Source organism: Dasypus novemcinctus, chromosome 10 (genome assembly GCF_030445035.2).
Source record: "Dasypus novemcinctus isolate mDasNov1 chromosome 10, mDasNov1.1.hap2, whole genome shotgun sequence".
NCBI classification, from domain to species: domain Eukaryota; kingdom Metazoa; phylum Chordata; class Mammalia; order Cingulata; family Dasypodidae; genus Dasypus; species Dasypus novemcinctus.
Genome location: NC_080682.1, coordinates 11,569,387 through 11,841,902, shown reverse-complemented (window position 1 = coordinate 11,841,902; position 272,516 = coordinate 11,569,387). Strand labels below are relative to the sequence as shown.

At 48.3% G+C, this 272,516-nt stretch overlaps 22 protein-coding genes, 3 long non-coding RNA genes and 14 other non-coding genes across 58 annotated transcripts in view; 13 read left to right on the top strand and 26 right to left on the bottom strand.

Annotated features, from left to right (window-relative positions):
- GANAB (glucosidase II alpha subunit) overlaps window positions 1-980 on the bottom strand; it is a 15,194-nt gene extending 14,214 nt beyond the window's left edge. For 2 of the 4 annotated variants that reach the window (XM_058305301.2, XM_058305300.1), the window contains exon 1: window positions 885-980. In XM_058305301.2, coding sequence (XP_058161284.1) covers window positions 885-922 — 38 coding nt within the window. In that variant the 5' untranslated portion in view covers window positions 923-980. The remainder of the gene's footprint in view (window positions 1-884) is intronic. The other 2 variants (XM_058305299.2, XM_058305298.1) reach the window with 1 other exon arrangement.
- Window positions 981-1,168: 188 nt separating this feature from the next.
- INTS5 (integrator complex subunit 5) lies at window positions 1,169-5,828 on the bottom strand. Its single transcript, XM_004449245.3, has 2 exons — window positions 5,640-5,828; window positions 1,169-4,308 (listed from the first exon to the last, which is right to left on the bottom strand). The coding sequence occupies exons 1-2, from the start codon at window positions 5,717-5,719 to the stop codon at window positions 1,329-1,331; spliced, it is 3,060 nt and encodes a 1,019-aa protein (XP_004449302.1). The 5' UTR covers window positions 5,720-5,828; the 3' UTR covers window positions 1,169-1,328.
- Window positions 5,829-13,353: 7,525 nt separating this feature from the next.
- On the bottom strand, window positions 13,354-19,884 carry LBHD1 (LBH domain containing 1). Its single transcript, XM_004449242.5, has 6 exons — window positions 18,564-19,884; window positions 18,331-18,487; window positions 17,273-17,500; window positions 14,644-14,768; window positions 14,096-14,193; window positions 13,354-14,010 (listed from the first exon to the last, which is right to left on the bottom strand). Exons 1-6 carry the CDS (start codon window positions 18,714-18,716, stop codon window positions 13,980-13,982), a joined length of 792 nt encoding a protein of 263 aa, XP_004449299.2. The 5' UTR covers window positions 18,717-19,884; the 3' UTR covers window positions 13,354-13,979.
- Window positions 15,152-18,134, top strand: CSKMT (citrate synthase lysine methyltransferase). Of its 2 annotated transcripts, none has more exons than XM_004449243.4 (2): window positions 15,152-15,779; window positions 15,944-18,134. In XM_004449243.4, the coding sequence occupies exons 1-2, from the start codon at window positions 15,713-15,715 to the stop codon at window positions 16,597-16,599; spliced, it is 723 nt and encodes a 240-aa protein (XP_004449300.1). In that variant the 5' UTR covers window positions 15,152-15,712; the 3' UTR covers window positions 16,600-18,134. The 2 variants fall into 2 exon arrangements, with proteins under 2 accessions (XP_004449300.1, XP_023439513.1); XM_023583745.3 differs by having other exon boundaries at window positions 15,870-17,068.
- LOC111759708 (small nucleolar RNA SNORA57) lies at window positions 15,228-15,376 on the top strand. The gene has a single exon (XR_002793608.1). It is a non-coding gene; the product is annotated as a small nucleolar RNA SNORA57 (small nucleolar RNA).
- Window positions 19,885-19,952: 68 nt separating the features above from the next.
- UQCC3 (ubiquinol-cytochrome c reductase complex assembly factor 3) lies at window positions 19,953-21,391 on the top strand. Its single transcript, XM_004449241.4, has 2 exons — window positions 19,953-20,125; window positions 20,209-21,391. The coding sequence occupies exons 1-2, from the start codon at window positions 20,006-20,008 to the stop codon at window positions 20,362-20,364; spliced, it is 276 nt and encodes a 91-aa protein (XP_004449298.2). The 5' UTR covers window positions 19,953-20,005; the 3' UTR covers window positions 20,365-21,391.
- A 931-nt stretch (window positions 21,392-22,322) lies between these two features.
- Window positions 22,323-25,723, bottom strand: UBXN1 (UBX domain protein 1). The gene is made up of 10 exons (XM_004449240.5): window positions 25,631-25,723; window positions 25,439-25,526; window positions 25,245-25,298; window positions 25,044-25,150; window positions 24,896-24,962; window positions 24,092-24,283; window positions 23,949-24,000; window positions 23,706-23,819; window positions 22,609-22,801; window positions 22,323-22,465 (listed from the first exon to the last, which is right to left on the bottom strand). The coding sequence occupies exons 2-10, from the start codon at window positions 25,495-25,497 to the stop codon at window positions 22,416-22,418; spliced, it is 888 nt and encodes a 295-aa protein (XP_004449297.1). The 5' UTR covers window positions 25,498-25,526; window positions 25,631-25,723; the 3' UTR covers window positions 22,323-22,415.
- Window positions 25,724-29,570: 3,847 nt separating this feature from the next.
- On the bottom strand, window positions 29,571-31,078 carry LRRN4CL (LRRN4 C-terminal like). Its single transcript, XM_004449239.5, has 2 exons — window positions 30,973-31,078; window positions 29,571-30,407 (listed from the first exon to the last, which is right to left on the bottom strand). Exon 2 carries the CDS (start codon window positions 30,400-30,402, stop codon window positions 29,689-29,691), a length of 714 nt encoding a protein of 237 aa, XP_004449296.2. The 5' UTR covers window positions 30,403-30,407; window positions 30,973-31,078; the 3' UTR covers window positions 29,571-29,688.
- Window positions 31,079-31,827: 749 nt separating this feature from the next.
- BSCL2 (BSCL2 lipid droplet biogenesis associated, seipin) lies at window positions 31,828-42,931 on the bottom strand. 9 transcript variants are annotated; one of them, XM_058305289.2, is made up of 12 exons: window positions 42,543-42,931; window positions 40,527-40,746; window positions 38,798-39,114; window positions 37,533-37,614; window positions 34,685-34,828; window positions 33,827-33,961; window positions 33,569-33,666; window positions 32,873-33,014; window positions 32,658-32,724; window positions 32,377-32,463; window positions 32,194-32,274; window positions 31,828-32,042 (listed from the first exon to the last, which is right to left on the bottom strand). In XM_058305289.2, the coding sequence occupies exons 2-12, from the start codon at window positions 40,617-40,619 to the stop codon at window positions 31,912-31,914; spliced, it is 1,377 nt and encodes a 458-aa protein (XP_058161272.1). In that variant the 5' UTR covers window positions 40,620-40,746; window positions 42,543-42,931; the 3' UTR covers window positions 31,828-31,911. The 9 variants fall into 9 exon arrangements, with proteins under 9 accessions (XP_058161272.1, XP_058161274.1, XP_058161273.1 ...); XM_058305291.2 differs by having other exon boundaries at window positions 31,828-32,036; XM_058305290.2 differs by having other exon boundaries at window positions 32,377-32,457.
- LOC111759720 (U6 spliceosomal RNA) lies at window positions 36,016-36,122 on the bottom strand. Its single transcript, XR_002793623.1, has one exon. It is a non-coding gene; the product is annotated as a U6 spliceosomal RNA (small nuclear RNA).
- Window positions 41,239-42,376, top strand: GNG3 (G protein subunit gamma 3). The gene is made up of 3 exons (XM_004449238.5): window positions 41,239-41,360; window positions 41,746-41,845; window positions 42,105-42,376. The coding sequence occupies exons 2-3, from the start codon at window positions 41,747-41,749 to the stop codon at window positions 42,231-42,233; spliced, it is 228 nt and encodes a 75-aa protein (XP_004449295.1). The 5' UTR covers window positions 41,239-41,360; window position 41,746; the 3' UTR covers window positions 42,234-42,376.
- Window positions 42,932-45,406: 2,475 nt separating the features above from the next.
- HNRNPUL2 (heterogeneous nuclear ribonucleoprotein U like 2) lies at window positions 45,407-58,118 on the bottom strand. The gene is made up of 14 exons (XM_004449230.5): window positions 57,261-58,118; window positions 55,129-55,264; window positions 54,753-54,829; window positions 54,413-54,552; window positions 54,018-54,108; window positions 53,808-53,920; window positions 53,324-53,587; window positions 53,012-53,134; window positions 52,483-52,611; window positions 51,388-51,556; window positions 49,743-49,943; window positions 48,657-48,730; window positions 48,291-48,398; window positions 45,407-48,168 (listed from the first exon to the last, which is right to left on the bottom strand). Exons 1-14 carry the CDS (start codon window positions 57,808-57,810, stop codon window positions 48,088-48,090), a joined length of 2,256 nt encoding a protein of 751 aa, XP_004449287.2. The 5' UTR covers window positions 57,811-58,118; the 3' UTR covers window positions 45,407-48,087.
- Window positions 58,119-58,864: 746 nt separating this feature from the next.
- On the top strand, window positions 58,865-67,987 carry TTC9C (tetratricopeptide repeat domain 9C). Its single transcript, XM_004449229.5, has 4 exons — window positions 58,865-59,427; window positions 59,522-59,777; window positions 66,377-66,559; window positions 67,637-67,987. The coding sequence occupies exons 2-4, from the start codon at window positions 59,540-59,542 to the stop codon at window positions 67,729-67,731; spliced, it is 516 nt and encodes a 171-aa protein (XP_004449286.1). The 5' UTR covers window positions 58,865-59,427; window positions 59,522-59,539; the 3' UTR covers window positions 67,732-67,987.
- A 2,241-nt stretch (window positions 67,988-70,228) lies between these two features.
- On the bottom strand, window positions 70,229-73,053 carry ZBTB3 (zinc finger and BTB domain containing 3). Its single transcript, XM_023583721.3, has one exon. The coding sequence runs from the start codon at window positions 72,836-72,838 to the stop codon at window positions 71,240-71,242; it is 1,599 nt and encodes a 532-aa protein (XP_023439489.2). The 5' UTR covers window positions 72,839-73,053; the 3' UTR covers window positions 70,229-71,239.
- A 450-nt stretch (window positions 73,054-73,503) lies between these two features.
- LOC139439790 (uncharacterized) lies at window positions 73,504-75,523 on the top strand. Its single transcript, XR_011649892.1, has 2 exons — window positions 73,504-73,714; window positions 75,259-75,523. It is a non-coding gene; the product is annotated as an uncharacterized lncRNA (long non-coding RNA).
- Window positions 75,524-104,568: 29,045 nt separating this feature from the next.
- POLR2G (RNA polymerase II subunit G) lies at window positions 104,569-107,606 on the top strand. The gene is made up of 8 exons (XM_004449227.4): window positions 104,569-104,712; window positions 104,825-104,934; window positions 105,605-105,764; window positions 106,547-106,597; window positions 106,704-106,769; window positions 106,874-106,945; window positions 107,143-107,176; window positions 107,386-107,606. The coding sequence occupies exons 1-8, from the start codon at window positions 104,701-104,703 to the stop codon at window positions 107,397-107,399; spliced, it is 519 nt and encodes a 172-aa protein (XP_004449284.1). The 5' UTR covers window positions 104,569-104,700; the 3' UTR covers window positions 107,400-107,606.
- A 4,195-nt stretch (window positions 107,607-111,801) lies between these two features.
- Window positions 111,802-124,334, top strand: TAF6L (TATA-box binding protein associated factor 6 like). Of its 3 annotated transcripts, XM_058305280.2 has the most exons (12): window positions 111,804-111,888; window positions 112,582-112,641; window positions 114,215-114,374; window positions 114,799-114,885; window positions 115,559-115,709; window positions 115,866-115,916; window positions 116,359-116,453; window positions 119,429-119,503; window positions 119,635-119,855; window positions 120,215-120,347; window positions 122,797-122,925; window positions 123,051-124,334. In XM_058305280.2, exons 2-12 carry the CDS (start codon window positions 112,625-112,627, stop codon window positions 123,825-123,827), a joined length of 1,896 nt encoding a protein of 631 aa, XP_058161263.1. In that variant the 5' UTR covers window positions 111,804-111,888; window positions 112,582-112,624; the 3' UTR covers window positions 123,828-124,334. The 3 variants fall into 3 exon arrangements, with proteins under 3 accessions (XP_058161264.1, XP_058161263.1, XP_058161265.1); XM_058305281.2 differs by lacking the exon at window positions 112,582-112,641 and having other exon boundaries at window positions 111,802-111,888; window positions 123,051-123,882; XM_058305282.2 differs by lacking the exon at window positions 111,804-111,888 and having other exon boundaries at window positions 112,593-112,693; window positions 123,051-123,882.
- TMEM179B (transmembrane protein 179B) lies at window positions 123,881-125,933 on the top strand. The gene is made up of 5 exons (XM_012518294.4): window positions 123,881-123,990; window positions 124,726-124,907; window positions 124,986-125,120; window positions 125,279-125,357; window positions 125,579-125,933. The coding sequence occupies exons 1-5, from the start codon at window positions 123,895-123,897 to the stop codon at window positions 125,648-125,650; spliced, it is 564 nt and encodes a 187-aa protein (XP_012373748.2). The 5' UTR covers window positions 123,881-123,894; the 3' UTR covers window positions 125,651-125,933.
- A 92-nt stretch (window positions 125,934-126,025) lies between these two features.
- On the bottom strand, window positions 126,026-127,179 carry TMEM223 (transmembrane protein 223). Its single transcript, XM_004449226.4, has 2 exons — window positions 126,857-127,179; window positions 126,026-126,438 (listed from the first exon to the last, which is right to left on the bottom strand). Exons 1-2 carry the CDS (start codon window positions 127,152-127,154, stop codon window positions 126,146-126,148), a joined length of 591 nt encoding a protein of 196 aa, XP_004449283.2. The 5' UTR covers window positions 127,155-127,179; the 3' UTR covers window positions 126,026-126,145.
- Window positions 127,180-127,305: 126 nt separating this feature from the next.
- Window positions 127,306-142,209, bottom strand: NXF1 (nuclear RNA export factor 1). Of its 2 annotated transcripts, XM_004449224.5 has the most exons (21): window positions 142,035-142,207; window positions 140,408-140,591; window positions 139,823-139,976; window positions 135,338-135,421; window positions 135,122-135,226; window positions 134,474-134,554; window positions 134,284-134,353; window positions 134,062-134,150; window positions 133,831-133,938; window positions 133,557-133,666; window positions 131,733-131,769; window positions 130,890-130,958; window positions 130,750-130,805; window positions 130,510-130,617; window positions 130,351-130,409; window positions 130,139-130,254; window positions 129,979-130,021; window positions 129,351-129,423; window positions 128,670-128,852; window positions 127,765-127,825; window positions 127,306-127,651 (listed from the first exon to the last, which is right to left on the bottom strand). In XM_004449224.5, the coding sequence occupies exons 1-21, from the start codon at window positions 142,060-142,062 to the stop codon at window positions 127,613-127,615; spliced, it is 1,857 nt and encodes a 618-aa protein (XP_004449281.1). In that variant the 5' UTR covers window positions 142,063-142,207; the 3' UTR covers window positions 127,306-127,612. The 2 variants fall into 2 exon arrangements, with proteins under 2 accessions (XP_004449281.1, XP_058161266.1); XM_058305283.2 differs by lacking the exons at window positions 127,306-127,651; window positions 127,765-127,825 and adding an exon at window positions 128,262-128,557 and having other exon boundaries at window positions 142,035-142,209.
- A 1,422-nt stretch (window positions 142,210-143,631) lies between these two features.
- STX5 (syntaxin 5) lies at window positions 143,632-174,102 on the bottom strand. 2 transcript variants are annotated; one of them, XM_058305284.2, is made up of 12 exons: window positions 173,865-174,102; window positions 173,267-173,414; window positions 172,928-173,171; window positions 171,540-171,610; window positions 171,319-171,374; window positions 171,137-171,207; window positions 166,565-166,681; window positions 166,426-166,482; window positions 166,174-166,255; window positions 165,568-165,674; window positions 165,254-165,375; window positions 143,632-144,375 (listed from the first exon to the last, which is right to left on the bottom strand). In XM_058305284.2, the coding sequence occupies exons 1-12, from the start codon at window positions 174,085-174,087 to the stop codon at window positions 144,216-144,218; spliced, it is 1,458 nt and encodes a 485-aa protein (XP_058161267.1). In that variant the 5' UTR covers window positions 174,088-174,102; the 3' UTR covers window positions 143,632-144,215. The 2 variants fall into 2 exon arrangements, with proteins under 2 accessions (XP_058161267.1, XP_058161268.1); XM_058305285.2 differs by lacking the exon at window positions 173,267-173,414 and having other exon boundaries at window positions 173,865-173,993.
- An 81-nt stretch (window positions 174,103-174,183) lies between these two features.
- LOC131279988 (uncharacterized) lies at window positions 174,184-180,003 on the top strand. Its single transcript, XR_009187522.2, has 4 exons — window positions 174,184-174,447; window positions 175,894-175,988; window positions 178,815-179,600; window positions 179,936-180,003. It is a non-coding gene; the product is annotated as an uncharacterized lncRNA (long non-coding RNA).
- Window positions 174,905-179,948, bottom strand: WDR74 (WD repeat domain 74). The gene is made up of 11 exons (XM_004449220.4): window positions 179,667-179,948; window positions 179,479-179,585; window positions 179,269-179,390; window positions 177,789-177,858; window positions 177,523-177,669; window positions 177,267-177,368; window positions 176,315-176,415; window positions 176,172-176,227; window positions 175,600-175,745; window positions 175,423-175,479; window positions 174,905-175,124 (listed from the first exon to the last, which is right to left on the bottom strand). The coding sequence occupies exons 1-11, from the start codon at window positions 179,716-179,718 to the stop codon at window positions 174,945-174,947; spliced, it is 1,140 nt and encodes a 379-aa protein (XP_004449277.1). The 5' UTR covers window positions 179,719-179,948; the 3' UTR covers window positions 174,905-174,944.
- Window positions 180,004-181,190: 1,187 nt separating the features above from the next.
- Window positions 181,191-181,382, bottom strand: LOC111759681 (U2 spliceosomal RNA). The gene has a single exon (XR_002793585.2). It is a non-coding gene; the product is annotated as a U2 spliceosomal RNA (small nuclear RNA).
- Window positions 181,383-195,893: 14,511 nt separating this feature from the next.
- LOC101435222 (uncharacterized) lies at window positions 195,894-199,146 on the bottom strand. 4 transcript variants are annotated; one of them, XR_009187519.2, is made up of 11 exons: window positions 199,055-199,146; window positions 198,622-198,667; window positions 198,230-198,383; window positions 197,959-198,004; window positions 197,525-197,636; window positions 197,387-197,434; window positions 197,068-197,113; window positions 196,860-196,891; window positions 196,626-196,663; window positions 196,237-196,284; window positions 195,894-195,997 (listed from the first exon to the last, which is right to left on the bottom strand). It is a non-coding gene; the product is annotated as an uncharacterized lncRNA (long non-coding RNA). The 4 variants fall into 4 exon arrangements; XR_009187520.2 differs by having other exon boundaries at window positions 197,610-197,636; XR_001117448.3 differs by having other exon boundaries at window positions 197,959-197,993.
- On the bottom strand, window positions 196,075-196,200 carry LOC111759701 (small nucleolar RNA SNORD22). Its single transcript, XR_002793601.1, has one exon. It is a non-coding gene; the product is annotated as a small nucleolar RNA SNORD22 (small nucleolar RNA).
- On the bottom strand, window positions 196,401-196,468 carry LOC111759698 (small nucleolar RNA SNORD31). The gene has a single exon (XR_002793599.1). It is a non-coding gene; the product is annotated as a small nucleolar RNA SNORD31 (small nucleolar RNA).
- On the bottom strand, window positions 196,734-196,802 carry LOC111759696 (small nucleolar RNA SNORD30). Its single transcript, XR_002793598.1, has one exon. It is a non-coding gene; the product is annotated as a small nucleolar RNA SNORD30 (small nucleolar RNA).
- LOC111759683 (small nucleolar RNA SNORD29) lies at window positions 196,956-197,022 on the bottom strand. Its single transcript, XR_002793587.1, has one exon. It is a non-coding gene; the product is annotated as a small nucleolar RNA SNORD29 (small nucleolar RNA).
- On the bottom strand, window positions 197,219-197,344 carry LOC111759706 (small nucleolar RNA SNORD22). Its single transcript, XR_002793606.1, has one exon. It is a non-coding gene; the product is annotated as a small nucleolar RNA SNORD22 (small nucleolar RNA).
- Window positions 197,706-197,781, bottom strand: LOC111759685 (small nucleolar RNA SNORD28). Its single transcript, XR_002793588.1, has one exon. It is a non-coding gene; the product is annotated as a small nucleolar RNA SNORD28 (small nucleolar RNA).
- LOC111759689 (small nucleolar RNA SNORD27) lies at window positions 198,078-198,149 on the bottom strand. The gene has a single exon (XR_002793596.1). It is a non-coding gene; the product is annotated as a small nucleolar RNA SNORD27 (small nucleolar RNA).
- Window positions 198,488-198,560, bottom strand: LOC111759695 (small nucleolar RNA SNORD26). The gene has a single exon (XR_002793597.1). It is a non-coding gene; the product is annotated as a small nucleolar RNA SNORD26 (small nucleolar RNA).
- Window positions 199,147-212,705: 13,559 nt separating the features above from the next.
- LOC111759710 (U2 spliceosomal RNA) lies at window positions 212,706-212,888 on the top strand. Its single transcript, XR_002793610.1, has one exon. It is a non-coding gene; the product is annotated as a U2 spliceosomal RNA (small nuclear RNA).
- Window positions 212,889-220,147: 7,259 nt separating this feature from the next.
- Window positions 220,148-220,254, bottom strand: LOC111759711 (U6 spliceosomal RNA). The gene has a single exon (XR_002793613.1). It is a non-coding gene; the product is annotated as a U6 spliceosomal RNA (small nuclear RNA).
- Window positions 220,255-222,225: 1,971 nt separating this feature from the next.
- On the top strand, window positions 222,226-222,416 carry LOC111759709 (U2 spliceosomal RNA). The gene has a single exon (XR_002793609.2). It is a non-coding gene; the product is annotated as a U2 spliceosomal RNA (small nuclear RNA).
- Window positions 222,417-232,827: 10,411 nt separating this feature from the next.
- SLC3A2 (solute carrier family 3 member 2) lies at window positions 232,828-239,092 on the top strand. Its single transcript, XM_004449219.5, has 9 exons — window positions 232,828-233,366; window positions 233,725-233,898; window positions 234,592-234,686; window positions 236,092-236,160; window positions 236,266-236,324; window positions 236,492-236,672; window positions 236,786-236,929; window positions 238,314-238,409; window positions 238,520-239,092. The coding sequence occupies exons 1-9, from the start codon at window positions 232,946-232,948 to the stop codon at window positions 238,880-238,882; spliced, it is 1,602 nt and encodes a 533-aa protein (XP_004449276.2). The 5' UTR covers window positions 232,828-232,945; the 3' UTR covers window positions 238,883-239,092.
- Window positions 239,093-243,631: 4,539 nt separating this feature from the next.
- On the bottom strand, window positions 243,632-252,141 carry CHRM1 (cholinergic receptor muscarinic 1). The gene has a single exon (XM_058305279.2). The coding sequence runs from the start codon at window positions 252,139-252,141 to the stop codon at window positions 250,759-250,761; it is 1,383 nt and encodes a 460-aa protein (XP_058161262.1). The 3' UTR covers window positions 243,632-250,758.
- A 15,027-nt stretch (window positions 252,142-267,168) lies between these two features.
- LOC131280142 (solute carrier family 22 member 6-like) overlaps window positions 267,169-272,516 on the bottom strand; it is a 46,716-nt gene continuing 41,368 nt past the window's right edge. Inside the window, exon 6 of the mRNA XM_058306185.2 lies at window positions 267,169-267,177. Within this exon, the coding sequence (XP_058162168.1) occupies window positions 267,169-267,177 (9 nt within the window). The remainder of the gene's footprint in view (window positions 267,178-272,516) is intronic.

Here is a 272,516-nt window from a genome sequence, read left to right as displayed (position 1 = left end):
AAGGATGCCCTGAACACTGTGAACAAAAGGTGATCACAAGCCAAAGTCAGGAATGAGCCCAGGGCAAGTTGCACCCGTTTATTGTTTTAGATCACAGGCTCCCAGAGAGCAGTCAATGATCCACGCCTTTTACAGTGTGGCAGACAGTACACTCCTCTCCCACCCCAGTACATCCGTTAGGTCGTGGTAATAGCCTTGTGGTGCTGCTGATGTGTTCCAAATCTTTTCTTCAGTAATGTAAACTCCAGCGCGCAGACTAAACCATTCCATTCCATGTTGTGTTGTAGCAACATCATCCTGGTAGAGTGTGAACTTGGTGGATCCTGCCCCAGCCGTGCCCAGCCTCCGTGGACACCGAACAAACAAGGCTGGTGTCCACGTGAAGAAGACAAGATCAGGGCAGGGTCCGGGTAATTCTAGGGGAGCTGGTTAAGAAGGGTAGTGCAGACGGAACTGCCAGACGTGGGGCTTCCAGCCCGTGCTGAGGGGTTCCAGGGCAGCAGGCTGTGTTCCCGGACGCCGGACTGCGTCCAGTCCCTCATGCCGGCGGCCGCGCACACAGCATGCGGGAAGCGGGGGAACTGGCCACCGCAAGCCGCCAGTGCAAGGCGACGGTAAGAGCGGCCAAGGCCAAAAAGAGCGCTCAGCTGCGGCCTCCTCGAGCCGCCGGGTCGGAGCGAGAAGCCCCGGGGGCAATAGCCCCCAACGGCACGCTCTTCTGTCGCGGGGGAGGGCTAGGGTGGCCTGGGGCCGCCTTCAGAGGAACAAAAGGTCCTCGCGAGGCCGACGGGGTGGCAGAGTCTCAGGAGAATAAGCGGGAAGGAGATGGGCGTTAGGGGGGTTGGGGGCGTCCCCGGCGCGCCCCAGGGTTCTGGGCTCCTCACCGCCTCCTACGCGCCGCCACTGCCGCTACCGCCGCCATCTTGCGCTGGGTGCTCCTTGACCCCGGCCCTCCCCTCCCCCTGCGCGCGCTGAGCCACGTATCCTAGCGCCCGCCCCTTCCGGCTTTCTCATTGGCCGGGCCGCTGTCGCTTTGGCGAAACGAGTGCCCAAAATGCTCGCTCTCACGGGGCGGGGCCTGGGGCGGGCCTTGGGGCGGGGCGGAGCTGCCCAGAGCCAGGCGCTGTCCGATTTTGCCCGCTCTAACCATCAGACAGAGGCGCTGGACTCAACTTGGCAAATTTTATTTAGAAAAATAGGCGGGGGAGAAAAAGTGACAGCGCTCTTTAAGCCAAGGACTTAGAAGAGAAACCTCCACCCTTGTGCAGCACCCCAACCCCTTCTCTCTCACTGTTGAGCCTCCTTTGGCCTCTGGAGCACGGAAAAGGCTATGTCCCCTGCCGAAGGGGAGTGGACGGTGAAGGCGCCTGGAAACGGCCAGAGAAAAGGCCCAGACGGTCGATGTTGCGGTGGAGGACACTGTGCAGCACAGCTAGATGGGGTCCTCCCTCACCCCCACCCTCCCTGGAGAAGTCCCGGATGAAGCGGCCGCGCTCTGACTGGAAGATGAACTTCTGGGGCAAGGGCCCGTGTTCCCGGAGGAAGCCCCACACACTGAGCAGCAGCAAACGCACTTCAAACGGTGCCAGTTGGCTAAATACCTCGTGCATGTTGCCCAGGGCTGGTGGCAGAAGGCTCCCCTCGGCCATGACAGCCACCAGGGTGCAGGATGCCTCCAGCTGCCAAGGGGAGTGGGTTGTATCAGGATGGCGAGAGGCTTCCCAATGACCCAAGAGGGCGGCCAGCAGCCCCCGCAGAAGCACAGAGCAGTAGCACAGGGCTGGGGGAGCAGCTGCTACCAACTTTAACAGCTCAAAGAGCAGGGGTTGTTCGCGGAAGCGCCGACCAATGCGGAGATCCCGCTCCACGGTGGCCCGGGCATGCTCCTCGGGGGGCCAAGCCAGCTCAGCACCAGCTGCGTCAGGACACACACTCTCCACCAGTGTCACTGCCACTGCCTTGGCTGCCTCTGGGCTCAGAGTGGGAGCCCCCCAGCACCCTCCACATTCAGTACCCCCAGGGGCACTGCAGCAGTGCACCAGGAGGCTGAGGAGGCTCTGCATATTATAGATCACTTCCTGCTGATTCCGTAACTGGATAAACTTGGGTGGCTTTAGGCCACGGCCGATGACTCCTGCGTGGAAAACTGACCAAATCCCTCCAGGACCTGGCACAGCTGCAGTGTGCCGCCGATTAGTGTCCAACAGAGAGGCAGAGACCAAAGGAGCTGAAATAACTGAGAGAGTCTCATTGTTCCCATCCACTTCCCCTCCAAATAGCTCTGCGTTGCCCTGATGTAAGGCTCCCTCAACTAGCAGCTGCAGGACAGCCTTGAGTCCAGCTGGGGAGGTCTGAGAGAGGCGGGTAAGAAGGTGGGAAGCTGAGGCTACACCTGGGGGGCCATGAAGCCTCAGAGAGGCAAAGAAGCGATGCACCCCAGCCCTTACCAGGCCCAGGAGTTGGGAGGGGGATAGGGCTTCCAGAGGGAAGGGACAAATGGCCAAAAGGGAAGCAGCAGCTTCAGCTACTTCCTCCTCAGGATGTAGCAGGAGAGGAGCCAGGTCAGACAGATGGGCTGAGGCAGACTCCCCAATCCGGGCCCCTAAGGCTGCTGGACCCTCACCACCCTGCTGTTCCCACCCCACTAGCAGTGCCAAGTTGCGCAGGAACCGGGCCGTGAAGGGAGGCTGCAAAGTCCCTGCATGTATCCGAGCCAGGCAGCTTTGGAAGGCCAGGGGCAGGAGGCCAGAGAGACTGACCACCAGCCCTGCATATAACTGGGTGGCCAAACTCAACTCTTCAGGGCTTCGGGCCCGGCTCAGTAGATGGCCCAAGGCCTCAGGTCCACAGCTAGGCCGGGTGTAGACAGACAGCAGGCCCAAGAGTTGGTGCTGCCAGAGGAAGCGCTTCCGTTCCAGTCGTAAGGTCTCGCCACACAGCTCTCCAACATGGTTTCTTAGTGCATCTAGAAAGGGCACAAGACGAGGGGGTGGGGGTGGGCCCAGCACCCCTTCCCCAGGGGACCCTCCCCGATGATGCACCAGTTTTTGCAGGTGTAGCAGCAGCAGCTGGATCAGCCGGTCACAGGCCTCACGCACGGTGTCTGGCACAGCCAGGCCCTGGGTGGTGATGACTGAGGCAGGCATAGCTGTGTCCACCAGGAACTGCAGCAGGCGGTAGGCACCTGCCCCAGATGCCTGGCTCACCAGGTGCACAGCCAGGTTCAGCATATTGTCCAGTTCCTCTCGGGGAAACCCCTGCAGATGTTGCTGCAGCTGACTCAGCACAGCTGGGGGCTTGAGGCAATCCACCAATTCTCCAGAAACTGTGCCCAACAAAGCTGGTGACATAACTGCCAGTTGCAGGAGGAAGGGAACTGTGGCCTGAAGGGAGGGATCCCCACTCCGGCCCCCAGTGCCCCCTGCCAGGCTATCATGGAACATTCTTAGGAGCTCCCGTCGGATGCTGTCTCCATGGCGGGAGGCCAGATGCCCTAGGATGCCTACAACTGAGGCAATTTTGGGTACCCGTTTCTCCCCGGGGATGAGAGGAGATCCAGGGAAAGGGTCTGTAGAGGGGTTTTGAGAAGAGCTTCCGCCACTGCCACCAGCTCCACCTCCAGCCCCACCATGGACACAGAAGTCCTTGAGGCCACAGGAGAGGACTCGGGAGATGATGGTGCCAGGAAAAGAGGATCCTATATGTGCCACAACCCAGTCAAAGTGTGGAGAGTGCTGGACAGAGGTATCCAGCAAGGCATCCACACAGGCATCTGGGCAGCTGCCAATGAGAGCCGAGAGGCACTGCACATAGATGTCCATTAGTGTGCGTGTGGCACGACAGCCCATCCACAGCTGCAGGAGTTCGTTGAGCGAGCCAGTGGCATGGGGCACACGTTGATGCTGGCCCGAGTATGTGCTACTCAGTTGCCCCATGAGGTCAATGGACCACGCACTAATCACAGGTGCCCAGGCCTTTGGGTTGGCCCGGATAAACTCAGACAGCACCTGCTGTACTTCCTGCACCACATCCTCTAGGCCAGGACCCCCTGTAGGGACATGGGAGGATGGGAGTGGGCGGAGGTGAGGTGGGCCAGCCACGGGGCTTTCATCCAGGGCAGCCAAGTGGGCCCGGACACTCTCATCAAAGACACCTCGCAAGTGGTCGAGCACAGCAGCCCGAGCAGGTGGCAAAGAGCGGAGCAGGAGAAGACCACAGCGAGCATGTTCCCGGGCTGAGAGCTGGTGGCCCAGAACAGGGTCTATGCCAGTAAGAAAAGCCTTGATTTCCTGGGACAGCTCCTGAGCACTATAAGGAAGCAAAACAAGAGAGGACTTAAGAGTGTTGTGAGATCTTGGGCAAGTTACATTCTCTCTCTGAGCCTTGGTTTCTTTCTTTGTAAAATAGGGATAATAAACTGTACTTCCATCATAGGATAATGTTTGTAAAGCACTTAAGAAACATGAGCAAGTTATGTTTCTTTCAATAATAGTAATAACAATACCGACATTAGATAACTCTTAGAAATGTGTCAGCTACTCACTGAAATACTTTACATGTATCTTAATCCTAACAGCCCAATGAGGTAGGTACTGTTATGATTCCATTTTACAGAAAAGGAAACTGAGGTTACATAATCAGACTATAAGCTCCAAGAAGGTATGAACAATTTCTGTGCTCTTCAACACTGAATCCCCTTCTATTAAGGTGCCTGGCATATGGGAGGTACTCAATAAATATGCTGAATTGAATAAGTATATTTTATATTCCAATAAAAAACATCTGCTTTAAAAACACCTTTTGAGCTTTAACTCACTCCTCCCCATAACACAATCACCCCTAGATTCTGCTCTTAGTGGAAAGAAAATAGCAACTTCTAAATTGCCACCTTTCTTTTCAGGGCTCTCCCCCACCAACACCTGATCCTCCCCATCTTCTGCAGGCATCCTAAGGATTCTCCATTTAGTCTCTATCACATCAACAAACTTCCCAGTACCCTCAATGAGCCCGGGAATCAGGGTGTCCCATGGCACAGACAGGGTCATCCCTTTGACCCTTCGCTTCCCCAAACGTATGGACTCAGTCTTAGAGGTACAGAAGCCAATGGCAGGGAGGAGGCAAAATCTCTTTCCTCTTCTTGCCTTTTGGGACAAAGAAGACAGCTTCCTCTAAGGGCTGATAGGGCTCTGACAATGCCCTTTCTCTCTGGTCCCTCCAAATAAACTCCCTAAGATGAGGGGAGCGTCCCGTTTGAATGCAAGAACAAGTCTAGAAGGAAGCATTCTGTGGGTTTCGGGGTCTGGGTTCTCAGGGAGACTCCATGAAGTCAGGGCCCTGAGGTCCCTCGGGTCTAACTGGGGCAGGGCAGCTGGGCTCCCAAGAATTATGATACTCTCGACTCTTGCCGGGGCTGGGTAGCTGGGCACTGGGATGGAGGAGCACGGCCGAGGTCTTGCTTGGGCGGGCCCTGGGGCCAGGAGTTTTGATGAGGTGGTCCCTGAGATCTGGGAAGACCCGACCAGGAATCTATAGGTACCCTGACGCGAGTTCTCGAGGTAGGATCCGGGTCTCTGCCGAGGAGGCTGGGGATAGGCGCGAGGCCGCGCGGCGGGGGGGAAGATGCCAGGGGCTCTGACTACCTGAGCGGCGCGGGACCGTGGGTGGCCGGGGTGGGCCCGGGAGGCCCTGGGGCCCCGGGAGGGTCGCACAACGCGGACATCCCGGAGCCCTAGCCCGAACCCGAGGCAGGAGCAGCGGAGCGCAGGCGGCGCAGGCGCGCTGACTGAAAACTCGAAAGGAACCCGCGACGCGGCCTCTCAAGAAAAGTCATCCGGCGATACCCGCGACCCTGAGACATTGGTTCCGCCCCGCGTTAAGATCCCGGCTCAAGGTTTGCAGAGATGTCAGCGGGTAATCTACCCGCCATCAACATAAACAGTTTTGTTTTTTTTTTAAAGGGCATTGACATACACACAGACAAGTTAGCTTCATCCGTTCACCGTTGGATTTGATTATTTTTCCTAAAGCAAAAATAGAAATGTTTGGACTCACGCGCTTTTGAAAAATGAAGCAAAGAACTAGGAAACATTTTAATCAATAAACAGTGACAATGTAAAATGTAAAAAACCAGGAAGAGGAAAGGAGAAACGAGACGGAAAGAAAGGAAAGAAAATACAGAGAAGATGAAGAAAAGAAAAGAGAGGGAGGAAGAATGAGCACGAAATAAATTGGGCTAGCTAGGCTGAAGATGTCTTCCCAGTCAGGGGTACTTCCTTCTACCAGTCTTTACTGTTTGGGCTTTGCTCTCTTCCCAAGCTCCCAGCTCAGGGACCGTCTTCCAACTTACACCCCCAAACCCAGTAGAGACGTGCTACACTGAGTTACTACACCTTATGGAGAGGTCCCACTAGGGCAGGGTTCTTAACAAGCGGTTGGTGAGATTGAATTGAAATTCAAAAAAAAAAAAACTTATTCTTGTGAGAACCTGTTAGTGTGGGTGTAATCTATTTATTAAGTAATACACAATATAGTGTGGACTTAGTAAGGGGGCGGTGGTTTTTACCTGACCGGCAAAGGGATCCGTGGAAAAAGAAGTTTAAGAACTTCTGCACTAGGACCATCTTATCCAGCTCAATTTCCACCTATTCATTCCATTTACTAGTATTCTTTACTCACCCTCTCCATGCCTCTTTCCACACTTCAACTGCCTTACAAGGTTGTTGTGGAAACAAGACACATAGCACTTAGAACAGTGCCTGCAAAGGCAAGCAGTACATGATAGCTATTTTTATTATATTTGTTGAATGAACACCAGAAAATAAGCTCCTTGACCGCAAGAATTTTGTCTGTTTTATTAAAAGCTATGTCTTCGTCACCTACAACAATGTGCCTGCCAGGTAGTAAGTTCTCAATAAATAGTTGTTAAATAAATGAAAGGGAAAGAAAAAATCAGAGGCCAGTAGGTTCTGAGTGCTTGCTGCTGTCAATGGGAGTGTTAGGATAATACCAATGTCTATACTAAAGACACATTTGAAATGATTGTGGGTTAAAAGCTAAATGACTAATTGCGGTTCTTTATTTGTTCTTAAGTTTTAGATCAATCACTTACAAAGTGTATATATTACCTACTAGCAAGTGCTGTTCTAGGCCAGTAAATATAGGAGAACATTTCTACTCCTAGCTCGGCCTCATACCTAGACACGATATTTCCTTTATCTGGGCCTCAGCTCTTGATCTGTGAAAGAAGACTTTTGAACCAGATGAGTTCTTCCAGCTATGACACTATTATGTGGTCCTTGCCCTTAAGAATTTGGGAAGTGGATGTGGCCCGAGTGATTGGGCTTCCGCCTACCACATGGGAGGTCTCAGGTTCGGTTTCCAGTGCCACCTAAAGAGAAGACGAGCAAACACAGAGCACACAGCAAATGTACACAGAGAACAGACAGCGACCTCAGACAGTGATGGGGCAGGGATAGATAAATAAAATCTTATTTAAAAAAGAAGAATGTCACAGTTGAAGGGTGCTCATTGCACAGATGTGGGTTTGTGCACGCCATTTATTAGCAATGTAACCCCGAGTGTGTGACACAAATGTTTAGAGCTTTTTCCCTCACCTGTAAAATGGGCACAATGCCTCATATCTCACAGACTTTTTGTGAAGATGACTTGAGGTACTTTATATAAAGAGCTTGGCATAATGTCAGATACAGAACAGTGTCTACAAGATGCATTTTAAAGGACAGTGAAGCCAGGCTGGGTGGATCCAAACCCTTCTACCCTTTACTTTTTTAATTTTTTTTTAAGATTTATTTTTTATGTATTTCTCTCCCCTTCCCCTCCTCCCCCCAGTTGTCTGCTGTCTGTGTCCATTCGCTGCGAGTCTTTCTGTGTCTGCTTGTATTCTTGTCAGCGGCACCGGAATCCGTGTCTTTTTTGTTGTATCATCTTGCTCTGTCAGCTCTCTGTGTGTGCGGTGCCACTCCTGGGTGGGCTGCACTTTTTCACGCTGGGCAGCTCTCCTTACGGAGCCCGTGGGGCTCCCCTATGTGGGGGACACCCCTGCCTGGCAGGGCACTCCTTGCCTGCATCAGCACTGCGTGTGGGTCAGCTCATCACACGGGTCAGGAGGCCCTGGGTTTGAACCTTGGACCGCCCGTGTGGTAGGCGGACACCTTATCCATTGGGCCAAATCCGCTTCCCCTACCCTTTACTTTTAAGAGCTAGTGACTTCTGTACCTTGGTTTCCTCATTTGTAAGCTGGAGAAAATATTAGTATCTGTCTGAGAGTATAGATGTGATGCTAATGAGCTAATATATGTAAAGAACTTAGGATAGTGCCTGGTGCATAATAAAGTACTTGTATACCGTGTGGAGCTGGCCATGCGCAGTGCTGATGCGCGCAAGGAGTGCCTGCCACGCAGGGTGTCCCCCGCGTAGGGGAGCCCCACGCGCAAGGAGTGCGCCCGTGAGGAAAGCCGCCCAGCGTGAAAAGAAAGAGCAGCCTGCCCAGGAATGGCGCCGCCCACACTTCCCGTGCCGCTGATGACAACAGAAGCAGACAAAGAAACAAGACGCAGCAAATAGACACCAAGAACAGACAACCAGGGGAGGGGGGGGAAATTAAATAAATAAATAAATCTTTAAAAAAAATAAATAAATAAATAAAGTACTTGTATAAAAGTTGTCTAATACGGGTATTTAATTGGAGAGATATGATGGAAAATGAGGGGGAGCACTACAAGACAATTAAATCTATTTAGATGTCTGCTGTGGTAGAAATTATAAGTTTGGAGAAAAGAGAGAAATGAGGGGTGAAGTAGTTAGAGGCCACTACGAGGGTAAAGCTAACCCTTGAATTGGACTTCAAAGGAGGGACAGGACTTGGGAAAGGGAGAGACGAAGCAACCTACATCCAGCCAGGCAACAGCAGCAGCACTGCACATTTGTGATCTTCCTCCCACCCAGTGAAGGAAACTAATACTTTTTTGGAGATACACTTTGTGCCAGATATCAAGATGGATTCAGAAGGAAAAAAAGAAAGAATAACTACATTCAGGTTATTGCATCAGAACACATGGGGATTTTGTTTTTAAAATATTTATTTTTAGACAGACACAGCAAGTGAAAAACAATAAGAAGAACAGTGTGGGGAGAAAGAAATAAAATAAGTCTTTTTTTTTTATATTATTTTTAAGGAGGTACCAGGGATTGAACCCAGGACCTCCAATGTGCGAAGCAGGTGCTCAACCACTGAGCTATACCTGCTCCCCCATTTTAAAAACAGACTCTACAATGTATGAGGATAGGAGCCACAAAACCCTCTACACTGCTGATGGGAGAACAAGTTGTACATGTACCTGAAATAACTGGCAGTATCTATCAGAAATGAACACAATATACCCTATAACTCAGCAATTACACTCCTACATATGTACCCAAGAAAAATCAGTACATATAGCCACTGGAAAAAATACATAGCAAAACTCTTAGCACTATTTGTAATAGCCCTCAACTGGAAACAACCCAAAGTCCGACAACAATTAAATGGATAAATAAATTCATATAATGGAAAACTATACAGCAATTAGAATTAAACTTTTTTTTTTGGCCTGTCATCTGTTTTTATTTTTGTTTTTCCTTTAGGAGGCACTGGGAACTGAACCCAGGACCTCTAAGGTGGAAAATGGGCATCCAACTCCTTGAGCCACATCCACTTCCCCCAGCATCGTTTTAATCACATAGAACATTGCCATAGTCAGCTAACTGTTCTCCATTCTTTCTTCTTGCCTCTCCCCTATCTATTCTTCAAGTGGCAACAAAAGTGATCTTGGGATTAGATCCTCACAGGCTCCTGCTTAAAATCCCTTCCATAGTGTTTACAGATGGAATGAAGATGACATGATGCCTGAGACTTGTTTCAAAATAACAGGGTAGAGGGCAAAGAACAGATGAATCAAGATTGGCCATGGGAAGCGGATGTGGCCCAATGGATGTGGCCCAATGGATAGGGCGTCTGCCTATCACACGGGAGGTCCAAAGTTCAAACCCCAGCCTCCTTGACCCGTGTGGAGCTGGCCCATGCGCAGTGCTGATGCATGCAAGGAGTGCCCTGCCACGCAGGGGTGTCCCCCGCATAGGAGAGCCCCATGTGCAAGGAGTGTGCCCCGTAAGGAGAGCTGCCCAGTGCGAAAAAAAGTGCAGCCTGCCCAGGAGTGGCTCTGCACACACAGAGAGCTGTCGCAGCAAGATGACGCAACAAAACAAGACACGGATTCCAGGTGCCGCTTACAAGAATACAAGCAGACACAGAAGAACACACAACGAATGTACACAGAAAGAAGACAACTGAAGGGGGGGAGAAGAAGGGGAGAGAAATAAATAAATAAATCTTAAAAAAAAAAAAAAAGGTGAAGTGCAGCAGAGACCAGGAACTGAGGTGGCAGCAGAGACCAGGAACTGAGGTGGCGCAATTAACAGGGAATCTCTCTCCGCATCAGAGGTTCCCAGGATCAACTCCCAGTGAATTCTAGAGGAGAGAAAACAAGAAAAGACACACAGAAAGCAAAAACAGCGGGACGGGAGGAGGAGAAGGGGAAAAACAAATAAATAAATCTTAAAAAAAAGAAAAGTGAATAGCTGCCAGGGAGCAGATGCCAGGGAGCAAGTGTGGCTCAAACAGTTGGGCAACCACCTCCCACAAGGGAGGTCTTGGGTTCGGTTCCCCATGCCTCCTAAAGAAGATGAGACTAAAGAAGATGAGAGGACACAATCAGGGATAATGAGCACAGACTAGGGAGCCATCTCAGTGGTGGTGGGGGCAGTGAATGACTGCTGTTGTGTGGAAGTGTATTCAAACAGGAAAAAACATATTCTCTTCTTGCCCTGTTTAATCAAAGCAGGCTCCCTGAAACACGATATTTTGAACAATTTCAAACCTTCAGTAAAGTTAAGAAATTAGTACAATGAACCCTTGCATATATACTACCTAGATTTAGTAAGGATTAACATTTTGCTACCTTTGTGCTATTTCTTTCCACACACTTGCATATGCATTTGTGTATATTTTTGTTGAATCATTTGAGTCAGGTGCAGATAACGTGAGACTTTATCCCTAAGGACAATCTTTTTCATAGCCCAAACACTTTTATTGCACTTAAGACATTTAACATTAACAAAATAATAGCTAATATTCAATTTTCCATATTCAGATTTCATCAGCTGTTCCCCACCCCTCTCAATTCAGGAGCCATCAGGAGTCACATGATGCATTTAATTGTCATGTCTGTTTGGTCTCCTTTAACCTGGAATAGTATTCTTACCTTGTTTTAGGTGTTTAAAATTTTTGAGGAGTCTAGCTGAATTTTCTTAATGCCTTTATTCGTTTACGAATATCCCATGATCTATATTTGTTTGAATGTTTCATATGATCCTCATAATTAAATTTAGGTAAAGCTTTTTTTTCAGTTTACATGGCTGATGTGATACCATGTGCTTTCCACTGCGCTAGTTCAGGAAGCATGTAATGTCAGTTTGCCTCGTTATTGGTGGTTCTAAGTGTGGAAATTTGATTAAGGAGCTGTCTGCCAGATTTCTCCACTATAAAGGTATCCCTTCCCTGTGTAAATAATAAGTAATCTATGGAGTGATACTTTGAGACTACATGAATACCCTAATTCTATATCATTCATTCAGTCATATTATGCATGACATTCTTCAAAAAGAAGAGCTCCCCATTTCTGCTTTTCGGAATTGCTATGGGCTTACACATTGTTTTTTCAGTGTGTTTTGTTTGTTTTCTAAGATTTAATTCCTCCCCCCTCATTGTTTGTGCTCATTGTCTGCTCTGTGTTTGTTCATTCTGTGCTCTCTGTCTGCTTTTTAGGAGACACTGGGAACTGAACCCATGTGGGAGGGAGGCACCCAATTGCTTGAGCCACATCCGCTACCCCTCAATGTGTTTTTTTTTCGTTTTTATCTCCTACGCCGCCCCCCGACGGCTTGCTTGTTATTTTTGCTGTGTCCATTCACTGCGTGCTCTTCTGTTTTTACTATTTTTTTTAAGATTATTTTTGCCGTGTCCATTCACTGCGTCCTCTGGTTTTTACTAATTTTTTTAAGATTAATTTTTTTATCTATCTCTCCCCTTCCATGCCCCACCCCAGTTGTCTGCTCTCTGTGTCCGCTTGTATTCTTGTCAGTGGCAGTGGGAATGTGTCTCTTTTTGTTGCATCATCTTGCTGCGTCAGCTCTCTGTTATGTGCGGTGCCACCCTGGGCGGGCTGCGCTTCTTTCATGCTGGGCGGCTCTCCTTACATGGTGCACTCCTTGTGCCTGGGGCTCCCTGATGCGGGGGACACCCCTGTGTGGCATAGCCCTCCTTGTGTGCATCAGCACTGCGCATGGGCCTGCTCATCACACAGGTCAGGAGGCCCTGGGTTTGAACCCTGGACCTCCCATGTGGTAGGTGGATGCTCTATTTCTTGAGCCAATTCCGCTTCCCCTGTGTTTTTACTTGTCTTTTTGTTGGGTCACCTTGCTGAGTCAGATCTTCACTACACTGCCGGGCCAGGTAGCCCTTCACAGTGTGTGGGCAAGCCTGCCTTCACAAGGAGGGCCAGGGATGCAAACCCAGGGCCTCCCATATTGTAGACGGGAGCCCAACTGACTGAGCCACAGCTGCTTCCCCTGTGCTTTTAATTAGTTACCAAATTTTGCCAAATTTGGCCAGTGGGTAGCTTCTTCAAGGTGGTCCCTGTGTACTTTTGATAAACCACCATCAATCTCTGAGCGCTTCCTTGCTTCCTGGCACCAAATACTCCAGGCTCTCATTACTTTCCCTGCCCAAGACTTGGAATCAGGAAAATTGTGTTGTCTGGTTTTGAATAAAAAAAAGAAAAAGACTTGTTTGAAAATTGACTGTATTCAGATGCAATAAGGAAATGGGGGAGGGAGGTGGGGGTGAGGAGACACTGTCAACATCTTGGTACGCCTATCTCCATAATGATGTCCATCTATGCATATGGTAGGAAGATACTTGTTATGTTCAAGGAAGCAGCAGCAGTCCAGTGTAGCTTGGAGGGTAGCAATAAAAGGGGAGGCTGAAAAGATGTGATGTTGGAGAGGGAGGCAAGTGCCAGAAAGTTTAGAGCCTTGTAGAGAATTTTTGAATTTTCGTTCAAAATGTAAAGTTGAGGGGGAAACCTCAGCCCAAACCCTTTCTCTATCAGGGAGCCTCCCTGATTAAGCAGGACAAGAAAAGAATATGCCTTTCCCTGTTTGTCTGTTTTCACACGGCAGCTATTCACTTTCAACATCTCAGCCGCAGCTAACCAACAAACAGCATTTACAAACATGGAAAGGGTCTTCCTTTTATTAAAGACATATTCCACTATAGGAAGATGAGACAAAGTGACTTGCGCCAGGTCACAGGGGCAGTGGCCAGTATGGTATCAGTACTCTTACCTCTTCTTTCATCCCCATAATAATCTATATTTTTGTCAGAGCTAGAAAGTTGGAGCATTGCCTGTAGGAACACAGGGCCATCACAGAGGTTGGCTTCTTGTTGCCTTTATTCAAGCAAGCTCTGTGGGTCCTATTTCCCACCCACAAACCTTTCTATCATCCCCATCCCTACATTTAATCCCACATACCTAAATCAGAACTATAAGGTTTTTTTTTTTACAAATGGAATTGACTGCTAGAGATCCCCCAAGCACTTCCAATCTTCTCTACCCTCTTCCTTCCCAACAAGTCCCTCCAGGGGAGGGCATCAGGCCTATGAAAGAGGAATCTGGGGAGAACAGAAAGGGCCATGTTTTCTCCAATAACTGCTGAAACCTGGGCTCCCCTGGCAGGGGCCTCTTGGCTCCAGATGAGTCTTTTGGTGGAAAGGGTGGGAGATTCAGCTCTCATTTTCAAGGTCTTCCATGTCTACATCCTGGGGGGCTTTCGTCTTCTTTTGGTGTTTGGGCTGTGGTTCACTAGTCCTGGCTGGCTTTGGCGGAGCTTCCACTGAGCAAAGAGAAAGAGGAAGCATTAAAGAACCCAAATGAATCCAGGCTCCTTGCCTCATCCCAGTTCCCTGCCCTAGCCTCACCTTCCATGGCTGCTTTCTCTTTCTGGGCAAGCCGGATCTGCTGGAGGAGTTTCCTGCGCTTCTTCCCGGACAGAGTAATGTTGGCACGAGCACTGGACCTGAAGGATAGGTAGAAGCAAAGATATCCAAGTTAGCCTGAAATGACCTGGGCCACACACGTGGTTCTGGTTATTGTTAAGGTCTTTGGATTTCAAACCACAAAACTCTGGAAAATTGGACTCTTTAAGATCGTGAGTTAAGCCCCTCTGAGCCCTAAACTTTAACATATCGAAAGCACACTTATGATGTGTGCTCTGTTCCTAAGTAAAAATAAATCTACTTTAAAAATCAATGGGAATGTAAGTCTATCTATGAAACAATGCGAACTGTACAATGATATTGGGGATGGGAGGAGTTGCCCGCTTTCCTTAGAGTCTCAATGGGGTCCACCACCCAAAGAAAGGTCGTCAGCGGCAAGCACTGTCCAGGCACTAAATAATCGGAGGGGAGTGGTACCTGCGGAGCACAGCAGGGAGGAGGGCAGGGTCAGGGGAAGGTATGGCACTCACGCCCGCTTCTTGAGGTGGTGCCTCGTGATCAAGCCTTCGTCTATCACAGCTCCGACCACCCGGTGCCTCCGCCGCCGCTCCCGGTTCAAAACCCGCCGTCGCTTGAACAGCTTCTTCTTCAGCTCCTGTCGGGGAGGAAGAGGCGAATCAGACTGAGGCCGCCCACCGCGACCCGGGACCCCATCAATCCCATTTGCCGCGAGGGCAGAGGGCTCCGGGTTCAGCGCCGAAGGGAGCCCCGCGGTTTGCTGGAAGGGGGACAGTCAGGGCTGGGGAGTTTGGGGGAAACAGGGTGGGGGTTCCCACGCAGTCACCGTGCGAGGCCGGTTGACCTTGCCTCCGGGAGCCCCCATGGCTGCGCCGCGACGCCCGCGCTGGGCCCGCGTTTCCGCTCCTCTCCGGGCTCTGCGCGGCCCCGCCTCCACCCGCCATGGGCCAATCGCAGCTCGGGGGCGGCTCCCCAGAGGCTATATAAGGGAGCTCCGCGCTCTCGCGGGTCTTTCCCGGGCCGCGACGGGGTAAGTGCGGGTTTCTTGGGTGGTCTGCGGAGGCTGGCCGCGTGCGCTGGGCGGTACGTTGAGGACCCTCCTTTTCTTGGCGGGGACCGGGCGTGCGATCCCGGCCCCCGTTATGTACGGAGGCAGAGGGAGAGGGCTTCGGCCCCCTTGGCGTCATGTCTTCGGTGCCGGCGGCTTCCCGTCCGCCGGTCCTATCCTCAGTCGCCGGGACACGGCTCCAAGAGCAGGGCAGAGCGTAGGGTCTGGCCGGCTCCTCCCCGGGGTGCTTACGGCTTCTCCTTTGATTTCAGGTTTCTGGACTACGCCCCAGGGCCGGGAGTGGCCTCCTCTCTTTAGTCCCGCTGTAATCAATAAAGGCCGATTTGTGCGTGTAAATCTGTGTCCGCGTTCTTTTTTACGACGTTGCAGAGTTCGGGTTGACTGTATGCGTTCTTCCGCGACTCAGAACTTAACGGATCTTCCCTTGGACCTCAGGCCCCTGCCTGTGGCCCACTGTCCGTCGGCCGGCAGCTCGCAGAAGGTGCCCGGGCCGACCTTGCCGGGACCTCGCCATGGCGGTGCTGCGTCAGACCCTCCACGTGGCGACTCTGGCGGCGGTGGCGCGCCGCGCCTTGGCGGGTAGGAAGGGTAAATAGGTTGGGCGGACCACGGTGGCTTCCTAGTGACCCGCCAGTCTAGTCTAAGAAGTTGCGCCCCTTGAAACCCCAGGGGGTCGTTTTTTGCAGGGGTGAGACTCGAACTCAGGGCATCGGCTGACAGCTGCCCTCCACTCGTGTCCACAGGCTCCCTAGCCGGAAGCTGCCTGGCCGACCGCTGCCTCTGGGATCGGCTCCACACCCAGCCCCGTCCGGGTAACGTCCCCACCTTCGACTGGTTCCTTGGATATGAGGAAGCCAAAGGGCTCCTACTGCCGCTGCTGCAGGAAGCACGGGCTGCCTGTCCGCTGCGGGTCCTTGACGTGGGCTGTGGGCTCTCGAGCCTGTGTGCAGATCTCTACGCCAAGTGCCCGCACCCCGTGGACGTGCTAGGGGTGGACTTCTCCCCTGTGGCTGTGGCACACATGAAGAGTCTCCTGGAGGGTGGTCAAGGTCGACCACCCCTGCTAGGGGCACACCCTGCCTCCAGACTGACATTCATGCAGGCTGATGCCAGGAACCTAGAGCCAGTGGCCTCCTCAGGCTCTTTTCAGCTGGTGCTGGACAAGGGCACTTGGGATGCAGTGTCTCGGGGTGGTCTGCCCGGGGCTTACCAGCTGCTGTCTGAATGCCTGAGGGTCCTAAGCCCCCAGGGGACTCTAATTCAAATCACAGATGAGGACCCTGATGTGCGGCTTCCCTGTCTGGAGCAGGGGTCCGGGGGCAGGACTGTGAGAGTGCAGGAGCTAGGCCCTTTCAGGGGCCTCACCTACTTTGCTTACTTGGTTCAAGCCTCTCACTAAAGACCTCTTAATCCTGACCGTAGCCGTTTCTGTTGGGCCAGAAGAGGGTTGGAGAACTTTTGTCTTTGCAAGACAAAGCTGGGAAATGAAGATTTGGTTTCCTAGTTTTCCTAGTGCTCCCATGTTCTCTGTTTGCACACTGCTGAATGCCTGTGTCTATTAACTCATCTGCGAAGTGGGAATCATACTTGGAATTATGGGGGTTACAAACAGTAATACATGTGAAATACTTATCAGGGCCCTGCACAAGATGATTGCTGAATTCAAAAAATACAAATGGATCATCCTCTTGCTCCCTACTAACTAGAGCTCCAAAACAGCAGATAGGAATTTTAAACCCAAATCCCAACATTGACTTGTGTAGCCAGGTGGCCTAACCTTTAACCCCTGTTTTTTTAATCTATGTATATGTATATGACTCACCTTTGCTTTTACTGTTTTATCATATAGTAAACTTATTAGAAAAGTTTTACGTTACGTAAAAGTTATATCAAAAGTATAGGGGGTTCCCATATACCACCCCTCCTTTCCTCACATTTTCATCTATTAATAACATCTTGTAGTACATTTATGACTAAGTTCTGTTTTTCTCGCCTGTAAAAGGGAAAGACTGAGAATAGGTTGGAGGGCTTCATGAACAGACCCAGTTGAAGTGTTTGAGGAGAGAACTTACCTTCAAAGGTACTGGCAGGCAGGAAATGGGGATAGTCCACAATGCAGTTTTTATAGACTTGGGAGCTTGCTGCCACCTCCCTAGGCGGACAGCAATTGGGAGTTTGGAGACACTCCTTGTCCTCAGGAATCCAGCAGGTGTTTTGCTCTTCTTGCTCCTGTCCCCAGCTGAGTCCTGGGTTAAAGTTTCTTAGGGGAGATCTGGAGTTCAATGGACTCCAAGTCCAACCTAGGGGGAGAGGAAAGAGCCCATTAACTGAAAACTTTCTGATGGGCTTTTTAAAAAGATACTAGGACTAATTTGTTACTGTTTTTTTGTTTATAAAAACAGTACAGCAACTATAGCATGATTAAGAACTAACTTCACAGCCTCATTTATTCAGGGAAGTATATCATTGGGTTGCTCTGAGAATCATGAGGTAATTGTTTGGCCAGGGGAGCAGGTGTTGCTTGAGCGGTTGAGTGCCTGCTTCCCACATGGGAGGTCCTGGGTCTGTCCTCTGTGCCTCCTGGAAACAACAAAAAAACCCTCAGGGGAGCTGTTGTGACTCATTGGTTGAGTGCCGGCCTCTCACGTAGGAGATCCTGGGCTCATTCCCCAGCCCTGGTACCATAAAAAAAGTGCGTGACCAGTGTCTGGTACAAAGAATGAATGCTGAAAAGAGAAGGAAAAAAAAAGCTGCTCTAGTAGTCTAGTAGTATATACACGATGGAAAAGTCTGGGAGAAAAGACATAAATATGTGAACTATTTCTGAGTAGTGGAATTAAGGGTAGTTTTATCTTCCCTTCCCCCCAAAGATACAAAACAATGTAAATATTTATATATATATTAAAGACGTCATGCATGCTGACATCCAAACAACTTCCTAACGTTCTTCAACTTTGTCAACTGCCTTGACTTTTCTTTCCCACCTCTAGAACTTTCCTTAGCATGTTTATTGAACACCTCCTGGGTACCTGGCTTGCTGAATGCAGGAGACATAACTGAGTTTTCCATCCCAGCCCTGCTGGGGACATTCAGGTCACATTGGCCCCACCGAACCAGCAACCTCCCTCACCTGGCTCTTCACTTTGGTCCTGGAAGAAGACCTTGGCCTCTTCCTCACCATCAGTGAGCAGCAGCTCCTGCTGAGGCCATGGGAGCACATCAGTCTCTTCACTCACTTCAGAGGCTTCCACCACAATGGAGGGCAGGCAGGGCTTTTGAGAGACAATCTGTATGGGGCATCAGGTGGCTTGAGCCAGGTTGGAGGATGGGCCAGAGCAGGGCAGAGGATAGGAAGATACTCACCTGAACGTTCTGGTCACCTTCGACCCTCGCAGTTTCCCCTCTGCCCTTCCAGATGGGGTTGGTCAGCTTGGGACTTTCTGGGTCCTGGGAGGAGTCTGGGTTATCTCTAGGCCAAGGCCCATCCTCCTCACTCCTCTGTGGTACAAGGGCCATGGTGGTGATTCTTGGAGTGCAGGATGGGTGAACTGAGAATATTCTGAGTACCCTTGTCCAGTGTACCCTAGAAACTACTCTAATCCTCTTTGGAGCCTGGCCCCTTAATCACTTCTGAGGAGAGGAAGATGACATGGTTAGGAGATTATAGGTCTTCTAGAGGAGGGGAAAATGCCTGACAGGTGGAATAGGAGCTTTGTTTCTACTCAATCCCTGGGGACATGGGAAATGGCTGATACGGCAGGAGGCATAGTAGACAAGAGGGGCACTTGGATTAAAGCCCTGTGAATGAAGAGCTTTAAAAATGAACTTTAAATTTCCTGACTCCTCAGCTCACTGGGTCTCCCAAACTGACAAGTTTGTATTTTACTTAATGCTTATATGGTGTTTACTATTTGCCAGGAACTGTTTTTACAGATAAGCTCATTTAATTACCCCAAAACTATGAGATAGGTATATATTATTTTAATAGCCCATTTCAGATGCAGAAACTGAGTACAGAGAAGTGGCTTGCCTAGAGTCATACAGCTAAGAACTGTTTTCTTTTCCAAACCAGAATTAAGCATATTACAGGAAATTCAGAGTTTTCATGGTTTCAAAAGTAGAAGAAAAAAGTCCATGCCATAGCTATGTCATGACCAAAAAAGTAACAACTCCGCATGGTGGGTGGGATGTCAGTGGATTGATGTAAATATTTGGATGACCACTTTGTGTCTTGTTGAAATTGCACAAATTGGGAAGCAGATGTGACTCAAGCCTTGGACTTCCGCCTACCATATGGGAGGTCCTGGATTCGGATCCCCATGCCTCCTCAAGAGATGAGGGGCAAACAGCGACCAAAAACGATGAGGGGGGAATAAATAAATAAATCTTAAACAAAAAAAATTCGCACAAGTTACTGCAGGAAACTACAGAGAACAGCCTTACTCTATTGATCGGGAAATTTTGGAGGACGGAATACCCGGCAATAGCAAACTCACAACTACTACGTTGGAGAAAGGCACTCTTCCCCTCGCAATTCCACTTTGGATTTGATAACAATGGGCCCCGCGCCCAGCTCTCACTGCAGCACGTTTTTTTGCTACCTTCAAGCTCTTTCGTTAAATCTACTCTTAAGAGTCAGGAACGCTAGAGCCAAAGGTTTTCGAAGGTGAAGCACTTTCTAGCCCGGACCCTTCTCTATGGTTTCCGTTATAGTTAGCCCTGGCCGCGCAGGGAACGACGGTCTGTGACTACTCTCTAGGCTGCGGGAGGCTCCAGACGCGGCCTCGCTGGTCGCTCGGTCAGCCATGGAAGGTGTTCGGAAGGCACTGGTCGTGGGCGCCCTCCTGGGCGCGGGAGTGGGCGTGGGCTCTGCGCTTTTCGTTCTCGTGACCCCGGGAGAACAGCAGAAACAGGCGATGCTGAAGGTGGGAGTAACTGGGGTCCCGAGGTGGGGCGGGCGGGCAGACGGAGAATTCCGGGCTCTGTAAACCTCACTCTCTGCCGCCAGGAGATGCCGGAGCAGCACCGGCAGCGCAGGGACGAGGCGGCCAGGACCCAGGGGCTGCTGCTGTCCACGCTGCAGGAGGCAGCGGCCACGCAGGAGAACGTGGCCCGGAGGAAGAACTGGATAGTCGGCGGCGACAGCAGCGGGAGGTCGGCGTGAACCGGGACCTGCCTCGGTGGGCGCAGGAGTCCGAGGCGGCTTTCTCCTCCGTGGGCCGGCGGAGAGTGCCGTGCCCGGGTGGCTTTGGGGCTCCGAGAGCTGCCGCCGGTGAACACATCCCTCCCGCCACTGCCCTGTCTGTGCCTTAACGTTTACATCGCGCGCCGGGGCCACCGAGGCAGGAATCGGATGTGGCGAGCTGAAGACACCAGTAAATCACTTTCCCTCATCTAGAGAGGGAGCCCTGCGACCGGACGACTCCAGATGCCTTGAGTTGTGGGGGTCACGTTGTTTCGCACGCCGGTGACCGCGGCTCGCGCCTGCCCCGCACTATGTATGTGCGGCCGGAGCCCAATGGGTATAGCGACCACATTTTCAAAATACAGTCAGGTTATATGGCATAAACTTGAGTGTACTTCCGGGAATAACCAAGCAACGTTTTGAAATCCGAGCTATCCTGGAACATCTTGTTCAATGGATGCTGTATAGAGAGCAGACTGGACTCCTGTCCAGTGAGCCAGGTTGGGGAAAGGCATCTAGCACTAATCATGTGCCCCATTTTACCTCTAAACAGGCTTAGAGAGGCCGACTTGCTAGTAGTGCAAAGAATGTGTTTTTGCTTTAAAAAAAAAAAATCTTGGTTCAACTCCAGCACATTACAAAACCTCTGGGCCGCAATCCTGTTGCTTGAAACATACCTCGAGTGTTGTTGTAAAAGGATTAAGTTAAAAATGTAAAGTGCCAGTACCTGGCACAGAGTGGGCCCTCAGTAATTAGGTGGTTAGGGTTTTTTTCTCCTTCCAAGTTTTAACCGTAGTTTCCAGCATCTCCATTAAGCTAGCCATAGGATCTGTTGCTGGTGCCACTGAGGAAATGAGATGATCCCTGGCCCCAAACCAAGTCAGCCAAGTCTCTACCCTTTTGTCTATTTTACCTACTTTGATTCCAAGCAAAATTTTAATTGAAAAAAGTCTGTTTTATTAAATAAAGCCAGAACACTAAATAAAGCTTGGTAAAGTATAACCCATCTCTGACCATTAGTGTTGCCTTCAGGTGCTTTATGGAGCTGTAATCCAAACATTTGTTGTCTGTGAACTTTATGATGTTATCTGGGGCCCTCCCCTACACTCCCAGCCCCAGGAATGAGAGGAGTTAGCAGCTGCATAAGGGAACACTATGATGCGAGGCCGGGGTCAGCGAGTCCACCATGGAGGTGCCTGGAGGTTCAGAGCCTGAGCCCTAGAATTGGGCTCCCAAGGAGTGTATGCAGGCTTTACTTGCTAGCTGTGTCCACTTGGGCAAGGTATGTGCCGTGCTGTCCTAATCTCTAAAGTACAGTAACTACCTTTACCTAGATAGTAGTGCCTTCCTATCTCTTAATAATACAAAGCAATTAAAACTGTAGTACATATCAATCAACATTTTTTAGTGTTACTATTAGCAAAGCACCACAGACGGGGTTGTGACTTAATCTTACAGCAGAAAAGATGCAACTGCAAATGTCAGTCTCATGTTCCACTCAGTGTTTGTGGGGATGGTCACACTTATTATAAGTTTCCCTCCTAGAAGTTATACTAATTGATGACTCACTAGGTGCCAGGCATAGAACCCCTTCCTTGGTCTGGAACGTATCAGTATTATATAAGCCTCATAACAACCCTAAAAAAACAGGTACTTTTTAGTAAAGAAAAAACAAGGCTTAAAAAAGTGAAAATATATAGCTAGTGGCAGAAATAGGATTTTAAGCTACCTGTTACCCATAGGAGCAAAAGATGCCACCCAGTATACTCTCCACCCTCCACACCTCTCTGTCTCAACCTCCCCAGCAGCTAATCAGACCCAGAGATTAGAAGCAAGTATCTTTGTTGGAAACTAAAGATGAAAAAGAGTGTCTACTCTGAATGTCTTCCTTTGCCTTAGCTTTGTCTCCTAAGCCATTCAGGAAGCAGTCAGGCACATAAAGAACTCAGAAGGTCTATTTATTAGGAAGGGGATGTCAGTGCTTTATCAAAGATGACGAGGTCAGAGAAGGATGGTGGATTAAAGGCCCCTCAGCTGGGACATTTCTTGGCCACAATGAGGACAGCAGAAGGCACAAGTCCTGCAGATAGAAGAACACAAGTTTGAGCCAGAAAGATACCTGCTTTTTGCCCTAAAATTTCCTGCACCATTTCATTGCATCCCTTCCTTTCCAGGCATTCTCCCTATCCTCCAAGCCCTGGTTTCTGGTCCCTCATGCCATACCCAGCTCCTGCAGAGGTCGTTCCATGTCAGCCTCTGAGAAGGCCCGTCTAGGGAAGCCACTGAGCAACTGCACAGGGTCCTGGCCCCCTCCAGGCTCTTCCCCACGGTGAAGCTCCACATAGAGCCTTACGGCTGCCAGCTGTTCCCGGGCCCTGAATGTCTGGGTCAGTGAAGTCCCATCTGGCAGCCTGACCTAGAGGGTAAGGGAGAGGCACGGTATTCAAGTCAAAATTGAGCAAGTTACCCAAGGAAGGAAAAGAACTACAGCAGACCTTGCTTCCCACGAACAAGTAAAATTACTCTTTAAACACCGAATGAACAACCACTTATGCTCTCCTTTACTAAACACTGGAAAGAGACTCCTACCTCCCACACGATTATACAAAAATATGTAGATAAATACATTACCCAAATAGTTGAGTAATAAACCAAATGGAAACTTTATGAACAAATAAAGGGTAATGCTGAGTAAGAGGGAAGTCAGCTTTAAATAAGACTGGGGCAAGTGAAATTTGACCTCTTTCCCAAGGGCAGAGGAGGTTAGATTTCAAGTCATTTACAAAGAAGGGTGAGGTCTGGCAAAGGGAATTGTAACCAAAAAAAAATCCAAACCTCTGAACTGACCATCTCACAGACTAAGGAAGGGGACCCAGGAGTAAAACAGGAATCAAAATTAGTACCTGCTGGGAAGCAGATTTGGCTTAAGTGATAGAGCACCCGCCTATTACGTGGGAGGTCCAAGGTTCAAACCCAGGGCCTCCTGACCCGTGTGGTAAGCTGGCCCACACGCAGTACTGATGCATGCAAGGAGTGCCCTGCCACACAGGGATGTCCCCACATAGGGGAGCCCATGCACAAGGAGTGTGCCCTGTACGGTGAGCCGCCCCATGTGAATAAAGTGTACTGCCTAGTAGTGGTGCCGCACACACACAGAGCTGACGCAGCAAGATGACGCAACAAAGAGACACAGATTCCTGGTTCTGCTGTCAAGAATCCAGGCAGACACAGAAGAACACACAGTGAATGGACACAGAGAGCAGATGGGGGTGGGGGTGGGTAAATAAAAAATAAATCTTTTTAAAAAAAAGAATCAGTACCTGTATACGACACTGATCATACTCTCTCTTGGTGGGAGGCTCCTGGCTGGGAGAGGAGGGAACAGGACCTGGCTCTGCTGCTGGTGGGGACGGCTGAGAACCCATACTACCATACTAAAGGGCAAAGTAAAACACTCCATCAGACACTCAATCTTATATAAGCCCACCTTTTCCCTCTGAAGCTGGAAAGGGCATTTCCTAGTCTACCTACTCCATTACCCCAGTGACTTCCTAAACACCCACCTTCTTGGCTCTCTCTGCTTTGTCTCTTTCAATCTTTTCTCGAACCCTCTGTCTGGAATGTAGAGAAGAAAGTATATCAGACTGACAAGCAAATCTTGATTCTTTTCTCATCTCTTCTTATCCAAAATCCCCATCACCCAGACCTGGCTGCTAATTCTTCAGCCTTTTCCCTCCTCCGTTCCTCAGCAGCCCGGCGCATCTCATCTTCCTGTAGCCGCTGTCGTGCTGCTGTCAACTCCTGTCCTTGTCTCCTCCGCTGCCTTTCCCGTTCCAAAGCCTCCCGCTCCTCTCTTTCTTCACGCTCCCGCTGCTTCTGGGCCATCAACTCCAACATCCTGTGTTGCAGAAAGGAAAAGTGTTCAAGAGAAAGAAAGTAAGTTTATGACAAAAGATTAGGAAAACTGGGAAACGGACTTTGGCCCAGTGGTTAGGGCGTCCGTCTACCATATGGGAGGTCCGCGGTTCAAACCCCGGGCCTCCTCAACCCGTGTGGAGCTGGCCATGCAGCAGTGCTGATGCGCGCAAGGAGTGCCGTGCCACGCAAGGGTGTCCCCCGCGTGGGGGAGCCCCCACGCGCAAGGAGTGCGCCCGTGAGGAGAGCCGCCCACAGTGAAAAGAAAGAGCAGCCTGCCCAGGAATGGCGCTGCCCACACTTCCCGTGCCGCTGACGACAACAGAAGCGGACAAAGAAACAAGACGCAGCAAATAGACACCAAGAAAAGACAACCAGGGGAGGGGGGGAAATTAAATAAATAAAATAAATCTTTAAAAAAAAAAAAAAAGATTAGGAAAACAAAAGCAAGGAACATGCATCCCAAGATAAAGAAAAACGCCAAGAAAGGACAGAAGGAATGTGGAGAAAAAGTACAAAATTCTTTGACCAGACTTGTGTATTGGGGAGAGGTGGAAGATGATCCTCAGAAATATGAAACTGCTCCTTACTGTACCTCTTAGTCTGTTCCTGTCTTTCCTCTTCACTCAAAACAGGTTTGCCTTCTGCAGCAGATCCCGGCGCTACAAACAAATAGTATTATTAGCATTTCAAACTGTTCCTAGGCCCTCCTGAATAATTACACCATATCCCCCACTCAGGACCTTCAGAGCCACCGTCGTCCGAGGAGGTGGGTTCCCGTCCCAGGATGTGTCCGAGGGGAGCTTCTAAAGGCTCATCTACATCGGGGTCGTCTTCGTGCTCCATCAGCCTGGCAGGGGTAGTCAGGAAAGAGTTTAACATAGAGGGATGCCTTCCCCCTCCCAGCAGGTCCCAACCCCCGGCCACCCGGTCTGAGAACTCACCAGTCCATTGCAGCCTCGATGCCCTGGTTCCCAGTGAGAGCCAGAGCCTTCTCCCTGAGGGCAGAAACATCGTGAATAGCGCCCAAGAGCCACGGTGATGGGCAGGCAGGGCGCAGGACCTGAGGCCGGTCTGGGGTAAAGGTCGGGGCACGTCCACGCCCTCCCGCAGTCTGGGGTTAGGGAGGCTCCCTTACGCGCGTCCCCTGGGGAAGCCCATCTCTATCAGACTCTCCAGAGCCGTCAGCTCCGCCATGGCGCCGTCACCGCCGCCTCCGCGGAGACCTAAGGGAACGAGGAGGGTGGGAGAGGTGGAGTCAGCACGGGGCGCCTCCGGCCGGCGCAAAATCCCATCCCCGACACCCCCGGCCGAGCACTCCCCCACTCACCGGGCTCTCGACCCCGACGAGAAGAAAGCAGAGGTGAAGCGGAAGTGCCCGGAACTGTTTGGGTCACGTGGGAGCGGGCGTGGACGGGTGCCGACGAGAGGCAGAAAACGCGAGCCTGGCACAGCTGCCCGCACGGAGAGCGGGCGGGGACTGGCAGCGCGTCGGAGTTCCTGGCGCGGAGGCGACCCAACAAAGGCCGGGAGCTTGGCTGCGGTGTGGAGCAGGAATAGTGCGGTCTCGAAACCCGTGGATGGAAAGAAGCCAAATCCCGGGGTTTAACAGTCCCTTACCCTCCTAACAAATTAGAAGGCATATGACCCATTAGCGCAACTAATTGGAAAGTTATTTGGCACTGTTTAAAAGGAACCATAGAAATGTAGCAACTCTGACCCACTCATCCTTTCCGGGGAACTGAGCTCTCCTCCGCCCAGCTGCCAGAGGGATCTTTGTAAAACACAAAGATCCTGTCTTCACCTCCCTGCTTAAAACTTCCCCGTGGCACCCCAGAGACTTCGGACAAAACTCAAATACCGGCGGCCTGGCTTCCTCCTGTCCCCTTTTATTATTACTATTAAGTTATTTGTAAGTTTACAGAAAAATCATGCGGAAAAATACAGAGTTCCCACATAACCCCCTCTCGCACAGCTTTCCCTATTAACAATTTGCACTAGTGTGGCACTTTTGTTACAATTGATGAAGCAATAGTATTATAATTACGCTGTTAACGTTAGCCCACTGTTTACGTTAGGGTTCACTCTTTGTGTTGTATGGTTCTATGGTTTTGTGGGTGTGTGGTAATTTATGTATAACCTAAAATTGCCCATTTTACCCCTTTAACCCAGATATATTTGCATATATTTGTATATTCCCACAAATATACACTTTGGTGGTATTAATTACGTTCACCAAATTGTGCTTCCATGTCATGTCCCCTTTTTTGTTGTTGTTAGAGCCCCATCTGTAAAGTAGTTTAGCAATAGATGCCTGTCAAGACAGTGCTGTGTAAATGTGGGTGGTTGTTAGTTTAATCTCCCATTGCTTGGGGGTAACTAGTGATTGTTTCAAGACAAGATCTCCCCTCCTGGCCTTTGAACCTATTAATTTCTCTGCCTCGGATGCCCTGCCACTTCTCTAGACTTGGTTAATTCCCCTTCGCTTTTCCTGACTCAGTTCAGGGTTTGCTTTCTTAGGGAAAACCTGCTTTGAACAGCATCCTAGGCCTCCCAGCTGCAGTATTTACCCCACTAATCATTTATCCTTCTGCTATGTAGTCATTGTTGATTAATTAGCCCTCCACCGCTTCCTACCTGTTAGATGCCTGAAGGTGGAGGAACTTTTATTGCACAGCTCCTGCTACAAAGGAAGCTCAATTTAAATGTTTCTTAGTAGACAGAGTATTATTAAGTTACTAATATTAATAATATATTATGACCTAGAGACTAATTCATATTTAATCATCACAAAAATCCCTATACCACTTATTAGTCACTGGAAACTGACCCACGAAAAACGAAATCATTTCCCTAAGGTCACGAAGTTCATAAGCAGAAGAACTAGGATTAAACCCAAGTTATGCACACTTGGCCACTATGCTATGGTAGAGTGTAAACTATCAGCTTTGGAATTGACTTCAAACCATTTATAAACCTTGGATCTCTCATCTGTAAAAAGGTAAGACAATCTCTTGGGATGATTGTGGTGAAGATTAGATGAGGCAAGTGGATTTGGCCCAACAGATAGGGCGTCTGCCTGCCACATGGGAGGTCCAAGGTTCAAACCCAGGGCCTCCTGACCCATGTTGACCCATGTGGACCTGGCCCACGTGCAGTGCTGATGTGCGCAAGGAATGCCCTGCCACACAGGGGTGCCCCCACATAGGGGTGCCCCATGTGTAAGGAGTGCGCCCTGTAAGGAGAGCCGCCCAGCGCAGCTGCCCAGGAATGGCACCACACACATGGAGAGCTGATGCAGCAAATGATGCAACAAAATGAGACACAGATTCTGGGTTCCACCGCACAAGATGCTGACAAGAATACAAGTGGACACAGAAGAACACACAGCAAATGGACAGAGAGAGCTGACAACTGGGAGGGGGAAGGGAAGAGAAATAAAAAATAAATCTTAAAAAAAAAAGATTAAATGAGAATGCATGTAAAGTATGTCTTTAGTAATAATGAGATAGCAAACCCTCTCATGATTAAAAATGAATGACTGCTGAGAAAGTACAGGGATTTTTGAAAAGGCACAAGGTATTCACTGCAGTGCAATAAGTATATTCTAAATAACAAATGTATTAGAGGTCCAATAATAAAAGAATGGTTCCATTTTATAGAACTGCCTTGACTTATTTCAAGGAAAATCCATATAGAAATACGTGAACATGCAAGGGTAACAGAAACAAGAATGAAGTTTGTATTAGTATTACTTTTATAATTAAATATGCATATGCATATATACATACATGTGATGAGTAAAAGAATTACATCATATAGCAACATACGACAGAATTTTCTACATCCAATTAATTTAAAATTAAATTCAAAACTATGTATACTCCTCTGAAAAAAAGAGTTGTGTGGAACTGAAAAGGATGAACAATAAATGAAAATGTTTTTTAGTTTCCTGTAATATTGTTACAGTGGGTGAACAGTGGGTATATAGTAGTGTAGGGTTTTTTTTGTTTGTTTTGTTTTAAAGATTTATTTATTTTTATTTATTTCTCTCCCCTTCCTTCCCCCCCCTACTCCAGTTGTCGGTTCTCTGTGTCTATTTGCTGTGTCTTCTTTGTCCACTTCTGTTGTTGTCAGTGGAACGGGAATCTGTGTTTCTTTTTGTTGCATCATCTTGCTGCGCCAGCTCTCCGCGTGTGCAGCACCATTTCTGGGCAGGCTGCACTTTCTTTCGCGCTGGGCAGCTCTCCTTATGGGGTGCACTCCTTGCATGTGGGGCTGCCCTACACGGGGATACCCCTGTGTGGCAGGGCACTACTTGCGTGTATCAGTGCTGCATGTGGGCCAGCTGCACATGGGTCAAGGAGGCCCGGGGTTTGAACTGCAGACCTCCCATGTGGTAGACGGACGCCCTAACCACTGGGCCAAGTCCACCACCAGTAGTGTAGGTTTTTACCAGCTGAGACACAAGCTGGTCCCACATAGCAGCTCAGGCAGTGCTCTTTTCTCCATCCCATGTCAGTCATTTATTTCTACCCTCCTCAGACACTGGTGGACTCAGAAACAGAGTTCATCCTCAATAAACAAAAGGAAGAAAGAGAAAGGAATGGTCTCTGGTCCCAAACTCCCATGCTGCAGGAGCTTATTCTCAATACGCTACTGAAGCCAAAGAGGCAGACCCCTTTTTTTCTTTAAATCAATTTTATTGATACCTATTAATAAAGCACACAATTTCAAATGTACATTCCAAGTGTACAATCAATAGTATTTGGAATAATCAGAGTTGTACATTCATCACTTCGAACATTATTAGAGCATTTTCATTATTCCAGTAATAATAAAAAAACAAAAACAGATAAACCAAAAAATCCTCTACCCCTTAATAATCACCTCTCGATCTCGCTATGCTTCCTGTGGCGACCCCGTTTGAAAGCGTATGTTGAGGGCTGACAAACTACAGCCAGGTCAGTGGCCTGGTTTGTTAAGGCCCAGGAGCAAAGAATGGTTTTTACATTTGTTGATGGTTACATGTTAAATGGTTATACAAGTGTCTACATAGTATCTGGGATTTTATCCTCCTGGACTGCAAAGCATAAATTATTTACTATCTGGCCCTTTACAAAAAAAAAAAAAAATCGCCGGCCCTCTGTTGTCTGTCCTAAACCTGAGTCAGGGATCAGGTGAAGCCTGGGACCTAAACGAGCTCTCAGACCAGAGACCTGAGACTCAGCTCTAGGGCTTCCAGCTCAAAGAGAGGAACTTTTCACCCCACCATTCAACCTGAGCCAGGCAGCAAGCCAGGCCCTCACCCACTCCTGCCCTGGATCCAGGCCGAGCTCTCCAGGTAGAAACAGCTTTGCTTTGCGGGAGATGCCCCTGAGGCCCCCTTCAGAGCCCCGCTGTGGCCCGGGTGGCCCCTCGCCGCGGGCAGCCGCAGTGCTGGCGCAGACAGAAGTGCCAGACCAGGGCTGAGCAGCTGAGCAGGGCCAGGGCTGTGCCCACCCCCATGGCTGCGTGAACCAGAGTGAGGGGTCTGGGGGGCACGGCGAGCCGGCTGCAAGGCCCGAAGTTAGGGTCACCTACCCCCTCGCGGCGCTCCCTTCCTGCCTGGGTCACAGAGCTTTCTCCCACGTCATTGGCAGCCACCACACAAAGGACATAAGCGCTCCCGGGCTTCAGTCCCTTAAGTTCTGCTCTTCGGACTGTAGAGTTGAGGGCAGGGCCCTTCCGGGGAGCCCCGCTGCCTTCCCAAAGTAGCAGCCAGTATTGGTTGACAGGGGAGGAAGGTGCACACCAGTGGACCACCGCGCGGCCCTCCTCGGCCACCATGTGCACTTCCCCCAGGCGGGGCGGGTCGGGCGGTTGGGCCGGGCTGGAGAGCCCAGGGCACAGGCAGGCTGTGGGCCCGGCCTGCTGCAGCTCCTGGCAGGGCACCTGCAGGTGGCGGCAGCGGTCGTAGTCGCAGGGGACAACCGGCAAAGGTGGCCTCGGGGTCTCATTTTCCTCCTCTTCCTCAAAATCTTGAGGAGCCAAGGGCTGGGCTCTGGGAACCAAGGAGAAGGTCACAGCCAGGAGCCACAGACGGCAGGGAGAACCCAGCATGGAGTCTGGAAGGGAAGTGGGGGGATGAGGAAATGTTTAGTCCGGGTGCCTTCCAGGCCTCTCTGCCAACCAAACTTCTGTAGGCAGAGAAGCGTGAGTGGGTGCCAAGACGCAAACAGCAGAGAGGTGGTAACGAGACAGACATGCTTACATGTCGACTACCCTCTGAATCTAGTGTGCTTGGTTTCGGACGAGAAAGAATGAAATATGGTCTGACATATGAGAGGGACAGAGTCAGATGTGTGACCAGCCATGTGTGAAGGGGTAAAAACGGTAAATGAGAAAACAAGGTGTGGGGGGAGAGAAGAGGGGGCACTGATTGACTCAGCCCAGAGAAGAGAGGTGGAATAATTCCCCGCTGCCACCCAGAGGAATGAGCTGAGTTAGACAAATGTCAGCCAGCGACGTGCGAAATCCCAGCAAGGCGGCAGAGTGAGAATGCAGGAAGAGATGGAAAGAGGGAAATAAGACCGGGGATCCTCATTCCCCACCTATCTGAGCCCATCCTGTCCAAGGCCTCCCAGGCCCCCACCTCCCCCCACTGCTCCCTGGCCCACAGCGGCCTCTCACCAGTGGGTAGGCCTTCTCACAGTAGGGATCTGCACCCGGGCGTCTTTCCGTAGCAGGCCGAGGGGTCCGCAGGCTTGCAGGCTGCAGCAGCGCGTTGTCAGTGTCTTCGATTTCAACTCTGTTTTGGCTAGAAGGTTTTATGCTTCGGCTGTGATGTCACCACCTGGCCCCGGCCCCCTGCCGCCCCTCCCCGGTGAGTACCAAGAAGAGGGCTGGTCCTTTCAGAGCGCCTGAGTCACGGGGTCAGGGCTGGGGGAGGCCGCAGGCAGCTGTTTTCAGCTGGAGGCAGGATACCTGGGTTCTGAAAGGGGAGTAGGATGTGGAAAGCAGCCAGGAGCAGAGCCAAAGGCCTCGTAGAGGGACGGGTGGAGCACCAGGGAGCGGGCCACCTGGCTGCTGAGGGAAAACAGCTGTGGGTAGCATGTAGTCTGGGCTACAAAGTGCTGTTTGTGTAGAAGTCATACTACATCCATGGCAGAGTCATTTCCTGTCTTCTTCCTCCCGATGGACAGAGAAAGGGAGGGGTGCAGAGGCCAGAATGATGTATCCCAGCTCTCCTGACCCACCCTTCACTAGCCCCCTTCCCAGAGGGGGGTGGCAGAGTCATGTGGATGGGGAGGGGAGCCTGCTAGGGGTCAGGATAGGTTTTCTCTCCTAGGATTCCCCAGGCTTATGAAAGCAAACAGCTGTGCCTAACAGAATCCAGAGTCCTGCGTTCTTCCCCATTGGGAGCCCTGGACAAGACAACCGCCTTCAATCGGGGGGGAGGCAGGGTGGTGGGGGTAGGGCCGCGCAGGGAACACATGCTTTCCAAATAACAGCCCTGAATCCAGTTCAATGAGTCAGGGAAGCAGCTGGCACGAAAATAGTTTATTGGGGAGAAACAGGAGGGGTGAGGTGGGAAAAGTGCTGGCGTGTAGGCAGCCTGTCCTCTTCTGTTCAGGAACTGGAGCAGGTGGGGCGCTGCCGGACAGGGCCCACCAAGGGCTCAGAGCTGCCCAGCGTCTCCGGGGCAGGGGCAGGCAGGTTGGCCTCTGTCAGCAGAGCTGCATCTTCCCAGGAGCCTGAACCTTGGAGAAAGGGAGGGAAAACCAAAATCCCAAATGGGAAATTCGAGAACCAGGGGCCCTCCCCACATCCAATGCTGCTGCTCCTGGGGTCGGGCCTACTTCCTGCTCATGTGCCCCTTCCCGCCCAGGTCCTGGGGTGGGTGCCCCTCACCATCACTGGCCTCCGGCTCCTGCTCTTCCTCCCCACTCAGGGACTGCTGCTCTGGCTTCTCCTCCTCAGACAGCTGACCCTCTACAGCCAAAGGGGAAGGCCAAGGTCAGACCAGGAAGAGGCTCAAGGGGAGAGCCGAGGAGTCAGGTTGGAAGGTGGGCTACTGCTGTTCCTGCACCATACCTGGCCCTGAGGGGTCTTCAGGACCCTCCCCGTCCTCTGCAACATCTGATTGCTGCGTCAGCTCCTCCTGGCCTTGGGACCCTGCACCTCCAAAGGGGGTAGAGGAGAGAGTAGGGGCCCAGTGGCAGTGCCACCTTTCCTCCTTCAGCCTTTCCTTTGACCCTCAGCTCAATAGATGAGTGTCTTCAGAGCCTCCTACTGAACGAGCACCTGGCCCTCTCACCTGGCCAGGCCCAGCCAGGTCCAGCCAGGCCCAGCCTACCCTTCGCCATCACCTTTACCTGGCTGATGGGTGGAGAGCCTCCGTTGGCCTTCTTTTCGGGAACTGTCTCGTTTTCGGATATTAACCTGTGGAGGAGAAACTACTGAGCAGGGAGGACTGACTTCCCTCCTCAGGGACCAGTGACCTCATCCTCTAGCCCCCAACATGCCTCCACCCACTTCCCAGTCAAAGAAGGACCACAAGGTGGGGGAGGAGGTTCTTGCCCCTTGCGACCTGCAAAGAGAAGCGGTGTCGGGGCCAGATGGCTCCCCACACCCACTGCATGTAGCTGAAGAGCACGATGACACTGAGGAAGGTGAAGTTGCTGGCAACACCTATGAAGGCGCAGGTCATCGGGAAGTTGTACAGCAGGTACCTGAGGCAGGAAGTCGGGACAGGAAGGGAGGAGCAGTTACTGGAGAGCATCAGCCTTCTCATTTCCCAGGAAGTTTCTAGGGCAATTCACGTGAGCCTGGCTAGAGCTGACCTGCAGCTCCTCTGCCTCAGCCCGCACGGTCACCACAGCCCAGATGTGGGGCTGCCAGGCTGCAGGAGGTTCTAATAAGGCCAAGGACCTGAGGGTGGGCTCAGCCTCACAGGGCCACAGGCAATAGCCTTAACTGCGGCTGTCCCTCAAGGGTCACCCCAGCTCTCAGTGAGTCAATTGTTCAAGACAGTAGTTCCCCACTATGGCTGCACACTGGCATTCTCTGGCCCAGACACGGGACCTGACAAATTCTGGTTCAGTTCTTCTTTGGGAAGACCCCGGGCACCAATGTTTTGTAAAATCTCCTCATGGAATGCAGATGGGCATCCGGGGTTAAGAACCTCCGATGCTGCTCTGAAAGACCTCTTACCTCCACGTGCGACCCTCTCTGCATAAAATCAGCCCCATGAGAGCTGCCCAGGTCCACCGCAGTGGTGCCTCACCTGAGCCCAGTGAAGTGGGCATGGATGCGGAGGTAAGCGCCGTACATCTGGATGCGCTTGCTGTGGATCTCAATAATTGCTCCGGCTGTCGGCACATACTGTAAAGGGGTGGGGGAGTGGGGCGTGTCAGGCCAGCATCCTGCTGCTGTCACCAGCCCAACTGGAGGCCCAGCTTCAGCCTCTGTTGCTGTCCCTCCCCAGGTAGAATTCCCAGCTAACAGGAAGGGCTGTCTCCTACTCATCCTTCATCCCTCTTACCGAGTTCTCTCTATAATCCGAGTACAGCTCTACCTCCAGGAGCTGCTTCTGCTCTGTAAAGCCAAAAAGCAGGAGGCTAGAGAAGACCAGCGTGTCAAGCATCTGGAGCAGGTCAGAGCGGTAATGCAGCATCACCTGCCAGGGCCGGGGAGGGAGAGATTGGGGACAGGTGCCCCCAGATTCCCATGGCCCTACCCCTCAACCTCTCCCGAGTCACCTAAGGCTGCTCCCTCCTCCTCATTTCTCCATTCCAGTACAACAATGGCCCCTCTGCCAAGAAGCCTAGGTTAGCCCAATGCTGTCTCTGAGCTACCTTCCCCCACAATGGTTCTGCAGTTCAGTATGAGGACTTAAGTCGCATTCAAAGTTTTTTTCACGTAGACGCTAAAGGAATTGCCGTATGATGTGTCTGTTGACAATTCATGTGAGAATGGAGCCCGACATTTACCGAAAACCTACGTGCAAATGAGCACTTTATTTTTCCTCACTGAATACAAAGGGGTCTTACTATGAGGTAGTTACCATTATATCCATTTTCTAATACTTTGTAATAATGAAGGGGTTAAGTAATTTGTCCCTCAGCCAGTATGTTTCAGAGTTAGGACTCAGTCCAGGTCTGGCACCGAGTCCGGTTTTTAGAGAGCAGTTTTGCTCTTCTGACTTTATCCCAAAGGTGGATGTGCTCGCAGATATCTGGGAGTGCATGGCAAGTTTCTGGTTTGGTGAGTGGTCTCCTCTTCCCTAATCCTGAAGTGGCTGTGCCTTCCGAGCCAAGGGGTTTTCTCTTGAAGTCCTCCCAGGTGTTCTGACCTCTGCCCCCCTTCTCCACACCCTCCCCGACAGGCTCTGCACACTTACTGAGCGTGAAGAAGTGGAGATGATTCGGCCGCCTCTGGTGTAGCATGAAATGGTGACCAAGAACATGCCCAAATCCTGATTCACAGGGGACTCTGGCAGCTCAAGCTCTAAGGTAACTCGATATGGCTGTCCATACATCAGCACCTGCCCAAGGTAGTCCCCGTCTCTTTTCAAATAAACTACTTAAAAAAAAATTGTACTATCCCGGTTTCACCATAATTATCCCCACCACCCCCACCCTCAAATACTCCACCGCAACCCCCTGGTAGCCCAGCCAGCCTCTCAATTTCTCTCAGCCCAAGGAGGTGCTGCCCCCTTCTGGTGGCTGAATCCTCTCTTTCCCCTGCCAAGGTCTTCTAGCCTATTGGTTTTTCTGATTCTCGCTGCTGTTTCAAGAACGGTTGCATCATATTTCCCATTTCAAAAAATGAACTGTCAGACTGGGCCATCTGTGATTGAGGCCTGTGTGCCGGGAGGCCGTCCCCCGGGCCCGGCCTGCCCTCACTGACATTAATTAACCGAGTGGCAGCAGTGCTCACACAATCTCCCTGGCTGATTCTCCCTCGCACAGTCCTCATTTTTATGTCTGGGTCCTTTATCTGTTGGTAGAACCCTGAGGCTAATAGTGAGAAGGCTTCTTCACAAGGCTCAACCTCAAAAAGATTAAAAGATTTGCTACTCACTAGGAGATATGGCTCCTAGTTTCCTTATTACTCCTAATTTCCTTTAATCATAGCAGGATGGTATATAAGAATCATAAGGGTAATGTAAAGCTTTTGTTTTTAACCAAAACAAAGGCTTAAAAAAAAAAAAGGTTGAAAAATACTGTCCATAGTGCGCCACCTCCAAACTCTGGATATGGACTTGGGAGAGCTTTGAGCATTTATCACTAGAGAAAGAAGCTGACCACCACCGATTGAGGCCTTTCTTTATATAGATTCTGATTTTCATTCTGAACTACCTCTTGAAAATATGGATTTCACTGGAGTCCTACCTTCTCTAGGGGCTAGATGATCCTACACCAGTTGTTTCACTGAATTCTTGGAAACACTATAATAAGCAGTACTCTCGACAGGTGATCGGGAAATGGGGAGTGACTGCCAATGGGAACAGGGGTTTCTTTCTTTTATTAGAGAAGTGGTAGGTTTACAGAAAAATCGTGCACAGAATACAGAGTTCCCATATACCACCCTGTTATAAACATCTCTCATTAGTGTGGCACATTTGCTGCAATGATAGAAGAACACTTTTATAATTGTACTATTAAAATAGCCCATGGTACACCTTAGGGTTCATTGTTTGTGTTGTACAGCCCTATAGACTTTAATTAAAAACATATGGAATGCTTCATGAATTTGCATGTCATCCTTGTGCAGGGACCATGCTAATCTTCTCTGTATTGTTCCACTTATAGTACATGTGCTGCCAAGGAGAGCACCAGGGTTTCTTTTTGGGGTGACAAAAATGTTCTAAAATTGACTGTGGTGATGATTGCACAACTCTGAATATACTAAAAGCTACTGAATTATATACTTAAAATGGGTGCATTGTATGGTATATGACCTGTATCTCATTAGAACATATGTATATATTTTAAAGGTAGTTCTACCTAAAATAAATGCCATTTCCTCCAAGGGAATCTACAGACCCTAATACCAGAATCTTGTGAACAAGTCCATGGTTTTGTTTACGTTTGTCTGCCTGATTGGTAGACCCTCATCCTTCTCCACCATTCCTACAACAGTCACCCTTCCTTAAAAGGTCTACTTTGAGCTTTACCATCTCAGACTATCCCAGACAACACTGGTCTCTGTAATAATCTGTAAATTCTTCTGGAATGCAGAATCTGCATCCTCCATTTTATTAATTAATGCAACATATGGTTTGCTATCAATCTTGTGTACTCCTTGAAAGAAGGGGCCACATCTTCTGCTTTGGGCAAAGTGTCACACACAGAGTAGACCCATTACTTCCTTCACTCAATTCAAATGTGTTCACTGTTTCACCTTGATCCAATTTTGAGGGACTACAGCTGATCTCTTCTCAGCCTTCATCTTTTCCTTCCTTTATCTAACAGCCTTGTTTGTACCCTAGACTGTTTTAGGCTCCCTTCCTAGGCTCTTTGTATCACTATTATGATCTCTAAAATGTGCATTTTATGCTGCCCTTCTGAGGAATGGCCATAATTTCTATACTGCCTTTCCTATCTTTAAGCCAGTTTTTTCCTGAGTACCCATTTTGAAAAATGACTTTCAAATTATTTTTTTTTAATTCTTAGGAAGCTCTACCACTGATTACTTCTAATTACAGTGCTAACAACACAGCCTTTATAAGTGCTCAGGGATCCTACCCTTTATCAGCACCTCTATCAGCTTGCTAGTATAGCATTCTGCATTTCCCAGGGTTCCTGAGGGAAACTTTTTGTTGCGATCACACTGGCATCTGGCCAGTCCTCTGGCACAGTACCCTTTGTAATGACAGGTCACACCATTTGTCAACGGTTTCATAATTTTACATACAAGTTTTCCAAACTCCTGGGTGGATGCCATCCTATGTCAATGAGATGGCTGACTTGTACGTTATGTCTAGAACACATTGCCCACCTCACCAAGTAGCTATGAACTGCCTGAAACAAGAGGAGAATGAGGACATTTCAAACATCTTCCCCAGGAAAGACCGACACAGAGTTCATTTAGACTTTAATTTGTCCTTCAACCTCCCTTTCCTTGAGAGCTTTCCTCCTAGTCTCCATCACTCAGTCCTGTTCTCCAGATCTTTCTCAAGCCTGCCCATCTCAAAGTCATCCAAGTTTTGTCTAATGAAGCCTCTCTCCAGCTCCCATACTCACCCGATCACGTCCACCCTTAGCCAGCGAAACATTGGCAACAGGGAAGGAGCAGAGTGAGGAGGTGGAGGAGTCGCAGTCGGTCCTAAATGAGAATGGGGGGTGAGACCCTGCTAAGTTAGTCTGCCTTAGCCTGCCACACAGCTCCTTCCCATCCCCTATCCCTTCTGTCAGAGCAGGCACCTTTTCTCCCTTACAGAGAAAGATGGAGAACAAATGTGGCCAGGAGTCAAGACACAAGAATGTTTTCATTCTCTTTCTGCTACTTCAGTTTTTCCCTTTTTATTAGAGCAGGAATTCTTAGATGTCTTTAGATGGACAATTTGTCAAACAGTTTCAGGTTTTAGTGTTTCTAATGAATCTCCTGGGGAGCTCAATAAAAATATAGATTCCTGGGCCCCCCCTGCACCCCCATTCTGATTCAGTAATTCTGAAAACTGGAGCCTAGTTTGAGAAAATTCTTCCAAAGAAATCCACAGATGGTCTTTAAGATTCAAGAACCTCTCAAATTGCAGGCACATGGGTGTGTGTATACATTTTTATGACAGAAAGGACCACAGCTCTGATAAGATCCAGGCCCCCTAAAGGATTAAAAAGCTCTTAGAAACTATAGCTCATGACCTTGGGACTCTGAGGAGGGGGTAGGGTAGGGAATAACTCTGGACCATTGATAATAAGGTTCTTAGGACCATCTATTGATTTGTTCTATAGCCACTATAAAGCAGAAAAGGGAAGAGAATTTGGCAGGGTCTATCAAATGGGAAGAAACTGAGGACCCAGGCAAACTTTTACAGGGCTCAGGGAGGCAAATTTATATACCCAGTCACCTTATGTTTCTGTATCTCTATTGTGCTGCAGACTCTCAGGAGTGGGGAGGGAAAGTGCTTTCCTCATACTTCTGTTGGAGGCCAAATTAGTTTTGAGATGACCCAAAAGGACGGGGTTGGCTCAAAAGTCTACAGCAGTTCTGAGAGAGGTTTGAGCCAACCTAAATAGAACTACCTTCATAATGACAGTCAAGAAGTTCTGCCTTGTTTTGAACCAGAATGCAGTAACCGAAGGTAGAAAGAACTAGGATTCTAGAGCTCGGCTGGCCCAGATCGGCCCCAGTCTTGGGCAGTGAAAGGTTAAGAGAGCACATCAGCACACGGGGCTGCAGTTTCTTCATCTGTAAATGAGGGGCTGAACTGAAAAAGCTCTAAGGGACCCTTGCAGCAATCAATTCTCTCTCACAGGATTCTTCTATTTTGGTAGAAGACACCTCTCACCTGTAGTAGAAATGCACTGGGCTGAGGTGGCTGACTGTCGGCATGTAGGAATAGTAGAAGGAGCCATAAAGAAAGATAGACACCCAGAGCAGGAGGAGGATGGTGCAGAAGAGCACCCCAAACTGCAGCAGCAGCTTGCGGGCCCGGCCTGCCAAGACGTGGCCCACCTCCTGGGCCCACAGTAAGGCAGGGACTGGTGGGTCGTTGACCATGGCTGGGAGGGCAGGGGGTCTGGCCCCAGGTTCAGGCCTTGGGTTCCTAGCTGCTCTGCCACCTGGATGCCAGTGCTGGCCATGGGATGAGGCAGTTGGTGGTTCCTGGAAAAAGACACAGAGGGAAAAGGATGGCTCCTTTCCCTTGGGGAGACGGGGACAAAAAGGACAAGCTTGCTGAGCCGGCTTTGAGGAACCAGAGAAAGCAAAAAAAAAGCAAAATCATTGTTTCATATGGCCTTTCTCCAAATGACAGCGTTTCTTAGCCAATTATCCTTTTCCTTTTCCTTTAGGGGTGCTCAGCTGAACTCCTCTGGCAGTCGCCTGATGCTGAGGCAAGCCACCCCATACGCATTCATAGCAAAGAAATATAAAACACACGGAGAACGAACACCGTAAAATTCTCACAAAGCCCTTTTACACACGCGATGACACCGAATCCTCACGATATTGCGAGGTGGATGCACCGAGAAGATGCGGGACTTGCCTAAGGTCGCACAGCTGGTCTCAAAGCCTGCAGCCTAAGCGCAGACACAAAAGCCTCCCGAGTCCTCCTCTCCGCCACGTGGGGGCCTCTTGCTTGTCACCAGGACACTAGCCGCCAACGGCCGCAGCTCCCCCCGCACGGTGCCATCATGGAAACCCGCCCGCCGGCCACCGCAGCTCAGCAGACTCACCAGCCTCGCGCGCTGCCGGGGCAACGCCGAGAAGGGACTTCCGCCTCCCGGGAAGCCCCGCCCCTTTCCGCCGGCCGCCTACGTAGCCCGGGGGCGGGCCCTGGCGCAGGGGGCGGGCCCTGGCGCAGAGGGGCGGGCCCTGGCGCAGAGGCCCCGGCCAGCGCTGGGGGCGGGGTTCTGGCTTCTTCGCTCTCCTCACTGTCCCTCCCGGTGGCCCATTACCTTCCGGTTACCGTGACCAAAGGGGAAATTCGTGTCCCTCTAGACCCCAAGACATGCCCCAGGGTCTGCTCTGAGTCAGCAGCGTCCTCTCCGCCCACACGTGCACCAACCACCACTTGACCCCCTAGGTGGGGACCCATTTGGCATTGATTCGTATCGCCCACTGACAGCTCCTTGGACCTGTCGGCGTCGAGGGCAGAAAGCATTCGCCCACAGAATGTTGCAGTCTGCTGCGCCAGGAGGCCGGCTGTCCCCTATTCCCCAAAGCGGTGGTATGGCAGCCCCGTATGTTGCCTCCAGCTTTTACGATGCGTCATCCAGGTTTTCTGACCCGCACTAGACGCACTCTCCCCTCCGAGTCCCCACTGCACATTATCAGGATCAGGTCTTGGCAGGCGGTTTCTCCTTTTTAACCTATGTCTCATCACCCCAGGTAAGCTCCCATACTGGGCAAGGTCGGTGTTTTTGTACATCTTTGCATTCCCCACGGCACCAAGCATGATACAGACGTGGAAGGTATCTGTTCAAAATGTCCCAAATTCCTCAAACCAACACCTCTCCCCCTCCCCAAGAAGCCCATCTCTTTCCACACACACCCACCAACACCCCCCCCCCTACCTCCTCTTTGTCTGATCCTTTGATCGGGTCTCTGCACACCTCTTCTTCTCCGGCTTCCTCCTCTTCTCTTGGGTCTGCCATCTCTTTAGGCATCTTGCTAGCGTACCTCAGCTGCCCCTGCACCTTTCACTTGAGTCACTTGTGGCTAGAGCGTGAAGTGGTGATCTAGAAGCTACCTGTAGCTCATCACATTTTCCTGGATATGGGGGACTGGAAGGCCCTGGGAGAGAAAAGAAGGTTCAGATGCGAAATGCTGTGTCAGGCTAGAGGGAGGAGGGGTTGGAGGGGGGCGACTGCCCAGCTGATGTCAGATTTTCAAATGAGCAGGGTCCTTCCGCAGCTGAAACAGACTCCACTGCAGGGGCTGTCACAGGCCCAGACCACCCCATTTGAGGGGGGAGTCTGCTTGGCCTCGGCTCCTTCTGGATTTTTGGGGGAGGGCTCTGGCCCAGACTCTGAGTGCCTGCAAGGGGGGAGGGGCAGGTCGTGAGTCAGTATCTGGGGATGAGCCAGGGGCTGTGGGAGGCAACCAGCCTCCCCCACTGGCCAGGCAATTGGTATGCTCCAGGATCTGAGCAGCTCCTTCTAGCATCCTTCATCCTTCAGGTACCAGCCATCTGGGCAGTGCTTTAGCTGCAGAAACTGGGACCAGCCCTCAAAGGATATCTGATCTGACCCTCCCCAGTGGCTTTCTCTGTATTAGCTGCTGCTTCTGCTACTGCGTCAGATACTTTCAGCTGCAAAGCCCTGCAGGGTGGGACACCCATCTGAGGCAGAAGGTTTTGGTGTATCCCACTGACTCTACGCCCCAGGGCTGCCGTCCTCTCGCCTCAGGTCAGTAGGGAGCAGCCTGCTTTTCTCCCATTGGGGTTCCAGAGGGCAGATGAGGGCTATGTGCCCTCTCTCATCAGGGTGGGGCTCTTTCTGGTTGAGGAGTTCAGGGTTGGGAACACACATGGCTTGAAAGGCTGAAAAGCCTTAAATCATTTGTATGTTTAATGACCTGTGGCCTGGGCCATGTGGGAGTTTGGGGACGATCTCATTCCACCCTCTCCATTCCCTGTGTCGAGGAAGACAAGATGGGAAAGGCCACTGGAGGAGGGTGCGGGATATTGGGGTACATGGCTCCATTCGTGAAAGAGTGAGCATGGAGGGAGGACTTCAGCTGAGATTGCAGGGTCCTCTATTGTGCTCTGAGCCATCCCTCTCTTCTCTCCAGGATGAAAGGGGAGACCCCCGTGAACAGCAATATGAGCATTGGGCAAGCTCGCAAGATGGTGGAACAACTTAAGATTGAAGCCAGCTTGTGCCGGATAAAGGTGGGTGGGACCCTCGATGGCCAGGCCTTGCTGTAGGTTCCTAAATCTTGGGATGAGAGGTGCTTTCTTTCCTTGACAGCTTGAGTACAGGGGAGGAGTCTGGGCCTCTGTAAGAAGAGCTGTCCCAGGCTTCCGAAGGGGTTGGGTGAAGGGAAGACTGTCGTGAGTCCTAGCGATGGTCTAAGAGAACCTATTTGGGAAGGGGGGGCTTTGGTCCCTTCCAGAGGTCCTGACTAACAACTCCTGGCTGTACCCCAAGGTGTCCAAGGCGGCAGCAGACCTGATGACTTACTGTGACGCCCACGCCTGTGAGGACCCCCTTATCACCCCCGTGCCCACCTCGGAGAACCCCTTTCGGGAGAAGAAGTTCTTCTGTGCCCTCCTCTGAGCTGCCCAGTTCCCCCACACCACCTCAGCTCTCCCCCTCCTAGGCCCCTTCCTAGGTCGCTAAGGAGGGCCCTGGCACTCCATTCCTAACCCCTGTTCACCCCCGTGAGGTTATCTGAAGCACAAGGCCCTCCCTCACCTTTCTGTCTGCCCCACTTCCTCTCCCACCGTGGCCCACCCCAAGCGTCCCATGACTCGGGGCACCCTTTGCTTCAGTCACGGAAGGGCCCCGTCAGACTCTGCCCGCTTCCCTCTGGGACCCGCTCCGAGAATGGAAGTAGGGAGGGGCCGGGTGCGTGCTCAGCCTCACCTGGAGCTGTCGGAAGCGTAAAGCCATTTGAAGAATAAAGTCATCCAGTCTCAGAGGACAGCTCCTGCGTTAGCGTTTTTGGGGAGAGGCTCATCAGTTAGTAAGTTTGGGGGTGGGTGCGGCCGGTGAAAGGCGTGCCACACCCGGGGATCAGGGCCCGTCCAGGCGGGTTAGATATCGTCAAAGATCGGAGCTCGGCGGGCTTGGGAGGATGGCGGGCGTGAGAGAGCGTCTCAAGTGAAAGAACTGAGTTAAAACAGACACTCCGGAGGTAAGGAGAACGTTCGCTCAAGCACAAGAGGGCAATGAAGACGTGTGAAAAGCCGAACGGAGTGGGTTTAAGAAGGGATTCCGGAGGGCGGTCCCAGACGGAAGGGACCTTCGGCGGTAGGGATAGAGGGGAGGAGCTTGGCTCGGGTTACTGTGAAAGGATCAAACTTTATTTCTAAGATGGCCGCGCCCACAGCAGTTCATTTCCAAGATGGCTGCTACCGTGTGACAGAGTGCTAATATGGCAACCTCCTTATCACTGCGTTTTGCCGTACAGGAGCTTCTCCGTCGGCCCCATTCTTAAAATGGCGGCCCCCAGGTATCGGCAGAGTTCCCAATATGGTCCCCTCCGTGCCTAACCTGATCTCAAAATGGCTGCCTTTGCCCTCGCCCAGTCGATACCCGCTCCCACCCCACTCAGGAGTTTAGAAACCGACGCACCCCGCCCCCCTCCCCCCGCCCCCCGCGAATGAACCGAAGGCGGGAGAGAACCTGTAACAAAGGACCAGAAGAGAAGGGGCCTCTCGGAAACAGCGTGGCACGCGGATCTTAAGAAGGAATCTAAGTTTCTACACCTTGCCAAAGAAAAGGTCCCTTTGGAACGGTCACAGAAGTGGGACACCGCGGGCACCTGGAAGCCCGCTTTCTCTCTCTGGTCCTAGTTGCCTCAGGGTGCTGTTCCTTGGTCGCCTCTAAATGCTTGTCTTCCCAAGAGCTAGAAACCTGGGGAAAATGCTTCCCTTTTTCTCACAGGCAGACTCTGCCACAGGCACTGTCGCACCTCTAGAGTACAGACCATCCCTTTCAGGGAGCCCAGCTGTCTGCTTGGCCAGAGGTTAAACCTAAGGAGGACCTCTTCATAAGCACTTTCTGGACTCTGCAACTTGGAGACACTCATGGGCCCCAGAATGCCTTCTAGATGCCTTTTTCTTCCAGGGCAAACACAGCATAGAGGGGACCAGGGCCATAGCAGCAAAGGTAACAATTCCAGTCTGTCTGCTCCTCACGGATCAACATAAATTCAGGGACACACCCTGCCCAGGAGAAACCTAGGCCGGCTCATGTTTGAGGGCTGTCTTCCAGCAGAAGGGTAACCTGTGGTATGAATAGCCCATTATCCCCAGCTTCCCCACACCTTCACACAGGAAGACAGCACTGGGAGAGAAATATAGACAGAGACAAAAGGAATAAGGTGTGTTCCAGAGGAGAATGAACTCAGCCTCCTACAGCTATCTCCACCAGCTTCAGGGATACCCCAAAAATGTGGGCCACTTTCAGGATAGGAGCTTGTCAGCTGTTGAAGGGATTTCAGAGCTAACAGGTCCTGGAGATCACTTAATAAATCGTCCTTAAAGATGAAGAAACAAAACAGATAGTAACCTGGCTGCTCTCCTGGAGTAGGGCCATAGGCCTTCCGTTCAGAAGCCTATTTATTTCCTTCTTGGCCTTCATGAAAACTCCAGGATCATGTCTGTTTTAATCCCTGTTCCCTGACAGTGTCTGCACATAGCAGGCACTCAGTGAATGAATGAACGCATTGTACTATATATGCCTGAATGGCAAGCATGGTGCATAGCATGGACTAAGAACTTTTCCCTTTTCCTACTGCATTTCAGTGTTGGGCAATATCTAGGAGAGTGACAATTTCCATACCAGTACTTCTGATATTAGCTTAGATTAGACTTAATATTAAATTAAAACAAAGCAAAACGAACAACAACAACAAAAAAACCACAAAAAACTACTAAATTTTCATACTCATCAGGAAGCTAGGGGTGAATGGCTGCAGCTGTAGTTTGGGGTGGCAGGGGTAAGGGGCTTAGAGATTACTAAACACAAGGCATGAACTATAAATGAACATAAAATGATTAATTCAATATTGAGAGACTTTAAATGTTCTGGAGAATGGACAGACACAAAAATCAGGGATAGCCTTTAGGGTAAAAAGCTGTAAGCTCTTGGGATCTGAATCTGTGTGATGTCAAGGGGGAAGAGCATCATTTCTACTCCACTACCCCTTCAAATCTGGGTGCTATGAGCCTATGGCATCCCAGCCTTAGTAAGTCCCTGACAATTTCCTAGAAATTGCAATTAGGATCAGTAAAATGTTAGGAAAATAGTGCTTTTGTTAATTAAATTCACCTTCTTAGTTTCCAAATTCACTGAAAAATAACCCCAATCAAACATCTTTTGTTGAATGAGTGAGCTTTTCCACGTAGACGGTAATTACCCATGAATAAACTTATTTGGCTCCATTAATGGAACCTTGAGATTAACTTTCAGCATCCAACTGGTTTTAGAATAGGTTCACTGAGGCCATGACCTATAATTTATTTCCTTTTACTCCAATGGTTCAAATTCTTAGCATAAGCAAGCCTTGAGCAGTCCAACGCTGCCACATCCGCACCTCCTAAGTGAAGAGTGGTTGGCTCCCAAGTGAAGACTTAGAATAGGAAGGAAATAGCAGTCATGCAGGAGGAATGCCATCCTTGGTTGGACCCAGTGCAATTTGAGAAAGAAGCATTAACTATCAAAAAATCAACCACAATGACACACTCTGCCCCAGTCAGTGCAGTCAAAGGAGATAGGGTGAATTCAATCCAAATGGTTATTTATTCTAAAACTGGAAGCTACTGTGCCTACATTTTCGCCAGAATGTTGCAATGAGAACAGAGAAGAAAAGTTACAGATGTAAACAATGACACAAGTTACATTTTTTTTAAAATGGTAAAACCCTTTTTTACTGGCCACTTCCAAGAATGCTTTACAAGTTTTGTAAAAACATTTACAGGCTTCATATGGTGTTTGTTTTTCTCACAAGCATTTCCATCTACAACAGCTAAAACAGACGTCTGAAAAAAACACTAAACAAGTCTTCTAAGAAAAACAAAGCTAGGGATCCCTCCTGTTACCATAACCACATTTTCCCCCTTAACATTGTTTTTTTCCCCCCCATAATAAAAAGATAGGCAGAAACAAAACCTAGACATCTACTGTTGTTGCATGTGATCTCTTGGTTGGAACCAACAAAGATGTGGCAGTTTCACTCTCCACCTAGAAAAACAGCTTTTTTAAAAAAGATGACTTTCTAGTGTCAAAAATTAACCAAGTACCTCCCCCAAGCCCCCTGAAAATCCAAAGCTTCAAAGCAGCTTAAGCTCTAGTCCCCTGCCCCCGAAAGCCCTAGCAACCCCAATGCATACTACAGCCTATAAAAGATGCTCTTCACTGGAGGACTGACATCTGAAAAGCGGTGGCAGCCTTTGCCACAGGAAATTCAATTTTCTATTATAACATGATTTGCCCTAAGGGAATTTCTTTGGGCTCCAGTTTTTAAACTCCTTGCTCTGACACGGAGCAAAGCTTTCTCAACCCCCACCCACCCCTCAACGCATAATAATTTTAAAAAAAATTAGTGGGTTACAGAAAAATTCATGCAATCACTTCACCCATTGCCACACACAAATCCATTTGACGGCACTTCCAGGAAGCAGGCGCCAAGAGAAAGGATATCATGATGAGCAAGCAAACTTATCTCCTACCAGTCCCCCATTCCTAGGGGTCAGGGAGGTACTTGTGGAACAGAAAAGGGTTTGTCACAGCAGATGGAGAGACTAGAGGGCCAGGATGAAGATCTGTGCACCTAACAAAGGGCCTCATGGCAGGAACAGTGGGAGGCAGGAAGAAAGATAAAATCTCAGCACAAAAATTTCAAACAGTACCCAGGTAAGGAAATGGAAGTGAAATCTTTTCTAGGAGCACAACCCAAGGTTTAATCTAACTAGGAAGTGCTGCAATATATGGTGCTTACCAAGTAAGCTCTTGGCTGATAGAATGCTGAGCAGGAAGATTAATTAAAACTGAAACTAAATATTGAAATAGCAATTCCATATCCTACTCATATTCTTGAACCCAGCAACCTGAAGTTGGGAGGGTGTTGGTTAAGTTACAAACAAAATTATCCCAACTGAAGACTCACAGCAACTTGGCTACAGGGCTCTCTGGGGACATGTAGGAAAGCAGCCCAGAATGAATCCTCCTGTCTCAAGACACACATTTACACACGCTCACACTCACTCTTCCCAAATTCCAGCAGCCCCACTGAGCTGCCTCCCTCCCACCCCCACCCCCACCCCATCCCCTTTTCTAGTCACTCTCTACCTGTGTATCAAAAAACCCCAGCAGGGCCCATGCCCTCCACACTGTATAAAATAGTTGCTATTCTCAGCACCTGGGCCTGTAGCCCACACCACAGGATTCCCCTATGTACATATCCTGCTGCAGTGAAGAGAATCCTGCTGCGTTTCTGTGTGAGCTGAAACCCTGAGAAACGTTCCTTCTCTTGTACTATAAGAGGACAGATACTCTAACAGAGATGATTTCAGGACCTCCTGCTCGTCTCAACCTTGGAAGACAAAGACTAGAGATTGGCAAATTCCAATCTTCAGGCTGAAGGCTGCAATCCCATTCTCCTCCAAGATTTTAAGGAAATTCATTAATGGGTACATGGAGGAGAAAGCTATTCTGTTCCACAATCAAGAACAGTCCCACCTTGCCTCCTTGGCCTGGGAATCCTATATAATAGAACCACCCAACTGGCAGATTCCATGCCTCAGCAATAGCACTAAAGCACAGGAAAGTGGAGACAGGGCCATAATAGCCTCCCAGCCCACCAGACCAGATATCCCAAGAGGGAGAGGTTGGTAAAGAAAATACAAACGGTTAGTTGGTGCAAGTGATTGATAAGAGCCAATCGTTTATTTTCACTGCCCCAGTCACAAGCTCTCCCTTTGCCCCCACTCCTGCCTGCTCTTACTTGCTATGGAGAGTTCCCCTCCCCTCACTGCTTCGCCATCCTCCCCACATCACCTCGTCACTCCCCCTTACTTGGCTGCCAGTCCAGCTGCCTTAAAAGGTCAGAAGGGTGACATTTTCAGTTCTTTTCCTGTCCGACTGCAGAGTATAGGACAGGCAGCCCTAAGTGCTGCTTTCCGCACAAATGTTTTTTTTTTTGATTACAAATATCTAACTAGGTTTGAAATGTTTTATAGAATAAGACAATATTCTTTTCAACAAACTTTAAAAAAAATGTACAGTTTTGTTGTTTTCTTCCACCTCCCCCCTCCCCGACCCCTGCTTGCGCACCCCCCCACCTCCCCTCCCCGGCAGCTCAGCCCCACCCCGACAGCCCCTGTTTTCCTTGGTTGTGTTTGGAGGGTGCCTGGCACCCCCAGAGATTCAGCTTCATGGCTGACAGGCGACAATGGCAGGGGCTTCACCGATACCCTTGGTAACCGTAGTAGTTCCTGTAGTATCGGTCTCTGTCCTGGGGGTGGTGGTAGTAGTAACTCTGCCACTAGAAGAGAGGGGAAACCCCATCACTTGGAGTCAGAGCAGGCTGAAGATGGAGAGGGCATGACAGACATCCCTCTGGTCCTGACCCCCTCCCCTCTGTACCTATCCCAAGGAGATACTTACATCCCGATTGTACTGTCTGTAATAGTCTCTGTATCTGTTGTACTCATAATCTCGCCCGTAGAATCTATCATAATCCTCCCTGTATCGATCGTAGAAATTACGGTAACCCTGAGAAAGGAAAGAGAAGGCAGAGTTATGGGTTTCAGCATCATGTCCCTCTGCTACCCCCGCTTAAGTGAGATATATCTTAGCTTGATATAATAAACAGGTATAATTTTCCCAGAATAAATTCTTCCAGATGTATACATTAAATGGGCAGAACCCTAAAGTCCTGAGAAAACAGCCCAAACCACTCTGCTCCCCGAAGCCAGTAGGAATGACTATTCCTCCGCCCAGAGGGAGGAGCAGAAGGAGAGCTGCACTCACCCCTCTGTTTCCAGACTGCCCCCAGTACTGCTGCCCGTAGGCCCGGTTGTCGTAGCCTCGGCGCTGCCCGCCCACTGGAAAAGAAATGGAGAGCGCGCTCAGACAGCTGGCGTGGGGTCCTGGCTCCACATCTGAGTGGAAATCAAAAAGTTGGAGCCAAAGGCATTTCTAGGGGAATAGGAGGCCTGCTTCTGTCAGGCTGACACAATGTCAATTACAGCACCAGCCAGGATCTCTTAAAAAGCCTTAAGGGGAAGGGCAGAGGAATAGAGAGACAAGAAAATCAAGCCACCTTGCTTTTGAAACTTCCTAACTCCTACAAAAACATTTAAGATGGCAAGAGGATACATGGCAGAATTAGAAACATGAGTAAAAACTGCCATTAACAATCACAGACTTTCAGCCCACCGAGGAATCTCAGGTATCATATAACCCATACCTATCATTTTATGCAAATGAAAGAAACCTGGATCTTGATAATAAGCTCCTTGAGGAGAGGAGGAACTATTTGTATTACATGCCTAGCAAAAAAGCAGACACACACTCAACATTTTTACTGATTTACACCACACACACACACACATTTTTAAAGGGCAGTGAATTTACATTGGGGGTTTAACTAACTAGACATTCAGGAGGGGAAAATTAGTTTCACTAATAGCCACTAACTCACTTTGCAACCTAAAAAGTTATTGTTTTTTTTTTTTTTTAAAAAGAGAATGATAACTGAATAAAGCATTTGCTTTTTGGTCTACTTAAGAGAATCCAATTTCACTGTCCAAATCCTTCAGGTGTACTAGAACAGCGAAGCAGGGAACCCAAATTTGAAAATGAAAAATAGACAGATGAAAAGGCTCAAGCATCGCTTCTCAAGGAATCTGATAAAAGTAACTATCTTTCCTTGAAGGATTATGGGAAAAAACCTGAGATTCTGGGGGAAAGGACACAGAAAAGAAATAAGCGCCATTAAAAAGGCACTTCCTTATTAACTTGACTTGGTTTCCTTGGCCTTCCCTTGTGGGTCCTGCCTGTAATTAGCACAAAGAACAGACTGAGGCTTGGGGCTGGCAGGTCCCCAGGACTTACCGTAGCCCTGGCCTCGGCTTCGGTTCTGCCGGTTGCGCTTGTTTCGGTTGTTTCGGCGGTTTGTCCGCTTCTCGGAGGGGGGCAGCAGCTTTCTTGCCTCCTCCTTGTACTTAGTGACAATGGGCTGAGCTTCCTCCTTCTCCAACTCCCCATATGTTACCTCATCCATATAGTCACATTTTTCAGGTAGAGAGAAGTTGGCTATAAGAGTAAGAAAAAAGCTTGTGGGCCTGAAAAGCGTATAGATGGGTAAACTCTCATTATGAAAACTCTATTACAGGAAGAACAAAATTTTCTAAGCCTATCTCCTCATCCAAAAATTATGTGCTGGGTTCATACTCTCTCACATTTAAATAATGAAGTTAACTTTTTTTAAGGTAAATTCTCCCTAAACTGTAACAGCCCTAGGTAAAAGACTATCTGCACACTGTAGATTTATATGTGATCCATAATAAATGAGGACTGAGGGTGGTTAGGGTTTCTTATCAGGACAGAAGCGGGTAGCCAGTGGCTGAAAAGTTCTGGTCTTAGTTAGATAAAATGCTAAGAAATTCACTTTAAAAAGAGACTCAATAAGAAATTGACCCAAGCCTGAAGACACCTATTAAACTGTACAAGAAGAACAGAAAACAAGAGTAAAAAGGTCTCATTTACCACCCTGGCTGGTACTATGCCAGTTTCTAGAGCTCAAGTTCAGAGGCCGAGTTCCAGTGGAATTCAGTTCTATGGGTGCTCTTGTGATTCTCAGACAAATCCAGTTAGCCCTCAGTTTTATAAACCTGAACTAAATTCTCAGAATGCCTATCAGTCATGGACTGGCATGGTTTACTCAGAGTGAACTTGGAGAATCTAGCTCACAGATGTGTAAACCAGCTCCCAAGCCTGGGGATTACCAGAACTTGAAGAGCTCACAGATGATAGGGCAGGTGGGATGCTACAGACTACAGGCAGCAAGGGGGAAATCACACTCTTAAAGGGAACAGCAGGAAGCTGGATCAAGAGAATTAGTTCTGTCTTGTGTGGACCTTTAGACTGCGTTAAAGATTTTAGCCAAGTATCAAAAAACCAAGTAAAACAAACAAACAAAAAACAAGCCTAACATGACGACAGAAATGAAGATGTACCAATAATATCATTCACTCCACCAGCATACTTTAGTTTGAACCATAATAATCTTCCCTCTAGAATATAAATTCCATGAAGGCAGGGCTTTATGCCAGCATCTCCCATATGTCCAGGACATTCGTGGGTAAGTAAAAGACACTCCATAAATATTTATTGAATAAATGACTCAATGAAGCCTCTCCTTCAAGTTATTTTTTTCTTTTTTCTTTTACCTATTTACTCTTTCCTTTGAGTTTTTTCCCTTTTTAATTAGAGAAGTTATAGGTTTATCCTTTTGAGTTTGAATCATCTTATGGTCTATCACTATTTTCCTTTTTGTACCTCTTATCCAAAATGAGTCAAGGGGCTACTGCTTCTCTATTCACTCTGCTCATTCATTTATCTGTAAGTGCTCACACCCATTAAGTTGCTCTTCAGATTTACACTTCAGCTATGGAGAATCACTGGAGGTGCTAAGAGGCTCTGGTCAGGTGCACCCTGACCAGAGACAGGATCCCTAACTTGTATACTTTTAGCCCACCTTTCATCTCCAACATTATAGACTCAGGCACATCATCTCCTTCCACTTCCTTCCTCAACTCCAGCCTCTTCTTCCAATCCTCTTCATTAGGGACAACCACCACCACTTTCCGAGAGAAGGTCTTGAACAGCAATAGCTTCCGCCGTTGGCCAGAGTTGTACACGTTACACTAGGGATAGGAGAAATAAGAGATGTTTTAGAAATAAAAATGATCAAATTCAAGCAAAACACTTATTGAGCATCTTTTACAAGCGAGGCACCAGATTAAGAGTTCAACATGCATATATAATTTTCTTTAATTCTTCAAACTCTACGGGACAAGTATTACCCTATTTTGCACATGAGGAAAACTGAGACTTGGAGAGATTAAGGGACTTGTCCAAGGTCATAAACCTAGTAAATTGTAGAGCCAGGAACCCAAATGAGCCCCAGTGCTTTCTGTATTGCCTCTATTATCTTTTTTATTTATTTTTAAAAAATATTATTTATTTCTCTCTCCACCCCCCCCACCCCAGTTGTCTGTTCTGTGTTCAGCGGCACCCGGAATCTGTGTCTCATTTTGTTACATCATCTTGCTGCATCAGCTGTGCCATTCCTGGGCAGGCTGTGCTTTTTTCATGCTGGGCGGCTCTCCTTATGGAGCACACTCCTTGTATGTGGGGCTCCCCTATGCAGGGACACCCCTGCGTGGCACGGCACTCCTTGCACGCATCACCACTGTGCGTGGGCCAGCTCACCACACAGGTCAAGAGGTCCTGGGTTTGAACTTTGGACCTCTCATGTGGCAGGCGGACGCCATATCCATTGGGCCAAATCCACTTCCCTATTATCTTTTTTAATAGTCTGGGTCTATACAATTTCTGGCAAAAACACTAACAAGAGATATCTCTTAGTTTGAAAAAACATTATAACTGTAACACACAACCAGTTGGTCATAACTGGGTGACTTCTGATTCTCTTTCTTAATTCTGTTTCTCTCCTACATGTGGGATCCCACTTTGACTCTATGCATTTTTGTCAGATTAAATGGATCCCAAATTTTTAACCTTTGGATCTTCTAAAATATCAGGTTTCTTCTGAATGTTTGAACAATACCTGATCGAGAATGAAGTTCCTCTTTGTCCGAGAAGCAATCTGGACCAGCTTACTAAGGCACTGGGAGGCTTGCTGAACTAAAAGGTCTCGACTTTTGGGGTCCATCTCTGGTTCCTCAAGACCCTTCATCTGATGAGTTTGAGAGGAGGTGAAGAGAAACACAAAAAGTTATGTAACAAGTTAAAGCTCAAGAGTCACTGGTAAATGCCACCTCTTTAAATACCAAAGCTACCACATCAATTCATTCCTATTCCTCAGGGCTGTGGATGTTGTCTATTTCCTGCAGGAGTCATAACCAGTCTCAACCAGAACATGTTCCAGATTTTCATGAGCTTTCATAAATCTGACAACACCACAGAGAAAGAAAAAATCCACCTTAAACACATACTAAGAAAAACTCATTTCTCTACCTGTGGGACCCTTGTTCTCAGACATTTGAAAGACTAACTCCACTGCTGATAGGTTGGAAGAATTTCTTGGCACCTCCAGAGCAAATACTACAGCTGACTAATCTTTCCCAGCAACTCACCCTCATTTGATTGAGCACAGTCTCAGCTCCCAGAACATTGTATCTTTTCTCAGGATTTTCTTTTGCGTATTTCAGTGCCCACTGGGTCTTTCCAGATCCAGGTAGTCCCACCATCAAAATCACCTGCAAATAAAGAGAGACAAGAATGCAATGGAAAATAAGTGAGGGTCTGTCTTGTTTATAAAGCCCAATTTAAGAACATCCTCCTTTGTCCCAGCTTGGTAAAGCTCTGAGAGGAAAAGTCCTGGGACAGCATACTAACCCACCGCCCAGTGCATAAGCACTAGATTTTTGCACTTCTGTCTGACACACCTCACACTCCTCTATGGTCTTGGGGGGAACTGCAGTGCGCACACGCTCCTCAACAGGCACAACATGGATGAACACAAACTCTTCAAGTGGTGGGAAAAAGGGCTCCTCCTTCTGACCAAAGTTTAGTTCTACAACACAATTTTTGCAGAGGACATGGGGTAGGAGGGCCCGGTCTGCCAGGGATTCCTTGTTGATCCGGAATGCCACACCCAGGTCTTCTCCATTCTTGGAGAAGGAGAGTTCTACTTCTTCGGTCTCAAAATTCTACAAAGACAAAGGACAAATGCACTTCTGGGTTTATGGGTTTAAGGTTCATTAAATCTCACAATTTAACCTTCTTCACACAGGGTGCTGCACAGCAAGCACAATTAAGCAAGCAATGCATGAAAACACAACAGTCAGCAGTTGATGGGAAGCACAATTGAATTCCCAGTGCCCTTTATCCACTCCTTGCTAATAATTCACAACTTTCCCAAGAACTTACAGCAAAGCAGCCAATGACATCATTCTCCCCAAAAGTCTGGCCAAACTCCTCAAACTGTCCATTCTCTGCCTTAAGTCCTCGTCCATCAAAACCATAAGAATACTCATCCTCACCTAGAAGAGTAGACAGGTTAGTTACCTACATCCGAACTTTCCATAAAGTAAGTAGTATGATAGCAAGCACTAATTACAAAGCTAAAAATAACTTTACCAAGCTGTGGTTGGGAAAAATCAACAGACCACCCAACTCGAAGGACAGAAACTTCTGTGCAGCCTTCTTTCATTGGGAGATTCTGGGTTACCTGGTCAAGTCAGAAAAGAAACTCTCAGATACTCTAACCAACTTAGCAGCAAAGTCTGAGTTAGAAAGAGAAGATTTTTATACTAACCAAAAAAGACAACTACCACAGCTCAATATCAGAATAAAATCACTGAACTAAAACCAAAGCCATGGGGGTCTATGGCTTGGTTACTAGAGATAAGGTTATTATTAAAGCATGTCCCCTTTTGCTGCACTAATAAAATACTGATGGACAGGGGTCCAGGGCCTATTAGCTTAATGAATAAGTTAGTATATCAATAGTCTTAATGAGCTGCACATACTACCTTGGCCTCAAAGCAGACTTTCCCCTTTGTCACTCCATAAGTACTTCTTGCACCAGACCAAAGAGTAGGGAACTTCTCTGAGAAAAGTGGCTGCCCTCCATAGCGGTCCTTGCTTACTTGAAAATGGAGATCCGAGGTATCTGATAAGAAGGAAGCAATCAGTTCATTCCAATACTCAACACTTAAAAGCCACCAACACAGAACAAATATACATAGTTGTCAAGAATGAATACAAAGTTTCCCATGGGCTAAACCTCAGAAGTTGCAGGCCATAAAGTTTTCATTTCCAAAATCATTCTTATATTAGTTAAAACCCCCAATCTGTCTGCCTTGTACATACACGTGTCCAAGTTCACAAGAGTTTGATCCTCCTCTTCATCTTTTGCCTCTTCTTCAGGAGGAGGTGGAGACTTTGACCTATACACATGAGAACAAAGCAAATACAGTGTAACCAAAGCCCTCTCTGAGGCGTGTCTGCATGATATTATGTCCATTTTGAACGATCAGTAATTATAAAATCCCAGCAGACAGCTTCTTTCAGCAAATGAGAGAGAAGGCAACAGGAGCTTCAATTTAGTAAAATCAATCTAGAGTTTATGCCTATAAAAACCTATTCCATTTTTAATCCACCCCTCCTTCCAGACTCTCCAATCAACATCAGGTATAGCGTTATCAGAGCAGACACTCCCTTCAATGAAAGGGACTGTTTCCCTCACCGGCTGTGGTAAGCCTCCTCTCGGAATTCATAGTAAGCTCGGCCATGTTCATCCTTCTCATCCCGCTGTCTCTTTACCCCCCGCCGCTCACCATCTGAGCCTGCTGGTTTTGACTTTTCACTATCTTGGTCATCTCCTACAAAAAGGAGGGAAAGAAAATCAGCAGCTTTCATACTAAAGTATAGAATAAGCTCAGAATCTATAAAAAAGTAAAGGGGGGTTTGAATATTTCAAAATAAAAAGTTGAAAAAAAAAAAACCACAAAAATTAAAGGGGATCTGACTGTCTAATCAGAATAGTCAGGTTATTCCCACTGCATATACAGAACATTTGATTTCCTAAGATCATCTTCCTGTCATTGGCTGGGATTTTATTTAAAATAAAAACAGAACACATTGGACATTATGGGCTAATTACAGTCAAGCCGTAGATCAAAATTGGACAATTTTTACATTCTAAATTTATCCTCTTAAATCAGGTCAAACTTGCAGATTTTCCCATCAATATGACATTAAAAAAGAAAAAAATTGCCCCCAAGTGTTAAAATAAACCTTCAAAACTGTTAATTCAATTTTGATTGGTTGTCAGATTTGGCTTTAGACTAGGCACTTAATACATAACTTTCCAACACTTTCCCACAGCTTCATAATACAGAAGCCTCATATTCTTCAAGTTTGCTTTTCCATCTTTAAAGTGCACACCCATGGCTTTTGCTATATTGCAAATGGATTCAGGTGCATGATACAAAGCAGTATTTTTTATCATGGATCTTTACTGAAAGTTCCAAGAGGAAACCAGTAAGTCACAGGAGACCCATAAATAATATTGCATCCTTACTGCACATAATTTGGGGCAGAAAGGGGTTGTATATTTAGCAACGTTCTTTACACGAAGAAAAAAACATGAAATGTTTCCACAAGCTTTTGTATTTTACAACACTAATAAAGTTTTTAATAATTTATTTAAAGCGGTCCTTTATCCCTCAAATATTTTTATCTATCTAGGATACACATAAGCCAAAGATTATGTAATGGAATTTGGTTCCAGGACCTAGGACAATCACAGCAAGTTGCATGTGATTGTAGTAAAATGGATTCCAATTACACAACAATACTCAGCAACAGCCCAAATAATGTATTATAAAAAAAACTAAGGCAACCCACTTTATTTTAAACCTTGAAAGAAGCTCTAGGTTTCCTCCCTTACTGTGACAGATATTGTCATGGATCAGCCCTAACCATCCAATCACTTCAAAAGAAGGGAGAAAGGTCACTAACTCCCTAGGGTGACTCTTCCCATTTTATTTCCCAAGGTTACTCAACAGACCCACCAGCACCTCAATCATTTTTCAATTCCGGAAATCACAAGCCTGAAATGTAAAAGATAGGGCAAGTATACAAAAAATCTACAAATATGCCACCAAGTGAGTTGGTGGGAAGATTAATATTAAAATATAACACAAGCAACAAGAAAGCCCTAGCCACGTAAGGTTAACTAAGTTATTCTAAATCTATTATAGACTAATACTTTCTTTTCACTAGTTAACTATTAAACCGTACACCTTCAGACTGGAAGCTGTCCCTGCTGATCAAGCAGGAGCAAGGTTAGAATTCCAGATTCTCTATGTGGTTCAACCTCCAGCAGTGGGCTTTTAGTGGTGAAGGGTTTTGTTTAACATTGTTTAGTAATTTTACAGCGAAAGGGACAACAGTCGGGTAACCCAAAGGCCTTAAGCCTCTGTCGGTCTGGCTGTCCGTGTAAACATCAATTTCTCAGCGCACTCACGGCTTTGGAAAAGATAACCAGAACCGCGGGAGACTGCTCCACAGGTAGCTCACAAGCAGTTCGCATGCAAAAATCACTCGCTTCCATCCCCTACCACCAAGAAACCAAGTTCGGCAGGAATCTCCACCCTGCAGAGAGCAGGGCCACCAGAGGCGGCCAAAGCCCTCAGAAAGGTGGGGAGAGAATAAAAGTCACCTCCCCTGCGAAGTCCCAGCAAAAAGCGGTGGGAATCTTGCACTCTCAGGCAAGTAAGAACAAGAGAGCCCACCCCGCGACGCAGGGTGGAGTGCTAAAAACCAGGGGCGCACCGGGCAGTTGGGAGTCGGGCTCCGCCGCCAGCTCCTCACCCTGTTCCTCTGCGGCCTTGTCACCCGGCGCCTCGGATCCCGGCGTCTCGTCTCCGCTTCGCTCCTCCGGCTCGTCTTCCTCCCCTTTGCCGGTGCTCGGCTCTTCGCCACCATTTACCCCGCCTGACCCAGCCGTGGCCTCTGCCGGCTTCTCGGGAGCTTCGGAATCGGCCGCGGGCTCCAGGGCTGCCGCCTCCGGGGGCTCCGGCGGCGGCTGCGCGGCCTGGTCCGAGGCCTTGGCAGGGGGTGGCTCTTCATCCTCGTCCTCAAGCAGCGCCTCCTCGTCCTCCTCGTCCTCCTCGTCCTCTTCCTCTTCGTCCTCCTCCTCGTCTCCGCCCGGGCCGCCGCCCGACGCGGCCACAGGCCGAGGCTCCGCCTTGCAGGCCCCACCGGGGCCGGCCCCGCTACCGCCGGTCTCGTCCTCGAGCATCTCGGCGTCCAGGGCCTCCTGCAGCCGCTGCGCCAGATCCACCTTGAGGCCGCGCGAGTCCAGGCCCCGGCGCTGCAGCTCCGACCGCAGCTCGGTCACTTTCAGCCGCTTCACCTCCATCGCCGCCGCCGCCTCCTCCGCCTCCCGCCGCCTCCTCCCCTGCGAACCGTCGACCGAGCCCGAACGCGCAGGCGCCGCCGCCGCCCGCCTCCGCCTCACGCGCCAGCACTGAGCCCGCGCGAGCGAGCGCGCGCGCACGCACGCAGGGAAGGCCGCGAGCACCCTCCGCTACGTAGTTTTGGCTTCGCCTTCTTTCTCCCCTCCCCCTTTCGGCCCACGAAGCACCGCAACGCAATCGGGAGCTCCTTCCCTTCCTCCTGCCCCTCGGTTTCCCAGTCCCGGCCGCGCTCCCCCCTCCTCCTCTTTCCTCCCGCCCCTTTTCACCTCCCAGACCAATCGCTGTCCGTAATTTTACCGCGCAGGCGCGCTGGAGCCTGAGACGCGAAAGACTGGCTGCGACTCAAGTGCCTCGTAGCACGGAAGCGCGTGCGCGCCTGTCTCTTGGTACTTCCAGCCGAGGGTTCTGGGCAAAATCCCGGAGCCCCTTCTATACGCCCCTCCCACCCGCCCACTGCCCTTACTCCCTTCTGACTTCCAGTTGAGGTCCTGCACTGTCGCTTCAGAGCTTGCTTGTGAGGCCAGCTGTTCCCTAGTATCTGTGCATGCAGCAGGTTTTTAAAGAGTGGAACAAATTATGGTTCTCCACTTGTTATAGAAAAAGCCGAAGGGAAGCCGTTGAAACGCGAAAGCTTATTAGCAATTGTTTTCCTGGTTAGTAAACAAAAGGGCGCTCCAGAACCAAAGAACACAGTAACCCCTAACCCTCCTCTTCCTTTTTAGCCGCGACTTCTGCCTAGCACCAGACGTCCGGGCCCTGCCTTTCACCTCTCTTATTGGCCTACTTGAATCGTCATCTTCAGTTTTGATTGGTCAGCCCGGAAAGTTTGGATTTTTCCAATTGGTGAAGGGGCAGAGGACTTTTCCGGGTTGGTCCGCAAGGGAGGCTCGAGAGGCGGGGTCGTTTGTGCGGATTACTTTTCCGGGCCCGCTTCCGATTGGGCGCCGTGGCGCAATGCGCGCGACCCTTTAGATACTGAACTGTCCGGAGCCTGACCCTTTCCTCACCGTGATCCAGCCAGTCAACTGAAGCTCAGTGGGAGACTTTCGGGCTTGGGCCTTAGGATAGGGCGAGGACCTGGCAGCGAGGCGTGGTGGACTTGCTACTGAGATGCAAACGCGGCCGCCTTAGCCTCGGCCCTCTTTCACAGCGGCTCCCCAGCTCCAGGGCACAGACCAACAAAAGCTTGTTGAAGAAGTGCCAAATACAGGGCTCGAGAGAGGATAGTCCCCTTCATTTCCTCTAGCAGTTGTCCCCGCCTACTCTCTTCCACTTCCGGGCCAGAGAGGTGTGTCCAGAAGAAAGGAGAACGCAAATTTAACCGGTTTTAGCACCCCTTCCTCAGTTCCTTAGGGCCTTTGCTTTTAGGGGTAATCTCTTTCCGGAATTGCCCCATTTAGGAAGCCACTTAATCTTGGGCTTTCTTATTCCCCTATCCTCTCCCTAACTAGTTTTCCTGCATTTCTGAAGATTGAGAAATATTGCAGAGAGGGGAGGAAAGAGCTGTGGCGGAAACGAACAAGCAAAGCACCCCAACTCGGGGGGCCACCTGGACAAGGGTACTTTCCTGGCTTCTTAAATCGTGCACCAAAATCAGTTTTTGTACTCCCATCCCCAGAGGTGTATTTGCTATTTCACTTTGCAATTCCGCAGGAGTCCAGGACGACACATATGGAGAAGCGCCTGCAGGAGGCTCAGCTGTACAAGGAGGAAGGAAACCAGCGCTACCGGGAAGGGAAGTACCGAGATGCCGTGAGTAGGTACCATCGAGCTCTGCTTCAGCTGCGGGGTCTGGATCCGAGTCTGCCCTCCCCGATTCCTAATCTAGGACCTCAGGGCCCTGTTCTCACACCTGAACAAGAAAACATCCTGCACAGCACCCAGACAGACTGCTACAACAATCTAGCTGGTAAGAACAGGGCTGAAGGGTGGATTGGACATGAAAATCCCTTAGTATCGGAACCACACTGAGGTGTTTTTTTATTGCCATTAGTTAGTCTGGCATGAATGGAAACATTTCCAATCTATAGGGTGCTGAGTATCATCAGAACAGGCCTCTCAGACTTCACCTAGAGAGTTCAGGTGAGCTGCACCCCCAGAGCTTCCTGTTCAGTGGGTCTGAGAATTTGCTTTTTTTTTTTTTAATATATATTTACTTTTAAAAGGCACATAGGTCACACAAAATGTTACTTTAAAAATATAGGGTGTTCCATATGCCCCACTTCCCACACCCCCCACTTTTCCCACATCAACAACTTATTTTATTAGTGTGGCACATTGTCTGCGTTTGATGAATACATTTTAGAGCATGGCTACACAGCATGGGTTATAGTTTACATTGTATTTTACACTCTCTCCCAGTCCACTCATGGGCTGCAGCAGAATATATAATGTCCTGTATCTGTCCTTGCAATAAGGACAACTCGTAGTCCCAAAATGCCCCCATATCATACCTCCTTTTCCCTCTCCCTGCCTTCTGTAACTCCAGTGGCCACTGTCTCCACATCAATGATATAATTTCTTCCATTGGTAGAGTCACAATAATTCTATAATAGAATACCAGTAAGTCCACTCAAATCTATATTTTATTCCTCCGTTCTGAGGACCCTAGGATGACAGTGTCCACTCCACCTCTAAATCTAGAGGGGGCTTAGATCCCATATGGCTGATGGATGAAATTCTCCTACTTGTAGCTGTGGACTCTCTTGGTTCCCTGGTGTGGTGGTTGGCCATCTCACCTCCCTGTTAGTTGACCTGGGTAAGTCCAAGGAGCTGGAGAGTAGGTGTTGCAACTCTGCTGAGGCTCAGGGCCCAGCTGGCACATATACAGTCCAGAGATTCAAGTCTCCTGAGCATACACCAACCTCAGAACCAACCACAGGTTCAGTAAAAGTGACAGAAGAGGCATGCATAGAGAGGTTACATCTGTGTCCAGCTACATCACACTCAGGGGCACAAATTCCAAAAGTAGGGGGACATGGATATGGCTCAAGTGATAGAACTTCTGCCTACCAAATGGGAGGACCTGGGTTCTATCCCTGGGGCCTCCTGGTTGAAAAAGAAGAAGAGCAAGCGTGCCTGTGCGTCAAACCAGTGGCCACGTGAATGCCTGTGTGGTGAGCGCAAGTGCCCATGTGGTGAATCATGCAGCAAGATTATGACACATTCAAAGAGAGACAAGGGGAGAGTCAAGGTGAAACGCAGCAGAAACCAGGAACTGAGGTGGAGCAGTTTACAGGGAACCTCTCCACATCAGGGGTCTCCAGGATCGAATCCCGGTGAATCCTAGAGGAGAGGAAATGAGAACACAGACACAACACAGACAGCAAAAACAGCAGGGTGGGAGGAGGGGAAGGGGGGAAAACAAATCTTAAAAAAAAAAATTCCAAAGTAGGGTGCACTGGCAAGGTACTGAACTCCAGAGCCATCTGTCATGACCGTAGGACCTGAGTGTCTCTAGCCCTCAGGAGCACCACTGCCTGGGATTGTATCTACTTTGGCTGTCGCTGAGATCCTGAGTTGTGTGTAAGCGTGACCCCTCTGATGACGTCTTGACTCGTTTTGAAGTTTCTTAGCCATATAAATTCATTTGTCTTTATCATTTACCCCTTTTATTCAAGGTCTTTTTCTAGTTGCATCACCAGCTGGTGCTTGGTTGTAATCCCTCGGCACCAGGGAGACTCATCCCCAGGCGTCATGTCCCCTGCTGAGGGGAAGGTAATGCAGTTACATGCTGGGTTTGGCTTAGAGAGTGGCCACATTTGAGCAACATAGAAGCTTTCAGGAGGTAACTCTTAGGCACTCTGCAGCTCTAGGCCTAGTTGAAATTTCAAGCACACAGGCTCATAAGCATAGTCATCAGTTATCAAGGGACCTGTCATTGGACCATCCTTCTTCACTGGTCTTTGCACTTGCATTTGGAGGATTGTTGCTGCTCCATTACGGAGTACGATAGAGTTTTCCAGAATGGGAACTCAGCATGCTACTTACTCCCTATGTCAATACCCAATGAACATCCGAACATATATATATATATCTTCTATATGCATGCCCTGAAGAACTCCCTCCCACTCATGCAACCCTGGAATTTGCTTTTCTAACAAGCTCCCAGGTGATGTTGATAGGCTTTAGGGAATTTTGCATACTATGGAGAAAATAACAAATTTAGGGTTATGACTGTTTCACTAAGGAAAATTTAATATTTGGGAAAGAAGCCATTTACTTCAGTTGGTGGTACAAGCCATCTGTTTTCAATGTTACAGATAGCTTTCTCAGTTTCCTCATTCCTATAAATCAGCTAGATGGTAGCTTGAATAACTAGTATTTTCCATCTCCAGACAGCCTTGGGTTCAGAGATGGATGTCAGAGTTATTACCACCACGATTAATCTGAAAGAAATGAGATTTCTTTAGGCCAGTTCTGTGGCAGGTAAAGTAAACACAGAGTTGATTAAATTGTTTTGGAGTAAATTAAACATTCTCATAGTCCCAGTTGAGGCCATAGAAATTATTAGAAGCAGTTTTCACACTCCTTAATGGGTATTAAATGATGTTTTATTATTATTGCAATACTCATTAGCTATGTTCTGTGAAATCTTAGTTTTACAGTTGTCCAGTGCTACTCTGAGATTCAGGTAACCAAAATAGTAACTATAGTAGCCAGTGTTTCAATTCATCCAATTCAACAACTATGTATTGGGTGCTGAGGAAACAGCAGTCAAATAAAGAAGATAAAGGGTCCCTGTCTTCATTGAACATACATTAGAGTAAGGGAGACAAACAATAAGCAAAAGAAAGAACATATCTATTAGACTGTGGTATGTACTGTGTGGAAAAGAGTAAAGCAGAAAATAGGGATAGTGGGTGCCATCTGAGTGGGTGTTCACTTTTTAAGAGGGTGATCCAGGAGGGCTCATTGAGTGACTTATTTATTTTTTTTGAGGCACCAGGGACTGGGGATTAACTGCAGGATCTTGTATGTGGGAAGCCGGTGCTCAACTGCTGAGCCACATAGGCTCCCCTGAGTTGAGTTTTTTCTTCTTTTTTTAAAAGACTTATTTTATTTATCCCCCCCACCCATTGTTTGTGCTTGCTGTCTTCTCTCTGTGTCTGCTCATCTTATCTTTAGGAGACACTAGGAACCAAACCTGGGACCTCCCATGTGGGAGAGTGGTGCTCAATCGCTTGAGCAACCTCCACTCCATGCTTTGTTGTCTCTCTCATTGTGTTTCCTCTTTGTGACTCCTTGCTGCTTCATCTTGTTGTGTTAGCCCATTGTGCCAGCCCACTGTCTTGCTCATCTCCACGAGACACTGGGAACTGAACTCGAGACCTCTCATGTGGTAGGCAGGAGTTAATTTTTTGAGCCACATTCACTTCCAGGAGTTGGTTTTTGTCTTTTTTTCCTGCTGTTTGGTTTTGTTTCTAGGAGGCACCAGGAGCCGAACCTGGGACCTTCTGTGTGGGGGCGCGTGCACAACTGCTTAAGCCACATCCACTCCCCTTGAGTGACATTTTTGAAATGCCATGGGCAGACATCATCTAAGCACTTTGCACATATTAACCTATTTAAGTGTCATGACAATCCTTTGAGGTAGATTTAAGGAAACAGTCACACAGCCAGTATGTGGTAGAGCTAAAATGAAACCCAGCTATTGGTAACTCCAGAGCTCAAGTTCTTATCACAGAATACCATACACTATTAGAAAATATAGAACAAGTGTAAGGGCACTGACCAGAAATTAAGGAAATGACATGTTTTAGAGATAGGAACTTGAAAATATTTTAAGTCTTCTGATGAACTTAGCCATCTCTACAGCTTCTGCTTGGGGTTTCTTGGCAGGGGCTCTATAAAGATTCCCTGATTTCACAGGTTTCACTCTGAGTGTCTACTCCCATGTTGAGCAATTTATTTACAATATCTCTTCACAAAAATTCTGTGGGGTAGTTAGGCTTATCCCCATTTTACAAATAAGGAAACTAGATTCTGTCACGGCTTAAAACTCTTAAAATGGCACCTCATCACACTTAGAAAAAATCCAAGGCTCTATCTAACCTGACTCTTCTGTACTTGAATGGGCAAGACACATTTCTACCTTCGGACTTTGCAGGGTCTCTTCTTTCTCTCGGGCAAGAATGTCCTGTCCTTTGTCATTCACAGCTTTCAAAAGTCACTTTCTAGGAGAGGCCCGCTGTAACCTAGCAGCACCCTGACCTCATTCAGTCTATTTCATCACACTTCTTGTTTTTTTCAAAGCATTTTATTTTTGTAGTTTTTTGTTGTTTCATCTTTTCAGAGTGTTTTAAAAAATATATTTGTTTGTTGCATAGTCCTTCCACTTAGGGACTAGGATTCAAGTTCTCTTTAATCAGTAGGATGTCCGTCTTGCTCCTCTTATCCCCGCTCCTAGCTCCATACCTGGCACATGGTCAGTAATCATGACTAGTTGTCAATGGATAAAGCTAGGGTGATGGATTAGTTGCCCGCTGGGGAAGTAGCTAAGTGAAAACCATATGACCACTTGGTGGGGATGTTGTAGAAGGGATACAAATATAAGCCCAGGCCCTAGATTGTCCTATCAGCCCTGCTTCTCTGTCCTTCCCAGCACCATGATTAAGTAATACTGTGTGTAATTCCAAACAGAGAATGTATTTCCCTTCTTAATATTAATAATACAAAGGCAAAACATTGACCCAAATGTTGCCTCCTAAGCCGTTCTGTATTTTGAGGTCCCATTAAATCATCCAAGGGAAGAGTGAAGCAATGTATCAGTGAGAATGATGGTGATTTTTGAGTTAGAGAATCCTTGATTCAAATTTCAGACTTATAGCACCTAGAAGCTGTGGGATCTTGGACAAGTTATTTAGCTCTCCAAGCCCCCATCTTTTCATCTGTTAAGATGAGATGGGAATATCTACTTTATAGGATTGATGAGAGAATTAATCGAGATAGTACTTATAAAGCACAGAGCATGGTGCTTGCTATTTTCTACACAATTTGTGGTAACCATTGTTTTAGTAAATCTGTAGTAAAAGAACTGGTGAAATGGAGGATTCAGGCCAGAGAGCCTTGGGTAAAAGAGACGACAATGAAAGAGTTTTAAATGAAATTTTTTTTTAAAGATTTATTTCTTGTTTATTTCTTTCCCCTCCCCCCTGTTGTCTGCTCTCTCTGTCCATTCGCTGTGTGTTCTTCTGTGACTGCTGCTATCCTTATCAGCAGCACCGGGAATCTGTGTTTCTTTTTGTTGTGTCATCTTGTTGTGTCAGCTCTCTGTGTGTGCGGCGCCATTCTTGGGCAGGCTGTTCTCTCTTTCACGTTGGGCGACTCTCCCTATGGGGTGCACTCCTTGTGTGTGGGGCTCCCCTATACGGGGACAACCCTGCATAGCATGGCACTCGTTGTGCGCATCAGCACTGTGCGTGGGCCAGCTCCACACGGGTCAAGGAGGCCCGGGGTTTGAACCGTGGACCTCCCATGTGGTAGGTGGATGCCCTAATCCATTGGGCCAAGTCCACTTCCCTTAAATGAATTTTAATTTCTTTTTTTTTAATGGAAAGTACTAGGGATTGAACCCTGGACCTCATATATGGGAAGCCAACACTCAACTACTGAGCTATACTGGCTTCCCCAAGTTGGTTTTTTCATTTATTTGTTTGCTATGTTTTTGTTTTTTAGGGGGTACCAGAGTTCAAACCCAGGACCTTTTATGTGGGAAGCAGGCACTCAACCACTTGAGCTATATCCCCCAAATAAATTTTATTTTATTATTTTTTAAAGATTTCTTTTATTTATTTCAATCCATTCCCCCGTTGTCTACTCTCTGTGCACATTAGCTGTGTGTTCTTCCATGTCTGCTTATATTCTCATTAGGTGGCTCCGGGAGCCGATCCTGGGACCTCCTGGAGTGGGAGAGAGGTGATTACTCTCTTGTGTCACCTCAGTTCCCTGTTCTGCTACATCTTCTTATTCTCTCTTCTGTGTCTTTTGTTATGTCTTCTTGCTGCACTAGCTATCTGTGTCTGCCAGCACTCCTGCATGGGGTGGCTTTCCCATGCGGGGCTGCAATCCCACGTGGGGTGGCACTCCATGTGGGCCAGCTCCTTACATGGGCCAGCTCATTGCGTGAGCCAGCTTGCCTGCACGAGGAGGCCCTGGGGATCAAACCCTATACCTTCTATATGGTAGACAGGAGCCCAATTGGTTGAGCCACATCCATTTCCCCCAAATAAATTTTAAAATGCATTTTTATCCTTTTTATAGCTAAGTCAACACTGGGTATGTAGTATAGTAGGCATTTCGTAGAAATTGAAGCAGACATAAGGAATGGAGTGCTTTTATTCACTGCTGAATCCACAATGCCTGGAAGAATAAATGTCAGATTATCTGTTGAATGAGTGAATGTTGTTGGTGTCATCCTAAATTTGGTATTGCCTTGAGCTATTCGGTGGAATTTAGTATAATTAGGCCCTCCTCGCTCTTCTCTTCCTTTTCATCTGGACCAATTAGCCTGCCTTCTTCAGATGGAGCCAGTGAACTATGAACGAGTGAAAGAATATAGTCAGAAAGTCCTAGAACGACAGCCTGATAATACCAAGGCCTTGTATCGGGCTGGAGTGGCCTTTTTCCACCTGCAGGACTACGATCAGGCTCAACACTACCTCACGGCTGCCATCAATAGACAGCCAAAAGGTGAGTAAGACGGAGCTTTCAAAGTGGTAGGGACATAAAATTTTCCTGCCGAGGTAGTTTCTGTGGAAAGAGGGTTTATTTTATTTCCCTTTTTCAACTTACAGACATTTTGAATATGTGATTCATTTATATGGTTCAAAATTCAAAAAGTATAAAAAGGTGTACAGTGAGCACCTTTTTTTTTCCTGCCATAGGAAAGCAGTAGTATTAGTTTTGTGTGTACCTTCCAGAAATTTTTATGCTTAAACAGGTCCACATATATATTTATATACTTATATATGTATATATGTATGTATAATTGTCTCCCTCAGTGAAAGGGATTTTTAAGGGTTGTTTTTCAAAGTTTACTTCCTAGTCTTTCAGAGCATAACTGGAGTAGGATCTGGATCCCAATAAGAAAGCTGACAGTCCTTATTCTGCCAGCTCTCCAGCTGGAGCCTGGCCTTTGCTTTAGCTTTCGTTTTCTCCTTTAGCGCAACTAGCCCCAGGTATGACCTAGAAAAGGGGTAGGCTTACTGAGAGACAATTTGAGAACTGGTGTTTGTTTCCAAGGCAAAAGAATATTGTGAAGCATATGACAGACTTTTTTCTGTGTTGGTTGGCTCAACACTGAAAATTATCTCCCTTTTTGCATTGTAGCTTAGAATAGCTACTAGATGCTAGAAGCAGAGGATCTCCAAACATAACAGCAATGCAGTAAAATCTTACTATTTAAATGAATGAGGAAAGCCATTGTGAATTAACAAAAATATAAAACATGAACCATTTGTTTATGTTTATGACCTTCAACTACATAGACTAACTGCCATCCATGGGAGTAGTATCTTTAGAGGTTCTGCTATTATAACCTTTTTTTCGAACTCTCTTTCATCATGGGATTGGCAACCAGCACAGCTTTTGTAGAAATGGGAAAAAAAAAAAAATTAAAATGAATGAGATAAATGAGATCTACTATTGCAAAGAATAGTTGTGATATGTTTGGGTCTTAGACAGAAAAAAATGAAGCGTGATAATCATCTCCTTTCCCAAGGTACCATTGTGGTCTATCTCTAATTGCTTTCTCTATCTTTTTCCAAGACACCAATGTCCGGCGGTATCTCCAGTTGACACAGTTGGAACTCAGCAGCTACCATCGGAAAGAGAAGCAGCTCTACCTGGGCATGTTTGGTTAACAAAGATGAGTCTCCACTTGAACTTAGGTGGACCATTAAAGGCCCAGGAAGGGGAAACCTGAGTCTCAGCAAGAGAAATTAACCCCAGACATCTGACGCACATGGATTTCTGTTTTGTTTTCGGCTCCATATCTCTTTACTACTTACGTAGGCCATGTCTTTATCTGTCCATCCAAATTTGTATATCTCTTTATACAAATACATGTTATTCTGGGGGATTTTTTTTATCATGGAAAATATAACCCCAAAACATTTATCTGCTCTCAGTGGATAGATTTTACTGATTGTTAGATGTATTCACATATAGAGGAGAAAGCTAGCAGAGGATGAAATATTAAGGTAGGTGGAAAGGAGTTTCTTTGTTTTTCCAGATACTTGGGTTACAAACTGGGAAATAAATCTTATGTGAAACAAGAAAATTATAAATTGGGCCCCAATGTATTAAAATCAAAGATTTGAAATCATGGGAAGCAGCTGTGGCTTAAGCAATTGGGCTTCCACCTACCACATGGGAGGTTCCAGGTTCATTTCCTGGTGCCTCCTGGAGAAGGCGAGCTGGCGTGGTGGGCAGGCACATTGAGCTTACACAACAAGATGATGCAACAAAAATGACAATGTAAACAATAATCCATGCTGTGTACCAGTGCTCCAAAACGTATTTATCAAATGCAGTGAATGTGCCATACTGATGAAAGAGTTTGGTGATGTGGGAGGAGTAGGGGTATATGAGATCCTCTTATATTTTTTAATGTAACATTTTTATATGATCTATGAATCTTTAAAAAATTTTAGAAATCTTAAAAAAAAAAAGATGCAACAAAAGAGACACGAAGAAAGAAAAAACGGGGAAACTGAGGTGGCTCAGGTAATCGAGCATCTCTCTTCCCTATGGAAGGTCCGGTTCTGTTCTCGATGCCTCCTAAAGAGATGAGCAGACAGCGACCCCAAACAATGGGCAGGGGGGGAATGAATAAAATCTTTAAAAAAATAAGATTTGAAATCAGTGAGTATACTTTAACCGCCTTATTCTCCATAAAAAGTGTCTGTCTTCTATTATCTCTTGGTAACTTTCAGTCCTTGAAATTGCTCATTCTCAGACCGTTAATATAGTACACTTAATTTTTTCACTGTTTTTTTTTTTCTTGTGTCTTTTAAATTTTTTATTAAATTTTTTTTTTTTAAAGATACATAGATCACAAAAAAACCCAAACTATCTTATCTTAAAGCCTTTGGAGTCAATTGTTTATTTAATAATCCTTTATGCCAAAACATCCAGGTGAACATTTTAATTTTTAAGAGGTGCAATCCATAGTATGCTCATTTCTCTAAAAAATATAGGAAAGTCAGATAACCAAGTCTAGAAACAGGAACATAATAGGGCAGGATAAAAACAAACCTATTTTCTATCTGTCACCCTGTATTCTGTAAGCTCTCAGGTCCTTAGAGGAGGGATACAATGAAGAGGGGCTCTCCTTCCTTAATGCCTTTGGAGCACTGGATGGAAATCTCAGGAAGCTTTCTTGGGTGATTTTGCAAATTGCAGATGTGGTATAGTTATGGCTCAGTAGGAGGCCCTGTCAACTCCTGTGTCATTCTGTTTATTTGCGGATAAAGGATTATAGAGCAGGTATTTACAGGACTGGTCTACCTTTATGAGTAGACATAATCAGTGTGTCTTGAGCCATCATCTAGCCATGGAACAAACATTTTGGTGGGTGTATGGGGTGGAAGGGTGGGACCAACACCTTCATCTTGCTAAGTATTCATAAATTCTAATAAGCTAAACAATAAGCTAAACGTCTTTGCTCCAAATAAGCTAGACTCCTTTTTGTACCTCCCTGTACCCTTAAATGCAACCAAATTGCCTTAGGATGTTTTCTACCAAATAATCTGAAGAAATTCAAGGGCAACTAACAAAAGTATTCTTTCAAGCTTAAGATTCTTTTAAGCTTAGGTTTATAGGCTAATTTTCATTGTGATTGCATGTTTTGTTTGCTTTGGGCTGGTTTTGCTTTCTGACTTTTTTTTTTCTTCATAGACTTGATGTTAACAGTAAACTACATCAAATCAGAAAAAAAAGTGATACTTAAAAACTCATTTCAGGAACTTTTTGCACTAATATTTTTATTAGTGCTTCTAAGACAGAGTAGTCAGTCTTAATTTCAGTTTTTATTTCTATGCCCAGCTCCTAATGCAGATGTTAATGAACAGGAATATGGACAAAGGTAAGTACTCTCATGGAGGTCTTGTCTGCAAACCCCCAACCTGAATGAATCAGCGGGCAGGTACCTAAACCTCTACACTGAAGTTTGTGGAAGGGGAGGCTGCTCACCTTACTAGTCCTCAACGTTTCCACGCAGGGTTTTAAGGTTTTGAATGAGGACAAGGCTTCATGGTGGATGTGAAGGGTTCTACTTTGGCACAGAAGAGACAGTTTAGAAACAACATTTCCCAAACTCAACACTTTCACAATTGTGCTAAAACCACATACTATCTGTACTATTTAGTCAATATTTTATTTAAGTATTTTTAAAGAAATCTTTGGACAGAGGAACATGTTAAATGATGCCATGGGGATGTAATCAGCAAAATCCAGTTTCTCCAACAAATAAGTTGCAAGGAATAAAAGAAAGGAAACCTATCAAGAGGTTTAAGAAACATCAAATATGTGACTCTAGATTCAGTTTTTTAAAAAGTATGAGAATTAGAGATTTGAGCAAAAATTATTTTTGTTGAATGTGACAATGGTGTTTGGTTCTTTTAAAAAAGTGAGTCCGTCGAGAGTTGCATATTTAAACTTCTTACTGATGAAATGGGGGAGGATGACTTCAGAGAACTTTGCCAGATTAAAAAAAAAAGATATTTTACAATAAATAGTGTTAGCATATGTTCAAGTAAACCATCTTTGGAAACACTGTCTTTGGAGAAAGTTGAAATCAAAATCCAATGTGAAGGACTGGTTTCCAGTTCAATCCAAAATCCAACTGTGAAGCTATGCTTGGCCAAGTGTCTGGCGATTGATGGGGCATTAGATATTGGACAAAGACATACAAGTTAGAAAAGGAATAATATCCTAAACTAGAAATATATTTCTAATGCTGGGGAGGAAAGGGTGGTTGTCTAAAAACAGTCATTTATACCTCACAAACACCACTCCAAGTACCAATGTCAGATTTCTAAAAGATCTGGAAGAGTATGATGGAACCAGGAGGCATGCAGGTTTGTGGAAGAAACCAGCCAACACCACCAACCAGTTCAGGAAGACACTTTCACTGTTAGCACGGTCCAGAATGTGGAGTGAGAAATGGTTATACCTCAGGAGAATTCCCAGTGTCCTTGCAGAGGAGCTGACATATACTAGGCCCATAAAGTCCTGCTATCTGGCTAGAGCAGGAATCTTCATCCTATCACTCCAGCCAGGGATAAAGAACAGATGCCTTCAACCTTCTGTGCTGCCCCCTAAAACCGGCAAAAGCAGTTCTAGTATCAGCTCACATTCCCCCAGATGTTAGTTTTTGGGACCAAGTACAAAATCTTTGGGTGGCCCTCCGCCACTGCTGCTCTGTCTATCTACTGTAGGGGAGCCAGGGAGAAGCTGTACCCCTAGGAGGGGGCCAGCCTCTGGATCTGGTTTGCTGCGTTTGGCCAGGTCCTCGTTGTGGGCCTTGCGGATATGGCGATAGAGGTCCCCTGATTGGGTGTAGCTGCGCAGGCAGTAGCGACACTCGTAGGGTCGCTCGCGTGTGTGTACTGTGGCGTGTCGCCGCAGTGTGTAAGAGCAAGAGAAGGTCTTCCCACAGGTCTTGCAGGTGGGAACGTCCTCAGTGAAGACTCCAAAGCTTCCTGGGGCTGTTTCATACTCTGAAGACAGGTAAAGCGGCTCATGCAGGGCCGGGGGAGCAGGCAGAGGTGAGGTCACCAGTCCTCGATGGTATTGCCCTGGACCTGGCAGCAGATGGTAGGGTAAGTGAGGATCTGGGGGCAGGAAGTGGTCACTTGGCCCCACCTCCTCTAGTCCTGCTGCCCCTGGATCCTCAAAAGTCTCTGGCTGGGGAGGCCGCCCTCCATAGATTGCTCCTCCAGGTGGGAACAGTCCCTCAGAACCCCGAGGCTGTTCTTCTGACACCTCTGCCTCCTCATCGGAGATCACAATAGCTTCTACTTTCACCTGGACCAGCTCAGCTTCTCCTGGGGCTTGAGCCTGGGATGGAACTGGAGCTGGAGCTGGGGCTGGGGCTGGGGCTGGGGCTGGGGCTGGGGCTGGGGCTGGGGCTGGGACTGGGGCTGGAGCCGGGGGATAAAAGCCTTGCAATGGTCCTCCAGGAACCCTTGGTTCCACCACTCTCAGACTCTCAGGACCCACATCGAGGGGAGCCAGGGGCTCCACTGTTGAAAGGCCAGAAGGGAAGTAGTTTGCAGGAATGGCTTCTGTAGAGCTACTGGGGCTGGCAAGAGAGGCATCAGCCACTGGTGCGGGAGGTGCCCGCAGATGTGGTGAATCAATTTCCATGCCAGGCTGTGTAGTGTCGGCCCCACCGAGCATCAGTGGCTCATCTGGAGGACAAACAGTAGGTGAAGAAGCTGCAGGGCCTTTCCATTCCCCTTTGCCCCAGTGCCCTGATGTCTCCACAGATGCCAGCGAAGGCTGGGGGCCACGGGAGGTGCTGGGCAAAAACTCCAAATTAGGGGGCTGTGAGTTAGTTTCTTCCTCCTTTTTGGTACTGTCAGCCTCTGCCAGAGCCCGGGCCTGCAGCCGACGCTTACACACCTTAACGATGTCGTTCATGTGCAAGTAGCTGGCTGCTGCCAGCACATCTTCCACTGGAGTATCCCCCCTCAGGGCCAGCTGGCCAGCATACATGAAGTCCAAAAGCAGTCCAAAGGCTGAGGCTGTGACAATCTCATTGTGGATACACACCAAATCCCTCTTGTCCAGTTCCCGCTCCTTGTAGAAAAGCTGGAAGAAGGGGCTGCAGGAGGCCAGCACAGCCCGGTGGGCCAAGAACTGGGTGCTACCCACCATCACGGTGCAGTCACAAAGGAAGCCTTGGGACCGCTGCTCCCGGAGACTCTGCAGCAGCTGCTGGCTGTGCTCGGGGAACTCCATAGCGCCCTGCGAAGAAGTAAGGGCCCTTGAAAGAGTCCCACCAGTGGCGCCCTGGGAAAAGAGGACAGTGGGTTAGGGCTGGTAACCTCCCCAACAGCCTTAAAGTCAGCCTGGAACTACCAGTTGTCACCCGCAAGGCCTCTGGCTACACCGTCCGAGTTCCAACATACTCGCCTAAGTTACTACCCTTCTTTCTCTTAGGTCACACCCAGGGAGCTCCTATTAGCCACGCCCCTCGGCCTAACCTTACCAGCACGCCCCGCCCCTTTGAGCAGCCCCGCCCAGGAAGTCCCGCCCCCTAACCAGCCTCGGCTTCCTCGATGTCCACCCGGTAGTTTCTGGCCGCTCTTCCAAGCAGAAGTCTTTTTCGCTCCCAGGCCTTCCCGGGCGATGTTTCCACGGCCCCACCCAGGGAACTCCCTGAGCCTCTCCCTCTCGCACTCCTGGAACTAGCGGAGAAAGCTGATCCCTCACCCACCACCGAGCATCCACCGGGAGAACTCCGCCCCTTCCCACCTCCTCAGTTCTAATTGGCTCAAGCTCCCCTTTCCTCGTCACGGATTGGTCCATCGTCCACTAACCGTCTCCCCGCCCTGACCCGCTTCTCTAAGTGGGTGCTCGCGGCCGTCGCTCGGGCATTTAGGCGCTGGATTGGTTGACGCTCCTGTCCTAAACTTTTCCTCTTCGTCCCGCCCTCCTTGCCTCAGCGCGCTCTCGATTGGCTGAGCTTCCACGTACCTGAGGCCGCCGGTACCAGGCTGGAACGAGGAGTACTGGGCGCACTCGGCGGGGGCGCGAGGCGCGAGGCGCGAGGCGCGAGGTTCGAGGGTCGGCGCCACTCGCTGGGCCGAGAAAAGGAGACGACTCTCCAGACTGGTGAGGGCCGTGGGAGACCCAGCCCTAGACCCAGCTGTGCGTTAACCTCTTCAGAAAGTGTCTCTTGAAGGGTGCGCCCTCCCTCAGAAATTCCAAGAAAGCCTATTGCTTCAGTTCCCCAACCTGAGGGTCCGGGACCCCTGGCTCGGAGAACTGGCAGCAGCGAGGGTGCTGTGGTGGCGCCCTTAGCCTGGACTCTCGTCGACTTCCAGTGAAGAGGCTGGAGTGGCTTTCTCTGTGTGTGGCGCCTCCGGGCAGATGCTGACAGGAAGGGAGAGTGTGCGGTCAGGGCTCCCAAAGGTCCCAGGACAGGAGCATAGTGTGGCTACTGCCGAAGACATCTTTGTGTGTCCAGACAGCCAGAGGAAAGGGCTGTGAGTTGGGAATACGTGGTTCCGTCGTCTTCTCCGAGGTGTCAAAGAAAAAAACTGCGCGGGGCAGTGAGCAGTTGGGCTAGGGGGACTGCATTCCTAACTTGATTCCTAGCTCCCGTGGTGAGGGAGTGGTGAGGGAGACGAGAACACAAGGTCCTCCAAACAAAGGCCCGCGGGCGTCTTAAGGGCTGGTGAAAAAGCTCCGGAGGGTGGTGGGGGGTTTGATCCCTGGGAGCCCTGAGTGATTTCAACTGACTCAGGGCTCAGCGATGATTGACGATTGATTGATTGATTGTAGGCAGGCCATTTGGTAAGGGCGCAAGAGGAGCAAGGCCAGCAGCTTGGGCAGTCCCTCCTCAAGGTTTTCTTTGTTAAAGTAATGCACATTTTAAAAATTAAAAAAAAAATTTTTTTTTCTTTGAACAACTTGGCTCCGTTTTTTTGTTGGTGGAGGACAAGTGGCATTCGTTGAGAGATGGTGACAAACTATCTGTCGTTTTAGGGTCAGGCATCTTAAAAGGACTAAAAGGAAAATATAAAGACTTATCCTCTAAGAAGTCGGCGGATGAAAATCTTCCTATTATGTAGCATTGCTCATTGAAGTTTCTTGAAGCTAAGACATCAATGTTTCTGTTGGTGATGTCTATAATCATGTTATTTTTCATATATAGGCATGTATGATGAGTATTTTATCAGACCTTTTAGTGGCCCAGACAGCAGCATGTCCAGAGAGAAATCCAATCGAAGCATGGTCTGCTCTTGGAAGGGGTCCTCTGAGCTATTTCTCAAGTTGTCAGGCTTTGGCTCACAGGGCTCCTTTACAGCTTGGGGGAAAGGTTAGCTCCAAGGCAACCTAGAGTCTCCATAATGCCTTAGGCATTCAGGTTTTAATTTTTAGTGACACCAAGTCAGGAGGGTAGGAGTGGGAAATTGGAAACATTAGTTTGGATATTAAAGGAAACTGTAAGAATTGAAAATATGGTAAAAGCTGACAATGTGCCAGATGACAGGAACCAGTCCACTTTACTGGTATATAACAAAACCATGCAGTTACCTGCGGTTTATAAAGGGGATGCAAAATAGCTCAAAGACAGTGAATAGGAGCAGAATCAGATAAACCACAGGCATATGCTATCGTTTTCTATTGAAACACAAAATTTCTCTCTACAGATGGTTACCAGAGGAGTAACTCAGTGCCCTGCCTCTCACCCCTTCACCCAGTACACTGAAGATCTTCACCTTGTCTGTACCTAAGCCCTCCAATCAGACCTAGAAGTAGGGACAGTTCATCTCCTACCTTCCATCCTTGAACTGGAGACATGCAGGCCACACTGACCTCAGCTTCTTCAAAAGATTGTGTCCCTTCTTCCAGGCCATACAATATTTATTGTATTAGAAATTAAAACATTTTAAAATTAAATTTTATTTATGAAATAATTTAAAATGATCATAAAAAACCCATTACATACCGACAAAAACAATCTTTTCATCTTTCATAAAAAATAATTTCCCAAACCAAACATAGATAATGAGAATAGTGGCATTGTTAAACATTTTTTTAGCAGATATGTAATTTCTGACTTAATATAAGACAGCTGGAGTTTCACATCTGTTTCTGCATTCAATAAAATTTTTGATGTATTGATTGAAGTATATGCATAAAATCTGGGCTCACACAGAAATTTAACTAGAAGAGGACCTCATCGACCTCCTGAAATATTCTTTCTCGGCCCACACTTGGAGAAGTGCTATTCTAAGTACTCAGGCTCTACACATACTCTTTGGGGAGCAGGCACAAGAGTCCTTGGCATTGCTCTGGCATCTTTCTCATTCAAGGTTGAGTCCCAGGCAGTGGAGTGTGTTGGGGTTAAGAACATAGGCTTTGAAGTAGGTCAGCTGTTCATTTCCCAGTATCTGTTTGGGTCTCAGTTTCCTCATCGATAAGCTGGGCATAATAATAGTACCAACTTCATTATGTTATTATGGGATTAATGGAGATAATTATGTAAAGGGCTTAACACACTTAGAAAGGCTTTTAGGAGGGAGCCAATCAATCTGATATCATGGTTAATTATTTATTCTGATCCACTGTCTTTCTTGGAACCTTTTAATCTTTGGTCTCCTAATGCCACATTTAGGATTTTGGCCATTATTATAAGAGAAGTCCTATGGCAAGTTTCTTTGCTACCAGAAAAAGGAAATGACAGCAAAAGAAGTGCTGTCTTGTTTTCCTTTCCTTTTTCTTTTTTCCTTTCCTTTCATTCCTGGGATTGAGTGATCTGTTGAAATCAGCATAGCTCCCCATGATGGAGTTTTTCCCAAGTTGGGATGGGCAGAAGAACTAGGCAGAAGTCTTCTACTTTAGGAAGACTGGAGCAGGGTCACTTCCTTACATCCTACTCAGGCAGCCATATAGGAGAACACTACTCTGCGATGGAAAAGGGGCTTCAAGTTAAAATAAATTTGAAAAAGAGCATAGTGGTTCCTCCTCTGGAAGCTCCTGGATACTGAGATGAAAAAGTTGAAGAAGCCCTACATCAAGGTGTTTATTTTGGGGGACAGACAATAAGCAAGTAAACAAAATAATACATTTTTGCTGAGACCAGCTTAGCAACAGGTCTGCACGAAGTGAAGGTGACGCAGAACTGAAAAAAGGACAGAAAGAAAGACACAAGAGAGGAAACAAAGATGGGACCAGGGATGTCACAGCTTCTGAAACTGAGAGCCTCAACCCTAGTTTCCACATCGTATTTATTTGGAAACTAACCAGCAGCTGTTTGCTATCAGAACTGCAACATTGGGAAGTGGATTTGGCTCAACTGATAGAGTGTTTGCCTACCACATGGAGGGTCCAGGGTTCAAACCCAGGGCTTCCTGACCCGTGTGCTGGGCTGGCCCACAAGCAGTGCTGATGCACGCAAGGAGTGCCGTGCCACACAGGGGTGTCCCCCACGTAGGGGAGCCCCACATGCAAGGAGTGTGCCCCGTGAGGAGAACTGCCCTGCGCAAAAAAAAAAGGGCAGCATGCCCAGGAATGGCTGATGCAGCAATATGATGCAACAAAAAGAGACACAGATTCCCAGTGCTGCTGACAAGAATGCAAGAGGACACAGAAGAACACATGGCAAATGGACACAGAGAGCAGACAACTCAGGGGGGTGGGGGGTGGGAAGGAGAGAGAAATAAATAAAAAATAAATAAAATCTTAAAAAAAACTGCAACATTTACAATAACAGGAAGCAACAAATTAGGTAAGCCAGTTCCCCACATCTTCCCCTTTTTGTTTTTTAAAGCAAGGAAGGTAGATTTGATGGTTTCTTACTGCCCCATACCCCGAAGGGCTCATTGCATGCTTATCGTTTAATAATTTCAAGTCAGAGAACAGCATTTTATACATAATCCATAATTATAGCAGATTATACAAACTTTGAACTAGGAGATGATTTATTTCTCATGGGCTTAAGATTTCCTACCAGCAAGGCTATATAGGCCAGTACTTGATCAAAAATGACCTCATTCCCCAGTTTTTATAGTTTGAAGCATAGGTTACTTCCCCATTTTGAGCTGTGGGGCAGCTGAAAGTTTATCACATAATTTCAATGCCTTCATTGGTCCTGCTCTTAGCATCTTCACTGGACCTGGGGCCACAACTCAGTGTTGAATTAGCTTAGTCCGTCATTGTGAGGACTCATTTTCCAGGCAGGAAATAATAGCTGGCTTGTTATAAGAGTCCCGATGTAGTACCTATAGCAGTGAAAGCATATCTTGCCCTTCCTAAGAGCAGGAGGGGACTGATGTCACAGTCATTGATGTGAGCATGAAGGATACTCAGGGGTTATGTCCACAAATTGCTGGTGACCAACAGGCAGCTGGAACCGCTGGGCTAGGCACCACAAGGTCTGGTACTCACAATGTTTGCCTTTCGGTGGAGCCACTCTGCTTCTCAGGTCTCAGTTGTATGGTTCTGGATCTTCATGAGGCATCTGTCTCAACAGTCCTGAGAGGGATGTTAGAGGAGTGGGCAGGGCCACGACAGTTACCTGTCATTGTTGGCAGGTGTCCCAGATGTTCTTCCACAGATCTTTCCCCCATAGAGGGTGATTCACAACAGTCCATCATTTTTGTCTTGCTTTTAGTTTTGCAATCCTCCCCTGGATAGGGATGGCAGTCTTCAGAGTGACCAGACACTATTGGGTTAAGTCTTTCACTTTTAGCAGGGCTTCCTATGCTGCACACAATTACTTTTTATATTGTACTTATTGCCTTTTCCCACAATTGTGACTAAAACCCGAGGGGTACTCAATTAAAATGTTGCCTTTGCCACAAACCCCACCTAAGGCCAATATTGGTGCTGGCCATATCCAATTCACAGACTAAGTCGATATCCACCTTCTCCACCACCGTCTTTTTTTAAGGCAGCCTATTGGAGGTCCTCCTACTCCCATGAAGGACCTTTCTCAATTAAAATGAGGGATAAAAGAGTTTTAGTATTCCAACAAATATTAACAAATTCTATTAACATGAGAAAACATTGTACTTCATCAATTACAGCAGAGAGTATTGTTTTGTCTTACCCAGCCAAACAACATTTAAGAATTTGATAGAGTAGCAGGGACCTTACAGCTTGTCCCAATCGTTTACCTATTCCAGGCAGTTAACATGCCATTGTCTCTGATGTTCCTTTTTTGTTTTAATTTCTCTCCCCTTCCCCCTGCCCCAGTTGTCTGCTCTCTCTATCCATTCGCTGTGTGTTCTTCTGTGACCGCTTCTGTCCTTATCAGAGGCACCGGGAATCTGTGTTTCTTTTTGCTGTGTCATCTTGTTGTGTCAGCTCTCCGTGTGTGCAGCGCCATTCTTGGGCAGGCTGCATTTTCTTTTGTGCTGGGCGGCTCTCCTTACAGAGGGCACTCTTTGCACGTGGGGCTCCTCTATGCGGGGGACACCCCTGCATGGCAGGGCACTCCTTGCTTGCATCAGCACTGCGTATGGGCCAGCTCCACACGGGTCAAGGAGGCCATTGGACCAAGTCCGCTTCCCATCTCTGATGTTTCTTAGTAGGGTCACTGCCACAAGTTTCTTCTATGTAGCCAGATTCATTGCCATTGGGCCAAGGCAGAAAGCCTTGAAGAACTCCAAAAGTCCATTATAATCAGCAAAGGCTATTTGCCATTGTAAGTGATTTTGTAGGCAAGCCTCAACTTCCTTGCGCAAAAGTGGAAAAATGATATGAGAAGGGTCCCATCCATGAGGGGCACGAGTGTGCTCATGGCCTTTAAGTATAATTTGCGCTGTAAAATCCACATAAGGAGATAAAGTTTTAACAACACTGTTAGGTAAAAATATCCATTCTACAATATGATCTTGTTGCATAAGGATTCTCGTGGGGGAATGTAAGGAAGGCAAGATAATCAATTGCGGTGGCTCTTCGGATTAATTCGTTCAAATTGGGCACTTTGAATTTTTTTCTCTATGAGTTTTTTTTTTAATTTATTTTTTATTTATTCCTCCCCTCCCAAGTTGTTTGCTCTCTGTGTCCATTTGCTGTGTGTTCTTCTGGGACAGCTTCTATCCTTATCAGGGGCATGGGAATCTGTGTTTCTTTTTGTTGCGTCATCTTTGTTGTGTCAGCTCTCCGTGTGTGCGGCGCCATTCCTGGGCAGGCTGCACTTTCTTTCATTCTGGGCAGCTCCCCTTACGGGGTGCACTCCTTGCGCGTGGGGCTCCCCTACGTGGGGGACACCCCTGTATGGTAGGGCACTCTTTGCGCGGCAGGGGACTCCTTGCGCACATCAGCACTGCGCATGGGCCAGCTCCACGTGGATCAAGGAGGCCCGGGGTTTGAACTGCGGACCTCCCATGTAGTAGGCAGATACCCTATCCATTGGGCCAAGTCCGCTTCCCCTCTCTATGAGTTTTAGTTCTTGTTCTGCCTCTCTTGTTAGAACCCGGGGTTGTTTAATTGAGGATCTGCTCATAATAGTGAAAAGAGATTAGACAGTTTATATGTGGAAATGCCTACTTTGAGCCTCAGTCGATTTATATCTCCTAATGATTTCTGCAGATCATTCTAAGTTTTAAAAGAGTCTCTGTGAATCTGAACCTTCTGAGGCTTAATTGTAATTTTATCAACAATAGTCTCAAGATAAGAAACAGGTAACCTTTTGAATTTTCTCAGGGGCAAATTTTAATCCTGCTACAGTTAAGCTATTTTCTAAGGCCTGATATGCTAAAACTAGAGTCTAGGAAGAGGGAGCAGCATTAAGTATATCATCTATGTAATGTATAATATAACAAGAAGGAAAAGCCAATTTGACCAGATTTAAGGCTTTAGCCACAAAATTTTGACATATGGTGGGGCTATTAAGCATTCCTTGAGGAAGATATTTCCACTGAAACCATTTCATGGGTTCTTTGTTATTGAAAGAGGGCACTGACAATGCAAATTTCTCGCAGTCTTGGGGAGCCAAAGGTATTGTAAAGAAACAATCCTTTAAATCAATAACAAGTGGCCAGCTACGAAGGATCATAGCTGGTATGGACAAACCTGGCTGCATTTACTGCTCGGAGGTCTGTTAAAAGCCTCTATTTGCCTGATTTTTTCTTAATAGGAAACGCCAGAGAGTTCCAAGGACTAAAAGATTCTTCAATATGCCCCTTATCTAACTGTTCCTTAACTAGTTTATGAAGTGCCTCCAGTTTTTCCAGGGTTAATGGCCACTGTTCAACCCAAACCGGAAAGGTTGTAGTCCATTTAAGAGGAATGGGTTTGGGTGGTTCAAGGAGGCTAGACTGAGCAGTGGCCATCATGGAAAAGGTGAATAGCCTAATCTTTCACAGTTACTAAGAGCTGTGGGATCTCTTGGTTTAACAATTCCCTGGTGGTACTTACTCAGTCCTAACCCTGGAACATGCCCTTGTTTCCTTATTAATTGTGGACTTTGTTTATTATATTGGCTAACCCTGGAATATAGATTTCAGCCTGCCATTGTTCTAATAGATCACGTCCCCAGAGATTAATAGGTAAGTCTGTAACATACAGCTGCAGGGTGGCATGTTGCCCATCAGGTCCCAGACAATGAAAAATTTGTATGATTTTGTTGTTGTTGTTGTTGTTTTTAGTCTCATCCATTGTGTCTTTCTTTTTTTTTTTTTTTTTAAGATTTATTTATTTATTTAATTTCCCCCCCTCCCCTGGTTGTCTGTTCTTGGTGTCTATTTGCTGCGTCTTGTTTCTTTGTCCGCTTCTGTTGTCATCAGCGGCACGGGAAGTGTGGGCGGCGCCATTCCTGGGCAGGCTGCTCTTTCTTTTCACGCTGGGCGGCTTTCCTCACGGGCGCACTCCTTGCGCGTGGGGCTCCCCCACGCGGGGGACACCATTGCGTGGCACGGCACTCCTTGCGCGCATCAGCACTGCGCATGGCCAGCTCCACACGGGTCAAGGAGGCCCGGGGTTTGAACCGCGGACCTCCCATATGGTAGACGGACGCCCTAACCACTGGGCCAAAGTCCGTTTTCCTCCATTGTGTCTTTCATTCCCATAAACTGTTACTGTCTTTTTTTTTTTTTTTTAAGATTTATTTATTCATTTATTTCTCTCCCCTTCCCCCGCCCACCCCGGTTGTCTGTTCTCTGTGTCTATTTGCTGCATCTTCTTTGTTCGCTTCTGTTGTGTCAGCGGCACAGGAATCTGTGTTTCTTTTTGTTGCGTCATCTTGCTGTGTCAGCTCTCCATGTGTACAGCGCCATTCCTGGGCAGGCTGCACTTTCTTTCACGCTGGGCGGCAATCCTTATGGGTGCACTCCTTGCGGGGCGCACTCCTTGCGCGTGGGGCTCCCCTGTTCAGGGACACCCCTGCATGGCAGGGCACTCCTTGCGGGCATCAGCACTGCACATGGGCCAGCTCCACACGGGTCTAGGAGGCCCGGGGTTTGAACCGCAGACCTCCCATGTGGCATGGCGGACGCCCTAACCACTGAGTCAAGTCCGCCACCTTGTTGGTTTTTTAAAAAGATTTATTTCATTTATTTCTCTCCCCTTCCCCCCCATTGTCTACTCTCTGTGTCCATTCACTGTGTGTTCCTCTGTGTCTGCTTGCATTCTTGTCATGCAGCACCAGGAAACTGTCGTTTTTTTAATTGCATCATCTTGCTGCATCAGCTCTCCATGTGTGCAGTGCCACTCCTGGGCAAGGCTGTGCTTTTTCACGCAGGGTGGCTCTCCTTGCATGTGGGGCACCCCTACATGAGGGACACCCTCGTGTGGCATGACACTCCTTGCATGCGGGAGCACTGCGTGTGGGCCAGCTCACCACACAGGTCAGGAGGTCCTGGGTATTGAACCCTGGACCCTCCATATGATAGGCGGATGCTCTATCAGTTGAGCCACAACTGCTTCCCTGTACACTGTTTTAGACCTCTGGGAGTGCCAAATCTCACAACAGAAATAGATGCTTCTTGTAATGGCCAAGCAGAGGACTGATGGTTAGAACTAATGATAGAAATATCAGCTCCAGTACCAATAAGTCCTTTAAACTGAATGGTTACTTCACAAACAGGATGAGATTCTAAAATCTTTTCAGTTAAAAAAAATCCTGTTATTCCTGTACATCGAAAATAATTTTTCCTTCAGACATAATGGAGCAACAATTGTGCTATGAGATCTCCAATGTCAGTCTTCCATGGAACTGAGGTGGACCTGATAACTTGAATCTCTCCTCGATAGTCACAATCAATTACTCCTGTGTACACTCTAACTCCCTGGGAGGTGAGACTGCTCCTCCTGAGGAGAAGTCTGACCATGCCAACTGGTAAAGGTCCCCTTTTTCCTGCTTTTACACAGACGGGGGTATGCCCTGGAAGCAAGGTAACAGGTTCTGCCATAGTGATATCTATGGCTGCGCTTCCTGCCGTGGTGGGGGGGTAAGTAAAGGGCCCTGTGGAGTATAGGGGAGTGCAGGGATTGCTCTGCTGAACGTGGCTAGGAGTGGTGCTGGAAGTTTCCCCCACAAGGCAGTGCCATTCTTATGATAATTAGACCGACATTGCCTAACCAATGATTTCCTTTACCAGCAGTGAGGGCACGGCTTAAATGGTTTCTGAGCAGAAATATTCTGTCTGGTCGGCATTGTTTTTCCCTCAGACTTTTTCTGACAATTTTTTTCTCATATGATCAAATTTTCCACAATTGAAACATTTTCCAAAGAACCTCTTTATTGATTTTTTAAAAAAGATTTTATTTTTATTTATATCTCTCCCCTTCCACCCATTGTCTGCTCTCTCTGTCCACTTGCTGTGTCCACTTGCATTCTTGTCATGCGGCACTGGGAAACTATGTTGCTTTTTTTGTTGCATCATCTTGCTTCATCAGCTCTTTGTGTGTGCGGTGCCTCTCCTGGGTGGGCTGTGCTTTTTTTGTGCAGGGTGGCTCTCCTTGCGGGGTGCACTCCTTGCGCGTGGGGCACCCTTATGCAGGTGGCACCCCTACGTGGCATGGCACTCCTTGCGTGCAGCAGCATTGCACATGGGCCAGCTCACCACATGGGCCAGGAGGCTCTGGGTATCGAACCCTGGACCCTCCATATGGTAGGTGGATGCTCTATCACTTGAGCCATAATCATTTTCCCTCTTATTGATTTTTATTCCTGCCATAGCCTGAGCCATCGTTGTAGCACGGTGGCCCTCCGTCCCTACATCCTGGTGCAATTTAATATATCCAGTCAAATCCACTTTCCCTTTCATAATCCCAATAGCTTTTTTTTAACTTCATTTTTTTTTTTTAAAGATTTATTTATTTCTCTCCCCTTCTGCCCACCCCCCACCCCGGCTGCCTGCTCTCTGTGTCTATCTGCTGCATCCTCTCTGTCTGCTTCTGTTGTCAGCATCACAGGAATCCGTGCTTCCTTTTTTGTTGCATCATCCTGCTGTGTCAGCTCTCTGTGTGTGCAGCACCATTCCTGGGCAGACTGCACTCTCCTTCACACTGGGCGGCTCTCCCTACGGGGCACAGTCCCTGCACGTGGGGCTCCTCCACGTGGGGACACCCCTGCGTGGCAGGGCACTCCCTGTGTGCATCAGCACTGTGCATGGGCCAGCTCCACACGGGTCAAGGAGGCCTGGGGTTTGACCATAGACCTCCCATGTGGCAACGGATGCCCTAACCACTGGGCCAAGTCTGCCACCCCAATAACTTTCTGACAGTCCTGATTAGCATTTTCATAAACCATTAGCTGCAAAATAGTATCAGCAGCTTCTAAATTACTGACCTGTTTTTTGATAGCCTCTTGTAGCGAGCGATAAAGTCAGGGTAAGTTTCTATAAGTCCTTGTGAAGCAAGCTAGTAAGATAGGGAATAGACAGATCTGGAACCTGACAGAGTCCACGTGGACATCAGAAACCCCCAAGATGGCGGCGGACTTGGCCCAGTGGTTAGGGCATCAGTCTACCACATGGGAGGGCCACGGTTCAAACCCCAGACCTCCTCGACCAGTGTGGAGCTGGCCCATGCGCAGTGCTGATGCGCGCATGGAGTGCCATGCTACCCAGGGGTGTCCCCTGCGTAGTGGAGCCCCACGCGCAAGGAGTGCGCCCGTGAGGAGAGCCGACCAGCGCCAAAGAGAGTGCAGCCTGCCCAGGAATGGCGCCGCCCACACTTCCCGTGCCGCTGACGACAACAGAAGCGGACAAAGAAACAAGATGCAGCAAAATAGACACAGAGAACAGATAACCCGGGGGGGGGATTAAATAAATAAATAAATCTTAAAAAAAAAACAGAAAAAAGAAACCCCCAAGATAGCTGCTGGAGGACCCTCACCCCCGGGATTCTGCTACCCAGAACAAAGACTCCTTCCTGAGAACATGGAAAAGCCCGGATGTTCTCGAGAAACTTTATCATTGGGTCCTCACTAAGGAATTGATGGGTGAGGTAATCAATCCAAACAGCAAACTACTGGAACCCTCTCCCCTTCCACTAGCAAAAGGGCAGAATAATTAACAGTTTAAAAGCCAGGCACAAACCAGAGCACAGGCTCTCACCCTGCTCTCTCATCTCTGGATCTGTCCTGCCCCCTGTGTGACTCTGTCACCATTTTTCCTCCACCACGTGGTCACGCAAGTAAACCTGGGGACTTATAATCTATAATGGGGAGTTGTAGCTTATAAATCAGCCCTCTTCATCCCTTTCACCCCTTTTCTCTCTACCTGGGACCCCTGCTGTTATTTTCTGTTATTTTCTCCCATCACTCTTCCCTCCCTACCTGAATAAATTACCTGCCTAACTCACCCAGCATGCCTTTGAAATTCATTTCTGCAGCATAGCCAAGAACCTAGATAGAATCCTGTAACACTTGTAATTTTTTTTTTGAAATTACACCGGAGGCTGGTCTTAGCCTCAATTTTTCCCCATGCCCTTAAGCAACAGTGACAGACCTGTGTGATGGCTTGATCATTCATTGTTGTTGTTGTTTCCTGTTTTTTTGTTTTTATTTATTTCTCCCCCCCACCCCCAGTTGTCTGCTCTCTGTGTCCATTCGCTGTGTGTTCTTCTGTGACCGATTCTATCCTTATTAGTGGCACTGGGAATCGGTGTTTCTTTTTGTTGTGTCAGCTCTCCGTGTGTGCGGCACCATTCCTGGGCAGGCTGCACTTTATTTTGTGCTGGGTGGCTCTCCTTACCGGGCACACTCCTTGCGCGCATCAGCACTGTGCATGGGCCAGTCCCACACGGGTCAAGGAGGCCTGGGGTTTGATCCGTGGACCTCCCATGTGGTAGGTGGACGCCCTAACCACTGGGCCAAGTCTACTTCCCTGATCATTCATTGCTTGTTTTTTTTAAGATTTACTAATTAATTAATTTATTTCTCTCCCCTCCCCCCCACCACCCTTGTTGTCTGTTCTCTGTGTCTATTTGCTGCGTCGTCTTTTTGTCTGCTTCTGTTGTTTTCAGCAGCACAGGAATCTGTGTTTCTTTTTGTTGCGTCATCTTGTTGTGTCAGCTCTCCGTGTGTGGCACCATTCCTGGGCAGGCTGCACTTTCTTTTGTGCTGGGCGGCTCTCCTTACACGGCGCACTCCTTGCACGTGGGGCTCCCCTACATGGGGGACACCCCAGTGTGGCACAGCACTCCTTGCGCACATCAGTACTGCACATGGGCTAGCTCCACACGGGGACAAGGAGGCCCGGGGTTTAAACCGTGGACCTCCCATGTGGTAGACGGACGCCCTAACCACTGGGCCAAGTCTGCCTCCTCATTCATTGTTAATTGCTGATCTACTCCTGCCCAATTCCCCATCCCCACTAACAGATCCAAGGAAATGGGGATATTATGGGCTCTATTATGAGCAGCCTGAGTCTCTGCATGATCAGTTTTTGAACTGAACCAGGTTTTGAACTGTAAAAACTCTCCAGATCCTAGGGTGATGCAGGCTAACGCAGTCCAGTCAGCTGGGATTAGCCTAGAGCCTTCAGCAAGCCCCTGTACCATTCCACAGGTAAAAGGAGAATTTGGACCATATTGTTGCACTGCTACTTTTAACTCTTTCAAAATTTTAAATTTTTAATTCAGATTTTGAGGATCCACTCCAGGAGCTACTCTTTTTCATATGGTGACCAGAAAGGCCATTTGAAGTGCCTCCAAGTCACCCTCCCTTCTAGCCTGTAAAATGCCTTGTTGTAAAGCTGACAACTTTGGCTGAGCATTTCCAGGCATAGGAGGAGGAGGTGTTGGTGGGGGAAAGTGACTTGCTAAAGTCAGTTAATGGCAGAGCTGAAGACAAAATAACTAAGATTTAGTATAAAAAAATTCAGAGGAGGAACTTCCTCACCTTCTCTATTTTCCTTTTTCTCTTCCTCATCTCCTGTTTGCAAAGGTTCCAAAACAGATTTATTATCGTCCAAGTGGACCAAATAGTAACAGGGAGTGGACACCTTGTACATGTAATTTTTCTATCTCTTTTCCTACTCTTTCCCAGTCTTCTAATTCTAAACTTCTTACTGCTGGGAACCATGAGCAATATTTTTCTATAATCCGTAAAAGTTCTAAAATATGAGACTCGCTGGCCTCAGCTCCTCCTACCTTGAGGAATTGTTTGAGGAGCAGACATACGGGCAATATTCTGTTGAACTGTCTCCGCTTCCCATCATAACCCTGTTAGAATACCCGAGAGTGTCCTTATTCACTGAGGACTTAGAAGGCCTTTTAAACTACTCGGGGCTCTGCGCCGTGACAATACCTTTAATTTAACTTGAAGCTCTTCCTCTTGGGTCCCTATTTGGGCACCAGTTGCTGAGACCAGCTCAGCAATAGGTCTGCATGAAGAGAAGTGACACAGAACTGAAGAAATAAAAGGAAAGAAAGAAAGACACAAGAGAGGAAACAAAGATAGGGCCAGGGGACTTCACAGCTTCTGAAACTGAGATCCTCAACCTAGTTTCCACATTCTATTTATTTGGAAACTAAGGAGAACCTGTTTGCTATTGGAACTGCAACATTTACAATAACAGGAAACAACTGTAACATTTACAATAACGGGAGGCAACAAATTAGGTAAGCCAGGTTCCCATAACTTATTTTCATATGGCAATAGGTGCTACGAAGAAAATAACACAAGGAGATTAATACTAGAGAATGACTAGGGTTGGAAGTTTTGGCTTTATTTGGTGTGGTCAGAAAAGGTGTGACCAGGTGGTGGTATTTAAATTAAAATAGGAATTCAAGAAGGAGCCATCTTGGATGGGGGTAGGGAGTGGGGAGGGGAGTTAGTGCTCAAAGTGTATAGTTTCTATTTGGGATAATAGAATATGGATCAAGACCAAGAAAATGTCCTAACTGGGATGTACAATTCAATCCATCACAACTTCTTATCCACATTAGATGAAAGGAGAGTCTGAGAAGCAGCCTGGGTTGAGTAACTTGCCCAAGATCACACAGCTAAGAAGAGGCAGAGTTGAGGTTGAATCTAAATCTATCAATTTTCAAAGCCACACCCCTAAGAACCCTGTAGCTCCCTGGAGTCTCCGTAAGGTGGCACTGAAGTTTGTTGGAGTAAGTGCCCATGACCAAAGGGCTCCAACTGCCTTAGGGGAGGATGATCCTGTTGGAAGAGTCAATCCTATGGAAGGAGGAGCCCAGCACCAGGAAGAGGGCAGTGAGGATGGACCATCCTTGCTCAGAGATTGACCTCCAGGGGCTGGACCTGCTTCTTAAGTATGAATCTTTGGAGCACAGGGGACAGATATCACCACAAGAGCCCCTCTTTAGTATCTAAGCTGGCAAGACTACTCTTCTGGCTGATGGCATTTTCTTTCCCCCATGCTCATCTTACAATATGACATTCACCCTCCTTCTATGGAGTGGGGTTCCTCACCTTGAGTTTGGGATAGACTGTGACAGCCAGGGAGAACTGATGCTTTGTGATTTCCAGGCTAGGTCATAAGTGGGGATACAGCTTCCACCTAGGCCTCCTAGGACACTTGCTGTTTGAACCCAACCACCATGCATGAAGATGCCCAGGCCACATGAAGAGACCATATGTAAGAATTAAAGCCACCACTGCAGCTGGGGTTCCAGATAAGAGCCAGCCTTTTTTACCAGCCAATATGGTTGAGCTATCTTTCAAGTGGGTCTTAGAGCCCCCAGTTCAGCCACCCCAGGTGATGCTACATGGATTGAAAGTGAGCCTTGTCCACTAAACCTTTCCCAAATTGTAGATTTGTGAACTAAATATATTATTATGGGTGCTTTAAATTTTGGGTGTGTGTGTATTAGTCAGCCAAGGGGATGCTGATGCAAAGTACCAGAACTCTGTTGGCTTTTATAAAGGGTATTTATTTGGGGTAGAATCCCTAAAGAGTTGAACTCAAGGTTACTTCCTTACCCAAAGTCTGTTGCCACATGTTGAAGCAAGATGGTGGGCGACCTCTGCGAGGGTTCAGCCTTCCTCTTCCTCTAAAGGCGCCGTAGGGCGGCGGACTTGGCCCAGTGGTTAGGGCGTCCATCTACCACATGGGAGGTCTGCCGTTCAAACCCCGGGCCTCCTTGACCCATGTGGAGCTGGCCCATGCGCAGCGCTGATGCGCACAAGGAGTGCCCTGCCACGCAGGGGTGTCCCCTGCATAAGGGAGCCCCATAAGGAGAGCCGCCCAGCGTGAAAGAAAGTGCAACCTGCCCAGGAATGGTGCTGCACACACGGAGAGCTGACACAACAAGATGACGCAACAAAAAGAAACACAGATTCCCGTGCCGCTAACAACAGAAGCGGACAAAGGAGAAGACGCAGCAAATAGACACAGAGAACAGACAACCAGGGTGGCAGGGGGGAGGAGAGAGAAATAAATAAATAAATAAATCTTTAGAAAACAATAAATAAATAAAGGCTCCGTGGGCCCAGCTTCTTTCAACCTTAGCTGTTGGCTGGAGGGCTTGTTTCTTTCCAGGCCTTCTCAGCTGCTCTGTTCTGTTCACAAAGTCAGCTGTAAGCTCTCATGTTAATGACTCATCTCTGGGGCTCAAGCATCAAAACCAAATTCCTCTGCCATGTCTTTTTCTGTGCATCTACATCTCTGTGTATCCTTGATTGAATGTGCACTTATATAGCCCACAAAGTGGGCAGGGACTCAAACTAAGTTGTCCTAATGACATGGTTGACTCAAGCCCTAATCTTTTATTTTTTTTTAAAGATTTATTTATTTATTTAATTTCCCCCCCCTCCCCCGGTTGTCAGTTCTCGGTGTCTATTTGCTGCGTCTGTTGTCATCAGCTTCATGGGAAGTGTGGGCGGCGCCATTCCTGGGCAGGCTGCACTTTGTTTTCGTGCTGGTCGGCTCTCCTCACGGGCGCACTCCTTGCACGTGGGGCTCCCCTATGCGGGGGTCACCCGTGTGTGGCACGGCACTCCTTGTGCGCATCAGCACTGCGCATGGGCCAGCTCCACACGGGTCAAGGAGGCCTGAGCTTTGAACCGCGGACCTCCCATGTGGTAGACGGACTCCCTAACCGCTGGGCCAAGTCTGTTTCCCAAGCCCTAATCTTAATTTAATCAAGTAAATATAAAGCCTTTGAATTTAAATCAATCAAAGGGTATCATGTTCAGAGGAACAGACAAATTTACAAACATAATCAATAGCTCTTTTTGGAATTCATAAATAATATCAAACTGCCATAGTGTGCTTTTTTTAACAAATCAGTTTTATTGATACATATTAATAAAGCATATGATTCATCCAAAGTGCACAATCAATGGTATTTGGTATAATCACATAGTTGTGCATTCATTACTTCAATCATTATTAGAGCATTTTTATTATTTCAATAAAAGAAGATTCATCACCTCTCAATCACTCTATTTCTCCTGCTGTACATAGCTATTTTTGGCTCCAGGGGTGCTTTTTTTATGTAGCAAAAGATAACAGGGAAGTGGAGTTGGCTCAATGGATAGAGTGTCCGCCTACCACGTGGGAAGTCCAGGGTTCAAACCCGGGGCCTCCTGACCCATGTGATGAGCTGGCCCACACACAGTGCTGATGTGTGCAAAGAGTGCCCTGCCGCGCAAGGGTGTCCCCCGTGTAGGGGAGCCCCATGTGCAAGGAGTGTGCCCTGTAAGGAGAGCCGCCCAGCATGAAAAAAATGCAACCTGCCCAGGGTGGCTCCGCACACACGGAGAGCTGACGCAGCAAGATGACGCAACAAAAAGAAACACAGATTCCCAGTGCTGCTGACAAGAATACAAGTGGACACAGAAGAACACACAGCGAATGGACACAGAGAGCAGACAATGGGAGGATGGGGGGGAGTAGGGAAGGGGAGAGAAATAAAAAATAAGTCTTAAAAAAAAAAAGATAACTGAGGGAAGTGGATGTGGCTCAAGTGATAGAGCTTCTGCCTACCATATGGGAGGAACTGGGTTTGATCCCTGGGGCCTCCTGGTGAAAAAGAAGAAGAGAAAGCATGCCTGCACAATGAGTCAATGTCCATGCGGTGAGCGCAAGTGCTCACATGGTGAACCAGTGCCCGCACAAGTGCCTGTGTGGTAACCCAGTGCCTGCGCAAGTGAGTCACACAGCAAGATGATGATGCAACAAGAAGAGAGACAAGGGGAGCATCAAGGTGAAACACAGCAGAAACCAGGAACTGAGGTGGCACAATCCACAGGGAACCTCTCTCTGCATCAGGAGTCTCCAGGACTGAATCCTGGTGAATCCTAGAGAAGAGAAAATGAGAAGACAACACAGACAGCAAAAAACAGAAGGGCAGGAGGAGGGGAAGGGGAAAATAAATAATCTTAAAAAAAAAAAGATAACTGAAACAATCCTTAGATATATTTCCTTGTACTCCAAATCTCATACCTCTAGTTCTCCATTGCTACTTTCTTTTTTGTTTCTATTTTGTCTCTGATCCTGCAGCTCTGGATGCAAGGAGATCAGGGCATGTGGAGAGTTTATCATTTATCATGCTCAACACATGCCTGGGGAGCTCAAAGAGAAAATAAGTTTTTTTTTAACTTTATTTTAAAAAAATTTTTAATCATCTTTTTTTAAAGTTAATAGATCACACAAAAGAGAAAATAAGTTTGTTAAGAGAATGAGGATCAATCAAACCATATTTATTAAATTCCATTCTTTGCCGAGCAGTATTTTAGGTGCTAGAGATTCATTCACTGGTGCAACAGCAGATACTCAGCACCTATTATGTGTCAGGCACAATATAAAGGGAAAAAAAAAACCAGACAAAAATCCCTGCCCTCATAGAGCTTTATGCCTTTTCTTTTTCCTTTTTCCTTTTTTTGAGGTACTGGGACCAGGGATTAAACCCAGGACCTCATATGTGGGAAGCCGGCGCTCAACGACTGAGCCACACCGAGTTCCCTGAGTTGGTTTCATCTTTTGTCTGTTTGTTGTTTGTCCTTGTTTCTAGGAGGCACTGGGAACTGAATCTGGGAACTCCCATGTGGGAAGCAGGCACTCAACTGCTTGAATCACATCTACTCCCCAAGCTTTATGCTTTTGAGGAGGGGAAACCGGCGATGTACACATATACAAATAAATAAGATGATCCCAAGTAGGGCCAAGTGCAATAAATAAAATAAAACAAGGTAATACAATGGAGAAATGACTGGGGTGTGGCTACATTAGCCAGGGTGGTAAAGAAAGGCCTCTAGGAGAAGGTGACATTGAGCTTGCACTTGAAGGAAGAAAAGGAGCCTGCCAGGTGAGAATCCTAGGGTAAGTATTTTAGGAAGGAGGAACAGCAAGTGCATAGGTCCCAAGGAGGGAACAGAGGCCACTGTGGCTTGAGTGGTGACAGTGAAAGAAGGGAGTTAGAAAATGGAGTTAGAGGGATCTGGGCCCTGCCTGGTAGCCTTTTGTGATGATTTTATTCTAGTGCTCTGGCTAGCCATTGTTTTTGTTTGTTTGTTTTTAAGATTTATTTCTCATCCCCGCCCCCCGCCCCATTGTTTGCACTCGCTGTCTGTTCTCTGTCTGTTTATCGTGTGCAAATCATCTTTTTTTAGGAGGCACTGGGAACCAAACCCATATCCTTCCATGTGGGAGGGAGGCGCCCAATGGCTTGAGCCACCTCTATTCCCTGCTTGTTGTATCTCTCATTGTGTTTCCTTGTTGTGTCTCTTCATTGGGTCATCTCATTGCATCATCTCGCTGTCATGCTCATCTTCCTTAGGAGGCACCAGGAATTGAACCAGGACCTTCTGTGTGGTAGGCAGGTGCCCAACTGCTTCCCTAGCCATTGTTTTTAAATTAAATTATATTTGTAAATAGTATATGTTTTTAAATTTTTATTTGAGTAACATATATACAACCTAAGATTTTCTCTTTTAACCACATTCATATATTTAATTCAGTGGTGTTACATTCACTGTCATCCATTATCAAAACTTTTCCATCTCCCTAACAGAAATTCTGTACCAATCAAATATTAACTCCCCTTTCCTTATACCCTCCATGGCCCCTGGTAACCTGTATTCCAGTTTCTGACTCTATGAATTTGCTTATTCTAATTTATTTCCTATCAGTGAGAGCAAACAATAGTTCTTTGGTGTCTGGCTTATTTCATTCAATATGATGTCTTCAAGATTCATCCAGGAAGCAGATTTAGCTCAAGTGGTTGAGTACCTGCTTCCCATGTATGAAGTCCCTGGTTTTATCCCCAGTACCTCCTAAAAACAAAACAAACAAACAAACAAAAACATCAACTCTCATTGGGGAGCAGATGTAACTCAGTGGTTGTGCACTGGCTTTCCATGTACAAGGTCCTGGGTTCAATCCCCAGTACCTCCTAAAAAAAAAAATTCATTCATGCTGCCACTTGTGTCAGAACTTTGTTCCTTTTCACCACTGTATAATATTCCATTATATAAATATACCACATTTTGCTTATCCATTCATCTATTCATGGACACTTGGGTTGTGTCCACCTTTTGGCAATTGTGGCTAATGCCACAATGAATATTGATGTGAAAAAATCTATTGGTGTGCCTGCTTTCAATTCTTTGGGGTATATACCTAGAAGTGGGATTGCCAGGTCATACGGTAAATCTATACTTAACTTTCAACAGAATTGCCAAATTGTTTTCCACAGCAGCTGCATCATTTTACATTCCCACCAGCAATGAACAAGAGTTCCTATTTCTCCACATCCTAACACTTGATATAGTGGGTGTGAAATGGTATCTCATGGTTTTGATTTGTATTTCCCAATAGCTAATGATGTTAAGCATATTTTCATGTGCTTTGTGGCCAATTACATATCTTTTTGGACTTGTATATCTTCTTTGGAGAAATGCCTATTCAAGTCTTCTGCTTCATTTTTTTAAAAATTGGGTTATTTGTCTTTTTGGTGTTGAGTTGCAGGATTTCTTCATCAATTTTGGATATTAAGCCCTTATCAGATATGTGGTTTTCAGATATTTTCTCCCTTTCCATATGTTGTCTTTTTACTTTCATTATGAAGTCCTTTGCCTCACAAAAGGTTTTAATTTTGATGAGGTCCCATTTATCTATTTTTTCTTTTGTTACTCATGCTTTTGGTGTAAAGTCTAAGAAACCATTGACTAACACAAAGTCCTGAAGATGCTTCCTTACATTTTCTTTTAGGAGTTTTATAGTCCTGGTTCCTATACTTAGGTCTTTGTCCATTTTGTGCTAATTTTTGTACATGGCCTGAGATAGGGGGCCCCTTCATTCTTTTGCATATGGGTATCTAGTTCTCCCAGCACCATTTGTTGAAGAGTCTATTCTTCTCCAGTTGAGTAGACTTGGCACCCTTGTCAAAGTCAATTGGCAATAGACCTGTGGGTCTCTTTCTGAACTTCAGTTTGATTCCATTCGTCTATATGTTTGTCTTTGTGCCAGCACAATGCTGGTTTGACCACTATAGCTTTGCAATACGTTTTAAAATCAGGAAGTATGAGTCCTCCAACTTTGGTGTTTTTGTTTTTTTTTAAGCAGTTTTATTGAGATATATTCACATACCATACAATCTATCCAAACTGTACAACCAATGGCTTTTAGTATAGTCACAGTGCTGTAAATTCATCATCACAAAAAATTTTAGAACAATTTCATTACTCCAAAAAGAAAAACTCCACACCCCTTAACAGTCACCTCTCAATCCTGCTAGCTTCCCCAGCCCTAGTAACCACTAATCTAATACCATCTTTATAAATTGATTTATATTTATATTTCATATAAGTGGAATCATACAATATATAGTAGTTTGTGTCTGGTTTCTTTAACTTAGCATAATGGGTTTTTTTTTGGCCTATATTAACATATTGTAACATTAGCATACATTTGTTCAGTTTCAAAGAAAAACAGTCATATATTCAATATTATTACTCATATTCATATTTGACATGAGGTTTTACTATGCTATACAGTCCCATATTGCATTTTTAAGCTTTTCTTCTAGTAATATACATGATCTTAGACTTTCCCTTTCAACCACTGTCATACCCAAATAATAGCTCTGCTAGTCACAAACACTATGTTGTGATTTAACCTTTTCTGTTCATATTCAAAGATTATCAATGTTTTTACCATTTCTGCAGATTGACCCTCAATTTTCCATCCTCTATCCTCCTTCTATTTTCTAATGACCCATGTTCTAGTTATTAACTCCATGAGTTTGCACAATGTATTTAGTTCATAATAGGGCAGTCATACAGTATTTGTCCTTTTGTGTCTGGCTTGCTTCACTCATCCATGTTTTCATATGCTTCATGACTTCATTTCTTCTTATAGCTGCATAATATTCCATCATATGTATACACTACATTTTATCTATTCGTCTGTTGATGGACACCTGGGTTGTTTCCATCTTTTGGCAATTGTGAATAAGGCCACTATGAACATCAGTGTGCAGATGTCTGTTTGTGTCACTGCTCTCAGTTCTTCTGGGTATACCCCTAGTAGTGGTATTGCAGGGTCCCATGGCAGATCCATATTCATCATCTTTAAAAACTGCTAAACAGTCCTCCACGATGACTGTATCATTCTACATTCCTACGAACAGTGAATAAGCATTTCTGTCTCTCTACATCCTCTCCAACACTTGAAGTTTTCTGTTTTTTTTTAATACTAGCCATTGTAATAGATGTGAAATGATATCTCATTGTAGTTTTGATTCACATCTCCTTAATCGCTTTTGATGTTGAACATTTTTTTTCATAAGCTTTTTCATCATTTGTATTTCTTCTTTGGACAAATGTCGATATTCAAGTCTTTTGCCCATTTTTTAATTGGGTTGTTTGTCTTTTTATTGTTAAGTTGTAGCATCTCCTTATATTTCATGGATATTAAACCCTTATCAGATATGTGATTTCCAAATATTTTCTTGCATTGAGCCAGGTGCCTTTTCATACTTTTGACAAAGTCCTTTGAGGTGGAAAATTGTTTAATTTTGAGGAGGGCCCATTTATCTATTTTTTATTTTGTTGTTCTTGCTTTGGGTGTAAGATTTTAGAAACCACCGTCTGCCACAAGATCTTGGTGATATTCCCCTACATTTTCTTCTGTAGTTTTATGGTCCTGGCTTTTATACTTAGGTCTTCAATCCATTTTGCGTTGATTCTTGTATAGGGAGTGAGATAGGGGTCTTCTTTCATTCTTGGTTATGGATATCCAGTTCTTCCAGCACCATTTATTGAAGAGACTATTTTGTCCCAGCAACACGGACTTGGTAGGTTTGTCAAAAACCAGTTGGCTGTAGGGGAGTACCGCGGACCTTCGTGACTTGATTTGGGCACCCAGTCCTAGGCTATCCCACCCTGCTCTTTTACTGCTCCGGGTGCTCCCGCGCCCAGACTGATATCCGGGGACTGTGGCTTGCTGGGTCTGCCATGGAGCCAGAGCAGATGCTGGAGGGACAGACGCAGGTTGCCGAAAATCCCCACTCTGAGTACGGTCTCACAGACAACGTCGAGAGGATAGTAGAAAATGAGAAGATTAATGCAGAAAAGTCATCAAAACAGAAAGTGGACCTCCAGTCTTTACCAACTCATGCCTATCTGGATCAGACAGTTGTGCCTATCTTATTACAGGGACTTGCCGTGCTTGCAAAGGAGAGACCACCAAATCCCATTGAATTTCTAGCATCATACCTTTTAAAAAACAAGGCACAATTTGAAGATCGAAACTGATTTATCGGGAAGAACAGAAAAGTGTTGATTGCTACTGTAGATTTACATGATTAAGAGGCAGCTTTAATTACCATGATTTCCCCCCCTTTTTGGAAGTATAAGAACCGTGAGGACCACAGAACTTATCTCCAGAGTTGCAGAAGAGAACATATTTCCCTTATTTTGATTTAATCACAACACTTATTTAATGAGTGTATTCTTTGTGCAATTTTTTTCTCAGATTGTCTTTAACTTTGTTTTTAAAATGACCTTCAAAATAAACTGTTAAAATGTCAAAAAAAAAAAACCAGTTGGCTGTAGAGGTGAGGGTTTATTTCTGGACTCTCAATTCTATTCCACTGATCGATGTGTTTGTCTTTATGCCAATACCATGCTGTTTTTTTTTTGTTTTTAAAGATTTATTCCTCTCCCCTTTCCCCCTGTTGTCTGCTGTGTCCATTCACTGTGTGTTCTTCTGTGTCCCCTTGCATTATCCTGTAGCACTGGGAAACTGCATCTCTTTTTTGTTGCATTATCTTGCTGCATCAGCTCTGTGTGTGCGGCGCTACTCCTGAGCGGGCTGCGCTTTTTTCATGCAGGGTGGCTCTCTTTGTGGGGCACACTCCTTGCATGTGGGGGACCCCTACTCAGGGACACCCCTGTATGGCATGGTACTCCTTGCACATGGCAGCAGCCCTGCGTGTGGGCCAGCTTACCACATGGGTCAGGAGGCACTGGGGATCGAACCCTGGACCCTCCATATGGTAGATGGATGCTCTATCAGTTGAGCCAGGTCCGCTTCCCAATTCCATGCTGTTTTTTTGTTTTTTGTTTTTAAAGATTTATTTTTTATCTATTTTTCTCCCCTTCCCTGCCCCCCATTGTCTGCTCTCTGTGTCCATTCACTGTGTGTTTTTCTGTGTCCACTTGTATTCTTGTCAGCAGCACCAGGAATCTGTACCTCTTTTTGTTGTGTCATCTTGCTGCATCAGCTCTCCATGTGTGTGGTGCCACCCTGGGCAGGTTGCACTTTTTTTTGCACTGGGTGACTCTCCTTAGAGAGTGCACTCCTTGCACATGGGGCTCCCCTACATGGGGGACACCCCTGTGTGGCATGGCACTCCTTGTGTACATCAGCACTGTGTGTGGGCCAGCTCATCACATGGGTCAGGAGGCCCTGGGTTTGAATCCTGGACCTCCCTTCTGGTAGGCAGATGCTCTATCCATTGAGCCAAATCTGCTTCCCAATACCATGCTGTTTGACCACTGTAGTTTTGTAGTATGTTTCAAGGTATGGCAGTGAAAGTCTTCCCACATCAGTCTTCTGTTTTAGAATGCTTTTGGTTATTCAGATGTACTTTCATTTCCAAATGAATCTGGTAATTGCCTTTTTATTTCTGTAAAGCAGGCTATTGGAATTTTGATCGGTATTGCATTAAATCTATGAATCAGTTTGGGTAGGATTGACATCTTCACAATATTTAGTCTTCCAATCCATGAACATGGAATGTTTTTCCATTTGTTTAGGTCTTCTTTGATTTCTCTCAGCAGTATCTTGTAGTTTTCTGAGTATAGGTCCTGTACATTTTTTGTTACATTGATTCCTAGGTATTTGAGTTTTTTTGTTGCTTTTGTAAATGGAATTTTTTCACCGTTCTCCTCCTCAGATTGTTCAATATTAGTGCACAGAAACATTACTGATTTTTGTGTGTTGATCTTGCATCCTCCTGTGGAGAAATGGCTGGAGGTTAAAATGTTTCCATAACAGAAATGAGGGTATGGACCTTAGACCATCAGGTCCCTTCAGGAGGGAACACTGTCCTGAACAACCTATAATTATTTGCAGAAAGAAACCTTGCACAGCATACATGGGAAAAATGTGGACGTGATTGCTCTGGCAAAATGTTATCTAAAGAATAAAAAAGTAACTATAGGGAAGTGGACTTGGCCCAATGGATAGGGCGTCCACCTACCACATGGGAGATCCAAGGTTCAAACCCCGGGCCTCCTTGACCCGTGTGGAGCTGGCCCATGTGCAGTGCTGATGTGCACAAGGAGTGCCGTGCCACGCAGGGGTGTCCCCCATGTAGGGGAGCCCCATGCGGGAGCCACCCAGTACGAAAAGAAAGTACAGTCTGCCCAGGAATGGTGCCGCACACACATAGAGCTGACACAACAAGATGACCAAGATGACGCAACCAAAAGAAACACAGATTCCCGGTGCCACTGATAAGGATAGAAGTGGTCACAGAAGAACACACAGCGAATGGACCCAGAGAGCAGACAACTGGGGGGCGGGGAAGGGAAGAGAAATAAATAAATAAATAAATAAATCTTAAAAAAAAAAAAAGTAACTATAATCCCATCCCTGAGATATTCAATAAACAACAATGTGGAAGGTTGGGTAGAGGTTCTTAGTCCTTGAGACTCTAAGTCCCCTGTTCCCATTTTTTACTAATTTTTGTGTCTGTTTCTTAAGTTCTGCAGGCCTCCCATTCGAGCCATTCTTTCATTGAACTGTTCTCAACATCCTGCCACTTTGCTGAACTCATTTATTAGCTCAAGTAGCTTTGTTGTAGATATTTCAGAATTTTCTAAATGGGTGCACAGAGAGCTGGTGCAGCAAATCATGTCATAATGTCATCTGTGAACAATGAGAGTTTCACTTCCTCTTTTCCTATTTGGAAGCCTTTTTTTTTTTTCTTCTTGTCTAATTGCTCTAGTAGAACATCCTAACACAATACTGAATAACAGTGGTAATAGTTGACATCCTTGTCTTGTTCCTGATCTTAGAGGGAAAGCTTTCAGCCTTTCCCTATTGATTATGATGTAGGCTGTGGGTTTTTCAAATATGCTCTTTATCATGGTAAGGAATTTTCTTTCTATTCTTATCTTTGAAGTGTTTTTATCAAGAAAGGATGCTGGACTTTGTTGAATGCATTTTCCACCTCGTACAAGATCATCATGTGTTTTTTCCTTCAAATTGTTAATGTGGTGTAGTATATTAATTGATTTTCTTATGTTGAACCACCCTTACATACCAGGAATAAATCCCACTTGGTCATGGTGTATATTTCTTTTGCTATGCTGTTGGATTCTGTTTGTAAGTACTTTGTTGAGAATTTAGGGAGTTTGGTTTGTTTATTTTCTTTTCTTGTAGTATCTTTATCTTGCTTTGGCATTGGTGTGATGTGGGTTTCATAAAATGTGTTGGGTAATTTTCCCTCCTTTTCAATTTTTTGGAAGAGTTTAAACAGGATTGGTGTTAGTTCTTCTCGAAATGTTTCTTAGAATTTACCTGTGAAGCCATTTGGCCCTGGACTTTTTTTTGTTGGGAGATTTTTGATGACTGAGTCAATCTCTTTAAATGTTTGTTAAGTTATTGTATTTAAATGTTCTTATATACGGGAAACGGACTTGGCCCAGTGGTTAGGGCGTCAGTCTACCACAAGGGAGGTCTGCGGTTCAAACCCTGGGCCTCCTTGACCCGTGTGGAGCTGGCCCATGCTCAGTGCTGATGCATGCAAGGAGTGCCCTGCCACACAGGGGTGTCCCCTGTGTAGGAGAGCCCCACGCGCAAGGAGTTCGCCCCATAATGAGAGCCACCCAGCGCGAAAGAAAGTGCAGCCTGCCTAAGAATGGTGCCGCCCACACGGAGAGCTGATGCAAGATGATGCAACAAAAAGAAGCACAGATTCCCGTGCAGCTGACAACAACAGAAGCAGACAAAGAAGATGCAGCAAATAGACACAGAGAGCAGACAACTGGAGGCGGGGGGGGGGGGGGGAGGAAGGGGAGAGAAATAAATAAATAAATGTTCTTATATTTAAATGTTTGTTAAGTTCTTATACTTCTTGTAGAGTCAATGTAGGTGATTTGCATGCTTTTAGGAATTTTTCCATTTCATCTAGGTTATCTAGCAGTTTATCATAATATTCTCTTATGATCCTTTTTTATTTTTTTTGCACAATTGTAACTTTCCCCTTTTCATTTCTGATTTTATTTATTTGCATCTTTTTTTTGTTTTGTTTTGTTAGTCCGGCTAAGGGTTTGTCAATTTTATTGTTCTTCTCAAAGATCTCTGTAGGGAGCCGTCTCTCTCTGCCACTCTCGACACAAAACGCCATGATTCATTTGTGTCACGCTCCAAGGCCGCCATTCCTTGGTTTCCTACTTCCTCTTTCTTCCTCCCCTTTGTTCTCCCTTCCTGCCACAACTCTGGTAACCACGGCAGCACGCATGTGCAAGGCGCGAAACTCTGCAAACCCAGCGCGAACTTTCAGCCAATCCCCTCCTTGGACGCCTGCCACCCGCAAGACCAGCCTATCACCTATGGACACGCTCCCTTCCCTCAGTATAAATTCTAATGCCCTACCCCCAATAAACGAGACTTGATCAGAATCCTGTCTTGTCTCCATTCTTCGTGTCTCTTGTCCCCGTCTCTGTGTCGTCTGCTTTGTTTCTAGATTCCCCGAACTTGGTTGGACAGGAGACGTCCTGTCGTGTTGGCCTGGCCCACGAGCAGGCCCTGTCAGATCTCTATTGTTTGGGTTTTTAAAAAAGATTTATTTCTCCCCCTCCTTTGTTTTGCACTCGTTGTTTTGCGCTCATTGTTCTGAGCTCATTGTTTTGCCCTTGCTGTCTGCTTTCTGTGTCCATTAGCTATGTCTGCTTGTCTTCTCTTTAGGTGGCACTGGGAACTGATCCTGGGACCTTCCAGAGTGGGAAAGAGGCGATCATTCTCTTTTGCCACCTCAGCTCCCTGGTCTGCTATGTCTCATATTGTCTCTCCTGTGTCTCTTTTTGTTGCATGATCTTTCTGCACCAGCTCTCTGCACACGCCAGCCCTCCTGCACAGGCCCATACACCACAGGGGGCCAGCTATCTACTTGGGCCAGCTTACCACATGGGCCAGCTCGCCTTCACCAGGAGGCCCCAGAAATAGAACCCTGGACCTCCTATATGGTAGATAGGAGCCCAATGGCTTGAGCCACATCTGCTTCCCTCTATTGTTTTTTGTTCTCAATTTCATTTATTTCTGCTCTAATCTTTATTATTCCTTCTATTCTGCTTGCTTTGTGAATGGTTTGCTGTTCTTTTTCTGGTTTCTGTAGTTGTTCAGTTTAGTTCTTTCATTTTACCTCTTTCTTTTTTAATACAGGCATTTAGGGCTATAAATTCCCCTCTCAAACTACCTTTGCTGTATCCCATAGCTTTTTTTTTTTCCCATTTACTTTACTTTTCTGTATTTATTCTCCCCTTTCCCCAGATGGTACTCTCATCCATCTGGTCATTGTTTGCTCACCTTCTTCCCATGAGAGGGGAGTGCCCAATGGCCTGAGCCACATCCACTCCTGTGGCATGTGGCGTCTGCTGGCTTGTGGCCTCTGCTTGTTGCAGCGGGGACAGAGTCTAGCATGTTGCAATGGGAGGTGGCATCTAGCTCCTTTGTGGTGGGACGCAGCATCTAGCTTGTTGCTGTGGGAAGTGGCATTCTCATCTTCTTTTAGGAGGCACTGGGACTGGAACCCAGGACCTCCCGTGTAATAGGTGGGCACCCAAGTGGTTGGGCCACATCTGCTTCCCCCCATTAGTCTGGATAAGCTGTGTTCTCATTTTCATTTGTCTTAATGTATTTACTAATTTCACTTAGAATTTTTTCCTTGATCCGTTGATTGTTTAGGAGTGTGTTGTTTAGCCTCCACACATTTGCAAATGTTTCCATTTTCCATTTAAAAAACAATTTATTGGGGGGTGGGGGATATATGGGGACCTCATATTTTTTGACTGTAACATTAAAAAAATAAAGACAAAAATTTTATTGAAGTGTATCATTCATACATGACATGCATAAATAATGAGTGTATAGTAAAAGTTGTGAACTTACAAAAATATTCATAACATCATACAGGGCTCTAATACATCACCCCCGCACAAATACCTTGCATTGTTGTGAAACATTTGTAACAAATTATGAAAGAGCATCATCAAATTATTACTACTAACTATAGTCCATATCTTACATTTAATGTATTTTCCCCCTAACCCTCCCTATTATTTTTTTCATAAACCATATAATTTATCTAAAGTGCACAATCAATGACATTTGGTATAATCACCTAGTTGTGCATTCATCACTTCAATATTAGAGCATTGTCATTACTCCAAAAAAACAACAGGGGAGTGGATGTAGCTCAGTGGTTGAGCACCTGCTTCTCAGGTTGAAGTCCTGGGTTCAATCCCTGGTACCTCCTAAAAGAAAAAAAAACAAAACAAACAAAGCAAAAAAAAAAAACCCTATCATAAACATTTTTTTAATTAAAAATTTTTAAAAATTTAAAATTAAAAATAAAAACCCTATCACACCCATATTTTAGCACTACTAATCACAAATCTATGTGAAGCACCAAGTTTTTTTAATAGATCATTTATTTTATTTTATTTTATTTATTTATTTATCTCCCCTTCCCCACCCTGTGTCTATTTACTGCGTCTTCTTTGTCCGCTTCTGTTGTCATCAGCCACACGGGAATCTGTGTTTCTTCTTGTTGCGTCATCTTGTTGTGTCAGCTCTCCATGCGTGTGGCACCATTCCTGGGCAGGCTGCACTTACGGGGCACACTCCTTGCACATGGGGCTCCCCTACGCAGGGGACACCCCTGCGTGGCACAGCACTCCTTGCGCCCATCAGCACTGCCCATGGGCCAGTTCCACACGGGGTTTGAACCGCGAACCTCCCGTGTGGAAGGCAGACGCCCTATCCATTGGGCCAAGTCCACTTCCCTAATTGTAGATTTAAATAAATTAGTTCTTAATAGTGGCTGTGTTTAAGAACAAGCTCGCAAAATTTCTAAAACTTCTAACAATTGCGTCTTTTAATCTATTACTAGCCGCCTCCCCTGTCTGCAGGTAGGGTGGTCCTTGCCAGGCAGGCTGGCCTGGAAAAGGAGTCAGGAACCAGGACTGTTAGGCACACCGGTCTTGTTCGGCTGGTGGTGGGCAGAGAGGACCCCATGGAGTCTGAGCAGTTGCTGGATGGTAGCCTCAACCATCTTGTGGAGGGGAAGGGTCAAAGCGACCTGGTCTGTCTTTCCTGTGTGGCAAGTCCAAGGAAGCGTGAGGTCTCTGTTCTGGCAGGAGGGTAGATCAGACTCCTTTACTTACAATATATAAAGACTGACTCAGGTAAAGGGGGTTTGTCGCCGGACTGCGCTAGCTCTAGAACCAAAGCTGCTCTTGCTGAGCCTTTCCGGCGGTCTATGCCTCATGACGAGGGCTCCTCAGTTGACTAGGGACCCCTGTGTGCACTGGGCAATGCAAGGACACGCTTCTCCTCACCCTGAATGGGAGCAAGCGTCTCTGGCCCGACTTTGCACACCCAGTGCCTGGCTCACAGGGGGTGCTTAAGAAATGGTTTAAGGAACGAATGAATGAATTTTTGGAAGGTCTGAATGTGCAGGTGTCTTGGAGTCCAATGCTCCTGAATTTGATTCCCGGTCCTTAGTCACCTGAGCCGGCGACGTCTTCTGTAAATGGGAACAGTAATAAAACCTGCCTCCTGGAGCTGCTGTATGGATTAAATGAAATAACAGCTACTTACTGTACTCTGTGAAAGCAGTCTTCAAATATTTGCTGAAGGCATGCATCTTCTAAAGCATTCTACTTACGTCATCTTTCATTCATTAATTAGTTCTTTTTCATAGCATTTATTGAGCATTTATTAAGCCAGGCACTGACAATTTAGGCTGGACCGGCGGCTCGACCGCAGGTGGACGGGGAGGGGGCGGGGCATCGTGGAGCCCCGCCCCCTGCGACGAGGCCCAACCCGCTTCGCGAGGGGCGGAGCCCCACCCCACCCTCCACCCCCCACCCCCGCCGCCGCCGGCCCGGAAGTGGGGTTGGGGCGGCTGCGTGTTTCCGGCGGCGCCGAAGTGGCCTCTACCTACGCGGGAGAAGTCCCTCCGGCCGAGCCTCCTCGGGGAAGATGTTCTACCACGTGAGCGCGGCGCGGGGTGGGGACGGGGCGGCCGAGAGGAGGGCCGAGGGGCCGCCTCTGGCCTCGTATCCCTGCGGCGCTTTGCCGGATCTCCACCCCACTTGCCCCGCAGATCTCCTTGGAGCATGAGATCCTGCTGCACCCGCGCTACTTTGGCCCCAATCTGCTCAACACCGTGAAGCAGAAGCTCTTCACCGAGGTGGAGGGGACGTGCACGGGGAAGTGAGTGCCCTCTGTCTGCAGCCCCCTGCCCAACTCCTCATCCTTCAAGGTCCGGCCACCCTTTCTGGGACGCCCTGTCATCTCCCTGGCACACCAGGCAGTCAGTTGCCTCCTGGTTCGGGTTTCCTCGGCGCCCTCTTCACAGCTGGACCGTAGGACTTCCCTTGCTCAGCTGAGATCATTTCCCTATTTCTTCAGCTTCCTCTGAGGAGAGTTTGGGGGAGGAAGGAAGAAGGCTGACTTGTCCTTCTCTGGGCCTTGCGCAGAGACATCTTAGAGGTGATGTGAGTTGGGCCTCTAGCATCAGAATAACTTGCAGCGTTTCTTGAAATGCAGGTTCCTGAGCCTTATCTCAGCCCCACAGAATCAGGTCCCTGGGAGTAGGCCTGGGAGTCTGCATTTTAACAAGGTTCTCCCAGGTGATTCTGAGGCATCCCAGAGTTTGAGGGCTGTTGGCTCAAAGACTGCAGCTTTGTGCATTTATCGTGAAATTCCGGGGGCAGTGTTTGGCCTTATAGGTCTGTGTCCTGTCTTCTTTTCTGGTCATTAACCTCTCTGAAGACAGGGGTGCTGTCTCCTTCCCCTTCGGGTCTCCCATCCTAACCCCTCAGCCTGTGGCTTTAGAGACTCTTCTGCAGCAGCACCTTCCTCTTTCTCATCCTCCTCACAGGTATGGCTTTGTGATTGCTGTCACCACCATCGACAATATCGGTGCTGGCGTGATCCAGCCAGGCCGAGGCTTTGTCCTTTACCCGGTTAAGTACAAGGCCATTGTTTTCCGGCCCTTTAAAGGGGAGGTGGTCGACGCAGTTGTCACGCAGGTCAACAAGGTGAGGCTATACTTTGGGAAGGCAGCAGGCTGGTCCCTACGAAGATCTAGGGTGGGTTCTCCTTCCACTCCCCCTGTCCTCGGGCAAGTCACATCACCTATTGCGCTGCAGTTTCCTCTCCTGTTAAATGAAATAGTAATCCTGCCCTGCTGCGCTCAGGGGACATGTGGGTCAATATTAATAATCAAAACAACAGTAGTTTGCATTGATTGAGTGGTAACTGTGGGCTAGGTAATGCGCAGAGCCTCATGGCGACTCCGAACGGTGAATGCTTTCCTCCCTTTTTATAGATGCTGAGATTTAGGGAAGTTAAGTGTACTGGCCAAGGTCATGTGGCCAGCCAGTGGCTGTGTCGGTGTTCAAATCACGGCTGACAAGTCCCAGGCCTAAGCTCTTGACTACTAACCATGTTGGCTTAATTTAGAACAGGGGTTCTTAACCAGGGGTCCACAGACTCCCAAGGGCTCTGTGGAAGGATTTTAGGGGGTCTGTGAGCTTGAATTGAAAATTCAAAGAAATATTATGCTTGTGGGGACATGTTGGTACAGGTGTGATATATTTATTACTAGGTCCACACTATACTGTGTAAGGGGTCTGTGGAACAAAAAAGGTCTTAACCTTTTAAGTTAAGTTTAGAATGAGAGGATAAAGAAAACAAAGGAGAAGTAGGGGGCTGCAGAATAATTTAAAAACAGGAAGAAGACTATTAAGAATCAGATAAAGATAAGAAATTTATCTTTGGGGGACAGGAGGAAAAGCAAGACCACGCATTTTCCTTCTAGGTTGGACTCTTCACAGAAATTGGGCCCATGTCCTGCTTCATCTCTCGACATGTAAGTTGAGGCACACTGGGTTGGACCGAGTAGGAGACTCGCTTGTTTATGACCATCCGTTGAAGCATCCATTTAAAGTGCTGATCCAGTCTCCCTTTTCTTTCAGTCCATCCCTTCAGAGATGGAGTTTGATCCTAACTCCAACCCACCGTGTTACAAGACAATGGATGAGGTGAGTGGATAGGAAGAGGGCAGCATGAGGGAGGTGGGAATGAGCCACTCTGAGGGGGGGCTGTTGGTCTGGGGGGTCTGAGTACACTGGTCCCCTCTCCCCAGGACATTGTGATCCAGCAGGACGATGAGATCCGCCTGAAGATTGTGGGAACACGTGTGGACAAGAATGACATTGTGAGTCTCTTGCCTGCCTCCCTGCCTGTGCCAGGCAGAACCAGCAGTGATTGATTTCTCACCACCCAGAATTCCAGAATTTCTGTGCTTTTCTGCTGGAAAAAAAGGGATGGGCGGGCAGAAAACCTGGGGCTAGGAGGTGGAGGATGATCTGTGCCTGCCTGGGCTTCATTTCCTTTTCACTTTCCCTCCTGCAGTTTGCTATTGGCTCCTTGATGGACGATTACCTGGGTAAGTGCCTGGCCATGCATGCCAGGGCTGCTGCCTGGAGAGGGGGTGGGTGGGGTGTGGTGGATATGGAGCATAATGTCTGAATCCCAGACACACGAAGCTCTCGTGTTGTCTGCTTGGGAGATCCAGGACATATGCCCCTTGGGTTGGGAAGTACATGGCAGCTCCAAGCTCTGGGTCTAATTGATGTGCCTTTCCTGTTTTCACAGGGCTGGTCAGCTGAGCATGGTGGCCTCCTACCTTATTTGGTTCTGATCTAGGACGCGTGACTGTCACACTTCCTGTGTTCTCCAGAGACCCAGTCTGGGTGCTGTAAGGGAGACAGGGAAGATTCCTTGTTTCCAGAAGACATCCAGCTCTTCTTGTGACTTAGGTGCTGCTCCCAGATTTTTGACTTTGTGTTCTAACCATAAAAGTTGCTTGGTTCTCATGGAAGTGTTATCTCCTCCTTTCTCTGGCAGCAACAACTCATTTAAAAAGACTGTGGAGCCAAATGCTCGCTAACCCCTCTTTTATTTGGCTTGATGCCTTAACCAGCCTCAGCCACCTAAGGGAGCTAACTCATTTGCCAAGGCCAAAAGTGGACTCATTGAGGGCAAGACACAGTGCCATCATTAGAGCCATTCTGAGTCCTAATCTAGTTCTAGAGAGTTTGCCCTACAACCCCTTCCTCCCTACATGCCCTTTTAAAAAAAACAAAACAACAATTTATCTGGGAAAGAGGAGGAGCAGGTTGTTCATATCAAGAAGATAATAATGGCATTGATTTTGGGGTCCCAACACAGCTCTTCCTTATGGGTACATCAAAGAGGCTTTTGTTTGTTAATTGATTATTTTGCAATTCCACTAAACTGTAAACTGAATCAAAGATGTGAAAGGCTCATAATCTAGTTTGGGTAACAAAAAAATTACATGAAATGAGTACAAGAGCAAACACACATGCCACCCTTTCTCTTTGCAATGCTATTTGTCCACCTTTGAATACCTTTCCCAGCTTGTCTGCTTGTTACCTACTAACCTATCAAATCTGAGTTCAATTTTTTTTTCCAGCTTTCCCTGACTTCCTTGGAAGCAGAGCTATGTAGTAGAAAGCGTGGTTTTTGAATCGCTACAATCCTAGGTTTCCGTCCCTAGCTGAGTGACCTTATGTTTCCTCATTGTGAAGTGGTTGTGAAGTCATTTTTGGATGGTTGCTGTGACTATCAGAGATGATTCTTATTAGCGGCTGGCACAGTGCCTGGCCCATGACAGGCACTCAGTTGTTACTTATAAAGTTTCTTATAAAATGCATGTGAAGTAAGCCTTCTCAACTGGGGAGATTTTGTCCCCCAGGGGACATTTGGCCACATCTGGAGACATTTCTTGGTTGTCACAATGGGGGGTGGGGCGGGGGCTGCTACATGCTTTAGTGGGTAGAGGCCAGGGATGCTGTAAACATCCTTCAATGCACAGGTCAGCCCCCTGGCAACAAGACTTGTCTGCCCCCAATGTCAGTAGTGCTGAGGTCGAAAACCCTGATCCACAACACTGACTGGAATGTGGTAACAGACACTCAAATGTGGTTTCCTTCCTCTTGCCTTCACAGCCCTGGGCAGACTAGGCTCTTCTTTCAGCTTCCTGTTCATACCTCTATACTGTGACACAAAACATTCTGCTGTCATGGTCCCTCCCCCTTCATTTTTTTATGTAAAGTGTTCTTTTAAATTTAAATTTTGAGAATTGCAGATTCACATGTACCCTTTTCATTTTTGTATTCCTATACTTCTCAGCACTGCATGCTAGGTTTTTCAAGTTCATCAAATCCAGGCAAGTTTCTGTGCTGGATTTGCAATGAATTTTCTAGTAGAAACCATGTTACAATTGTGATTGATATTATTCCACTATACCCTAAACTGATAACACAGGTTTTGAGGGTTTTCCCTGGACCCCAAACACCATTTGGTGTCTCATTTAGGGTTAGCTTCTTCCCAGGTTCTCAACTAGAATCACCCACTTGAGAACTTGTGTGGGGGGTGACCAGGAAATCACACTAGGCCTGGAAGGAGACTGATGGACTGAGAAGCAGCTCAGAGAGCCTGAGCAAGAGGCACCAGGGAGGATGTGTGAATGTGGGGTGGCACCAAGAAGACTGGCACAGTGTGGGCAAGGGTCTCATCTGATTACTTAAGGTTAGTGTTATAGGAAAATATGAAGGTGACAACCTCTTAAAGAGGGCACAAGCTCACAGGGACAGTACTGGCACTGTGCCAAGCCCTTGAGGCCCATTACCTAGTTCTGTGATCCCACTTTACAGTGGCTGGAACAGGTCAGAGAGGGGAACTAACATGCCTATGGTCACGTAGCTAGTGAGTAGTAGAGTTATGGTCAGTTTTTTATTTTTTATTTTAAATAACTTTATCTCAAATTCAAATACATAACAGAAGGCAGCTTAACAAGTTATGGAAGCATTACTCCTAAGAAATTCCAGAGAGTGGATGTGGCTCAAGCAGTTGAGCACCCACCTCCCACACGGGAGGTTTTGGGTTTGGTTTCCAGTGCCTCCTAAAAAACAAAACTACAACAAACAAAAAGAACAACTCAGGGAGAGTGGAGGCGCTCAGTGGTTAAGTGCTGCTTCCCACATACGAGGTCTCAGGTTCAATCCCTGGACCCTGGTACCTCAAAAAAAAAAAAAGGTTCTTTCCAGGCACTTTTATCTCATCTAATTCCAACCGCTAACTCAGTTGTTTCTCTAGTGTTCAGAAAGTTACACAGATGAACACAGATTAGTTAAATGACATAGTCAAGGTCTCCTTATTAATGAAAAAAAAATGAAGAGAAAAAATGCTTAATCATATTCCTATCTCACAAAACCAAACCCCATATTCTTTTTTTTTTACTTGAGCATTTATATATATATATAGCTTTTGCTACAAAAACATTACATTGTTAACTATAGTCTATAAATTACATTAGTTATATTTTTTCCATGTATCACCACATTCTTAACACTGTGAAGTAGAACATCCCTGTATTAACCACAATCCTTACCTACTGCTAAAATCATTGTTACACATTTCCTATATTATCCTCCAGCTAACATTAATCTCCCTAGACCACTGATTTCAGCCATAATCATATCCATAAATCAACAGTGTATTTGTTACATTCATTATGTGTTACCATCAAGTCCAACCATTGCCACATATTTACATTTGACCTTATTAAACATGTTTTTTTAGTCTGTTTTTTTAAGTCAGTCTGACTCCACAGCCGGCATCGCACTTCTTGCCAAGCACCAGGTGGCTGAGTGGTGAGTGTTAGCTACCTTCCCTCATCTGTGACCCTGTGAATCTCACTGCTGCCGTCCCTGGGCCCTGCCTCCACTCAAGTTGGGGGCAATCGAGCCCCAGGCCCCAGATATCTTGCGTGCACCTTCACTGCATCTTACAAGCCCAGGGCAGGCCCAGGCCTTCCTCCCATTGCCTCAGCCCCCCACCTCCCCCTGCCTCCCTCTCTTCACACATAGGTGGGCTGACACTTCCGTGTTCAAGCACTAGTACTGAAACCAGTCCAAATGTCACGCTGAAGATGACTGGAAGAAACTCAGCAAGGTCACAGGCTCTGCATGTGTTGCCATAGCAACCTGTCACATCCATCTGGCTCCCCCCATGCTCACCACCCAGAATTCCAGAAGAACTTTCTTAGGGGCAGAGGGATCTAGCACTGAGAGGGAGGCAAGGAGAGGATTTGTACCTTCATGCTCCCCTGGGGAAAGCTTTCCGCAAGAATAGCAAACGACCCCATGTTGAGTGTACATAGAGGAATTTACTGTGCCTGGTGATGTGTGTGAGGGAAAGACAAGCCATCTACTCAGCCAGGTGATTCCACAGACATGATCACATCTAACTTATATAACCACCCTCCGACGTGGGCACTGTTACCCCATTTTGTAAATGGGGGAACATGTGCTTAGGTCACTTGCCCAAAGACTGTGTCAGGACTTGAACCAGGTAGGTCTGACTCCAAAGGCCATCCTCTACTCACCAAAGCCCCCGCTTCCAGCCGAGCAGGAAGTCGCTGCGGGCGCAGTGGGAGCTCGGGGAAGGGCGCGACGGTGTTGGTGTTTGTGTTTGTGTGCAAAATGGTCAAGGAGGTCTGCGAGGCAGGTGAGGGCTTATTTGTTTCACTGGACAGGAGTGAGGAGGAAACGCGGTTGGGTGCCCGAAGATCCCGGTGCCAGCCAGAACTGGCTTCTGCCCGCAGAGGACACCTACTTGGCAGGTGATGCTGGGTGATGGAGAGGTAAACTGAGCACCACCGAAAGGGCCAAACGACTAAACCACAAGTCCAGCTTCGCTACGGCCGCGTAAACGCAAGTGCTCGGAAACTCGGGATCAAACGCGAGCAAGGGACGGGCACGCTCCCCTCACGCGCTCAACGACCAAGCGCCACCACACACAGACCAGCTCGCCGAGCAGCGCGAGCCGTCGCTTTAAGGGGCGCGACTCTCCGGCGCCGGCTGACCCCAGGCGCTCCGGCGCCGCCGCACTGGCCAATCACGTGGCGGGCAGCCTTCTGGGGGCGGGACCTTCGCACGGCGCCCGCCGATTGGTGGTGCTCGTGGAGGGCGGGGCCTGGGCGCGGAGAGAGGGAATTAGTGTGGAGGACGCAGGGCTCCGGAGCGGCTGCCGCCGACTCTGTAGCCGCCTTCGCCGCGCCGGAGAGCTCAGGTGAGCAGGCCCTTCCCCGGCCGAGGACTCCCCGGCCCCTGAGCCCGCTCTGCCCGGGGGCCACCCCCTTCGCTGACCACGTGACTCGAGTTCGGTGACCCCTGACCTCCTGCTCCACGCACCCCACTACCGCTGGAGCTGGCCGGGGCGAGGCTGGTGGCGGGCTGCGCGCCGCGGGGGCGCGCCGAGGGCAGTCCCCACGCCGCCTTGCTAGCGCGGCTGGAGGCTGAGCAGCCGCACACCTCGGTCGGAGCCCGCACGCTGTGGGGTCTCCCTGTGCCCGCGTCTAGGGAAATTCCCCTTGCACCTTCCCGTGACCCCAACTTCATGGTCCCATTTCACAGATGGGGAAACTGACGCATGGTTATCTACCGGCGGGTCTAGGGCCACCGAGTGCAGTGTCTCCAAGGCCAGGTCTTGTTGCCCACACAGCCGGCCGCCCCTGTAAGGCGAGATAGTGTGGTGACTGGGAACAAGAGCGTGGGTCCCTGCTGCCATGGACTCAGGGCTCACTGGGTGATCTTGGACAGGGCATTTAACCTCTCTGAGCTTGGATTTCCTTGTCTGTGAGACGGATACCTATCTGGTACCTAGCTCATTGTTGGGAATAGTAGGTGAGGTGATCTCCTTAGCTCAGTGCCTCAGGTATCGTTCATGGTCAGAAAAATAGCTGTTGGTTCTTTGTTCTTTCAGCCCGTGTTTATTGGGGGTGAATTATGTGCTGACACTGTGCTGGATGCTGGGGATGCACAGGTGAGCCAGCAGACACGCCCCTTGCCTGCACACAGCTTAGTCTGCTAGGGAGGTAGGTGCTAATAAAATATTTGCACAAAGATATAATTACAAACTACGAGGGGTCAATATGCAGGGATATTGGGGCATCTGGGAAGACTTTCCCAGGGAAGTGACATTTGAACCCAGATCTTAAGGAGGCAATAGGAGTTCACTAGATGAAGGGACTGGGGGTGGAGAACAAGGAGGAGAGCATTTCAAGCACAGGAAACAGACTATGTGAAAGTCCTGAAATAGGTTTTTTTTTGAGAAAATGAAAGAAGGTCACTGACTGGAATGCAGAACATGAGAGAAGGAGGCGAGACGTGTCGCAGAAGTAGGCAGCCTCTGCAGGGCCTTGGGGGCCACAGTACAATTTTGCTCTTTATTCCAAAGGCATTGGGGAGCCATTGGAAAGAAGGCTATGGAGAGACCAGGAGAGTCCCTTTGGCTTTAGAGACTTAGAGGTCGTTGGTGACCCCAGTTAGCCCTGCCGCTGTATTCGTGGGGACAGTGCGCAGGGCTGGTCACCATGGAAATCACTGGTGCTGGTGCCTCGCCTTGGCACATGTGGTCTTACCTTCTGATGTGTGGTGTGCATTGTTGGAGTCAGCTATCTGCCCCCATTTTTGTTGGGTTCTGATTCTGTCCTATCCTGTGAATGGAAGAGCAGGTCCCTGCTGTCAGGCCTTACAGCCAAACTCTGGAAGATCAGAGACCTGGGCCAAAAGCCCAGCCTTCCCAGAAGGCATTCGGGACAGGAAGACCTCAAGAGGAGACTGGATTTATCTGCATTAGCCTTAGCAAAGAGGAGGCAGAGAGGGATTTGGAATAGGGTGGAGGGCTAGTCTGAGCAAAGGCCTAGTGGTGGCACGTAAGGCAGAGTTGGAGGACACGAGGCCGATCCTACAGGGAGGAGGGATCAGGTCGAAGAGCTGCAGTGATTTGGCGCCAGACACAGAATGCCAGGCTGCAGAGTTTGGATTTTTCTTTTTATAAGCTGCAGGGAAGTACTGAAGGTTTTTGAACAAGAGAGTGTCAGGAGAAGTGCGGTGGCTTCATCCAGATTTAGTTGACAGTGGTCATCATATGAATCAGAGGGAAGAGGACATGATGTTTTTGTTTATAATTAATGATGGTGATCTCTTCCATTTGTGTAGTGCTTTCATTCCTGACTTCCTCATCTCATTTTATTCTCAAGGCAAGTTCGGGATGACAGTAATTATTGCTCCTATTTTACAATTTAGGACCTCAGGGCTCAGGCTGATTAAGGTCTGGGCCAAATTCAGATAATAAGTGGTAGGTTGGGCAAGTCTGAGACCCAGTACTGTGAATTTCAAAGCCAGGCCCTTTCTTTAGTATCATGTTGCCTGCCCGGGCCCATCCATTTTCTGCTCTGAGCCTCAGTTTCCTCATCTGGGCACTCAGAGCTTTGTGGCTCTTTGTTCACAGTCCTGGAGGAAGAGCAGCAAGACTGGTTTGGAGGGTCCTGAGTCAGGCTGTGGGGCTCTGAGGGAGGTGAGGGCGGCTTTTCAAACGGCCCTCCACTGCCCAGCTCCACTGGGGCCATGTCGGAGCGGGAAGAGCGGCGGTTCGTGGAGATCCCTCGGGAGTCGGTCCGGCTAATGGCAGAGAGCACCGGCCTGGAGCTGAGTGACGAGGTGGCCGCCCTGCTTGCGGAGGACGTGTGCTACCGTCTCAGAGAGGCCACACAGGTACAGCCCCCCACAAGCCCCGGGACTCCCCAGCTCTCATCTTCCTTCCCTTTGACTAACCACCTCCCACGTTGCTGTCTTCAGCAAGCGTTTGCCGGGCACCTGCCCCGTGCTTTGAAGGAGCGTAAGGAGGGACAAGCAGTGGCAGGTCCTGCTCCTCTAGCTGACCGGGCTCCGGTGAACAGAGTGCCTCCGAGCACCTTCTTGCGTGCTCCTGACAGCATCCGCACTTGGCAGGCAGAGCGCTTCACGTTCATGTTCTGCGGATGAGAACCTGAGGCACAGAGCGTGGACCTAACGGGGGCCGGGAGGGGGCCGGTTTTTGTCCTCCTTGCCTCCTCCCCCGCTGTCTTTCCTCCCTGGGGGCCCCTCGCCTCCCTATTCCCCGCCCCTGACTTTAGCTTCTGTTCCCCGCCCCCCCCAGAACAGCTCTCAGTTCATGAAGCACACCAAGCGGCGGAAGCTCACTGTCGAGGATTTCAACAGGGCCCTCAGGTGGAGCAGCGTGGAGGTATGTGGCGCCACGGGCTGCAGAGGCAGGTGGCAGGTGGCACGCGCCTGCGCCGAGCCTAGTGCAGGGCTGGTGCTGCAGCCAGACGCGAGGGCCACACGCCCGCCCGAGGGAAGCTCGCCGTCACAGCAGGGCAGGTGCCGGTGCTGGGCCCGGCCCATGAGGGCTGGGGGTTGACGAAAGTGGAGGAGGCCAGTGGGTGCCAGGAGGGTAGGAAGGCTTCCTGGAAGAGGTGGGACTCAAGCTGGGCCTTGACTGGTCGCTAGGAATAACCTGAGCCGAGAGGAGGGAGAAGAGGCATTCTGGTTAAGGGAGGAACCTGAGCAAAAATGTGGGTATTGGAATGTTCTGGAGCAGGGACTTGAAGGATGGTCATGTTTGGAGGAGATCAGTGACTTTTCCACGTTGGCTGAGTGAAAAAGTAGAGGAGCAGCAGCACGGGTTTTGGGGAGCTGCCGCGGCTATGCAAACGTGACCACGTTCTGCCCCTTGACCCGGTGAGCCCAGGATGCTCCAGCCTCATTCCCAGCGATGGCCCTCAGTCCTGGGCCTCCCCCTAGCTTGGAACCTCTCGACTCCCCTCAAACATAGGTCCTGCCCCTGCCAGGAGAGCCCCACACGGACACCTCGTCCCTCCCAGGATTCAGGCTGTTCTCCAATCCACTCTCCTCAGGCCGTGTGTGGTTACGGATCTCAGGAGGCGCTGCCCCTGCGCCCCACCAGGGAAGGCGAACTCTACTTCCCTGAGGACCGAGAGGTGAACCTGGTGGAGCTGGCCCTGGCCACCAACATCCCCAAAGGCTGTGCCGAGACGGCTGTGAGAGGTGGCTGCCGCGGGCCGGGAAGGAGTGGGGGCAGAGGCTGGTTGTCAGGGGAGTGGCAGGGGGCTGGCAGATCGCAGGGGCGGGGCTAGGCTGGGAGGGGCGGGTGGTGCTCTAAGAGGCAAAAACCTGGGCTCACCCATCCTTCTCTGCTTCCAGTTCATGTCTCCTACCTGGATGGCAAAGGGAACTTGGCACCTCAAGGATCAGGTACGGGGCGGTGTGAAGGATGGCCCCTCTGCCTGAACTGTCCTCCGTTAGGAGCTGAGGGCGGTGCCTCTGCGCGCCTGAGTCCGCAGCTGATGAGCATTTACTGATGCCTGCCTCGTCTCAGTATCTCAGGGCCCACCTGTCCTTACCCCGAGGGCTCTGGAGTCAGAGATGGGAGCCCAGGCCTGTAGCCCATCAAAAGGCCTTGGCTAGATGGGTGTGGGTCCAGGGTCTGCTGAGAATCTGCCTGGCAGAGGATAGGTGGGAAACAGCACAGAGGTGTGCGGAGCCTGCGTGGTCAGGGCTGAGCGGGCTGCTCTGGAAGGCCAGCCTGAGCACGCCCTTTGGGGATGAGGGTGGAGACAGCAGAGGAGGGTGCAGGCTGGGAGGCTGGGGCAGGGCAGGGCTCACCCCTGACCACTTCCTGCCGGTCCTCCCGCAGTTCCCAGCGCTGTGTCCTCACTGACTGATGACCTTCTTAAGTACTATCAGCAAGTGACTCGGGCTGTGCTGGGGGACGATCCGCAGCTGATGCAGGTGAGCTGGTGGCTGGGGTCAGCCAAAGGGCTGCCAGTGCAAAGTACCAGGAACCTGTGGGCTTTTATAAAGGGGATTTGTTTGGGGTTAAAGCTTACAGTTACAAGGCCCTAAAGAGACCACCTCAAGGCTGCTTTCTCACCAGAGTCAGTTGCCGCATGGAGTTTCAGCCTCTTCCTCTTGAGGCTCCGTGGACCCAGCTTCTTCCCAGTGTCAGCTGCAGGCTTGTCTCTCCAGGCTTCCTTTATCAGTCTATTCCCAACGGTCACTGCAAACTCTCAACAAATGGCTCATCCCTTCTCTGGGCCCAGGATCAAACCTGACAGAGCTCTCTGTCTTCACATGCGTCTTCTTTTTTCTTTTTTTTAAAGATTTATTTATTTATTTATCTCCCCTCCTCCCACCCCGGTTGTCTGTTCTCTGTGTCTATTTGTTGCGTCGTTGTCTTTGTATGCTTCTGTTGTCAGTGGCACAGGAATCTGTGGTTCTTTTTGTTGTGTCATCTTGTTGTGTCAGCTCTCCGTGTGGGTGGTGCCATTCTTAGGCAGGCTGCACTTTCTTTCGCTCTGGGCGGCTCTCCTTATGGGGCGCACTCCTTGTGCGTGGGGCTCCCCTACGCGGGGGATACCCTCGCATGGCACGGCACTCCTTGTGCACATCAGCACTGTGCATGGGCCAGCTCCACACGGGTCAAGGAAGCCCAGGGTTTGAACCGCAGACCTCCCATGTGGTAGGCAGATGCCCTAACCACTGGGCTAAGTCCGCTTCCCCCATGCGTCTTCTTGAGTGTCCATTTATATCAGCTCACCGAGGGGGCGGAGATTCAACCTCAGTTATACCTTACTGATATAGCCCAATCAGAAGCCCTGAATTGATTTTATCAAGTAAACTTATTCAGAGGCCCCTTACTGAATTTAACATAATTGAAGAGTATCAAGCCCAGAAGATGTAAACTACTTTTTTCTCTTTTTGCGATTCGTAAAATAATCTCAAACTGTCACTGTCCTCAAGTCCAATTTGCAGACTCCACTAAATTATTTTTTTTTAAGATTATTTATTTCTTCCTCCCCTCATTGTTTGCACTTGCTGTATACTCTCTGTGTCTGTTTGTTGTGTGCTATGTCTGCTGCTTGTTTTTTTAGGAGGCACCGGGACCTCGCTTGGGCCACTTCTGCTCCCTGCTTGTTGTGTCTCTCATTGTTGTTTCCTTGTTGTGTCTCTTCATTGTATCATCTCGTTGCATCAGCTCACTGCGCCAACTCGTCATGTCAGCACATTGTCTTGCTCATTTTCTTTAGGAGGCATTGGAAACTGGACCCGGGACCTCCCATGTGGTAGGCAGACTCCAACTACTTGAGCCACATCCACTTCTGAAATTCTTTAGGGTGCTTATTTCCTGTCTTTTCCAGGAAGAATGACTGATGTGGGGTGAAGCTGCTCCAAGGATGGCTGTGGTGCTGAGGCTGGCCCTGGGGGACTTGGCAGTTCAGGAGGACCCCTGGTGGGGCTCGGGGGGTTAGTCCTTCACACCTTCATTCCAGAGCCCAACAGGGGTTTCTTTTGATTTTGGGCCAAGAGGGGCAGGCACACTGCAGCCTCCATTGGCGGGGATTCGGGCAGGAGGGGAGAAGAGGAAGTAGAGGGTGGCTGGCCTGGCTGTTCTGAGCACCTACTCTTTGGCTTTTAGTCCCGAGGCCTCTTGTCGACCCCCTGCTCCCTCAGCTTCTGGCCCCTGGGGCTGTGGCAGGGCCTGCCCGGCAGTCCCCTTTGGGCAGACCCTTCTGTCCGGAGTCAGTTGAGGGCTAGTGTGATAGTTTGCCTCTGTCTTTTGGAGGGGTTTGTATCCTCCCCGTGTTCACACATCTGGCTGCTGCTGCTATTTCCCTTGCCAAATAGGAATATTACTACTGTACGTTCCCTATCTTCAGAACTTGGCTCCTCTCTCCCAGGTACCATGTGGGTGGCTGGATATGGATCCAGGCCAGGACCTGGGAGCCAGCCCCTTCCTCCCCTGCCTTTTGTCTGCTTTCATGGCTGCGAGGCTTATCTCCTATGAAAGTAATACCAATATGTGCGCAATGTAGAGATACTTATTTGTTGGAGATTTGGACCCGAAGGGTATCGGGAATGAAAGAAAGAGAAAAGGGAGAAGGAAACAGAGAAAGAAAGAGTGGGAGAAAAAGAACGAGAGAGCTGGGATCAGGGGGTCTGTGAGTAATAACTCCTCAGACAACTTTATTGTTTACAAGGGGCTCTCTATATACCCTAGTGTACGTGCCAAGAAGCAGCCATACTTAGCCTACGTGCCAGTAAGCATAGACACATAGCCTACATGTCATCAAGCAGCAACCTTATTAACTATTAGCATTACCCATAGTCTAAGGAATTTTAAAAAATCTTATCTCAAGATGCAAAGTCTAAGTGTTCTATTCACTACAAAAGGGATGTGCTCATCTTCTCTTTCAGCCTTTAACAGCTTCATCCCATTTGCCGGGAACTCTTACTTACCACATTCCTTAGGGTGCAAGCGTGGCCATGGAGTCAGCACTAGCATGGAGACAGCACGTCTCTCCTTGAGAGGCAACTGTGCCTCAGCTTCCAACGCTTATTGAAACACATGGGGTAGAAAGTGGACGTCACCTATAGAGCCAGGCTACCTACCGTTGGCTCCCATTTATAAATACTTATTCCTCCAGTGTAAACTAAACTGGTATTTGATTAAACATCTGGTTTTCCAACTTGCTTTTCTCACTTAAAAATATGTTGGACTTAGTTTTGGGTTTTTATTATTACAGACAGTGCTGTGGATGGGTATGTATGAATGGGTTTCAGTAGGATTACTTTATAGAAGTAGAATTGCTCGATCAGAATGTAATTTAAAATGTTAATACTGAAGTGCTAAACTGCCCTCCAAACAAATGTCAGTTCATCTTTGGGGCAGTGGATCCAGGGCGTTGTGGCCCCTTCCTTTTCAGATTGCCCTCCAGGACCTGCAGACTAACTCCAAGATTGCGGCACTTCTGCCTTACTTTGTTTACGTGGTCAGTGGGGTGAGTGACCAGGGGACAGTGTTTCGTGGGGAGGAGATGACCCGGCAGCGTGTGGAGCCCTTGGCAGATGCTGTCAGGAGGTGGGCTTCTGCCTGCCTGGTGACCCTCTAGCTTCCCTCTTCTACCAACAGGTGAAATCTGTAAGCCACGACCTAGAGCAGCTGCACCGGCTGCTGCAGGTGGCACGGAGCCTGGTTCGGAACCCACACCTCTGCCTGGGGCCTTACGTCCGCTCCCTGGTGGGCAGTGTCCTCTACTGCGTCCTGGAGCCCCTGGCTGCCTCCATCAACCCCCTGAATGACCACTGGACTCTGCGAGACGGGGCTGCTCTCCTCCTCAGCCACATTTTCTGGTAGCCACTGGGCCCAGAGCTGAGTGAAGGGTGGGACTGCTGCAGGCCCAAGTGGTTGGGGTAGGGAAATGGGTGAAGCCTTTGGTTTTGATGCTGTCTGCTGAGGGATGGGTGGGCCGGGTTAGCCTCTTCCCATGGAGCTTTCCAGCTGGTGTTTCACGGCACACTGGAATTCTCCAAATGGATTACAAATATGCCAAGGTACTGATCCTTCAGCCCTCAGCCCTCAGGCTGGTCAGCCCCGGCTGGTCGTCCCCCACCCCAGCATGCTGTACAAGTGCTGTGTTCTGTCTGCCGGCACATGCGTGCACTTCACCGAGCCTGCCTCGTGTCCCTCACTGACAGTGCTGCTCCCACAGGACTCATGGGGACATCGTCAGTGGCCTCTATCAGCAGATCCTGCTTTCCCTGCAGAAGGTCCTGGCCGACCCTGTGCGACCTCTCTGCTCTCACTATGGGGCAGTGGTGGGACTGCATGCCCTTGGCTGGAAGGTGAGGACCCTGGCCTTTCTCAGGGTGCTGGGAGAGTGCCCATTTATAGTAAAAAAAAAAACACATTCCTGTGTCTTCTCTCATAAAAATGATGAATGCTTGATGCTGCCATTTATTGAGCACCTGCCTTGGCCCAGGTCTGGCAGTACGCTGGCTTTCTCTTTCTATCTTATCCCTTCAGACATCCTGCAAGGCAAATATTAACATACCCCTATTTTATAAGTTCCTGCCCATTCTTTTTTTTTTTATCACATTAAGGAAATCTCCCTCAGTTCCTTTCACTGAATATTTAAAATATGAATGGATGTTGATTTTTGTTGAATACCTTTTTTAATATCTATAGAGATGATTAAATGATTATGTGCCCTAGTTCTGTTACATGACAGAATACAGTAATCGATTTTTCTATTCAACCACTCATCTGAAATAAATTCCACTTGCTGCTGTTGAGATTTTGAATGGAATTACATTGACTCTATTAGATCAGTTTTAGAGAGAACTGATGTCATTATATTAAATCTTATCCACAAACATCTTATCTCTTCATTTTTAAAAGTCTTCACACACATACTTTATTAAATTTATTCCTAGATTCTTGTTATTCTTTGATGCTGTCATAATGGTGTCTCCTTTTCAAGGTATTCATTTTTTGGTGCATAGAAATGCAGTTGACTTTTGTGTATTGATCTTATATCCAGCTACTTTAAGTAAATTGTCATTTCAAATCTGTAGATTCTTTGGGATTTTTAATCAAGGTGATCATATCATGAGCAAATAATGACAGCTTCACTTCCTCTTTTCCAATCCTAAAGTCTTTAGTTTCTTTCTCTTATTGCAGGACCACTAATGTAATTTTGCAAATGATAGTGGGCATTAGTCTGCCAAAGGGGTGTTGATGCAAAGTACCAGAAATCTGTTGGCTTTTATAAAGGGTGTATATTTGAGGTAAAAACTTAGTTACAAGGCCTTAAAGAGTCCAACTCAAGGTTGCTTTCTCACCAAAATCATGTACCATGTGCTGAAGCAGGATGGTCACTGATCTCTGCCTGGTCTCTCCTTCCTAGGCTTCCTCTTCCTCTTGAGGATCTGTGGGCCCAGCTTCTTCCCAGTCTCAGCTGTAGGCTGGCAGAGGGCTTGTCTCTCAGGATTCCTCTCTCTCCAGTCATGGGACTCATTTCTTTCTGGGCTTTCTATATCAGTCTTAGCTCTTTTCCCAAGGTCAGCTGCAAACTATCAGGCAAATATTTCACCTCTCTGGATCAAACATGACAGAGCTCTCTTCCCATGTGTCCGTTTATATCAGCTCACCAAGGAGGCAGGGATTCCACCTGAGTTATGCCTTACTGATTAGCCCAACCAGAAGCTCTACCTTGATTTTATCAAGTAAACTTAATCAGAGGCCCCTCACCAAATTTAATACCATCAAAGGCTATACCCAGAGGAAGAGATTAGTTGACAAACCATCTTATTCTTTTTGGGATTCACAAAAATAATCCCAAACTGTCATAGCATCCTTGTCTACATCCAGTTTAAAATAAAGTACTAATATCCTTTCTCACTTGGGATGAGTACTTTATATGTATGTGTTGATATCCCTTCTTCTTAGTTTTAGCATTAATTTATGTTGAATTTTTATCAAATGCCTTTTCTGCATCTTTTGAAATGATTCTAAGGTTTTTCTGCTTTTACCTGTTAATGTGATTATATATATACATTTTCTAATAGTAAACCATTTTTACATTTCTGGGATAAACTCAACTTGGTCATGGTATATTCTTGAAAACAAAACTTTTATTGGGAAATAGTGTTTATTTAACTACTGTTTCAGTATCTGTAACAGTTATAGGGTTATTTAAGGTTTCCTGTTTCTCCTTGAGTCAGCAATAGGTCATACTTTTCTAGGAATTTGTCAATATTTTCAAATCCTTGGGCTGTGGATGAGTTACCAGAGAACTCTTTCTTATCTGTCAAAACCCATCATAAATGCCACTTCCTTTGTGAAATCTTGAGTGCTTTCCCCCAAATTAACTACAGGATTTAAAGTTAATATCAGTCTGTGTGTCTCTGATCTGTTTTTGTGCAGATGGACTGAATTGGGTCCCAGTTTACATCTGAGTGGGGCAGTAACTGCCTGTGATTGCATAGGTTAGTGGTTTGCAAACTGTAAACTGTGTTAACAAAGGGCATTGCTTATGCCTTCTTGTTCCTTGACACATGTAGCAATGACACATGTAGCATTTTATCTTGTCTGTCTTGATGTCCTTTCTTCATTCCCAGTGCTTAGCAGAGGCTTGGGTATACAGAAGGCACAGAGGACAGAATCAGGGGATTTAGGAGGATGGAGCCCTACCCGGAATTAGAAAGAAAAGTAGGTCTTTCATGGGAAAGGATTCTTGAGTGGCCATAAGCAACAAAGAAGTGCTTACTGCATTTCATCTCTCCCTTCCAGGCTGTAGAACGAGTTCTCTACCCACACCTGTCTACTTACTGGACAAATTTACAGGCCGTGCTGGATGATTATTCTGTATCTAATGCTCAGGTCAAAGCAGATGGGCACAAAGTTTATGGAGCCATTCTGGTGAGTGCCAGCCCCTCCCAGCACCCCTTGCTGCCTGAGCTGGGCTGGGCTGGTTTCCTTTAGAGGACTGGATGGGCTCAGGTTCTCCTAGTTCTTGCCTATCCTCTTCGTTCTGTCCTTTCCAGGTGGCCGTAGAGCGACTGCTGAAGATGAAGGCCCAGGCGGCAGAGCCCAGCAGGAGCGGCCCGGGCGGCAGGGGGTGCTGGCGCCCAGACGACCTGCCCTGGGACAGTCTCCTCCTGCAGGAGTCGCCTTCCGGGAGTGGTACAGAGCCAGGCTTTGGGTCCGGCCTCCCGCTGCCTCCGGGGGTTGTAAGGCCGGAGGATCCATTCCCTTCGGTGACCCTGGCGGACATCTATCGGGAGCTCTACGCCTTCTTCGGCGACAGCTTGGCCACCCGCTTCGGCACGGGCCAGCCCGCGCCTACGGCCCCGCGGCCGCCCGGGGACAAGAAGGAGCCGACGACCGCCCCGGACTCGGTGCGGAAGATGCCGCAGCTGACGGCCAGCGCCATGGTCAGCCCGCAGGGCGACGAGAGCCCCCGGGGCGCGGGCGGCGGGCCCCCGTCGGCGTCGGCGCCCTCCGCCTCCGAGAGCCGGCCGCTGCCGCGCGTGCACCGGGCGCGGGGGGCACCCCGGCAGCAGGGCCCCGGCGCCGGCACCCGCGACGTCTTCCAGAAGAGCCGCTTCGCCCCGCGCGGCGCCCCCCACTTCCGCTTCATCATCGCGGGGCGGCAGGCGGGGCGGCGCTGCCGCGGGCGCCTCTTCCAGACGGCCTTCCCCGCGCCGCACGGGCCCAGCCCGGCCTCCCGCTACGTGCAGAAGCTGCCGATGATCGGCCGCACCGGGCGCCCGGCCCGCCGCTGGGCGCTGGCCGACTACTCGCTCTACCTGCCGCTCTGAGGCGCGCGCCCCGGGCCCGCGCCCGGAAGTGAAGGGGCGCGCCGGAAGGGGCGGGGGCTGGGGTGTCATGGCGCTGGCCCGTCTGCTGCCCGTGGAGCTTGTGCTCCTCGCCGCCGCCTTCCTGTGCGGGACCGTGGCCGCCGCGGCGCTGACCTGGACCCAGGTGCGACAGCGGGGCGGCAGGCGGGGTCTGGGGCGCTTCCATCCCCTTCCCTTGGCTGCTCATCCCTCGGGGTCGTCCCCTCGCCCGGGCGATGGGCCCTTCCGGAGCGTCTTCCAGCGCCAGATATAGCCGGGCCTGGTAGTCCCCGCTGCGTGCTCTTTCCCGACTTCTTAAGTCGGCCTGGCCCTACTTCCACCAGAAACCCTTTGTGCAGAGCTGTGCCCTGAAATAAAGCCTAGTATAGTGGAGATCAAGTTACCACGTGATTGCAACAAACTATGTTACATGGCAAAATGGAGACGTGGAAATCGCTGACGTCAAAGCAGAGGCTGACGTTGAGTCGTTACCCCTGCCAGGCAGTCTTGTTAATAAGTAATCATGCATGGGCTCACTTAATTCCTATGAAGCAAGCGCTGTTAACACCTATTTCCGGCAGATTACCACACACTTACTGGATGAAGGCTACACAAGGTCTGGGGTTTACTCTTAGGATTTCTCCAGTGGGGAGACCAGAACTTGAGTTTCCTCTTAAGTGAATTGTATTTCACGGTCACTGCCTATCTCCTGAGCCTTCTGGCCAGTATAGGTTTGATTCTCCAGTTTCTGGCCCAGAACCAGTAACTGACAGCATACAACTTCCCAGCATGGGACTGGTAGATTATTCCTAACACCTGCCACAAGCCTGCATCCAGAGGCACTGACCTGCGACCAGGATTCAGCAGCTTCTCTCTACAGGGTTCCTTCAATGGCAGCTGCCCCCTCTATGGTGTGGTCAGCCTGAATGGTTCCTCACTGGCCTTATCCTGCCCCCCACCCCCATCTGTCTGCTACTTTGTGGCTGGGGCCCCTGGTCTCCTGGCCCTCTACTGCCTCCTGTTCTTCTGGGTCTACAGCAGCTGCCTGATGGACTGCAGCAGGTGACTGCCCCACTATGGGCCAAGGGTTAAGGTAGGAACAGCCCCATCTCAACCACAAGGCTCCTCCTCTCCTCACAGAGGTCCAATAGGACTCCGCATCACACTGGTCATCTCCACTGTAGCCATCTTCCTGGTCTTAGTGTCTGCCTGTATCCTTCGATATGGCACCAGTTCTCTCTGCAACTCCATCATCTCCTTGCACAGTACAATTAGGTAATGGCGGGTGGGGGTGCCCGGCTGGGACTGACCACTTTCCCTCTGCAAAAGGGACACTATAACCTTTTTAATTCCCTGTCACTAAGGGTACCAGAGCAGAGATGTACTTAGGATATATTCCCCCTTTCTCACCAACGATCTCTTTGACCTCACAGCTGCCCTGAAGCTCAGAAAATTCCATGGACAACCCCTGGAACCACCTTGCAGTTTTACACCAACCTACACAGTGCTGAAGTGAGGCCCTGGGTTATGACAGACTGGGTGGGGAGACCTAGGGATTCATGAATGTCCGTAGCTGGAAGGGTACTCACCAGTGTACTCTAAGCTCAGCCCACCAGTGAGAGGCAGAGGAGCTGAGGGGCTATCACCTGCCATAACAGATAAGAGGGGTGTGTGGGAGGGAGCATTCCACTTGAGAGCCCTGCTCCTCATCCTCCTGCTCCTGTCTCCCACAGACCGCTTCTTGGGTGAATCTGGTATTGTGGTGTGCAGTCTTGGTGCTCCAGATTCTGCAGTGGAAGTTGTAAGCCCACCACCCTCTGGAGCATGCGGACCTGGAATGGAGCTCTGAGACAGATGCTCTCTTTGGGCCACACCTTCATTCCTGAAGAGTAACCAAAGATGTGCTTCCTGTAGCCAAAGACTCTGTGCCCAAATGCCTGCAATCCTGCCCCCACATAGCCCTATTCATGGTGGGAGTGAAATTTTTCCTTCACAAGGGAAACATGATGACAGGCCCTCTCCTCTTCTCTTCCCATAGCTGGTTTTTTTTTTTTTTGTACCAAAATATTATTTTACGTTCTTCCTTCATCTTGGTCCTGAGTTCTTGGTGCTGTAGGTAGGTAGATGGGAGAAAGGAATGAAGGCTAAAACACATGAAAGTACATTTGGAGGTAATCAGCTTTTCTTGGGATGACGGCTGCTTTATTTGCTGTTTATGAATCTTGGGTCCCCTCTTGTGTGACCCTAAGGTTCAGTTTATCCCTTCCTCTCTGGGAGGGGAGTGACCCAAGGTCGGTCCTTCACAAGCTCCGGTAGGCACCCACAGTGTTGTCGAAGAGTTGCATGTTGGGGAAGTGTCCAGCTTTGTCCAAGAGGAAGTAGAAGCGCCGGCCTTTGACCTTCAGAGGCAACATGGCTGGGACTTCACTGCGGTGGGCCATGCAGGATACTTGGTGCAGGGGAACAGTGAAATGGGCCCGCAGGCCAAAGGGGGCGTGAGTGGTGAGGGTCACCTGCTGCCCTCCGGCCAGCAGGATCACTGAACGCACGGATCGGAGGGAGAAGAGCAGACCAGCCCCAAGCACCAGAGTCCCTGCCGGAAGAGCAGGGGCTGAGGTGAGTTTTCACTGGAGGCACCGAACTCTCCAGTGCCCACCGAATAAAATAAATGACTCTGGTGACAGTACCGGTTGCGTTTCTCTTATAAGTGTTAATCATTCCACCCACGACCTTCACAGATGTCCACCCCCATTTTAAAGATGCAGAAACCGGTCGTGAATCTTAACTTGCTCAAGGTCGTCGAGTGTGTCGAGGGTAGACCTCAGCCAGTCAGGCTCCACTTCCTGCCGCCCCTGTTCCCCGCGCGCTGGGGATAGCCCGCCCAGCCGGCCATAGCCCGCCCAGCCGGCCCTCCTGCTCCGGGAGGAGACCCCCTTTCTCCTTGCCTGGGCAAGAAGGGGCGTGCCGGGTCACCCCACGTTCCCGTGGCGGGAAGCCACCCCCTGCCTTACCGATGGCGCCGCAGCCGAGGGCCAGGCCGTAGCGCCAGAGCGCCGAGCGCAGGTCGACACGGCGACGATCTGGGGCCTCCGGGGTCGCGGGCCGCGCCGGCACCGAAGGTCGGGACAAAGCTGCTACCGCCAGGGAGGCCCAGAAGACACCCTGGCCCGCGGAGAACAGCCCGAGGATGGCGAAAAAGCGGCTCCGCTCATGCTCGAAAAGCAGCACGTCTCGCGGCGGGGCCGTGCCGTGCAGGGGCCGGCACGCGAGGAGCAGCCGCAGCGCCCACCGCCGCCACGGGGAAGCCATGACCGAGCCGGCCCACTTCCGGGGCGGGGCTTCCGGTCGGCGAGTTCCCCGGTCCCGCCCCCTCCCGGATGGATCCACCTGCACAGACCGCGGGACCAGCGGCCGCCGCTCAAACCTGGGGCCAGACAAAAATCATCTAGTAGGCAGGACCCAAAATACAATATCACTCTTTATCTTAAAAAGTAAGGAGAGTTCTGGAAGTTAAGTACACAAAGCACCTAAGTCCTTCGAGTAAAGTTAGTGTCAGTTCTACAAAGTAAGCTTTGGCTTCCTGGCACCGATGAGGCTCAATCTTCCGGAGGTCTTCCAGAAGGCAGGTGAGGTGAGGGATCCAGCAGCCCTCCCCCTCAGTCACAGTCACAGGGTGGCCTTGGGCAGGAGAGGAAGAGACGACAATGATGACAACGACACAACATCCAAGGGCTATTTACAGGGGGCTTCTTCTGGGGAACTAGGGATCACTTCATGAACGCCACTTCTGGGATCTTGCCTTCAGCCTGGAAAACAATGAAAGGTCGGTAAAGCCAGGAGGCCCGCACACCCCCAGCCTGCCTGGTCCTCTCGAAGGCCCAGGGAGCCGCGTCTTCTTGCCACTATTCCCAAACCTTACCTTGAGCTGGGTAAAGACCTGTGCTGATCTGGTGTAGTTCCAGTCGTTGTCCTGAAGGCACCTGGAGTGAGCGAAGAATAGAATGCAGTCACTCTGCCACTAAATGCCACTTCAAAATCCATTCTATAGAAATACTTGCCCAAGACTGCCAACAATGCTATACAGCCTTGCACTATTTATAAAGAATAAAAAAATTAATAAAAGTCCCAAATGCCTATCGATAAACTATGGGATACAAAGGAATATTAAATAGCTTTAAGGAGAGTACTGTAGTTTTTATACTGATAAGGAAAGATATGATAAATTTTAAAAAAAGATGCAGAACAGCATGTAAAAGGGACTTTACTTGGGCTACAAAATGTGTTATGCTAATTTATGCACAGAGCAAATGTTTTATGGATCATTTCTTTTATTTTTTAAGCAACAAAACCATTTTGGCTTTTAAAATCTTAGGAGCACTCGTTTTTTTTTTTCTTTAAAGATTTATTTATTTATTTCTCTCCCCTCCCCCCCACCCCGGTTGCTCTGTTCTCTGTCTATTTGCTGCATCTTCTTCTTTGTCCACTTCTGTTGTTGTCAGTGGCACGGGACTCTGTTTTTCTTTTTGTTGCGTCATCTTGCTGTGTCAGCTCTCTGTGTGTGCAGCACTATTCCTGGGCAGGCTGCACTTTCTTTTGCACTGGGCGGCTCTCCTTACGGGGCGCACTCCTTGCGCGTGGGGCTCCCCTATGCGGAGGGACACCCCTGCGTGGCAGGGCACTCCTTGCACGCATCAGGACTGCGCATGGACCAGCTGCACAAGGGTCAAGGAGGCCCAGGGTTTGAACCGCGAACCTAGAAGCACTCTTTATTCTTATCAACCCTACTTCAGTTTACCCCAATTCCTGCATGTGCCCAGTACTTACTTCTGGGACCATTCGAGGTTCATGCCAGACTGGGTAGAGAATGCCTGCAACATTTCCTGTTGTTCTGGGGAGAGGGTGGGCACAGGGCTGGAGGATGGAGTGGGAGCAGGCATGGCGAAGGCTCTTTGGATCTCCTCAGGATTGGCATTCCGCACAAACAACTCATCGTTTACGATGCACAGCCTTGGGGACAAAAAGCACCTTAAAGACAGCTGGATAGACTGATAACTCATCCTCCCAACTCCAATCCTATTCTGACACTCAGCACTCAGATTCTTTCAATACCCACAAGGCCCTGCACCCACATTTAGCTGCTCCCTGTTATCACTGACCCCCTCCCACAGACGCCATATTTGGAAGAATATGTACCAAGCGTGCTAGAATTATACATTCTTCCCCAACCCAAGACAGGTCCTTAGCCCTCATTTATTCTCACAGCAAAGCAAACTTAGGGAGCCAATACATAAACCAATTTTCAGCTAAGGAAACCTGCTCATAGAGGTGGTGAGGCCGGGATGAAAACCCAGACAGCTCGACTGCAGAGCCACGGTCTGGTTTTTAACCATTTTGTTAGCCTCCTTCCTCTGATTTCTTCTTGCCTTTCTGAAACTCTGAAAACATCCTGAGGATTGACCCCACCCCCAGGTACCACTGGCCCCACGCAGTAAACAGAACACTCACCCTGAATTGCTGGCAGGAACAGCGATGAATGTCCGGGTGAAGGCTCGTAGGGAATCCCGAGACTTTCTGCCCACTGCAATGACAATGACAATAAGAGATGCTCATACTTTAGGTTTATAAACCATGAGTCATGAGTCATGGTCTTATTGGATATAAAGAACCCTACGTGGGCCAGACAGAGACAATTATGACGGGAGTGCAGAGGTGACGTGAGGGAGGGAGACAATAATGGTAACAACTGTTACTGGTAACAACTGGTAAGTGTCCTCGTGTGCCAGGCTTGTATCAGGTACTTTGTAAGTCACTTCATTTCCACCCCAGAGCACCACTACAGAATGGCTATCACTAACCCCTTTTACAAATAAAAACCCTGAGGCTCAGAAGTAATGTAATTTGTGCACAGACATAACCAAGGTTGGGATGAAAATTCAGATATGCCTGTCTCCAAAGTCTGTATCTTCCTAATCCTCAAATTTCTGCCATAACCCAGACCATGTAAGATAAGTAGCTTGGGGGCAGAATGGGAGACGTAGGTCAGGGCAAAAAGGGGAGAGAAGACACTAGGTAGGAAGTGAGAGAGTCAAGCTATGGAGGGACAAGTGAGCAAACTCAGGGAAAAGATTTTTACCTTCCTTGAAGACTCCATTGACAGAAAAACACAGCAACGTGCTCTGCAAGTGAAGAAACCACCATTCGATGTAGGCTAGCCAGAAGCTCCAGGACCACCCCCTCCTCCTGACCCCACTCCCTGGTTCTGGACTTCTGTCAGGGAAGAAACAGGTACTTACTGTCTGGGCGCTTATGTCTACCACAAATGAATTGATGTCATGCTGAGTTTTGGGCAACTCATTGAGGAAGGCAACAACATTGAGGCGTGTGTGTTTCAGCAGCTGGAACCGCAAGGCTGTGGCGGAAGAGAAACCAAGGTCAGGGGAAGCTCTGTGACTGATTTGTTTCCAGCGCCTTCTTCCATCCTGTTTTGCTCACATCACACACTTACTAGGGTCTTTGAGTTTCTTCACATTCCTGCTATCCTTGAAGTACTCAGCCAAGTTGCTTCTGGGGGAATAAAAGAAGAAAAGTGGTCTGAGCAGAAAAGATGCAAGCAGGTGCTGGCCTGTATCTGCCAGGAAGCCTGAGGATGGGACAGGATGCTCACCGGGCGGGATTCTGGGGAGTGAATGGAATGCTCAGGGAGCAGCAGGCCCCATCGTGGTAGGCATCTAGGAGCCCTTGCCGGTCTCCAGAGTCGTAAATTGCATAGTACCTGTGGAGAAAAGAAGAGGGAAAGCCTCAGCTTCACAGTCTGAAGCCACAAGGGGACCCCAAAAACTCCCAAGAGTGAGGTGTGCTAGACCAACCCGGCCCTCCCCAGCTTCAGGGGCCCTGGGATACTAACTGCTGCAGGAAGTGCAGGACCAGACTTTTCAGGCTCTCTGTTCCAAAATAGCTGCCCTGGAGTCAAACAGATGAGACGTTAGGACCAGGTGACCAATACTGTCCCCCCACACAAGTTCTAATGCTGAACCACCTTCTCACCTTGCAGGGTGGTAACATCGTAGGGGCTTCGACATCAAAGGCAATTGGCGGGGGTAACTCATGGCCATCCTGGGAAAGGGAAATGAAAGTTGACTGCTTAAAACAGAGAAATAAGTCTGGATGAGTAAGTAGATTGAAAACTAAGAGTGAGGGGCCAGAGGTCAAATATAAAAAAAGCATGGGAAATCCAGGCGGAGGACCTCAATCAGGGTCTTCAAAACTTGTGGTCCAGGAATCTGATACATGCAACTTTCTCTTACAGGTGTTTTATCAGGGAAGGAGGATTACAGCCTCTGTCAGATTGTCAAACTAATAGTCATACAAAAGCATGTCACAGGAAGCGGACTTGGCCCAATGGATAGGGTGTCCATACCACATAAGAGGTCCGCAGTTCAGACCCCGGGCCCCCTTGACCCGTGTGAGCTGGCCCATGCACAGTGCTGATGCGCACAAGGAGTGCCCGGCCACGCAGAGGTGTCCCCTATGTAGGGGAGCCCCAGATGCAAGGAGTGCACCCCGTTAAGGAGAGCCGCACAGCGCGAAAGAAAGTGCAGCCTGCCCAGGAATGGCGCCACACACACGGAGAGCTGACACAACAAGATGACGCAACAACAACAAAAGAAATACAGATTCCCAGAGCTGCTGATAAGGATAGAAGTGGTCACAGAAGAACACACAGCAAATGGACACAGAGAACAGACAACTGGGGGGGAAGGGGAGATAGATTAGATAGATAGATAGATAGATAGAGAGAGAGATAGATAGATAGATAGAATAAAATAAAATTTAAAAAAGGCATGTCAGTTAAAACCTTGGGGTAGAATGAAAAAGGTATGGACTTACCAGGCGTAGTAACTTGGGAAACCGTTCACGAATGGCGCTGCCAAGAACAGGACAGAAGTGAGAGATGCTTCAGAGCCATCGTGCCTCCTGGGCTGCTCTAGGAGCAAATACACCAACACCCGAGGGACAGCCCATCCCATCCTGCTCACCCCCCTGCTCCTCTCTGGCCTCTGAGCTCAGGGTGAAATGGCCTCAGCTCCCCTCCCCATCTGGGAACCCAGAAATGGACTGCCTTGAAGGCTGACTCTCTCTCCCTGGTCCCAAGTGCCACAAGCAGCCAGCCCAGGCTTTAAGCCCAGGACCTCCGTCCCCTCCCTGCCCCCCTTACCTTCCACCTACTCACCTGTGCAGCCCTGGGAGGAGGGAATGGGGTGGGAGCCCAGGGGCTCCGCTGTCTCAACTGGTATCCATCAGTTCTGTCAGGTCTGGCCGAGGCCAAGACCAGGACACACCACGGGGATGGCACAGGATGTTGGGACAGGGAGATGAGCAAGGTGGGGCTCAGGAAGAGGGGAGGCAAAGGAGGAAGAGAGAAGAAAATGGAGGAGAGAGAGAAAAGGTAGACTAGGGGAGGGACAAGGGAGAGAGGGGGAGATACAGGGCAGTAGAGAAAGCCGAGAAGAAGGGAAAGAACTACAGAAAAAGGAGGCATTTAGGGGAAAAAAAAAAAAGGAAGAAGAAAAAAGAAGAAAAGGTAGGGGGAAAGGCACCCAGACACAGCCCTTTCCTTCAGCTGCTCCTTTCCTGGTGGTCTGAGGTAAAAATGGGGAACAAATCTTGGCTGCGGTGAGTGGGCAGTCGCCGTAGGCCAGGTCTCTGTCTGCTACCTGGGTCCCGATCTCAGCTGGGCGTGGGAAACAAAGTAGCCACGGGGGCAGGAGACCTCCCTCACAAGGGATGAGGGTTCAGGCCGCTGCAAAATTGGGGGGGTGAGGGTCTATGCCCCACCACTGTTGGCCCCCAAGTTCTCTCCTGATGGCCCCTCTGCGACTGTGCCTGTCTTAGGTTGTTCCTTCCCTGAGGAATCTTACCCGTCTCTGGCTAACCAGCCATCCTCCGGGGCCAAGCAGGGTGACGTGAGATGTGCAAGTGAGGGAGGGCCAGCGCCCCCCGAGACAGTCAGTTCTGTCTCCTCGACAGCCTATACCCCCGTGGCCTCCACGCCCAGCACCTGCCTTGGGGTTCCCTCGCCTGCTGGCAGGGCCCCGGCTCTGGTCACATGTCTTGGGGAACCCAGGTTTCTTCTCCAGGGAGGGCCCAGCTTGTAGCATTGGGCAAGAGACAGACTGCTTGGCACCAGCTCCCAGGAGGCCTCAACCTCAGCATGAGTGGGAAAGTCCTGGCGACAGCCTTTGGCAAGTGGACATGAGAAGGGGGTCCCTCTTGACATAAAGGCAAGAGGGGCCATCATAGGACAAAGGAGGGAAAGCCCACCTCAGAAGGAAATCCAGGGCAGGGAGGCTTTCTCAGCCTAGTGATACCAGGCTCTTGGCACGAGGCAACCCCATGTATGGGACAAGATACTCCCAGGTCATGGTAGGAACAACAGGATGGGGAGATTCTAGAAAAGGCTGTGTGCAGGAAGGAAAAAGGCCACAGAGCCAGGCAAATAGGTAGGCAGGCGAGAAGGAAGGAAAGGAGACTGCAGGATAAAGCTGGGAGACAGGGACAGACGAAAGGGAGGAGCACGTGATCTTCCCAAAGGACAGGTGGCTCCAGCTCAGGGCTGCACGTCTCCTGCAGACGGGCACTGGTCACGGTGCATTAGCTCAGCCTCCCAGGGGGTGAAGGTCCCCAGGAGGGGAGACAGGGGCCACAACTGACCTGATATAAGTGGACTGGTCTCGGAAGGTATCACACAGGGGATTTCCATCAAGCCACAGCTCTTCTAGCTTCAGCCCTTTTATCTTGTCCAATTCCTGCTCTGACTTCAACTACAAAGGATGGGAAGAAAAGGAGGAAAAAGAGACCCTGGTAAGGAGAACCAGCCAGATGCCCCACACACCCAATCCCCACCCTCATCTCTTACCATCATCAGACAAGCCCTCCCCACCTCTGCCCACCTCATAAAAATCATAACCGGGCTCCCAATTCTCACCTCATTTCCAGACAGGTTTAAGATCTTTAGGTTCGGTGCCTTCTGCACAATGTGGGACAAGTCATCCAGCCGGTATAGCTTATTGTTGCTCAAGTTCAATGACAATAGCTGTGGGGAAAGAAGAATTTAGAGGAAATATCACTAGTGGAAGGATTCAAGATAAATCTGTCCCCCAACTCCTGTCTACCCCACTGTGCTTCCACAAGGTTAAAACTGAGCCAACAGTCTCACCTCAGGAATGTTCTCTTCAATGATACGGAGGGAAGCCGCCATACAATTTCTACGACTCAGGACTACGTCAATGTTCTGGGCCACCAAATCTTCAGGAAACGGAAAGGGAGAAGAAAAAAGTCTGAGGGGCCTTGCCCAGGCCAGTACCAGCACCACGCTAACCTCAAATGTTCCCTTCTTGACAGATTCTCCCTCTGCCTCTGCTTGTGCTATCAACCATACCTGGGTCTGAACGGAGGCCCTTGAGGTCAAGTGCTTGTTGGGAGCCATCATACCGTTTGCTCATGATCAGCTAGAGGAGAAGAAAAGGCTTCAGTGGTTCCTGAAGTTATTGTGTGTGTTGGGGGGGAGGTGAACGGGGTGAGAAGTGGTAGGACTGGGTGGAAACATGCATTACTTGATCCTGCCTCACCTTTAGCTGCTCTACGTGTTCTGGCTTCAGGTCATTCTGCACTGTCAGGGGTGGAGCAGAGGAATTGATGATGATAGATATCTGCAGGGAAGACAAAAAGGGCAAAGTAGGGAAGTGGACATGGCCCAATAGATAGGGCGTCCACCTGCCACATGGGAGGTCTAAGGTTCAAACCTAGGGCCTCCTGACCTGTGTGATGAGCTGGCCCATGTGCAGTGCTGATGCGCGCAAGGAGGGCCCTGCCATGCAGGGGTGTCCCCCGCATAGGGGAGCCCCACGCTCAAGGAGTGCACCCATAAGGAGAGCCGCCCAGCACAAAAGAAAGTGGAGCCTGCCCAAGAATGGCGCCGCACACATGGAGAGCTGACGCAGCAAGATGATGCAACAAAACAAGACACAGATTCTGGGTCCAAGAATACAAGTGGGCACAGAATAACACAGCAAATGGACACAGAGAGCAGACAACTGAGGGGAGGGGGATGGGCAGGGAAGGGGAGAGAAATAAAAAACAAATCTTAAAAAAAAAATCTATATAAAAAAAAAAAGGCAGAGTGAACTCCAAGGGACCCCAAGTCCTAATACCAAGACCCTATGTTTGCCTGCCACACCAATCCCCACCCCTAGCCAAGCCAGGCCCTTTACACTCACCCGTCGGTTTTCCCGATCCAAAATCTTATAGTTCACAGCCTTCAGTGCGGAAGCAGTGCTAGCATCCTCAACAAAAAACTGGGCCCGATTGTTCTCATAGTGAAACTGCGAGAGGAGAAATAAGAGCATAAGACTTGGAGCCCAGAGCCCTTGCCCAGCTGGCCCCCTCCACTTTCCCTGGTGCCCAGCCAGCTTGCCACTCGGTCCTTATCTTACCTCAATGGGAGTGAAAGGGACACTGCACTTGCTCTGAATCAAGCTCAGCAGCCATGATTTGTCATACTTTTTGCCATAAGGAATCTAGAAATGAGAGAAAGAGAAAAGAAGGGGAAAACATGTAACTAAGGCTGAAAAGCAGACCAGGTCTAGTGGTCCATTCAGGCCTCTACCAAGTTTTAAAAGATTTTCTAAAGAAAGGACTGTCATAGGTTTTCTATTGGAGACAGACATGGATTTCTTAATCTCCTTTCTGTCCATTTAAAATTACTATTTCTCTAAAGAATAAAAAACTTAGTGTATCTTCAAAAATAGATATTAGATTATGTTTGTCACCTGGTCTGTACCCAGGCATGATTAAATTATTAGGGCTTTGATTGGGCCACATCATTACAGCATTGAGTCCCCACCCCTTCGTGGGTAGAGATTCACAGATAAAAGCCATGGCAAAGGACAGAGCTGGAGCTTTTTTTTTTGGTCTTATTTTTTTAATATTGCATTAAAAAAATATGAGGTCCCCATATACCGCCCACCCCCCTCACCCCACTCCTCCCCCCATAACAACAATCTCCTCCATCATCATGAGACATTCATTGCATATGGTGAATACATCTCTGAGCACTGCTGCACCTCATGGTCAATGGTCCACATCATAGTCCACAGTCTCCCACATTCCACCCAGTGGGCCAAGGGAGGACATACAATGTCCGGTAATGTCCCTGCAGGACCACCCAGGACAACTCCAAGTCCCAAAAACGCCCCCAAGAGCTGGAGCTTTTTGATGCTGGAGTTTTGATGTTGGCGTTTGATGCGAAAGTCTTTTCTTCAAAAGATTTATTTATTTATTTATTCCCCTCCACCCCAGTTGTCTGTTCTCTGCGTCTACTTGCTGCATCTTTGTCCGCTTCTGTTGTTGTCATGGGAATCTGTGGTTTTTTTTGTTCTTTTTGTTGTGTCATCTTATTGTGTCAGCTCTCCATGTGTGTGGCACCATTCCTGGGCAGGCTGCACTTTCTTTCGCGCTGGGCGGCTCTCCTTACGGGGCGCACTCCTTGTGCGTGGGGATCCCCTACGCGGGGACACCTCTGCGTGGCAGGGCACTCCTTGCATGCATCAGCACTGAGCGTGGGCCAGCTCCACATAGGTCAAGGAGGCCTGGGGTTTGAACCGCGGACCTCCCATGTGGTAGACAGACGCCCTAACCACCGGGCCAATTCCGCTGCTGATGCTAAACTCTTAAGCTGGAGCCCCAGGAAGTACTCACAGAGAGGAGAGAGAAGCAAGCCCCGGGAAAAGAGGAACCCTGAGCCTGGAAAGAAGCAAGCCCTGGGAAGAGAGGAACCCTGAGCCCAGAGAGAAGCAAGACTTGGGAAGAGAGGAACCCAGGAAGCCTGAATCCTAGCAGATGTCGACAACCATCTTGCTCCAACATGTGGAAATGGACTTTGGTGATGGAAGTTATAATACTCAGTCTATTGTGACATTATTTCCCTGTTACAATTTTATGATGACCGAAAATCCTACTGATGATTGTCTGCAAAAAGACAGCAGGGATAAAGAAAGATGGCAAGAGTGCCATATAGGAAGAGGATCTGTCGTTTTTAATGATTCCTATGGAATAGTGTGGGAAAGTGCCCCTATGGGGAGTCCCACTAAATATAATGGCAGATTTATTTGGTATGGGTTAAATAGTAAAGGACCGCAAGTTAGTAATGTGCAATATCCCTTTCATGAATCCCTTGAATTGGATGAAAAAATAATTTTTACTAAAAATAATAGTGTTTGGAAATATAAAGGGAAATGGATCCCTTCTCCATGGTGTAACATTATATCTATACATAAACAGATTTGTGGAAAGTTTTTCTAGGAATAGCTTCTACTATAGAATGGCTTGGGAATAATAGTAAGAATGGTCAATATCTGTATTTAGATCAAATTCATCATTTTCAATTGTGTGTAAGAGATACTTATGTTTGTGGTCAGAAAATTAACCATAACCGAGAATGCTCTATTTTATAAAAGTGGGGCCTTGCATACCTGTTTGTCTGAAAACATTTTACAGAATGGAGATTTCATTACAATGGCTTGAAGACAGTGGGGTGTGTGGATCCCAGTGTGACTGAACCGAATTTGGCAATCGTCACCTGAGAGTCAACTGCTGTTCCATATGGCTCAAGAAATCCTGAAGCGCTCGAAGCAATTTGTGGGACTACTAATAGCTGGCATATTAGGACTGATTGGTGTCATTTCATTGCAGCTGCTACTATAGCTACCGTGGCCTTTCATGAGACTGTGCAAACACAACAATTCGTGCATGATTGGCATAAGAATGCTAGTGACTTATGGCACAGTCAAGGACATATTGATGAAGAATTATACAGTAGAGTTAATGATTTAGAATAGGCAGTTTTACATCTTGGAGATCAAGTATATAACCTAAATTTACTTACAGGATTAAAATGTGATTGGAATGAAAGCAACTTTTGTATTCCTCCACTTGCTTATAATAATTCTATGTTTGAGTGGGAAAAGATTAAAAATCATTTGATAGGTCATAAAGGTAATATGTCATTAGAAATAGAAGAATTACAGAAAAAGATATTAGAAATGTCTCATAATAAGATTGATGTAGTTGATGACAAGGATATCTTTAATGATTTCATTTCTCATTTCAATAAATTTAATCCAGTAGATTGGTGGAAGTCTCATCATTTTTTATCAGTATTAGGAATAGGACTTTGTGTGTTAATCTTGTTGCTCATTGTTGTTGCTTGCCTGGGATGAGAAGTATGTCGAAGACTGCACCATGTTGATGCGACGGGACAAGCTAATAATTTGGAACTTGCAAAAAACCTGATCTAATTCCCCATGGTCAGAGTGCTTGGCTGGTAGCCAATGATGGGTAAGACTCTCAGAGGAGGGCAACCTAAGACAGGTACAGCCACCCTGACTAAAACAAAAAGGGGGAAATGTGGGAAACAAAGGCATGTTGTTTCCATAATAGCAAGTTACTTCCTTGACCACTGGGTCATACTGTCCCTAGAGGTATATGTGCAGGTCATAGATCTCTCAGGGAAATGTAACATTCTGGTAGAACCAGAACTTGCTAGTAAGGAACGACGTGGGCAACAAGATTTATGAGTATATTTGTTTCAATAACATAATAGAACATTGTGAGCTTTGGTTACTATCTAATCCACTGTATTATTAAGAATGAGGGAAACGGACTTTGGCCCAGTGGTTAGGGCGTCCGTCTACCACATGGGAGGCCCGTGGTTCAAGCCCCGGGCCTCCTTGACCCGTGTGGAGCTGGCCCATGCGCAGTGCTGATGCGCGCAAGGAGTGCCCTGCTACACAGGGGTGTCCCCCGCGTAGGGGAGCCCCACGCGCAAGGAGTGCACCCCGTAAGGAGAGCCGCCCAGCGCGAAGGAGGGAGCAGCCTGCCGAGGAATGGTGCCGCCCGCACTTCCCCTGCCGCTGACAACAACAGAAGCAGACAAAGAAACAAGACGCAGCAAAAAGACACAGAAAACAGACAGCCGGGGGAGGGGAGGGGAATTAAATAAATAAATAAATAAATAAATAAATAAATAAATAAATCTTTAAAAAAAAAAAAAAAAAGAATGAGACGATGGTAATAGTTATCTAGAATAGTTGCTGCTTCTCACGAACGGTTGGGGTATGTAAGCAAGCCCCTGAGACCAATAATTTTGTCTGATGGGCTTGAGGCTTCAATGCTCTCAGATCCCCTGATCCCATTCTCTCTTTGTCTTTCATTCCCAATACCCTTCAGGTCCAGGACTCTGATAGGAAGTAACCTATGCTTTATGGCCTGGTATCTGTAAGCTCCTACCCCAAATAAATACCCTTTATAAAAGCCAGCAGACTTCTGGTATTTTGCATCAGCACCCCTTTGGCTGACTAATACACTTGGCCTATAAAAGTTCCAACGTATTATTTATACCTTGCTTACCCCGCAGAGAACTCCAGGGAGTCCAGCTCCCATATTTGGCCAACCCCACACTCCGCCTGAGCCAAAAGGGGCGATCTGGAGGAGTTACTCCATCTCCTGACCACAGTTATTATGTTTCCCTTTTGAGGACCTTTCTCATCCTCCCCATTCTGCCTGCCCCCTTCTATCCCTTTCTTCAACCTGCTCTTAGGAGTTCAAAGATATTGATTCTTAGGAAAAAGGACATATATCTAATTGTGAAAGCAAAAGCCAAAAGACTGATTTTCTGGAATAAATAGTAAATGCCTACCAAATCCAATGGATGTGTCATGATGATGGGAACGAGTGTTGTTGGGGGGGGAGAGGGGGGGTGGGGGGGTGGGGTTGAATGGGACCTCACATATATATATATTTTTAATGTAATATTATTACAAAGTCAATAAAAAAAAAAAAAAAAAAAAAAAAGTAAATGCCTTCTCCCTGAGCTCAGCACCCTGTCTCCCCTGCATCATCTACCTTCCCAAGGTACTCACTGTAATCTTGAACCAGTTCTTCGAGGTCCCATCCTGGCTGGTGCCAGCTCCTGTTCTGTCTGGAAGAGCTCTGTCTCTCCGTACAGTAACATGGATACGGTCTCGATCATGCCAATGATCACCCCGACGGTTGGGTCGGGGAGCATATGGGGTGCTGTGGGGAAGCAGAGAGAAAAAAAATCCATACGTGCTACTTTAAGTCTTCACAAAGACCTTCCCACATTGTTATCAGAGCTATAACTAAAACTGTTAGGCCAGGGAGTGGCTGTAGGTCAAGTGGTTGATGCCTGCTTCCCATGTACGAGGTCCTGGGTTTGATCCCTGGTACCTCCTAAAAACAAACAAATGAAAAAAACAACTCTCACTGGGAGCGGATGTAGCTCAGTGGTTGAGCACCTGTTTCCCATGTATGAGGTCCTGGGTTCAATCTCCGGTACCTCCTAAAACAAACAAAAAACTGTTAGGCCATTAAGCTGAAACTAGTATTTCTCACCTCTCCAGGTGGGAAAAAGAAATAACAGACAGTCAAAGGGCTACATAATATAGTGGGTTGCTAAATCCAAACCAGACCAACTAGCCACTTACTATCGTACTCGGGCACCATCCTGGGCATCACTCATTGCTACATCTCCATCATCTTCCTCAGGGCGGGAAGACCGAACACCAGAACCGCCTCTTCCAGAACGACGGTTCCCCTCACCATACTTCCAACGGAAAGGACCCCGGCCTTTCTTTCTCCTTTGAGGGAAATTAACACGGTCATCATGCTCTGGAATTGGAAACAGGAACACAAATTAGAAAATAAGTCATCAGCTATCAACGAGCTATCATCTTGCACACTGGAGGAGACATACTAACAGAGGCCACCTCCATCCAAATTCCTCTGCCTGTATGGAGAAAAGAACCCTTTCAGTGATATGGAAACATGGGCAAAAATTCTTGAAAAACTGTGTAGGGCTTCTGGAAAATGAAGATTTGGTAGGCTGAGAGTCACCCGAAATCTGCTCTCTTTCAGCCTATCAAATCTACTGACCCCTACACAAACTTTGGAAGGAGACTTCTTTCACACCTCCCAAAAACCAATCAATCAAAATGATAACATGAACTCCCAGTAAACCGACATTCTCCTGCCCGCACATCAGATATCAATCACAAATTTGACCAAACTTAAAACTGCTATCAGACTGCCACTCTGAAGTCTCCTGAATGAGTTCTCAGTTTCATTTGCCTGAAACACCTTTTAACGCAGGAGACAACTCTAGACTGAGGCGCTAGCTATGGCTCCAACCTAGGGTGCTTAAACAAGAGTCCACGAATGCTCTCCAGGAATACGACCCTCTGAATCTGGGTGTGAAGAGTTTTTTTAAAAAAGGTCCATGACTCCCAAAACAGGTCTGCCTAACGCCTAGTATCCTGCAAACAATAAGCCTCAACAAAGGACATTAGAATAAAATAATAAATAAATAGCAGCAGCTAACATTCACTGGGAGCTTTCTCCAGGGCCAGGTGCTATGCTCCAAGCCTTTGATAGAAATGATCTCATTTAAACACATACACACTCTCTCTCACACACTCTCACTCTCTCACACACAAACACATCTTAGGAGGTAGCTATTGTTACTGTCTTCATTAAGGGGCTGGAAAATGAGGCCTGAGAATTTAAGTAACTCACTCAAGCTTGGCTAAGCCGACGAGGATGCAAACATCGGCTGTCAGGAGCCCCTAACTACTACAATGGACTAGAACATCGAGACGGTTAGTAGGAGAGCTAAAATATTAAGCGACAGCTGCAGGGCAGGGGGCAAAACGGAGTGGACGCGGTAGGAAATAGGGCGCCAGGGTAGCCCAGGAGCAGAGCACCGAGTCACTCACATTAAAGCAAAGAGTCTGGTCGCCAAAACGAAGTGACAGGTATCAACCACCCATAAAGTTCAAAGGAATCTCGTCACCCCACGCCCGAGCCACCTGCTCCGAGCGGCAGGTCCTCACAACGCCGCGATTCGGGAGTCAACAACCCCAGCGTCAAACCCTCGAGTCCGCCGGGACCTCCCTCGGGGCTGCCTCGTCCCCGGCCCCCCCGGCCCGCGCCACCGCCGCTCCCCGCGGACGCCGGACCCCTCGCGGCCTCCTGATCTGGGTCTGCGGCCTAGGCCGGCGCCGCCCACCCGGGCCTCAGATCGCCCCGCTCCGCCACCCAAGAACCAGCACTGACCGTTGTACGATTTCCCCTCGTCCGCCATGGCACAGCGAGAAACAGGAGCAGGATCAAGTGCTGGCCGCTAAGCCGCCAAACGTCCAAACGGCCCGGGAGCTAAGGGCCAAAGCGCTCCTACACCCGGCGCCACCGCATTTATCTGGAGAAGTACGTCGCGCACTGCCGACGTCCCGAGGTTGTGGGCGGAGCCCCCGGGGGCCCGAAGTTGAGGCGGGGGCCTCCGGGGAGAAATGCCGCTCCCTGCGCGTGCGCACACAGGAAGCCACGCTGGGAGGCGGGGCTTAGCCCTCCACTTCCCGCCCAGGATTCGCGGCCAGCTCGCCTCGTCACCTTCTCTCACCCATCAGCTGATCTCCGGAGGTAGTTCCGGAGCAGAAAGCAGAACAATGGCCTTCGGGGGTGCTCGGGTCTAGAAGTTCGAGGGGAAGGGGGACGAGGGGCTGCATGAAGGATTATGAGGAATGGGAGACCCGGGCCTCGGAGTGCGAGTGATCGCTCACGACCCCGAGCGGAATTCCGCCAGTGTTTAAAAAAGGCTTCAGCTCAGCCCCTTGTCGGCTCACTTTGAGCCTTTTTCCCCACCTATAAATTGGATTAATAATCATGAAAGCAAACACTAGAATGTAAGGGCCATGGCTTTTTCCCCCCAGCGTCCGGCCCAAGACCATGCATGGCACAAAGTAGTAATAACAAATATTTGTTAAATAAATGACTTGTTTCTAAGCAGCCTCCAAGAGTTGCCTAATCAAATGAAACTAAATTTACGACATTCCTCTTCACAAACCCCCCACAACCACTACAGGTGTGCTATGCCTGGCCCACATTTTGTCAGCTGGACAGTGAAGGTACAAACAAGACTACTTGTGAAGAGAATCCAAGGGGAGAGGGAATTTCTAAGCGCCAGAGCTGGAAAAGCCATGGACTTCCCCACAAACCCAAAAGAACTAGGACAGGCCGAGTGTGGTAACTGGAGTCTCTATCACTTGAGTTTTCTGCGGGATGTGCGAGACGGGGTACTCGAAAGTAACCTCAGAATGATGTGGCTGTGGATCCTGGTCAGGCAAGAGAACGCAGCACACTAACCTCCCTGGGGGGTGGATATTCTGGGCAGGTCTCTCCTCCATTCTCCTGTGACTACTTTGAATTTGGTGACGGGCTTAAAGGGAACTCTAAGACCCTCAACTGGAGCAGAGAACAAATCCTTTACTTCACACTTGCACTCCTGGCAGCTGGCAGAGCCCCTGCCTCATCCAGCTCAGTGAAGAATTGGGGCAAACTGGTTGGAAGATGTAGGTGAAATGGTTCCAAACACTATTCCAGATAGTCTTGGAAGTTGCCACCAATCAGGGACTCCCTCACCCCTCCACCCCTTTGAAAGGAAGTTTCCATGCTAGTGAGGTGCTTGCTGCAGCACTTGGCCATCCCATGCCTGGAAGGTGTAAAGCCCAGAGGCTGCTAAGGTCAGTTGTGGGCCCTCTTGAGTCATTAGCCCAAACTTTTCAATTCCAGTACTGGGCAGTGGGCTCACCCCACTCTGCCAAGGCCATTTGACACTTCCAACTCCACCCCCCACCAGAAATGACGACATGGCTAGTGAGGCTGACAGTCTTGCTGTAATTGGGAGAAAACAGGCTGCAGTGCACTTGGCAAATTGAGTCACCAGCAGCCAATGTCGGGAGTTGTGCAGGCAGCCAAGTGGCACAGGGCCCTCTGCCTCATGTGGTGGTGAGAGGAAGAAAGAGGTCAAGTTCTAACCCAGATGGAAAAGTTGGTCCCTGGGGCAGTTTCTCTTCTCTCTTCACTCTCAGGAAGTGGGGAAGGACATCACCTCCCCTTGCTCCCACGGTTTCCTTTGGGACAGGCTGTGGAGGGTTTATAAAAAACTCCTAGTGGAGGTAGCCTCCCCACTGGCCCCCACTGGCCTCTGCTCCTTTCCAGTCACTTCACAGCAGAGTTCAAACCCAGAACTGGTTTGTGGGCCTGGGGGTGGTGAGGGGAGGCAGAGTGGCCAGAGGCAAGACATAGTTGGGGAAACAAGGGGCAGTGGCCATTCTTAGCAGTTCCAGGGAAACAGGGCCTTTCTCCCAAGCACCCTGCACAGGCTCAAAGGCAGAACTGGCCACCTGCCCTCCTGGGAGGGCTCTAAAGGCCCACAGAGTGCCTCAGAGTAGAGAGGATTCAGGCAAGGAAGACCACAAAGATGATGAAGAAGACAATCAGGATGAGGAAGATTTTGACCATGAGCCACCGGTTGGAAGTGACTGACTGGAAGTACTTGAGGATCTCTGAGTGGGCAGCATCAACATCCAGCTGGGCTCCCAGCACGTTCTCGTCAATCCTGGGGACAGGGCCAGGAGGAGAAGAAAAAGAAGGACAATTAGATTAAAAAAGAATACCGCTCAAGTGGATTTATTGACATGGAAAGAAAGACAGTATGTGGGGACAAAAGCGTTTATATACAATATGATTCTATTGTTGTATATCTATATTTGTACATAGAAAATGCTCAGGAAGGATTTATAACTAAGTCTTGCCTTTGGTTTGAAAATCAGCTCTGCCACTTATTAGCTTATTTAACCTTGAGTTTCATTTACTCACTGTCAAGTTAGGATAACACAAACCCTACCTCTCAGGTTGCTGTCAGTCTTAATGAGTTAACAGACAGAAAGAACCTAACTCACAGTAATGTGGGGAGCCACCCGCTGTACAACTATTTACAGCCTCCAACAACATGGCGGATTTCACAACCCTGCCCCGCCATTTTCTCCTTCTTCCTCCTTGTTTCCTTGTTCTCCCCTTCCTGCCACAACTCTGGTAAACACAGCAGCACCTATGCGCAAGGCGCGAAACTCCGCAGACCCGGCGCGAACTTTCAGCCAATCCCCTCCTTGGACGCCTGTCACCTGCGAGACTAGGCTATCACCTGTGGACACGTTCCCTTCCCTCAGTATATATTCCCATGTTCTTCCCCCAATAAACGAGGCTTGATCAGAATCCTGTCTTGCCTCCATTCTTCGTGTCTCTCGTCCCTGTCTCTGTGTCGTTTGCTTTGTTTCTAGATCCCCGAGCTTGGTCGGACGGGACATGTCCTGTCGTATTGGCCTGGCCCGCGGGCGGGTCTGGGTCACAGTAAGAGCCCCCAAAATGCTAGCTCTTATAATTTTTTGCTCATTAATGATTTTTGTCTAATGACAATGTAGTGCATTTGTAATAAATGGAAAAAAAAAAGTTAACAGACCATTACAGTCAGGAAATCCTAGTTCTGAGTAAGATAGGAAGAAAAACTTAGCATATACCATCCTATAAACCAAATACAAACCCTGGTCTTTGCACTGGAAATCTCTGGAACAGACCTTTGTGAGCTGTGAGCACGAAAAAGCTGGAGGAGGGAAGCAGACTTGGCCCAATGGATAGGGCATCCGCCTACCACACGGGGGGTCCGCAGTTCAAACCCCAGGACTCCTTGACCTGTATGCAGCTGGCCCATGCGCAGTACTGATGCATGCAAGGAGTGCCCTGCCACACAGGGGTGTCCCTGCATGGGGGAGCCCCACGCACAAGGAGTGTGCCCCGTAAGGAGAGCCGTCCAGTGCGAAAGAAAGTGCAGCCTGCCCAGGAATGGTGCCGCACACACGGAGAGCTGACACGGCAAGATGACTCAACAAAAAGAAAGATTCCCGGTGCCGCTGATAAGGATGGAAGCGGTCACAGAAGAACACACAGCGAATGGACATAGAGAGCAGACAACTGGGTGCGGAGGGAGAGAAATAAATAAAAATAAATAAATCTTTAAAAAAAGAAAAGCCGGAGGAGCCTGGCAATCCTGCTGACAAATGCCTGTAAGCCCAAGCTCTTGGAAAGGTGGACGTGAGCACTGTGAGCTAATCTCAATGTCTCAAATTCAGGAGCCTGAATTGTATGTGATTCCCAAATAATGTTGCAGAGGCTAACTAAAGTATCAGGTTTCCTAGCTTTTGACTCAGATGACAATTCTCAGTGTGGATGCACCTGTTATCTCATACTGAATAAAGCTCATATCAGCAATCACAAATGGCTTTGCTTAACAAAAGTGGAAAAAAATGTAGTCTGGTAGATAAAAGATTTAAAATGGGAGTCTATGAATGAAAATTGATAGATGGGAACTCTGATGGGTGAAAAAATTAGGAATCAATGTGATATTCAGAGGAAGCAGTAGGGAAATTAAAAAATGGAAATGAAATGAGGCAGAAAGGCATGGCTTGGGAAGGAGAAGGCTAAGGAAAGCAGAAAAGGAAAAAGTTTGCAAGGGGTAGAGTACAAAGGAATGTTTTATGAGACAAAGCAAAACTATAGGGTGAAGGAATCAAACTAAGCAGATAGGATAGAGAGTGGAAACCAGGGCACTATAAAGGGAATATGAGAAATTGGGGACCAAAAAAAAAAAAAGACTGAGCCAAAGAAGATACTAAGCCCAAGAACTGGAAAGATTACTTGATCATGATTAGGAGACCTGGGATTTAGTTTTCTGGATTTCAGTTTTCTCCCAAATTCTTTTATTTTTATCTTTTTTTAAATTGTTTTGTTTTTTCTTCCAAATTTTATAATGACTGAGAGTAATGGAGTCATGTAAAGAGGACATAGAAACTGGCTTGAAGTGGCTCCATATGGTCAGATCTGGGAAATGTGATCATCATAAAGAATAGTGATGGTAATGGATTATAACTCATTGACTAAAAAAAGAAACCCACAATTCCATAGTAATATTTAAAGAACAAGAAAGCCCCTCCTTTCCAGAAGAATGCCAGCTAGTAAATGCAGAATAATACACAAAATGTTTTAGACAAAGAGCACAGTATGGCCGGGGAGTTGGATATTCACATGGACTCAAGACATCGTTCCAAGATCTCTAGTTAAAAAAAAACAGGGGAATGGGCTTTTCCAGTGGAGCGTCTGATAGTGACCACATTCAACAAGAAACCAAACTTGGCATCACCAATAAAGGGTAACCTGACATCAGGTGCCTACTGATGTACTCACCTATGTAGCACAGTCAAAAGTATTTATCCTACATCTACTCATGAGGAAACAGTGAACAAATGTGCAGTGCAGGACTTTCTGCAAGACTACTGCACTAGCCTAGTTAAAAAATAAGTCAATGTCATGAAAAACAAAACAAAGAAGGTAGACTAAAGAGACAACAATCAAATGCATTGCTCTGAACCTTGCCTGGTCTTAAATTGAAGGGAAAAAAAAAGCTAAAAAACATTTTTTTAGAACAGGTGGAAAATATGATTATGGACTAAGTACTAAACAGTCTCAGAGAATTATTAATTTTCTTTGGTATGATAATTGTACTGTAGGTGTGGTAAATTATTTAGAGATCAAATGCCATTATTTTTGCACTTACTTTAAAAGATTCAGCCAAAAAGAGAGGGAGAGAAAAGGAAGCAAATGTGATAAAATGTTAACAGTTGATAAATCTAAGTGAAGGGAATAGGGGAGTTCCCTGTGCTATTCTCCCAACTTTTCTGTAGCTTGTTTCCATTTACAAATTGGCAGAAAAGGGGAAGTGGATTTGGCTCAAGTGATAGTGTGTCTGCCTACCATATAGGAGGTCCAGGTTCAAACCCAGGGCCTCCTGGCCCATGTGGGGAGCTGGCCCACGCACAGTGCTGCTGCGCGCAAGGTGCGCCTTGCATAGGGGTGTCCCATGTGCAAGGAGTGTGCCCTGCAAAGAGCTATTGCCATGTGCTAAAGCACAGCCTGCCCAGGAGTGGTGCCACATACACGGAGACTGATGCAGCAAGATGACGCAACAAAAAGAGAAACAGATTCCCAGGACTGCCGAGAATGCAAGGGGACACAGAAGAACACACAGCGAGTGAACAGAAAGCAGACAATGGGGGGTGGGGGGTGGGTAGGAGGGGAAGGGGAGAGAAATAAATCTTTTTAAAAAAAACACAAAACACAAATTGGCAGAAAGGGAAAAGGAAACAATAAGATTACATCAGTTTTCACACCTTTAAAAAAATAAGAATCACCTGTGTAGCCTCTGAAAAATGCAAATCATCAGGTCTTACACCCAGAGATTCTACAATGGGGCCTAGGAAAATATATACTAAAGAATTTTTGATAAAATCAGTGGTTTCCAAAGAGGGTGCTCAAACCCATGTCTACTGGCATGCAGAAAGCAATCATAAGAATGAGTATAACTATTTTAAAATTTTCATCTTTTCCAAATTTGTTTCTTTTGCATAGGTTACTCAAAAATGTTTTCTATTTCTTTTCCCTGTTACTCTTCAGGGCTGTAAAATTACTTCTGAGTCATTCAAATGAAACTGCTAGCACTGATCTAAATAATCCTGGACCCTGATTCAATGACCACTTCACCACCCTTACCTCAGAGACGCTGAGAAATGAGCACTTGTTCCTTCTGAAAATTCCTTCCACCCCAGCTTCTAAGGACATGGCTCTCTCTGCTATCTTCCTGAACTTTCCTTCTCAGTCTCCTGTACAGATTCTTCCCTTCTCTGCACATTCCTTGAATGCTGATGTTCCATGGGCATCTGTTCTGTCCTTTTTCTCACTTCACCCACTGTTCCTAGGGGGGGTGTCTCTCCTATGCCCATGGTTTCACCAAGAGGCCACTGACTTCCAAGTCCTTATCTCTAGCTCAGCCCTTTGTTCTGAGTGTGAACCAATGCATTCAAGTGCCTATAAGACCCTGACATTTGGCTGCCTCATGAAGTCTGACACACAACACATCTGGAACAAACCTTATCTTCCTCACCCAGCACCAACCTCCTTCCTCTTGTGTTCTTTCCCTAAGACCAAGCTTTTTACTGTGGCACACAGGTCCTTTGTGGTCTGGCCCTGCCTCTCTCTGGCTTCATCCCTCACCACCACCCCCAGCCACAGGAATAATTCTGCATTCCTGGAAGCCACCAAGCTTTTTCTCATTTCTATACCACCCCCTCCCTTGCCCCCAAAGACTGTCCTTTCCTTTTCCCTTCTTGGCTTGGCAGTCTCCCCCATGTTGCAGCTTGGTATCACTTATGGAAAGGTATTTGCCCCCATCTAGAAGAGGTGCTGACTCTATGTCCCCTAAGTCCTCTCATCCCCCTCTCTTCCTGCCCAATTCACAATGAATTGTAACTGTCAATTTGTGTCCCTCCTGCTAGACCATGGGCTCCGTTATGACCAGAACTGCCTTTCACCTTTCTATCCCCAGACCCAGCAAGACTAGCTCCTAGAAGCAACAACAAATGTTTGCTAAAGCAATGAACAAATGAATGCTAACACTGAAAAATACTTATGACACCCTTTCAAGGAAGAACTAGACTGTAATTCTATATAAAAACCTATACATTTGGGAAAGTGGCTGTGGCTCAATCAGTTGGGCTCCCATCTACCATATGGGAGGCGCTAGGTTCACGTCCCAGGGCCTCCTTGTGAAGGCAAGCTGGCCCACGTGCTGCGGAGAGCTGATGGCCTGCGTGTTGCGGAGAGCTGATGGCCAGCGTGCCGCGGAGAGCTGGCACAGCAAGATGAACAAACAAAGGGAGACAAGCAGATACAGAAAAAATGTGCAGTGAATGGACACAGAGAAGAGACAGCAAAGAAAAGAACAAGCCCAAGGAGGGAAATAAATAAATCTTAAAAAAAAAACAAAACCCACAAAACCTATACATTTGGGAAAGACCCCAGTAGTTTATAGTTCTGTCTCATCAAATTGTAACAATATTCTAGTATTCAAACTACATCACAGTCTACATTATAGACTATAATGTTCATAGGCTAACTCTTCCTGGGTTCCCTAATGCTCAGTTGAACCAGAGAAGATTCAGTAAATTCTTCTGATTCTAAGACCAAGAAAGCTGCACTCACATTACCTATAAATGGCTGGTGCTAAGTGTACAGCAGCAGAATAAATAAATAAACATCCATTTACCCAGTGGTTCCTAAACCTGGATGCTCGTCAGAATCTCCTAGGGAGCTCGTAAAAACTGAAGATTCCTGGAAGCCCAATCTACAGACATCTACTGAATCAGAATCTCCAGATGTGAGGGTGATTAGTGTTGGGAAACCTGCCTTTACCAATGGAGGTTTTCATCCAGTTTCCTACGATCAACAAAATTATTTAACATTAGACCTCACATGGAAAAGTCATTCTGGTGCATGCTGTGGGGAATAAGATCTACCAGAACTAGACCTTGCCTAAAGGCACATGAGCAAGTGGACTTCTCAAATCTGCCACAACTCCTCTTCCCCATCCTCTTCACTAACTGCCTTCCTTCTGACTAAACTGAGAAGACTGAAGAAGTGAGAAGGAACCGCCACCCTCCACCACCACCTCATCCACTCCCAGCATCTGTATAACATGCTCTGCCCTCACACCTATCACCAGCATGTGTAACTCCCTGGGCTTCTTGGAAAGCAACCCCTCAACTTACGCACTGGATCTCATCACCACCTCTCCTCTTCTCAAGGACACCACTCCAGGAATTATCCCCTTTCTCCTATATCATCAATTTTTTTACTTCTTTTTTAAAAAAATTAATTATCAGTATACAAACATACTTTTATTTTCTCCCATCCTATGAAAAACAAAATAAAACAAAACTCTTGGCTCCCACTGGACAAATCTGGAACAATCTGAGCCTCAAAAAGAATCATTACCCTAAAAAATATAAAACAAAGAATAACTAAAAATCTTAATTCTATAATGATGCTCAAAAAAGAAGAAGAATAAAAAACAAAACAGGGAAGCAGATGTGACTCAAGCCATTGGGTGCAGCCCTCCCACATGGGAGGTCCTGGGTTCAGTTCCTGATGCCTCCAAAAAAAAAAAAAAAAAAGATGACCAGACACAGAGAGCAGACAGTAAGCGCAAACAATGGTGGGGGGGGGGGGGGGGGATAAATAAAATAAATCTTTAAAAAACAAAACCACCAAAAAAACCTCCTTTGCCAACAATGATGGCAACTGTTACATCAACTATTTATTCTAACCACAGGAAAATAATTAATGTTCTATCCAGCATGATTAAGAGGAACTATAGCAGGAGGTTGATAAAGGAAAGCTCTTCTTTACATAGAAATGCATGCCCAATGAGAACAAACTGATTTAGGCAAGCATTATAATGGCTGCTAAAAGCATTAGGTGAAAGGTTTTTGGAAACAGGATATTACAGAACATCTCACAAATTACTGATTGCAAAGATGAAAAAGAACTTTTAAAGGAAAGATATGGGAGTAGATATGGTTCAAAGAGTTGGGTGCCGGCATACAACATGCGAGGTCCCAGGTTTGGTTCCCAGTGCTTCCTAAAGAAGGATGAGCAAGACAGTGAGCAAGACAGTGAGCTAGACAGTGAGCTGACGTGATCAGCTGGCACGGCAAGCTGATGCAACAAGATGACACAAAGAGGAACACAATGAGAGATACAACAATCAGGGAGTGGAGATGGCTCAAGTGATTGGGTGCCTCCCTCTCACATGGGAGGTCCCAGGTTCGGTTCCTGGAGCCTCCGAAAAAGATGATAAACATATATTTTTTAATGTAACATTTCTGTGATCTTTGTATCTTAAAAAAAAAAGGAATTTTTTTAAAAATTCGAAAAAATTTTCAAAAAAAAAAACCAACAGAGAGCAAACAGCAAGCGCAAAAGAACGAGGGGGCAGGAAATAAATAAATCTTTAATAGAAAGAAAGGAGGGATATGTCGGTCATCACCTTAATTAGGTAATCATACTTGTCCTCACTAACACTGGGGCCATCAGACATTAAATACCTACTAATGTTTTGTGTGATCTATTTATCTTAAAAAAAAAGACAATAAAAAAATGTTAAAAAAAAAAAAGGAATGTGTAAAAGTGAGGGGCTATTGAAATATTTTTCACAGAGTTCATAAGGTCAAATGAAAGAAAAGGTTTACAGTACCTTGAAAAATTAAAAAAAAAAAAGCCTACTAATGTGACGCACTATGAGGTACATGGTATCTCCTATCAAGTATTCCTTTTTTTTTCTTTTTTGATTTATTTCTTTCCCCGCCCCTGACCCCGGTTGTCTGTTCTCTGTGTCCATTTGCTGCGTCTTCTTTGTCTGCTTCTGTTGTCATCAGCGGCACGGGAATCTGTGATTCTTCTCATTGCGTCATCTTGTTGTGTCAGCTGTCCATGTGTGTGGTGCCATTCCTGGGCAGGCTGCACTTTCTTTCGCGCTGGGTGGCTCTCCTTATGGGGCGCACTCCTTGCGCATGGGGCTCCCCTCCGTGGGGACACCCCTGCATGGCACGGCACTCATTGCGTGCATCAGCACTGCACATGGGCCAGCTCCACACGGGTCAAGGAGGCCTGGGGTTTGAATTGCAGACCTCCCATGTGGCAGACGGATGCCCTAACCACTGGGCCAAGTCCGCCGCCTATCAAGTATTCCTTAAAACCTTTAATCTAAATCTAGTAAAACCTCTAGGCCCCACTTCCAGTATGCAGGAAATACAGGAACAGAAGAATGTTAATATGAGGAAAACAATCAGACAAGACGTAGGACACTCTATAAGACAACTTGCCTTTTCAAAGATTCAATAATTTTTTTTAAAAAGTGGAGAAACTGCTCTAGAGGGGGTAACAGCATAACTTAGTAACATATGTGATGCTTGATTTCTAGTTTTTTCTTTTCTTTTCTTTTTTGGTTCTGGAGCACTGGGGATTGAACCCTGGACCTCGTATGTAGGAAGCCAATGCTCAACCACTGAACCACATCAGCTCCCCTGGGTTGACTTTTTCATGTTTGTTGTTATTTTGGTTTTTTTAGGAGGCACCAGGGACCAAACTGGGGACCTCCCATCTTGTGAAGCAGGTGCTCAACTGCTTGAGCCACATCTACTCCCAGATTTAATTTTAAAAAGCTATCAAAATAGCTTGAACAGCTGGTTTATAAATGGGAACATGGCTGAAAACGGTAATCTAGTGATGTAAATGTCAACTGACAGAAAGCTAGAGAATAATCTAGGGACTATAAATCCAGAAGAGGATGAGAATAGTGATTGATGGTAGATGCAAGAGTGTCCTTTGTGAGCTAGAGCAGATGTACAACATTATTGTAAGGTGGTGGGAATGTGAAGAAGCATGGGAAAATTACAACTGGAGTGACCTATAGACTGTGGTTAACAGTAATAATGTAATATTCATGCCATCTATGCCAAAGATGTACTGTGTTGAAAATGGGCGAGTATGGAAAAAGTGGGCCAAATGTACGCTATGGACCTGGTAATAATCGGATGATATTATTTTATAATCTGTAACAAATGTTTCACCATGGTATGGTGTGTTGATAGAAGGGGTGTTGTATGGTAATTCTGCACATTTGCATGATTGTTTTGTAAGTGTACAACTTCTGTCATAAAAACATATTTAAAAAAACAATAATAGGGTGGGTTGGGGGAAAAATACACCAAATATAAGATAAGGACTATAGTTAGTAGTAAGATTTTGACAAAATTCTTTCATAATTTGTAACAAATGTCTCAAAACAATGCAAGGTGTTGGTGATGGGCTGACATATGGGACCCCTGTATGATGCTGTGCATGTTTGCTTTGTAAGTTTACAACTTTTACTATATGCCTGTTGTTTAATGTATGTTCATATATAAATGATATAAAAAATAATAATAGGGTGGGTTGGGGGAAAAATACTTTGGTTAGTAGTAATATTTTGAAGAAGCTCTTTAATCATTAGTTAAAATGTTTCACAGGAAGCAGATTTGGCCCAACGGATAGGGCGTCCACCTACCATAGAGGAGGTCCAAGGTTAAAAACCAGGGCCTCCTGACCCGTGTGGTAGGCTGGCCCATGTGCAGTGCTGATACGCGCAAAGAGTGCTGTGCCACGCAGGGGTGTCCCCCGAGTAGGGGAGCCCCACGCGCAAGGAGTGTGCCCCATAAGGAGAGCCACCCAGCGCGAAAAAAAATGCCTTCTGCCCAGGAATGGCGCAACACACACGGAGAGCTGACGCAGCAAGATAATGCGACAAAACAAGACACAGATTCTGGGTGCTGCTGACAAGAATACAAGCGGACACAGAACACAAAGTGAATGGACACAGAGAGCAGACAACTGGGGGGTTGGGCAGGGCAGGAAAGGGGAGAGAAATTAAAAAATAAAATAAATTAAATCTTAAAAAAAAAAATGTTTCACAACAATGCGAGGTATTGGTGGTAGGGTGAGGTATAAGAGCCCTGTATGATGTTATGTATGTTTGTTTTATAAGTCCACAACTATTACTACACACTTATTGTTTATGTATGTTTATGTAAGAGTGATATACTTCAATAAATTAAAAAAACAAAAAAATTAAAACAATCATGTGAGATGCGGATGTAGCTCACCAGTTGGGCACTTGCCTACCACATGGGAGGTCCTGGGTTCGCGTAACAGTGTCTCCTAAAGAAGATAAGCAGACCCCGCAACCATCACAACAAGCTAGAGGCCGCACCGCTACCACAAGCCTAAATGAGCAGATGGTACAAGCCAGCAGACACCACAGCATGTAGGAAGCAGATGTGGCTCAGGCCGTAGGGCACGTGCCTCCCACGTGGGAGGGCACAGGTTCTATTCCTGGTGCTTCCTGGAGAAGGTGAGCAAACAATGAGCAGAGAACAAGAGAACCATCTGGGGGAGGGCGGGGATAAATAAAAGTAAATAAATAAATCTTAAAAAATAGCTTGGGAACAACTGGGAAAATCTGAATACTATTAGATAATATTAGGATATAGTTAATTTTTGTAGGTGTATAGTAGATTGTGGTTTCATAAGAGAAATCCTTCATTATTAGGATTATAAGTAATCCTAAAGTATTCAGGGATAAAGTGTTATGATGTGTGCATCCTACTTTGAAAAGGTTCAGAAAAATAAAAGTTTTATCTGGCAGAATGTTCAAAACTTGAATTTAGGTGGTAGGTATAAATGTTTATTATGCTTCTTTCAACATTTTTGTAAATCTGAAAATTTTCATTTAAAATATCTGAAAGGAAATGTTCACTTCACCCACGTCTCCTATCAACTACCACTTCATTTCCTTACTCCCCCTTGAAGCAAAACTCTTAGAAAGAGTTGTCTGTTCTTGCCATTCTCTCTCTTTTTTTTTTTTTTTTCAGGCACAGGGCCAGGGATTGAACCAGGGACCTTGTAGGTGGGAAATTGGCACTCAACCACTAAGCCACAGTGGCTCCCGAGTTGGTTTTTCCTTTTCTTTTGCTTGTTATTTGTTTTTGCTTTTCAGGAGGAACTGGGAACTGAAGCTGGGAACCTCCGTGTGGGAGGCAGGACCTCAACCACTTAAGCCACATCCAGTCCTTCCCAAAGACATCTACATTGCACAATCTAATAACTAATTCTTACTCCTTGAGGTCCTGCTTCTGGCAATACCTGGGTAGCTCCTGATAGACTAGCTGTCCCATAAATAACAGCATAAACTCCAGAAAAAATATTTAAAAAACCCCTTAGTTAATTCAGTTAATTATCTGCTAAAGCAAAAAATCAGTATTTTTAGGAGAAACAAAACAGAATGCAGAATCTCTGACATGTATCATATACAATTCCAAGTTACTAGACATACAAGTTACTAGACATAGAAAGAAGCAGTAAACTCTGACCCATGCTCAAGAAAAGAGACAATGGAGACTGACCCCAAGATGCCCCAGATGTTGGGATTTAGCTGACAAGGATTTTAAAAGAGCTACTATAACTAAATGAAAATACATTTGTAAAGAATGTAAAGATAGTAAATCTCAGCAGAGAAAGAGAAACTATAAAAAAGAACCAAATGGAAATTTTAAAACTGAAAAATACAGTATCTGAAATTAATTTCCCAGATGGGCTTAAGGGCAGATTGGGGATGACACTGGAAAGTTATTGAATTTAAAGACAGATTAACAAAAATTATCTAAATATCCAGAGGAAAAAGATTGGGGGAGAAAAAAAGAGCAGAACGTTATGGACCTATAGGACAATAGTAAAAATTCTACTATAAACACACGTATATAAAATAGGTAACATATTATATATATTAGATATGTGTATATATGTATATATGTATATGTATGATTTTGTGTGTTTGTGTGTGCGCATATACAAATAAATAATTGGGGTCCCAGGAGAGGAAAGAGACAGAGAAAATATCTGTAGAAAGAATGGCCAAATATTTTTATAACTGGTGAAAGACATAAATTTACAGAAGCTCAGAGAACCCTAAGCAAAATAAATTCTAAGAATATCACATCAGACACATCATAATCAACTGTTAAAAACCAAAGATAAGAAAAAAATCTAGAAAAGCAACCAGAGAAAAATGACAAGTTGTGTAGAACAATTAGAATGATCATGGACTTGTCATTAGAAACAAAGGAGACCAAAAGATAACAGAATGATATATTTAAAGTACTTAAAGGACAAAACTAAATCCAGAAGAGAAAATATTCTTCAAGAATGAAGGTGACAGGAGTGGATGTGGTTTAAGCAGTTGAATGCCTGCTTCCCACATAGGAAGTCCCAGGTTTGATTCCTGGTGCCTCTTAAAAAAAAAAAAAAACAAACAACAAGCAAAACAAGCAAAAATAACAACTCAGGGAAGCTGATGTGGCTCAGTGGTTGAGCACCAGCTTCCCACATACAATGTCCAGGGCTCAGTCCTTCAATACCCAGCCACAGTACCTAAAAACGAAACGAAACAAAACAAGACACACATGCACCTCACAACAGAGTTCCCATATACATGAAGCAAAAATTGACAAACTGAAGGGAGAGTTAGATAGTTCTACAATAATAGTTGGAGGCATCTATACACCACTTTCAATAATTGATAGAACATTTAAACAGGTGATCAAAAAGGAAATAGAAGACCTGAAGAACAGTATTGACTAATTAAAATAATGGACATATATAGAACACTCCACCCAACAAGAGCAGAATACACATTTTTCTTAAATGCACATGGAATACTTTCAAGATAGTCCATATGTTAGGCCACAAATCAAATCTTAATAAACTTAAAAATATTAAAATCATATAAAGAATCTTCTTGGGCCACAATAGGATAAAGCAAGTGATCAAAAACAGAAGGAAAACAAAATTTACAAATATGTAGAAATTAACCAACATACTATTAAACAACCAACGGGTCAAAAAAGATATCACAAGGGAAGTGAGACAATATCTTGAGATGAATGAAAATGAAAATATAAAACTTACAGGATGCAGGGAAAGCAGTGAGTGCTCACACTGAAATTTTATAGCTCTAAATGCCTACATTAAAAAGGAAGCAAGAACCCAAGTCAAAAACCTAACTTCACAGCTAAAGAAACTAGAAGAGCTAGTTTCTAGCTCTTCTATACCACTGTTAGTAGAAGGAAGGAAACAGTAAAGTTTAAAGTAGAGATAAAATGAAAATGAAAGCAGAAAACAACAGAATCAACCAAATCAGAAGTTTGTTTTTTAAAAAGATCGATAAAATTGACAAACCTTTAGCAAGACTGACAAAGAAAAAGAGAAGTCACAAATAATTAAAATCAGGAATGAAGGTGAGAACTTTACTACCAATCTTACAGAAACAATAAGGATTATTAGAAGGTACTATGAATAATTAAAGGCCAACAAACTGGAAAACCTAAATGAAATGGAAAATTCTTAGAAACACACAAATTACCTAATCTTACGCAAGAAGAATAGAAAATCTCAACAGACCTATAACAAGTAAAGAGACTGAGTCAGAACTTAAAACCTCCCAACAAAGAAAAGTCCAGGACCAAGATTTTACTGCTGAATTCCATCAAATATTTAAAGATGATTTAACACCAATCCTTCTCAAACTCTTCCAGAAAATTGAAGAGGAGTGATTACTTCCTAGCTCATTCTATGAGGTCGGCATTACCCTGATACCAAAGCCAGGTAACAAGAGCACAAGAATATAGATGCAAAAATCCGTAACAAAATACTAGCAAATCAAACCGACAGTATATGAAAAGGATTATACACAATGACTAAGTAGGATTTATTCTGGGAATGAAAGGATGGCTCACCATTAGAAAGTCAATGAATGTAATATACCATGGTAAGAAAATGAAGAAAAAAAAACAACACATGATCATCTCAATTGATGTAGAACAGGCAATGGACAAAAAAAAAAAAATCCAACTTCCAGCTTCCTTTCATGATAAACACATTCAGAAAAAGAGGAATAAAAAGGAACTTTCTCAATATGATAAAGAGAATTTATGAAAAACCACAGTGGGAAATGGATGTGGCTCAGGTAACTGAGTTCCTGCCTACCACATGGGAAGTCTGGGTTTGGTTCCCGGTGCCTCCTAAAGAAGACAGTGAGCTGATGCAACAAAATGATGCAGTGAGATGATGCAATCAAGAGATACAGCAAGGAAACACAATGAGAGATGCAACAAAGCAGGGAGCGGAGGTGGCTCAGGCGATTAGGTGCCTACCTCCCACATGGGAGGTCCCGGGTTCGGTTCCTGGTACCTCCTAAAAAAGAAGACCAGCACACAACAGTTACAGCAAAAGCAAAACGATGAAGGGGTGGGGAGAAATAAATAAATAAATAAGTCATTAAAAAAAAAACAAAACCCACAGTAAATGTCATACTCAATGGTAAAAGACTGAAAGCTTCCCCCCTAAGATCAGGAACATGGTAAGGATGGCAGCTATCACCACTGTTATTTAACACTGTACTAGAAGTTCTGCCAGAGCAATCAGGAGAAGGAAGTAAAAAGCATCCAAATTGGAAAAGAATAAACAAAATTATTGTTATTTACAGATGACATGATCCTATATATGGAAAATCTCAAATAATTCACAAGGAAGCTATTAAAACTAACTTAAAAAATTCAGCAAAGTTGCAGGATACAAGATAAACTGTTGGGTTTCTATACAGCATTAATAAACAGTCTGAAAAGGAAATCAAGAAAACCATTCCATCTGTAAAAGCATCTAAAAGAATAAAATACCTAGGAATTAAGGAACAATCAAGAAAGTGAAAAACTTGTACACTGAAAACTACAAAATATTGCCATAAGAAATTAAAGACAACCTAAAAAATGGAAAGACATTCCATGTTCATGGATAGGAAGAATTAATAGTATTAAAATGTCAATACTGTCTAAAGCTATCTACAAATTCAATGCAATCTCTATTAAATTCCCAACAACCTTTTTTGCAGAAATGGAAAGGATGATCCTAAAATTCATACTGAACTGGAAGGAGCCCCAAACAACCAAAACTATCTTGAGGGACCAGATATGGCTCAAGCAGTTAAGTGCCCACCTCCCACTGGGGAGGTTCCAGTGCATCCTAAAGAAAAAACAAACAGAAAATGAGCAAAAAACAAGTAAAAACAATGAGCAGATGAGTGCAAACAATAAGGAAAAACAATGAGCAAACAGATGAGGGAGCCATCAGGGGGAGAGGACAGCATACAAAATTGAGAAAAAAAAAACCCCATAAAACTATCTTGAAAATGAGAACCAAGTAGAGAACACACACTTCCTGATTTCAAAGTGCACTATAAAACTACAGTAGTTAAACAGGGCGGTACTGGCCTAAGATAGACATATAGACCAATGGAATAGAATTGAGAATTCAGAGTTAAATCCACACATCTATGAACAGCTGATTTTTGACAAGGGTGCCAAGTCCAATCAAAAAGGAAAGTATAGTCTCTTCAACAATTGGAGTTGGGACAATGGGAAATCCACATGTAAGAAAAATGAATGTAGACTCTTACCTCTTATCTTACATAAGAATTAATTCAGAATGGATCAAAACCTAAATGTAAGAGCCAATACTATAAAACTCTTATAAGAAAACACAGGGAAATATCTTCAGGACCTTGTAGTGGGCAGTGGATTTTTAGATTTTACACCAAAAGCATAAGCACTGAAAGAAAAAAGACAAAAAGGACTTCATCAAAATTAAAAACTTTGTGCATCTCCCAGTGCCTCCTGAAAAAACAGACAAGCAGAACAAATGAAAAAAAACTCAGGGAAGCCGATGTGGCTCAGTGGTTGAGTGCTGGCTTCCTATATACAGGGTTCCAGGTTCAATCACTGGCCCCTGATACATAAAATAAAAACAAACAAAATGTGTAAGAATAACCAGAAATAGCAGTTATGTTCAGCAGGGGAAGCATAGAGAGATTGAGAGGTGAAGAGTTTCCTTGTCTGTATGCTTGTTTATTATTATTACTACTAAAATAATAAAAATGTTCTAATGATGACTGAAGTGATGAATGCCTAACTATGTGATCATACCAAATAAGACTGATTGTACACTTTGGATGAACTGTATGCTTTATTAACATGTATCAATAAAAATGATTTAAAATAAACAAAAAAACTTTGTGCATCAAAGAATATCATCAAGAAAGAAAAAAGATATTCTACAGAGTAAGAGAAAATATCTGGAAACACACATGTGATAAGGAATATATGACGAAGTTCTACAACTCAACAAAAAGACAAACAGCCCAATTTAAAAACGGGATAAGTATTTGATAGACATTTCTCCATAGATGATATCCAAAGGGCCAGGAAGTCAAGAAAAGATGTTCAACATTATTAGCCATTAAGGAAATGCAGGGGAGCAGGTGTAGCTCAGTGGTTGAGCACCTGCTTTCTATGTATGAGGTTCCAGGTTCAATTCCCATACCTTCTAAAAAAATGCAAATTAAAACCACAATGAGCTACCACATCACACCCACTTAGATGGTTATTAATAAAAACTGAAAATGAGTGTTAGCGAGGACATGGAGAAACAGGAGCCCTCATACATAGTTGGTGGCAAGGTAAAATGGTGTAGCCACTTGGAAAACAGTTTAGTGGCTCCTCAGAAAGTTCAACATAGAATTATCCAGAAGAATGGATAAGCAAAATGGTGGTCTCTCCATAATGGAGTATTATTCAGCTGTAAAAAGCAAAGTGCTGATACATGCTATAACAAGGATGAACCTTGAAGATATCATGTTGTGTTACACGGGTCAGACACAAAAGGACAAAGATTTTATGATTTCTTGCACATGAAATACTTAGAATTAGCAAATTCAGGGAGACAGAAAGCAGAATAGTGGTTACCAGAGGTGGAGGGAGTGGGGGGAATGGGGAGTTATTGTTAAATGAGTTTGAGTTTTGGTTTAGGATGATGAAAGTAGCCTGGAAATAGTTTGTGAAAGTTGCACAGAATTGTCCATGTGTTTAATGTCAAAGAATTATGCACTTAAGAAGGTTAAAATCATTTTATGTTATGCTTATTTTACCACTATTATTGAAAATTAATTTTTAAAAAGATGATGGAAAAGGAGGAACAGCGAAACAAAACATGAAAGGAACAAACAAATCAAACAGTAAAGTGGTAGACCCAAGTCCAACCTCAGCCACAATTACATCAAATGTTAATGACCAAAACACCCCAATTAAATTCTTGGCTTATCAGTAAAAGTTGTCACACCTGATTACACTCTCCTTGACTCATTCCTTCTCTTAGCTACTAGGACACCATACTAGTTTATTTCTCTTCCTATTTCAACAGCTGTGCTCCTTCTCAGTCTTCTCCTAGGATTGAGCAAGTGAATTCACAAATTGTCCCAGATGGGAAGCAGATGCAGCTCAACCAGTTGGGTGCCCACCTACCACATGTGAAGTCCTGGGTTTGGTCCCAATGCCTCCTAAAAGACTAGCAGAGGCCACCTTCCGCCACAGTGAGCTAGATGTCAACCCCACTGCAACGAGTAAATGACACAAGCCAGCATACGCTGCAGCCTGTTGGGAGTGGCTGCAGCTCAAGCCATTGGGCACTCGCCTCTCATGTGGGAGGTCCTGGGTTTGGTTCCCAATGCCTCCTTGAGAAGGCAAGCAAACAATAAACAGACAAGAGAAGCACCTGAAGGGGAGGGGGGTGGGTAAATAAGGAAAAATAAACAAACAAATCTTTAAAAAATTAAATTGTCCCAGACTTATGACTTGATACTCTATCCCCTTGTCCCATCTCAAGATCCAATGCTGCCCACATATCTCCAGCCCAGATCTGTCTCTCACATTCCATATATCCACGTGCTTGTTATTTAACATCTTCCCTTTGATGTTTAAGAGAAAATTGTCCACCTCTTTCTAGGTAACATGTCCAACACTGAACTCATTTCCCCCTCCACCTACTCAACCCTAAGTAGCCAGCTGTACTTCAACTGAAGGCCATAAATGCTTTCAGTCGCTCCCATCAAAAACCTGGAGTTATCAATTTCTTTTCTCTTACACCTACATTCAGTTCAAGAAATTAATCTTGTTGGCTCTGCCTCGAAAAATATATCCAACTACTTCTCAGCACCTCCACTGTTACCATCTTGGACCCAGCCACCATCGCCTCTTGCCTAGATTACTGCAAAGGCCTCTCCCGGCTTCTATCCTTCCTCCCTACAATCTGATCTCAATACAGGAGCAAGAGTGAGCCTTTAAAAATAAAAGATCATATCATCCTTTGGTCAAAACACTCCAATGGCTCCCCATGTCACTCAAAGTAAAAGCCAAAGCCTTGCGATGTCCTTAAAAGGTTCCACATGATCTGGTCCTTCATTTACCCTCTGACTTTACCTTATAACCCCTCTCCCCCTCTCCCTCTTACTTACTTTTCCCCAGCTACAGTGATTGCTTTGTTTTTCTTAAACTCATCAGACACAGTCCTATCTTATGGCCTTTATACTCATTCTCTTTTCTGCCTGGGATTCATTGTCCAGATACCTATATTGCTAACTCCCTCAGTTTCTCCCACACTTTCTTAAAAGGACCAGATGTCACTTTCTAAATAGGGTTGTGGCAGTTTGAGATTATTTACGAATTTCAAGAGAGATTATGTTTGTAAACTGGTCTGTTCCTCTGGGTATAAGACCCTTTGGTTGTATTAGGTTCAGCTGAGACGTCTTTGATTAAATATGTCAAGATTAGGACTTTGATTCGACCACATCAGTAGGATGTAACTGAGTTTAAGTCCTTGCCCCCTTGGTGGGCTATATAAATTGACAATCATTCAAGAATACACATAGAAGAAGAAGATACATGGAAGAGGAGAGAACTTGGTCATTTTGGTCCTGCCATGTGACAGAAAGGATAAGGCTCAAGCAGCTCAAGTCATGGGAAGTGAGATGAGCCGTATGCCAGCCTACAGCTGAGACTGGAAGAAGCTGGGTCCAAGGAGCCTTAAAAGGAAGAAGGAAGGAGAGACCAGGAGAGACTGCCTGCCATCTTGCTTCAACACTGGGCAACTAACGAAATTAGCCAAGTTGGACTTTTTAGGGTCTCCTAACTGTACACTTTTATCCCAAATAAATATCCTTTATAAAAGCCAACAGATTTCTGATACTTTGCATAAGCTTCCCTTTGGTTGACTAATACAAGGGTATATCTTAATCATCCCATTTAAAATTACAACTTGGGGAGCAGATGCGGCTCAAGCAGTTGAGTGCCAAGCACCTACAATCTGATTTATTGGACTTACCACACTCAGCTAAGATGGAGGTGAAGAAGGACAACCACCACACCATGGAGCCTAGAGTGATTACAACTGAAAATGGGAGGATTGCATCCAGCATCCAGGTGGAATCTGAGCCTCCTCTTGACATAAAGGTGCAATGGACACAACCAATCCAGTGTCCACATAGAAGAGGTGGCATTGGATTGGGAAAAGTGGACATAATGGACAAAGGGTATGGGGAAAGGCAGGAAGAGATGAGAGGTGGAGGCGTCTTCGGGACATGGAGCTGCCCTGGATGGTGCTTCAGAGGTAATCACCGGACATTGTAAATCCTCACAGGGCCTACATGATGGAATAGAGGAGAGTATGGGCCATGATGTGAACCAATGTATATGAGGTGCAGAGGTGCCCAAAGATGTACTTACCAAATCCAATGGATGTGTCATGATGATGGGAACGAGTGTTGTTGGGGGGGGGGGGGAGAGGGGGGGTGGGGGGGTGGGGTTGAATGGGACCTCACATATATATTTTTAATGTAATATTATTACAAAGTCAATAAAAAATAAAAAAATTAAAAAAAAAAAAAAAAAAAAAAAAAAGCAGTTGAGTGCCTACTTCCCATAGGAGAGGTCCCAGTTTAGTCCCCGAACCTCCTAAAAACAAAAACAAAAAACAAACTAAAAAAAAACCAACTTAGGGGAGCCGATGTGGCTCGGTGGTTGAGAGCCGGCTTCCTGTATACGAGGTCCTGGGTTCAAACCCTGGCCCCGGTATCACAAAAAAAAAAAAAAAATTACAACTCGCCCCTCCTCATTAAGCACTTCTGATAGTTTATATTTTACTCTTACTTAGATAATTTAACTTTTTAACAAAGAGAACAATTTCCTTCTTATGTTTATTTTAAATTACCTATCCCCCTACTAGGACCTAAGTTCTACCAGTGGAGGGATCTTTGTCTCTTCTGTCCACTGTTATATCCCCAGAACCAACTAGTACTCCAGTACCACAAAAGCGGGGCAGATAAAATGCCTCTTACAGTAGCAGGTGGCACCAGAGGAAAAGAGAGCCTGTCTCACTGGTGGGACAGAAGACCTCCTTACTTACCTGGCTCAAAGTCTTCCATGTTCTGGCCCCGCCTTCCCCCCTTCAGTCTTATCCTGTGCCCCTCTATCCCTGTTGACTACTTTCTAGCCACACTGGACTTCTTAATTGTCCCACTTTAGGACCTTGCTCTAGAATATTCTTTCTCTCTTCTTTGCATGGCTGGATCCCTTTTGACATTCAGGTCTCTGTGTCAATTTTTCTTCAGAGCAATTTTCCCTGCACACAATCTAATGTACGTAGTCACTTTCCTCACACACCATCCTACTTTCTCTATATAACCCTTATTTCTATCTGTAATTTGTTTGCCAATTCTTTTTAATGGCTGTCCCCCCACCCCCACCTAATTCCAAACACGCTACAGTGTGAGCTCCATGAAATAGGGAATTTATTTTTCTATTCACCACTGTATCTTGAGCGCCTAGAACACCACCTAACATGAAACAAATGTTCAATTCACACTTGTTGAGTGTGGATGGAAGCAAGTAAACTGGCCCTGTGGTAGGTGGGACTCATTACTGTTCCAAAGGGCATCGAGATGTCCCTGGGGACCTTGTGGATGACACTCAACAGGGAGGAGGAGCCTCCTCCGTTTGGGGTGAAACAGAGCATCTCACCTCTGAATGGTTTCCTCCTGTTCTTTAACCATGTGTGCCAACTGCTGAAAGATAGAGCCCAGCTCAACAATTGTAGACTCAATGTTCTGCATGGTATCTGCCCGACTCTGGATATAGGAATCCTTGAGAGGGAAAAAGCACATGAGCATGGTGAGCTTTTTCAGGGTAGGGCCTGGGTCTTATGAATCCCCTAGCTTGACAATCTGCCCAAGGCATACTCTAAACACCTGCTTGTAGACCACAAGAGGAAGGAGAAGCTGCCACCCTCCTGTTGAGAAAAATGAGCAACTCCTCCCCAATTCAAGCCTGGGTACCTGCTCATCAATGAGCTGTAGCTGCTGGCTGGTCCGAGAGTCCATCATGTCAATGGCCACATCCAGGGAGGCCTGGTTCTTTGCCCCCAAAACCACGGCATCACCCCCTGGTGGAGAAAGAAGACATGGCACATCTTGGTTGTTAAAAGCAGGTCCAAAGTCCACATACTCTGGATTTGAATCCCAGCTCTGGCACTTACTAGCCTTGTGACCCAGGACAAGTCATTTAACCTCTCTGAGCCTCAGTTTCCTCACCTGTAAAATGGGGATAATAGTAGTTGCCTTCTCAAGGGATGGTTGCAAAATTAAATAAGAGAATGCAAATAAACTGAATAAGTGCACAAATAAGATTAGATGTTGCAATTCTTTTGGAACATCGTTGGATCCACCCTCAAAAGTAAACATATGGGAGACTAAGATGATCACGAATCCCAGAAATCATGTTTGACCTCTGAGAGAGCAAGCCTACCAAAGTCTAGGTCCCAGGGACTGACCAACTTCTTGCCCCTCCATTTTCCGAAGTAATAGCTGCCTTTGGAGGATGCCACCAGAGCCATAATAATTACACTTTACCCCTCAGGGCTTCCCATATTGCTACTGACTTACCCAGGTGGTTGGGGGCAAGGGGCAGGGCAGACACAGGTGCCTGGGAGAACTGCTCCCGCCGATTCCTCTGCTGCTTCAGGTTCTGGGATTGGGGAAGAAATGCAAAGGTCCTGAGGCCTCTGGAAAGCAGGCATGTTAAAGAGATCATTCCTGTCAGCCCCTTGGTGTTGAGGCTCTCACCTTTCCACTTGTCCCCTTTCCCAGTTCTCCCTCGGGCCCTCAGATTCCCATCCCTCCTATAAAGATTCTCACCTCTGTCCTCACTTCTAAAACGGATTTGAAGTCATTGGACATGGAGGCCAATTTGGACTAGAAGAAAAGGAAAAAGGGTCAGCCAGAGAAGAAAACACCTTCCTCCTCTGCCTCCCTCCCTCCTTCCCCTAGGTCCCACCTGCAGGGAGACAACAATGGTGTTGGAATGGGTCTGCAGGTGCCGGCCACTCTGGGTGCCCTTGGCCCTCACGAAATCCTGAAGCTGGGCAATTTGTTTGTTGAGGCTATTGATGTCCTGGTGAAAGAGCCAACAGAAAAACTGAGTATCAACCAAGGAGTCCTCAGCCAGCATCTCTCCCACACGGACACATCTAGCAGGGAGGGTAAGGGTGAAAGTTGCAGGGATTAGAGTATCCCAGTCAGACTAGAAGGGCCCATTGGAATTTTCCAACTAGAATGATCTGGAGGGAAGCAGACGTTGCTCAACTGATAGAGCATCCGCCTACCATATGGAGGGTCCAGGGATCGATCCCCAGGGCCTCCTGAGCCATGTGGTGAGCTGGTGCACGCAGTGCTGCTGTGCGCAAGGAGTGCCATGCCACGCAGGGGCGTCCCCGCATAAGGGTGCCTCCGTGTAGGGGTACCCCATGCGCAACGAGTGCACCCTGCAAGGTGAGATGCCCCACGTGAAAAAGTGCAGCCCGCCCAGGAGTGGTGCCGCACACACGGAGAGATGACACAGCAAGATGGTGCAACAAAAAGAGACACAGTTCCCTAGTGCCACCTGATAATGCAAGCAGATGCAGAAGAACACACAGCAAATGGACACAGAGTAGACAATGGGGGGAGAAGGGGAGAAAAATAAATTAAAAAAAAAAAAAAGATCCAGAGTTTTCTCTGGCTTAGTTCCTACAGAGAGGTGCCAAAATAAGGCAAAATATGGTCTTACCTATTTGTTAATGACTGACTTGTTTACCTCCTCCACCCCAGAGGCCTACTCCACTCTGTGAGACCATGCTCATGGCCACAGAATTCCTTAAAAAGCCAAAATCGCAGACCCAGAGCATGGTTACCAATGAATTGCCTGGGTAGTACCCTGAAAAAGGGAAGGCTCAAAGGAACCATAGTTCCCAGAGGCATTAACAAAGTGCTTTTCACATGCAGAACTCCTTTTAAAAATTACTATTACAAGAGTAAAACTTGTGCCTTGCCCACAGTCACATACAATGAGTACAGCCAGGCTTTCTATGCCATCTCCCATTCCCCAATCTAGCCTGCCAAGGGCCAAGTAAGAAAAGGCACATGAAGGAGACTGGAGGTGACAGAGAAAGCTTGCCCCAGGGCAGCTGGAACCAGGGAGGGGTCAGAAGAAAGAGGAAAAGGAAGAAGTGAAGAATACCAAGGGGGAAGCAGATGTGGCTCAAGCAGTTGGGTGGCCGCCTAACACATGGGAGGTTCCAGGTTTGGTTCCCAGTGCCTCCTAGAGAAGATAAGCACACAATGAGCAGACGGCAAGCACAAACAATGAGGGAGGATAGAATAAATAAAAATAAATCTTTAAAAAGAAAAAAAAAGAATAGCAAGAAGGTCAAGAAATAGGCTGGTGGGTAGCAGATGTAGCTTAGTGATTGAGCACCTGCTTCCTGTGTATGAGATCCTAGGTTCAATCCCGGGTACCTCATTAAAAATAAAATAAAATAAAAAGAAACAGGCTAGAAAATAAAAGCAGATTAGATCTCTCTGAGAGTCCCTCCCAATAGTTCCACATTAGTATCACCAGCCCAACTATTCTCTTGAGACCCCTAGACAACTTCCATTACTTACTGATCTGTCCCTGTAGGTACCTCATAGCCACATGCCCAAAACCACATTTGAGGTTTCTTCCCCACAAAATCTCCAGAATTCTAGCTCAGAAAATCACACCACTTCCCACCTACGCACCCAAGCTAGAAACTTCTAAATCACATACTTACAACTGTATATCTCAATATAACTTCAATGTTTACTCCGTGCTCAGCACTGTGTTAAACATAACAAGAACCGTGTGTTTGTTTACTGTGGGCCACAGTGATATGCTAAGCAGCTTATGACTTGTTATCTCAATTTTGTCCTTAAACTTAGCATAGAAAACAGAACTCTTAATATCCACCCCCAAAAAACTATTCTCTCCCTCCTTCCTTTGTTTTCCATTTTGGTAAATGGCAACACATTTACACAGTTGTTCAGACCAAAACTTAAGAGCCATTGATGCCTCTCTTTAACCTAATCCGTATGCAGGCACGCAGAAATCCATGTGGAATCTGGCTGATTCTATCTCCAATCTATATTCTGAATGGGTCTCCTTCTCTGTCACAATCACCCTACTCCAAACGCCTTCTCTCTATAAAAAATCTCTGGGAGCCTCCTAACTGACCTTCCCCTCTCCAGCCTGCTCCTCTACAATCCACTCTCCACACATAAAATCCTAAATCGGGTCATGTCATCCCCTTGCTTAGAATCTTCTAAAAGCCTTTCCTACTAAATTTAGAATACAACTCAAATTCTTACCTGGCTTACACAGGCTCTATCAGGTCTGGCCCCTGCCCATTTCTCTGAACACACCTCTTACCAGTCCCCTTTTCCCTTGCTATGTTTCAGCCACACTGGCCTCTTCTGTACTCTTCAAACAAATCAGTCACCTACATGTTAGGACCTTTGCCTTTGCTATTTCCACTTTCTAGATAGTGCTCCCACCAGATTTTTGGGTGACTGGCTTTTCCTTGCCATTCAGGTATCAAATGTCACTTGTCAGCCATGCCATTCTAGACTCCCCAATTAAAGTAGCCCCTGCCCTGAATAACTCACTCACCTTGCTTATTTCATTCATAGCATTTATCACTATCTGAAATTGTATTTCCTGCTTCCTTGCATAGGGTCTACTTCACCCAACCAGCAAAGGAAGTTCCCCAAGGGCAATGACCACATCTTCTTGTTCATCGCTGAATCCCCAGAACCAGGCAACCAAAGAACACTCAATAATGTGATTGAAAAAATTAAAAAATGAATCTTCATTACAACTATGAGGTAGGTGCTATTATGATCTTCTTTCTACTGATAAAAGATTTGAAGCTCAGAGTTGTTAGCTAGTTTACGGAAGGTCACACCATAATTAGTGGACCTGGGATTTGAACTCTCAGAACTTTCTGAGTCCAGTCAGTTGGCTCTTTTACAACTCTGCAATAATGCCTCAAAGGTTAATGAACTCTCTTCTTTTTTTTTAGGCAGTACCAGGCATTGAAGCCAGGACCTCGTAAATGGGAAGCAGGCACTCAACCACTTACGCTACACCTGCTTCTCTGGAACTCTCTCTTACCAGCACAGCACCCCTTGAATGGGTCTGCCCTTTTGGCTCTGCCATAATCATCTTTGTATTGGACAAGTGTAGCAGCCTCCTCCCTGGTTTCTCTGCCCTGTCCAGGTTCCAAGTCACACTCTCCTACTAAAAATATTCAGACGCCCTTTGAAGGAAAGTGGATGTGGCTCAGGCAACTGAGTTCCTGCCTACCACACGGGAGGTCCAGGTTTGGTTCCCGGGTGCTTCTGGGAGAAGACCCACAGGACAGAGAGCTGATGCAATGGGTTGGTGCAGTGAGAAGACACAACCAAGACACAGGGAGGAAACACAATGAGAGATGCAACAAAGCAGGGAGCGGAGGTGGCTGAGGCAATTAGTGGGTTCAGTTCTCCCACATGGGAGGTCCCTGGGTTTGCTTCTCAGTGCCTCCTAGAAAAGAAAACCAGCACATAACAAATGGACACAGCAGAATGCAAACAATGAGGGGGTGGGGAGAAATACATAAACAAACAAATAAATAAAACAGATGCCCTTTGCAATTCATGGCCTTCAGGGTTATTCCACACTCCTGAGAAAGGCCCACAATGCTCATCACGGACAGTCATCGGCCTGCCTTTCCAGCCTCTCCTCTTGCAGCAGCTAATTCATTCAACAGATAATGCATGCCTACTATGTGACAGATACTGTTATAGGCACATGGGACACCTCTGTGAACATGCAGGGGGAAAAAATCCCTTATGGCACTTAGGTTTTTCTTTTTTTTGCAGGGGGAGAATGGAGTAGGTGGGAGGGAACAGAGACAAAAAGCAAACAATAAACTTAGAAAGTTAATAATAGAGAATGTTAGAATGTATCAAGCACTGTGGATAAAGAGAAAATAAAGCAGGGTAAGAGGGGAGTTTGGGGCAATGGAATATTGAACAGCACAGTCAGGATAGGCCTCCCTGAGCAGGTAACATCTGAGCAAAGCCTTGAAGACAAGTTTTATTATCTTAAACTTCCCCTTTTCAATCCTTGCCTCTGCACATGCTGTTTCCTCTTCTGGAATGTCCTTCCATTGCTTCTCACAAGACTGAAAAACTACTCGGATTTCACCTCCACTATAAAACCTTTCCCAGTTGTCACATTCACCTTTTTCTAAGATCTTTTCTATACTCTCATCTCTTACTCAATGTATGGGTTTATGGGGCTGGATACCTCTTCTAAACAATAAGCCCTTAATGCCATTATTCTGCCTCATGTCTTGTCACCAATGCCCAGCACAGTACTTCGTACATGGAAAGTAGTCAATAAGTGTCTACTGATTCCGTGGATGAGGAAGAGAGTTGGGGCTAGTTCTAGAAATGTGCATGCAATGGAAAATGATGAAAGTGATCTGACTGGATTGCTGGGTTCTCCTGATGGCTGGAAGTTCACCTGTTTGATGATATATGTTAGCTCCTCGATTTCCACTGCTTTATCATCAAAGAGAGACTTGCGCTTTGCCACTGCAGAGACAAATGAGAGGCCACAAAAGGTCAAAGACAGGACTCAGGGAATAAGGTTCAACAGCCCTCAAGTTCACTGCCCCACATCCGAAAGAGCCCCAGAACACTCACAGATTGTCAGCTTCTCCAGCTTGGCAAAGGTGTTGCTGAGGTCTTTCCCAATGCGCCTATGAACAAGCATTAGTGAAAACACTGTTTGGAAAGGGGCAGGAAAGGGTCTATTTCCACATCACCTCCAGCACAACTAATCCCAGCCCTCACAGCCAGCCAAAGGCAAGCCCACTTGTCCTCAGACACGACACCACCCCATCAGGTGGTTTCTCTCAACTCACTTGGCCATGACCGTGAATTCACTTCGCTGCCGAACAGCACGCAGAGCTGGCTTGTTTGTCTGGATTCCATTCTGAAAAGCAATGCCAGGAGGTAACATTTGTAGTTTCCCCCTCCCCACTTCTAGCCTACACTGTTCCTCAGGTGTCCACTAAACTCTCTCTCTAGAGTTGAGGTCTCTGATTAGACACTCTAGATTTAACAACAGTAGTACAAAGCCCAGATTTGAAGATAGGTAGACCATGGTTCAAATCCTGACTCCACCAATTACTAGATGAGGAACTTTAGTCAAGTTACGTAAACTATTCTGAGTTCCCACATTGTCCTTTATATAGCGAATACAATCCATCTACCTCCTATTGCTTTTTTTTTTTAAAGATTTAATTATTTATCTCCCCTTCCCCCCCACCCCGGTTGTCTGTTTTCTGTGTCTATTTGCTGCGTCTTCTTTGTCCGCTTCTGTTGTTGTCAGCAGCACAGGAATCTGTCTTTCTTTTTGTCGCGTCATCTTGTTGTGTCAGCTCTCTGTGTAGGTGGCGCCATTCCTGGGCAGGCTGCACTTTCTTTTGCGCTGGGCGGCTCTCCTTACAGGGCGCACTCCTTGCGCCTCCTTGTGCGCATCAGCACTGCGCATGGGCCAGCTCCACACAGGCCAAGGAGGCCCGGGGCTTGAACCGTGGACCTCCCATGTGGTAGACGGACACCCTAACCACTGGGCCAAGTCTGCCGCCTCTATTGCTCTTAAGAGTACTAAAAGTATGTAAGCCAAACATCTGGTCCATTGTAAGATACTAAATAAACGGTAGCAAGTATTACCATTTTATTCCTCAAATCAGGGAATCAAAGAGTATTATAACTAGAAAGCTCTTGGAAATCACATAAAAGAGCAGTTGTTGGCAAGAGCTGAATATGGGAAATATTTAAAAATACATTTATCCAAGTCCTACTGAGATTCAGAAAGCCCAGGCTGAGACAATTTTCTTTTAAAGCATTCCAAACCAATTTAGAAATTTTTCCTCATTTTACAGATAGAAGAACTAAGGCTCAACTAGATTAACTTCCCAATGGATTTTACAGGGGAAACTTGTGGCAGAACTATGCCAGATAGAATTAAAGGTGCAAGACTCCCAGCTAAAGGATCTTTCTAAAATCTATTCTTTATCCAAACCAAATACACTGCAGCCACCTCGGGCCCTTCAGGGAGGTTCTTCTCAAAAAACTCTAAGCCCTTGCCTGCAGTTAGCTAGATGACCTCCTCTCTGTTGGCTGGCAGACTGTACAGTCCCATCCAAGCCTAATCAGGAGTTGTCCATCAGATTCCCCCAAGAATGACTTCAGTTAACGGTGCTGCAGCATCGCCACTCTTGCCTTTTCCACTCCAGGTCCTTACCTGATGGCTCTGCAGGGACTTGCAAGCAGACAGGAACTCCTGGGTCCGGTCCCGGCAGGACATGGTGTCAAGAGGGGGAGGGACAAGGGCCACTGGGGGGGGCAGAGGGGCGGTGTCGCTGCTGCTACTGCCAGCAGTTGCAGGGGACAAGATCTGTGTCTTTGAGAGACCCAGGTAGACACCCTGATCCGTGTTCTTAGACCCGTAGCGTTTCCGTGGGATCATTGAGACGCATAACCTCGGACTGTTGTGGAGGAGAGAGAGTCATTCTCCAGGAAGCCTTCTCTTCCAAAAAACACCCCCATCCCCAACCCGCAAATCCTGGGGCCCCTACTGCACCTGGGCTCGAACTTTAGCGCCCAAGGCCACCCATAGATCCTGGGGCCAGCACGCAGAGAGAATGGCCCTGCTTTCCACCCGGCCCAACTCGTCCCCTCCTCAGCCTCTTCCAACTTGGCTCTGGCGACCAGAGCGCAGGCCGGGGGTCCTGGAGCAGAGACAGAGACGGGGCCAGAGCCAGGTCCCAAGGCTGGAGGCTCCAGCTCAGCCCGTGCAGATGGTCAGGCCCTAACTCGGAACTCTCCTATCGATGGGCTCCTTCGACTCCTCGGAGAGATACCGGCCTTCTGAGGGGGACACACTTTCGGTGGGCGGAGGGGGGACCCTTAGGTGTTTACTTGAAACAGGAAGTCCCACCCCGCACCTGCCCGGGTTCCGCCTTCTGGAAGGCTGCAAACAAGGCTGCAAACATGATTAGCTAATGCCGACGTCTGTCTCAAAAAGCGCTTTCCTGATTGGCCAGGGCGGTATTCGCTCACCCGTGCCGGCCCGGCAGGACCTGGCGGCTCCGGCCCGGCTCCCCTCACCCCGCCCGTCACCGCCCCCTGGGCCCCGGAGCTGCCCCGGCAGCCAGGCTTCCTCTTAGAGGGAATCCTACCTCCTTTCTGCCGCCTGCCGCCGCTGCCACAGTCTCCCGGGCCGTCACCGCCACCTCCGCGGGGGCCGAAGCCACCGAAACCCGACCAGAGCCTGGAAGCCGCCACGTCACCCACACGTAACCCCACCCCCGGTGACGAGAGCGCGGTACCACGCCTTTTCGAGCCCGGAGACCTGAGATACACGCCCCCTACCTCGGCGCAAATGCGATTCCGCCTTCCCATTGGTCAGGCCGACACCGTGACCCCGCCCCAGAAGGACCGGTGCTGGAGCTCTGGCGGCTGAGCCCGCCTCAGGGAGGAGCCTTAAAGAGCCCTCAACCCCGGCGCTGCCAGCGTGGTAGCCCCGGAGCGGGCCGCAGAGGCACAGGGGCTGCCGCAGCTACACGTTAGAAATTTTATTCTCTGGAGGTTGGGGTGGACTGAGGGCAGGACTGGGGTCACCCCTTCTCCGGCTCCTCCTCGATCACCTCCTGGTCAGTCTCCGGAATCGTAACCTCCTGCCTCTGACTCATAACTGACTGCCTCTTAGTCGACCGTGACGAGCCCCGGCGGCTGAACAAGGAGAGCCGCCGCCATAGCACGGTGATCAAAAGGCTTTCGTTCGACCTGGGCTTCCGTTGACGCCGGGAGTCCTTATCGGCTCCTTGGGTGTCTGTGGGGACGACCAGGTCTCTGAGCTAGCTCTACCCTCACCGGTCCGACCCCCTGGGTGGTCCCGTTGGGGCTGCTCCCCGTCCCGCTCCCTGGGCTCCCTTCCTGCGTACCCGGTCCCACCTGCCCCACCTTCTATGGAATCGACCTCCCTTGTGTGGTCCTCGGAGTGCTGCAAGTCCTTGTCTTGGCAGCAGCCCATCGCCCCGCACGGCCCGCACTCCTCGCGTGCCAGCCCCACCAACCCGCCCGCCAGCGGGCCCTCGGGCCCTTAGGCCCTCGGCTCGGCTTTTGTGACGTCAGCGATCCTGCCGCCCCAGCTCCCAGCGTCCCCACCCCCAGGCCATCCCATTTCATTTCTCCCAACACAAAAGGCTCATGGTCATGGTGGGTGTTGAGGTGTTTATTTACAAAACTGGGTACAGTCTTCAGGGGCTGGTAGACCCAGGCCGCTGCTTCTTTCTCCGTCTGCCTTGGAGAGCCCCTTGCCTCTGCTCCTTATCAGGGAACTTCCTCTTGGCAGCGGCTTCCAAGGACGCCCAGAGCTCATCTGTCTCTGTGTCTTCTGAGGCCTCCTTATTGGGCTCTTGAGGCTCTTGGGGCTCATCCTGGTGAATAGGAAGAAAGCTTAGAGAGACCCACAAGGAAGGCAGTCCTACCCGGGAAATAATCCCTCATCCCACCACCACCATCATTTCCTGCTCTGGGAAGTCATTCCCCTCAGGGCTCTTAGGAATGTCACCTTTGGCAATAACCCTGTCAGGACAATAGCTGTTAACCTCAGAGAAATTAACTGGGCCAGTAAAGTGGAGAGCTCCAGCTCTGTGTTCCAGCTGCCTTTCTCTCCACGGGGATGTCCTCACATCTATGCCCTTGGCTTTCACATTCCCAAACCCAGCTGCTCACCTCCCAGTTGTCCCTGCCTGACAGGAGGAGGCAGCTTAGCCGAGATTTGAGATAAACCTGCAAGAGATGAGGGGCCTTAAGGAACCCAGGCACCCTGAGGTAGGTGGGGGCAAAGAAGGCAGGCGATCCGGGCGGGGTCAGGCAGAGGGGGCGAGGGCCAGAGGGCTGGGCTCTCACCTTATGTTCTAGGCCCCGTGGGTCACGGATCCTGTGCACCCTCAAGACTCTGTCCAGGCTGCAGGAGGCTAGAAGTGGCTTTGAAGGGTGGCACTGCAACCCGCGGACACTGCCCGCCAGTCCTTTCAGACAGCCCAGGAGGCGCCCTGGAGGAGGGGGAGCATGAGTGCTCACTGGGCAGCAAACATCATTTGTTGAGTGGTCGCTGCTCTTATCACTTTATGTTTTAACATTCAATTTTCAACATAACGCTGAGACAAGGGTGACCATTCATGTCTCCATTTTTTTTTTTAGGAGGTGCTGGGGACCTAACCCAGGACCTCGTACATGGGAAGGAGGCACTCAACCACTCGAGCTGCATCTGCTCCCCTCATATCTCCATTTTACAGGTGAGGAAACTAAAGCACAGAGTTGAAACATTTTGCCCAGGGTCATTCTACTTTGGGTGGAACCCAGGCAGTGTGGGCCCTCAATGAATGAGGGTGCTCCCAACTACTCCCTTTCACTGCCTCAGAGGGAATCACTTCCTTCCTCCCCATCCTCACCCCATACCCACTCCTGGGTTGACTCACCTTGCCGCAGGTCAATTTCTGCCAGCTGCCCGTGAGTGTTACCCACGATCACTGAGCTGAGGAGACAGAGACAGATGGGGTCAGCAGGAGTCCTGCTGGAGTCCTTCCTGAGCCATGTCCCCTCTTCCCTGGCAAACACTCACTTGCTCCCGGGAGTGAGTGTCATGGCTGTTAGCGGGTATTCTCCGTAGACGGCCTCCAGGACTGGTCGCCGCTGAGGGCAGGCTGGATCATAGACACGGACCTGGAGAAAGACTGAGGCTTCACCTGAGAACCCCACCTGCACAGTGCCCTGGGCCTCTCCACGTCCTTACCCCTGCCCCCTCTGGGCCCTGCTTTCATGCTTATGACCTACTCTCAGAATAACTTCCCCATGTGATGGTCAGACAAACCTGTGAGGGCAAGATGGAGCAAACAGGCCCTAAAAGGTACGTGTACATTCCTAAGAGCCTGCTCCCAGGCCAGCACTCCGCTAGCAGGGCTGGGAACTGTGTTGACTCTGCCATCCCAGACTCCTAGAAGTATCAGGGCCAGAAAGGACCCAGAGCTCTTCCAGTTTGACCTCAGAGGGGCAGTTCAAGGTCACCAGGCATCCCAGCCTCATGCCCTCAGGACATCTACACCCAGTGAGGCAGAATTAGTAGGGATCAGAGCAGTCAGAGGGCTAATGGGGGAAAGGAAAGGGGGAAGTAGGGGGTGCAAGAGCATAGGTAGGGCTGAGTCAAGAAAGATGAGGGAGGCATCCTGGGAACATCCCCAGAGCCTGTGGGTATTAGCCTTCGTCTGCCCATCAACCATCCAGGAAATCAGAGCGTGGGAGAAGCGGAGGGGGGTTTGCTAGGATAATGGTGATAGGATTGAGGTGATAGGTCTCCCAGGTTGGGGGTGGGGGGAGTGGAAGCAGCATTTCCACGGTCAGAATGTGTAGCGTTCCGCCACCCATCCCCCCACCTAGGGAGAGTGGAGAGATGTCAGAGGGAGTGGAACTTCCAGCAGACAAGTTTAGCTTGGACGAGGGAAGAAGGATGAAGCCTTCATGTGTGTTTTGAGCAGAGGTGTATCACCACAAATGAGGTTGGCAGGGTGCTGCCTCACCTGATGGTACCCTGTGCAGGTGACGAGCTTCTGCGACCCGGGAAGGAACAGTATGTCCTGGTCCCAGATGGGAACCCGCAGGTCAAGCCAATCATTCCGCACCTGGTGGGAGGGGGATGTGAGGGCCAGGGATGTGGGGGCCAAGTGTGCCCCCACCTTCAGCCTTCCTTCATTACCTCCTCAAGCCCATCTGGACTCTGACTCAAGGTCAGTGGCCTCAGCCTCCCTGGGCCTCAGAGCCAGCTTGGTCACTCACATTCTTGGCCCTGAACACAGGCTCCTCGGACCCCTGCAGGTCCCACACCTTCAACGCGTTCTCCTTCCCGCCCGTGGCAACCACGTGGGGGTGCGCTGGGTCTTGGCGCATCCTACACACCCCAGGGCCCACCCTCAGTTCCAGGAGCTGCAAAGAATGGGAGATGAGAATCAGCCTTACAGATGTCAGCCCCCTTCCCACTAAAGCCCTTATCAGGCCCCTACCCCAGCCCTGCCTTCCCCCACCATCAGGGCAGGGGGCCTCACTGGGTCAGACGACTCGTCATTGCCATGCCAGGCTCGAAGTATCCCGGAATCCACACACGTGATGAGAGTGCTGCAGGCAGAGGGAGGAGGGAATTGGGTAGGGGGTAAAAAGTGTACATTTGTTCTCCTCTAGGCCCCAGCCAGCCCACCGCCAAATTCAAATTAACTAGATACCTCCCCATACCAGTCCAGCTCCTAAGGAAGCCTCACACTAAACGGACCTGGGAAGGGCTTGATGGCTTTCAGCTTCCATATCTATAATTTCCTCAGTAGGGTGAGAGTTACCAGTTTTATAAGTGAGGCAAACAAGCTCTGAGAAATGAAGATTGGCCACTTTGTGATAAATGTCAGAACCAGAGCTGGAAATCAAGCTTGGGGTGCTCCAAAGCAGAGGGCTTTGCTATTCCACAACTAAGTCTGGGGCATGTGGTCTTTTTAAAATCTTGAGTCATCAGAGGTCAGAATCAGTAGCTCTGAAATGGGGCTGGTTTTTTAATTTAGGGTTTAGCCAATGTTACACCAGTTTCTCTCAAGTTCCCTAATTTGGGTGCCAGGACTAAATGTTAGTCTCTTCCTCAAAGCACCCCTTCCAGGTAACCCACACAAGTCTGTACCCAGGTTCTGTACAGCCTGGGCCTATGCTCTTTCCCACATCTGCCCTCCCTCCCCACCAAGGCTCAGGCTCTCAGTGTCGCTTGCCTGGGCTGTGACAACAGTCTCCCAACTGCTCTCTCTCCAATCCATCCTCCAGAATCCTACAGGCTCACAGCTCTGACCACAGCACTTCCCCCTCAAGAACCTGCAATAACTCCACCACCTACAAAACAAAGGTGCAGATCTCATAGCCTATTTTATATCTAATTCCAACCAGTTTTGCCCATCTTATATATATAATGCTTGCTCAGCTTCATCCACCAAATGCTCTTCAAAGTGTACCTGTAGCCTGCAACCAATTCTTGGCCTCTCCCTTTCCAAAATGTCTTCACTACCTTCATCATCTGTCAAAATTCTACCCATCCTTTCCAGATTTCACCTGTCAGAATACCACCAAACCTACAGTATGGAGTTCACAGCCCTCTCTCCTCATCCCAGGAAGCAGGCAGAAGACAACCATTAGAACTTTCCTATGCTTTACTTCGGGATCCTTATCACCTGGTTGGTGGTTGTTAGTCCCTGTTGGGATGATGCTCAGAGTGACTAAATGACTTGCCCAGGGTCACCTGGAAGACAGAGAGCCAAGAGGAAATCCCTAGAGGATGCAAGCAGGTTCACCTGCAGCACTTGTACTTGGTCCCGTGCCTGCAACTCAGTAGGTGTTCAATAAATGTTTGTTACAGGAAATAACCAAGACATGAACCCAGGCCTGTGTCACCCATCCCGTGCTTGTGTTACCTAAGGCTTTATCACCATTATTCGGAACCTGAGGAAGCCTCCACGGTCTCCCTATGACCTGGGAGTTAAGCCAGGAGATAGAACTTACCCATCCGCCTGGGCGACGCCCCGGAACGTGCCCTCCCCGCCGGGGCAGTGCTGCTGGCCCTGGAATCTGCCGTCCTCGGTGCTGAAATACCTCACCGTCCTGTCCGCACAACCCACCAGGATCTGCAGGCAGAGGAGGGCGGGATAGTGAAGAGGGAGAGCCTGACGTGCTGCCTGCCTCCCAGCTCCGGCCCGGCCCGCGGCCGCTCACCTGGGTCTCGCCGCCGGAGCCCCAGCACAGGGCGCTCACCGCCTCCTCGCGCCGCGGCTGTCCTGTCGCCGTGAAGTTCGCCGCCTGCTTGCGCTGAAGGTTAACCCCTGCGAGACAAGCAGGTGAGAAGCGCCGCGGTCACGAGCGCGCGACCCCCACACTCCCCGCCACCCGGCCCCGCCACCCACCTTTCAGAATCCCGGTCTCGGTGCCGACCCACACGTGGTTCCAGCGCGCCATCGCCCAGCCCGGGAGCCCGCGGCCCGCACTTCCGGCGCAGAATTGCGTCAACAGCAGGCGCCGGGGCCAGTCCCAACTAACGCTTAGGCCTTCAAAAAGCCGGAAGCGTAAGCACCCTGTGCTCTCTCTAGGTTGTTTTACCTTGCGAAAATGAAGTCGGGAAATGGTAGTTTACGGGGATCTGAAGCGTAACTTGCTGTTTTTGCGCTTGGAATAGGGGGACTGCGAAGCCGGCCGGAGCCACCCCTAGTCTGTCGCCCTGCTTCACAGTATCACGCACTTCGTTTTCGAGTGTAAAAGACACAAAGCAAATGAAGATGGGAAACGAAACCGGCCATCTTAAAACAGAGCTCTGTTTCGGAAAGTGGGGGTAGGGATGTCGTTTTATTTCCTCGCACTTAGGTTTGGTGATAAAGTAAAAATTTGCATAGTTAACAGGAAATATTTCTCCTAAGGATAAGCTGGAACTGTGAAGTGTTATAACGACTCCCTTCTTTGAGTGACAACTGCCTTCCTACTGAGAAACTGTTCTAAGTCATTTTCGCACAGAGAAGCAGCCTTGATTTCCAACTCAGCTGCAGAGTTTCATCTAACAGGGTGTCTGAGCACGGCATTCCCCTCATTTTTGTTCTTTGTCTTCTTTAGGAGGCAGTGAAACCTCCTAAGTGGGAGGCGGGCGCTCAGCTGCTTGAGCCACATCCGTCCGTCCGTCCCGTCCAACCCCCAATTAATTATTACCAAGGAAACAGCACCTTGGGTCCCCTTTGCAGTCCAGATCTGATGTTGACTCCTTTGCACACAACACAGCCCTACTTTTGCATTGAGCCTATTTAAACTGCTTTAAACTACATTTGACATAAAAGCCCAACTTTTCCTAAAATCATAACTCTTCTCCATTGTTTTGCAAGGGTTGCCCAACGACTCTGTTGGGGCCTCCCGTACAGCACACTCAAGAAACCCCTCGAGCCCGGGGCTAACTGGGAAAGCCAGTGGCTTGTTCAATCTAGAGTTAAACTGAGAGCTAAACAAAGAACAGGGCTAAGGGTTAACCACTTTCTCCTCCCAGCGAGTGCACGGCTCTTAGAAACACTATTGCCAAGTAGAATTTGGTAAGCAAAGCTACGTACGACTCTGCAGTTCTCCTTCCTAAAACTCAAACCGTTGTGCAGTGGAGAACCCATCAAAATGATAAGAAATACACTTGCTAAAAGAGGCCGAGAAGCAGTAATACCCATCAGCTTACGCCCGACTCGTCCTGTAAAAGAACGTATAGGCTGCCAAGTATTATAAGAAACACGAAACACTACCCAGATAAACCATAAACAGCAACTAAGTCTACCCAGATAAACCACAAACCGCAACTAAATCGTAAAAACATCATCACCGTGGGTATTGTTATTAGAAAAGCTTTGCAAAAATACTTAAAGGAAAATCAATAAGATCTAATATTTTTACTTCAGAAAGTTTCCCCGAGAGAGTACACCGTTCCTGGAAGTACTGCAATACCAGGTCGATGCGTGGAGTGGACGGAGCAAGCCCCTATTCCATCTCCTAATTCCAAAAAATCCATTTAATATATTGTCCTCAGATAGAGGACGTATCAGATATTAAACTGATAAGAACAGATACTACACTTGATCTTAGCCAAAAGGCCGAGAAGCGATGCTACATATACCGCCTCCTAGTCGGCCTTACCATTAGTGTCCCATTTTCGGTTGTGGTGACTGTCACGGAGTAAGGACTCGATTACTTTCTATAGACAGTATCTCCTAAAATCGAGTCTTCATTATTGTGACTTTGAATAGTAGCTAGATTTTTGGAGAGAGACCTTAAATATGGTCATTTACTGCTTTGTCTGCCTACTCCCTCATTATGGCTCAGCGTGAGTTTTGCATAACCCCGCCCTTCCGCCTTAAAAAAGAAAAAGTCCTTTGCATTGGTCCCCGTACACCTCGTGATTTCAGTCCGCGCTTGGTCTGTTTCTCCCAATTTGGGGGCGGGGGGGGTTGGTGAACGTCCCACCCTGGAGAGTTTGCAGGCCTGCCGGGGCCCGGCGGGGCGGTGTCGTGTCCGCGAGGCCTCGGGGCGGCCGGGGGCGGCGCCCGTCTCTCGGGCGCGGGGTTGGGGGCGGGAGCGCTGCAGTTCCTGCGGGAGGGGTCTCTGTCTGGCGGGGAAGCGACCTCGTGAGGGCCGCGCTGGTCCAGAGCGGACGGCGGAGGCGACCTTTACGGCCGTGCCCCTCGGCGCCCGTCCCCGGCCTGGCGCGCCCGCCCCCACCCCGTGCCGTCCTGCGGGTGGTGCGACCATCGCCGCTGGGGCGGGGTGCCGGGAGGAAGACGTTTCGGTGGTGCCTGGTTCTTAAGCGGTGGGCGGGGGAAGGCGAGACCCAGGGCCCCGCGCCCTCCGACCTCTGCCCTCCGCTCACGGCGTTCCTTTTCAGGCCGCCCTCGGGAAGGCCGCGGGGCAGTCACATCCTAAAACCCCACCACCCGACCCAACGAAGCGCGGGGCGTCGCCTCCGAGGCAGGAGCAGGATTCTTTCAGGGTCAGTGGGAGAGAGTGCAGGTACAAGTGAAATAAGACGGTTCTTTTACAGGCTCAGAGCCAAGCCGGACTGTATTAATACCAGGCCTGGGCTGAGAAGGGGCTTGAGGGCCTGTTTCCTCGGAAACCATGTTGATAAAAAGGTGGAATGTTCTCGGAAGTCCCCTGAACTGAAGCTCTGCGTCTGGGTTGGAAAACGGAGGTGGCGTCTGTGTCCAGGTGTGGCGTCTGTGTCCAGGTGTGGCTGAGCCTCTCAGTCATAGGATTTCAACCCTCAAAAGTGTCTGTTAGCCTATGATGTTAGAGAGCAGGGTATCTCCACTCCGTCCCTGGTGTTAAGAAACAAAAGCAGTTTCTACACCATTAAACCCAAAACCTTCCAACACTCTTCCAGGACTGGGGGTGGGGTGGGGTCATGGGCGTTGAGCAGGATGGCCTCCCCAAAGATGTCCACATCCAAACTCCTGTCACCTGCAAACATGTTATGTTTCATGGCAAAAGGGACACTGCTGGTATGATTAAGGATTTTAAGATAGGAATATCCTGGATTACCTGGATGCATCCAGTGTAATCCTAGGGTCCTTTGGAGGGGGAGAGGGGGGCAGTGTGAGAATGACAGTGGGAGAAAGACTCCCTGGGCCATTCCTGGCTTTGAAGGTGGAAGGGGGCCATCAGAGGAGGGCACAGTCCCCTCTAGAAGCTGGAAAAGCAAGGAAACTGGTTCTCCCCTAGAGGAACACAGCCCTGCCACCAGTTTGATTTTAGCCCAGGGAGACCTATTTTAGACTTCTGACTCCCAGAACTGTAAGATAATACATTTGTTTTAAGTTTGTAGTAATTTGTTATCAGCAGCCATAGAAAACTAATGCAGAGAGTCAAAATGAAATTCACGTTCCATCCTAACCCTTTCCAATCTGCAAGACCCAGCCTGGGGCAGGCCATAGCACCGTAGGTGAGCAGGCTTTGGTCCTTTCGGCCAGGCTGCAGCCAAGCATGGAGGTGGGCAAGGGGTGCCTCCTGTCCAGGGCACCGATCTCCCATCTTGCCTTGGCAGCTAGCAGTACCCCTGCTTCTCCTCTGAAACAGAGGGAAAATGGCTTGTCACCCCACTCTCATTCTACTGTGTGACAGGTTGAGATGACTTATGAATCCCAAAAAGAGAAAGATTATGTTTGTAAACTAATCTCTTCTTCTGGGTGTGGTACCCTTTGATTATTTTAAATTCAGTGAGGGGCCTCTGATTAAGTTTACTTGATAGGGAAACGGACTTTGGCCAGTGGTTAGGGCGTCCGCCTACCACATGGGAGGTCCACGGTTCAAACCCCGGGCCTCCTTGACCCGTGTGGAGCTGGCCCATGCGCAGTGCTGATGCACGCAAGGAGTGCCGTGCCACACGGGGGTGTCCCCCGCGTAGGGGAGCCCCACGCGCAAGGAGTGCACCCATAAGGAGAGCCGCCCAGCACGAAGGAGCGAGCAGCCTGCCGAGAAATGGCGCCACCCACACTTCCCGTGCCGCTGACGACAACAGAAGCGGACAAAGAAACAAGACGCAGCAAAAAGACAGAAAACAGACAACCAGGGGAGGGGAGGGGAATTAAAAAAAAAAAAAAGTTTACTTGATAAAATCAGTTTAGGGCTTTTGATTCCACCGGGTCAATAAGGCATAATTCAGGTTTAATCCTCCCACCCCTGGTGGGCTGATATAAATGGACACTCACTCAAGTAACATCTGAGAAGAGAGAGAACATTGTTATTTTTTATCCTGGGGCCCCAGGGAGAGATGAGCCATTTACTTGATAGTTTGCCGCTGACCTTGGGAAGAGACCTGAGACTGATATAGAAAGCCTGGAAAGACACGAGCCTTATGCCAGGAGAAAAAGGAAGCCCTGGGTGACAAGTCCTGTGCCAGCCTGCAGCCAAAAGAAAGGAAACCTAGAGGGGAAGACTGAACCCTCACTGAGATAAGCAACTATCTTGCCTCAACACATGGCAACTGGGAAGCAGATGTGGCTCAGATGACTGAGCTCCTGCATACCACATGGGAAGTCCATAGTCCAGTTCCCAGTGCCTCCTAAAGAAGACAGCAAGCTGGTGTGATGGGCAGGCGCGGCAAGCTGACACAACAAGATGACACAATAAGAGACACAGGAAGAAAAACAATGAGAGACACAACAAAGCAGGTAGCAGACTTTCCTGGTGCCTCCTAAAGAAAACGAGCAAGACAGTGAGCTGACGTGATGGGCAGGCACAATAAGACACAAGAAGAAAAAACATGGGAGATACAACAAAGCAGGGAACAGAGGTGGCTCAAGCAATTAGGCACCTCCTCCCACATCAGAGGTCCCAGGTTCAGTTCCTGTTACCTCCTAAAGACACAGCACACAGCAAGTGCAAACAATGAGGGAGTAGGGAGAAATAAATAAAATCTTAAAAACAAACCAACAAACAAATACATGGCAAGTGACTTCGGTGAGAAAGCAAACTTGAGTTGGAACCTTTAGGGCCTTGTAACTGTAAGCTTTTACCCCAAATAAATACCCTTTTTAAAAGTCAAAATGTTGCAGCAAAGCCAGGAGTTCTGAATAGCAAAAAAAATCCAAACAGCACTCGGAGAGGCAGAGGAACAGATTTATTACACGTGGTCCCAGAGAAGAGTCAATCTCCAAATTCTGAGCCCCGTTTTTCAGTTTTCATAGGTTTATATAGGATTTTATGTGGGATCAGCATGACTTTTGCTCATTGGCTAACATGTTACCAGGCAAAATTTTGCAAGTGGGGTTACAGAAGCAGGAGGCAGGTGCAAGGCCATGCTTTCATGGGCTGATTAACAAAGCAGGGGGCAGGAGTGGTTTGTTAGATTATAGAAGCGGGGGGCAGGAGTCATTGGATATTTTCCCGCAAGGCCATTTTCTCACAGGCTGATTTACAGAAGCGGGGGCAGGAGTGGCTCATTAGATGTTTTTGCAAGGTTATGCTTTTTATTTCTCAACTATTCCCCCCTTAACACCCTTATAATTTTTATAGGGTGTTACTCGAGCTAAGTGGAAAAACAAGGTAGTAAAGCATTTTCCGAAACACGAGTACATTATTAAGATTAATACCCTTTTAAGTACATTCCAGTTTCCGGGAGCTGTAGTTGTTAGTTAAGTCCCAAACAGTAAGCTGAGCAGTCCGAAGAGGAGCAGGAACCACAGGGAATGGGAGTTTATCTAGTCAGGTGATGGTGATTCTTGGTGGCTCTGGGCAATTTGGATTATCAAGGGACAGTTAGGTACAGGGTGAATTGTCCAGTTACCATGTTTTTCATTGGAGTGTGCCCTTTTAACTCTAGTATGATGAATCCAAGAGGCAATACCTGAAACTCTGAGAACAGTGGGGGTTATAAGGATAACAGTATATGGGCCTGTCCAGGTGGGGTGGAGTGACTCCTTTTTCCAGTCTTTTACCCAAACTAGGTCGCCGGGCAAGTGTGGGTGTACTGGGTGGTCTAATGGAATGGGATCGTGAGATAGGGCAGTTTTGTATATTTGGGCTAGGGTTTTTTTAACTAACTGCTGGAGGGAAGAATCCAGTTTTTGCTAAGAGCCTGAGATTTCCCTTGAAGGTTTGAATAATTTGGGGTGGTCATTGAAACAATTTCAAAAGGTGAATAGCCTGAGGTTCCAGGGGTGCGTCTGACTTTAAGGAGGGCTAATGGGATTTACTTATGGGACCCAGCTTTTTTACAGAACTTGGCTAGGGTGGTTTTGAGGGTTTATGTGTTTTACTTTCCCTGAGCTCTGGGGCTTATATGCTGTGTGGAGTTTCCACTTAATTCCTAACATTTTTGCTAGCTCCTGGACTATGGCTGCTACGAAAGCCAGGCCATTGTCGCTGCCTATGGATAAGGATATCCCTTGCCGGAGAACTATTTCTTGGAGCAAAGCTTTAGTTACTTCTCTTGCTTTTTCAGTGTGGGTGGGATAGGCCTTGACCCAGCCAGAGAAGGTGTACATCATTACTAATAAGTTCCTATACTCTCGACTTGGTTTTCTCTCTGTAAAGTCTGTTGTTAAGCTTTCAAAATGGGCAGTTTCTGTGTGTTGGATGCCAGCCAGGGCCTGGGGACCTTGGGAGGGATTGTTTTTAGCACAGGTTTGGCATCAGCTGCTAACGGTGATGCAGAGCGAGGCCATCCAGGCAATGTAGTAGTATTTTCTGAGAAGGGCTTTTATTTATTTATTTTATTTATTTATTTTTAATTTATTGAAGTATACTGAGCAGGGCTTTTAAAGCAATTTTTCCAAGTGGGTGAGCTGGTGGTATTGTTGAACAAGGGTGGGAAAGCGGATTTGGCCCAATGGATAGGGCGTCCGCCTACCACATGGGAGATCCAGGGTTCAAACCCAGGGCCTCCTGACCCGTGTGGTGAGCTGGCCCACGTGCAGTGCTGATGCGCACAAGGAGGTGCCATGCCACACAGAGGCGTCCCCGCGTAGGGGAGCCCCACATGCAAGGAGTGTGCCCCGTAAGGAGAGCCGCCCAGCGCGGAAAAAGTGCAGCCTGCCCGGGAATGGCGCCGCACACACGGAGAGCTGACACAGCAAAAAGAGACACAGATTCCAGGTGCCGCTGACAAGAATACAAGCCGACACAGAAGAACACACAGCGAATGGACCCAGAGAGCAGACAGCTGGGGGAGAGGGGAGAGAAATAAATAAAAAATAAATCTTTAACAACAACAACAACAACAAAAGGGGTGTGGGCGCTGGCCTTCGGGATGAAGACTCAGCTATCCAGGAGTAGCCATTTCCCTCTGGGGTCTGGCGCCCTCCTTCTGTCTCTGCCCACTCCTGTTTCTCCCAGGTGTAGTTGAGTTTTTTAATGTGTTGCCCTAAAAGGGATAGGGGAGGCACCTGCGGTGCGGCTTGGGGTTTCAGGGTTTTTTTTTTGGCTGCCCATCAAACTGTTTTGTCAGCTAGTGTATTTTCTCTAGTAACTGCATCCGTTCCCTTCTGATGCTCCTGACAGTGGATGATGGTGACCCTGCTTGGCTGCCAGACTGCCTCTAGTAGTTGAAGGATTTCTTCTTTATTTTTTTTAATTTCTTTTCCCCCTGCAGTTAGGAGTCTCCTTTCCTTATATATTGCTCTATGGATATGCACAGTAGCGAATACATATTTAGAATTAGTATAAATGTTTACCGTTTGCCCGGCGGCCAGTTGTAGGACTTGAATTAGCACCCAGAGATTTGCTCACTGTGCAGACTACCCTTTCGGTAAGGGAGCTGCTTTCACTACTTGTTGAGCCCTGGTGACTGCATATCCAGCAAGCCTCTCTCCATTTCTGATAAAACTGCTGCCATTTGTGAATAGGGTTTGATCTGGGCAAAGAAGTGGCCTGTCCTGGAGGTTGGGGCAGCTGGCGTATACTTCTGTTTTGCTAAACAGCAAGACAAGAGGTTATGTGCATACTGAAGGAGAATACAATTTAAGTTTTCCTGTGGGTAGGAAGCCAGATCTGCTGCCCTGGCTTCTCTGAAAAGGGTGGGGGAGTTTTTGAAGCCCAGTGGGAGTTGAGTCCAACTTAACTGAGTCTTTTGTTGAGTCCTGGGATTCTCCCTTTCAAAAGCAAATAGAGACTGGCCCTGGGGAGCTACCTGCCAGCTGAGAAAAGCGGTTCTTTAAATCCAGACGGGCATAAATAAATAAATAAATATATAAATCCAGACGGGTAAACCAGGCGGCCCCAGGCGGTAACTGCCGGTTACAGTATATGGGTTAGGAACCACCGGTCCTGTTAGACTTTTTACTGGCAGCAGCAGAGTGTTTCAGGGCAAAGTATTCCCCCCTTTATGGGGTGGCCCCCCTCAATTTGTTGGCTCTGGATTCTTTAAGGCTGCTGTTAACGGGGAGACCTGCTATTTCATTTGCTTTCGCAGTTTTGTTCCAATTGATGAATACTTTGCTTATGACTTTGGGGAGCTGGGAGATGTTTATCTCTGTGAACCTGTCCAGCTACTGAAGTTTCCGTTTGATATCCGGCGCCTCCCGGGCAACAAAAGCTGCGTTGACCATTTTCTGGCTTTCCGGGGCTTCTGGGTTGAAGGGAGTATAGATCCTGAAGGCTTTGCAAGAGTTGCTCATAAAAGTCTCCCAGAGGTTTTTCAGGCTTTTGAGTGATGGAGACCGTTTTGGACATGTTTGTGGGCCGCCTTGCTCTTTCCCGTCCCTGTCTGAGGAGGGCTTTTCGATACTGCTGAAGGGCAGCCCGTCCCTGATCTGTGTTAAAGTTCCAGGCCGGTTGAGCTTCTGGTGCTACCTCTTGGGCCCATTGGTCTGGCTCCAAGACACCTGCAGGGCCTGTTTTCACAACCACTTTCTGACTTCTGTGAGGATCTGGCGTTTCTCTTCCGTATTGAACAGGGTTAGGGGGAGTTGGCGGCAATTATTCCAGTGGGACGGTGGGTTTGGAAAATGGACTCCATGAGGTCAATAAGAGCCTGAGGCTTTCCTGAATATGTAGGGGTGTGGTGCTTCCAGTTTAAGAGATCTGTAGTTGTGAAAGGTTGATAAAACAGGATTGGCTTTGCAGGTTGGCCCTTCCCATCTGCACTGATCTGGGCTGGACCTTGTGTTTCACGGAGTGGCATTTGAAGCACAGGTTGCGCTGACTGAAGTTTCCTTACCTAAGGGGTTTCAGGATCCCCCTTGGGGGGTGTGCGCTGATGGGCCCGGGAGACTGAAGGTGGAGGAGTCTCTGGGAGATCTGCCTGTGGAGGTTCCGGGGCAGGGAGATGTCCTGGAATGGCTGGAACATATGGCCGGGGTAGTGAGTTTTCTTCCGGAGATTTTTGTAGAATAATAGGTTTTCAAGGTCCAGCTGTTTGAGTTACTCTGATTCTTCCTTCCAACACAGAACCCGACCTAAGGGGGCAGGGTTTGGGCAATTTCTAACCAGGAATTGATTAGGGAAACTGATCAGGGTAGCCGGGGGTCCCAGTGATTGCCTGCCAAACCACGCAAACCTTGGTTACATCTAGGGTTCCCTCTGACGGCTGGTTAACATCAAACTTAGGCCACCCTAATTTGCACCAAGTTTGGAGAGTTCTGGAGGACATACTGACACCATAATCCCTGAAAAACCTTTCTTGAAGTTTTTTAACGTACAATTTAAGACTGAGTTAACATTGTGATGCTCCCATCCCTGAACCGGTGTCGCAGGACAAAGGAGGGGAACCTCTCACAAGGCCACTCAGATGCCTGCCTGTCCCAGTCTCTCGCGAGAACTTAGGCTCGTCTTAGATAAGGCATCTGTGTAGAGTCCGGATTAGCTATTATGCTGTATGACGTAGCCACGGAGTGCGGATTGGGGCCCACTCGGACTCTAGCACAGGCTGTGGAGCCACAGATTGCATCAGCAGAGGCAAGCCTCTGCAGTCCCCATTCATTCAATCACTCATAGGTTCTACAGTCCCACCCAAGGGACTGCCCTATCCTGGAATCTTGAATCTTGAGATTTTGGGAGGTGATAGTCTTCCCTTCTGTCCAGAGATGGGCCTGACTGAGACTCAGAACCCCAGGGCCTTACCTTTCCGGTATCTTCTGATGTTGATCAATCTACCTCTATACCCAGTCAGGCTGGGGCAGAGGACGTGGCCCACAGGGATCCTTCCTCTGAAGGAGGGCCCATCAAGAGGACAGGTGGCACTGCCTCGTTTGTGTGTGGAGATCTCCACTGGCCGCACCCGCCAGTCTGAAACTGGAGGCTCAAAGGGCCTGTTCGGTTGGGTTTCCAAGTCAGGGAACCAAATGTTGCAGCAAAGCCAGGAGTTTTGAGTGGCAAAAAAACCCAAACAGCACTTGGAGAGGCGGAAGAACAGATTTATTACACGCGGTCCCAGAGAAGAGTCAATCTCCAAATTCTGAGCCCCATTTTTCAGTTTTCATAGGTTTATATAGGATTTTATGTGGGATCAGCATGACTTTTGCTCATTGGCTAACGCGTTGCTAAGCGAACTTTTGCAGGTGGAGTTACAGAAGCAGAAGGCAGGTGCAAGGTCATGCTTTTGCAGGCTGATTTACAGAAGCAGGGGGCAGGAGTGGTTTGTTAGATTACAGAAGCAGGGGCAGGAGTGGTTTGTTAGATTACAGAAGCGGGTGGCAGGAGTGGTTTGTTAGATTATAGAAGCAGGGAGCAGGAGTCGTTCATTTGATATTCTCCTGCAAGGCCATGTTCTCACAGGCTGATTTACAGTAGCAGGAGCAGGAGTGGCTCGTTAGATATTTTTGCAAGATTATGCTTTTTATTTCTCAAAAAAAGATTTCTGGTACTTTGCATCATCACCCCTTTTCGACTAATATACACGGTTATCGCTGTTCTTCCTTTGGTGGTTTGCTGATGGCGAGGGTCCATAAGAGCTGGGAAATACATTTGCTCCTCGAGAGCCCATTTACTCATTTGTTTATGCTTTTTGAGCAGACACAAAAGATACACAAAACCGGACACGGACCTTGCCTTCCTTCATGGCCTTTGCAGTCCGATGGGGGAAACTGGGAGAAGGCTCCTGCAGGCCACCAGACAGGAGATGAAGGTGGCTTAGGACAGGGTGGCTGTGGTAGCAGAGATGGAGAGAAATGGAAAAGCAGAGACTCGTCTGCTTTGATTACTAGCAGGATGAGGCAAAGGGAAGAATCCCTGTGGCTACATTTAAAAATATTTTATTTGATGTCTTTTTTCTCCCACTAAATTAATGTGTCTTAAATTGTCAAGTAGTGTTAAAAGTCTTGTAATATTTCACACCCACTAGAATGGCTTTTTTTAGTGAGGACATAGAAAAATAGGCACCCTCATGCATTGTTGGTGGGAGTATAAAATGGTGCAGACTTTGTGGAAAATAGCTGGTTTCTCAGAAAGTCAAGCACAGAATTACATGACTTGGTAATCCCACTTTTTTTTTTAAGATTTTATTTATTTATTTATTTATTTCTCCCCCTTCCCCCCACTCCAGTTGTCTGTTCTCTGTGTCTATCTGCTGTGTGTTCTTCTTTGTCCTCTTCTGTTGTTATCAGCAGCACGGGAATCTGTATTTCTTTTCATTGCATCATCTTGTTTTGTCAGCTCTCTGTGTGTGTGGCGCCATTCCTGGGCAGGCTGAATTTTCTTTCACACTGGGCAGCTCTCCTTACGGGGCGCACTCCTTGCGCATGGGGCTCCCCTATGCAGGGGACACCCCTGTGTGGCATGGCACTCCTTGCACACGTCAGCACTGCACGTGGGCCAGCTGCACACAGTTCAAGGAGGTCCAGGGTTTGAACTGCGGACCTCCCATGTGGTAGACGGATGCCCTAACCACTGGGCCAAGTCCGCTTACCAGTAATCCCACTTCTAAGTCTATATCCAAAAGAATTGAAAACAGAGACTCGAACAAGTATTTGTACACTGATGTTCAGTGCAGTATATTCACATGCTATACAACATGGATGAACCTTGAAGACATAAGGTTGAGAGATAAGCCAGACACAAAAGGACAAATACCGTATGATCTCTCATGAAATAACCAGAACATGCAAATTCATAGTCAGAATCTAGAGTTGGGATGGGGGTAGGGAATGGGGAGTTAATGCTTAAATTGTACAGTTTCTGTTTGGGGTGATGGAAAGTTTTGGTAATGGATGGTGATGATGGCAGCACAACATTGTGAATGTAAGAATGTAATTAACACCACTGAATTGTATATTTGAAAGTGGTTAAAATGGGAAATTTTAGATTGTATATGTTACCAGAATAGAATTGTACAACACAGAGTGAACAGTAACATAACTGTGTAATAGGGAAGGGGACTTGACCCAGTGGATAGGGCATCTGCCTACCACATGGGAGGTCTGCGGTTCAAACCCCGGGCCTCCTTGACCCATGTGGAACTGGCCCATGCGCAGTGCTGATGCGCGCAAGGAGTGCTGTGCCACGCAGGGGTGTCCCCTGCATAGGGGAGCCCCACGCACAAGGAGTGTGTCCCGTAAGGAGAGCCATCCAGCATGAAAGTAAGTGCAGCCTGCCCAGGAATGGTGCCACACACACGGAGAGCTGACAAAACAAGATGAGGCAACAAAAAGAAACACAGATTCCCGGTGCCACTGTTAAGAATAGAAGCGGTCACAGAAGAACACACAGTGAATGGACACAGAGAGCAGACAACTGCGAGGGGCGGGGGTGAAGGGAGATAAATAAATAAATAAATCTTAAAAATAAAACATAACTGTAATATGGATTCAATTGTAACAAATGTACCGTACTAATACAAAATGTTAATAATAGGGAAAACCGTGTGTGTGGGAAGATTAATATGGGAACTCTGTACTTAATGCATGATTTTTTCCCATAAACCTACAAAATGAAGGGAGGAAGGGAGGAGATGCTTTATGAAGAAAAAGTTCCTCTGATCTGTGGCCACTGGCCTTTCAGGCTGAGGTGGGCCTGATTAGTAAGTGGAAGGAGACAGGACATGGCTTTCAGCCAGGGCTCCACAGATAATTCTCAAAACTAGAATCACCCATGCCAGCAGCTTTAGAGGAGTCACATGGGTCCTACAAGGATCCTACAAGGAAACAGACCTTGTAGCGATAATCAGCAGTTGGGGGCTGGGGGGAATGGGGAGGGATGAGGTTCAGGAAGGAGTTTCAGGGAAGGTAAAACCTGTGAGGTGCGTGGCCCTCTGGCATCCCTCAGACACCATCTCTGGTATCCTACCTTTGGCAGGTACTCTTGGAAAGAATAAGTAGCCAAGTAGTATGCCATTTTTACTATCCTCATGAGCACACAAAATGTTTTATAAAACATGATGCATAGATGCATATAGCAAATTACAGTGACTTCTCTAATGGCTCTAGGATTGTGTTTTATTTATGCTGTACTGTTAAAGACTTTACACTAATTTAAAAAAAAAAAGGCTTTAGCAAAAAATATTCATTTGGATGTCTTTCCCCTGCTCTGAACCCCTGAATCTGCCGCTGCCTCTCCCCACCTCCCCCACCCCTGCCTTGCAATCCTCTTTTAATTTTTTTTTTAAATGGTATTTTCCTTCATATTTCTAAACTGATTCAACAATTTTAGACTTTCTCTTTTGGGGAATCTTTTTTTTTGGTGGGGGCTCTCAACTTGAAAACCAGTACAATATGGAGCAGGTTGATTTGGAAGAGCATTTATCACACCCCTCAACACTTCAGACAATCTGATGAAAGATTTTCCTAAATAAATGCATTTTTGCCTTATACAAATTTGCATATTTTTGGGGGGTGGAGGTGAGGTCCTTGGAATGCCCAGAAGCCCACTCTTGTTAATAACCATGGCCTTTCAGACAGGGCTGGTCAGGCCTGGAGGCCCTGATGGGTCCTGGGGTGCTGGCTCCAGGGCTTAGGCAGCCTGGTTTACAGCTGTTTCCTCAGCGTAGATCAGGGCTTGGCACAGAGGAGGTGCTGCTACTTAGCTGCAAGAATCAAAAACCAGAAGAGCGGCTGCCTTGGGCCCATGTTCCTTTGTGGCCACTCTTGAGTTGGGGATGGGCCGGTCCTGGAGAAGAGGAACAGCTCTCCTGGCCACTCTTCACTAACTTGTTGGTTACCTGGATCTGGAGGAATTCATGTTTTCCGCTCTTACTCTGACTTGATCTCATCAAGTTCCCTGGCTTTCCTTCCTATCCATTCCCAGGTGCCTATCACCAGCCTGACTGGTTAATCATGCCAGGACCTTTCCAGGTGCTTTATATTAACTTGAGGAGATAAGGTGCTATGTTTTTTCTTCTTTGGACTAGAGAAACTAAAACACAGCAGGTCTCATGATTTTCTCAGGGTCACATTAAGTGGAAGAGTGGTGGCAGAGGCAGACTCCAAATCCAAGCACCCTGGCTTTAGATCCCATTCCTACCTTCCAGAGTCATGCCTTTTCGCTCACCTACACACTGCTCAGCCAGGCCTATTAGCCCCTTTCAGATCTAAGCTCAAGTGCCACCTCCTCAGATGCCTTCCCAGGCCATTCTTTCTTGCCACACCAGTTCCCTATTGACATTTATCTCAAGGTTTCATTCTTGGAGAAAGAGGTGCTGGCTATCCTGTGCATGGAGACTTAGAATACCTGGTCTCTATCCACTGGTTGCCAGTAGCAACACCCGCCCCCCCAACTCATACCCTATTAACACTTGATAAAAGCACTTTTATAATTATGCTATTAACTCTAGACCCATAGTTAACCTTAAGACTTGCCCGTGTTATTAGTCTCATGGATTTTATCTTTATTCTGGTAGTATGTAGGACTTAAAATTTCTTTTTCTCTAGTAATGATGAATTTTTTTTTTTTAAAGATTTAATTCCTCCACCCTCCCCTGGTTGTTTGTTCTGTGTGTCAGTTTGCTGGGTCTTGTTTCTTTGTCCGCCTCTGTTGTTGTCAGCAGCACTGGAAGTGTGGGTAGCGCCATTCCTGGGCAGGCTGCTGCTTTTTGCGCTGCGCGGTTCTTTACAAGGCGCACTCCCTGCGCGTGGGGCTCCCCTACGCAGGGGACACCCCTGTGTGGCACGGCACTCCTTGCGCGAATCAGCACTACGCATGGGCCAGCTCCACAGAGAGCAAGGAGGCCCGGGGTTTGAACCACGGACCTACCATGTAGTATACAGGCGCCCTAACCTCTGGGCCAAGTCCGTTTCCCCTGATGAAATGATTTGAGAACCCATCTAGATAACCATATTTACCCTCCCCCAAGTAATGGCAGAATACCCAAAGGCTGGCACTGCCTCAACATTCCCTAAGGAGAAGGTACTTAGTTGCCAAGCAGAGACATGCAACATGAGGGGTCTTTGGAAGACAAAAGCACTATTGTTCAGAGCAAGCTCTTCAAGCACATCTATCATGGAGCTACTTAGGTTAAGCAAATGGAAGCATCATTTTCTTATGTAATTTACATACTTGCTGTAGGAGACAAAAGTACACATGACCAGGTTCAGCCAACAAATCAGAACTGCATAAAACTGAAGCCCTCAGTTTTAAGGACCTTAATGAACTAGCCATATGGAAGCTAATGAAGGCTTTTCTATAAAGAGCAATTCTCAAGACCCAAAGTTTAACCTAGTAAATTGAATAAATGCCAGGCCAAATATTAAATGAGGTGACATTAGTGACTGAAAAACTATACTAACATGGGGATTATATAAAATATAAATCATAAATCCGATCAGGCAATATTTTATGAAAAACATTACCCCTTTAGGTATTGATGCCTCTGAAGTTCAGGTCTGGGCCTCATCCTTTAGAACAGGCAGCTGGACCCCACAGAAACTACCTTAAGGTCAATTAAATATGCAGAATCTTTGTCAAAGCCAGAGTCTAAGGTACCCTGAACTGCCATGCCTTGTTGGCTCCTAAGTGCTTAAATGAAAGCCAGCTAACACAACTGCTTAAGTTGTACCAAACCCAGCAAAAATTTCACCCAGGATTCTCCTTCAAGTGTACACACATAGAGAAGTAAACACTCCATTTAAGAATGCACTCAACTACTTCCCTGGGCTCAGAAGTCCAGATTAGGCAAACTGCTACACTAATTTTGACGGAAGACCTACCAGTAAAACTTTCCTTTGGCCCACCTGGACCCAGAAAACATAAATCAGTGAAGGTTAAAACAACTTTATTTGAAGATAGTAGAAAGGCTGAACTGTATTCTAATTTGAACAGCCAGGCTGGATTCTTGAAATGTTCTCCAAGATTTGAGTTCCTGCAAAAGAAAAGAACATTATTTTATGGTACATATAAAACTAAATCCTCCCTTTCCCATGTGTAGAAATTCTCATGATCCCTCAGACAGTTCCATCTGGAACAAATGCTCCTCTTATCCCCCAGCCAGCCCCAGTGGGTTCACCTTTACAGGCTCTGGGACTAGGACAGAAGGTAAGACATGTGAATGTTTCTTCACGGGGATCTAATTTTACCTAACCCATGGCTTTACTTACTCACCTGTAATGGCAGACTGGAGTCCAACAGATACATGACTGAACAATCTCCCTGTAAGAGCATGAGATTGGAATCACATCTCAACCATGGGCTTGTTGCTTAGAAAGGCACAGCAACATTTCAATGGACACAATGAACCACCAGCCTGTTCTGTTACAACTTTGGCTCACAGCTCAGAAATACCTTTCAGTCATAGTTTTCAGACTGGGGCGGTATTCAACTCATCACTGGTGAGAAGGATGCTCGAGAATGGCCCAAGACTTTGGATTAAGACATTTATATTTCTCCAAATCTAAGTACTACAAGACACGCCCCCCCCCCCCCCCAAAAAAAAAAACAACAACAACAACAAGAAACACAGAGCAGCCAGACAGTGCTGCAAAGGCATTTACCTCGAATCATCGCTTGGGCTCCAGGCAAAGTGCTGGTCCTGCAATAAACAAGACTGGATCAAATAATGTTTCCATCTTGGGTTGTTCCCACCTAAGCCATTATTCTTAGAAAATCAGATTTCCAAGTCTCAACAGCAAGAATCAGCCGAACGAGATTCCATGTAAGTCATCATACAGAGGCATCTTTCTCCACCCAATGTCTGTGCACTGAACACATGCTTTAATTATACTCACTTTTTAGCAAACGAACTGCTTAGTGACAGAACCTAGAGGAAGGACAAAGATGTGGGTAAAAAGTTTTTTACACGTTAACCCCAGGAGTCTTCTCCAGTTTCTCAGGTGTTCTTATGTTTTCATTGTGTAAGTCATAGTGAGCTAGTTTGATTCATCATAGAAACGGCATAATTGGTGGCATGTGATCCCAAGATAAAAATCAACTAACCTCTTAAGGCTGGAGTCTTCATTTATCATTCGGAAACAAGCCGCTTCTGAATTGGAAAACCATTTTAATTAGTTAAATATTCTAAATATCCAAAGCCATTCTAGCCATGGTTATGGATATGAAAAACTAAACAAATGCAGTAGCCACCTATGTACCTCAGACAGTTCCTTATGGAATAAGTTATCATCATCTCTCCCAGTTAGCCCCAGTGGGTTCACCATTACTGGCTCTGGGGCCATAACAGGGATTAAGACAAGATGTTTGCTCCTCACTGGCACTCAACTGGCAAATTGTATCTGGTAAAATTACAACTACTTACCACTTTCAGCTCCTTCCAGCAACCGGACCTTGGCATATTGTTGGGTACCTAAGAGAAATAAAAGGTCAAGAAAACATCACCCCAGGGAAGAGGAACCAGAAAATTTGACAACCAGGGCTCTGGTTACTAAGAAACTACCTTGAAGGTAAAATTAGTTCATCCTGGATAATGGGTTCACAACCATAATGTTCCTCATTTACCATAGTTACCATAGGTAACTTACAGAAGACAGATGATACAGCATCAGGACCTGGAAAAAAGGAGCAAAATTTTACTTTGAAAAAATAAGGACAGAACACAATTCCTTCACAACAGCAACTGTCATCAGAACTCTAACATGCTATTAACTGTCATACCTCACAGAGCATCAGCATTATTATTTCAAATCATTTGACAGTGCCAGAATGCAACCATTGCGTACCCTCACAAGGACCAACTATAGTGCTGGGTTGCTTTCCCCTCCCAGAACTAAGGAGCAAAAAGGGCAACCACGCTCAGCTGACCACTTGCTCTCTGGTTCTGGGACACACATGAGCCATTTCACACCCCAAAATCCCCATTTGAACAATTACCTGAAACTGCCCCAGGGAAGCTGAATTCCTCAGGACTGGTGATAAGCTGGAGACAAAAAAGGGCCATGTTACATACAGGTGAGGATAGCCATTCAAAAGCTCATCAGTACCCTGGCTCACTTCTCAGGAGTAAGATGACATCATATTTAACTTCAGTCATATGCTTGTCATTTTTACATTCATCATGGACAGTGGTCAGTACAATCTGAAAGACCAAGTTTCATCTAAACAATATGCCCTTCCGATAATGGCATAAACTATGGATACCCACCTGGAGCATCACTGTATAGCTGAATGTTGAGTAACATCAAAGGGTGCTATCTAGGCGTAATATGACCAGCTCTTCCAGGGCCTCGTGCCACCCGCCATTTGCGGAAGGGTCTTGTCCCCATCCTCATACCAGTAAGCTCTTTTGAGCTGAACATCTGGAAAAAAAAAGAAAGCACTCTTCACTGAGCATGCCGATGGCCCTAATGCCTTAGAGCTGAGTATAAAACGCCCCTGAAACTAGAGGTTTACTGTGGACAGTGCTACTCAGAATTTTTAAATGTTTTCCCCACTAGTCCATCGGAAAGAGAGAGTTCCTAAGATCATCCCTGTAGCACATCCCATTGGTATTTCATACATTTAACAATGGAACAAACACTGGCCAAAAGCACTTACTCCAATCAGCGCAGGGTTCTTTTCTACTCAAACGTGTGCCTGAACCCTGCAGACAAAAAGAAACAGAACAACACAAGACGTTAGGAAAAGTTAGCACTGGGTATTTCACAAATTTTTTTCCTTCCGGAGCGGCAGCAGAGTAGGACATTGGCTTTTCAGGGGCAGTCTCCTCAGAGTTACTTATCCTCACGGGGCTCAGTACAGGTCTGTGAAAAGGTCCTCATCATAGGGAGGACCGCCAGCAACCCGCCATCGCCATTTTGTCCTTTACAAAAATCCCCGCCGCCGCTTCGGGGCCTCAAAGCCACGGCCGAAACCACCCCTTCCACAGCACCCAGTCGACCAAATAAATACACCCCAAAGCCAGGCCTGCGGGGCGAACATTAATGATAAAGACAAACAAATAGAACACGAAAAGAAGATAACAACTCACAGACAACAGCGAATGAAACAAGACCGAAAAAGCGCAGCGAGGGACTTAAATAATGTCCCGCAGAGGGCCACGGGATTTGGGGGCGGGACTATGGGGGCGCACGCGCAGAAGGAGAAGGCGTGCAAGCCCGGGGAGTTGTGGGTAGAGAATGCCCGGGAAGGCGGGCGTTGACTGAGTGCACTCTAAACCTGGAGCGCGAAAAAGGCGCGCGTGCGCCCTGGGGGATTGCGCAGGCGTGCACACGGCCGGCGCGGAGGGAGGGTCTCCCACCGGCTCCGTGCGTGACAGAAGCGTTGTGGTCTAGGCTTCGCGCAGATGCTGAACTGACTCCCTTTCTCGGTCACAGCCACCTGCCCCACACCCTGTCCTGAGAACACCTTTCTCCCCACTCACACTAGATCGTTGTACAGGGCCGCCTCCAATGGACTTCGAACCTACAGAGCCCTCGACCGCCGTCGTCTGGCCTCCCCACCATCTGCCCGGCGTTCATTCCGGGCCTGGTAACCAGGGCCCTAGCGCCGGGGGCGACTCAGGTACTGGGTCCCGGCCTGGCCTCAGGTGCAGGCCTCTTTGGTGGGGCCGTTGGGGAAAGTGAGTCAGGACGTAGGCGCTCCACTTTTAAGGCTCATGACAGGTCCTGATATTTCCTGACTGGCCGTCTACTTCCTGCTGTCTGGTCAGCTTTTGCTAGGGACTTGGCCTGTAGTGGGGCTAAAGTTAACTAGCATTTATGGAACCCTGTTTTAAGCATGCTGTATTAATTCAGTTATTTAATCCTCCCAAATCCCGAGGTGTAGCTACAATAACTACCCCACTTATAGAGGGACCCTAGGTGTAAAGAGCTGACGGAGTTACCGGCAACTCCAGCCAGAATGTCGAAGTGGTTCCGGTTAGTAGTAGACTTTTATTACTGAAACCAACCAGCATTAGTTCATCGGTCGTTTGTGATAAACACCTATGCGGACACGTACATTTTACAAACATTTATTAAACACGATGTGTTCTCTATGACTTCATTTAAAAAAAATCCACTACAAAGAGAATTTCAAAAAGGGTTGATGTCAGTAGTATGGAAGGAATTGAATAAGCAAAAAAAACAAAACAAAACTGGTGCTCTTGACAATTGGAGAACAGGGGGGCTTTCATTAAACATTTATTCTTCTGATATTTATATGTTGAGCACTTAATAGACAACGGGGATACAAGAGGGAACAAAGCAATCCTCCTTGGGCCTTCCGGGAGGTTATATTTTGCTGGACAGATACAGATAAGCAAACAAAAAAATACTGTCACGAAAAGTAAGGACTATGGTAAAAAAAAAAAGTTAAGCAGGGAAGGGAAGAGGACTACTGGAGCAGAAGAGAAATAGTCATTTCAGTGTCAGAGAGGACCTCTGATAAGGTGCCATTCAGACAAAACTGAAGGAAAGGAAGGAGGGAGTCATGTGGGAGAGTATAGCGGAATTGGGGCACTGGATCGGACATATGGATTTGTAGGTAAAATTACCTGTTGTGCTTTGGAGTTATTCAATAAAACTGGGGAAATTTTATGTATGTCAAGGAGAGATTGAAGTTTGGTGAAAATAATGCAAGTTTCATTGTCATGGAATAGATGAATTTTGAACATTTTTTGCTTTGATTAAGAGTAGAAATGGACCATTCCATAAGAGAAGAATGGCATGGTCAAGTTAAATGAAGCTTGTCTGTCTCTATCCGTGTGTAACTGGAGCTGAATAGCTGGGATGTCAAGAAATGGGAACCAAGGTGAAATAATTGGTGGAAGACATTGAATACTAATATATTAGAATTTATTAAATGATTTCCATGATAGGCACTGTGCTAAGTGCTTTATATATATACCTCCGTTTAAAAAACATACAGTAATTATTATTAGCACCCCCATTTTACAGATGAGAAAACTGAGTATTAGTTTGTTACCCAATGTCTCACAGCTAGTGTGGCAGAGCTGGGATTTGAATCAGTGTCTATTTTTGACTCTTATGAAAATTTATCCAAAACTTGGAAATAGGTAAATGTGATTACTGGGTGTCGTTTTGATATTGTAACACAGACCCACTCTCTTACCAGGTATGTCTTCCAGGTTTTTGGCCACTTTGGAAGAAAGAATTTAAGGACACACTGTAGCAAATTAAGCAAGCAAGTCAAAGAAAAAGTGAAAGTACTTTTACTAGTGAAAAGCACTCTTACTAGTGAAGAGGTGCCACCTGTTACTCTGGGCTGGAGTTTAAGTAGGGATGAAACAAGGGCCTTCTTGTCTTGTGGCTTCAGTTGGTAGGGAAAGGGTTAGGGCCTGTGTGTTCTCTTATCACCAGTTGGGCAGAACAAAATGTTATCACTTATTTTCTGAGTTTCCTCAGGCTTGACTGCCAGCAATAGCTCAGCTGCTTTTTTTTTGTTGCCCCTGAGGTGTGCTCATTGCGTACCCCTCCTCGCCCCTTTCCCAATTCCCTATTCAACCCCATCTGAAGATTTTCTGATTTTCTAGGGGTATGTACCTGGTTTTGACTTCCTTTTTCCTTTTTTTTTTAAGTTTTATTTTTATTTATTTTCCCACGCCCCCTCATTGTTTGCACTCACTCTCTGCTCTCTGTATCTGTTTGTTGTGTGCTCTCTGTGTCTGCTTGTCTTTTTTTGTTTTTTGGAGACACCAGAAATGGAGCCCGGGACCTCCCAGGTGGGAGGGAGGTGTCTGATCACTTGAGCAACCTCTGCTCCCTGCTTGTTGTGTCCCTTATTGTGTTTCTTTGTTGTGTCATGTTGAATCAGCTTGCTGCACCAGCCTATCACGTCAGCTCCCTGTCTTGCTTGTCTTCTTTAGGAGGCACAGGGAACCAAACCTGGGCCACCTCCCATGTGGTAGGCAGGTACCCAACTGCTTGAGTCACATCTGCTTCCCCCATTTACTTTTTTTTTTTAGGAGGTTAAACCCAGTACATTGTACATGTGAAGCAGTCACTAAACCACTGAGTTATACCTGCTCCCCCCATTTACTGTTAATTGGATATTTTACAACTCTGTAAGATTGCCTTGTATTAAGATTAGCCAGTTTTGTTTGTTTGTTTTTTTTCGAGGTACCAAGACTGGGGATTGAACCTGGGACCTTGTTTTTGGGACTGTGGCGCTCAACCACTGAGCCACATTTGCTTCCCTGAAGTTGGTTCCCTTGTTTGTTTGTGTATTGTGTTTTTTGTTGTTGTTGTTCCTAGGAGGCAGTGGGAACTGAACAGAGGACCTCCCATGTGGGAAGCAGGCGCCCAACTGCTTGAGTCACATCTGCTCCGTTGTTACCTAGTTTTGTTTTGTTTTTTAAAGATTTATTTACTTTGTTTTTTATTTATCTCCCCGTCCCCCACGTGGTTCTCTCGTCTGTCTACTCACTGTTTGCTCGCTTTCTCCAGGAGGACCTGGGACCTCCCACATGGAGGTGACTGCCCAATGGTCTGAGCCACATCTGCTCCCTGTGGACTGTGGAGTCTGTTGGCTTGTGGCATCTGCTCATTTAGGCATCTGCTCATTGCAGCGGGTATGGCATCTGCTCATCTTCTTTAAGAGGCACCGGGACCTGAACCTGGGATTTCCCATGTGGTAGGCAGGTGCCCAACCTGTTGAGCCGCATTTGCTTCCCAGCCATTTTTTTTTTTTAAGATTTATTTTTTTATTTCTCTCCCCACCATCCCGTTGTCTGCTCTCTCTGTCCATTTGCTGTGTGTTCTTCTGTGCCCTCTTGCATTCTTGTCAGTGGCACCGGGAATCTGCATCTCTTTTTTGTTGCATCATTTTGACGTATCAGTTCTTTTTTTTTTTTTAAAGATTTATTTATTTATTTAATTCCCCCCCCCTCCCCTGGTTGTCTGTTCTTGGTGTCTATTTGTTGCTTCTTGTTTCTTTGTCTGCTTTTGTTTCTTTTGTCCGCTTCTGTTGTCTTCAGCGGCACGGGAAGTGTGGGCGGCGCCATTCCTGGGCAGGCTGCACTTTCCCTTCACGCTGGGCGGCTCTCCTCACGGGCGCACTCCTTGCGCGTGGGGCTCCCCCACGCGGGGGACACCCTTGGGTGGCACGGCACTCCTTGCGCGCATCAGCACTGCGCCTGGCCAGCTCCACACGGGTCGAGGAGGCCCGGGGTTTGAACCGCGGACCTCCCATATGGTAGACGGACGCCCTAACCACTGGGCCAAAGTCCGTTTCCCTGACGTATCAGTTCTGTGTGTGTGTGGTGCCACTCCTGGGCAGGCTGCACTTTTTTTGTGCGGGGCGTCTCTCCTTGCAGGGTGCACTACTTGTGCATGTGGCTCCCTGCATGGCAGGGCACTCCTTGCACACGTCAGCACTGTGTGTGAGCCAGCTCACCACACGGGTCAGGAGGCCCTGGGTTTGAACCCTGGACCTCCTTCCTATATGGTAGGTGGATGCTCTATCAGTTGAGCCAAATCCACTTCTCCCCAGCCAGTTTCATATCTACCTATTAGCAAATTTATTTATATCAGTGTTCCAGACTGATGGACCCTAATTCTCCTTTCCTAGAATTAATTGAGTTGAATAAAGTCTTTGGCCTGTATTCTTATTATATTTGTATGAGTCATATTTTCAAACTATATTTCAACAACCCCTAAAGTATACTGTTCCATTTATTTAGTTATTCAGAAAGTACTCACTGAGAGTCAGGATTTAAGAAATCTGACTCCAGAGAAGGCGTTTTTTCCTAAAACCATGCCTCTCTCTAGCTCAGGGGTTCTTAAACTTTTTTCTTCCCATGGGCCCCTTTGACAGTCATGTGAGAACCATGGACCCCTTACTAAGTTCACACTATACTGTGTATTATTTAATAAATATATCACACCCACATCAACACATCCACGCAAGAATGTTTTTTTGAATTTCAATTCAAGCTCACTGACCCCTTGTTAAGAACCCCTGCTCTAGCTATCCATTTGCCACCACTTACCAACATCCTTTTTTAACTGTTAAAGGGCTGTTGATACCTGCCTATTAGAAATGCAGATTCACAGGCATCACCAAGGTTCCCAGTGACCTATTAAACCCAAAAGGCACTTTTCAATCCTTATCTTGACTTTCAGCAGCACTCATCCTTTCAAACCAGTTCCTGTTTCTTGAAACATTCTCTTCCCACAGTGTTTCCAGATCATTGCCCTTTCCTAGCATTCTTCTTGTATTTCTGACTCCTTCTTAGTGATCATTTGAAATGTATTTTCAGGCTGTTGTAGATGTTCCTTCACCTGTCAGTGTCTGTCCCTCCAGTTGTGTTCTAGGCTCACCTTTTTTTCCTCCATCTGCCCTGATCACCTTATCCACTTCTGTGGTGATTTTATTTTATTAAAAAAAATTTTTTTGAGGTGCTGGGGTCAGGAATTGAACCCAGTCCTCGTGTGTTGGAAGCTGGCATTTAACCACTGGGCTACACCAGCTCCCCCAAGTTGTTTTTTTCGCTTGCTTGCTTGCTTGCTTGCTTGTTTTTAGGAGGTACTGGAAATTGAACCTGAGACCTCTTATATGGGAAGCAGGTGCTCAACGACTTGAGCTACATCTGCTCCCTTTCTATGTTTTTTTGTTAATTAAAAAAATGTATTGAAATGTATCTCTCGTACATAAGCAATAAGTATAGTAGAAGTTGTGAACCTACTAAACAAACATGCATAAAATCATGCCGGGCTCTCATACTTCACCTCACCACCAGTACCGTGAATTGTTGTGAAACATTTTAACAAATGATGAAAGAGCATCCTCAAAATATTACTATTTAGAAGGAGATATGGCTCAAGCAGCTGAGCACCCGCCTACCACATCGGAGGTCCTGGTTTGGTTCCCCATGCCTCCTAAAGAAAGCGAGCAAGACAACAAACTGACACAAAGGGGCTGGTGCAGTGGGCTGATGCAAGAAGATGACGCAACAAAGAGACATAGCTAGGAAACACAGAGACACAAAAGAAGCAGGGAGTAGAGGTGGCTCAAGTGATTGGGTGCTTCCCTCCTACATGGGAGGTCCGGGTTAGGTTCCTGGTGCCTTCGAAAAAGAAGATGAACAGAGAACAGACAACAAGCACAAAACAACAAGGGCTGGGGTGGGGGGAGAGAAATAAATAAAATAAATCTTAAAAAGAAATTACTATTAACCAAAGTATCTTACATTTGGTGTATTTCTCCCCCAACCCACCCTATTATTATTATTATATTTTTATATCATTCATACATGAACATACATAAACAATAAGTGTACAGAACAAGTTTTGTTTTTTTTTTTAAGATTTATTTTCTTTATTTCTCTCCCCCGCCACCCCCCCGGCCCCAGTTGTCTGCTTTCTGTGTGCACCCACTGTGTGTTCTTTGTCTGCTTCTGCTGTTGTTAGCTGCATGGGAATCTGTGTCTCTTTGTTACGTCATCTTACTGCGTCAACTCTCCACGTGTGGGGCACCATTCCTGGGCAAGCTGAACTGTCTTTCGCGCTGGGCAACTCTCCCCATGGGACGCACTCCTTGCGCATGGGGCTCCACCACGCGTGGCATGGCACTCCCTGTGCACATCAGCACTGCACATGGGCCAGTTCCACATGGGTCAAGGAGGCCCGGGGTTTGAACCATGGACCTCCCATGTGGTAGACGGATGCCCTATCCACTGGGCCAAGTCTGCTTCCCTAGAACAAGTTTTGAACTTACAAAACAAGCATGCATAACATCATACAGGAGTCCCATACATCAACCCACCACCAACACCTTGCATTGTTATGAGACATTTGTTAAAAATTATGAAAGAATATCATCAAAATAACTATAGTCCATATCTTACATTTGGTGTATTTTTTCCCCAACCCACCTTATTATTTTTAAAATATATTTTTATTGCAGAAGTTGTGAACTTACAAAACAATAATGCACATGTGAGGAATTCCCATACAACACCCCTTTGTCAACACACCATACCATGGTGGAACATCTGTTACAGGTTATAAGATAATATCAGACTATTATTACCAACCATGGTCCATAGCATACATTTGGCACACTCTTTTCCATACTCCCCCATTATCAATAGTACATTTTTGGCATAAATGCGTGACTATTATAGTATTGCTGTTAACCACAGTACATATGTCATTCCAGTTGTATTTTTCCCATGCTTTCCACATTCCTGCCACCCTGCAATAGTGACATACATCAGCTCTAGCTCACAGAAGGACACTCTTGCATCTGTACCATCAACCACAATTCTCATCTGCCTCTGGGTTCACTGTGTTATTCAGTCCCTAGATTATTCTCTAGCCTTCTTTCTTTTTTTTAAAGATTTATTTTTATTTACTTAATTTCCCTCCCCACCCCTGTTGTCTGTTTTCTGTGTCTTTTTGCTGCGTCTTGTTTCTCTGTCCGCTTCTGTTGTCGTCAGCGGCACAGGAAGTGTGGGTGGCACCATTCCTGGGCAGGCTGCTCCCTCCTTCGCGCTGGGCGGCTCTCCTTATGGGTGCACTCCTTGCGCGTGGGGCTCCCCTACGCGGGGGACACCCCTGTGTGGCAGGGCACTCCTTGCGCACATCAGCACTGCGCATGGGCCAGCTCCACACGGGTCGAGGAGGCCCGGGGCTTGAACCGCGGGCCTCCCATGTGGTAGACGGATGCCCTAACCACTGGGCCAAAGTCCGTTTCCCATAGCCTTCTTTCAATTGACATTTATATCCCCAGACTAACCCTTCCAGCCATATTCCCATTTATAAACCAGCTGTTACTATAATGCATCATCATCATCAGCTCTATACATTTCCACACTTTTACAGTATAGTTAATTAAAACTTTTACATACATTAAGCATCAGTAGTCCTCAGCCCTCCTCTTAACTTCTTTAATTTTTTTTAAGGTTTATTTTATTTATTTACCCACACACACACACACTGTTGTCCGCTCTCTGTGTGTTCTTCTGGGTCTGCTTATCTTCTTTGTGTCTCTTTTTGTTGAGTTATCTTGCCATGCCAGCTTGCCATGCAGGCCAGCTTGCCTTCACCAAGAGGCCCCGGAAATCAAACTCTAGATCTCCCATATGATAGATGGGAGCCCAATCCCTTGAGCCACATCTTCTTCCCTCTTAGCTCCTTTTAGAATCTACCACCTGGGAAGCAGATGTGGCTGAAGTGATAGAGCTTCCACCTACCATATGGGAGGAACTGGGTTCGATCCCTGGGGTCTTCTGGTGGAAAAGAAGAAGAGAAAGCATGCCCATGTGGCAAGCTAGCACCCATGCGAGTACCTGCATGGTGAGCCAGTGCCCACACGAGTGCTGGTGCAAGTGCCCATGTGGTTAGCCAGTGCCTGGTGCAAGTGAGTCACACAGCAAGATGATGACTCATCAAAAGAGAAACAAGGGAAGAGTCAAGGTGAAGCGCAGAAGAAACCAGGAACTGAGGTGACGCAATTGACAGGGAACTTCTCTCCCCATCAGAGGTCTCCAGGATCGAATCCTGGTGAACCCTAGAGGAGAAAAAAGAGAAGACAACACAGACAGCAAAAACAGCAGGGCAGGAGGAGGGGAAGGGGGAAAATAAATAATTCTTATATATATATAAAAAGAATCTACCACCTACTGCTAGGTCTTGAAAATGTTTTCCTACATTTTCTTCTAGAAGTTTCATGGTTCTTGCTTTTATGTTTAGGTCTTTGATCCATTTTGAGTTAATTTTTTTTATAAGTTGTGAGATAAGGTCCTCTTTCTTTCTTTCTTTTGGATTTGGATATCCAGTTCTTCAGCACCTTTTGTAGTATGGACCATTCTGCCTGAGTTGGATGGGTTTGACAGGTTTGACAAAAATCACGTGACCATAGATGGAACCATCAATTTGATTCCATTGGTCTATGTATCTATTTTTATGCCAGTACATGCTGTTTTTACCACTTAGCTAGTTAATGTGATTTAAAGTCCAAAAGCAAGAGTCTTCCTACTTTGTGTTTCCTTTTTAAAATGTTTCTGGCTATTTAGGACCTCTCACCCTTCCAAATAAATTTTATAATGGTGTTTTCCATTTGACTAAAAAATGCTGGTGGGTTTTTTCTTTTTAAAGTAATCTATTGAAGTATATCACTCATACATAAACATACATAAACAATAAGTGTATAATAATAGTTGTGAACTTACTAAACAAACATGTATAACATCATACAGGACTCTCATAACTTACCCTGCCACCAATAACTTGCACTTTTGTTAAACCTTTTTAACTAATATTAAAGGGCATTGCCAAAATACTACTACTAACCAAAGTATTTTTCCCCCAACCAACCCTATTATTATTATCTTTATATCATTTATATATGAACATACATAAACAATTTATAGTAAAAGTTGTGAACTTAAAAAGCAAACATGCATAACATCATATAGGGGTCCCATACATCAACCCTCCATCAACACCTTGCATTGTCATGAGATGTTTGTTACAAATTATGAAAGAATATTGTCAAAATCTTACTACTAATCATAGTTCTTATCTTACATTTGGTGTGTTTTCCCCCCACCCACCCTATTATTATTTTTATGACAGAAGTTGTAAACTTATAAAACAATCATGCACATGTGCAGAATTCCCAAACAACACCCCTCTATCAACACATCACACTGTGGTGGAACATTTGCTACAGATAAGATAATATCTGATTGTTACCATGTCCATAGTGTACATTTGGCTCACATTTCCATGCTGGCTCATTATCAACACAGTACATCTTTTGCATAGATACAAGAATATTATTGCTGCTAACCACATTCCACAGGTCACTCCAGCTGAGTTTTCCCCACACTTCTCCACATTCCCAACACCCTGCAGTAGTGATGTACATTTGCTCTAGCTCACAAAGGATACTCTTCCATCTGTACCATCAACCACAATTCTCATCCACCTCTTGGGTTTGACAGGCTAGTCAAAAATCACTTGACCATACATGTGAGGGTCTGTTTCTAAACCATCAATTTGGTTCCATTGGTCTATGTGTCTGTCTTATGCCAGTACTATGCTGTCTTTACCACTATAGTTAGGTAATATGATTTACAGTCTGGAGATGAGGGTTCCCTTTTCCTTTTTATGATGTCTCTGGTCTCTTGCTTAGAAATTCTCTCAGTTTCTGTTCATCTGTGAATATTCTAATCTGGCCCTTATTTTTGAAAGACAGTCCTACTGGATATAAGATTCTTGGCTGGAAGCTTTTCTCTTGTAGTATCTTAAATATATCACACCACTGTCTTCTTGCCTCCATGGTTTCTGGTGAGAAATCAGCACTTAATCTTATTGGGTATCCCTTATATGTCATGCATTACTTTTTTCTTGCTGTTCTCAGAATTCTCTCTGTCTTTGGCATTTGACATTCTGATGAGTATGTGTCTTGGAGTTGGTCTATTCGGATTTTTTCAGATGGGAGTACATTGTGCTTCTTGGACATGGATATCTACGTCCTTCAATAGGGTGGGGAAATTTTCTACCATTATTTCTTCAAATATGCCTTCTGCCCCTTTTCCCTTCTCCTTTCCTCTGGGACACCCATGACATGTATGTTTGCATGCCTTTTGCTGTCATTTAGTTCCCTGAGACCTTGTTCAATTTTTTTCATTCTTTTCTTTCTTTTTTTAAGACTTATTTATTTCTCTCCCCTTCCCTCACCCCCCCCCCCTTGTCTGTTCTCTATTTGCTGCATCTTCTTTGTCTGCTTCTATTGTTGTCAGCGGCACTGGAATCTGTGTTTCCTTTTGTTGCATCATCTTGTTGTGTCAGCTCTCCGTGTGTGTGACACCATTCCTGGGCAGGCTGCGCTTTCTTTCGCGCTGGGCGGCTCTCCTTACGGGTCACACTCCTTGCGCGTGGGGCTCCCCTATGCGGGGGACACCCCTGCATGTCAGGGCACTCCTTGCGTGCATCAGCACTGCGCATGGGCCAGCTCCACACGGGTCAAGGAGGCCCGGGGTATGAACCGTGGCCCTCCCATGTGGTAGATGGACGCCCTAACCATGTGGCCGAGTCTGCCGCCCTCATCTGTTCTTTTGTATGTTCATTTTCAGAGGCCATTTCTTCAAGCTCACCAATCCTTTCTTTTGCCTCTTCAAATCTGCTATTATATGATTCCAATGTTTTTTTAATTTCATTTATTGCATCTTTCATTCCCATAAGATCTGCTATTTTTCTATGTATGCTTTCAAATTCTTCTTTGTGCTCATCCATATATTCTTAATATCCTTAATATCTTTAGCCATTTCATTGAATTTATTAAGGAGATTTATTTGAACATCTGTGAGTAGTTGTCTCAATTCCTTTTTGTCATCTGGAGGCTTATCTTGTTCCTTTAACTGGGCCATAGCTTCCTGTTTCTTTGTGTGGATTGTAATTTTTTTGTTGGTGTCTTCACATCTGGATTACTGAAGTATTTATTTTGGGTACAGTTTTTCTCTTTAGTTTAGGACTTTCTGCCCTTTCTCCCTTGCTGGTTGTGCAGTACGAGTCAAGGATGTAGTTGGTACTATAAGCTGTGGAGGTTCAAGCTGCCCTCATTGCGCCAGGGACCGATGAAGCTTCTCCCAACTTTCTCCTTTGCTGGGGGAGGGGGGTAGGGACAGAGTCACAGTTGTGTGGAATAATCCAAGTCATGTAGGCCTAGATTGTAGTTGTTCAGAGAGACTGATGAAGCTTCACGCCCCTTTCTACCCTGCCTGGGACAGGGATGGAGTTGCAGGTGTGGGCAGCAATCTATGCAGTGCAGGTCCAAGATGACTGTGGTTGCCCCAGTAGACTTCTGATTTTCAGTCTGTGCCAGCCAAAGATACCTGCAGTTACCTGTATAATCTGGTGAAGGGCCGGCCAGCCTCTTCCCTGCTAGAGGCGGGGCTGAAGCCTAATCTAGGGCTGCAAGCTGATCTGGGTGAAAGAAGCTGGTTCCTACCTTCATTGAGAGTTTCAGTCAGCCCAGCTTCCCCTCAGGCTGGGGATGGAGTCAGAATGGTGCCACTGGCTCTTTCCGACTTGGGCAGAGTCACACCCCAGCTGTTCCCAGGGTTATATCTAAGGCAGCTGAGTCTACCAATCAGTAACTGAAATTGGCAGCCAGCCATCTCCTCCTCTCCTCTGTTTGGGAAATGGAACTTCCAATTCCAGAAACACAACAGCTCCTGGGGCAGCTTGTGCCACCAGAGTAGGATTATCACCGGCCTCCATGAATTGGCTGGTAATTTCCCAGAGAGGCTGGTGCACGTCCCTGCAGCTTCCTCCCTGCTGGAGGTAGGCTTGAGGCTTAGGCTAGAGCTGGAATCCAATCTGGGTGGAAAGAAGCTGGTCCCTACCCGCACTGTGATTTTCGGTCAGCCCCACCTCCCCTCAGTAAATTACTCACCCACCCCAGTGACCAACCCCCCTTATTACCTTCTAGCATTTTTCTTCCAGCCCACTTCAGTCTTTTAAAAAGCTGGCTGTCCTTTGTTTTAACAGAGTTGAGTTCTACACTCTCTCTTGCTAGAGCAGCCCCTGAATAAAGCCCACTTGCCTGTTTAACATTGTCTGGTGCAGTTTTTTCTTTGACAGCTCACTTCTCAGACCCATAATCCTTCATTGCTCCTCCACTGTCTTTAGGCTAAAGCCCAAACCCATCAATAAAGCCGTTAAGATCCTTGCTTCCCTGGCCAGTTTCCTTACCACCACCCCCTCCCCAAAACTGATCCATCGGTCCCTACCCACCATAAACTCCCTAAGGTCTGAGATCTAGTCTGTGTAAAATCATTACTGTATCCTTGGCAGGGTACAAGACACAAAGTCGGACTTGAAGTATATTTTTTTCTATAATTTAAAATTTTTTTTTAATTTAGAGAGGTTGTGTATTTACAGAATAATCATGCATAATCTATAAAATTTTGAATAATCTTTATTAAAGAAGTTGTAGGCTTACAGAAAAATGGTGCATAAAATAGAGTTCCCATTTACAACTCTATTATTTACACTTGCATTGGTGTGCTACAGCTGTTACAATTCATGAAAGAGCATTTTTATAATTTACTATTAATTATAGTCCATCATTTACAATAGCGTTCACTGTGTTGTACAATCCTATGGGTTTAAAAAATTTTTTATACTAATAACTTATATAAAACGTAAAAATTTCCCCTTTTAACCACATTCAGATATACAATTCAGTGCTATTAATTACATTCATAATGTGCTATCATCACCACTATCCATTACTGAATGATCTTTTTTCCAGCCCTAAATCATTGACCATCCCACTTTATTGAATGAGCTGTCTCTTAGAGACATCTAGAGTTTGCTCAGGGAGCAACCCTACCCACTCCTGGAAGCAAGAGGCACCATCTTCCTTGAGGAGGAGGAGGAGGAAGAGGAGGTGTAGGGGGGAGGAAATGCAAATGACAGTGTTTTGCCAAGAGCTGGGAGCTAAGACAGCTACCTCTCTAGAGAATAAGGCCAATTTGAGAACAGTTTCTTGGATTGTAGAGGAGTGTGACATTGGGGAGCCCTTCCAGGGGTGGATGAGCCTCGTATCTGGGGAGCTGAGGTTATGGAAGATTATAGGAGCCATTTTACACATTGTTTTTGTGGATCAGAGTGAGAAAGGTTTGGAATGGGAAAGGTTGGCCTGGAATTGGTGCTGGTAGTATCCCTTCCTGGCCTGTTGGCTAAGATCAAGTGAAGTATTTGTTCTTGTCAGGGTAATACCCAATATGTCCTTTATCTCAGGAGAACATGTTGGCTTTTGGAGCAGGAGGTGGAACAGGAGCTTTCTCCATTCACTCTGCATCACACTGCCACTACAGTTCTCTCAGGAATGGTGCACCCCCTGGGAGATTTAGTTCTTAAACTACATTTAACATTGTGCAAGTTACGGCTGCTTTAGAAAGATGAACGTAATTGGACTGTGCAGCAGACAGTGCTAGGCTAACTAGTGCTTTCTTGTCATTGTGGGAAAGGCAAAGTAGGACCGTCTGAAACTGTTCTTTCCCCCACTTCAACCACTTCCTCACCTCCTGTCTGCTCCTTAACCCACTGCATTCTTGTACCTGTCCCCATTCCTCCACTGATACTGCTTTCGCTGAGATCACTAGATACCCCTTTTGCACTCAGTCCCAAAAGATGCTTTTCATCTTCCTTGACCTTGCAATAATGGCCTTTGACATCTTGACCTGCCTCTTCTTCTTGAAGCACTCTTGACCCTTGGTTCCTGGGGCACTCCTCTCTTAGATTTCTCTTACTTCTGGACCACTTCTACTATCTATTCCTTAAACAGTTCTCAGGGTTCTGCCTAGGTCCACTTGTTCTTATCACCCAGTATGCTCTGCTCTGGCCAACTTAAGCTTCTCTACTACCTTGGCTTCATTTACCATGTAATATTCTGCCATCTTCCAAATCTGTATCTCAACCCAGGATCTCCTGTGCTCCAAACATCTTCATTAGGATAACCTATAAATCTTTCAGTTCAACTTGTCTAAAACTGAATTCCTCACAAATCTGTTCCTTCTTCTCTGTGCACTCTTTTACCCAATTGTCCAACCCATACATGTGGTCTTGTTTTTTTTTTTTCTAAAGATTTGTTTTTTTATTTCTTTCTCTCCCCTTCCCCCCCGCCTCCAACCCGCCGTTGTCTGCTCTCTGTGTCCATTCACTATGTGTTCTTCTGTGACCGCTTCTATCCTTATCAGTGGCACCGGGAATCTGTGTCTCTTTTTGTTGCGTCGTCTTGTTGTGTCAGCTCTCCGTATGTGTGGCGCCATTCCTGGGCAGGCTGCACTTTTTTTTGTGCTGGTGGCTCTCCTTATGGGGCACACTCCTTGCACGTGGGACCCCCCTACATGGGGGACACCCCTGCATGCCAGGGCACTCCTTGCCTGCATCAGCACTGCGCATGGGCCAGCTCCATACAGGTCAAGGAGGCCTGGGGTTTGAACTGCGGACCTCCCGTGTGGTAGGTGGACACCCTATCCATTGGGCCAAGTCCATTCTCTACATGTGATCTTTATCCCCACTGCTACCAAACTGTGAATGCCCTCTGGCTAGAGACCACCAGGAGCATGCCTGTACTTGAAGAGGTTGGGTTGGCTCCTTGTTGCAGCAATGAAGAACACACACCCTGGGGAACCATGGGCTGTCTGAGAAGGAGGGTGTTAGAAAGAACTTGTGGGATTTGGTAGGTGGTAGGTAACTTGGGGCAAGCTTTACTTTGGATGGGATATTGTCAAGAAGTGGGATGATTCTATCATTGGGTATCTTAATAAATCTTGTCTAGAGAGAAGGAAGCCTAGAATGAGGCTAAAGCTGTAATTGGTAAAGAAGCAACTGTCACTCTTATTAGCTAGGGTAAGGAGCTGTTTGGTCATTTTTGTGATTTGGACAATGTTTGAGTTTTTGTCATGTGTTCAGATGTCACCATGGAGTGGTCTTGTTTTTTTTGTCTTTGTTCCATCATGATCACAGAGTGGCCTTGTCTGATGTTGCTGGTCTGTGAAATTGTTGATGTTCAGTTTGAGAACACCAAGGCCGGGAAGTGAGTGCCCGGCCTGCTCCTCGGAGCCTGGAGACTGAGCTGGTAGGGTTAGACAGCTCCTGGGTGTGAGGCACTGCTTTTCCTTTTCTCAGAACTCTAGCTCAGGCCATTCATTCCTGGATTTCCACAACAGATTCCTAACGTGCCCCTTCTAATATTTTCATCTCATTGCAGCCAGAGTGACCTTTCTAAATAAAACATATGATTAAGTCTTACTTCTCAGCTTGAAATCCTATGTGCCCCTCCTTTGTTCTACGTGTAAAATCTGATCTGCACCCACCAACGGTGCCAACAAGGCTGTTTCTGTTTTCAGTTCCATTACTAGGACTACTTCCTCCCTGTCCCTACCACCTCAAACTCCCTGAGGTCAGAAATCTTATCTGTATAATTTATTTTATCCCTGTCATGTAGGTATTAGTCTGCCAAAGGGGTGCTGATGCAAAGTACCAGAAATCCATTGGTTTTTATAAAAGGTTATTTATTTGGGGTAAAAGGTTACTGTTACAAGGCCCTAAAGAGTACAACTCAAGGTTGCTTTCTTACCAAAGTTAGTTGCCGTGTGTTGAAGCAAGATGGCCGGCACAGGGCTTGTCTCTCAGGGCTTCCTCTCTCGGCATCGGGCTCCAGGGCTTATGTCTTTGGCATTTCTATATCAGCTGCAAACCATCAGGCGAATGGCTCATCTCTCTGATCCCCAGGATGAAACGATGACAGAGTGCTCACCCTTCCTGGGTGTCTTCTTGCATGAGTGTCCATTTATATAAGCCGACCAACGGGGCAGGGACTCAACCTGAGTCACACCTTACTGACGTGGTCGAATCAAAGCTCTCATCTTAACAGGTACTTTAATCAAGGGCCCCACAACTGAATCCAATATGATGAAAGGGTATCACACCCAGAATAGACTAGTTTACAAACATAATCTTTCTCTTTTTGGGATTCACAAAAATCTACAACTACCACAATGTAGAACAAGGCATGCCATTAAAATTCATTGACTCCCTGCCTTGTTATGAGGTAAGCTCCTGAAGACTTGGAAGAAATAGTTCTATCAAACAGCTTCCACTATGGCTGTCAGAGGATTCACATTGCCTCCTTACCATTTTGCTTCAGGGAATAGCTCTGCCCCCTCCCGGCAGCAAAAGGCACAGCAAATGACCAGCTTTCTACTAGGAGAGACAAGATTCTCTATGGGGAAAAAAGGTCCAGTTTCTGAACAGTAGAGGAGTGTGCCATTGGGAGCACTCCCAGGGAAGGATTGAGATGATTTTGGAGGGTTGAGGATGCAGAATATTATAAGGAAGAGCTTTGATAAAAGCTGCTTTTGTGGCCATAAGTAAAGTTTTGGGAAGCAAGGCCTGATGTGGAATACTAATTGTACTGTCCTTCTTTTAGTCTTTGGCCTAAGATCAGAGGACTATCTGTTGCTATCATTATGTGATAAATCTTTTTTCTGAGGATATTTAATCAAGTGGGATTTTAGAACAGGGAGATTGAATAGAAGCTTGCTCCATCCATTCCAAAAGTTAACCTGGTATGAAGATAGTTCTCCCTTTTGGGGTAGATGTCAGTTAAAATGCAGCCTCTTGTGTTCCTCTGTGTCTTTTTAAAAAAAAATTTTAAGGTGAACTGCTGATTAGTCAGGATTCTCTAGGGAAACAGAATCAACAAGAGATATCTGTCAATAGTATGCGATTTATAAGAGTCTCTCATGTGACCATGGGGATGCACAAGTCTGGGTTCTGCAGGCTGGCTGCAACCAGGGGCTCCAATGAAAGTCCAGTGAAGGTTCTTGATGAGTTCTGGGAGATGCTGGCTGTCCAATGACGAGGTGGGAAATTCTCACTCCATGCTGGAATCACTTCCCTTTTTAAGGCAGTCACCTGATTGGATAAAGCATCATTCATTGCTGATGGCAATCTCCCTGATTGAAGTAATTGTAATCAGCTATCTTTGATTTACCACAGCAGTAAAGTCAATGGTGACTAAAGTCCATAAATGCCCTTGTAGCCCAGTGCTTGCTTGACCAAACAACTGGGCACAATTACCTGGCCGAGTGGACATATTAACCTAACCATCACAACTACTATTTCCTTTTTATTTCTTTAACATTATTTTTAAAAAACATATGCCTGATGTCTGTCTTGCATGTCCTAGTTCTTTAATTTTTAGTCCTGTATAGTATTCTAGATAAAAGTTTTCTACAGATTATTTTTCCCATAGTAATAGACACTTTTTCAGACTTCCAAATTTTTGCTAGGATCATCAGTGCTTCAGTGAGATCTTTGACATGTTACTTTGTGCACATGTGTGAGAATTTCTTCAGGGTATGACTAGGAGTGAAGTTGCTAGGTAATAGCTGTGGTATTTTCAATTCTACTGGTTGTTGCAAGTTGCTCCCCTAGAGTGACTGTCCAGTATATGTCATCATTTATGCAATTTCATATCCTTGTCATCACTTAGTTTTGTCAGATATTTTATTTTATATTTCATTTTATTTTATGATTTTTTAAAGATGTATTTTATTCATTTCTCCCTCCCCACACACTGTTGCTTGCACTCTCTGTCTTCTTTTTTTTTTTTAGGAGGCATCGGGAACCGAACCCAGGACCTCCCATGTGGAAGGGAGGCACCCAGTGGCTTGAGCCCCCTCTTTTCCCTGCTTGTTGTGTCTCTTGTGCTTCCTCACTGTGTCTCTTCATTACATCATCTCACTGTGTCATCCTTCTGCATCATCTCATTGCGTCATCTTGCTGCGTCAGCCTGTCGCATGTCAGCTTGCAGTCTTGCTCATCTTCTTTAGGTGGCACCTCAAAAGAAAAAAAAAAGAAAAAAAAGAAATGCAGTCTTAAAGCATATGAAAGCATGGATGAATGAACCTGGAGGACATTAGGCTGAGTGAAGCAAGCCAGACACAGAAGGACAAAAACTGTGTGATTGTGCTACTATGAACTAAATATATTGTGTAATATATTGTATGATTCCATTTATATAAAATGTAAATATGAATCAATTTTAAAGAAAGATTAACTTGAAGAAATTATTCATTATGATAAATGATATTTTAACAACAGCAACAACAACAACAAAAAAAACAAATTTGCTTAATTTCCTGTTTCTATTCTGTGAATTTTTTCCTTTTGGATAATTGGTCTTTTTTTAATTGATTTTTCATCATACTTCATATGTTTTATATAAAAATCTATTATTTTTAAAAATAAAATTGAAGCATATCATTCATACATGAACATACATAAACAATAAGGTATAGTAAAATTGGTGAATTTACAAAACACACATGCATATCATCATACAAGGCTCCCATACATCTCCCCACCACCACCACCTTGCATTGTTGTGAAACATTTGTTACAAACTGTGAGAGAGCATGGTCAAAATATTTATAGCCCATATCTTACACTTCTGTATTTTTCGCCAGCCCTCCCAATTATTAATACCCTATATTAGTATTATGTATTGTTCAGGAGAAAACCTTCTCGTATTTGTCCTGTTAACCACAGTCCATCATCTACCACTGGAATCCCTTTGTTTTACAGTCCTATGCTTTGTGCAATCCATTCAAAATATACACTCCGTGGTTCCCATTATCATCAGAGAGTTGTGTTGTCATCACCTCTATTTTATTTATATATTTTTAATTTTTAATTTTAATTAAAGTTAATATATCACATAGAATGTTACATTAAAAAAATAGTTTCCTATATAAAGCACAACCCCCACACCCCCATCATTTTTGTAAATTGTATTTTTTTGAAGATACATACATCACAAAAAAGGTTACATTATCTGTCAATTTTAAAACGTTTTCATTATCCAAAATATTGTTAATTTTATTAGTTTCAAATACTGTATCTTCTTCACTTGTGGCTTGTCTTTTCAGTTTTTTATGGTTTCAGTATGGTTTCACATATAACGGGTTTTTCCTCTTTTAATGCTGTAGTTTATCAGTCTTTTTCTTTATGGCTTTTACTTTTTTGTCTTAAGAACTTCCTTATCCTACTGATAGAAAGATGTTTTCATTTTCTTCTAAAATTTTTAAAAATGGCTGGATACCCATCTATTTTTAAAAACTTATTTTTATTAGAGACAGAAAAATCATGCAAAACCCATCATTTTTGTTTGTTTGTTTATTTAGGAGGTACTGGGGATTGAACCTAGGACCTCATACATGGGAATGGGAAGCAGGCACTCAATCACTTGAGCTATATCCGCTCCTCCATCTTTTTTTTTTTTTTTTTTTTTTAAGGTACCAGGGCAGGGATTGAGCCCCAGGACCTGTTATGTGGGAAGCCAGTGCTCAACCGCTCAGCCACATCAACTACCCTGAGATTTTTTTTGGTCTAGTTGTTATTGTTTTTTTTTTTTCTTACTTTTTTTTTCTTATTTCTTTTTGGTTTATTAAAAAATTTGTTTTCATTTTATTTTGTTTTTTGTTTTTAGGAGGCACTGGTAACCAAACCTGGGATCTCTTATGTGGGAAGCAGGCACTCAACTGCTTGAACCACATTTTCTCCCTCCTTTTTTTTTTTTTTTAAGATTTATTTATTAATTTATATCCCCCCTCCCCCTCCCACTCCCTGCTGTTTTTGCTGTCTGTGTCCATTCACTGTGTCATCTTCTGTAGCTATTTCTCTTTTTGTCTTCTCATTTTATCTACTCTAGGATTCACCAGGATTCAATCCCAGGAACCTCTGATGTGGAGAGAGTTTCCCTATCAGCTGCGCCACCTCAGTTCCTGGTTTCTGTTGCTCTTCACCTTTACTCCTCCCTTGTCTCTCTTGTTTGTAGCATCATCATCTTGCTGTGTGACTCACTTGCACAAGCACTGGCTCACCGTGTGAGCACTTGGCTCGCTGCATGGGCACTTGGCTTGCCACGTGGGCACAGGCTCACTGGTGGGCAGTGGCTCGCCACATGGGCACTCATGTGGGCACTGGTTTACGATGTGGGCACTCATGTAGGCACTCGGCTCACCACTCGGGCACTTGACTTGCTGCTCAGGCACTTGGCTTGCTACGCGGGCACTCGCATGGGTGCTTGGCTCACTGCACAGGCACTGGCTCACTTTGCAGGCATGCTTTCTCTTATTTTTTTATTTTTAATTGAAAAAAATTTTAACTGTCATTTTATTTTTATTTTTTTAAAGATATGTAGATCACACAAAATCTCTTCTTTTTCACCAAGAGGCCCCAGGGATTGAACCCAGGTCCTCCCATATGGTAGGTGGAAGCCCTATCTCTTGAGCCACATCTACTTCCTTTAGGGCACTTTTTGGTGGTTAAAAGAAGCTTGTGGATATGGGGTTTGGTTTTACTGCTAGTTGTATTGGAGTAGGGAAAATTTTTGTTTCCTCTCAGATTGGTTTCATTTTAGCCAATTTCTGTTTCTATTTTCTAATAGAAAAGGGTATTTCCTTTCCTAAGTGATACATTTCACCTTGAAAAAAAAGAATTTGTCTTTAATTTCTCTATAGTTCAAACTTTTTTACAGAGACAAACTGCTTTTATTTAATTAATTAATTAATTAATTAATTAATTTTTAAAATATGGAACGCTTCACGAATTTGCGTGTCATCCTTGCGCAGGGGCCATGCTAATCTTCTCTGTATCGTTTCAATTTTAGTGTATGTGCTGCTGAAGCGAGCACTGCTTTTTTTAAAAAATTAACTTTTTGTTTTGAAATCGCTTCAAACTTACAGGAAAGTTGCAAACATAATACAAAGACAATACATAGATCTTTAACATATCCCATTTAAGTTCTGCCCTCAAGTTCAAAAAACTTAACATTGCTATAAAGCACACAGTTCGTATTCCAATTTTTTCTCTTGTCCCATTAATGTCCTTTTAGGCATTTTCTCCTCCAATATTAGTTGTAGTCTGGGACCAAGTATCCCATTTAGTTGTCTTTGTATCTTTAGTCTCTTGTTTTTCAGTTGTGGTAACATATATACAGCATAAAATTTCCCATCGTAACCACCCCCAAGCATGTGATTCAGTGGCATTAATCACATTTAGAGTTAGGCTACCTCACCACAATCCATTACCAAAATTTTCCATTACTCCAAACAGAAACCCTGCACCCATTATGTCTTAACTCCTATGCCCCTCCTCTCAGCCCCTGGTTACCTGTACTCTACTTTCTGTTTTTGATTAACTGTTTCTTTTAGTTGCAGAGTGAGTGGTATTTCTTTTTTTTTTTCAAGATTTATTTATTTTTGCCCATCCCCTCATTGTTTGTACTTGTCGTAGTGCTATTTCTTTAGGAGGCACCAGGAACTGAACCCAGGACCTCCGATGTGGGAGAAGGGCCTACTCACTTGAGCCACCTCCGTTCCCTGCTTTGTTGTGTCTTTCATTATGTTTTCCTTCTTGTGTCTGTTGTTGCATCATCTTGTTGCATCAACTTGCTGTGCCTGCCCGTCGTGCCAGCTCACTATTTTCTTTAGGAGGAACTGGGAACTGCATTTGGTAGGGGGAGCTCAGTTGCCTGAGCCACATCCACTTCCTTGAGTGATATATATATATATTTTTTAAAGATTTCTTTTTTTATTTATTTCTCTCCACCCCACCCCCAGTTGTCTGCTCTCTGTGTCCATTCACTGTGTGTTCTTCTGTGACTGCTTCTATCTTTATCAGCAGCACCGGGAATCTGTGTTTCTTTTTGTTGCATCATCTTGTTGTGTCAGCTCTCTGTGTGTGCGGCGCCATTCTTGGGCAGACTGCACTTTGTTTCGCTCTGGGTGGCTCTCCTTACGGGGCGCACTCCTTGCGCGTGGGGCTCCCCTACTCAGGGGATACCCCTGCGTGGCATGGCACTCCTTGTGCGCATCAACACTGCGCATGGGCCAGCTCCACACGGATCAGGGAGGCCCGGGGTTTGAACCACGGACCTCCTGTGTGGTAGGCGGATGCCCTATCCATTGGGCCAAGTCCGCTTCCCGTTGAGTGGTATTTCAATTCAGGTTTCTTCTACTACACACCTTGCCCCTAAATGTTTCCTTCTCGATGTCTTATGCCCCCTTTCCACTTTATGAATATAAAAAATATTTTAAAAATGCAGTCAGTTATCTACTCTTCTATTTGGAAGCCCTAAGGCAGAGGTTTTTAACATGGGGTCGGAGAGCTTGAATTGAAATTTAAGAAAACATTATTCTTGTGGGGACATGTTGGTGTGGGTGTGATATATTTTAAAAATAATACACAATATAGTGTGGACTTAGTAAGGGGTTGGTGGTTTTCACCTGACTGGCAAAAGTCACTGGAACAAAAAAAGTTCAAGAACTCCTGCCCTAAGGCGATTTTGCTCTGAGAACCTGAAAGTGAGACTAGGTAGGACCTGGGAAAGGGATAGGCGGGGTTATTCAAATACTGAGTTACTTGTGCCAGGGAGTGGGGGAGAGATGTTCAAGAAGCCAAGTATTGACATCCAAGATTCCAACTTCTCCTTATATGCTTTTAGGATTGCATTGCTGGAAAGTTTTTAATATGTTGTTCTGGTACCATTTAGCTGTTTTGGAAGCCTGTGAAAACCAAGCGTGCTCAGAAACAAGGGTTTAAGTGACCATGAGTATGATGGGGACTTGTCAGTGAGGCCAGGCAATTTTACAACTCACAGAGTATCGCTTCTCGGCCTTTTGGCTAAGATCAAGTGTAGTATCTGTTCTTATCAGTTTAATATCTGATATGTTCTCTATTTGAGAACATCATGTTAAGTTGGTTTTTGGAACAGGGAGTTGGAAAAGGAGCTTGCTCCATCCATTCCACACATCAGCTTGGTATTGCAGTATTTCCAAGAATGGTGCATTCCCCTATAGGGGATTTTCTATATTGTAGAAGAAAAAAAGAGTAAGTTGTTTTGTTTATTTCCAACTGATCTTTGTTTTTTCTTACAGTCTTGTTTAAAGCAGAGGGATAGCTCTTTTTTTCTTTTAGTTAAAAAAAAAGTCTATAAATAGTGGTGTTCCTCTACTGTACCACATGAGAGGTCTATGCTACCACATGAGAGGCCCGTGGTTCAAACCCAGGGCCTCCTTGACCTGTGTGGAGCTGGCCCATGCGCAAGGCTGATGTGCCAAGGAGTGCGCGTAGGGGAGCCCCCCCCACACAAGGAGTGCACCCTGTAAGGTAGGAGAGCCCCCCCACACAAGGAGTGCACCCTGTAAGGAGTGCAACCTGCCCCAGAATGGCACCGCACACATGGAGTGCCTGCTGACAACAACAGAAGTGGACAGAACAAAGAAGACGCAGCAAATAGGGGGTTTTGAGGGTGGGAGAAGAAGCAATCCAGGAGGGAATAGAAGAGGTTGTAAAGGCCCCTGTGGCCTGTGAGGGACTTTCAAAGAACTGAAAGAAGGCCATTGTGTTGGGAATGCAAGGTGAGGGTGTGAGTGGGAAAGTAAGGCTTGAAAAGGGGAGTGGGGCAGAACTCTCAGGGCCTTGTTGATCATAGACTATAAAAACAATGGGAATCCATTGAAAAGTTTTAAGAGTGTGATGTCATGACAAGATTTGTTATTGGAAAAGATCATGTGGGAGAGTCATGTTTGGAGGATTCTTGGAGGGGAGCCAGTGGGTATGGGTGGCACAGAAGTTCAAGGAAGATATGAGCAAGTCATAATTCAGCTGTATTTCTGGTATTTAAGAATATTTAATAGCACTAACATATATGGTTTGTGCAGTACAATACATTTGCTATCTGCCCATTTTATTTTTTAATTTCTTTTAAAGGATTCAAATATCTTTTTTTAAAAAAGATTCATTTACTTATTTGACCCCCCCATCACCTGCCCTGTCTGCTCTCTGTGTTTGTTCACTTTATGTTCTTTCTGTGTCTGCTTGTATTCTCATTAGGTGGCTCTGGGAACCAATCCTGGGACCTTTCGGAGTGGAAGAGAGGCGATCATTCTCTTGTGCCACCTTAGCTCCCTGCTCTGCTACATCTTCTCATTGTTTGTCTTCTGTGTTTCTTGTTGCGTCATCTTGCTGTGACAGCTCTCTGCGTTGGCTGGCACTCCCACACAAGATGGCATTCCCACGCGGGGCGGCACTCCTGTGCGGGGCTGCATTCCTGTGCAGGCCAGCTTGCCTTCACTAGGAGGCTCTGGGCATGGAACCCTGGACCCTCCGTATGGTAGACAGGAACCCAAGTGCTTGAACCGTATCTGTTTTCCTCTGCCCATTTTATAAGACAGGAGTAGAAATTCTAAATGTGGGAGGAAGAACTAAAGCATTTCTAGTCTGGGTAGAGACTTGGAACCATTTTCAACTGGTTGAAGGACCTGTGTGATAGTAGGTAGTGGTGTTTGTTTTTCTTTAAGTGGGGATATTATAATTATGTTAGTGAGGTGACAGGGCTTAAGCCAGCAATTAACATTGGAAACAGAGGTTAGCAAGAGGTAAGAGGTAAGAAAGTTACCCAAGCACTTCTAAAAACTGGAAGAATGAAGATATCACTGACTGGATTGAGATATTTGAGGAGGGGAGGCTTTGGGGTGCAGTAAGCAATTGTGGGATGGCAATTTGGTAAGATAAGTTTTAGATGTTTAGAAATATAGAATTGACTGAAGGTGAGCAATTGGGGTTGAAAATTTAGGTTTGGGGATCACTTTAATAGACTTGAGAGTAAATGGGCCCCTTGAGGGGACTAAAAACATATAGAGTGCAATAATAAGAAAAATACATTAGAAGCATATGGTTTGGAAAGGAGAAAATGGAGCTGTCATTAATTATAGGTAACGTGATCATTTATATAGAAAACACCCCCCAGAAAAACTACAGAGAAATTATTAGAAATAATAAAGAATTTAGCAAGGTAAATAGATATGATTTAATATGCAAATGTCAAATTGCAACTAGAAAACTTAAAGAGAAGACACCATTTATAATGGCTTCAAAAACTTTCTAGTCCCTAGAAATAAATCCAATAAGATGTGCAATACCCCTATGTGGAAAGTTACAGAACTTTCCTAAGTGATATTAAGACAAGTATATGTAGAGATACACTACTTATAGACAGACAGTATCACAAGGCGGTCAGTTCTTCCCAAACTGATACATAGTTCAATACAATTCCAGTAACAATACAAAATGTATTTTTCATGAAACTTAAGATATTTCTAACCCTTTTGTTGTGCTGAAAATAAAATAAACAGACTTAAAAAGGTGGGAGGGGGTGCAAAGCAAGTTTATTGAGCAAAAGTTGCATTAAAGCAGGAGCAGCACCAAAAGAGGTTTCTACTCGAAGGGGTGAGCTGGGGAGAAGCTTATAAGGCTATTTGAAACAAAGGGAATGGGGAGGCATAAAGGGGATATGATGTATGGTTATTACAGGGACAGTACGGGCTGTTTTGGCAAGGTGTCCTTGAGACCCAGTTTGTTAATTATCAAGCAGGATGTTGATGTAAGATTGTGGCTATTTGGTTGAGATCAGCAGACTTTGCTGGTGTCAGCTTGAACTCTTTGTTAGAGTTTTTCTTCCTAGACTGGGGCAGTTGTTGAGATTTTTTAACAAATCAATTTTATTGATACACATTAATAAACATACAGTTTATCCAAAGTATACAATCAGTCGTATTTGCTATAATCACAGTTGTACATTCATCACTTCAATCACTATTAGAGCATTTTCATTATTTTGATAATAATAATAAACAAAAAAACAAACAAAGAAGAAAATTCCTCACCTCTCAATCTCTCAATGCTTCCCCCACTGTACATAGCTGCGTTTCTGGATAGTCTATCCAAAGAGTATAATCAATGGCTTTTAGTATAATCACAGTGTTGTACATTCATCATCTCAAAAATTTTAGAACAATTTCATTACTCCAAAAAGAAAGACTCTATACTCCTTAGCATTCCTTCCTCAGACCTATACAACCACTAATCTCCTTTCATCTTTATAAATGGATTTATATTTACATTTTATATAAATGGAATCATACAATATGTAGTACTCTGTGTCTGGTCTCCTTCACTTAGTATAATATTTTTTGTGTATTTTTTTTGTCTGATATTAAAATTTTGTTTTTAAATAAAACTTTTTTTAAGATTTTAATTTTTTATTCATTTCTCTCCCCTCCCCCCTGCCCCATTGTTTGCTCTCTCTGTCCATTTGCAGTGTCTTCTTCTGTGTCTGCTTGTATTCTTGTCAGTGGCACTGGGAATCTGTGTCTCTTTTTGTTGGGTCATCTTGCTGCGTCAGCTCTCTCTGTGTGTAGTGCCACCCCTAGGCAGGCTGTGCTTTTTTCATGTGTGGTGGCTCTCCTCGTAGGGCGCACTCCTTGCGTGAGGGGCTCCCCTACACTGGGGACACCCATGCGTGGCAGGGCACTCCTTGCGCGCATCAGCACTGCATGTGGGCCAGCTCCACACGGGTCAAGGAAGCCCATGTGGTAGGCAGACGCTCTAGCTGTTGAGCCCAGTCTGCTTCCCGGTAATATAATTTAAAGTCTAGAGAGGAGAGTTCATTTTCCCTTTTTAAGATGTTTCAGGCTATTCAGGAACACTTACCCTTCCAAATAAATTTGATAATCATATTTTCAATTTTTAAAAAATGTAAGTTGGTGGACTTTTTTATTGGGATTGCATTGAATCTGTATATCAATTTGAGTAGAACTGACATCTTAATGATATTTAGTCTTTCAATCCAGGAGCATGGAATGTTCTTCCAGTTATTTAGGCCTTTTTTGATTTCTTTTAACACTGAGTTGCAGTTTTCTGAATATAAGTGCTTTAAGTGGTTAAGTTTATTACTATTTGAGTTTTATCTGTCATATTTTATTTTCACCACTCTTTTGAAACTTTTAGTTACTTTTATTGATATGATCTTCATTTCTAGACTCTCTTCTAGGCCTCTCTCTCCTTTCTTTTCAGGCTCTAGCACACCCGTTAGAATTTTCTGAAAGTCTGGTCTCTTAGTTAGAAATTCTCAAATTCTGTTTATCTGTGAATATTCTGAACTCCCTTCACTTTTGAAAGACAATCCTGCTGGATATAAGATTCTTGGTTAGAAGTTTTTCTCTTGTAGTATCTTAAATATATCACACCACTGTCTTCTTGCCTCCATGGTTTCTGGTGAGAAATCAGCACTTAAATCTTATTGGGTATCCCTTAAATGTCATGCATTGCTTTTCTCTTGCTATTCTCAGAAATCTCTCTTTGTTTTTGGCATTTGACATTTCTGATGAGTATGTGTCTTGGAATTGGTCTATTGTGATTTTTTTCAGATGGGAGTACATTGTGCTTCTTGGACATGGATATCTACGTCCTTCAATAGGGTGGAGAAATTTTCTACCATTATTTCTTCAAATATTCCTTCTGCCCATCTTCCCTTCTCTTCTCCTTCTAGGACACCCATGACATGTATGTTTGCATGTCTTTTGCTGTCACTTAGTTCCCTAAGACCTTGTTCAATTTCTTTCAGTCTTTCCTTCATTTATTCCTTTGTATGTTCACTTTCAGAGGCCATTTCTTCAAGCTCACCAATCCTTTCTTCTGCCTCTTCGAACCTATTATTATGATTCCAAAGGTTTTTTTTTTTAAAAGATTTATTTATTTATTTATATCTGCCCCCACCCTCATATGCTCTCTGTGTCCATTCTCTGTGTTCTTCTGTGTTTGCCTGTATTCTCATGGATCTGGGAACCCATCCTGGGACCCTCTGGAGTGGGAGAGAATTGATCACTCTCTTGCGCCACCTCAGCTCCCTTCCAATGTTTTTTTTTTTTTAATTTATTTAAATTTATTTTTAAATTTATTTCTCTCTCCTCCCCCCCCACACTTGTCTGCTCTCTGTGTCCATTTGCTGTGTGTTCTTCTGTGACCACTTCTATCCTTATCAGCGGTACCAGGAATCTGTGTTTCTTTTTGTTGCGTCATCTTGTTGTGTCAGCTCTCCGTGTGTGCGGCGCCATTCCTGGGCAGGCTGCACTTTCTTTCACGCTGGGTGACTGTCCTTACAGGGTGCACTCTTTGCACGTGGGGCTCCCCTATGCAGGGGCACCCCTGTGTGGCACGGCACTCCCTGCACACATCAGCACTGTGTGTGGGCCAGCTCCACACAGGTCAAGAAAGCCCGGGGTTTGAACTGTGGACCTCCCATATGGTAGGCGGATGCCCTATCCATTGGGCCAAGTCTGCTTCCCCCAATGTTTTTTTAATTTCATTTATTGCATCTTTCATTCCCATAAGATCTGTTTTTCTATGTATGCTTTCAAATTCTTCTTTGTGCTCATCCAATGTCATCTATTTTTTAAAAAAGATTTATTTATTTATTTATTTCTCTCCCCTTCCCCCCCATCCCCCTGCTCCAGTTGTCTGTTCTCTGTGCCTATTTTGCTGTGTGTTCTTTGTCCACTTCTGTTGTTGTCAGCGGCACCGGGAATCTGTGTTTCTTTTTGTTGTGTCAATCTTGCTGTGTCAGTTCTCCATGTGTGCGGCACCATTCCTGGGCAGGCTACACTTCCTTTTGCGCTGGGCAGCTCTCCTTATGGGGTGCATTCCTTGTGGGTGGGGCTCCCCTACACAGGGGACACCCCTGCGTGGCAGGGCACTCCTTGCGCGCATTAGCACTGCGCATGGGCCACCTCCACACGGGTCAAGGATGCCCGGGGTTTGAACCGCGGACCTCCCGTGTGGTAGATGGATGCCCTAACTGCTGAGCCAAGTCTGCTTCCCCCAATGTCAATCATCTTTTTTTTCTTAGATTATTTATTTATTTATTTATTTCTCTCCCCCCCCCCAAATCCAGTTGTCTGTTATCTGTGTCTATTTGCTGCGTCTTCTTTGTCCACTTTTGTTGTCAGCAGCACGGGAATCTGTGTTTCTTTTGGTTGCGTCATCTTGTTGTGTCAGTTCTCTGTGTGTGTGGCACCATTCCTGGGCAGGCTGCACTTTCTTTTGCCCTGGGCGGCTCTCCTTACAGGGCACACTCCTTGCGCGTGGGGCTCCCCTACATGGGGGACACTCCTGTGTGGCACGGCACTCCTTGCGCGCATCAGCACTGCACATGGGCCAGCTGCACACAGGTCAAGGAGGCCCGGGGTTTGAACTGAGGACCTCCCATGTGGTAGACAGACGCCCTAACCACTGGGCCAAGTCCATCGCCCCAATGTCATCTTAATATCCTTAATCTCTTTAGCCATCTCATTGACTTTATTAAGGAGATTTGTTTGAACATCTATGATTAGTCATTTCAACTCCTTTATGTCATCTGGAGGCTTATCTTGTTCCTTTTAACTGGGCCATGGCTTCCTATTTCTTGGTGTGGAGTGTAAGTTTTTGTTGGTGTCTTGGCATCTGGATTACTAGAGTATTTATTCTGGGTGCAGTTTTTCTCTTTAGTTTAGGGTTTTCTGCCATTTCTCCCTTGCTGGTTGTGCAGTAGGAAACAAGAATGTAGTTAGTGCTATAAGCTGTAGAGGTTCAAGCTGCCCTCATTACCCCAGGGACCGATGAAGCGTCTCTCAACTTTCTCCTTTCCCAGGGGTAGGGACAGAGTACAGTTGTGTGGAATATTCCAAGCTGTGCAGGCCTAGACTCAAGTTGCCCAGAGAGACTCATGAAGTTTCATGTGCCTTTCTCCCCTGCCTGAGGTAGGGATGGAGCTGCAGGTTTGGACAGCAATCTATCCACTGCGGGTCCAAGATAACTGTGGTTGCCCTGACAGACTTCCGATTATTCAATCTGTGCCAGCCAAAGGTACCTGCAGTTACCTGGACAGGCTGGTCCAGGTCCCCTCAGCCTCTTCCTTGCTAGAGGTGGGGTGAAGCCTAGGCTAGGGTGCAGGCCGATCTTGGTGAAAGAAACCAGTTCCTACCTTCCCTGTGATTTTTGGTCTGTCTGGCTTCCCCTCATGCTGGGGGTGGAGTCAAAATGGCACCATTGGCCTCTTTCTGACCTGGACAGTTTCAAATGTTAGCTCTTCTTAGGGTTATACTCTAGCCAGCTGACTCCACCAATCAGTAGCTGAAATTGGTGGCTAACTGTCTCCTCCTCCCCTGTATTTGAGAAATGGAGCTACAAATTCCAGCCACAGAACAGCTCCTGAGTGGCTTGCACTGCAAAAGTAGTATAATCACTGGCCTCTATGGCTTGGCTGGTAATTTCCTGGAGAGGCTGGCACAGGTCCCCCAGGTTCCTCCCTGCCAGAGGTGGGGCTGGGGCCTAGGCTGGAGCTGTAATCTACTCTGAATGGGAAGAAGCCTGTCCCTACCAGCTCTGTGATTTTCAATCTGCTCCGCTTCCCCTTATGCCAGTTGTGGAGTTAAGGTGGTGGCTACTGGCCTCTTTTCTGACTTGGACAGGTTCAAACTTTAGCTGTTCTTAGGATCGTACTTTAGCCTGCTGAATTTACTCATCAGTAGCTGAAGTTGTGCCCAACTGTCTCTTCCTTCCATTTTGGGGAAGTGAAGCTTTCAATTCCAGCCGCAGAACAGCTCCTGAGGCAGCTTGTGCCTCCAGTGGAGAATGGGCATCGGCCTCCATGGCATGGACACTCTACTTAAGAGTCTTCTCTGCAGATGGGCAGTCTCTTCCTTCCATTCCTTCAAGGATGTTGCAGGATGCTCTTCTAGCCTCCTGGAGCCAGAAGGCAAACAGGTGCTCCAGAGAGCTCTGGGTGTTTACTAATGGCCCTGTAGCAGGAGCTGACTCTAGGAGCTCCTTACTACACCGCCATCTTGCTGGTTCCTAATGCATTTTTGATTGATAATTTTTGTTCATCAAAAGATACCTGTAACATTTACTTTAATTAAAAAAAAGAAAATAGCAAAATGGCATTTAAAAAAAATAACAAAAGATACCTGTAATGGGGTTAGAAGGGAACTTGCTTTGTATACTTGGCCCTTTGTATTTCACGGTCCCACCTTCATCTGCCTGCTAAGTGTAAAACCCTCACGTGGTCCTTATCGTGCTTTTCATTGCTTTATCCCAGCCTAATCTGGAAAGCAGACTTCTCAACAAATTATTTACTTTGCATTTCCTGGAGTAAATATTGTTTTATAGTTATCAATGTACTTTGTAGGATCTGAGGATCTCAACCTTTGGCTTCTTTCTTTATAGTCTTTCCCTATTACTTTCCTGTGTACCCCACCCCCTCAGATATATTATACTTTAGATAATTTATTTTGGTCGAACAGATACAAGTCTTGGTTTGTTTTCCTGTGTAAACAGCTTCATCTTGAATCAGTATTGGTTAAATTCCTTTTCATTTTTCTCCCTTTATATGTACAAGTTACTTTTGTTGAGTTATTTCTAAGAAGGGAACTATTTAGTTTGATTTTTTAGTTCATTCAATCATCTACCAAACACTTATGAAGTGCCTACTATATGCTATCTCTGAGCAGCAGGTCCATCTGCAAACAGAACACAGATCCTGCCACTTGTCTTGGAGTACAAATACCCAGATAAGGAAATGTAATAAACAACCAGGTCATGAGTTGTAGCAGAGCTAGGCGTACCATGGAGAGAAAGTAATTCCATCCGGAGAGTTGGGAAAGGCTGTCATTTGAGCTGGGTCTTGAATGGAAAGGAGCTCCTGAGGGTGTGGGGCAGAATAGGCAGAGCAAAACAGCAGAGGGGATGGCATGTCCAGAGATGCAGAGGCCTGAAGAAGCCTGGTGTGTTATGAGGCTGGCAGATGTTGGAAGGCTGATGGGGCTGGAGTGTAGTGTGTGGAGAGTGTAGTGGGTGATAAGGTTGGGGAGGTAAGTTTTTGCTTCTTTACCATATGCAGAAGGAATTGGCCTAATCCATCTGGAGCCAGGGAGGGTTGAGAGTGAGCTAACATGTTCCTGGGGAGTGCTATGTTGGAAAGTGTCAGGCCAGCTCCTGAGCCCGCAGTTCTGGGCTTGAGCTTTCATGCTGGGGCTAAAGTCTGTTCAGAGGTCCTGGTTGGCACTTCTTATCTCACATGCCCAGCACCTTGGACCACTTATCATCTTTGAGTACTGGTTTAAACCCTGACCTCTACCTACTTCCCTGCCTCCCCTAGGAATTGTTCCATCTTTCTTGGAGTGGGAGTAGGAGCAGGATATGGGCTTTGGGAAGCAGAGGTGACATGGCAGAGGACGAGCCCTCCCTTGGCACCCCTTTCTCTATGCCATCACTTCAGATTTTGGTTTCTGCTTTCTTCCAAACACACAGCCACCCCCATCCTGGCTTCTAGCCCATTTCCTTCAGCTCCTCTTGGAAAACAACCCACCTGGCACTGCTCAGGAAGAAGTTCCTGAGGGTGTTGGCCCTGCCTGTTGCTGTCTCGTGGTCCTTGCTGTGAGCCTTGTCTCTCCCACATATACCCTCTATCTGAGGCCTAACACAGTGAAGTGATGGAGAGACAGGGGGGCGCTGGCATCCTGGCGGAGTTTGGAATGATCTGTGGGAGGCCCTGCAATATGGGGAAGAGTCTGGCATGGCATCTCTTGTCTGTTCCAGGAAAAAGCTGCTTTTAATTGAGGCTGAGCTCTGGAATGCAGCCCTGTCAGGGGGGTTGTCCATCAATCTCTCCTGTCTCTTTTGGATGTCTGTCTGCTCTTGCCCGACAGACATCCTGGCGCCAGAAACTGGGAGTGGGATAGGGTAAGAAGCATAGATGTCAGCCTCCTTCTCTTGTCCAAACAGATTAATCTTAAAACATCCTACAGAAGACTGGATTAGAATCAATTCAATAAAGTGAATGAGCACAAAGTACGGTAGTGGGCGCTCAATAAATATTTGCTGTGTGAATTAATTGGATTAAATTTAAGACTACTCTTGAAGGATGAGTGGGAGTAAACCTTGCAGGGAAATGGGGCCCAGCACCAAGTCCCAGAGGCCTAAGGGTACAAGGTCTGGTGGGGGGAAGGGAAGAAGTTGGGTCCGGCTGGCTCCCTGGGCGCAAGTGGCCTTGAGAAGTTGGAAAGACTCTCGAGATCCCTCAACCCTCCTCCCCTCTACCCCAACCTCCCAACCCCCTAGTCTTCCGGGAGGCTGGAGAGGCCAGCGGGGACTCCCGGCCTCCGAGCACCTAAAGGCCTCGCGCCGCCTTCCCAGCGTCCCGCCCGGAGGACCCTTAAGCGTAGGCAGGTGGGGGGTGACCTGCACTGCGCAGCGCTCGGAGGCGCCCGCCGCCCACCCCGGGGCCGGGAGCGCCATCCCCCGCGTTCCCCCTTAAGGGGCGGGCCGGCCGGCCGGGGCGGGGCTGCGGGGCCACTTCCCCGAGGCCGCGCCCGCCGCGCGCAGACGCAGGAGCCCAGCGGCACGCGGCGGGGAACCCGCCGCCGGGGAGACCTTTCTGGGCCCTTCAGGTTCGGGCAGGCTCCGGGCACCACCTGAGCGCGCGTGTCGCCGGCTCCGCAGGCACCATGAGCCAGGACACCGAGGTGGACATGAAGGAGGTGGAGCTGAACGAGCTGGAGCCCGAGAAGCAGCCGATGTACGCGGCGCCGGGGGCGGCCGTGGCGGGCGGCGCGGAGAAGAACGGCCTGGTGAAGCTCAAGGTGGCCGATGACGAGACGGAGACGGCGGCCTCGACCAAGTTCACGGGCCTGTCCAAGGAGGAGCTGCTGAAGGTGACGGGCAGCCCCGGCTGGGTGCGCACCCGCTGGGCGCTGCTGCTGCTCTTCTGGCTCGGCTGGCTCGGCATGCTGGCGGGCGCCGTGGTCATCATCGTGCGCGCGCCGCGCTGCCGCGAGCTGCCCGGGCAGAGGTGGTGGCACCAGGGCGCTCTCTACCGCATCGGCGACCTTCAGGCCTTCCAGGGCCGCGAGGCGGGCGACCTAGCAGGTGAGCGCACCCCTCTCCGCTTTAATCAGGGAGGGCCGCCCTTTTTCCCCCTCTCCCCCGCCCAGATGGACTCAGACTGTTACCCGGGCCTGGGCCCTCTCCGCTCTGTTGGAAGAAAACCCACTCACTCCCCACTCCCTTTCTCGAGGGTGGCTGACTCAGCGTCCTGCCGTCCCCGCGGCTCTAGCGGCCAGTCCCAGCCCGCCTCTGAGGCAATCTACGAGATTCTTACATCAGTCTCGTGATCCGGCCTCACGCTCTCCCCACTCCACCTCTAGGCCATGGGAGCAGAAAGAATCTAGGAGGTCTGGGGCCTCTCAGAGGGGCCTCACCTTCGTGCCCTGCCTCCCCATTTCAGGCCTAAAGGAGCACCTGGATTACTTGAGCACCCTGAAGGTAAAGGGCCTTGTGCTGGGCCCGATTCACAAGAACCAGGAGGATGACGTTGCTGGGACCAACTTAAAACAGATCGACCCATTCTTTGGCTCCAAAGAAGATTTTGACAGCCTCCTGCAAGCAGCCAAGAAAAAGAGTGGGTGACCTGGGTTCTCAAGGAAGTACCTAGAAAGGGCTTGGCCTCTCTGGCTGGAGGAAAGGCAGGATAAGATTGTGACTGATTTACTCCAAACTGGCTCTGAGTTATCCTCTCTCGGGCAGGGGTGGGGATGGGAAGATAGGGGAAGGGGGTGTGTGTTAGGCTGAAAGGATTTGTCAAGTGATTCCGAGGCTTTCTACTTGCCTGTGCAGTCTTGAGCAGGACATTTTAAACTGCGCTTCAGTGCCCTTATTTGCAAAAGGTAGGCTTTTGCTAGGTTACTGATTTTTAAGTTTGCAGAGCAGTGGATTATTTGCTTTTCAAATTTTTCAACAGTAGATTATTGAAAAAAAAAAAATCCAAATGAAATGCTGCCTTACAGCTCAAGCTGGAATTGTGCTGGAGACAGTTTACTTCGGGGCGGGGAAGCCCAGGATCCCAGGATCCCGCAGCTCAGCCTTCTCTTAGGGCTGTGTAACAGTATCTTAAGGCCCCCCCCTCGCTCTCATCTATGCTTCAATGGAATCGATTTTGCCAGGGTTCAAATCTCAGCTTTTGTACCAGGTAATACATAGAGAACACACAACAGATTGCAGGCGCTAAAGCCCAGCGTAATAGGTTTGCTGGCATCTTCTTTCCCCTCCCCCACCAAAGTCTTTCTCACTACTGCCTTGTCCTCCGCTGTTGCAGGCATCCGGGTCATTCTGGACCTCACTCCCAACTATAGGGGCCTGAACTCGTGGTTCCTCCCTGAAAAGATTGACACTGTGGCCACCAAGGTGAAGGTGAGTGTGGTGGCGCTGTGGTGGTCCTTTCTCAGCAAGCCCTGGAAGCGTAGCGTGAGTCCAGCTGAGGGGCCCTTGGTCTTTGGAGCCAATAGGAATGTCTCCTCCCACAGCAGGAAGGATAGGCCATTTTTTCATCTTCCTTTTCTGACAACTCCTTTTTCTTATTTCCTTGATTCTGAGGGCGACAGTGCCTGGGAGGGGATTTCTCAGATGTCCATCCCGAAGTTTGCATTTTCTCCCTTTTGGGAAAGGAAGCCCTTTCACTGTGGGAATCCTGCCGATTTCCCTGCTCTTGTTTGATGTGTTTCTTGGCCTGGAGCTCAACCTGAAATTGTAACTGCTGGGGGCTTCCTCTGTGTCAGTGGCTACTCGCCTGTATAACCATACAAGGGAGCTGTCATTGTTCCTCATTTGTAAATGAGGAAGCTAAGGTTCAGCTTTGAAGTTCCAAGTGTTGCTGCTCCAGTCTGCCTTCCCGTAAGGAATAGGCTGGGAGTGGGGCTTTGAAGGTCACCCCAGCTCCTGAGACCTGTGTTCTAGGACACTGACCAGTTCAGAACGGGTAGAACACAAATGGAGGCTGACTCTGACACTTTCCTGGCAGCTGTGATTCTGACCCTGGACCTCCAGTCTTTGGGTAGGACCCTTGGGGCCATCTAGTTCAGCCCTTGCCAGTGGCTAGAAAGCCTTTACAAGTTACCCAAAAATGAATGATTTTAGCCTCCAATGAAAATGGACGTTAGAGGAGAGAACACACAGAGCCCACACTGAAGGGAAGAAAAGGGGAAGCAGGGTGGGGCTCCACCTTATGTGCCAGAAGGATGCCAGGCTTGGGCCTGGGCCTGGTCCGCAGGGCTGGCTTCTTCTGAACTGCCCTTGGGCTGTGCTTTGAATTTGTGTTTCATCCTTGGCCTCCCCAGGCCTCAGGGAGCAGGGAGAGGAGAGAGTGTACTTGTCTTGGCATCTTGAGACTAGCATGTTGGGTCCTGTCTCTGCTGCTCACTGATTTTGATTTTGGCATGTCTGCTCGCTTCTCTGGGCCTCTTCCTCCTGTGTAATAACATTCCACATGCTGAGTGTGAAGGAAGGTTGTTTATGAACAGATAGATACCTTTTCTCTTGGGCCTTTTCTGTATCTGTCAAAGGTGAAGCTGTGTGACTTTTTTCCAGAGGGAGGAATAGAGAAGTAAAATACTATAGCACTAAGAGAATCAATGGGAGGTTAGAGTGTGAGGGGACCAAAGGCTCCTAAGCCTTTGTAATAGAGGTAGAGAAAGTGAGACCCAGGCAAGGCAGGTAACTGTCCCAGGTTCATGAGGGGGTTTGTGGTGGGTCAAGTTTCACCTTCTAAGCCTTTGCCTCTGGTGTTGATGTCTTTCCTCTGTTCTTTTACCCACCATAGGATGCTCTGAGTTTTTGGTTGCAGGCTGGTGTGGATGGGTTCCAGGTTCGGGATGTGGAGAATCTGAAGGTGAGTTTTCTTTGCATGTGAGAAGCAGAGCCTGGGAGGAAACAATGGGCTCTGCCAGGGCCTGGTAGTGTTCCCTGCTCCTCGACTCTGCTTTTTTCCTTCTAGGATGCGCCCTCATTCTTGGCTGAATGGCAGAACATTACCCAGAGCTTCAATGAAGATAGGTGAGTGTCAGCCCACCCCACCCCAACTCGGCTCCATTGTGGGAACTCCTTAGTGGAGCACTAGGTCCCAGGACTAGGGGGTTTGCTAGTCCAGAGAACCTTCTGCTCCTCCATTCCTTTTACCTCCAGGCTTATACTGACACTGATCCCTGCTCTGCCCTTTGCAGGCTCTTGATTGCAGGGACAAACTCCTCTGACCTTCAGCAGATCCTCAGCCTACTTGGTTCTACCAAGGACCTATTGCTCACTAGCTCATACCTGTCAAACTCTGGCTTCACTGGGGAGCATGTCAAATTATTGGTCACCCAGTATTTGAATGCCACTGACAATCGCTGGTGCAGCTGGAGTGTGAGTACCACGGTGGGAGAGGTGGGCAGCAGGAGGCCTTTTGCAGAAAAGGTATTTTGGGAGATTGAAGCAGAGGCAGACTGTCGGGCTCACCAGTGCTTATGTCTCTGCAGTTGTCGCAGTCAGGGCTCCTGACGTCCTTCATCCCGGCTCACCTTCTCCAACTCTACCAGCTGCTCTTCTTCACCCTGCCGGGGACCCCTGTTTTCAGCTATGGGGACGAGATTGGCTTGCAGGCGGCTGCCCTTCCTGGACAGGTACCATTTGCAATCTACCCAGCACTGTGTGTGTATTGAGGGGATGGGGGATGTTTTCATCCATCATGATGATTCTGTGGATGGCAGCAGACAGACAGACAGACATGAGCCTTGGCAGAAGTGTATTTGAGCCATAGTTGGCCACCTAAGTAGCTGTGTGCCTTGGGCAAGTTATTTCACCTCTCTGATGTTGCATTTCTTGCAGAATGGGTAGGATAAAATGTGGGGACGTATTTTAAGTGCAGTGATTTGTAACCTGGCAGGTTCTCGATATGGCAGCCTTCATTCACGTATTCATTCATTCAGTAAACAGTGGGGACTCTGAGCTAGGCTCTCTGTCCTCCAGGAGCTCGTGGTTTAGTAGGGGAGCCAGATGAGTAAGCAGATGAATGCATGGCAGAGAGTGCTGTGTTAGGGGTGCCCTAAAACCGTCACTGAGCTTTAGCCAAGGGGTTGGAGGTTGACGACTGGGCTGGTGTTTATAGAACCAGTCATTCATTTATTCCACAGTTTTAAACTGGATAACTCCTATGTGCCAAGCACTGGGATACAGCTGGGCCCAAAAGAGCTGGAGGCGGTAGAATTAGACAATAAGCATATATAATAAAGATGTCAGGTCCTGATAGGTGAAAAGAGAGCAGGGTAAAGGGCTGATTTAGTTCCTAGCTGCTAAAACAAATACCGTCGAATGGGTTGGCTTAACAATAGGAAATTGTTGGCTCTCAGTTTCAAAGGCTCGCTTCCTCCCGGGCTTGGTATCTTCTGTCCTGCTGGCAACCGTTAGGGTTCCCTGACTTACCCATTACATGGCAGTGCTGTCTGCCCATGGTGCTGTCTCCTCCTTTCCTCCAGGTTCTGTTGACATCACGTGGTGCTCCCTGTGGCTCCATGTGCCTTTCACTCTACCTGTAAAGGATCAAGTAATTCAGATCAAAGCTTAGCTTGATTCAGTGGCGCCACGTGTGACCTGAAGCCACATCTTGAAGAGATCTTATTTACAGTGGGTCTGCACTCTGGGTCTGCACTCTCCCACTGGAGTGCAGACCCAGACCAAAAGCATGTCCAAACTGGGGTGCACAATTCAGTCCCCCACAGGGACCTAGAGAATAGGGGATGGGGCATATTTTATGTGGAGGTGCTATAGAAAATCTGATAAGATAACTGCACAGAGACCTGAAGAAAGTGAGGGAGCTAGCTGGGTGGCTGTCTGGGAGAAGAGCCCTCCTGGAGGTGGGAGTCGGCCTTGCTTGTCCCGCAGGCTGGTAGCCAGGCACAGGGTGGGGGGTAGGGCTACGTACATCCATGGGACATGGATGGGGATGGGAGGAAGAGTGACGGGCAGTGGGCCCCCAGCCTTTGCCAAGCCGTGCACTCTGCTTTTCAGCCTGTGCAGGGCCCTGTTATGCTGTGGAATGAATCCAGCTTTCCCAGCACCTCCAGTCCAGCTTCCGGGTCTGTGAACCTCAGCATGACAGTGAAGGTAAGGCTTAGGGGCAGGCCTGACTGGCACAGGGTGGGCGGGGGCCTTGTAGGGGCATGCAGCCAGGGACACCGCTCATCCCCTCCTGCTTGTGTGTTCATCCTTCGCAGGGCCAGAGCGAACTCCCTGGCTCCCTCCTCTCCCTGTTCCGGAGGCTCAGTGACGAGCGGGGAAAGGAGCGCTCCCTGCTGCATGGGGACTTCCACGCCCTCTCCTCGGGGCCTGGCATCTTCTCCTACGTCCGCCACTGGGACCAGAATGAGCGTTTCCTGGTGGTGCTCAACTTTGGAAACCTGAGCCATTCTGTCCAGTTGGAGGCCGCCAGCCTGCCTGCGAGTGCCAGCCTGCCGGCCAAGGTCAAGCTGCTCCTCAGCACCCAGTCTGGCCGCGAGCAGGGTGCCTCCCTTGAGCTGGAACACCTGAACATGGCGCCCCACGAGGGGCTGCTGCTGCAGTTCCCCTACGTGGCCTGACCCCCAGGCTGACCAGGACCCACCTCCGGCCCTTCCCCTCCCTGGGCCCTTGGGGTTCTGGTTTTTCTTTTTCTTTTTATTATTTTTTATTTTGGGTGTGTGTTTTTTGTTCTTAGTTTTTGAGTTTTTTTCCCCTCTGTTACAGATGATAGGTGAATCCCAAAGTAGGGTGTTTTCTGGCTTCAAATAAAAGTTACCTCTTGTCTTGTCCTCCTCCCAAGCTTCTGCTTCTCTGTTAGGACAGAATCTCTCCCTCCTACCTGTCCTTAACCTGCCCCACAGTGACCTTGACTCCTTCTTCACTCGTGACGGGACTGAGTGAGGCCCGGAGAGGAAGAGGCCTGCCAAGGTTGTAACAGCAGGGAAGCATCAGGGCTGCGCTTAGTGTCCGCACCTCACTCAGGCTGGGCCAGGGGCCTCCCTGGAGGTCTTGGGTCTTGCTGACTCGTAGCTCCTTTGGCAGCGGTCTCCAGCCAAGTGTGGTCAGTGTTGCTATTTTTTCAGACTTAGCCTCTCAGAGTCCTTTTGGTCTGGTCTCTACATGGTTCTAAAGGATACTAGAGGTCTTTTGACAAAAATCTGTTGAGCAACCAACACCTGCCAAGAAGAGTTGCAGGTCCTGGGGTTATAGCAGGGAGCAAAAACAAAAATCCCTGCTTCCTTGGGGCTTATGTTCTAGTAGGGAGACTAGCTAGGAATAACAAGGCTGGGGCTTAGGGACCTTTGGGGGTGTCCTCTGGGGGCACCGGTCTGTCCACCTTTGCTCACCTTTGCCTTGCCCTGCCACCACCTGAGGGCTGTGAGGGGCGAGGGAAAGCCACGAATGCCGAGGTGCCCTGAGCACAGGTCCTGAGGAGACCCAGCCAGCTGGACCTCGGCTGCTGTCTGGTAACCCCGCCACGCTTCTCACTTTCGTCCTTTCTGGGCCTCTCTTCCTGAGGTTCTTCAGCCCTTTTCTCCCCTTCTGACCCATAATTTCTGTCAGGGTGTTGCTACCAATGGAGCCTCGTCACGGGCGTGTGCTCTGCCGTTTACTGTGGACCTTCTGTTGAGTCATTTTGTGCCACCCCTGCGAGGCCTGTGGGGCTGAGAGCTTAGAGAAGTCAAGTGGAAGTGACCTGCCTGGACATAGCGCCCGGTGCTGCCGTTTGGCCCTGGGCAGTATGAGGAACCACAAGGACAGGGAGCCTGTTTTGGCCAGTGGGGGTGTGGTGAGAGCCAACCAGAGGCTGAGGCACAAAGGGCTATAAAAGCCTGGGGAAGCTGGACTTTGTCCCATATGTATGTAGATTAGTGGTTCCCAACTTGGTTATAAAATCTCTCCCTTTTGACACCCACTGAATCAGAATCTCCAAGGGGGTGAGCTTGGAAGTCTATTTAAAACCAACTTTCCCCAGTTCTTACAGCAGTTTGGGAATCACTAGGTCAGTGTTCCCCAGATTTGCTTTGTTATGTCCAAAGGCACTGATTAGAAAGAAAAGTCCTAAATTTTCCTTTTAGGAGTTCTGATTCAGAAGGTCTGGGATGGGACACCAGAATCTACATAACAAGCTCAGAGAAGATTGAGAAGTAATGCCTTCGTGGATGGGAAACCACTGAAACTTTTGGTAGCAAGAAGTCAAGTTCGAGGACAGAGGGGTTGGCCATGCTGGAGAGCATGGAAGTCTGTCTTTGGTGACCTTGAGAGCAGTTTGGATTGAAGGGAGGGGGCAATAGAGGAAGAAGGGACTCAAAAGTTCCTTTGATGATATTAAGGTGGGAGAAATAGCACGCTTGCTTCAGTAGAGATGGGAAAATGTTTGGCCTGGAGAGGTGTCAGGAGGGGCGGTCTTGCCAGGAGCAGGGACGGATCAGGACAAGGCTGGCTGTAGGAGTCAGCTGGTGGGTAGACCTGGTGGGAGCTTGTACAGTTTCTCCCTCAGATGACTTTTATTTTCTCAGCAAAACAGAAAACACGGTGATCACCTCCTAGGTGTTGGTGGCTTGAGGAGGAAAGGATACGAATAGACAGCAAGGCCTTGCTGCTCATGGAGTCTGCCTGAGGACCAGGAGCAACCAGATCACTTACCTGTTAGAAATGCAAAGTCTCAGGCTCACCCTGCACCTATGAGTCAGAAATCTGCATTTTAGCAAGATCCCAGGTGACTCAGAAGTGCACTCAAATTTGACAAGCACTGAGCTAGGAGAGCGGGGGGAGTGACTGAGGGAAGTGCAGATTGATTGGTAGCACGCACATCTCGAATGCGGCCGACCTCAGACCCCCCCACTTTGGTGTCAGCTTAGGGGATTCCAGCACTGGACCATGAAAACTCCAGGTCCTAACGTGGTGCCAAGAACATCTCGGTGTGATTAGGAAACTGTTCCCTCTTCCTCTGCAGCAGCAAAAATCACAGCAGATACTTTCTTGCATCATAAAATCATCCTTCGCCAATGTTATTTCTAACAAAGGAGCCTTGTCAGACAATCACATTGAAGATGCTGTGGCTTTGTCCTACGAAAGTAACCTTTAACTTTGAAAAAGCTTGCGATTTTGATTGCTTGTCTTCCTTAATAATGGGTTGCCCTGGCAATAATATTTAAATTCCTATCTCCGTTTTGTCGAAGGTATAAATCCCTGTGACTTTTCTTTGTTAAGCCAGAAGGGGAGCATCAGCACGTCCCTCTTCTCCCACGTGCAGTTGGTAAAATAAACCCTGCGACTGCAAGATATCTTTATTCGACAGAGTTGGAGAGTCTTGTCTCAGTGAACACGAAGGAAGCCATGCCACCTGTTGAGTGTGCGTGTGGGGGCGGGTAGCGGGCAGGAGGAGATAGGTGAAATTTGAGAAAAAACACCCTGGGGAATAAGGTGAAGGAGCTGCCTGAGGACAAGTACAAGGATGGCCAGAGGGCTCCAAGGAGGCCCTTTGGCGGAGTCAGGAGCCAGACGGCCAGGGGGCGTGGCTTCTCTCCAGCAGCGCTTGACTGCCTGTGCAGGGTCAGGGAAGATGGACGGTGGGATAGAGCCAGGGTGGTGGCAGAGGGGCCAGGGGTTGCAGGTGTTAGTGGTATTGAGAGATCTAGCAGTCCAGGTGGCTCAGGGAAGGAAAAGCGATGGTGGGGGAGGGGCTGGAAGGATGGCCCGGGGAGACGATGGGGGAGGGCGCATGCAAGTGGAAGCTGTTGGGGCTTAAGTTCTCAGAGAAGGAGCAATCGAGGACCTGGTCTCGTAGTCACAAGGATGGTTGAAAAGGGGTTGGAGGCAAAGTCCCTGGGGTTAAAGAGACGGTGACACTGGCCCTCCTGAGTTGAATAGGGTGGGGCTGGGATCGTTGCTCCACCTCTGCCTAAACCTCTTCATTTCCATTTCCTCATCTGTAAGGTAGAGACCGGGACATTCAGCTGGAGGAACGTTCTGCTTGTTTGGGCAGAAGCAGAGGAGGATGCAAAAGGGAGAGCAGGGACAGCAGGGGTGGGGAAGGAAACCTGAGCTGTCTGAGCGTTTAGCCTGGGACAGGCCCGGAGGGACTATCTCCCCTTATGGATGAGGAAACCGAGGCTTGGAACAAGGACGCGATCTGTCCAAGTTCACAAACTGCCATACGCCATCCCATCTCCAGTGGGCGGCCGGGGAGAAGAGGGCCGGAAGGAAGAGGAGAGGAACCAAGCCTCAGAGTTTTGTTTTTATTTGTAAACTGGCCACATGGTCGTAGCTACCTTTTCCCATGACTCATTCCACATTCCTTTTAATCTCTGCTGGTCAGGTTTTTTTTTTTTAATTATTATTTTTATTTTATTTTAAAAAAGATTTATTTATTTATTTAATTCCCCCCCTCCCCCGGTTGTGCGTTCTCTGTGCCTGTTTGCTGCGTCTTGTTTCTCTGTCCGCTTCTGTTGTCGTCACGGGGAAGTGTGTGAGGCGCCATTCCTGGGCAGGCTGCACTCTCTTCTGCGCTGGGCGGCTCTCCTTACAGGGTGCACTCCTTGCGCGTGGGGCTCCCCTACGCGGGGGACACCCCTGCGTGGCATGGCACTCCTTGCATGCATCAGCACTGCGCATGGGCCAGCTCCACACGGGTCAAGGAGGCCTGGTTTGTACTGCGGACCTCCCATGTGGTAGACGGACGCCCTAACCACTGGGCCAAGTCCGTTTCCCTATTTTTATTTTTAAAAAGTCAAATGGAGTTTTGAATTAGGCGGAGTGTGTTCTTAATGGAGAGGAGGTCCAGGATCTGGTGTGTTTACCGGAAGCTACACTGCAGGGCAATGTTTGTGCCCTGCAAGAATTCTGTATCGACTGGTGAGGAGAGGAAACTAGGGGTGTCCTGGTGGTTTAGTCTTTCCGGTTCGAGCACCCAGGCTAGAAGCCCTGGAGTAGCAGGTGCCTGCACCCCCTCCGCCAGTACACATGGGGGCTCTATGCAGGGACAAGCCCAAAGAAGCCTTCCGGAGAGCCTGCGGGGCTGACCATCTGTCCCTATTGCGTTTAATCCTCTCACTAACTCTAGAGTCCAGGCGCTTTCCAACAGGTACTGAAATTCACTATTAAAAAAGTTCCCATGACCACTTGGTACACACATGCATGTCTATGCTTTCTATGTATAAACTCAAACGAAAGTTTCAAAAAGCACTTCCTGCTCCTCACTAGGTGTGATGCCCTGGTATTTCCAAATCTATTCTCAACTATTTCACTGGGAAAAAAAAAACCCAAAAAATCCCCACTGATGATGACTAATTTCTTGACTCACCGATGAGGTCACAGCCCACGTATTTTTTTTTTAAGATTTATTTATTTATTTCTCTCCCCTTCTACCCCCACCCCACCCGGGTTGTCTGTTCTCTGTGTCTATTTGCTGCGTCTTCTTCTTTGTCTGCTTCTGTTGTTGTCAGCAGCACGGGAATCTGTGTTTCTTTTAGTTGCGTCATCTTGTTGTGTCAGCTCTCCGTGCGTGTGTGCGGCGCCATTCCTGGGCAGGCTGCACTTTCTTTCGTGCTGGGTGGCTCTCCTTACTGGGCGCACTCCTTGCAGCGTGGGGCTCCCCTACATGGGGGACACCCCTGTGTGGCAGGGCGCTCCTTGTGCACATCAGCACTGCGCATGGGCCAGCTGCACACGGGTCAAGGAGGCCTGCGGTTTGAACCGCGGACTTCCCATGTGGTAGACAGACGCCCTAACCACTGGGCCAGGTCTGCTTCCCACAGCCCACGAATTGAAAAACTGCATTAGACTGAGCATCTCCAGGGCAGAGATCCCATCCTATTTACCTCTGCATCCACAGCATCTGGAACAGAGAGGGGGCTCAGCAAATCAATATTTAACTAAGCTAAACCCCTTACAAAGTAGACATAGCAGTTCTACTTTCTCAACAAAGAAACGAAGGCTCAGAGAGGTTGAGTAACTTGCTCAAAGTAATTCAGCTCGTTAAGTGGAGGACTCAGAGTCCAGATAAAACCTGGACTTGACTGCCTGGCCTGGTCCTGCCATTCCCAGTTTGATTCCAAGTTAATTCCAATGCCCCTGGGCATTTCCTTAGCAGAGGTCTCTCCAAGTAAGCAGCCTCCTTCAGGGCTGGTAAAAAGCTCCAGTCCATGCAGGGGCACCGGGGTGAGGGTAGAGAGAGCCAGGAAAAAACGCAGGCTGTCCTCTCCAGGGCCTCGTGGCTGGGCCAGCAGGCAAAACCCACGCAGGGTGGGCCTTGCGGGAAGGCTGCTGGAGGAGGAGCAGATCAGAGCCCATCTCTGTGCAAACCTGCCTGCTCATCAGTCATGCCTCTACGTATCCCCACACAGCTCTACGCACGCCCTTCTCCCATACCCTGGGCCCTTCCTCGCAGACCTTCTACCTGCCCCTGGGAACTCTGCTCTGGGATCGGCCGGGGCCCCTGCAGCCTCGCCTCCTCTCGGACATCTCCCCCACCTCCTGGCTCTAACTGAAACCTGCTGCCCCCAGAGAGTGCCCTGCAGTCCTCTCAGGTGGGGGCCGTTTGTTCTCTCTGGATCTTGAAGGATGCACAGAAGTTTTCTAGGTGGAGAATAATCTAGGCAGAGAAACTGGAGGAAGTAAAAGCATGAAGGAGTGAGCTTGGGACCTATATGAGAACCAGAGAATTTCAGAGGCTGGGAGTAGGGTCCTTGGGGGAGAAGGCGGGAGGCATTGCAGAAGTGCCGAAGAAGGAAGCAGGGCTGCATGTGAAGGCTTTGGACTGCTAAGGAGCTGTGTTTTCACCCAGTCTATAAGAAGGAATTGACAGCTTCAGAGAGATTAAGACAGGGGTGGGCCAACCATGGCCTGTGGCCTGTTTTTGCATGAACCATGATCCAAGAATGGGCTTTGCATCTTTAAATGGCTGAAAAAAAAAAAGAATAATATTTTGTGACACCTGAAAATTACATGAAATTCAAATAAAGTTTTCTTGGAACACAGCCATGCTCATTCGCGTCTGTCTCGCCTATGGCTGTTCTTGCTCTGCAGCGGCAGAATCGAAAACTTGTGACAGAGACAGTGTATTATCTAAGGCCAACCCAATATCCTCGATTTTGCGTCTTGGCCTGCAGAGTCTATAATATTTACTCTGTGGCCCTTTAAAGAAAACCTTTGCTGACTCCTGAATTAAGGGATTGTTTAGCATTCAGGCAAGAGACCTGTACTTGGCTGGCATAATGGGGAGAGAAACTGGATGAATTTGGGAACTATTCAGGGGGTAGCCTGGGCACAGGGAGTGAAAAGAAGTCGTTCAGGATGACTCTGGCTTAAACAACTGTGGGAGTGGGGGAGCTGGTCAGGCTAGGAATGCAAAGAGAAGGAGAACTCGGGGCAGGGGAAGGACAGCGACAGGCAGGAAAGAGGGAGAACAGTTTTCAGGCCTATCTGACGTGATCGCCGGCTAGAGCCCTACAGCTGGGTGTGTACAAAGATGTCAGAAGCAATAACCTCCAACCTTTTAGAGCCTGAGGCTGGTGTGGGGCACCTGGGCCTTCAGAAGGCTTTCACGAGCTAAAGGTGAGCCAGCACCTGTCTGAATTTCCAGGTGGATCATCATGAGTTCCGCAAACTCTGAGCCGGGCTCCAGAGAATGAAATCGAGGATTTCAAAGACCCAGGGAGGCCCTGGGAGAAAGATGGAGTCGTCCAGCTGCCAAGATGAGCTGCCAAGTCTTCCCTCATCTGTCTTCTAGTTCTTGCATGACCCCGGCAAGCTGGCCAGAGAGGTAGGGCCTGGCTCTGCAGGCAGAGTTGGTGGACCTGGGCCATGGTTTATAATAATAGCCAACATGGTTTATAATAATAGCCAAGTGGGGGAAGCAGATGTGGCTCAAGCAGTTGGGCTCCTGCCTACCGTATAGGAGGCCCAGGGTTCGATGCCCAGGGCCTCCTGGTGAAGGCGAGCTGGCCAGTTTGGCAAGCTGGCCCACGCGGAGTGCTGGCCCCCATGGAATGCTGCCCTGTGCAGAGTACAGCTCCATGCAGGAGTGCTGGTCCATGCGGAGAGCTGGTGCAGCAAGATGACGCAACAAAAAGAGACGCAGAGGAGAGATAATAAGAGACGCAGCAGACCAGGGAGCTGAGGTGGCGTAAGAGAATAATTGCCTCTCTCCCACTCCAGAAGGTCCCAGGATCAGTTCCCAGAGCTGACTGATGAGAATCCAAGCGGACGCAGAAGAACACACAGCGAATGAACACAGAGAGCAGACAATGGTGTTGGGGGGTGGGGAGGAGAAATAAAATAAATAAATCTTAAAAAAAAAAAAAAAGCCAAGTGAACTGATCCTTCCAGGGCCTTGGGGACCTGCCGAGTCTTGGGACCAAGACCACCTACTCTGCCATTATTTGTCCTGGGTTCCTGTTCCCTGGGAAGCAGGCCCAGGCAGGTTCCAACCGTCCGATTTCTTGGTAAAGATATTTCCTTGACTGCCGGCAGGTGGCACTTAAGTAACGTGGAGGGAACGGGGAGGAAAGGGGGCCCGGAGGGGAGAAGGTCCTATCACGTGGCCCTTCTCCAGGCCTGCTCCGCCTGGCGGTGGTGGTAGGGGGAGGAGGTGACAGTCACAAAGGTGCTCATTCTTTCCCTACTTCCTGCTCAAGCACGAAATGCCCCTTGTTTCTGGGGCCAAGAGAGACGCCCTCAGGGCTGAAGTGGGTGCAGTGTTTGGGGTGGACTGATGCCCTGTCCAGCCGCCCTGCCGCCTTCAAGCTCATGCCATTGGCAGCTGGGTCTGCAGGAATCTTGCCTCTAAAGCTTCCAGGGCACAGACCCCATTTCTGGGAAGCCTTCCTGGATTGCACACCCTCCCCCACCCCTCTTCCCAGAATCACTCCCCAGATTCCTTCTTCGGAGCCATGTTGGCAGGTGGAAGTTTTTTTTTGTCATGGGGTGGGGGCGTGGGACTCTGGGCCCTTCAAAGTCCAAGGTCAAGGTGTTGGGAAAGAGCTGGGTCTGAAACTAGACCTGGCTCCCAGCCTTTCCCTGTGAACAGCCTCATCCAGTGATAACACTGGCCAGAGAGCTTTTGCATCTACGCTTTGAACTCTTCTGTGAGGGATGCATTCCTCTGACAGAGATGCGGGAACTGAAAATAAAAGGCATGCTAAGGTTGTTATGTGGGGGGGCATGGGCAGGTAGGACCCCTGCCTGGCACAAGAAGCATCCGTGATCCAGCTTTGATCTCCACTGCTGGCAGGAGAGGCCAGGAGAGTCTGGCTCCACGGCTCCTGCTCTCCCAACACGGCTTGGCTTCCTCCCAGGACAGGGCAGGCACTGGGCCCTAAAAGGGGCTCAGGGACGTAAGGGGTGCAGTGGCAAGGGAGGGGCCTTCTCAGGATCTTCAGCTGACAACCCAGGAAGCTGTGCCGGAGGCAGAGGGTGGCGTCTGTCTCCACGGTGCTGTGCTTCTGCTGGCTTCTGGCCAGCCTTCCTCTTCAGTGAGGAAGTGCGTGGAGTTGGACGCTTCCTGTCCAAAGGCTCCCGGGAGTCCTGAGAGCTGTGTGTGGTGATTCTCCCCTGTAAGTGTTTAGCTCCACCCAGGACCTCATTCCTCTTCTCAAATTTTAGCTAGCATCAAAACCCCCCGGAGGGTGTGTGCAGGGGTTTGGAGCTGTGAACCCCAGAAAAACATGTTCTTAGCACTAACCCATTTCTGTAGGTGTGAACCCTTTGTAAGTAGGACATTTTCAGGAGATTACTTCAATCAAGGTGTGACCCAACTCAATCAGAATGAGTCTTAATCCTATTACTGGAGTCCTTTATAAGTAGAATGAAATTCAGAGAGAAGAGAAGTGGAAAGTCAATGGAATCTGGAAGAGAAGGGGAGAGCCCAGGAGAGGTCGCCATGTGTCTTGCCATGTGACAGAGGAGCCCAGGACCAAGGATCGCTGGCAGCCAGCCCCAAACGCCAGCCACCAGGAAGAAGCCATCGCCTTGATGATGCCTTGTCTTGGATGTCTCCTAGCCTCAAAACCGTGTGCTAATAAATTCCCCTTATATAAGCCAAACCCATTGAGTGGCATTTGCTTCAGCAGCCAGGGAAACTAAAGCAGTGTGTTAAAGCAGGTGGCTGGGCTCTGCCCCCCAACTTTCTGACTCAGTAAATCTGGGTGACCCTGAGAATTTGCATATCTAACAGGTGCCCAGGTGATACTGATGCCACTGGTCAGGAGCACCGTGGACTAAAGAACTAAACAAGCAGCCTGGGCTGTCCAGACCTGGCACACTCCAAAGGAAGTTTTGGCGCCTTCCCAGCTCCTGGGAGATCACCTCCAGGCCCTTGGAATATCCTACCAGAGAAGAGTGTCTTTGTTTACCTGGGGGCCTTGGGCCAGGCCCGATAGTCTATGCTGACAATGGGATTTATGGTGGGGGGCCTTTGACCAGGCTGTATCAGTTTAACCTCTGATTCCAGTTAGCATGTGGGCGGTCAGTCACACCTACACTAACCAGTGCCATAGGTGCAGGCCCTAGCCATGTGGGCGGTAGCCTTGTGGGCCATCAGCCACACCTACGTGGCCAATGTCCAGTAGAAATCTTGGACACCAAGGCTTGTGTGAGCTTCCCTGGTTGACAATACGTTATGCCCGTGGTCACACGCTGTTTCTGGGAGCCCTGCCTGCCTAGGAGAGGACACCTGGAAGCTGGTCTCTCCTGGACACTTCCCGATGCATCTTTTTCCATTGCTGGTTTTACTTGGTATCCTTTCTCTGCAGTAAACCATTACTATGAGGATATCAACTTTGCTGAGTTCCATGAGCCCTTCCAGTGAATCACTGAACCAGAAGGTGGCCTTGGGGATCCCCGACCATGGCCACACATGAGATTCACTGCTCTAGGTGTAGGGCGACCCTCTCTTAGATGCCTTTGCTTTAGGCCTTGGGCCTCTCTCACCGATGATGTGTCTAATAAGCTGGCCCGAGGGTCACTTTGTGGTGTGCTTTGGCCTGGAGGACCCCAGATGCCTCATTGCCATGGTCAGACATCAGGAGATTGTGAACTGCCGGGAAGCCTGGGCGTGGCTCTGTAGGCTCACCCTCAGCCATCCTTCTGGGTCTCTGGGCCTTAGCTGCCCCATCTGTGATGGGGCTTGGGAGAAGTTCTGTTCTTGCTGGGTGTGACAGAGCCTCACAGCAGCCGTGTGGGCAGAGCCACTAGAGAATATGCAGGGACACGGGCAGGGGCAGTTTATTTCACCCAGCCGCCCCACTTCCAGGTGCCAGGTGCTGCCGGTGATAGTCCCACTCACCTGAGCCCGGGACCCTGGGGTGCTGAAGCCCAGAGGCTGCTGTAGATCCAGCTGTCCTCCTGGAACTGCGGTCGGGGCAGCAGCCCCCATGCCAGGGTACTTGAGCCCTCTGCCCCGTCTTGCCCTGGCCTGCAACCAGGGCCTTGAGCTGGCACCGGGAGGAAGGCCCCTTAGTGCCCACTGGTTACGTGGCTTTATTCACAGACTCAGCACTCGCTGAGGACGGAGGAAAAGAACATTTGGGGCCAGGCTGGGACTGGAGATAAGGGCGGCTGGGAGGCCATGCACAGGTGGGAGCGGGAGCTCACGGGAGCCGGCCTGCTGGCTGGGCCAGGCCTGTGTGGGGCGGGCCGGAGTGGGCAGCATGCAGGAGGCCTGGCTGGCGTGGCATGGAGAGGTGGGCGATTGGAACCGAGGGTCTCCCTGGGGCAGGGCCATGGGTGTGGGGCTCGACAGCAGGCAGCTCTGCCCCTCGCTCCCCAAGAAATGACACGGTGGAGCAGTCGGGACCCTGGGACCGCCCCAGGACTTGGCATGGGATTAGCCAACTGGTCCCCTCCGGTGTCACGGTCCCGCGGATGCATGGACGGTTGTCCCTGGGGTGACCTTCACGGGGGTGCGCTAGGGACAATTGTAGAAAGGCAGGACAATGCCGGAGAGTGTGTCTAGGGCCCGTCCTCCCGCGGGGAGGGCCAGCCTGTGGCTGCTCCCGGGAGCCAAGCTTCCCCTTCTCAGGGGTCGGCGGTGTCATTCCCCAGTGCGGCCGCCAGGGGGCGCCGGGCCCCACAGCCATCCAGGCCGGCCGGGCGCCCAGGGCGACGGGAAAGTTAACCCCCTTCCTCCGGGCCCGCCCCGCTGGCTCCGGCCTTCCTGGCTAAAGGCAAACAAGCCGTCCAGAGCCCGGATCCTCCTCCAGGGCCTTCTTCCTGGTGAAGAGCCCATTCCCACCCAGCAGGGAACGGAAAAACCAGTTCCCCGGGTTCCGCTCCCGGCCTGGGAAGAGCAGAGTTTGGCAAGCTGGCAGTCTCCCTGCGCTCCCCGGGAAGGTGATCCCGGGGTCCGGAAGGCCCGGGGAGGCCTGAGCGGGGGCCCTGGGGCCGAGGACGCGGCCGCCCCCCGCCCCGCTTCCTACCGGCCTCTCCTGGGGACGGGGGTGGGAGGGGGCCGTCAGCACTGGCGGGAGGGCGTGCGGTGCACGGAGCCGGGGCGCCTGGGGATCTTGCGCCAGCGTCGCTTGTCCCAGCGGCAGAGCAGCAGCAGGCGGAAGGTGTCCCGGAAGGCCTTGTTGCAGAGCGCGTAGCACATGGGGTTGACGGTGCTGTTGACGTAGCACAGCCAGTAGCCCAGCTCCCACAGGGTCTCGGGGACGCAGTCCTTGCAGAAGGTGGACACCAGCACCATGATGTTGTACGGCGTCCAGGTGAGGATGAAGGCCAGCAGGATGGCGCTCAGGGTCCGCGCCGCCTTCTTCTCTTTGACCAGCGAGAAGGTCTTGCGCTTGGCCAGCTGCTCCTTCCCGCGGGCCTTGGCGCCCTTGCCGGCCCGCTCGCGCCCTTTCCGGGTCGGCCTCTTGACCGTATTCGGGGAGCTCCTGGGGGGCTGCTTGGCGGGGGCCTGCGCCTCGGGGTCCACCATGGGCATCTTGATCACCACCTCGGAGCCGGGCTCCTCGCCCTCCGAGGACGTGAGGGACTCCATGGAGCCTTCCTCCTCCTCCTCTTCCTCCTTCCAGCTGTAGGCCTGCAGCAGCCGGGGGGCCCGGCAGCAGCGGCAGCAGCGCCCCGGAGGGGTCTCCGGCGTGCCCTCGGCCCCCGGCTGGGACCGCTCCGAGCTGCTGCTGCTGCCGCCCCCCTTGCCCGGCGTCTCCGAGCCCTGCAGGGCCGCCAGCTCCCGGGCCCGGTTTTCCGTCTCCCGGTAGATGCGCCAGTAGAGCGTGCACATGACCGTGACGGGGAGGTAGAAGGCGGCCATGGCCGTGCCAAAGGTGATGATGGGCTGGGAGAGGAACTGGATGTAGCACTGCCCGGCCAGCACCGTCCTCTCGCCCACCAGGTACTGCCAGAAGAGGATGGCGGGCGCCCAGAGGATGAAGGAGACCAGCCAGGCCAGGCCGATCATCAGGGCCGCCCGGCGGGGCGTGCGCTTGGCGCGATAGCTCAGCGGCCGGGTCACGGAGAAGTAGCGGTCAAAGCTGATGAGCAGCAGGTTCATGACGGAGGCGTTGCTGGCCACGTAGTCCAGGGCCAGCCAGAGGTCGCAGGCCAGCGTGCCCAGGGCCCAGTGGCCCATGAGCAGGTACGTGGTGTAGAGGTTCATGGAGAAGGTGCCGATGATGAGGTCGGCGCAGGCCAGGCTCAGCAGGAAGTAGTTGTTGACGGTCTTGAGCTCCGTGTTGACCTTGAAGGAGATGAGTACCAGCAGGTTGCCTGTCACGGTGGCCAATGACAGGAGGCCCGTGGTGATCCCAATGAAGGCCACTTGCCAGGGACCCTTGCCCGGTGCCAGGACGGTGATGTTGGGGCTGATGGCGGGCGGGGCCGAGGTGTTCATGGTGGCACGCGGGGCAGGGAGGCGGCCCCTTCCTCCAGGCGCGCTTCAGGGCTTCCCTAGGGGGAGGCCATCACCTGCAGAGAGGACACGGGGTTGGTCGGGCCAGCTGGACGTCTCTGATAGAACCAAGCGCAAGGTGCAAAAAACCCAGCCCCTGCCCTCAGCGCTCTGCCCGACAGCATCACCCTCCCTCACTGGGACCCACACGTGGTCATTTAAAATGCACTTTCCTGACCATGAGCGGATTTGCCCGCACAGTGGGCGACTTGGGAATCCAAGGATCTGACCCTTTGTTCCTGTGCCCATGCACACTCCCAGCCTCGGTTTCCTCATCTGGATGTGGCTACTCTTTCCGGTCCTGCTTGGTTCCCGGAGTCGCAGTCGGAAGACTCTCGGCACAACCAGCCCCACCAAATTTCACAGCGTTCCACTCAGCTACTTTGTCACGGCCCTCGTGGACGGAGCACGCCAACACAGTGCTAGCCACTTGTTCACACGCTCTAACTGATCTGTTGCACGTCCATTGCTGGGAGGAAAGACTGCTATTATCCCGTGTCTCTGAGAAGTGACCATGGCTCGGCCAGGGTGAGCAAGATTAGAACCCCGTTCTCTCTGGGCCAACTCTCCGTCTCCCAGGATGTGGAGGTGCAGTGGGATGCCTCCATCAAATGGGAAGAGGTGGGAAGGTGGGGGAGGACTCCAGAGAAGATGAGGGGAAAGAGATGGGAGCAGAGGGTGCCGAGTGTGCGTGCCTTTTGAGTGTGCTGGTACGTGTACACTCTCCGGTGCGTGTGTGTGCAGGTATGTGAGTGAGGCGTTAAGCCAGACCCTCGATGAGGGCAGCCGGGCAGGTTGTGCTGGGGCCAGGTACGCACCTGGCGGTAAGAAGGTCTGTAGGGAAAACAGGCAGCAGGGACGAGGGCCTGGGCTGGCAGCTCAGCGGGGGTCTGGCCCCAGATGGAGTGTGGGAGGTCCCCCTCCCTCTCCCTGCTCTGTTCCCGGGCCTCAGCTGAGTGGGGGGCAGCCAGGGGAACGGGAAGATCCCCCTGACTTTTCTTGGCGCTGAGCCTGGGCAAAGAGAAGGACCAGGATCCTCAGCGGGAGGTCCCCACAGCCAAGGTGAAGCAGGTGGGGGGGCCCGGCCAGCTCAGCCATGACCCGTGCAATGTGGCCGTCCCTTCCTAGTCTGGGTCTTGGGTGTCCATCCGTCCATTGAAGAGAGTAGAGGTTCTACCTTCCCGTAGCTTTGACCTTCAAGAACAGTATCCATGGAAAAATGCCAAGGGAGGGATACTGGCGAGGGCCTGCCAAGCCCTGGTGTTTCTCCGGGACCTGGCCAGATGGCGAGGGTGTCACCGTGCACCCTGGAAACCCTGGCTGTGCCGGTACGTGACCCAGAGCGTGCGTGGCTGAGGGCGGGCCTTCGGTGTGTGAGAGAGTGACCGTCAGGGTGGGGTGTCTGGTGAGCCACAGAACGAGCCCGAAGACCCGTGGCTAGCAGTGTGTGCTGCTGTGCCCGGGACAGTTTGCTCACGAGGGTTCACTTGCAACGTTGGGCCTAAAGAACCCGACTCCAGAGCCAGAATCCAGGCTCCGCCACTTACTGGGCTTGTGACCTGGGCTAGGCATACAACATCTGTGTGCCTCGGTGTCCTCGCCTGAAAAATGAGATAATGCCAGTCCCCAGCTAACAGGTCAAGGAGTTGACAGTCAGTGAATGCAAAGTTTCTAGAAGCCCCTGGCACATGCTAAGCACTAGTTTGCAGGACCTCTTTGCACATGTAGCAATGGAGGCTCTCCCCTGCCCAGAAACAATTGATTCAAAATCTCTGCTACTGACAACAATCAATAATAATAAGGATCCTTTCCGGGTGCTCTCTGAGAGCCAGTGCTTCCAGGCAGGCTCGCGTCTTATCCTAACAGGGGCTCAATTTCTCAGAGGAGGAAAAGCAAGAGAATTCACACAAGATCACCCATGTAAGGCAGAAGCTGGGATCTGAGCCCAAGCGGTTTGTTCCAGAGAAACTTTATTTACAAAAACAGTGGAGCGGCTGTAACTCAGTGGTTGAGTGCCTGCTGCCCATATATGAGGTCCTGGGCTCAAGCCCCAGCACCTCCCCCCGAAACACCAAAAAAGAGATGGGGTTCCCCCACGGACCGTTAGTTTGCTGATTTTTAAAAAATATTACATTAAATATTATTTATCTCTATTACTGTGTTTTATTTTATTTTCTTGCTGAGCTGGCAGCTGGGCTCAGGCTGTGCCCGCTCGGGCCTTCCCTGGCGAGGCCACTGGAGGAGGCTAACCTTGGCAGGTGGTCCTGCACAACCCCTGTACCTTCAATCCTCTGCAGTCAGTGCTGCTGAGTGCCCACGGCAGGAAAGGAGCAGCTGCGGCCCCGAGAGAAGCGGGGAGAGGGCACTGTTTAGCCCAAGGTCACCTGACTTCCAGACTGGGTGCTGCCCTCCGCTTTCCTTCCCCTTCCCCCACCCCTGCCCCTTGCCTTGGAGCAGCTCTGAGACCCCAGCAGCTACCAGGGCCTTAGGCCAAGACCCGTGAAGGCTGATTGAGACAGCCGAGAGTAGCTCGGGGCCTGCGCCCTCCCCTGCTGCGGTGGCCAGGCACGGTGCAGCCGTCCAAGCCTGCCTGCTCACACTCCAGCAAGGCTAGGGCCAGGGTGAGGCAAGCGAGGCACTTGCCTCAGGCACAAAATTTAAGGGGGTGCCCCCAAACTCATGAAATAAGTGACAGTTTAACACAATATTCGCTGTGTTTTCCTGCACGTTGATTTTGAAATAAGTATCAAAGATTTTCAACCAGGGTCCAATCCTGCCCTCATGCGGCCCTGCCTCACGTCACCTCGCCCGAATCCTGGCCCTGGTGCCAATGAGACTTCATTTATAAAGCCAGACGGCTGGCCTGCGGGCTGGAGTTGGTGGGTTTGATTTGTTTAAATATTACATTAACATATTATTTATCTGGATTGCTGAGTTTTGGGGGCACCCTCTTAAACTTTGCTGCCGAGGTGAGTGCCTCACTCGCCTTGCCCTAGTTCTGGCCTGGGGGACCATGGCTCTGGGTTTGAATCTCAGCACTGTGACTGTCAGCGGTCACTTAGCTCTCCATTCTCCTGCTGTCTCCCACCTCCCAGCCGCTGGGGACAAGTTTTTTCAAAGCCCCTGGCCCTGAAAGCGGGCCTCAGTGGTTCTGATCCACAGTCCGGCCCCCTCTGGCCTGGCCCCTTCCCCCCTGGACTCCAATCACTGCCCCGTGTGGCCCCAGGTTTGCTCATCTGCGTGGTGAAGGGGTTGGGCTGGGGCTGGAGAGAGCCTGTGGGGACCCCAAAACCAGCATCTCGGGAAACCGAACAGAAAGGATCCTCGTCCCCCAGGTGAGGCTGCAGGGTCACGGGGGGCTGGAAGGAGACCCACCGAGAGGGGGGACACGGCAACCCCTGCCCTTCACGAGCTGCCTGGCAGCTAACTGTAGCACTGAAGAATTAAAAAAACAACAACAAAAAAGCTTCCAGCACAGGGCACCTGCGAGGAGAAATAACCCACGGGGTCTCTGGAGTGAGGAAGGGGAAGTGCCTGCCAAGCCCCCCGTTTGATACCGTATTGCTCTAAACTCCCGGGTTCCAGGCACTTGAAGGGCACGATCATTTCCCTTAATCAACAGGACATCCTGTCTGGGGGGGTTCTTAGCTCTGCTTTATAGGTGACGACCCTGGGATGCAGAGGATGGCGTCACAGCACGTGGAGGAGGTGGGAGGCGGCCTGGACCCGGGACCCCAGGCCTGCGTTTTCTCTGTCCCTCCTGCGAGCCGAGCCGGCAGGGCTGAGGTCTCCGGGGATGGCTGTGGGGAGGGAGCGTGGAGGATCTGGGGGACCGGCCAGCTTCCCGCAGCGCCCCCGACCTCTGACACCAGGCGAAGCAGCCCAAGAAGGAGCCCACCCGTGACGCCGTTTCCTGCTCCACGAGAGGGGCCTCCCCGCCCGCTCCCCTGGGGGTGAAAGGGCTCAGGGGAAGGCCCCTGGGCACCTGCTCGCGCCGCCTGGCTTCGGGCAAGTCCCGATCGCACTTGGTCGGGGACAGTCCTCTGCCTCTCCAAGGCCACTGGGGCATCAGCCAGACGGAGCTGGAGCCGGGGAAAGAACTCGGCTTCCTGTGACTGCGGCCGATGCTCCCAGGGAAAGCAGCCCGGGGAGGAGAGTCGGGGTGCCGGCGTTCGAGGGCGACTCCAGAATGGCCCCGGACAAGGGGCTTCGGGTCAGCTGCCTGGCCGAAAGATGGGCTGAACTGCAACTGCACAGCACATACCCTGGGGTCCAGAAGACACCCATGGGGGGTGGGGGCTGTCGGGGGAAGACCCCCCAGGCGGTCCTCAACCTGGGTACAACCCCACATCGGCTGCTGCCTTGCTGTGTGCCCTTGGGCAAGTCACTGTCCCTACCTGGTCACCTTCTGTGGGACGGCGGGGATCTCCTGGCGAAGCGCGTGTGTGACTGAGCCTGGGGAGTGGGCTTTGGGGTGAGTCCGTGGCTTTGTGGGGAAAGGCTGGGACTCTTCCACTGAAGGCATCACGTTGGAGGGATGAAAAGGTGGCAGGAAAGGGAGGAAGGGCTTTTCTGCCCAGGCCCGGGGACTCCTGAGAGCCTTTGATTAATTAATATTAACATTAACAATTAGTTAATATGACCATAGCAACTGACATTTACTGACTCCTACTCTATGCCAGCCATGGGTCTAAGCCTTCCCATCCATAGTTCGATTTCTTCATGACAATTCCTCGTGAGGAAGGTTCTATCATCATCCCCACTTTGCACCTGGAGACGTTAAGGACCATCTAGCGGGTCACCAAATCCACCAGGCCCGGGACCTGGACGGCTGCCCCTGGAGGCCGGCCTCGATCCCCAACTCCAAGCCCCTCCTGGGGGGACGGAGGCCCCCACAGCCTCCTTGCCGCCCCGACTAGCTTGGCCAAACCCTCGTCTGAATCAGTCAGCAGTGAGAAGTCGGTCCTTCCTTAGATCTGGCCTGCGTCTGTGACAGTGTCTGCCATCTATCTGGGTAATGCACGATGACAGTGCTGTGCGCCCTGGGGTCTGGCTCTTTGAGAGGGAGGACGGGCTACGCCTGCTCACCCCAGCGCCTGGCACATAGCAGCTGCTTAGTAAATAAACATATACATGTATACCGGGGGCCCTTCTGCTGGGCCCAGAGGCCCCTCTCCCCTCCTCCAGCTCCCATGCCCCCTCATCTGCCCAGCTCCTGCTCCCTGGGTCACAGCCCACCTGGCTTCAGAGCCCACCTGGCTTCAGGGCATGGGAGAAAACCAGCTGAGAGCTGCCGCATCTGTAAAATGGGCCGAGGCAGCCCCGCCTCACCCAGCGGCAGGGCTGCTAAGTGAGGTGCCAGGGAAGGCAGGGACGTGGGATGCCGCTGGGGAGGGGGGGGGAGGGAAGAGTCAGCCTGGGCTCAAAGGGTTAAGCGATGAGGTCAGAGCCTCCAGCTCCGCAGGCCTGGCTGCAGCTGCCCGCCAGGCTCTGGACCAATCCCCGGGGTGGGGGGGGGGAGGCTGGGAGCTGGCCGGCGAGGAGGGGGGAGGGGAGAGAGCCACACGGGGGAGGCGGGGAGAAAGGTGGGGAGAGGGATTCCCACTAGGTTTCCTGAGCCTTACCACGGAAAAGGGGAGGCAGGGAATGGGGGAGGGGGCTGGGAAAGAGATTCAGGGCGGAGGAGGGGAGCCGCGCTGTGACTCTGGGTCTGGAAGCCTGCGGAACCCTGGCTGGGGAGAGAAGGAGGCAGATGGAGGCCGCGGTGAGGGCTGGGCCCCTGGCACCTCACATGCACGGCGAGGAGGGCGTGCCTTCTGGCCAGGCCTCCTGACAGTCCCTTCCTCTGGGCCTTAGCTCGGAAGCCAGCGGCGCTCTCCTCCTGGGTGAACTTTTCTCTTCACCCATTAGAGGTGAATAAAACTTCTACCTCTGATGCCCAGTCTTGGCAACAAAGGAATAAACAAATCCCATTTCTCCAGGCTCAGCAGACCCCACGGGGACGCCAGCTAGCCCTGCGGAGGGCGGCAGCCTTCAGTTAAATGCTGTATAAATGTACTGCTGAGACGGAAGAGGAGCGTCAGTCCTGCCGATTTGCTCCCTTTTAACGGACCTTACCCAGAGGGCCGACTGGCCAGGCCAGGTCAGAGCCCAGGGGTCAGCGGGCTGGGCCGATGTGGCCCGGGGTCCGGAGCTCAGGCCGTCCTCCTCTCCGCATGCTCCCTGCTCTTCGCCTCGCACACTCCCCTCCCCACTTCCCTTCTTCTCGCTCGCTCCCTCCTCCATCCTTGCCGGCATCACCATGGCACCACAGCACAGCAGAAACCCAGCGCCATTCACCCACCTCTCCCCGCCCGCCCAGCCCGCCCGGGCCGAGCTCCCGCCTCGCAGAGCTTGCTGTGCTCCCTGCTTCCCTCCCCCAGCCCCATCATCTGCTGGGGAGGGGGGAGCACAGCGAGCCGCTGAGGGTGAGGAGAACGGGGCCCAAGCCCTAGCCGGACCCCTCCAGACCCACTCTGTGACCACGAGCAGGTCCCTTCCTCCTTCTCAGCCTCAGTCTCTCCATCTGTACAATGGGGAGGCTCCTTTCCAGGCCTGCCGTGACCTCTGCTTAGCCCCTTCTTGATGCTCTGGACTCCTCTTTGCTCCTCTGGGATCCCGCTCTGAGACTCCCCCAGCCCCCAGCTGGGGAGCCAGGACTTTGGCCTTTTGCAGCCCCATTTTGCCACCTCCTTTCCTGCCCTCCGTATCTCAAGGGCAATCAGGCTTGCCTAGTGGCCAAGGCCAGGAGGCAGAGGACGCTCATCTGACAGCTCAGTGAGCAGCTGATTACCCAGGGTCAGGAGACTGTCCGGCTGCAGGAGACAGCCTGACTCCTTCCGGCCAGTTGGGCGGGTGGCCCTGGGTCAGCCTGGGAGCTACAGGTATGTTTCGTGGGAAGAGGGGAACCTTTCTCCATTGGCCTGATAACCAACCCCCAAGCAGCACTCGTCTGAATGACCCAGTGAAAGCGGACGCCACCTCCTCTGGCCCCAGCTGCCAACCCAGGAGTGGGCGACTGCAAGAACAAGAGCGGCTGGCCCCCGGCCCACCCCCACGCTGGGGTCTGGGGGCACTGGGATGGCTCCCTGGCATGGGTGCCCATGAGGACTCACCAGTACCTGGACACGGGACCCAGACCTGCTCTGCAGGACCCCAAGATACTCTAGACACAGGGAGGGCCCTCTGGGCCCTTGTACCCCTCAGGGCCATCTTCCCTGGCCAGTGTGGCTGTCCATGTGCCCGTTTGTCCCTGCAGAGCCCTGGGGCTCTTGGCCAGGTCTCAGGCTGGTCTGACACCCACCTCGTCATCTGGGTTGTCCGTCTGGCCAGCAGCCTGGTTCAGTCCATCTTGGGGGGGCTGGTGGTGGATGAGGGTGGTGGGTTTCAGGGTGCCCTGAGGGAGGAGAGAAGGATGTTCTGGGGCTGGGACCCCCAATTAAGGGGGGGGTCAATCTCCCATGAGATCCTGGTGGCAAAGGCTGCCTCCTGGCCCCTTGCCCCTCCCGCTCTGTCCCCTGGGGTGCTAGGAGTTCTGCCGGCTGCATGGCAGCCCGATGCCTTCTGGGCTCCAGCTCGTTTCCTAAGGGGGTCTCCATCTTCTCTGAGAGTTGAGCCCCAGGAAAACATCAGATGTCTCCACGCAAAGCCAGGAGACAGGCTGCCTGGAGCAGCCAAGTCCAAGGCTACAGGGCCCTCTTGGCCTCTAGACCCCTCCCTGCCTCCTCCTCTCTCTGGGGTACACCCCTCTTTCCTCCAGTCCTGGCGCCTGCCCTGTCCCTGAGGACACGGCTTCACCTGCGCCCACCTCGGCGGAGCCCCTCCCAAGCCTTCCCCAATCTACTCACCATGAGCCCGGAGAGGGGGCTGGAGGGTCCTCGGCCCCACTGCCTCCCCGGGGGCCGGCGGCGTCTCCAGGGACCCAAGCACCTGGCTCCCGGGGGGAGCTGCGCCCTGTGCTGGCAGCGGGAGAGGCACAGCCAGTGAGTGGCATGTCCCACCCCCTGGCACGCCAGCCTGGGGGGGAGGGAGGGAGGAAAAGAGAGGGAGGGAGGAAAGGGAGGAGAGGAAGGGAGGGGCAGCTGGAGGGAAGACTCAGGCAGCGTCTGGGGTTCGACTGGGTCCTGGAGCGTGTCCCCCTCCTCCACCAGGGCACCCAAGTCAAGCCCGGAGAGGGAGGGGAAAACCCAGGAGGAAGGCGGACCCGGGAAGGTGAAAAGTCCAGGAGGAGAGAGAAGGCAGCTACAAGGAGGCAAACATCCACACCCACTGCACACAGACCCGGCGGCGCACACACAGCCCTCGCAAAGGCACACTCTGTTTCCCGGGCTCCTCCCCCCGACCGAGAGCCCCCGACCCGCGGGCACCGTGCCCCAACACACAGGCCCGGGTGCTCACATGCCCGCTTCTCTCGCGCACACGCCCTCGCCTCTGCACATGCCCACGCGCCCACCCACCCGCCCAGCCACACACCCTGCCCTTCCTCCCTGCCGCGAGGGAGCTAGATTCCTTCTGTTTGGAAATGACACATTGGGCCTCACGTGAGAGGCTCCAACTTGGAACAGACCCAGAGGGCTGGCGCACCCGCCTCGGGGCCGAGCAGGATGTGCCTGCAGCGCCGGGGCTGCGTGCTCTCGCGTCTGTCCGTGCCCGCGTAGCCCGGAGGCGAGGGTGCCTGCGTGTCCAGCTTGCGGGGACGAGTGGGGGCTGAGTGCCTGCGCTGGGTGCCTCGCACCTCACACGTGCGTCCTCGTGGGCTCCCGTCGCCACGCGGCCCGTGGAGGCGCAGGTGTGGCCCTGTGGGTCTGGAACCGGGGCGCGTGTGCCCACGTGGGGCTGTACTCGGCGTGCCTCTTGACTGTTGCCCAACTGTGGCACTCGCTGGTTCTGACAAGTGTGGCAGCCTCTACCTGCCTGCCTGCTCCACCCCCAGCTTCCACTCGGGAGACAGACAGACAGGCAGACAGGCAGCTCTCCTCCCAGCTTGTCAAACTCTGTCTGTCTCCCTGGACGCCCACTCGTGGCTCCCAGGTGTATACCTGGGAAGTGATGAACCTGCCCTTTCTCAACACCTCCCCCAAGCCCCCCTGCCTGGCTAGCACCCTTCCTTCCCCCCAAGGCTGGTTTGGATTTCTGTGTTGAGTTTCCTCAGAGATAGAACCTCTGGGTGGCCCTTTGCCATAGAGACCTGGCTCCTGCCCCGTCCCCGCCTGGCCCCAGAGACCTCCCCGGGAGCTGACCGTGGAGGGATGGGGAGGCTCCAGGGGCTGCCTGCTGGGGCTGTTGTGGCCTTTTGTCCCACTGGGGTATGCCAAAGCCCTGGCCTGGGGGGCGGGAAGGACTGGGATCACCAACTAATCTCCATTATAAAGATGTGACAATTGAAGAACAGAGGTGCTTAACAGGCGGTGGGCAAGGGTTTGCGCTAGTCCCTTGGCTCTCAGCCCAGGACGCTGGAGTCAGGCCAAGGGGTTGGGGATGCCCTCCCGGCTTCCTCCTGCCCATTTCCAAGTCAACCTCTTCCTGACACCCTCCCCCCTCCCCCTGCCGCTGATGCCTGAGGGTAACTTGGGGCTTCCGTACCCTGGTTGCTAAAGGAGCCAGGTGGGGCAGAAACTGGAGCCGCGGGGATCTGGCAGCCATCCGGGCCAGCGGTGGGCACACGTGGCAGGTGCATGTGGGGGCATCTCTGTTGATTAAAGCCAGCTGGGGCTTGAGCAAGCACCCAGTCGCCTTCCTTCTGCAGCCGGGGGCGGGGGCGGGGGCACACCGTGGCCTGGAGAGGCATATCGGAGCACCCTCTCCCTGCCAAGGCTACCCAGAGGGTCAGGGTTGGGTCAGAAGGCGCCCTGTCCCCTGCACGTGGGCGCAGACTCGGGCTGCCCCCTGCTGGGCTGTCCTGGGGTTTGCGGCTGCGGCTTGGGTGCGCGGTGGAGCTGCGTGTACTTGTGCGCGTACACGTGGCTGAATGTGGGGGCGTCAGGCCTCCACGCTCAACATCCATTTCCGCGTCTGAATCAAGCTCCCTGCTCCCCCCCCCCATCCCCTTGGTCTCCCTTTTCTCCTCTCCCACCGCCTCTGCGCACGTCCCTTCAGAAATAAAAACACTTATTTTGTGGGCGGGAGAGGAGGGTGTCCAGCTCTCCCCTGCCTCTTCCCCAGTGCACCCCTGCCCCAAGCGGCTTTCTCCTTAAGCCGTGCAGCCGCGGAGGCAGGGGGATGACGCCCCCCACTCCCCGACTGTAGGACTCCTCTCGTTTTCCCCGCGTAGACTTGGCTAGGTCCCCTTACCAGATGGGGAAACTGAGGCAGGAGCGGAGAAGGGAGGCAGGGCCGGGAGAAGCGCTCCCGCCCGGCTCGCTCGCCGCCCCCCGCGCCCGCGCCGGATTTAGCCGCAGGGAGGCTGGGAACATTGTCTTTATTTTAAGCCGCCGAGTGCGGCACGAACGCGGCTGCTCGCGACAAAGGGCTTCGCGAAGCGGCGGCAGGAGGCGCACGTGGGGTCCGGCCCCGCCCCCGCGCGACCCCCACCAACCCCCCGCGTCTCTCGGGCCGGGTGGGGCGCAGCTGGCGCAGGACTCCCCGGCCTCTGCCCCTGCTGGTTGCTATTTTTGGCCGCCTGGCCGTGGATTCACTCCTCCAGGCCGCCCGGAGGCCGAGGGAACGCCGGGTCGCCCCCGCGTGGCGCGTCCCTCTTTCAGGGCCCTCGTAGTGGTGGAGGAGGGAGGCTGCCCTGGGTGCGAATCCAGCGCCGCCTCTTCCGCGCTGAACGGCCGGGGGCCAGTTAGCGCTCCTGCTCCGAAAAGCCTTCCTGGGGGAGGGGGGGGGGGGGCTGTGCGGCGGGGAGTGGGCCGGGGCAGGTTAAGCCCGCGGGGGCCGACGGGGACAGCTGTCATCGCTGTTGTTTGTAACGCATACTGAGCGCTCAGTGCTTGGAGCCCGGCTCTAAGCGCTCTGTGTTCCGGAACTCGCTGACTTCTCACAACAGCTCTTTGCGGGGGGTTCTATTATTATTCCCATTTTACAGATGAGTAGATTTACAAGCTGTGCGCCTCCTGGGGCTCCGTGGAGGGTGCGGTCAGCGTCCCCGGGGCCACACTGGGGCTGCATCGGGGCGGGGCTGTGCAGGCTGCGGTTCTTGGGACAGCAGGGACCTGTGGGACAGCATTTCTTTTTTCTTTTTTTTTGGCTGGATACATATTTTTGTTTTGAATCATACAATATGTTACACAATGTATTTGGTTGATAGCAACGCAATCACACAGCATTTGTGCTTTTGGGTCCGGCTTGCTTCGCTCAACCCAACTTGGGGCAGCAGTTTGAAGGAGCCGGGGTCGGGGCTGCAGGGGGGCGACGGGGGGAAGGAAGTGAGCGCGCTTCTGGGGTGAGCGCTGGCGGCGCGCTCGCAGCTTGGCTCGCTTTACGTTCTCTCGCTTCGCTCGGACCCACGTCGGAAGCGCACACCCAGCTGCACGTGCTCTGTCCTGGGCGTGCGGACTGGACAGCCCTTCTCGCTCCCACCAGGCCTGTCCTCGGTGGTCCTCGGTGCCCTCGGGGGGGGGACATGAGTCAGGGGGTCTCACCCCGGGTGCAAGGTGACCTACAACCCGAGCACGGGAGGGCGCCCGCATTGCCTTAGACCCCCAGCTGCGTCACACCTCCCACCGCGGGGACTCGATTTGAAAGGAGAAACTGAAGCCCTGGGCGGAGCCGCGGATGGAGCAGGCCCAGCGAGGGTCGGTCCCGATGGCCTGAGGGCCGGGGCCGAAGTGGCCACCACCGAGGCATCCGCTTGGGACAGGAGATCGGCTTCTCCTGAGTCTGGTTTCGGGAGCTGAGGCCGCATAGGCACAATCCACCTCCGCGTCCGGGGCGCTTCACCTCCCCGGCCAGGCTCCGTCGGGGGCTTCGGGGCCGGGGGAGCACCGAGAAGCGGCCCGGCTGTCTGGCTCGGCTCCGGTGTCCTCCAGATCCCGAGTCCCTTCCATGCGCTCCCCGAAGGCACGCGGTCAGCTTCCCAACAAAGGGGGGGGGGGGGGCGGCAGCGCCTCGCGGACTTTCCGGCGCGGCCCAGGAGCCGCGCGCGCCCCCCGGCCGGGTGCGGCCGGCGGCTGGACGAGCCCCTAAGCCCCTGGGGCGGGCCGCGGGCGGGCGCCGCCTTCCCCTGGGGCGTCCCCCCGGGGAGGCAGGACCTGGGAGGCGGGCCTGCGGCCGGGACGGAGGAAGGGGCCGCTCTTGACGCGCTCTGGAGGCCCTGCCTGGCGCTCGGATCTCCCCGTCCCAGGGCCGCTCAAAGAATCTGATGCAGGCGTCGACTGCTTGGCTTGGTCAGTGGCGAGGGACCCCCACGTTTTCCGTCACGGGGTAATGCCCGCCGGGGCCCAGGACTGGGTCCGACGTGAGACGACTGGCGAGAAGGACGGCAGCAGCGGGCCCGAGCTCCGCCCTGAGGTTCAAGTCCCCAAGGCTCCTCTTCCACCCTCCGCAGCAGGGGCCGCGCACCCCCGGGCGTGATCCGGCTGGGGGCAGAGGTGTTTGCTTCCTTCCCTCGCCCCCACCCCATTCCCGTGGGCGCGCGTGCCCTGTCCTCGCGGTCCTCGCGGTCCCCGCGGTGGCTAGGCGGGGCCAAGCCTCCCCCCCCCACCTCTCCGCAGGAGCCTCGCCGGCGTTCAGGCTCAGCAAGCACGTCGGCGGCCCGAGCTGTTCTTGACCTTCCGGGCCTGCGCTGTCGGGAGTCTGGCCTCCGGGTGGGTCCCGGGCCTGGCTGCCCTCCGCCCCCGGCCGCCCCAGCCGCTCTCTCCCCACCCCCGCCGCGCCCTCTAGTGGCCGGCCCAGTTCGGCGCCCATGCGGGCCAAGGCAAAAGGGCTGGGGGTGTGCTAGTGCGTAGCACCCATTTTCTTTCGCAGGGTGAAGAACAACAGTACCCGTTTTCCTTCACGTCCTACTCGGCGGGCTATCTTTGGCGGAGGGGGGTAAGGGCTGGTGTAGAATGAACTGGCGCGACCCTTCACTGAGAGCTAACTGCGGCCTGGCCCCGTCGCCACTCACACTTTTCTCATTGAAGCTTCATGATGGCTACAGGATAGGAGCAATTATGACCCCCATTCTACAGATAGAAAACTGAGGCCCAGAGAGGTTAGGTTAGCTCAGTCTCTTCCTACTTGTCTGCTTCAGAGTTTGTGGGTTTTGCCCCCAGCTTGGAGAGCCAGAGAGAACTAGCCAAGAACCCTCTGGGCCACCTGCAAGGGAATTAATTGCTAAGCCAGTGTCTCATCCAGTCCTCCTGTCTGGGGTCCCGTTTATTTAACACTTACACAGCACCCGCTGGCACTGTTCTCAGTTAAACTCTCTGCGTTAACTCATTTAGTCTTTGTCATAACCTGATCAAGTGGTATGCATATTATCCCCATTTCATAGACGGGGAAACTGATGTCCTGAGAGGTTAGTAACCTTTCCAGGGTCACACAGCTAGTTGGTGCCAAAGCCAGGCCAGACGACCCTCAGTCATTGCTTTCGACCCTATCCTAAAGGCCCCTCAAATGTCGGTGTATCTGCATCACTTCTTTGCCCCCCTTCTCTGAACCCCAGTTCTCTTGGCATCCTCTGCCAATCCCAGCGCTGAAGGAGGCACGACCAAGGGCAGGGATGGATGAGGCCGGAGGTCCTCTGAGGCCGCCTGTTTGCTCGCTGGCCTGGCAGCACATGCTGGGATTAATGGGGCACAATCGAGTTAGGGCTGGAGCGTAAGCTCCGCCGCAGGAGATCAGGGAGGGGAAGGGCCTGCTGGCCGGAGCTGCTGTTCTCTCGGGTGCACTAGGGGTTTTCGAGGAGCTGGAGCCCTCTGGGGGAGACGGAGAAGGAGCTGTGTGCCCTGCCTGCGGCGTTAGGGGGCATGTGGATTTCGGGGGCAGGGGACCAACCTCTCCAGTCCCTTTTGCCCCGTTACCCTTTCCGGAGGATGGGAGGCTCAGAAACAGAGGGGCTGGGCACAGCGACTGGCCTTGTCCAAGGAAAGAAGCCCTGTCCTGAAGGTGACTTCACAGGAAGTGCTGGCTAGATGGGTAGGGAGCTAGATGGGCCTGTCTGGATTTTGAACAGTGGGAGGCAGCCCTGATTGGGCCCTGAGTTCCCTTACCCCAGGGGTGAGTTTGTTTTTCTCTGTCTGCATGTGAGCCTTCCTTGTGAGCTCTCGCCTAGCCTGCTGCAGCTTTCCTGCCACCACCAGCCGGTGGGGTGACTCTGCAAACCACCCGGGGTGGGATAAGACATAGATGAAAGCCCAGCTCCAACGCTAGCCTTCTTCATGGGAACCCTTTGTTTCCTCACCCTGCGTTTAGGGGCTAGAGGTCTCCAGAGCTTTCAACCAATAATTATTGGTTTAAAAGCCACACAGTGCAGCCCATAGTGCGTCCTACTTCCCTAGATTGGTAATGCGACGAAGGCCTAAGGGAATAGTCTACCGTCTATGCCAGCACTGTGCTCAACCCTGGGAAGGGAACAAGAGAAACCAGAGTCCAGAAACCACATGGCTTATGAGTTACTTGGGGGAGACAGAATGACAACCAGGGAAAGCTCTAGGGCAGGTCAGAGCCCGTGAACTTCCTGGGAGTAGGAAAAGAAGTGAGGAAAGGCAGAGTGACGGTCAGCGGGCGCTGGCCCATGGGGAGGGGGTAGGCCTGGCTAGGGAAATGGTCTGGTCTCGGAAGTTGTGTAACCTATCAGGGCACCAGACTGTTTGAGTCAAGCTGGGGACTCCGTCTGGCACTGGGTGCAAGTGAAGGCATTGTGGCCTGTCTCCCAGCCTCAGTCTACTCTAAACTGTGCAGGGATGGAGGGAAAATGGTCCAATGGTCCCAAAGGGCTCTTGAAGATGGGCCACCTGGAGGGTCCTAGTTGTGCCCTTCCTGGCAGACGACTCCCCTTTCTGAGCTTCAGGTTTCCTGCAAGCAAAACGGGAGGTTGGGCTAGCCCAGCACCCCCCAAAATCTATTACACAAGACCTTAGTAGGTGCTAGTTACGAGAAAAAAGGGTTTCATGTTGAAATGGAAAATTAATCAGGGTTTCTTTACTGCAGGAAATTATCGGAGGCTGTAAATAGTGAATGGGCATTGAGAGTCCCTGAGAGGCAGAGAGAGTGTACAGCATTTCCCAAACTTATTTCACCATGGAACCTCTTTTATGTGGAGCATCTTTTATTTTTATTTTTTCATGAGACATTCATTGCATTTGGTGAGTACATCTCTGAGCATCGCTGCACCTCATGGTCAGTGGCCCACATCATAGCCCACACTCTCCCATGTTCCATCCAGTGGGCGATGGGAGGACATACAATGTCCGGTAATTGTCCCTGCAGCACCACCCAGGACAACTCCAAGTCCCGAAAACGTCCCCACATCTCATCTCTTCCTCCCATTCCCTACCCTCAGCAGCCACCATGGCCACTTTCTTCACACCAATGCCACATTTTCTTCGATTACTAATCACAATAGTTCATGAATAGAATATCAGTAAGTCCACTCTAATCCATACTCTATTCCTCCATCCTGTGGACCTTGGAATGGCTGTGTCCACTCCACTGTGGAGCATCTTATGGGACATCAGACTGGCAACTGAGGACTACCCTTGGGTCGCTCTGGAAACCCTCCAGCCCTGACATAGTTTTTGGTGTCTCTCTCTACCCTTCAGCCCTGGCCGCCGGCTCCCTTCGGGCTTGGGCCCTGGTCCGACCCTTCTTGAACACTGCCCATCTCTGGGGCCCTGCTGTTGCTCTCTTTAGGGTGCCCTTCCTCGTGTTTGGCTTCTCACGACCTTCCCTGGCTCGGGCCCCTGGGGCTCACACATCAGCTCTGCTGCCCCTTCCTGATGCTTTCTGGCCCCCTAGAGGGCCACTGCTCTGGGTGCTCCTGGCCCCAAGCCTTGCTTTCCTGGTTCCCAGTCCCGAGTCCCAATCCCAAGTTTCCCAGGTCCAGGCCCCAGCCTGCAGTTGTCTTGCCCCAGGTCTCCTGGCCCCCAGCTCCAGGCCCTGCCTCCTAATCCCCAGCCCCCAGCCTTAGTCCCACCTCCCACCCATGGCGCCCAGCCTCCCTCTTCAAAGCAGTTTCTGAGATTCTGGGTTCTAGAGGGTTAAGAGGCAGCCCCACCCTTCCCTCCCCAGTGGCAGCTGCAACCCACTTGGTCTTTGGGCAGGAGCCAGGCCTGGGCCAGAGGAGAGCAATGAAGATGGGCTGGGTGAACCCCAGGAGGTGAGGACAAGAATTTACAGTAATGCCCACCCACCCTTCCCCAAGCCTGGTTCAAGGAGAGGGAGCCCCTTGGAGGCAAAAATGTAGATCATGAGATGGAACATTCTAGTGAGGCAAGTTGAGGGAGGTGGGGGTTGTTGGGGGTAAGTGTAGAGGCATGGAGGGAATGGGGGGGGGTGGTGAGCTTGACTGAGCAGGTGGTCCTGAGATGGGACTAGGGCGCAGAGACAGTCACAGAGGGTCAGAGCTGGGAGGTCCCTGATAAGCCTTTTTGCAGATGGAAGCTGAGGTCTTGTGACTTGCCAAGGGCCACATAACAATTCAGTGGCCAATGTCCATCCCCGGAGTGTCTCCACCTATCGTGATCTCAACATGCAGCTTCTGAAGTTCTTTCCCTTCATCGCTTTCTCCTTTAGAAATGTTTTCTGTACTTAGCCTTAGCCTCTGGGGACACCCCCTCTTGGTCGTCCTCCCCCTGCTCCCCATTCGCCTTTGCCCACGTTCCTCATCTCCCACCCTCGAAACTTTGGGGGTCGGGCTTAGACCTTGGACCTTCCCACCTGCTTTCCAGGTGAACTTGTGCCACCAATGCACGATGACCCTCTGCTATTTATCCCCAGCCCCGCCTTGAACACTACACTTGACTGTTTAGTATTTCCTCATCTGTAAAATGAGGTTAATAATTAGCACCTACATCACAGGCTTGTTATGAGGATTAGATGAGCCAATGCATGTAACGTGTAGAGTGAGCATAAGCCTGGAGCTGTGATTATGTATCACTGTCATTACTGCTGCCTGACAGCTCCACTTGGATGTCTAGAATCATCTCAGGCTTGACTCATTCCAAACTCCAAACCTGTTCTCTCTGCAGCCTTGCCTGTCTCAGTGGATGGTAATCCTCGCCTTCCAGTAGCTCAGGTCAGAAACCTTGGAACTACCCTTGACTCTGTTGTTTCATTCACATCCCAAATCTAATTCAGCAGACAATCCTGTTGCCTCCCTCTCTCTCTCTTTTAACTCTTTATTTTGAAATAATTTCAAGCCTACAGGAGTGTTGAAGAAAAAATACAAACCCTGTACAGAGAACCCCAACACACCCAGGTCTATCATTTTAATATTTTGCCACCTTTGCCATATCATTTTGTCTGCCTATCTATCTATCTATCCATCCATCTATCTAATCATCTCTTTCCTGAATATTCTAGAGCAGGTTTAGACATAATACTCCTTGAACACATAGTTCTATGTACATTTCTATGAACAAGGATCTTCACTTATGTACTTTTTTAATCCACCCCTCTCCTCCCCCCGCCGCCTTGGCTTGCTTGCTGTCTGCTCTCTGTGTCCATTTGCTGCGCGCTGTTCTGTGTTTTTACTTGTCTCCCTTTTTTTGTTGCGTCACATTGCTGAGTTGGCTCTCCTGGGTGCTCGCGAGCCAGCGGCACTCCACGGTGAGTGGGCGAGCCTGCCTTCACAAGGGGACCCAGGATGCAAACCCAGGGCCTCCCATATGGTAGATGGGAGCCCAACTGATTGAGCCACAGCCGCTTCCCCTATGTATTAACCTTAAATTCATTTATCAAGTTCAAGAGATTTAACATTGACAGAAAGCTTACATTCTATATTCCAGTTTTTCTTATGTCCCAATAATGTCCTTTTGAGTCCCCCCCCCCCCGCCTTCTTAGAGCCCATCCAGTATCATGGATTGCATTTAATGTCAGTATCCCTTTAGTTTCTCTCTCTCTCTTTTTAAAATTGTGGAAACATATATACAACATAAATCTTCTCATCCCAACCCCCCCCCAAGCATACCATTTAGTGGGATTTGTCACATCCCCAATGTTACAGTTCCTTCTCTACCATCCATTACTGTAACTTTACCTTCATCCCAAACAGAAACCCTGTATCCTTCTGCGTTGACTCCCCTTTGCCCCTGCCCCCCCACCCCTGGTAATCCATACTCTACTTTCTGTCTCTATGAGTCTATATTCTCTGATATTTTCTTTGTGGTTATCACTGAGCTTAAATTTTTTTTAAACAAATCAATTGTATTGATACATATTAATAAAGCCTATGAGTCATCCAAAGTATAAAATCAACAGTATTTGGGAAAATCACATAGTTGTGCATTCCTTATTTCAATCATTATTAGAGCATTTTCATTATTTCAGTAATAATAATAAACAAAAACAGATAAACAAGAAAATTATTCACCTCTAATCTCTCTATGCTTCCCCTGCTGTACATAGCTGCTATTTCTGCCTATTCTTGCACACTTATTTATTTATTTAGCAATTTTATTGAGATATATTCACATACTATATCATCTATCCAAAGTGTATAATCAATGGCTTTTAGTGTAATCACAATGTTGTGCATTCAGCACCACAAAAATATTAGAACAAATACTCCAAAAAGAGAAACTCCACACCCCGTAGCAGTTACCTCTTAATCTCGCTATCCTTCCCCAGCCCTGCATAACCACTAATCTAATTTCATCTTTAGAGTTGGTTTATATTTATGTTTTACACAAATGGAATCACAATATGTAGTACTTGGTGCTGGTTTCATTCACTAGCATAATTTTTTTTTTTGTCTGATTAACATGTTGTAATGTTAACTTCATTTGTTCAGTTTCAAAGAAAAATAGCCTTATATATGCAATTTACCCATATTCATATTTTACATGCAGTTTTACTATGATATACAGTCCCATGTTACATTTTTTAGCTTTCCTTTTAGTAATATACACGACCTTAGACCTTCCCTTTAAACCGCTGTCTACCCACATAATAGCACTGCTAGTGACAAGCATTATGTTGGGCTTTCACCTTTTCTCTTCATTTCCAAGGATTAACACACATCCTTTTTTTTTTTTTTACCACTGCACAAGTTAACCCTCAGCTTTCTATTTTTTAACCTCATTCTATTTTCTGGTGATCCGTGTTCAAGTTATTAACTTCCTGAGATTACACTATATTTATTTCATAGTAGCACGATCATACAGTATTTGTCCTTTTGTGTCTCACTTGCTTTACTCAACATAATGTCCTTCAGGTTCATCCAAGTTGTCATACATTTTATGACATCATTTCTTCTTACAGGTGCATAATATTCCATTGTGTGAATACCCCACAGTTTGTTTATCCTTTCATTGGTTGATGGACACCTGGCTTGTTTCTAACATTTGGCAATTGTGAATAACACCTCTGTGAACACCGGTGTGCAGATGTCTGTTCGTGTCACTGCTCTCAGTTCTTCTATGTATACACCCAGTAGTAGTATTGCCAGGTCAGGTGGCAAATCTACATCCACCTTCTTTAGGTACTATCAAACAGTCCTCCACAGGGGCTGTACCATTCCGCATTCCCACCAACAGTGAATAAATGTTCCTATCTCTCCACATTTTCTCCAACACTTGTAGTTTTCTTTCCTTTTAATGGTGGCCATTTAATAGGTGTGAAATGTGAAATGTAGCTTTGATTTTCATTTCCCTAATTGCTACTGATGTTGAACATTTTTTCATGTGCTTTATTGCCATTTATATTTCTTTTATAGACAAATGATTATTCAAGTCTTTTGCTCATTTTTTAATCAGGTCATTTGTCTTTTTATTGTTGAGTTGTAGTATCTTTTTATATATCATGGATATTGAACACTTATCAGATATGTGATTTCCAAATAGTTTCTCCTATTGAGTCAGCTCCTTTTTCACCCTTTTGACAAAGTCCTTTGAGGTGCAAGGGTGTTTAATTCTGAGGAGGTTCCATTTATCTCTCTCTCTCTTTTTTTTTTTTTTTGAGGTACCTTGGTCAGGATTGAACCCAGGACCTCTCTGCGGGAAACCACGCTCAGCCATTGAGCTACATCGGCTCCCTTAAGTAGATTTTTTTGTTTGTTTTTGTTTGTTGTTCGTTCTGTTTTTAGGAGGCACCAGGGATCTAACCGGGGACCTCATTGTGGGAATCAGGCACTCAACCACTTAAGCTACATCCACTACCCTCTATTTTTTTCTTTTGTTGTGAGTGCTTTGGGT

What these genes read in the sequence shown, in the direction of transcription:
- INTS5 (XM_004449245.3), bottom strand. Translation starts at nt 5,719, where the DNA reads ATGTCCGCGTTGTGCGACCCTCCCGGGGCCCCAGGGCCTCCCGGGCCC. An exon ending in CACGGTCCCGCGCCGCTCAG is followed by an intron (nt 4,309 to 5,639) that starts GTAGTCAGAGCC and finishes GCTTCCTTATAG; the next exon opens with TGCTCAGGAGCTGTCCCAGG.
- CSKMT (XM_023583745.3), top strand. Translation starts at nt 15,274, where the DNA reads ATGTACGGAGGCAGAGGGAGAGGGCTTCGGCCCCCTTGGCGTCATGTC. An exon ending in GGCGCGCCGCGCCTTGGCGG is followed by an intron (nt 15,780 to 15,869) that starts GTAGGAAGGGTA and finishes TTGAAACCCCAG; the next exon opens with GGGGTCGTTTTTTGCAGGGG.
- LBHD1 (XM_004449242.5), bottom strand. Translation starts at nt 18,716, where the DNA reads ATGGCCCTTGTACCACAGAGGAGTGAGGAGGATGGGCCTTGGCCTAGA. An exon ending in GGACCAAAGTGAAGAGCCAG is followed by an intron (nt 17,501 to 18,330) that starts GTGAGGGAGGTT and finishes CTCTCCCCCTAG; the next exon opens with GTTGGACTTGGAGTCCATTG. An exon ending in CACCACCTCAAGAAGCGGGC is followed by an intron (nt 14,194 to 14,643) that starts GTGAGTGCCATA and finishes CCTATCCTTCAG; the next exon opens with GTCCAGTGCTCGTGCCAACA.
- UQCC3 (XM_004449241.4), top strand. Translation starts at nt 20,006, where the DNA reads ATGGAAGGTGTTCGGAAGGCACTGGTCGTGGGCGCCCTCCTGGGCGCG. An exon ending in AGAAACAGGCGATGCTGAAG is followed by an intron (nt 20,126 to 20,208) that starts GTGGGAGTAACT and finishes CTCTGCCGCCAG; the next exon opens with GAGATGCCGGAGCAGCACCG.
- UBXN1 (XM_004449240.5), bottom strand. Translation starts at nt 25,497, where the DNA reads ATGGCGGAGCTGACGGCTCTGGAGAGTCTGATAGAGATGGGCTTCCCC. An exon ending in GGACGACGGTGGCTCTGAAG is followed by an intron (nt 24,963 to 25,043) that starts GTCCTGAGTGGG and finishes ATTTGTTTGTAG; the next exon opens with CGCCGGGATCTGCTGCAGAA. An exon ending in GCTGAAGAATTAGCAGCCAG is followed by an intron (nt 24,001 to 24,091) that starts GTCTGGGTGATG and finishes TCTACATTCCAG; the next exon opens with ACAGAGGGTTCGAGAAAAGA.
- LRRN4CL (XM_004449239.5), bottom strand. Translation starts at nt 30,402, where the DNA reads ATGCTGGGTTCTCCCTGCCGTCTGTGGCTCCTGGCTGTGACCTTCTCC.
- BSCL2 (XM_058305289.2), bottom strand. Translation starts at nt 40,619, where the DNA reads ATGCCTAAAGAGATGGCAGACCCAAGAGAAGAGGAGGAAGCCGGAGAA. An exon ending in CCAGTGCATTTCTACTACAG is followed by an intron (nt 37,615 to 38,797) that starts GTGAGAGGTGTC and finishes ATTCTCATTTAG; the next exon opens with GACCGACTGCGACTCCTCCA. An exon ending in TGAAGACCCCTCAGGGCCAG is followed by an intron (nt 32,275 to 32,376) that starts GTATGGTGCAGG and finishes CTTTGGCTGTAG; the next exon opens with AGGGTCAGCTGTCTGAGGAG.
- GNG3 (XM_004449238.5), top strand. Translation starts at nt 41,747, where the DNA reads ATGAAAGGGGAGACCCCCGTGAACAGCAATATGAGCATTGGGCAAGCT. An exon ending in CCAGCTTGTGCCGGATAAAG is followed by an intron (nt 41,846 to 42,104) that starts GTGGGTGGGACC and finishes CTGTACCCCAAG; the next exon opens with GTGTCCAAGGCGGCAGCAGA.
- HNRNPUL2 (XM_004449230.5), bottom strand. Translation starts at nt 57,810, where the DNA reads ATGGAGGTGAAGCGGCTGAAAGTGACCGAGCTGCGGTCGGAGCTGCAG. An exon ending in TCTTGTGAACTTGGACACGT is followed by an intron (nt 54,553 to 54,752) that starts GTATGTACAAGG and finishes CCTTCTTATCAG; the next exon opens with ATACCTCGGATCTCCATTTT. An exon ending in ATGTCATTGGCTGCTTTGCT is followed by an intron (nt 53,588 to 53,807) that starts GTAAGTTCTTGG and finishes TTGTCTTTGTAG; the next exon opens with AATTTTGAGACCGAAGAAGT.
- TTC9C (XM_004449229.5), top strand. Translation starts at nt 59,540, where the DNA reads ATGGAGAAGCGCCTGCAGGAGGCTCAGCTGTACAAGGAGGAAGGAAAC. An exon ending in CTGCTACAACAATCTAGCTG is followed by an intron (nt 59,778 to 66,376) that starts GTAAGAACAGGG and finishes TGGACCAATTAG; the next exon opens with CCTGCCTTCTTCAGATGGAG. An exon ending in CATCAATAGACAGCCAAAAG is followed by an intron (nt 66,560 to 67,636) that starts GTGAGTAAGACG and finishes TCTTTTTCCAAG; the next exon opens with ACACCAATGTCCGGCGGTAT.
- ZBTB3 (XM_023583721.3), bottom strand. Translation starts at nt 72,838, where the DNA reads ATGGAGTTCCCCGAGCACAGCCAGCAGCTGCTGCAGAGTCTCCGGGAG.
- POLR2G (XM_004449227.4), top strand. An exon ending in TTGTCACGCAGGTCAACAAG is followed by an intron (nt 105,765 to 106,546) that starts GTGAGGCTATAC and finishes TTTTCCTTCTAG; the next exon opens with GTTGGACTCTTCACAGAAAT. An exon ending in GTTACAAGACAATGGATGAG is followed by an intron (nt 106,770 to 106,873) that starts GTGAGTGGATAG and finishes CCCTCTCCCCAG; the next exon opens with GACATTGTGATCCAGCAGGA.
- TAF6L (XM_058305280.2), top strand. An exon ending in ACGATCCGCAGCTGATGCAG is followed by an intron (nt 116,454 to 119,428) that starts GTGAGCTGGTGG and finishes CTTCCTTTTCAG; the next exon opens with ATTGCCCTCCAGGACCTGCA. An exon ending in CTCCTCAGCCACATTTTCTG is followed by an intron (nt 119,856 to 120,214) that starts GTAGCCACTGGG and finishes CTGCTCCCACAG; the next exon opens with GACTCATGGGGACATCGTCA.
- TMEM179B (XM_012518294.4), top strand. Translation starts at nt 123,895, where the DNA reads ATGGCGCTGGCCCGTCTGCTGCCCGTGGAGCTTGTGCTCCTCGCCGCC. An exon ending in TCCTTGCACAGTACAATTAG is followed by an intron (nt 125,121 to 125,278) that starts GTAATGGCGGGT and finishes TTGACCTCACAG; the next exon opens with CTGCCCTGAAGCTCAGAAAA. An exon ending in CCAACCTACACAGTGCTGAA is followed by an intron (nt 125,358 to 125,578) that starts GTGAGGCCCTGG and finishes TGTCTCCCACAG; the next exon opens with ACCGCTTCTTGGGTGAATCT.
- TMEM223 (XM_004449226.4), bottom strand. Translation starts at nt 127,154, where the DNA reads ATGGCTTCCCCGTGGCGGCGGTGGGCGCTGCGGCTGCTCCTCGCGTGC. An exon ending in CCTCGGCTGCGGCGCCATCG is followed by an intron (nt 126,439 to 126,856) that starts GTAAGGCAGGGG and finishes CTCTTCCGGCAG; the next exon opens with GGACTCTGGTGCTTGGGGCT.
- NXF1 (XM_004449224.5), bottom strand. Translation starts at nt 142,062, where the DNA reads ATGGCGGACGAGGGGAAATCGTACAACG. An exon ending in GACCAGTCCACTTATATCAG is followed by an intron (nt 131,770 to 133,556) that starts GTCAGTTGTGGC and finishes TGTTCTTGGCAG; the next exon opens with CGCCATTCGTGAACGGTTTC. An exon ending in ACTCCCCAGAATCCCGCCCG is followed by an intron (nt 130,410 to 130,509) that starts GTGAGCATCCTG and finishes TTATTCCCCCAG; the next exon opens with AAGCAACTTGGCTGAGTACT.
- STX5 (XM_058305284.2), bottom strand. Translation starts at nt 174,087, where the DNA reads ATGGGAAGGCGGAATCGCATTTGCGCCGAGGTAGGGGGCGTGTATCTC. An exon ending in GCGCTAAAGTTCGAGCCCAG is followed by an intron (nt 173,172 to 173,266) that starts GTGCAGTAGGGG and finishes CCTCCACAACAG; the next exon opens with TCCGAGGTTATGCGTCTCAA. An exon ending in TTTTAGAAGTGAGGACAGAG is followed by an intron (nt 166,256 to 166,425) that starts GTGAGAATCTTT and finishes CCCCAATCCCAG; the next exon opens with AACCTGAAGCAGCAGAGGAA.
- WDR74 (XM_004449220.4), bottom strand. Translation starts at nt 179,718, where the DNA reads ATGGCGCGCTGGAACCACGTGTGGGTCGGCACCGAGACCGGGATTCTG. An exon ending in ACACTCACTCCCGGGAGCAA is followed by an intron (nt 176,228 to 176,314) that starts GTGAGTGTTTGC and finishes CTGTCTCCTCAG; the next exon opens with CTCAGTGATCGTGGGTAACA. An exon ending in CACGGGGCCTAGAACATAAG is followed by an intron (nt 175,480 to 175,599) that starts GTGAGAGCCCAG and finishes CATCTCTTGCAG; the next exon opens with GTTTATCTCAAATCTCGGCT.
- SLC3A2 (XM_004449219.5), top strand. Translation starts at nt 232,946, where the DNA reads ATGAGCCAGGACACCGAGGTGGACATGAAGGAGGTGGAGCTGAACGAG. An exon ending in CAGAGCTTCAATGAAGATAG is followed by an intron (nt 236,325 to 236,491) that starts GTGAGTGTCAGC and finishes TGCCCTTTGCAG; the next exon opens with GCTCTTGATTGCAGGGACAA. An exon ending in ACCTCAGCATGACAGTGAAG is followed by an intron (nt 238,410 to 238,519) that starts GTAAGGCTTAGG and finishes CATCCTTCGCAG; the next exon opens with GGCCAGAGCGAACTCCCTGG.
- CHRM1 (XM_058305279.2), bottom strand. Translation starts at nt 252,141, where the DNA reads ATGAACACCTCGGCCCCGCCCGCCATCAGCCCCAACATCACCGTCCTG.